Source organism: Mustela erminea, chromosome 11 (genome assembly GCF_009829155.1).
Source record: "Mustela erminea isolate mMusErm1 chromosome 11, mMusErm1.Pri, whole genome shotgun sequence".
In the NCBI taxonomy this organism is placed as follows: domain Eukaryota; kingdom Metazoa; phylum Chordata; class Mammalia; order Carnivora; family Mustelidae; genus Mustela; species Mustela erminea.
Window position 1 is genome coordinate 62,829,830 of NC_045624.1, and position 288,358 is coordinate 63,118,187.

At 35.0% G+C, this 288,358-nt stretch overlaps 2 protein-coding genes, 1 long non-coding RNA gene and 1 pseudogene across 12 annotated transcripts; 1 reads left to right on the top strand and 3 right to left on the bottom strand.

The window, feature by feature from the left end:
- Nucleotides 1-9,806: 9,806 nt before the first annotated feature.
- Nucleotides 9,807-13,833, bottom strand: LOC116568532. The gene is made up of 3 exons (XR_004276660.1): nt 12,981-13,833; nt 12,642-12,648; nt 9,807-9,816 (listed from the first exon to the last, which is right to left on the bottom strand). It is a non-coding gene; the product is annotated as an uncharacterized LOC116568532 (long non-coding RNA).
- A 12,856-nt stretch (nt 13,834-26,689) lies between these two features.
- PHF14 (PHD finger protein 14) lies at nt 26,690-197,456 on the bottom strand. 10 transcript variants are annotated; one of them, XM_032303977.1, is made up of 19 exons: nt 196,871-197,444; nt 196,253-196,363; nt 186,965-187,758; nt 179,061-179,205; nt 159,888-160,047; nt 154,415-154,526; nt 151,391-151,528; nt 139,753-139,899; nt 138,833-139,103; nt 138,411-138,517; nt 136,957-137,052; nt 134,841-134,944; nt 132,809-132,940; nt 119,927-120,095; nt 100,700-100,750; nt 100,456-100,577; nt 55,220-55,249; nt 54,372-54,489; nt 26,690-27,228 (listed from the first exon to the last, which is right to left on the bottom strand). In XM_032303977.1, coding segments are annotated over exons 1-19 (2,820 nt in total). In that variant the 5' UTR covers nt 196,872-197,444; the 3' UTR covers nt 26,690-27,216. The 10 variants fall into 10 exon arrangements, with proteins under 10 accessions (XP_032159868.1, XP_032159866.1, XP_032159865.1 ...); XM_032303975.1 differs by lacking the exon at nt 26,690-27,228 and adding an exon at nt 47,500-47,664 and having other exon boundaries at nt 55,220-55,246; nt 196,871-197,449; XM_032303974.1 differs by lacking the exon at nt 26,690-27,228 and adding an exon at nt 47,500-47,664 and having other exon boundaries at nt 196,871-197,449.
- A 2,013-nt stretch (nt 197,457-199,469) lies between these two features.
- Nucleotides 199,470-200,246, bottom strand: LOC116568761 (annotated as a pseudogene).
- A 16,918-nt stretch (nt 200,247-217,164) lies between these two features.
- NDUFA4 (NDUFA4 mitochondrial complex associated) lies at nt 217,165-224,413 on the top strand. The gene is made up of 4 exons (XM_032305300.1): nt 217,165-217,355; nt 218,455-218,543; nt 220,010-220,070; nt 224,197-224,413. Exons 1-4 carry the CDS (start codon nt 217,314-217,316, stop codon nt 224,251-224,253), a joined length of 249 nt encoding a protein of 82 aa, XP_032161191.1. The 5' UTR covers nt 217,165-217,313; the 3' UTR covers nt 224,254-224,413.
- Nucleotides 224,414-288,358: the final 63,945 nt, after the last annotated feature.

Genomic DNA, 288,358 nt, shown 5'->3' on the forward strand with positions numbered 1-288,358 from the left:
TTTACAGTATACTAAGATATATTTAAATAGATTCTTTAGAAAGTATTTTTTTTATAAACCATCTACTATTCACTAAATGTAAAATCTCAAAAATCCCAAATGTGCTAATATTTAAAGACTTTACATAGAAATTTCTACTTTCTCTTTCTCCATAGTTACTCAAAGAGAAGAGACATTATAAATTTATGTTATTTTATTTTTTACCCTAAATCTACATATACAGGTTTAAATTCCCAGGGGTTTAAAAAAATTCTACCAAATTAAAATGAGAAAAATAGTGTCTCAAGTGTTTGAAATATGCAAAATATGAGATACAGTGATCACCAAAGTATAGTAGTCAAGAGATTTCCAAGTTGGATTAAAAAAAGAAAAATCAGTGATTGGCTATTTAAAAATTTCAGAGATACATACATTGTTTACTGTGACCAGAAATGATTGATCAAATAACAGAGTTTGTTATAAGAACTGGAAAATACTGATATGCAGCATATTTATTTATTCATTAACATAAGCAATAACCATGATATTGGAATTGGCCACTTGAAGAGTACCTTCTTTAATAGGGTTTGACAGCATTTTCTTTATCCTTCACAATACAACAAGGAGTTCAATGCAACACAGATTTAAAAAGATACCTTACATTTGAAAATAAATTTTTGTTTGCTTAGTAAGGACCTAAGGTTATTTTTTTACCAAAACTAACTTCTATAACTGCCATTAGAAACATCTCTGGCCATTTTAATTGAAACCATAATAAAAAGAGAGGGGGAAGGAAAGAGAGAAAATACATTTTATATTTCCTTTGCTGAATTCTGGTATTTTAAAGAAAGGATAGTTCATATGTATCAAATCACTGTCAAAGAAACAAACAGAATTTACATAAATTGTAATGTTACAACCTTAATAATTACTTTTGAGCTATGTAGAAGACATTTAGAAAGTAAAAGGTAGCAAAAACTCCCTTAATGGAAATTATATTATTTACATAATTTGCTGTTATTTACAACACTTGATTTCACTGAATGGAATTTATCAAAGTGAAAACTACAGTTTGTAAGCTAACAGAGTATTTCACTAATTAAAATTCTTTTAATGTTACTGTTTTTGAGGCTAGACAATGTAAATGTTTTAAACTGACAATTTTTAGAATAAGAAATAATTTCATACCTAAGTAATAAAATATCTAGATAGTAGACCTTTGTTAGGATGATTTAGATATAAGTGTACTTTGGTTTAAATAGTGTAGAGTTTCTCACCAACTATCTCAATTTAAATTGTTTTCAGTATATAATGCCCTAGTTAAGCAGGAAGTTGTTAAAATACTTATTTCAAAAGCCACATCAAATTCAGATGGACTTGAGGCATTTATAAACAACTATGATATGTATAAGACATCTCTTAACTCACTTCCAGGTCTTCTCAGGGTAACTGAGTCCCAGAATGTTAAAGATGAAAAATTATCAGATCTTATCTAATCCCCTACTATAAATATAGGAGAATACTGAGCACTAGAAAGACAAATACAGGATACCAATTTCTTCAGTAGGTTTTCTAGTGGTTTTAAACAACTTCCCAAATTGTTTCCCAAACTCAAATGATTTAAAACTACATTGTTAAAGAAAAACAGTAATTTACAGTGGAGAAACATGATAAACACTAACTTAATTTGAGTGAGCAAGGTTAACCTCACTAGTAATACATATTGACATTCTATTTTCTGTCAAAGGATGCACTGAGAAGGAACGTCATCTCTGGTCTGTGGTAGCTTCAATCTAATCATGAGAAAAGACCAGACAAACCCAAATTGAAGGATATTCTACAAAATAAATGAATAATACTCTTCAAAAGTGTCAAGATTTTGAAAGGTAAGGAAAGAGTAATTTCCACAGAATGAAGGATCCATGACAAAATGAAATAGGGGATTCTGGACCAGAAAAAGGGTAATTAATGGCAAACCTGGTAAAATCCAAATAAATTATAATAGTTTTAAGTAAACTATTATAAAGGTTTGATAATTTTCCTATGTTCATTCAAGATGTTAACATAAGGAGAAGTTGAATACTGCATACTCTCCATATAATTTTTATAACTCAAAATCTAAAGTTATCTCAACACAAAAAGTAAAAACAGATAAGCAAATAAACAAAATCTTTGTTAGGATGATTTAGAAATAAGTGTACTTTGGTTTAAATAGTGTAGAGTTTCTCACCAAAGTAGTATGTAAAGGTAATCAGAATTATATAAAAAGAGGCTTTGGAGATTTCTGTGATAGGAACAGCTCATTATAGACTCTATGCTATGAAGTAGTGCTTTTAGTAAAAAACTGCTAGGAAAATCATACATTGATCCAGAATAGTGTTTTGCACATGAAGTTCACTGTCATGTTTTCCTGTTTAAAAATCCAGTTTAAAAATCATTAGAACAATATTCAACTGTAATATGGTAAAATGTGACTTGTTTTTATTACTTCATTTGATAGTTTTTTGGATAGCAGATATTCTTACTAATATTGAAATGTTCTTTCAATAACCTTTAATCTGGGTCTTCAAAAATTGTCTATTATCTAGAGAAAAAGAGGTACTCTTGCTTAACAAAAGAAATTTCTCTAGAGAAACATCGTTTGACCTGAGACTGACTTCATAGAGTACAAATGTCAAAACAAAGTAAAAATATTAGTAAATCAAAACCTAGAGATTGAACAATCGATCTATTTATTCATTTTTGGTAACCCAATGAATTACTTGATTGTATTGACTAAATAATCTTTAAATTTTAGAAGAGTCTGGAATATATTTTGTCCATTGACTCATATTAAAATTATTTTTTTAAGATGATCTTAACTAGAAGTAAATTCTATTCCTAGAATCCTTCCTTTTATTCTCTCACAAAAATTTAATGAACAATGACTATGTGTTAGACACTAGGCAAGGTGTTGGAAATAACAAAGCTGAATAAAAGGTCTTGCTGTCTAGAGGAGTCCATGTTCCATTTTGGTAGAAAGGAGGCATATAATTACAATATAATGAAAAAAGTACATCAGACATATAAATGTGAAGAGAAGAAAACTGAACCATGATAATACATAAGAGAGTATTTTTTAAAATGAGTTATATCCTACAGAGCTGGGCTATGTCATCAAAATAATAAACCTTCCCTCGTGCCCAAAGATTAGTATTGTGAATTGTTAAAACAAATACTTCTAAATGTAACTTACACTGTTTTTGTATTAAGATAAATTCAACTTCAAGGACATCTTTCAGAAATAGACTTATGTTTAGGAAGTGAATTTTAAAAACTTTACTCCCAAGTGAACAGATTAAGTTGCCTTAAATATCTCTACTTCAAGTTGAATACTATTTTCCCCAGAGTGAACCCATTAATCTTCACAGTTTTATTGGAAATTAATACCTCATTAGATGTCCAAGTAACACATTTATGGCACATTAATTTTTCATGGATTAAAACACTGATTTTGCTTCAAGAAAAATTTAAAATGCTATTTTAGAAAATTCCACACAAAAAATCGTCTAATGTTGGTATTTCATAATCAGTGTCAAAAATAACAGCCACATTTCCACAACTTGAATTTGCAGATTACTCCATAGCCACTATTTTGCCTTTTTAAGAAAAAGATTAAATGTTTTAAACTGTTACCATAATGAAAACCATGCAATGATACATTCAAAAAAAGCAGGCCTCTTGGCAAGCAACAAATCATTTAGAAACCTTGCCTAAAAATGCACTCACTTATTTAATATTTTTCTATGACCAATTAATTATTCTGTAAGTTTAAAGTATTTCTCAGTATTCCATTATTTATTTAGGCAATAGGATGTTAGAAAAAATAATTCATACAATGACATTTTCAAATATTCTATTTGAAAAAAAGATACCTGGAGAGATATATAAGCCATCTATGTACCCCTCTCTGATTATTAACTATGTATCAAGTATTGTGCTAGATGCTCAAAAAATATGATCTATTAGAAAGACACAGTCCCTGCTTTATGGAGCTTGTAATCTGTGACTAAAACAATTGATCACTGGAGTAACTATATAATTGCAATTACGATATGTTCAATGGAAGAAAAGTATAGTGCCACGAAACTTTTAATAGAAGGATCTGAAAGTTTCTGGGAAGCTCCTCACCCTCCTGAAAATGACAAATATATTGAGATCTGAAGGATAAGAGGGAGCTGAATTAAGGAATCTGAAGGGATAAGCATTCCAGGTAAGGAAAAGAGTAAGAAGGTAAAATCAGCTGAAGTCCAGTAGGAGAGAGGATAAGAGTAGGAAATGACATGGAAAGGTACACAATAGTGGTTCTAGCATTTTCTGGTTTTAGCATTACACACTTTGCACAGATGGTTACTTTAGATGTACTTTTATTTTTGCCCTGTTTCTTCTATGCAATTGGGTAGTAGTGGACGTATAACTTGGGCTTTGTGGTCAGTAACTCGCAAACCCGGTTCAAGTCCTACCTTGGACATGCGCACCATCCAAAGCTATGCAGTTTCTGAGCAACATACAATTCTGCATTATCTTGGAATGACTGCTCTTAGCTCTTAAAATAATTTATCTTTATTTATTATCAAGATCCGTGACTTTCTCAATTCTTTAATAGCTACTAACCCAAAGGCTTACTTTCTAAGAAAATAAAAATAGCCTCTATTTGTAAGAAGAATCATAAGCCTCTAAAGGTAGGTCAATGATGAACTCCTCTGGGCCCTTGGGAATGTTGAGATTTCAAACTCAAGAGTCTGAAAAGAAAATCCTAGAATACTATTAAACTGAATATAAAATTCTGATATAACTCAATAGTTAATGAAAAATAAAGTTATAAATTCAAAAATATAAAAATGACAAAATTAAAGCTGATGATCTCATAGCCACATCATGTGGCAGAAATACTGTTCAATCAAAAATGCATTAAACATTTAGGAAGTGCTAATTTTTAAATACAAATGTTCAGCAAATACCCACGAAATTTAAATTCATAATTCTCCATTGCATTATGAGAGGGTTTTTAAAAATGATTTTATTTTACTTATCTTTAAAATTACTGGTATATATTTATCACAGAAAATACATAAATACAATCTGGCTTTTTTCCAGTTTTCTTTTAAAATAGAAAATAAAGAATATACTCTCTACTTCACCACAGATTGAAATGTCTTATTGATATATTCAATTTCAAAAGAATAATAAAGCAGTATAATAACTGAACAATAGCAGGTGTTTGAGACTGTAATGCTATTTTACCCCCTCTGAATGTAGGTAGCCTGAATCAGTTAGGACTTTATTTCACTGATACACAGGTGGTAAACCCCATAATTAATTTCCAAGAAGAACAAATCAATATATAAGCAGTTCACATTCAAGAGATAAATTAGCTATCAAGATGTTACAACAGATTTCTATGGTCTTTTCCAGACCACTCTTCTCTACCAAGAGCTGTAAGATTTTAGAGATAGGAGGTACCTTACTTAGGGGTTGGATCATTTGATCTATTCTTTTTATGCTGCTGACATAATAGCCTCTTATAGTACATAATTAACTTCCCCAGGGTCCCACAGCTAATTAATAGTAGGGCTGGGATCAAAATTCAGGTCTCCTAAGTTGCTGTCTGGAACTCTTTCACAAAGAGAATTGACTGCAGTGAAGCGATATGATTTTAAATCAAATGTTGGCAACATTGTGTGTACACATTATCGGTAAACTGAATGGTTTTATACTGAAAAACAGCTGTGTATTGTTCTTACCCAAGACATCTACCTGAGCACAGTGGGCAGTGTCTAGGCTTTGGTGTAACCCTGCTTTGGCACTTACTATTGATGTGCTTTTGGGAAAGGCACATGATGTCTTAGTCTTGGTTTCCTTACCTGTAAAATGGTAAAATAAAAACCTAACCTCAAAACCTAACCAGAATAAAAATGATCATTTGGCTTCCCTTTCTAAGTACAATTTTAGCATTTCAATATAAATGATAATTGTTACATTAAGAATTACTTAAACTTACAATATATTACTGTTTTCTATTTTTTGATTAATCTACAAGTATGTGTCTACTATGTGCCAGGTTCTGTTCTAGGAAATGGAGAAACAGCACAGCTATCCTCTTGGATCTTAAATTCCAACAGGGAAAGACAGATAATAAGCTATTAACAGGTAATATCAAATTCTGATGTAGCAGAAAAAAGGAAAAAGGAAGGGGATACCAAGTGCAAGAGCATACTTTCTTAGACAAAGTAGTCAGGAAAGTACCTCTACTAACATGGCGACATTTAAGCTGAGACCTGAATGATATGAAGGAGCCACTCATGTACTCATCTGTGAGAAGAGAGTATCTAGGCATGGAGAATGAGAGCAAGGACCTTCCAGTAAAAATGAGTGCAGCATGCATGTGCACCAGAAGGGTCAGCATATTTGGTATGAGATTAAATGTTCCATATTACTATATATGCAATGCTGGGTATTCTATATGTAATGGGAAAGCCACTGAAGGGCTTAAAAATTTAAGTAATCTGATTTGATTTTGAATTTTATGCTTGTTTTAGGTGCAACATAAAGTAGAAGATAGGTAAGAATGAAAATAGGAAATAAGGCAAAAGGCTATTACAACCGTCCATATCAGGAATGAGGGTGTCTTGGAGTCCTGTAGAAGTAGAGTGAATAGAAAGTATGATATGCTTCAGAGTATGGTATAGTCTAGAGTGAGGGCAGGCTGATAGGCAAATTGGGAATAAACAAAAGAAGAGTAATTAGACATGATTTCCTATTTTGGGCACCAAAAATGGTTAAGTTGGTAAAAATTATAGGAGAAGTACTTGTGGTGGAGTGATGAAGGATCAGGAAACAAGAATTATATTTTGGCACTATTCAGCATAAGACAATCTTTAGATATTCAATGGGAATATCTGAAACATGTTTGGATATATGAATTTATATCTCGGCAGAAGAATTAAGGGCAGGCATTGTAAGTTTTAGTCCTCAACATATAGCTAAGACTATTTGTAATTATCTAGGAAACAGTATGTAAATTGAGGAGAAAAAGGCCTTAAGGACTAAGCCATGGTAATACTACTTGGGCAGAGGTGGAGAATTTAGCTAAGAAGACTGAGAAGGAGTTGCCAGTTTGTGTAGGAAGAAAATGGGGGTCACAGAAGCCAAGGTAAGAAAATTTTTTAAGAAAGAGGGAATGGTCAATAGATTGACAAATGATACTGAGAGGTCAGATAAGATTCAAACAAAAGGCAAGACTATTAAATTCGACAAGAAAGAGACTGTAAGTGACCTTAACAAAAACCATTTCAGTGGATTGGTAGGTATCAAAACCTAGCTGAAATAGCTTAAAGAGGGAATGGAAAATGTCATTTTACACTTCATCCTTCTTTTTTAATTTCAAACATAGAAGTAATGACTAGAGTTATAAAAGCAATCTTTGAACCATGGTAGAAAGACTAAAAAAAATCATAATAAAATTACTCCTGATCGCCTGGGCTCCTGACAATACTATTTCTGGGCTTTTTGTTAAGCATTATATTTTATATCTTCTATATTAATCAAACCTTGCCTGTAGCATAAAAATATTCCTCTAAAAACAATATGTGGTATATTCTCCATCCTAGTCTCTAAGACTTTTAGTTTGAATAAAAAACAAAATATAACTGCAGCACTGATTTGCACAAAGTTCTCTGCATTTACTGTAAATAAGAACACCTTTCAGCATCTCCTTTTAAGTCTGGTATGTTCTAGTTATCCTCGAAATGACCATATGAAGCTGAATGTATGTATGAAAGGGAAAAACTTTCAGACAAAGCAGAGATCTATAATTGCTTTTATATTCTTAATGTGCCTACATGTCACTTTATACAGCCAACCATAAACAGTTAAATCAGAGTGATCATCCCAACTTCAATTTAGTGTTCTGAGAATTATCACTACATGACTATAGTCAGGAGGTATATAATATTTATACTGTTTCACTTATTTTTTATAAACATTTCTAATTTTGGAGGAAAAGGAAAATGAAAGTATTGAGTACGGACAACTACTCAGAAGTTTTGTTGTAGTAGTTTGGAAATGGGCAATAGTTGGAGAAAGGATGAGGCCAAAGTTAGAGGCTCTGAAAGACTGGGAGATATTAAAACATGTTTGCCAAAGAAAATTTAAATAAATGAAATTCTTCTTGAAAGAACTAAAATATTTCTACCTGATATTCTTTTGGTATTAGTTTCTAAGATGCAGTCTTAGACCATAACAAAATCATTTGCTTTCAAAATTAATAATATTTAAATATTCAATTATAGGAATTTTCATGTTTTGGCTACAATGCACTGGAAACTATGTCATGAAACATACTGTTATTAAGTCTAGATTTTCCAATGAAACATTTTAAGATAATAGAATTAATTTAATATAGTTCATTCATGATGAAGAGTTTAGGCTCAACAAATTCAAGAGCTTGCCATAATTAAAAATTTTTAAATATGAAATATGCTTTCAGATTTTCCTGTTTGTTTTGTAATATAAGAAGTTTAAAATATGATTATGTATAACATACAGAATAGAATGAAAATATAAATAAAAAGATCAAAAGGCTTAGCATTCTATGACATTAATTTACTGTTTTTAATGAAACAATTATGGTACTATTTGTGTATCTAATACATGTTACTTTTCAAATTAGCGTATTTCACAATGGTAAGAACAAAGCATATAATTATTTTATTAGAAAAACTGGTTTTTAGATAGTTTGATTAAGTATATTACTATAAAATATTATTGCAAAATTGATATGAAACTGTGCTAACTGCTTTAGGACAATAGCAATGTTAAAGCTGGATAAAATAAAATACTTCCATAAATTTTAACAAGTGAATCAGCAACTTTATATTATCATTAAAATAATTTGAAAATGCTAAATTCTTCTCAGCCTGTAATGAAGAAATTGCCTAAGAGACATTTTGGAGATTTGCTCATTTTCAGTCCATTTAAGTTTATAGCAGTGATAATGACACCATAGTGTTTTTATAAAATAATGTGAATTTCTCACATATGAAAGTTTATGCACACAGAATGTTATTTTCTTCTAGATCCTCGGTGAAATGGCCAATGAAATTTTTAAAATAAGAGAAAGAAAAAAGAACAAGTGAGAACATATGCCTTTAACATTACTGGCATCACAGAACACTCCTACTACATTCTAAAAATAACAAGAATATTTGCTGGGACACAATCAACCAGATTAGTTCCCTTGCTACAGGTTTGAACAGTACCTGGGGCCTTTTCCCATAGCTTCCATCCCATTTGTCTATATTCTCTGACAGACTCTAAGCAGGCCTCATGAGGGTTATATCCGGCCATAGATGCCATGTACTCAGCAATGATTACTGGCCCTTACACTTAAAAAATGCTCAGTAAATGTTTGCTAAATGAAAAGCTAAGATGAAAAGCTAAAAAAAGATATACCAGTATGCTAACAGTGGTAATCTCTGAAAGGTAGGTTATGAGTTTTGTTTTCTTTATCAATTTTTCTGCATTTTCTGAATTATGTTAGTGAATAGACATTGCTTGTAATAATAATTAGAGCAAGATAATACATTTTAAAAATGCAGCTATTAAAATAATCTGCCACTAAATTCCTTACAAAACACCTTAGATAAGCAGCAATATGAAAAAAGGTAATGATAAAAATAATGATGCAGGGGCACCTGGGTGGCTCAGTCTTTTAAGCATCTGCCTTTGCCTCAGATCATGATCCCAGGAGACTGGGATCAAGCCCCGAATCGGGCTCCCTGCTCAGTGGGAAGCCTGCTTCTCCATCTCCCTCTTCTGTTCCCCCTGCTTGTGTTCCTGCTCTCCCTATGTTTCTCTCTGTCAAATAAATAAATAAAATCTTAAAAAAATATTACGGACATTGAGGAGGGTATGTACTATGGTGTGTGCCGTGAAGTACGTAAACCTGGCGATTCACAGACTGTACCCCTGGGGCTAATAATACATTATACATTAATAAAGAAATAAATTTTAAAAAATCTTAAAAAATAAAATAACAATGCATTATTTATATTAAAAGTATGCTAAATGAAGCTTAGGAATTTTATTTACATTACATTACTATAGCATACCATCTTTTTGAGGAAAAAATTTTGTAATAAAGGACCTATTTTAGTATACAGACCATTCAATAAAATTTTATTTTTCATTGTTGGAAAAAGCAATGTCAAAGTCAAAAAATGTAGATCTAGGGGTGTCTGGGAGGCTCAATGGGTTAAGCCTCTGCTTTTGGCTCAGGTCATGATCCTCCTGGGCCCTCTGCTCAACGGGAAGCCTCCCCCCCTCCCCCCCACCTGCCTCTCTCTGCCTACTTGTGATATCAGGCAAATAGATAATAAAAATCTTTTAAAAATAAATAAATAAATAAATAAATAGAAAAGAAATGTAAATCTGGATTCCCAAAGCCTGTCATGTATTTCTGGCATACCTAAAAAACCTTTTATACTAATTTTTGTAAGTAATACAGATCAAGCAGTATATAGATTATTCCCATCCCAAGCAAATACTTAACTGTAAAAACACTGAAGCAGTAAATTACACAGCTACACTTTGTGTGAGCAGAATATACTAGATTTTTCAAACTGGTAACTTTTATGACATTAGTCAACTAACCATTAGGTCCTTAATGACATTTTATCACTGTATTTTTATAGAGGATAATGTTTTTGTGAACTTAAAGCATTACATTATTAAGAACTATTTTACATTCCTTTTTTTTTTTTTTTTTTTTTGCATTTTACTGGAGTTTTTTGGTGATTTGGTATAGTAAACATGTGACTACAACAAAAATCTTACTACTTTCCCCCCAATCAAGAAAAAAAGGATCTTCTATAAGGTAGGTTTGTGATAATGATAGGTTAAGCTTGTCATACTATTTTTAATAAAATAGTGCATCCTTACTTTAATATATGGAAGATACATTTTCAAGAAGGAAAATGCTGATGTTATCTTGGTTATAAGCTTGCTGCTAAAATGATTTAGATAGTTTTCTCTTCCATACAGTATCAGTGTAAGGTCTGTCTTTTCAAGCAATGAATTATAGTGGATACTTCAAACCTGTTTTATGTGTATCTCTTAGTTCAGAAAAATGAGAAAACATAAATATTCTATATAAACAGAACACAAGATGTAGATAAAAAATGATCCATTATACACCAGTGAGTAATTCCAATGTGTATCACTGTAAGAATGGAAAAGGGCATCAAATATTTCTACCAGCTTTAAATTTCAGGATACCTAAGGTTACTGAGAAAATTTAAATCTGCAATTACATGTGTTTGGGATATACATTTATGGCTCATGAATTTACATCGATAATAAATTTAACATTGCCTATAGCACATTTTGTCAAATACAGTAAAACTACTAGTTTTGTTTCAAAAGCATCTGTAAACAAACAAAAAAAGTCTAAAAACTCATAACATGTAAAAATAAAAATAACCAGTGAAGTTTTTAAAGTAAATTCTTCCTTTTACTTTGCCATTTCTGATACCCAGATATTTAAAAGGTAGCCACTGAGGTTTTTGTAAGCAAAAAATTCTCATAGTCTGATAATTTGAGGAGAACATGCTAGTATTTTTTTTTTCTTTCATGAAGCAGTATTTTTAAATTTTGGGAGAACTATATGCTAAGGAGAAGGAAGTACCAATTAGGAACAGCAATATCACTAATAAGGTGTTAAGTATAAAAACATACATGCTAGAAACAATTTCAAATTAGGTTAAAGATATAACACAAAAATACCTATAATCAGAGATTCACATAATACACTGATGCAAGGGGCCCCTGGGTGGCTCAGTGGGTTAAAGCCTCTGCCTTCGGCTCAGGTCCTGATCCCAGGACCCTGGGATGGAACCCCGAGTTGGGCTCTCTGCTCAGCAGGGAGCCTGCTTCCCTTCCTCTCTCTCTCTGCCTACTTGTGATCTCTGCCTGTCAGATAAATGGATGGAATCTTTAAAAAAACAAAAACAAAAAACACTGATGCAAAATGAAGCTAATAATTTCAAAGAATAAAATATGTACACAGATTGAACTTCTCTATTGGAACCATGTATCAAATTATGCTCTTGATGAAACTCTATTATATAGGACAATGCAAGAAAAAATTTTAAATAACTTATTTTATATCAAAATGATAAGAAAATATTTTAATTCGATCTATAAATGCCAAACAACAAGCCTAATTAGATAGTCACAGAACTTTGACAATATTTGGGAAATGTATAGGCACTGTAAGAGATTTAACCACAAATATCCATAAAGGACCATTGAACAGCAGTACTATATAGGGCAACGACTGATGGACCTGGAGACAGAAAGTCAAAGTCCTTACTGGGCCCTGCTAATCATTATATGTCTTGGACAATTCACAAATCTTTTGGAACCCTAGATTTCTTAAATACAGAGATAAACTTGAGGAAAATGAGGTATAAGAGCATTTGACCAGGTGACTGTAAAGTCAATTCTAGATTTAAATTCAATGATTCTGACAGGAGAGAAGCAAGATAGCAGAGGAGTAGCAGACTGAAATGACATCAGGTCCCAGGAGTTCAGCTAGATAGTTGTCAAACCATTCCAAACACCTACAAACTCAACAGGAGATTGAAGAGAAGAGCACCAATTCTAGGAACAGAAAATTGACCACTTTCTGCAAGATAGGACATGCTGAGAAGTGAATTCAAAGCAACGGGGAGAGAGACCACGGCAGGAGGGGCCCACTCCCGGCAAGCGGCAGAGCAGTGGAGCACAAAATCAGAAATTTTGGAAGTCTGCTCCACTGAGGCATATTGCTCCAGAGGCTAAGTTGGGGTGGAGCCCTCAAAGGAACACTGCAGTCTCAAGGCCTGTGAGTCACTGAAAGACACGGGGTGTTTGAGTATGACAGAGCTCCCAGGTATCGGAGCAGGAGTAGGGAAGCAAACTACAGAGACAGAGCCAAAGAGTGAGCTCTCAGCTCACGGTTACCTTAAACCATGATCCAAGGCACCGTCAGGCCACTGCTCCTTGAGCAGGGACCACACAAGTGGGAGATCGGAGAGACCCCCACCTTCATCCTCCAGAGAAGCAGAGCAGGAGTGCACAGCAGGATTCTACTGGGTTTGGAGACTCCAAATGGGGCCAAGCACCAGAGACAGAAGTGCTTGGTCACAGGACGGGTGAGCTTGGAGCACAGCCAGAGACCAGGGAGACCAGAGGGATTGACTGCTTTTCTCTGAGTACGCACTGAGGAGTAGGGACCCAATTTCTCAGCTCCTCTGGGCCAGAGATTGGGAGACCGCTATTTTCATTCCCATCCTCCAGGGCTCTAGGAAGAGCATTGAGGGAACAAAAGCTTGCAAGAGCGAACCCGAGCAGATTACTTAGCCTAGCCCCTGGCAAGGGCAGTACAATTCAGACTTGGGCAAAGACATCTGATACTCAATGCAATGGGCCCCTCCTCCAGAAAATCAACAATAACATCCAGTCAGGAAAAGCTCAACTACCAAGGAGGACAGCGGAATTCCAAAGCTTGGGGTAAGTAATGCATAGAATGCATGGCTTTTTGCCCATGATCCTATAGTCTTGCAAAGTTAAATTTTTAAACCTTTTTCTTATTCTATTTTTTTTAACTTTTCCTCTTTCCCCTTTTAATGTTTTTTAACTAGTTTCTCTTAACAATACCTATCTAAAAAAAAAATCTTTTAAACCTTCATTGTTACAGTCTTATTTTATCCCTCCATTGTATTTAAACCTATTTTTTGTATACATATACATTATTTTTTTTCTTTAAAATTTTGGGATACAAAAAAATTTGGGGGGGAATACAATTTTTTCTAATAGATCAAAATATACCCTAAATCTAGCACATAGCTTTGTTCTAGTCTCCAGCCTGAGCACATTCTTTTTTTTTTTTCTTATTCCAACCAACTTAATTCCTTTAGAATTTTTTTTAACCTTCATCTTTACAGTCATATTCCATCCCTTCATTGTGTTTACCCTTATTTTTATATGTATATGTTTTTCTTTCTTTAAAATTTTGGTAGGTAGGGACGCCTGGGTGGCTTAGTGGGTTAAAGCCTCTGCGTTCAGCTCAGGTCATGATCCCAGGGTCCTGGGATCGAGCCCCGCATCGGGCTCTCTGCTCAGCAGGGAGCCTGCTTCCTCCTCTGTCTCTGCATTCCTCTCTGCCTACTTATGAGCTCTGTCTGTTAAATAAATAAATAAATAAAAATCTTAAAAAAAAAAATTTGGTAGGTAGTTACTTCTAATAAACCAAAATACATCCAAAATCAAGTGGTGGGTGGCTCTGTTCTTTTCACCAGTCATACACACACACACACACACACACACACACATACATATACACAAACACACATATGTATGTTTATATATACATATATATGCATACGGTTTTTGTTTTTGTTTTTGTTTTTTTTAGTTCGTTTTTCCCTGTTTCTTCTCCCACCGGTTTTGGGTCTCTTCTGATTCGGTTAGCAGACATTTTTCTGGGGTCTTTGCCACCCTTTTAGTATTTTATTCTCTCATTCATATATTCTTATCTGGATAAAATGACAAGGCGGAAAAACTCACCACAAAAAAAAGAACAAGAGGCAGTACTGATGGCTAGAGACCTAATCAATACAGACACTGGTAATATGTCAGAACTACAGTTCAGAAAGACGATTCTCAAGGTGTTACCTGGGCTCGAAAAAGGAATGGAAGATATTAGAGAAATTCTTTCTGGAGAAATAAAATCTCTTTCTGGAGAAAAAAAAAAAGAACTAAAATCTAACCAAGTTGAAATTAAAAAACCTATTAATGAGGTGCAATCAAGAATGGAGGCTCTTACTGCTAGGATAAATGAGGCAGAAGAGAGAATTAGTGATATAAAAGACCAAATGATGGAGAATAAAGAAGCTGAGCAAAAGAGAGACGAACAACTACTGGACCATGAGGGGTGAATTCGAGAGGTAAGTGATACCATAAGACAAAACAGTATTAGAATAATTGGGATCCCAAGAAAAAGAAAAAGAAGAGTGGGACAGAAGGTATATTGGAGCAAATTACAGCAGAGAATTTCCCTAATTTGCCGAAGGGAAGAATCAAAATCCGGGAAACACAGAGAACCCCCCTCAAAATCAATTAAAAAAGGTCCACATCCCATCATCAAATAGGAAAACATTACAATTCTCAGTGACAAAAAGAAAATCCTGAAAGCAGCATGGGACAAGAGGTCTGTAACACACAACAGTGGAAAATCAGACTGTCAGCAGACTAAAGAGACTTGGCAGGCCAAAAAGAACTAGCATGATATATTCAGAGCACTAAATGAGAAAAATATGCAGCCAAGAATACTATATCCAGCTAGGCTGTCACTGAAAATAGGAAGAGAGATAAAAAGCTTCCAGGACAAACAAAAATTAAAAGAATTTGCAAACACCAAACCAGCCCTACAGGAAATATTGAAAAGGGTCCTCTAAGGAAGACAGAGTTGTAGATCAGAAAGGAACGGAGACAATATACAGTAACAGTCACCTTATAGGCAATATAATGGCACTAACTTCTTATCTTTCAATAGTTAACCTGAACAGAAATGGGCTAAATGCCCCAATCAAAAGACACGGGTAGCAGAATGGATAAAAAATAGACCCATTAATATGCTGTCTACAAGAAACTCATTTTAGACCCCCAAACAGCTCCAGATTTAAAGTGAGAGGGTGGAAAAAAATATACCATGCTAATGGACATCAAAAGAAAGCTGGGGTGGCAATCTTATATCAGAGAAATTAGATTTTAAGCCAAAGACTAAAGAGATGAGGAAGGACACTATATCATATTTAAAGGGTTTGTCCAGCAAGAAGATCTAACAGTTTTAAAGATTTTATTTATTTATTTATTTGACAGACAGAGATAATAAGCAGGCAGAGAGGCAGGCAGAGAGAGGAGGAAGCAGGTTCCCCGCCGAGCAAAGAGCCCGATGTGGGGCTCGATCCCAGGACCCTGAGATCATGACCTGAGCCGAAGGCAGAGGCTTAACCCACTGAGGCACCCAGGTGCCCCATTTTTGCCCCTAACACAGAACCAGCCAATTATATAAACCAATTAATAACAAAATCAAAGAAACACATCAACAATAATACCATAATAGTAGGGGAATTTAACATATTTTCAGACCACAATGCTCTGAAGCTACAACTCAATTGCAAGTGGAAAGTTGGAAAGAACTCAAATATATGGAGGTTAAAGAGCATCCTACTAAAGAATGAATGGGTCAACCAGGAAATTAAAGAAGAACTGAAAAAATTCATGGAGCAAATGATAATGAAAACACAACGGTTCAAAATCTGTGGGACATAGCAAAGGTGATCCTGAGAGGAAAGTATATAGCCATACAAGCCTTTCTCTAGAAACAAGAAAGGTTTTAAGCACACAACCTAACCCTAACACCTAAAGGAGCTGGAGAAAGAACAACAAAGAAAGCCTAAACCCAGCAGGAAAACAGAAATCATAAAGATCAGAGTGGAAATCAATGAAATAGAAACCAAAAGAACAGTAGAACAAATCAACGAAACTGGGAGCTGGTTTTTTGAAAAAGAATTAATAAGACTGATAAACCCCTGGCCAGACATATCAAAAAGAAGAGAAAGAACCCAAATAAATAAAATCATGAATGACAGAGGAGAGATCACAACCAACACCAAAGAAATACACACAATTACAAGAATGTATTATAAGCAATGCTACTCCCACAAATTTGACAATCTGGAAGAAATGGATGCATTTCTAGAGACATATAAACTACCAAAACTCAACCAGGAAGAAATAGAAAACCTGAACAGACCCCAAGCCAGTAAGGACATTGAAGCAGTCATCAAAAATCTCCCAACAAATAAGAGCCCAGGACCAGACATAATTCTGGAATTCTACCAAACATTTCAAGAAGATTAACACCTATTCTCCTGAAACTGTTCCAAAAAATAGAAATGTAAGGAAAACTGCCAAACTCATTTTATGAGGCCAGCATTACCTTGATCCCAAAACCAGACAAAGACCCCATCAAAAAAGAGAATTACAGACCAACATCCTTGATGCTAAAATTCTCACCAAAATACTAGCCAATAGGATGCAACAGTACATTAAAAGGATTATTCACCATGACCAAGTGGGATTTATACCTGGGCTGCAAGGTTGGTTCAACATCTGCAAAAAATTCAGTGTGATACAATGCATTAATAAAAGAAAGAACAAGAACCACATGATACTCTCAATAGATGCTGAAAAAGTATTTGACAAAGTACAGCATCTTTTCTTGATCAAAACTCTTCAAAGTGTAGGGAGAGAGGGCATATACCTCAGTATCATCAAAGCCATCTATGAAAAACCCAGAGTGAATATCATTCTCAACGGGGCAAAACTGAGAGCTTTTTTCCCCTAAGGTCAGGAACATGGCAGGGCTGTCCACTATCACCACTGCTATTCAGCATCGTACTAGAAGTCCTAGCCTCAGCATCAGGCAACAAAAAGAAATAAAAGGCATCTGAATTGGCAAAGAAGTCAAACTCTCACTCTTTGCAGATGACATGATACTTTAGGTGGAAAACCCAAAAGACTCCACTCCAGAACTGTTAGAACTCATACAGTAATTCAGTAAAGTGTCAGGATATAAAACGAATGCAGAGAAATCAGTTGCATTTCTATACATCAACAACAAGACAGAGAAATTAAGGAGTAAATGCCATTTACAACTGCACCCAATCCTAAGATACTTAGGGATAAACCTAACCAAAGAGGCAAAGAATCTGTACTCGAAATCTATAAAATACTCATGAAAGAAACTGAGTTAGACACAAAGAAACAGAAGAACATTCCATGCTCATGGATTGGAAGAACAACTATTGTGTAAATGTCTTATGCTACCTAAAGCAATCTACACATTTAATGCAATCCCTATCAAAATACCATCATTTTTTTTCAAAGAAATGGAACAAATAATCCTAAAATTTATATGGAACCAGAAAAGACCCTGAGTAGCCAAAGGGATGTTTAAAAAGAAAGCCAAAGTTGGTGGCATCACAATCCAGATTTCAAGCTGTGTATTACAAAGCTGTAATTATCAAGACAGTATGGTAATGGCACAAAAACAGACACATAGATCAATGTAACAGAATAGAGAGAATAGACCTTCAAGTCCACTGTCAACAAATATCTGACAAAACAGGACAGAATGTCCAATGGAAAAAAGACAGTCTCTTCAACAAATGGTGTTGGGAACACTGGACAGCCACATGCAGAAGACTGAAACTGGACCATTTCCTTATACCACACACAAAAAAAAGACTAAAAATGGATAAAAGTCTTCTGTGGGAGACAGAATCCATCAAAATCCTTGAGAAGAACACAGGCAGCAAGCTCTTCCTAGAAACATCACCAAAGGCAAGGAAAGCAAGGGCAAAAATGAACTATTGGGACTTCATCAAAATCAAAAGCTTCTGCACAGCAAAGGAAACAGTCATCAAAACTGAAAGACAACCAACAGAATGGGAGAAGATATTCGCAAAGGACCTATCAGATAAAGGGCTAGTATCCAAAATGTATAAAGAAGTTATCAAACTCAACACCCAAAGAACAAATAATCCAATCAAGAAATGGGCGGAGAACATGAACAGACATTTCTGCGAAGAAGACATCCAGATGGCCAACAGACACATGAAAAAGTGCTCCATATCACTCGGCATCAGGGAAATACAAATCAAAACCACAGTGATATACTACCTCACACCAGTCAGAATGGCTAAAATTAACATGTGAGGAAATGACAGATGCTGGCAAGGATGTGGAGAAAGGTAAACCCTCCTACACTATTGGTGGGAATGTAAGCTGGTGCTACCACTCTGGAAAACAGCATGGAGGTTCCCCAAAAAGTTGAAAATAGAGCTACCCTATGACCCAGCAATTGCACTACTGGGTATGTACCTTAAAGATACAAAAGTAGTGATCCGGAGGGGCATGTGCACCCAAATGTTTACAGCAGCAATGTCCACAATAGCCAAACTATGGAAAGAACCTAGATGGCCATCAACAGATAAATGGATAAAGAATAATTGGTATATATATACAATGGAATACTATGCAGCCATCAAAAGAAATGAAATCTTGCCATTTGCAATGGCATGAATAAAACTAGAGGGTATTATTCTGAGTGAAATAAGTCAAACAGAGAAAGACAATTATCATATGATCTCCCTGATATGTGGAATTTGAGAGACAGGGTGGGGGCTTGGGGGATAAGGAAGGAAAAAATGAAACAAGATGGGATCGGGAGGGAGACAAACCATAAGAGACTCTTAATGTCACAAAACAAACTGAGGGTTGCTAGGGGGTTGGGGGTGGGGAGAGGGTGGTTAGGTTATGGACATTGGGAAGGGTATGTGGTATGGTAAGTGCTGTGAAGTGTGTAAGCCTGATGATTCACAGGCCTGTAGCCCTGGGGCAAATAATACATTATATGTTAATAAAAATAATAAAAAATAAATTCAAAGATTCCAACTACTTATATGAATAAGAAATATATTATGACTAGAACTCGAGATGAAGCTGGTATTTTCCTCTAACAACCTTGGGGAACCAATTCTCTTCCTGGGCTTTATAATTCTAACCAACTGAATTTTTAAGGCTGACATTTACTTATTGAGGACATTACTTATTCTGAGCATATTTGCAGTATCTATTGACCTGTTATCAGCAATAATTTAATACCATGTGAAAAATAACACTAATAGCTTGAATTAAAATTTGGGATGTCTAGTAAATACAATATTCATATAATCCTTTGTTGAAAAAAACATGAAATAGTACTGTGCCATAATTTCATATTAACCCAGAAAAAAAGAGTATACAACCAGATTTATACATGATACTATTTTCCTCAAGGAATCTTTTTTTTTCCCCCCTTCAAGGCATGTTTTTGATAGTAACAATTATATAAAAGAACTACTGTAAAGTTTTTTTGGCATTCCTATCTTTCAGTTATGAAAAATCAAACATGGATGTAACAAAATAGCTTGGCTTTGCTCACAGATCAGGATAAACGAAAGATTATTACTGTAGTAGTACAGTATCCTATGGAAATAGGAAATTCATATCCAATGGAAAATTTTATTCAACTCTCATCGATTCTAGAAGCATTTGCTATATCTTTTGAATACCTACCATAACTTTTGGTATATAATAATAATCAGAATCATATATATTACCATTTACGGAGGATTTAATGAGCCAGGATTGTGCGAGGCATTTTATATAAGCTATTCTTTGGTCCTCAGAACATGCCTATAAGTATTATCTTAAGTTTAGTGATGATGACATTGAAACTCAGAGGGTTAAGGAATTTGCCCAGAGTGTTGCAACTAGTAAGTGGAGGAGTAGATATTCAAATCCCGGTCTGACTGACCATACACCCTACACTTCTCAGGCATGTTTCAATTAACTTCAATTTTGTAGAAACAGATATATAAAGAAAGCAGTTACCTCACAGATAATAAATATAACAGAAAACATACTGACTTCCTGACATTTTCATGACAAGTCTGATGATACATCAAAGATGTTTCCCAGATATTAAACATTTCTCAATGTCTGTAAATAGCTGGGAATAATTTCAGATAATGCCAAACTTTGCAACCTAATGCTGTTCTACTGTTATGAAGCCTATCATTTAATCATAAAATATAGAAATTTCAATTATATGACAGAAAGCTCTTTTAAATCTAACATTTGAACCTTTTTTGCTTGAACTTCTAGTTTCTTTATATATCTTTATATAAGATATTCTTGTAGTTTGTATATCATATGGTGAGAAAATAATTATAAATCCATAGCTCATCACTGCTAAACAATCATAGATCACAACATGAAAGCTTAACAAAACTGTCTAAAAAATCTGGAATGTAAGCAAAATATTACTTCCTCCTAGGTTTTATTTGCTTCTGCATCTGTATTCAAATGCCTAGACACATAGCAAAAATATACTGACCAATATAACAATCTGGATGTACTAGAATAGCAAGTATATTCTAGTCTAAACAAGATGTTGGCTTAGTGACTCTTCAACAATTTGGTTTTAATAGTAAAATTTAAAAGAAAAGAATAAGGGTACATCACATTTACTGAGGACAGGAAGGGTAAGTTTTGTTTTAGTTTTGAGTTTGTATGTGTATATATAGGGTGTGTGCATTAAGGGTCTTGTAAAGGGCTCTGCAGGGGATCAGTGTATAGGGATACATGTATTGTATGAAGGAATGTCTATAGGGAGATATATATACATATATATAGGAATGAAAAAATTGGTGTACAGAGGTACGTGTAGAATCATGTATAAAAATGTGTGTAAGGACATATATAGAAGTATGTGTAGAATGGTATGTAGAAAAGGGTAGAGAATTGTGGGTCTTCAAAAAACTGACCTCAGGTCACCCCCATACCCAGACGGGAATCCAGAAGTCAATGCCATTATTATATGAAATTGCTGATCATAGTGTTGCATTAGTACATTATTTGTACTAGTACATTACTTGGTGTCCTATGGGAAATTTTACTCAACTCTCATTTCTAGAAACATTTACTATACCTTTTATATACCTACTATAACTTTTGGTATCTTTTAAATTTCTTTTTTGTAATTTTATTTCTTTCAGAAACAAAGCTAAGTGCTTGCTATACTCCATACATTTGCCTTTTAACATTTTACACTACCTGTACTTCAGGGTTAATGTAAAATATATACATTCTTCATTTAAATATACTACAACTGCAAAATCCTTTAAATTTGATTTCAAACTAAAGGCTGATGATTTCTATTTGTCTTTTTTTAAAAAAAATTGTGTATGTATTTATTTGAAATTGAGAGAGAGAGAGAGCACATGTGCACACAAGTAAGCTGGAGGGAGAAGGAAAGAGAATCTGAAACAGACACTGCACTGAGTCCACCACCAGGCCTGATATCACGACCCTAAGACCGTGACCTGAGCTGAAACCTAGAGCTGGCCATTCAATCTACTGAGCCACCCAGGCATCTTTTTATTTGTCTTTAATTTCCTCCCAGTAGGAAGTTCATGAGAATGTGACAATTAGTTAACCTGATTATGCTCTCTCACCTGGGTCAATATGTAAGGCTACTTAAATAGAGAAGAGAGCTTCTAAAATGAATATTCCTATATGCAAATGGAACTAAGTCATGTATTATATATCCTCCAAATATTAGAAGAAACAAGTATACATTCAAATAAACACAAAGATTCTAAATGGTTAAATACAGATAAATGCCTTATATTTGATAATAGAAACAACACATTATTTAGACGTTTTCTCTTAATAGGTCACTTGTTAATAAATCTGTAAATGTTTAAATAAATCAATTCTGTGCTAGGGACAAATTGTGCTTCAAATTATTTTGAAGCCAACTCCTTTCTATTGTTAATAAAAGCTGTCCTTTTGTAAAACAAATTCTTTTCTTATGTAAATGTGAATATGAAAACTTTTTTTTTGCAGACAGTCCTACTCCCTGAAACTTCTGTAATAAAAGTATCTCCAAGGACTTTGTTTTTATTAGATTTTTAAAACTCATACTGGAAAAAAATAAAATATTTGCTCTAAAAACAATATCCTCCCAAAGCTATAAAAACAAGAAAAATATAACAACCATATGTTTGCATTTGGTTACAGTACTTGGGCTCCAAAATCACTTCTTACAATGCATTCAAATTCACTTAAAGGCAGTGCAGATTTTAAAAATAAAGTTTTTTAATATTAGAGGCCATAAAAATAATAAAAATATAAAAATACTATTCTCAGTCTTAGAGTGCTTGTCTCTCAGAATCTTTTTTCTCAAGATAGTTAATGGAAATACCGATGTGTGGTAAGTTTTAGAAATTAAATGACTGTTACAGTATTGAGTGTAATATATATATGGTTTATATGGTAAAACATTTGTTATTGTCACATTTCATTCTGCCAAATATTCGTTTGCTTGGCTCCATAAAACAATGGTTTCATAAAACAATGGTATTTGATACTTCAACAGTATCAAATACCTGGTACTGTTAGTTGTTTTTTTTAAAGATTTATTTATTTAAGTCATCTCTCTACCCAACGTGGGGCTTGAACTCAACCCTGACATCAAGAGTTGTACGTTTTACTGACTGAGCCAGGCATGTGCTCCTATTTAGACATCCAAAGCACTAATAAGTCCTTAGTTCCTCAGTTTACATGCCTATCTGCCCAATGAGATAGAGTTACTCAGAGGAAGAATTATAGTCTTGCTCTCATTTTTAACTAAGACAAAATGTCTTATTAATTTTTTAATCTTCATAGCAAAGTAATGGCCATCACAAAGGCATTCATATTTGTAAATGATAGTCATAAATCATACCCTAGAATTATGTAAGAGAATAATATGCATACAAACTAGAAGGGCTATAGTAAATATAAAGATCAGATAATTTGAAAGACTTCTAACAATAACACATAAAAAATGTTATAAAGGAATCCCACTGAAGCTTAGATTTTTTAAGACTGATGTTTCACTCTCTAAGTAGATATTTCCAATTCTGTCTCCAACAATCATAAAATGATGTAGTGCTTTGTGGATATCTGTGGATTACTAGAATTTATAGATTATCATCTCAAATGAAATTTCAGATAAAACTGACTATAATGACTGATGTCACAAGGGAATCTACTTTTCCTTAATTTATTATATCCATTGTGTGCATGAAACTGGCTTAGCATAAAAATAATTTGAATAGTTACTATGTAATATTAAGGGAAAGAGCAGGATAACAGTTGTTTATGCTAGTGTTTCTCAACACTACGGAGTACGTACAACAGTACGGAGGTTCCTCAAAAAACTAAAAATAGACTTTTTTAATTTACCCAAAGAAAACAAAAACACTGATTCAAAAAGATGTATGTACCCCTATGTTTACTGCATTATTGTTTATAGTAGCAAAAATATGAAAGCAACCTAGGTGTCCATGAACAGATGAATGGATAAGGAAGATGTGATACAAATACACAATAGGATATTATTAGAAAAAGTGTGAGATCTTGGGGCGCCTGGGTGGCTCAGTGGGTGAAAGCCTCTGCCTTCAGCTCGGGTCATGATCTCAAGGTCCTGGGATCGAGCCCCGTGTCAGGCTCTCTGCTCAGTAGGGAGCCTGCTTCCATACCCCTCTCTCTGCCTGCCTCTCTGCCTACTTGTGATCTCGGTCTGTCAAATAAATGAATAAATAAATCTTAAAAAAAAAAAAAATAAATAAATAAAAGATTAAAAAGAAAAGTATGAGATCTTGTCATTTGTGACAACACAGAGAGACCTAGAGAATATTATGCTAAGTGAAACAAGTCAAACCTAGAAAGACAAATGCCATAAATTTCACTTACATGTGGAATTTCAAAAAATACAAATGAATAAACGAATAAACAGAACCAGACCTATAAATACAGAGAATAAACGATAGTTGTCAGAAGGAAGGGGCGTGGGGAATGTGCAAAATGGATGAAGGGGATTAGGAGATAATAGGCTTTTAGTTATGAGATGAGTAAGTCATAGGGATAAAAGGCACAACATAAGGAATAGTCAATGATACTGTAATAGCATTGTATGCTGCCAGATGCAGCTACACTTGTAATGAGGAAAACATATGCATACTCTTGTCAAATCATGATGCTGTAACCTGAAAATAATGTAACACTATGTCAACTATACTTAAAAAAATTATAAAGCATTACAAGATTTAAAAATTAAAGTATGTCAAGTTACATATAACAAACTAACAATGTAAAATCAAGTCTTAAATCTTTCAAACTATTATATTTTCAGCAAAAGTAACCAAAAAATTAAATAGGTTTTAAAATTTTAGTGAACTTTAGATTTTGCTTGATAAGAGAAAATAATGAAATGCTAAATAATCATTCATATATTGTCAGTATGTTCCCATTTCAGCAACTGATATAATTAATGATGGGTTAAATGATTTTTGTAATATTAATCTATTTTTATTCATTCTCAAAGCCTAAGTTATACACAGAAGTACTGAAGATCAAGCATAAATATCTACAACACAGCCAACAGAAGCCAGCAGGCACGTGTAGCCACCTTGTGTGAAATAACTTGAAGATCAAGCAACTGATGGTATGTCATATGATCATAACCATCTGTTTTTCATTGTTTTGTCAATGATTACTGATCATTATGCATTTTGTATATTTTTCATGAATCTTATTGATAGTACTATTTGTGTGATACCCAAGGAATCCTGAAAGAAATTAAATATTAAGAATAAGATTTTAGGGGCACCTGTGGGCTCAGTGGGTTAAAGCCTCTGCCTTCAGCTCAGGTCATGATCTCAGGGTCCTGGGATCGAGCCACGCATCGGGCTCTCTGCTCAGCGGGGAGCCTGCTTCCCCCTCTCTCTCTCTGCCTGCCTCTCTGCCTACTTGTGATCTCTATCTGATAAATAAATAAAATGATTAAAAAAAATAAGATTTTGTCAGAAAAAGTTTAAGAGTGGATGGTCACAATCCTTATTTTGTTCTTATTCCTGTGAGAACCAGTTTTTGCCCCCCTGGAGCAACACTGCCCCTACTGAGAATGCATGGCATATGTCACATTACATTAAGATCTTTAAAAATACAAGTAGAAAAATAACAAAATGCTAGCACTGGTTATTCCTTAAATGATTTTTATTTTCGTCTTTATATATTATTCTGTAATAAGCATGTACTGCTTTATAATTTTTAAAAGAGTAATTAAAATAATTATGGCCATGTTTATTATGAGAATTAGATTAACCACAATCATTTTGTCTTAATACCTCACCAGTTATCTAGACAAGCTTCACTGAAGAAACTACAAAATATGAGAGTATAGTTTCATATATCTAAACCTATGTTTATATACACTTATTGACATTTTTAGCTTAGATAGTTGAAACATATGCAGTGTGTTAAGTCTGATACATATGGCTAAGGATGGTTAAGTGCTCTTCTCAAAGTTTCATCATTTTGGGGCACTGGGGTGGCTCCATCAGTTAAAGGGTCTCTCTTCCACTCAGGTCATGATCCCAAAGTCCCAGGATTGAGCCCAGCATTGGTCTCCCTGCTCTGCAGGGATTTTGCTTCTCCCTCTCCCTCTGCTCATGCTCTCTCTCTCTCTCTTTCTTGTTCATTCTCTCTTGCAAATAAATAAATCTTAAAAAAAAAGTTTCATCATTTTCTAGGATCCTATAATAGCATATGACCGAAGACATGCTCATCCTCCACTGTCTCTTTTTTTTTTTAAAGGGAAAAAGTTATATTTAAATATAGAAAGGAAAATGTAATCCATTTTTACTCATGAATGCTGACATGAAATTTCTGAAAATCTGGCTTCATTCATAGCTCAAAATACTTTACGATGGTAGTTATATTATTTATGGGTCAAAAAATGTTCAAATAAAGAGAGAAAGCCCACAAAAACCAAAGCCTATGGATTTTTTTTTTCAGCCCAAATAAAACTGAAGAGTTCTAACTTCTTTCAGCTTGCATCTTGAAAAAGATTAAGTTAAATGCTGACGGAACTATTTAGCAGTAGCGTTGTCACTGTGGCATGCAGTACATTTGTCACTGTGGAAGTCACAGCAGCTGTTAACTACCCAGCCTCTCATGAACCTTACTACATATGTGATGAAAAATGAGGGACTTCAAAATACAAGAAATTCAAACAGAGCTGATTTTAAGAAGACAGGACAAAAAGTTTGGTCTGAAATGAGATGATGAAAAATCTTAACAATTATCAACAATGCTACTTATGTGAAGCAAAGCTCACTAATTATTAGTCCTGCTACTCTGCTCCCACCTATTTTTTAATACCAGTTGACTTTAACAAAACAAGTCTGAATGTATCATAAGTTAATTCTTTATCAGTTTTCATGTATCATCCTTTACCTTGGTCGACTGGCTAAAAATTATACAAGCTATAAATTAGCTTTAAACAAGCTCTGAATCAGGTTAGAACTGGTTTTCGAATTAAAGAGCCTTCAGTATATTACAAGTTGCTGTCATTTTATTACCTCAATCAATTCTGTGTGGCCTGAGGTGGAAGAAAATGAATGCAGTCTTCATTTGCAATGGGTTTATCTCTTACAGCAGGCTCTGGAAATCACAACCACAGCAATGAATTGAAAGCTAAAGTTATATTTAACATTACCAATGTAGGAAATTGTGCTCCTTAACAAAGTTGAATTTGCAATGGAAAAAAAGACAATTCTTTACCGTGAAAAATATACAAAAAATTAACACTTGCCTAAACTTAAATTTTTATGAAGTATTTAAAGAATTATACTTAAAGCCAATATTCTATTAAAATAATTTTAGATGGTCCTCAAATGAAGAAAAATGTGAAAACAAGGAATGTACTGTTCTCAGTGTTTTGGAAATAGTAGACAGAAAATACATATATTTCATCTTTATCTTAATGAAAACCAATTCTTTTCTTTTTCTTGTGGACATGCATGTAAATGGAAGAGTGAATCAGGTACTGGTAGGCTCATCAACATTGTTATCAGACTCTAAAACACGGATAAAATAGCCCCCAAAAGCCCTCATGAGTAAGTATTATTATTGTCTCCATTTTAAAATGAGGAAATGAGGCAGAGAGATTAAGTCACTTACCCAAATTTATATAGTTACCTATACAATATGATTGTGAGTCTGTTCTTGAAGCAGACTATTTGACTATGATTACAGTAAAACTGAGAACATCTAAGGGACTAATTTCTTCTTGCACCACAAGAAGTAATGAGGGACACTGATGACAGAATAAAAACAAGTTTATAGGCCTTAGAAGGCTATATCAAGTGAAGAAAGAGTTCTAGTGCCAGTAGACAAAGAAATCAGGATATTTCTGTGCAAGTGCCCATATAATGTAAGAATTATTAGTCTTTCGATGAAGCTTACTTTTATTAAAAAGGACTTGTGTTTCTCTCCCTAATCATTCATTGTATATTGTTATACAGTTTGAGGTGACTTATATTTTATGCAAAATGCTTTTAAGTACATATATTTTAGCACTAAGCTTATTTTTTTAAAGATTTTATTTATTTGACAGAGATCACAAGTAGGCAGAAAAGCAGGCAGAAAGAGAGGAGGAAGCAGGCTGCCTGACAAGCAGAGAGCCCAATGCAGGGCTTGATACCAGAACCCTGGGATCATGACCTGAGCCGAAGGCAGAGGCTTTAACCCCTGAGCCACCCAGGCACCCTAAGCTTATTTTTAATCACTGAGCAGATTTAATGACAACGTATAATAATTTCTTAAGTGCTTAGTGATAGATTAATGAATGACTATAGGAGTACTAACTAGCACTAACCTGGTCATAGGTCTGCCATTAATTACCTATGTAACCCTAATGTGAATCTGAGGTTACTTCTCTGAGTTTTACCTTCCTTATCTGTAAAACAAAGCACTTTTACTGGAACTTTTTTTAAAAAAAGATTTTATTTATTCATTTGAGAGAGAGACAGAGACCGAGGGAGCATAAACAGGAGGAGCTGCAGAGGGAGAGAAGTAGGCTCCCCACTGAGCAGGGAACCTGATGTGGGGCTTGATCCCAGGACCCTAGAATCATGACCTAAGCCAAAGGCAAATGCTTACCAGACTGAGCCACCCAGGCACCCCTAAACTATGGACTTTAAATAGTGCCTCATGGGGCACCTGGGTGGCTCAGTGGGTTGGGCCTCTGCCTTCGGCTCAGGTCATGATCCCAGGGTCCTGGGATCCAGCCCCGCATCGGGCTCTCTGCTCTGCGGGGAGCCTGCTTCCTCCTCTCCCTCTGCTTGCCTCTCTGCCTACTTGTGATCTCTGTCAGATAAATAAAAAAAATCTTAAAAAAAAAAAATAGTGCCTCATTAATTTTAACAAATGTACCACACTAATGCAAGATATTAATAAAAGGGCAGGAATGAGGGGGCATATGGGAATTCTCTATAGTTGTCACTGAGCTTTTCTGTAAACCTAAAACTGCTCTGAAAAAAAATTTTTTTAAAACAAAAAAAATTTAAAAACATATTAGTAAGTGTTATATGTTTATATGTTACAAGTTTAACAGTTTCCTCCTTAGAAATTATACACAGTTTTCAACTTCCAAGGATTCCCCCACACTACTTCAAATACCAGAAAGGCCTTTGGAGTGTGGTAGCACATGGTAGCATTATATTTCCCTGGCTTCTTAAAGGTAGGTTTAACTATGTAATTTGTGGAATGTAAACTGAAGTGATGTGTCAATTTCCAAATATGATTTTAAAAGCCATTCTGCAATTTGCTGTATTTTCTGCTACAGTGCCAAGGACTATATACATATATTTATATATATAAAAAACTGTGATCAGTTTGGGTCCTCAAATTACTGTGATATGCGGAGTTGCTCTGCCAATCTCTAATGGCATGTTACTTGCATGAGAATTCAACCTGTGTTAATCTGCTAAAAATCTGGGATTTGGGGGTGTTTGTTACATAACTTAGCTTATCCTCACTTACATTCTAGTCAAATCCTACCTAGTTTTCATAATTCCATTCAAATATGTATTATTCACCAATTTGTTTTTGATTCCTGGAGTTGAAAGTAAACTAAATAAAGTTCCTAATCTCTAAATTTCCAGAGTACCTTCTCTAGACCTTCAAATGGCATTTAACGCTTTAATTCTTGTATTATGACTATATGCATAGACGTCTTATCTATCCTACTAGAACATTAAGTTTTTTAAGGGCCAGATCATGTCTGATTTTTTATTCAAAGAATTTATTTAGTTGAGAGAGAGAGAATGAGTAAGAATGAGCAGGGGGAGGGAGGAGAAGGGCAGAGGGAGGGAGAGAAGCAGACTCCAAAGGAGTCTGACATGGGGCTCTGTCCCAGTACCCTCAGATCACGATCTGAGCCAAAGGCAGACCAAGCCACTCAGGCAGCCCAATGTCTGATTATCTTAGTGTATCTCAAGCATCTAGTACAGTGTGTCGCATATCTTTTGAATATGATACAGATTTTCATTCAATGAAATCAGGTTCCTATTACAGACATACTGACAGAGCCAACAAAATAAAGAAAACACTGGTATAAGTATTTCTTCTCAATTTATGTACAAAAAATATAAAATAGACATTTTCTTTAAGAGTAGTTTTACCCTCTTAGACAACCCTGGTGTTCTTCATTCTGGAGGAAACGATTTCTTTTTAATATAAAACTGTATCTCTTTTCCAAAGAAATATACTATAATCAACAGGTACTCATAAATGTTAACAGAAATGCTGAGTGAACTAGACAGGAATAGAAACTATTCTAAGAAAAGATACTTTAAAATGTGCTGAACAGATATTATATTTCTTACTCTAGGTCTTTCATGCATATTTGGGTCATAGCTGGCAGAAATTTATGTTTCAGACATCATTTGTTGTTTCAACAAATAGCCTTGGGCATCTAAGGCAAAAAGTAGAACTATGCTACTTCTACTGCCATTCAGCAAAATAAAACTAAAAAATAATTTTAATAACAACTAATAGGAAATGAGCTAGCAGTAAAGAACTAGTAGAAGCAATTTTAAATCTATCTTAGAAAAAATTTTATGTAACACAGAGACTCCTTGTCTTCAAGAAAGTATGGAAGAAATACTCTCTGCCATGCACATTTGTAATCTAGCTGGTAAAAAGAACCCAGACATAAAAAGATAAGTAAGAATCCAAAGAAACATCTACTAAATGCTAAATGAACATTCTAGCAAAAAATGAAAAAGAAATTCAGTCTAGTCCTAAAGATTATAAATGGAAGCTTAAGCTGAACAATTAATTTATTAATTTATAATTAAATTAATATTTAATCATATTTATAATAGAGAGAGGAGAGTGAAGCAAGAGGGAAGAGGGAGAGAACGGGAGACAGAGCTATTTGCGGTATTAGTATGGAGGCAGATTTCAGATGGCCTTGGAAGTCACGGATAAAACCCTGATGTCTGTCCTCTAGTACGGACAATGGAGAACTCCTTCCTGGAGTTTTCTAACCTGGAAGGACATGTGAAAAATGGTCTTTCAAAAATAATGATTTGGAAAAGTTTGTAGATTGGCTTAATGAAACCTAGATTATGAAGAGAAAGGTGATTTGGGGAATAAGGAAAAAAAGTAAACAACATTGCCACCCCCCCCCACCCCAGCTTTGGAGAGAGGAAATAAGGGACTGAGGTAGGGAAAGTAACAAAGGTTTAGTAGGAGAAGTATGAAGGACTATTTCTAAGGTTGAGAGGAGATACAATGGGGATATGGGCCCTTTTCCTCAATGATCTTAAGAGACAAAGTCATCTTGAAAAAATGAGGCTGTTGGAAATAAAACTGAGACTTGAAATAGGTGGCAAAGATTTGATACAGTTGTTGTAAGAAATTTGATAAGGAGCTCACAAGTGAACATAAGTCCATAAATTCCTCCAGTTATTTCTGGCCAGAAAACAAAAACAAAACCACAAAAAAAACCAGTTAAGATTAAATAGTACAATGGATCCAGAGAAAGCTGGGGAATTATAATAGAGGGCTCTAATGCTTTTTTAGAAGTGTAATATTAAATGCCAAAAAAATACTTTAATAAGGGGAGAGTGATAAAATCAGAAGGAAGATGAGGGCCTAGGGGTCTTGAAGAGTTGAGGAACTAGAAGAATGTATTTGAAGTAGAAAAACTAAGAAAAATCATAATTTGAGTTATAGAGATTGGGTATTTGGTATACATTAAAGGATTCATGGTGTGGGTGATATTTTCTCTATCATAAATGGTTTGAGATTTCATTTTTGTAAAGATATGCACTGATAAAATATTTCAAAAAATATTTACGTCAAAGTCTCACACACATAAAAGAGAAAACTGAAGACAGCAAAGGTGAGACAAGAGAAAAGGATTTCTTTAGAAGAGGAAGTTTAAAGGGAGTAGTCCCCCTATGAGAAGGATTTTCTGAAAGGTACTCAGAGAGTTTGCCCCACAGGAGTTTGAGAGTCACAGAGAGTGAATGGTGACGCCACTAGCCGCAGTGGTAGAGCAGCAGAGAAAAAAATCAGGACCACAGATGGAATGCCTGCCTGCTTTTCTAAGCTTGCAGGGCAGGGGTGTGTGTGTATGTGCTTATTTTAGGAATAAAAAATGATAATGAGATGTGAAAGACAGCAAGATTCTAGTTATCCAGAAAGGGATTTAGCCAAAAAGGACAGAGAGACTAGCGGGAATGAGGTGATGCCAAGCAAAGAGGAAACAAAAAGAACTTAAATTCTAAACATGTGTCCTAAGTAACGCACAGGAGAAGGCATCCAACTCTCACTCACATCAAAGGAACTGCAGGTTGGCAAGCCTTAACAATATGAGATCACCAAAAACCCACAAAAGAAAGCAAGAAAAAGACTCAAAGTCCAGTATGGCCTCCATCAAACTAAAGCTTTTCCAGTTTGAAGCAGGCCTCAGCTCGGGAGAAAAGTTTTGAACTTCTTGAGAGAATGAAGCCTTGACATTATACCAGACTGGATTTTTTTATATTAAAAAAATGACTATTAATACCTTAAGGAGACTGGAAAAGCAGTCACTGGAGAAAAGCAGATCCAACACAGCTTGTTTAAAGGGACTAGGAAGAAAGAATTAAGTTGCTGTTTGTATCTTGTCTTAAATTTTTTTTTAAGATTTGTATTTATTCATTTGTCAGAGACAGAGAGAGTGTGAGAGAGAGTGCACAAGCAGGGAAGCACAGGTAAAGAGAGAAGCAGACTCCTGCTGAGCAAGGAGCCTGACCTGAGCAGAAGGCAGCTGCCTAACCCACTGAGCCACACAGGCCTCCCTGTTCTTATCTTGTCTTAAATTCAAGATGGAAATTTACTTATATTTGAATAAAAATGAAAGATCAGTATTTTAAAAAGAGGAATCTGGATAGTCTTCAAAGTATTTGACACAGAGAACAGATAAGACCACCTCTACTTTCTTATATAGTCTACTTAAAATTAATCTGTGGATTTTTTTTTTTCAAATTGCTACAGTAAGTAAAATAATAATATTAATTTAAAAAACAACTAACTATATTTGACACTATTAGGGAGGTTCCTATCCTAGGGAAGATTTTTACTGATAAAGGACCACAAACACATAGAGTATTCATTACATCTCAGGGGGAAAATGAGGGTGGGTGAACGAATAAGGAAGAAAAAACTGGTGTATTTTGGAACAGCTAAATCATAAAGAAAAAGTTTACCTCACTGCAAAAATTAGATTCATGAGTAGTAGACTTGGGAACACTCAAAAGAAGTGGGAAATAAAACAGTACTTAATATAGTCATTATGCTGCAAACAGGTTAAAGCTTCCACATTGTCATTAAATGTCACAGGGAAAAGACAGACAAGTGTCTAAATTATACAGTACTTCACCTTCTCGTAAAAGAAGAGAATGTTTTCTGAAAATACCCATTTCCTTCATAATCCTAAGTGACTTGAAGTACAGAAAACCTAGTAAGTGAGAAGTAAACTTAATGACTGGATACTCGAATACATTTTAAACTGAATTATTAAGTAATTATTTTTGTTGTTGTGGTTCATATGTTGAAACTGCTGCATTAAAACAAGTAAAGAATGCTAAAATACCTTATATTCATGACTTGCTTTAAACTACCTTGCTGCACTTTGGAAACTGATTCACAAATATCTGGTAATCTAAATCTAGAAATCTGATCTAGAAACAGAATTTACACTATACAATAATGTAATGTCTTTGAAAGTTGAGAAAATAGTATAATCCCTTAGGAACACAACAATGAACTGATAAAAATGCATTCATGCAGTCTGAACTTTTCAAAGTGATTTTTAAAAACTGTAACCTCTATATGCATACTTTAAAGAGTTTTCAAACCAGCGAACCAGATAATCATTTGTAGCCATTATTGAAGGTACATTTAACAAAAAACCAACTTAACTCCAATGAAGATATAACACTACAACATAAACCTTTAAGAAACCTTCAGAGAAAACATTAAAGTAAATTGTATCTTAGATGACCAGAGTTTAAATTTAGCATATGAATATAGTTCAGAGGGAAAAGGGAACAATATATTAAAGCTAAAAAAAAAAAACTTGTAGAAGTCTGAAATCACAAAAGAACATAGATGGCTGAGCTAGGTCACAGGTGGAAATACGGCAGAACACCACAGTTACACATGTGGATCTGTAGCTGCCAAGAATTGGTGGGGGAGACGTTTTTTAACATAAATTAAAAGTTAGGTAATAAGTTCATACTCTCTGGCTGACAAAAAAAATTAACGAAAGAATTAATCCAAATGAATCTAAATTGCATTATAATTAGTATTTGGTCCATGTATGAGGTATTGGTTTTGAATAAGAAGGAATTTTTTTCTGTAAAAGAATGCTGATATTAAAAAATATATATTAAACCTTCCAGTTTGTACACAAAGTGGCAGACACTGCACAAATCATAACATTCTTAAACTATCTTTGCAAAGAAACTAAATATGGCTGCTTTTAGTTTCTTTTCACAGTACAGGTTTTCAAACTTCACAGTTAATGACAAACATTAGATGCAATATCTGATTCAGCAAAAATATAGTACTTAGTGCCGAATGAAAAAAAAAATCACTTTTAGATCCCTTTCCCTCACCTCCCTCCAAGTACAATAGATTAGATACTGCTGGGTCTACATAAATCATCTATACTGTGAAGTGGTAACTCCCTTTACAAAAATAATCATTTCATTCAATTTTATGAAGAAAGGAACTTGAGACGTTATGGTCTATCTTCTACACCTTACAGTAGGACATCTTTAATTAATTCATCTGTTTAAGAATTACCTCTAGGCTTTATTGATTCCCCTATTCACTAAAAACACCAAAAGAGATCCCACTTAACAATAAAGGTATTCCCTTGTCCTGTTATAGTGCTGTTTATTTATAATACAAAATTATCTGAGTTTCTACATTACCAAAATTTACAGTGACTTCAGGACAAAATCTAATTTGAGAATCTCATGCAAGAAAGAATAGAAAATACCTATTTCAATATGGGAAAGTGGGGCACCTGGGTGGCTCAGTGGGTCAATACGGGAAAGCAAGTTTCTAAAACAGACTCCAGAATCAGGAAGGTCTGGGTTTGAATCACTGTTACACACTTATATGTGGAATCCTCCTCTGTACCTCACTTTTTTCCCTACACAAAGGAGATCAAAACAGTAACTACCTTGAAGACTGTGGTGAGGAGTAAATGAGATGGTATGTTTTAAGTGCTTAATTAATGCCAGGCACATAGAGGTACTCAATAAACGTTAGCTGCTATTATTATTTCTAAAATTATACTTTATTTTAAATATGTTCAGTTTTTTGACCCAGAAATTATACCAAGAGTATATCTGTGCAAAGAAATGTACAGTACTAAAAAATCTGGTCAAAAAAAAAAATGTGGTTAGAAAAAAAAGTATCTAACATCACGGAAAATGGTCCCATACAGTTACAATTTAAAAAATTATGTAACAGAATACATATGATTGAAATTTTTAAAGAGTAGGTTGTAGTAGGATATACTATTGAAACATGAGCAGAAATGTGATGCCTACAGGTACTATAATTGCAGGTAATTTAGAGGATTTTATTTATTTATTTGAGAGAGCACGAGTTGGGGGTGGGGGAGAGGGAGAAGCAGATTCCCCGCTGCGCCAGGAGGCCGATGTGGGCGCTCAATACTAGGACCCTGGGATCATGACCTGTTGAAGGCAGCTGTTTAACAGACTGAGCCACCCAGGTGCCCCCTGCAGGTAATTTGATTTTTTTTTAATGTTTTTAAAATTTTTCCAAATATTCTCTAATGACCATGTATTGTATTTGTAATAAATTTAAAAAAACACAATGTATGTAATTTCTTTTCTGATTCCAATTCTCTCCAGAAAAGCTGAGTCACAGAAAAGAAAAAAATAAAGATAAAAAGACAAGCATACATTTTTTTTAAAGCAAGGTTTTATATAAAGGATGTTAATTATATTAAAAACTGCTATTTTGAATTATTACTCTCTAGCTTTAAAGAAAAAAACTTAAAAGAAGAAAACTCAAAGTCTGACACTGCAATTACATGTTTAATCACATGTCCAGAATAGTATTTCATTTGGAGATCAAGTTGATAAGTATTCTCCTACTTAGATAAATTGCTATTTAAACTTTGTAGTAATTTTGTTTTTCCCCAACTTTATTGAGATATAATTGACATATAACACTGTGTAAGTTTTAAGGTATGTAATGTGTTGATCTGACACACATATATTGCAAAATGATTACCACCATTGTGTTAATTAACATATCCATCACATCACAATTACCATCTCCTTTTTTGTGATGAGAACACTTAAGATCTACTTTCTTAGCAACTTTCAAGTATATAATACAGTATTGTTAACTATGATTAATATGCTTTTCATTAGACTACCAGAACTAATTCTGCATTTCAAGTGATTACACCATTTTACATCTTCACCCAAGACTCACTTGCTCCTCTTTCCTGTTAGAAGTTGCTACTGTGCTGGGGCGCCTGGGTGGCTCAGTGGGTTAAGCCACTGCCTTCAGCTCAGGTCATGATCCTAGGGTTCTGGGATCGAGTCCTGCATCGGGCTCTCTGCTCAGCAGGGAGCCTGCTTCCTCCTCTCTCTCTCTGACTGCCTCTGCCTACTTGTGATCTCTCTCTGTCAAATAAATAAATAAATTCTTAAAAAAAAAAAAAAAAGAAGTTGCTACTGTAAAATTTTTTAGTTTTTCCTCAGTCTACTAGATGGTAGAAATGGACAACTAAAATTTGGTGAATTTATCACTAAATTACGTCTTAATTATTAGGCAAAAAAATTTATTTAAAAATAAATATTTAGTAAAACATATTTAATTATTTTTCAAAGGATAAGATTTTAAAAGGCAGAAAGTCTCTCTTTCTAAGAAAATTAACTAAGAAAAAAATAGGTGGGTTAGGGCACCTGGGTGGCTCAGTCAGTTAAGCATCTGTCTCTGCCTCAGGTCATGAGCCGAGGATCCTGGGATCGAGCCCTGGGCTCCCTGCTTCTCCCTCTCCCTCTGCCTGCTGCTCTCCCTGCTTATGCACACATTCTCTCTGTGTGTAAAAAAAAAAAAAAAAAAAAAATACATCCTTAAAATAGAAAGAGAGAGGGCATCTGGGTGGCTCAGTAGGTTAAGCCTCTGCCTTCCACTCAGGTCATGATCTCAGGGTCACGGGATCAAGCCCCACACTGGGCTCTCAGCTCAGCAGGGAGCCTGCTTCCCTCTCTCTCTGTCTGTCTGCCTCTGCCTACTTGTGATCTCTGTCAAATAAATAAATAAAATTTTTTTTTGAAGTAAAAAAAAAATAAAATAAAAATAAATAAAATAGAAAGAGAAAGAAAAGGAGGAAGGAAGGGAGGGAGGGAAATTGGATCATTAAACCTAAATCTCAAGTTTTCTTGTAGCTTTGGGTATGGATGCTGTCACCTGCAAAGTAAGAAAAGAAGCCTATCAAAAAGTCCAAAGATATATATGGTCTCCTAAGAAGAGAGAAAACCAGGAGAAAATAAGTTCACTGAAGGGGCAGGAAGGCCGTTTGTAAAAAGGAGGAAGTTACCACCAGTATCAGCTGCTGCAAAGAAGAAGAAAAAAGATGAAGCGGAGCAACTGGGGAAGATTCTGCAAATCTTGGGGGGAAAACTGAATTTACAGCTCAGAGAAGATCCTGAAGATGTTGCTGAGCAATTCTAGAACTCGAAAAGAAGAAAGGGAATATGGTATATTAGTAATCCAGGAATGCTACTGTACTGAATCTGAATCAGGTATCATCAGTCTACCTTGAATCTGCCCGAGGAGGTTTGAAAGACAGTCTGTACGTACAGTAAGTGGATATCTGGAGTAGAGACAAAACTATTTGTTTCTCTCCCTCTCCCTCTGTCCCTCCCCTGACTTGTGCATGCACATTCTCTCAAATAAAAATCTTTAAAAAAAAAGATATATCATGGGTGCCTGGGTGGCTCAGTGGGTTAAGCATCTGCCTTCGGCTCAGGTCATGATCTCAGAGTCCTGGGATCAAGTCCCACATCGGGCTCTCTGTTCCGCAGGGAGCCTGCTTCGTCCTCTCTCTCTGCCTGCCTCTCTGCCTACTTGTGATCTCTGTCAAATAAATAAATAAAATATTTTTTAAAAAAAGACATATTGTTGTCGTATAAGACTGATGAATCACAGACCTGTGACCCTGAAATAAATAATACATTGTATGTTAAAAAAAAAAGACATACTGAAGGCACATAATCATGTTATGATATTCTAATTAAGTTTACGCAGTATGCCCTAAAAGTTAATAACCTTAATATCCAGGCTTCACAAGGAATGTGAAAGACTAGTCCAGAACCTCCCATATTTCCATCCTTAGGAGTTTTCAAACATTATATGATAAAAGGATGTGTTGCTGATATATGCTTGTTCTCTATAATCATTCATTAGGCTTGATGCAATCTTTTATTATCAAAAACTGTATATACGTTGACAAGTAGACTCAAATTTTCTTACATCTGTCTTCAATGGTTTGTTAATTTTAAATTTCATTTTATTTACTTCCTATTTTCATTTCAGTTTCAGGTTTATAGTTTTCATGACCTTCCTTGACCAGGAAATAATATCCCTCTCGACAGTCTATGGAAATTTCTTCTTGTATTTCTTTACCTATTAAGAAAATCTATCTTTAGTTAAAAACAAGTTTCCTTTTATCCCCATGCCAGTTTTTTTTTTTTATTCAATGCATGGCAGAACCAGTGGTTTAAATATGACAGTAAACCTTTATTTTCTAAATAATAAGGAAACACATTAGTGTATGATCTGTGTGATTCATAGAGGACCATAATTCTATATTCAACATGAAACAGCCATTACATCAATATTTAAAAAAAATGATGTGCTAATGATCCACAATAGACTTAGAAAAAATACACTATAAAATAAAATAATATGCAATTTTCAAAGTTTAGAGAGCCATAGGTACCTTAGTTTAAAAAACAGATGAATTATAAAGACAGCTTTCATGACCTCTTAACTCTAGCAAGAAATTTAAACAAATGGACTTTTTTGTGAATGGAAATGTTAGACATGACCTTACTCTATTTAGTGTGGAACTCTGAAAGAGGCAAGAAACGATTTTTACTTGGTACGTGAAGACAAAAAAATAAAACAGAAAATTGCTGAAGAGCAATTACTTTTTAAAAACATTTCTTACATTAAAAAATCAGAACATTAGGACTAGTTTTGAACTTTTCTCTTTGTAACTAAAATGACTGTTTATTTTTAAGAGTAAGAAGAGATATCATTTACTGAGTATCTCTATTGTTCCAAGTATTGCCATTAAACCTTTCACAAATAAGCAACCTGAAGCTCACTGAAATGAAGCAACCTGCTAAAGGTCACAAGCATTGTCAACAGTTAATATCTGGACCCAGTCTGTTTCTTTTCAAAGCTCATAAAGCTGTTTATTCTACACTGTACTGCATACTTAGACTTTCCCTATATTTTAAGTTACTGTTCTGTTATTCAACAATGCTTCATATTTTAAGAAACTCCATAAATTTAATAAATAAATAAATAATAAATAATAATAAATAAATAAAATCTTTTAAAAAAAAAAGAACATCAGGATTAGAACACTTAAATATATTTAACTTAAGAGCTCAATTCCATTAACTTTCAGAGTCATTCTTTGAATTTTCTTAGCTTAGATTTGAAGAAGCCTTACCCGTAGATAAACAGTACTTCTGCAACCACAATACATAGGAAAGAAAGAAAATTTTTAACAAACAAGTAATTCCACACAATGATGAAAATAGTTAAATGTTTAATAAATTAGAAGGGATAAACTGTCTGTAGCAGGAATATATGAAATCTCACTGTTTTTTGAAGCTAGGAGTTAAACCTTTCCTATTATTTACGTTAGTTCCATAGCTCTGAAAATGGGCTAGCTTATTCCAACTAGGACCATCTCTTTGTAGCAAACAAGGTCTCTCACCCTCATTGTATATATAAATACTGGAATAAAAACGTCACATAATTAATATATTCTACCTTCCTTCTAAATTCTTACATTAATATATCACATAATCCAAATTTAATAATGCTGGGTTAATAGGTGAAAATATTCTTACTAACTTTTTAAAATCTGTAATGAAAATCCTTTAGCCTAACTACCAGATTTTTAGTAGATGGCTTTTTCCTCCTATATTATATATATATATATATATATATATATATATATTTAAAAAGTGATTTAAAAACTAAAGGATAGAAAAAAGGAAAAACAGAAGAAGAAAAAAACTAAAGGATAGTATAAAGTTAGTGAGTTTTTTTTTTTTTGAAGATTTTTTATTTGTTTATTTGACAGAGAGAGATCACAAGTAGGCAGAGAGGCAGGCAGAGAGAGAGAGAGGAGGAAGCAGGCTCCCTGCTAAGCAGAGAGCCTGATGCGGGACTCGATCCCAGGACCCTGAGATCATGACCCGAGCCAAAGGCAGCGGCCCAACCCACTGAGCCACCCAGGCGCCCAAGTTAGTGAGTTTTGAAAGACATTCCCTTGTATGGCACCCTACTGTACTTTGATTAATTATCTCTTAGTTATGAGTAAGTTTCTTATCACATATGGTATTCCATAGCATGCTATGCAAATGCATCAGCCCCACATGCCATCTAAATTAGAATACAGTTTGGTTTTTCCAGTTTGTAGTAAGTTTAATATAAAAAGTGATTTAGTTTTTCAATTCTGTAAATTATTAACATAAATTAGACAAAATTATGTTAATATTTTTGTCTAATTTCAGTGGTTTCAGTAATTTTTTTTCTGTGAACATGATGTTGAAATATATACAAATGTATGTCATGAACACTGACAAACTCTTCCTGGAGGATAGAAATCATATTTTCAGAAAGATTTGTAAGGAATATCTACCCATGACATATCAAAGCATACAAATATGCTTAACATTAACTACACAGTCCCTATGAAAATTACCTTATGTTACAGAACTACACAGATCAGTAGAGATTCCAATTCTACTATAAAGAATAACCACAAACAATCTTTCTTTAGCTCAAACTGTTACTTGATAAAAGTACTACCTGGAATAGGTTTCAGAAAATGTCTAGGACCATCAAGTAAAGAACCTCTGAGCAAGCAATAATGACAACCAGTTCAGTATACAAATGTTCAGTTTTTAAAAATACATTCTACTAAAAAAAACAACAACAACACAGTAGCCAACTATTATCAGTGGAACCGTTAATGATTATACTTACTGAATTCAAAAATCATTGTTACCAGCCTCAAATTACAACATCCAAAAACTAAGGGCTTAAATAAGACATTTATACAAAAAATTCTGCCTGTCACAGAAAATGCTGAAGTAACGGCCAATTGCCTGAACTTAATCTAGATATAAGGTAGAAGATCCACTGGAAGACTGTGGGCTTTATCTCACGTACTAGTGAAGAGGAAATCTAAAGTTTAAATATGTAACTATAACTATCATCAAGGATAACTACACCAGTTTTAATTCTCGGATTTTTAGTAAGTCTACAAACTACCACAGATTTATTCTATGGTATTCTACTGTAAGATACTGTATAAACAACTTGTCTCTAGACTTTTACATACCTGTATCAGTAAGCAGGCAAATCAAAACTCAGTAATGCTAAAGCACTGTTGTAAGCTTTAATGCTTGTCATAAAAATGCTAGGAGAATACTAGGTAAATGGTACAATTTTTACAAATATCTCAGTCAACCATGCTAAATCCATAAACTTAAAATTTAAACTAATATTAAATAAAATCCCAGATATCAAATCAATAGTTAAAATACTCTTAAAAATTCCCAGACGTTGGGTGCCTGGGTGGCTCAGTGGGTTAAGCCACTGCCTTCGGCTCAGGTCATGATCTCAGGGTCCTGGAATCGAGTCCCGCATCGGGCTCTCTGCTCAGCAAGGAGTCTGCTTCCTCCTCTCTCTCTCTCTGCCTGCCTCTCTGCCTACTTGTGATCTCTATCTGTCAAATAAATAAATAAAATCTTAAAAAAAAAAAAAAAATCCCAGACGTCAAATCGATAGTTAAAATATTCTAAAAAAATCTTTAACAGGTAAGTTATATAGCTCAAATTTAAAAGCACTTTAAATAATAATTTAATTAAAAAAAATTTTTAATAAGAATTTAAAGTAATCTCTACCCTCAACATAGGGCTCGAACTCAAAACCCTGAGAATAAAAGTCCCATGCTCCAACAACTGAGCGAGCCAGGTGCCCCTTAATTTTATATTTTTCATAATTTTCATCATAAAAAAATTCAGACATCCAATTCTACCAGGTTCAATTAAATGTGCTTGTTTAATTTATTGTGGCAAGATACTCTTTGGAGAAATTGTTTTGTTTCAGTCTTAAAGGGGCAAAATTCACAATGAATATTTTATTTGAAAATAAGCACTTATATATGTACTTTTTACTCGGGTATATCAGTTATAGAATTCTAGTTGCTAATGCAGAAAACTAGAAAATAAAGATGAAAGAAAGTCATCACTTTCCCTACTCAGGGATTTCTAATACAAATAATTGGTTATCAACTAGCACCACTTGCCTGAGGAGGCATGTATTGTATTTGTTGTTCCAGAAAATCTTACACAGGGATGTAGATGACATTTCTGTGCGTTATCAGTTCAACTTAGCACTGCTCAAAAGTAGTATACTATATAGGTCAAATACAAAGAAGCAGAGGTCTCCATGCTAAGACAATTCATCTTCTAGGAGTCATACAATGACCTGCCAGGTATTAAGCAGCAGCTGCCTTCAGCTCAGGTCATGAACCCAGCGTCCTGGGATCGAGTCCCACATCGGGCTCCTTGCTCGGCAGGGAGCCTGCTTCTCCCTCTGCCTCTGCCTGCCATTCTATCTGCCTGTGCTCACTCGTTCTCTCTCTCTCTCTCTCTGACAAATAAATAAATAAAATCTTAAAAAAAAACCAAAAAAACAAAACAAAAAAAACAATGACCTGCCAGGTATATACTCTATAGCTTTGTACCAAACAGAACTTAAATAAGGATGAAAGCTAAAATCATAACTGGCACAGGTACTGTAAAGTACATAACACACAGTTAAATTCGCAGTGGCATTTGTGAATATATATGACTTGGATGAAGCTCTTTAAAAAATATTTATGCATATTCATTTTACCATGTCAAAATAAATTACCTTCATTTTGGGTGTTTTAGGAGACAGAAGTTGTTGAGATCTCTATCAAGTATACTCTAGAAAAAGACTGAATAGTGAACTGTGCCCTATATTTAAAAAATACTATTTAGTCTACCTTGTAACTTATACGTAAGTATATAACATAATTTTAAACTGGTTTGTTGATGTTTCACTTGGCTTATAGGCATTGTGTATACTTGGTTTAAAGTTCTAAAAATTAATTTTTAGATTAAAAATGTTCTGAATAACTGAAGAATTCATAATATACATAAAACAGATTCTTATTCTTGACTGCTCATTAAAATTATTTAGGAAGCTGTAAAATATCCACCGTCTTTCCCTCTCTTACCTCCTCCCAAACAATTCAATCTAAAAACCATCAGGCTATAGTAGGCAAAATAGGTGTCTATGTAGGGTGGGATTAGAGAGGGACAAACTCTTGGTTTCAGTTCAGGTCCATGACTCAGGGTCAGAAGACAAAGCCCTGCATCAGATCCCTCTGCTCGAGTGCTCTTTCTCTCTCTCTCCCTCATTCACACAACCATACAAATAAATAAATAAAATCTTCTTAAAATATATATATTTAAGAATAATGGGAGCCAGTTTTCTGTTAGGGAGTTACAAATATAGAAAGGAAGAGAACTGGAATGGTTTCTAATATCTACAAAGGCAGAAATATAGATGCAAATGTGTATGTACACATACATACATCTAATCCTTGGCTCTGTGGCTCTGTCTACTGAGAAGACCTAGAAGGAATAATGAGCACATCTAGTACCCACAGTTTGATTTCTAAATACCATTCTCCACTGAAAGGAAATGGAGCTCCTTGGAGAAATGGCTTGGTTCCAAGAATAGGGAAAGGGAAAGTATAGTTGAGCCTGGAACATCTTTAGTAAGGAAGTATTTGAAGATTACTGGGGTCATGTCACATGGACATAGAAGCCGGGCTTAAGTGTCAGAAGCCAGCCTGAAGTGGTTTCTATTAGCCAAATCTGGGACAATATGAACATCCAAATAAATGGTAATGACCTAAAAACCTAGTGAATAAAAGAGAAAATGAAAGTTTGATGAGGAATAGGATATTTGCATAGTCTCAAGTTTCTTCCCCACAAATTAATTAGAAAGGTGAAGAGAATGGAGAAGACTTGCAGAAAACTTATCAAGTGATTAAAGTTATACTTTATGAAAGACAACTTTAGTACCAGCATAGAAGTATGGTATCCAAACATTATAGCTGATGTACCTCCATACTAAAAATATTTTAAATATGCATCTTTATATATACACACACACACATATGTATGTATATATATGAAGTTACATATACTACAGTATTTACATTATTTACATTATAAGATGGGTAAGAAATTGAAGTGGGAAGCTATATAGAATTAAGTTGATTTTATTACTTATCTTGTCTATTTCTTAGGGTGCAAACACTTCATTTTGGAGGCCTCTAGTAAAAAGAATGGGTAAAATAGATGAGTATGGCAGATTTACTAAGATAGTTTTCAAAATAGGAGAAACTGATAGAATGAGGAAAAAGTAAGACACTGAATCAAGGCAGAAGCAATGGAGGAAAGGAACAAAGAGCACACTGGAGACACAATTAAGGAAGAAAACTTGAAGGACTCAGGAAGTGACTTTCTCTATGAGACAAGGATTAGAAAGGCTTGAAGATAATTCCAGTTATTTGGCTTGGATGAATAGATGGGATAGAGAGAGGAGAAAAAGTAAGAGATAGGTGAAGAGGAGGATTAAGAATAAAATGTATTGCTTTTCCAGGCACACAGCACTCATTAATGATGCTATTATCACAACAGAGTAAAGAGCAGAAAGAAAAATACTAATGCATGGTGACAGGTAGCAATGAACTAGCTTCACTGAACATAAACCCAATACACTGACCAGATAGCTGATGTATTAGTCAAATATCTTTGAAGCACAGCTTATAGGAGAAGGTATGTTTTGTGCATGTCTGTTTCCGTGTGTTTCTATGTGTGTGAATTTGCTTCCATGTAAGCATGTGTATAGGTATGTATCTGTGTCTATGTAGTCCTTTTTCATGAAAACAAAAGTGAACTAACTAGGTTTATAATGGGTTGATAAGGGAGAGAAAGTCTTATCATGCATACTTCATGGGTTTGGATAGAATAAAAAGTCATTCTATATAGAAATATTGAATGATAATGTTATCATACCCCAAACTAATATGTTATATATAATCAACTATTTCTCAACTAGAAAAACATTATCATACTTTTAGGTAAATTGTTATTAAGTCAATATTAAAACTAACTATAAGTAGGTATATTTTATCATGTACTAAAACATTAAATTATGGGTTATTATATGATGAATATTCTTAAGACTTCAGTGGAATTTCCATAAAAGTAATAAGCAGGATTTCTGACAGAAGGTTTTTGCCCTCATAAAACCCATAGCAATAAATCTGTTACTTGAAAGACAAAGACATGAGAATATACACAGCAATATTTTAGAGTTTCCCCTGCTACATAAAATTTGGAAACAATATTAACAGTTAAATTAATATTTAAAGTGCAATGCATTTTCAAGCACATATTCAGCTATATACCCTCACCTTGTAGTTTATCTAAAATTCTAAGCAAAATAAATAATTTCTTATATGGGAGTTGAATTTTCATAATAAAGTTGAGACTTCTTGGACTTAATCCTGATTATCACAGAGAAAGGAGGTTGGATATGTGATTTTATGGTCATCACAATTTTACACATTTACTTCCTCCCACCTAAATTTATTAGCAACTGATTCACTTCCCTTCTCCAGGCAATAACTATTTCTATCTTACTTTTCATATCATTAAAATATATGATCACGGCAAACATACACTGTATTATCTAACAAATAATACTCCACCAAATCCAACAGAAGAAAATGAAGGACAAGCAACATATATTAACTTCCACTGTGGGTTTCTTTTAGGTCCTAAGATGATACTAATTTTGGCTCAGATGTTAATAATATTTTAATATTAATATGTAACTGATTTCTTAATTTAAAATGGTTTCTGAAGCAATTCACTGAATTATAAAGCATGACATTATATCCATCAATGCTTTCTTCTTAGGACCCAAACTGGCAAACATCTTTCAAAGGAAAATTTAAACAGAAATCTACTACGTGCTGGTCAAGAATGGAAGTCTTCAAAAGTGAACAAAACAAAATGGACGCAACACAAATATTCAAGGAAACAAAGTAAGTTTCCAGCTTAACTACTACAATAAATTTAACTTTTTTATTGGAAAAAAATATAAGCATACAATAGTCATGTTGGTATGATAAAAATACAAATCCACTTCACTGCTGTAAACCTTACAGTAAAATGCTGTGACAGTCCAGAGATTAGATACCATAATTAGATGAAATTTTGACCAAGTTGGGTGTTTATATCTGGTATTCAATCAGAGGCCAGAATACAGAAAATACAATGCAAGTTTTCTAACAATGAGCCTCCATAATGGATTTCCATCAGAGTACAAAGACCTATTGTCTTGTAAAGAGGGAAAAAACAAAAACAAAAATAAAAATATCTTATCCTTCTCAATGGCTACTGGCATTCTAGTGCATTACATAATGTATGATATACTCCTAACATATGTGAAATAGGACCCCTTTACTATATAACTTAAAGCCATTCTTTAAAAATTGAATAAATGGGGCTGATTGGAGAGGCAAGATGGTGGAGGAGTAGCAGACTGAAATGACATCAGGTCCCAGGAGTTCAGCTAGATAGTTATCAAACCATTCCAAACACCTACAAACTCAAGAGATATCAAAGAGAAGAAGAGCAGCAATTCTAGGAACAGAAAATTGACCACTTTCTGAAAGACAGGATGTGCTGAGAAGTGAATCCGAAGGATGGGAAGACAGATTGTGGGGGAGGGGCCAGCTCCCGGCAAGCAGCAGAGCTGTGGAGAACAAAATCCGAACTTTTAAAAGTCTGCTCCACTGAGGGACATCGCTCCATAGCCTAAGCGAGGTGGAGCCCTCGCAGGGACACTGTGGTCTCAGGACCCACGGTTCACTGAAAGATCAGGGGTATCTGATTGTGAGAGCTCCCAGGTATCACAGCAGGGAAGCAGACTACAGAGACAGAGCCGGAGAGTGAGCTTTCAGCTCGGTGTTACCTTAAACCATGATCCAAGGCACAGTCGGATCACTGCTCTTTGAGTAAGGATCCCACAAGTGGCAGATCCAGGGAAACTCACCTTCCTCCTCTGCAGGCAGGAATCTACTGGATTTGGAGACTGCCAATGGGGCTGTGTGCCAGAGACAGAAACTCTTGGTCACCGGCCAGGTGAGCCCAGAGCGTGGCCGGAAATCAGGGAGATAGAGGAGTGATTGACTGCTTATCTCCGAGGGCGCACTGAGGAGTGAGGCCCCGAGCTCTCGGCTCCTCTGGGCCAGAGACTGGGAGGCCACCATTTTCATTCCAGAGCTCTACAGAAAGTGTTCAGGGAACAAAAACTCCTGAGCGTGAACTCAAGCAGATTTATTAGCCTGGCCCCTGGCAAAGGCGGTACAATTCCGCCCTGGGTAAAGACAACTGAGAATCACTACAACAGGCCTCTGGCCAGAAGATCAGCAAGAATATCCAGCCATGACAAAGCTCACCAATCAAGGAGAACAGCTGAACTCCAGAGCTAGGGGAAAGCAATGCCTGGAATTCATGGCTTTCACCCCATGATCCTTTAATCTTGCGAAATTAAATTAAAATTTAATTTTTTTTCCTTACTCTAATTTTCTTTTCCTCTTCCCTCTCTTAACATTTTTTAACTAGTTCATCTTAACAATACCTTTCTAAAAAAAATCTTTTTAAACCTTCATTATTATAGTCATATTTTATCCTTCATTGTACTTAACCTTATTTTTTGTATACATATAAGATTTTTTGTTTTCCTAAAAAATTTTGGGATACAATTTCTTCTAATAGATCAAAATATACCCTAAATCAAGCACAGGGCTTTAGTCTAGAATCCAGCCTGAGCACATTCTCTCCCCCTTTTTTTTTTTCTTCTTCTTTCTAGTTCCAACCAACCTATCAATTCCTTTTTTAGAATGTTTTTTAATTTTCATCTTTAAACTCATATTCTATCCCTTCATCATATTTACCCTTATTTTTGTATATAAATAAGTTTTTAGTTCTTTAATCTTTTGGGAGGCAGTTTCTTCTAAGAGACCAAAATACACCCAAAATCAAGTGGGTGTCTATGTTCTATTCACCAGTCTAATATATATAGATATATATTTTTTTAAAATTATATATATATATATATATTTACAGACACACACACACACACACACACACACACACACACATATGTATGTATTTTTTAAAAATTTCTCCCCCCAGTTTGGGGTCTCTTCTGATTGGGTTACTATACATTTTTCTGGGGTCTCTGCCACCCTTTTAGTATTTTATTCTCTCGTTCATATATTCTTATCTGGATAAAATGACAAGGTGGAGAAACTCACCACAAAAAAAAACAAAAAAAAACAAAAAAAAAAACTAGAGGCAGTACTGACAGCTAGGGACCTAATCAATATAGACATTGGTAACATGTCAGATCTATAGTTCAGAATGACGATTCGCAAGGGGCTAGCTGGGGTCAAAAGAGGCATGGAGGATATTAGAGAAACACTATCTGGAGAAATAAAATCCCTTTCTGGGTAAAAAAAAGAACTAAAATCTAACCAACCTGAAGTCAAAAAAGGTATTAATGAGGTGCAATCAAGAATGGAAGTTCTTACTGCTAGGATAAATGAGGCAGAAGAGAATTAGTGATAGAGAAGACCAAATGATGGGGAATAAAGAAGCTGAGCAAAAGAGAGACAAACTACTAGGTCACCACGGCAGAATTCAAGAGATAAGTGATACCATACAACGAAACAACATTAGAATAATTGAGATTCCAGAAGAAGAAGAAAGAGAGAGAGGGGCAGAAGATACACTGGAGCAAATTACAATAGAGAATTTCCCTAATATGGCGAAGGAAACAAGCATCAAGATCCAGGAGGCACAGAGAATGCCCCTCAAAATCAATAAAAATAGGTCCATACCCTGTCACCTAATAGTAAAACTTACTAGCCTTAGTGACAAAGAGAAAATCCTGAAAGCAGCTTGGGTCAAGAAGTCTATAACATACCATCGTAGAAATATTAGATTGGCAGCAGACTTATCCACAGAAACCTGGCAGGCCAGAAAGAAATTGGCATGATATATTCAGAGCACTACATGAGAAAAGTATGCAGCCAAGAATACTATATCCAGCTAGGTTATCATTGAAAATAGAAGGAAAGATAAAAAGCTTCCAGAAAAAACAAAAGTTAAAAGAATTTGTAAACACTAAACCAGCCCTACAAGAAATACTGAAAGGCATCCTCTATGCAAACAGAGAGCCTAAAAGTAGTAGACCAGAAAGGAACAGAGAAATATACAGTAATAGTCACCTTACAGGCAATACAATGGCACTAAATTCACATCTTTCTATAGTTACCCTGAATGTAAATGGGCTAAATGCCCCAATCAAAAGACACAGGGTATCAGAATGGATAAAAAAACAAAATCCATCAATATACTATCTACAAGAAATTCACTTTAGACCTAAAGACACCTCCAGATTTTAAGGGGGGGGGACAATTTATCATGCTAATGGACATCAAAGAAAGCTTGGGTGGCAATGCTTGTATCAGATAAATTAGATTTTAAGACAAAGACTATAATAAGAGATGAGGAAGGACATTATATCATACTCAAAGGGTCTGTCCAACAAGAAGATCTAACAATGGGGCACTTGGGTGGCTCAGTGGGTTAAGCCTCTGCCTTCGGCTCAGATCATGATCCCAGGGTCCTGGGATCAAGCCCTGCATTGGGCTCTCTGCTAAGCCTGCTTCCCTTCCTCTCTCTGCCTGCCTCTCTGCCTACTAGTGATCTCTGTGAAATAATTAAGTAAAATCTTAAAAAAAAAAAAAAAAAAGAAGATCTAACCATTTTAAATATCTATGCCCCTCACATGGGAGCAGGCAACTACATGAACCAATTGATAAAATCAAAGAAACACATCGACAATAATACAATAATAGTAGGGGAAAGATCAACAAGGAAATAAAGGATTTAAATGACACAGTGGACCAGATGGACATCACAGATATATTCAGAACATTCCATCCCAAAGCCAACAGAATACACATTCTTCTCTAGTGCACCTGGAACATTCTCCAGAATAGATCACATCCTGGGTCACAAATCAGGTCTCAACCAGTACCAAAAGATAGGGATCAATCCCTGCATATTTTCAGGCCACAACGCTCTGAAGCTAGAACTCAATCACAAGAGGAAATTTGGAAAGAACCCAAATACATGGAGACTAAACAGCATCCTACAAAAAAACTGAAGGGGTCAACCAGGAAATTAAAGAAAATTTGAAAAAATCATAGAAAGAAATGATAATGAAAACACAATTGTTCAAAATCTGTGGGACACAGCAAAGGCAGTCCTGAGAAGAAAGTATATAGCCATACAAGCCTTTCTCAAGAAATAAGAAAGGTTTTAAGCATACAACCTAACCCTAACACCTAAAGGAGCTGGAGAAAGAACAGCAAAGAAAGCCTAAACCCAGCAGGAGAAGAGAAATCATAAAGATCAGAGTGGAAATCAATGAAATAGAAACCAAAAGAACAGTAGAACAAATCAACAAAACTAGAAGCTGGTTCTTTGAAAGAATTAATAAGACTTATAGACCCCTGGCCAGACCTATCAAAAAGAAAAGAGAAAGGACCCAAATAAATAAAATTATGAATGACAGAGGAGAGATCAGAACGAACACCATAGAAATATAAACAATTAAAACATATATTGATCAACTCTACTCCAGCAAATCTGATAATCTGGAAGAAATGAATGCATTCCTAGAGATATATAAACTACCAAAACTGAACCACGGAGAAACAGAAAACCTGAACAGACCCATAACCAGTAAGGAGATTGAAGCAGTCATCAAACATCTCCCAACAAACAAGAGCCCAGAGCAAGATGGTTTCCCAGGTAATTCTGCCAAACATTTAAAGAATTAATACCTGTTCTCCTGAAACTGTTCCAAAAAAATAGAAATGTAAGGAAAACTGCCAAACTCATTTTATGAGGCCAGCATTACCTTGACCCCAAAACCAAAGACCCCATCAAAAAAGAAAAATTACAGACCAATATCCTTGATGGGCACAGACACAAAAATTCTCTCTAAAATACTAGCCAATAGGATCCAACAGTATATTAAAAGGATTATTCACCACGACCAACGGCTGCAAGGTTGGTTCAACAACCACAAATCAATCATGATCCGAAACATGCATCTGAATGTTTATAGCAGCAATGTCCACAATAGCCAAACTATGGAAAGAACTTGGGTGTCCATCAACAGATAAATGGATAAAGAAGATGTGGCATATATATATACAATGGAATACTATGCAGCCATCAAAAGAGATTAAATCTTGCCAGTTGCAATGATGTGGATGGAACTAGAGGGTATTATGCTAAGCAAAGTAAGTCAATCAGAGAAAGACATTTATCATATGATCTCCCTGATATGAGGAATTTAAGAGGCAAAGTGAGGGGCTTGAGGGGTAGGGAAGGAAAAAATGAAACATGTTGGGATCAGGAGGGAGACAAACCATAAGAGACTCTTAATCTCACAAAATAAACTGAGGGTTGCTGTGGGGAGGGGGGTATGGAGAGGGTGGTTGGTTATGGACATTGGGGAGGGTATGTGATATGGTGAGTGCTGTGAAGTGTGTAAGCCTGACAATTGACAGAACTGTACCCCAGGGGCAAATAATACATTATATGTTAATAAAATAATTAAATAAAAAAAAGAAAAGAAAATTGAATAAACAATACACATTTATAGTAGTACAGAACCTTTTCATAAGAATGTATGCAAAAAAGTATATTCATAAAGGGCAATAAATCCTTTAAAAGATGCTTTCCTAATTTGCCTGTTGAGGGTAGGAAGACACTCCACACAAGAAATGTGTTAGAAAAATCGTATTATACCACAAGGAGTCCAATAAGACAACTCTCTAAGATCTATAATACAACCACTATTTTTAAAATTTTTAAATACAATTTATGTAAAGCATTTTTTTAATCATGCAATAGCTTTTATTATTAAAATCTGGGTCTTAGTAAAATGCCTGGAAAATAATTTTTGATACATTTAAAATCTTGGGCAAAAATGTTTGGTTAGTAAATAAAATGCACATTATTTTCTATTTTAATAATCATTATACAAGTCTGTAAAACTTTATTTTTTTTTTTTTAAGATTTTATTTATTTGACAGAGAGAGATCACAAGTAGGCAGAGAGGCAGGCAGAGAGAGTGAGAGGGAAGCAGGGTCCCTGCTGAGCAGAGAGCCTGATGCGGGACTGGATCCCAGGACCCTGAGATCACGACCTGAGCCAAAGGCAGTGGCCCAACCCACTGAGCCACCCAGGCACCCCTGTAAAACTTTTTAATAAAGTTGATTAAAGAATGCTTTAAATGGTTTTTTTTTTAATAACCAAATGTTTTTCTGCAGTTTTTCATAAGTAAATTTTTACAGATGGCCTCTGTGGTAACCTAGGTAATCATTTTAACTTAAAAAATATGTATTTAGAGTTTTTTGTTTTTCTTGCAAGAACTTATATTTTATTAAAAGGTAAAACTGCAAACATTTATACACACTCCCATTATGCCTTTGGGGTTACTCATGATTCGGTATGTTCTGAAATTCACTGAAAAGTGAATTTCTATCCTTTGGAGGATCTCAAATTAAAAATGGATCATTCATTAATGAATTACTAGACTCAATCCACAAACCATTCTCCTTGGCCATTATCAAGGTTCTTGAATATTCAAAATTAGACTTAAAATCTAAAGGCAACAATTTGGCCAAAAAAAACAAAGACACATATGCATATACACACATTTGATTCCACCATCCGAAAGGAATTCAATATCAATTTTAACTAACTCTAGGACTGACAAATGTATTTAAATGGCATTTGAGAAAGACGGTTTCATGTCCCTGGATAGATAGCTGATTTCCATTGTCTACTTAAGGAAGAACAATGTGATTAACCTATAGCTGACCAGAATATCTTAGTTCAAATACATTCAATATTTTTGTCAAATGAGTTAAAGTACCAGGAGTCTAACTATTCACAGACTTTAAAGAAATAATAATCTTAAACTGTATATTACTACAATTTGAGATTATAGTGTTGATATTCAAAAAATATAACTTCAGTAATTTTTGGAGATAAAATATTAAACAACCTTATTCTTTTCACTTAGCTAAATAAATATAAAAAACAAGTTTTAGGTTATAAAAACTAGCTTTCTCAAAAATAGACGTCTCTTTTATTCCCCCCATATTCATGTCTTGCTTTTCTAATTCCACATAAGTGAAATCATATAGTATTTGTCTTTTTCTGACTTATTTCGTACCAATCTCAAAGAACAGATTTTATCAAACGTTTACAATACACTTAATGAGTCATCTACAAAATAAAATTGGATTTTATTGGTTATTCTGTTGACTCATATTTATATATATTAATATATATTTGTCAAAACAAATTTCTTATTACTCAAGGCAGAATTTCCTTGCCATTCCCTAGGTGTGGTAAATTAGCACAGGGTGACTTTCTTTGATGACTAGAACACTACTTAGTATGTTACATTAACTGGAAAGTATACAAAACAGCTAAAATATTTCAGAAGAAACTACTATAATTTAGTAAAGCTGTTTATTCCTTATTTTAAGCACTATAAAATCACCATCAGAAAATATTAGTGAAGTGCATTAGATTAAAATGTTGGTCATTCACAATTATAATTCTCTTTAAAGTTAGGAAGCTGATGGTATGATATGGCTATCAAAATGAAGTAAAACACTTCTTCTTATGGACTTTTTTTCTCCTTACCTTAGAAGATGAAGAATCACACTCCTGACATATCCATCCATAGCCTGTTTGTTTAGGAGACTTTTTCAAAGGGGGATCCAAACAGCCAAAATGGTAGCACAGTCTGCATTCATCACACCTGCAGGGTAAACAGATTTATGGTATATCTAAATAGTATTAAAAAAAACTATCTTTTTCAAAGACAAATGGCAACTTACTATACATTTCAACATGGTTAATTCTATGCTTAGTTCACAAAATTATTAAATGAATGTCTGTAACAAAGACAATCTAAACCTGAAATAAATGTTTTAGGAAAAAGCAAAATACAGGAATAAACTTAACAAAGTAAATATCATTTAGAACACTTTGATAGTAAAAATGTTAAGAACATGTGAATGAATGTACATGTATTGCCAAATGTGTTCAAAACTAACATAATTTCACTTTGAAATTCAAAAATTAATCATTTACCCATTAGCTTAAAAACATTTAATATAAGATACATATAATTCTAGATTATGAATTCAATCTAATACATTGTAATTACTTAAAAAAAACTTAAGGTGTAATCAATCCTATGCAATTTATACCTTATTATACCTTATCACTCTTCCTCCAAGTTAAGGTAGATTGTAAATGTATGGTCTAATGTTTACAGCATGCTAACACAACCTAGCAAAAAAACCATCCTAAGAATGTGGTATCATTTTTCTCAAATATAAATATTCTCAAAATTTACCTGTCACTTTCTCTCAATGCATTTGGGTTTTCAAAGTACTTCCTAGTACACCTTAAAGCTTATGAACAAATATTTTGATAGTGTCGTTGCCACCTATGATGTACAAAATCTAAGAAAACTATCATACCTATTCTTCGTTTCAGACAATCTCATCCTGCTGACAATGAAGAAAGATCTGCATTATTTCATTGTTTTGTAAAAAAAAAAAAAATTGCATCAGTTGGAAAAACAAGACCAAAATTTGACAGCAAATAACAAATATGTATACATGTTATAGAAAGGATTATATCCTCATTTTCTTTGTGCTCTTTTAACTTAAGATACTTTTCTTCAATCTATCAGATTCTCTTTGTATACGGTTTCTCTTACTGATTTAAACATTGAGAAATCCACAACTACGAAACCAAGAAAAAAATTTTATAATACATGTTATTACTTGAATAAGATATCAAATTACTATTCAGTAACCTTTATTAGCAAAAAGGGGGAAGGAACTAGTGCTATAAACCACACATAAAGAAGAACAATTGTTTTTCACAATAAAGGGGACTATAAACCTCCAGTTATATAAAAATTTCAAACATGCTACCAAATCCAATTGTCCAAAGACCCATTTTAGAAATCAAGAGTTTCAGAAAGTTAGCCAATTAGCCAAGTTATTCAGTTATAAAGAAATTTAAAACACAATACATCACAAGTTTATGCATTTCTTCCTCTAGAACTTTCTCTTTATGAATGAAATAAACTTATGTACTTTTCCAAAAACCTTTTTTTAGACTCAAGACACAGCCTTAGAAAAAACTGTCTACCATAATTCTAGCTACATGAAAAATAAAATCAAACAGGAATAACAGCATTTTATTTACTATGCCATTATAAATAAACCAAAGGATATTTAAAAGTCAAATTATTCAAATACCTGTTGTTCTAACATTAAGAAAAATTACAGATAACATATAGCTAACATCAAATGTAACATAAAGAGACTAAATAGCAAGCCCACACAATTTTATGTTCTTTCTTGTCAATTCAACTTATTTACCTTTCAATAGTTAGAACTTCAATTACTTGACATATAGTTACAGGAACCTTCAGAATATGAGTACTTCTGAATTTATGAGGAGGTTGAGACTTCTAGACAGCTGAGTGCATATTCCTTCAAGCATAAAACTAGTATTTCAATCATCTTTGATGGGAAATTTAAAAAGAATCACATTCTTTGCTTCATCAAGAAAATACATTAAATATAATTTACTTTGTCATCTCAGGGTCATGAATACAAGTAACACATGTTGCTATGTCTAGCAGAATGCCAGCCTTTTATGTTTGGAGTACTATCCAACTGCTGTTCTGTTTGAATTCTCATATTCGACTTCTTATAGGGTTTCAGGGTCCTCACTTGCTTGAAAAGTATCAGCTACTGCTTTCTATTGTGACCCTATTTGTCTAAGCATTTCCTGAACAATAATTTGTTGTGGATTTAGAAAACAAATCTTAAAACCTCAGTAAAACTATGCAAACAGACAATTAAAAGACATGAAAATGAGAACTTCTACTGAGTTAAGTATATGGACTCAATTTTGGATAATAATAATCCTTTATGCTTCACTTCAGGTTTTTGCGCAATGTTCCTAAGAGTTCAGATTGCCAATCTGGGCTCTTGATAGGTGAAGAGTTATGGCATTAATGTTTTCCTAGTTCATATCAAATTACAACCTAATTATTGCATATTTACCTTAAAGCTGTGTTAGCTAACTTGAAATTATGATTTATAGTGTATAACTCACATCAAACACCATAATCAATATAAAGGTAAATTTTAATTTATTTTTCACATTCATCAGTGCAGGTGATTCTTCTTGTTATATCTATGTATTTCCAGCTAATGAACTTAAAAACAAGTATGCTACACTGATAGAGTTCCAGTTTGTACCAGATTCCAATTTATTGTAAAATCAAGTTACCAGCTCAAGAATAAATGCACAGAGAAAAGAAAGGTTTTATATGCTAAGTTTGTTACATGATAATGTTGAAGTATATGCCATTTGGAAATAACATAATCCTTACTGAGTACTTCATTAGTAATACCTTTTAGAATGACTTAATCTCCATATGGAACTCTAATGTATTTGTAATGGGTCTCAGAGGAAAGGCAAAATTTGCTTGTCAGAATTAGGGGGATGTTATAAGAGTTCTCTAAAGTTATAGCTCACTCACCAGGAAATAAAAACTGCAATTGCAAGACTAAATAACAAAAAAAGAACAGTTAATATACTTAGGAACTGTCAAAATCCAGGAAAGAAAAACACAAAGAGAAATAAATCAATCTTGAAATCAACAGTTCTGTTAATAAATATGCAAATTAAAGCTCTTTCTATAAATGGCTAAAATTATTTCCATGTGGAAAAAGTACTATTATTTCTACATTAGAATACTGAGGACATCCATAGTTTTACGTGCTGGTAACAAAAATATCCTCGATGATACAAAGTAAACTCCAACAGGATTTGTAAGAATTAATACATCATAGACAAATGCAAGGATACCATTAAGAACTTAAGAAACCGAGGAACAATGTAGATGGTAAAAATACTGGATTACTTATTTCATTCACACACACTCCACTTTGAAACTTAAGCAACTTCTGTCAGCCAATAAATTCTGGCCATGTTACAAATTTAGATCTCTTTTAAAAATTGAAAAGCAGAAACTCCTAAGGGTCTGCAATCATTCTGCTATCTAAAAGGTGAATCAAAGTTGAAGTAGTTATTGATCAAGTTATTATTTATGGTCTCTACTATTTTTCACATATACCTGGAAACACATAACTACAGCACATAATATATATATCTAATTAATCAAAAATAGTGAATACAATGTTTTAAAATCTTTTCCAAGAGCAGTCATTGACCCACAAATGATATACACAATATACTTTATTAAAGAACACAAATGTCTATGTAAAAAAAAAAAACAGATTATAATACCAATAGTACATATACTAAGTAGAAAGGCAGTATCTTAAAATATTTAAAAGAGAGTATTAAATTAACCTATAAATAAATACTATGGATTTTTTAAATAAAATACAAATTGAATGCTTAAAGAAGTATCCTTTAAACACCTAATAAATATTGTACACATTAACACTATAGGGCATTCTAAAATCACAGTTTTAATAGATAAAATGAATCCCACTTATTAAGATGAAAGGAAACCTGATTTTTAAATTAGATTATTACTAAATATAACTTCCTAGGTATCAGATTCATAAAGGATACAATGTAAATAATAAAGCAGATAGAAACACAATTCTATATGTATTTAAAATACTTACTTAGTATATGGTTAAGTATAGCACCCTAGACAAAGAAGAGGAAGAAAATGACTTATGTTCATGTCTAAGATCCATACAACATGCAGTCCTTGGTTTACCTGATTACCGAGGACATGAATACAAGTAAAAAGAAACAACTGATTTATTTCTGCCTATACCAAGAAAGAGGCTAAAAACCAATATTCCAAAGGATTTCTTTAACCCTCTTAATTTCCAATTGATAATTTCATTAGAATACACTAAATAACTATTTTTAAACTAACTGAAACAATTAAGTGCACCTCCTATGCATGTAACTTATAGCCAACTTACAAGCTAAATTTCAGAAGAAGAAAAATCCATACATGGGACTTGAAAAGGAATGTACATTCTTTTTTTATCAAGTTGATTCATAATCACAACTATTTTTTATGTCAAGGAACATTTTATTTAGGTCCATGTCTATATACGGTAAAATACTGATTGAAAATATATACTATTACATCTCTTCACTCAAAAGGAAACAGACTAAATATTGAGAGAACTGATGGGTTGGGGTTCCTTACTTTTTCATGATCTCTGTGCAAAACTTCTATATAAGAAAGATCAAAAGAATTAATATTAACATTACTTAAATAAAATTCACTAGCAGCTTAAAACACCTACACAAATCTATTAATGGTAGTGATAGATTCTTTCATTGAATAGTAGCCAATTATTTCAATTACTCATATTAACGGATGGAGAAAATGCTGCACTGTGGCCCATGAGTTAAATAACTTTTAAAATAATACACGCTTAAACAAAATTTTGTATTCTACCAATCATAATAACATTTCATATCAGTAAAGACATTTTACTCCTTGTATTTTACAATTTCAGTGCAAACTATCTATACGACCATTTTCTAAATGAAATAATTCGAAAACGTACTTTAGATCATATCTCACAAATATAAGACTAATGTGGAGATCTTCAACATTTTTCCTTAGTGCCACTATAGACCTCTATTTTTACCACAGGCAATAATGAATGAATGAGTGGTAAGAAAGACAAAAATACTTTTTACCCATGAAAGTATATTAACTGAAAAAAGTATCTGGATAATTACTGAAATCCAAATTCATATTTAATGATAACTAAAATAATAACATCAATTCAGTTAGCTACATCTGTAACAGCCAGATTACAAGATCCAAAGGGAAACAAAAAAATAAAACATGAAACAAAAAGAATTCATATAAAAATACATAATTAAGGTCAAGTACCGCCTCATAGCATGAGAGAATGATGAGACATTTCCATACCTGAAACACGTCTGCTTTGTTTTTTAATAAACTGATCTCCATCTGCTCATGCCCTTGGAAATTTTTCAGCAGTAGAACCTGCTGTGCTCAAGCCCCACATAACTTTGTATCTCCCTGTTCATAATTAAGTAATTATGCTCTAATCAATAGTGTAGATCCTGATTTTACAATGTAAATCAGATAAATGAGATGATAGCTGGGGGTCAATCTCATTTTATTTACAAAACCCAGCATGAACATCCAATTTCATTATATCTTATGTACCTGAACAGCAGTGAATCTTATCAGCAGGTCTGCAGAAAGTCTTAAGAGTGAGCACTGGGAGAAAGAGGCCTATGTTCTTACAGAGAAAGAATTTGCAAACCATGTCCATCTCAGAAATACTTTTAATCACAATCCTTAATAGTATGTAATTTTACAAAGTGCTGACTCAGACAGGTAGGAAAAAAATCTATCTTCATATACATGCAACCCTAAAGCTGAGTCTCTCAAACAAGTTTCAATTGTCAAAAATAGTTTCAGAAGATAAAAAAAAATTTTTTAAACATTACATTCCACTCTGCCGTAGAAAGTCCTTCTACAACTCCTTGAATAGATTTTGCTGAAATATTCATAAAATATTTCCATATTGTGAATCAAGTAAAAGAGTGGTAAGTTTTGTAAAATAAGGAACACATTAAGTGATAGGAAGTATAAACAAGGAAATAGGATAATGACAATAACTGATTATTATTTATTGGTCACTAATCTATTTTTAATATCATCAGTGTAAAATCAGATAAACATCAAGCAATACATGAATAATGATGGTATGTAAGTGATACATAAATATCCTTTCTAAACTAAAGATGGATAAAGGTTAAAGCTAACCCTTGCATATTCAAACATAACCCGAATTTCCAACCTTTTTTTAAATAAACGAAGTAGTGAATTATGTACAAAGGCTATGTTCTTTGACTAATTTCATAAATTAGTTACATAAAATAGTGTTGTCCCTATAATAATTAAAATTAAAAACTTAAAAAGTAAAAAAAAATTGCTTAAATGAATTTGTAAAAAGAAAGACAGTGTATGTTATAGATACAGCTCCTATAAACTTATCTAGAAACAAATATTTTTGGAAAACTTAAGGGCTCTTTTAAAGACATTAATGCCATCTTCTATCAATTATGTAACCACAACACAATGATTCTTTTAAAAACTATTATATACAAATGGTTCTTAAAGTGGTGGTCCCTGGCCATCAGTATCACTCAGGAACTTGTTAAAAATGCAAATTTTCAAGCCTCATCCCAGACCTACTGAATCAGAAACTGGAGGGAGACAGGAGGAGTAAGGTAGGGAAGAGGATAATAAAAAGATGGAATGGACAGCAATTTGTGTTTTAACAAATCCTTCCTGTGACTCTGATGCACTATAAAGTTTGAGAATCACCACTATATACTACTATGTCATTCTTCCTGTACTTCCGAATCATTTAATTTCCTTCCTGATAGAATTAGTGTATTTTTCCTCTCTCTACTTTGTGAGAAATAGCCATCATTTACCTAACCTACCGATTTCACACATCTGTGAAATATGTATCATTTTGTACCTATTTTTTTAAGGGCACATTAATATCTCCTTTGAATAGAAATTGGACCAATCATGGAAACGAGTTAATTATATACTGTGGAAATATGAGAGCACTCGGGAGATTATGAGGAGAAAATGTTTAATTCTACTCCCTTTAAAAGTTCTCTTACATGTTTGCAGTACCAATGATCTTATGAATTATGAGATTTGTATTTGTGATGTGTGACAAAGATTTTAGGGTTAGCAACAAATATGGAATAGCATATCTACCACTGAAGATTTTAAGATAGAGAATGATGATTATGTAGTATTCTAATTAAAACCAGGTGGAAAGGATTTTGAATAGTGACACCAAAACCACAAGGCTTAATGGTTTCTCAAAAAATCTAAAATAAAATGACCCACTAGTAATTTCTTACCATATATCAAAGGAGGGTGAGGAACATTTGCATATTCTTTTAAGGAAATGGCAATCTGTCATTTTACTTATTATCTATTACAATTAAGCAACAGTAATAATTATCAACTTTCTCTTCAGCTTACGTAGAGATAATGAGTCCTTATTCCAGAAAAAAAAAATGCCTACTGGTTTTGCTACATGCTATTTATTAATAATTTTCCTCCAATGTTAAAAGATCTTTTGATACGTTAATAATCTCAGTTTATACATATTGTATATACATATTTCTTTTATTAAACATCTTATCCAATAATAAAGTTCCTTACTGTAACTACAGATTACTGGCATACAGCAATTTCATACTTGCACTTGCTTTTGCTTATCTAAACATCGCCTATTCTATTCCTAAAGTTTAAACTATTTTCAATTGCCACTATACCTGAAAAGAAGTCCAAACCACATTTCTAAATCAGGAAATTTCAAGAAACAAGTTAACAATTACATGTATATGTACATTTCAATTTCAGCCAAGAGTCTCTTCTAAATCAGTTCAAGATGGAGTGATGGAATATTCAACATATTTCTGTCGTTGATTTAAAACTGGATCATTAAAACTTGAAGATCAAATTTTAATTCTGTAAACCTCTGGAAAAATATAGATGTTGATGAAGATCTTTCAGTTGGCATGTTGTATAGTCATCAAGCTTTGAATCTCCCTCCTTATTTCATAACCTCAAATTTAAGGTCACGAAAAATAAAATTATATCGAACACAGAAAGTTCGTATTAAATCAATGAAGACTGAATAAAATTGGGTATTACTAAAAAATATCTAGAGATCAACACAGATATATTTTACTAATGAAATTAAAATTTGAAGTTGTAAAAGTTTCATGCTAATAATATTAGTGCTTTCACACTAGGACTAATGAGCCAAAACTAGAATGGCATATGCTTCACAAGTTTTTCACTTTTGCTGAATATTATAAATAGGAATAACCATTAAATAAGAGTCTATAGTTGTTTCCCAATGTAATATTTCACATATGAATATATGTTTTAAATTGGATGAAATAGAATAGCAGACTAGTGGAATGCATTGTCTTTCTTGTTTGTTACTGGTATTGTTCAACAACAATGAGTAGCACATTGCATTTAAGTCCCACAGGCTTCCAAAACTCTTCAGTAAGTCCAAACACTGCATATCATCATTTGCCAAAGAAGCAAGAGGGAAAGACATTACTTAATAGGACAATTCTGACAAGACATTATCTACCATTATTCAACAATGCACATATCAAATGTTTCTGATTAGTGCAAGGAAAAAAAAAAAAACGAAGAAGAAGAAAAATATAGAAAAAAATCCACACAGGCAAATTAACTGCCTTGTCAGTCCAAGCAACAAACCAATCAATTACATTCTATCCAAACCTGACAAGCAAAGGCAACTTTTTGCAGTGATAAGCTTATGGGAAGGACAAGATAGCTGTTCTCCTTTACTTTATGTACTCTATTGAGAGTGTTATCCACATTTTTAAAATCACACTTATAAAAGAGGTTTCCAGGATTGCCTCCGAGGATGAGCTGTGGCAGAGTTGGGTCTCATGAAGGGTATCTACACAGTAAAGTGATAAGAAAAGAACATTAACATTTAAAGATCATAGCAGCTCTGTACTATGTCTTATGAAACATACTAACAATACCACAGTAGATTCAAATAACATGATTTGGTCCAAAGAGATAGATACCCTAAACCTAAATGCCATGATCTTGTACAGGTTCTTACTGTTTAAAATGGAATCATATTATCCTTTGAAACACTGAGTTGCCTCCTCTTATATTATTAGTATTGTTATTATTAGCTAAAGTTGCAAATTAAATCTATCTTACTAAAACAAAACAGAAAACATAAAAATATTGGAGAGTTTATATTTACACAAGCAAATACGTATTTGATCAATAAATGTTTCAAGAAATAGCAGTTTGCTCTTTTTTCTTCAACTATGGCAATTTAGCAAATGCTTGTGAAACTGCGGAAGGCATATTGAATGCAACTGTGCTGAAAACAATTACACCTAATTGCCATGTTACAGTAGGGCTGGTTCTGCTCGACTATAGTCTCAGGGAGGACGTTTTCAAATGATGTCTGTCCCCTGGGCCTACACTGCCTTCCTTTGTTAAGGAATATAATAGAAATGCTTGGCTACAAGTATAAAATGTATATCCTGAACTAGCTATTTTAGTGGACTGTGCAACAAAAATGGCAGAGAAAATACCTCACTGTGAAGACCAGGAAGATTATGAATGTACTAATTTTAGCCAGATTTTCAACACTCATTCACCTGCATTTATTTCTCAAAACTTTTTCTATTGTTTCTTGATTATTTCACTAGCAACATGTATTCATTTGCTACCTTTGTGCCTTTATTTTCAGAGGAGAAATGTTAGGTGCTTAGTGATTAGGAGAGCATTTTTTTTTTCTACTGTGGTAAACACAGAAATTTATTTCCTTCAGATATCTGTCTGTACCTATATAGATGAGGTGAAACTGTCAAAGTAGTCACACATCATAGAGAAACTTCATTTTAGTATTTAATTCTGCTAGAAAGATGTGTTTAATGCTTCTAAGTTCCATTGAGAAAAAGAAAGTGAAAAGTGGCACATCACAGACAAATATAGCACTACTGAGAAGAGCTACAACACCAAGCTGAATAATTTCCAAAGAAAGCAAAAACAAAACTGTACAAGAAAAAAAAGAATATAATGTGAAACATAGTTTTCAGAGAAATGTACTTATCACCATATGAGAAATAAACAGAAAGAGCTAAAGTCCTTTGTCAAATAACAAGGACATAGGAAGAGCTGAATTCCCTTGCTGAAAAGTCATAGCGCTAACTTTTCTCAGTGCTTCAGTCTCTCAGAGCTTTAAGCATATTCTGAATGTGATATTCTGAGAAGTGCTTCGTCTGCAACTTAAGAACTACTACATAAACATAATGTAAGGGAAGAAACCACACCATTTACCAAAGAACTATAATTAAATCTTAATTACATGTACAAATGATGGAGATTAGCAGATAATCCAAAAGATGTATCTGTATTTAACTTTGAAAGGAATTTGAACATAAAACCATTAGATATCATGGAAATCTGTTTTAAACCCCAGTGAAATCTAACTTGAATTTTAACTTTGAAAAACACTAAAAAGCTATTGCTAATATTCTATCCTACAATTTCACTTAATATTCTAAATTTCCCTTGAAGCCAGAATAAGCAGTGTGACTTGTCTGGGCTACTATCTTCCTAGGACAAAAGCCTGTGGTCTTTTACATCAGAGATCAAGTTGTGGCTTTGTATTTGTTCCATATGTATCTAGTAAGCTTACTTAAAAATTACTGTAGAAAAAAGTAATTATTTTCAAAGGGCTTCCCTGATGCATGTACCAGTAGTCTGTATCTTGTATAGTTAGAATTGCCTGCCAAGAAGCATTTACTTCTTTTGACCCAATAAAGTCAAATATGCTAACACAGTGTAGTCTAGAGAGGCAGTATACCTAATGATTATGTAGAACATAAGCTACATAGTCAAGACTATTTAGACTCAAACCCTAATTCTACCACTTTACAGCTGTGTGATCTTGGACAAGTAATTCTTCTTGGTTCCCTCTCCCATAAAATAAAGATAAAATCTGTATCTCTTTCCTGGGATTACATGAGATAAAATATGAGAAACACTAGCACACAGAGTGCCCCATAAAAAACACTCAGTAGGGGCACCTGGGTGGCTCGGTGGGTTAAGCCTCTGCCTTCAGCTCGGGTCATGATCTCGGGGTCCCGGGATCGAGCTCCACATCGGGCTCTCTCCTCAGCAGGGAGCCTGTTTCTCCCTCTCTCTCTGCCTGCCTCTCTGCCTGATTGTGATTTCTCTCTGTCAAATAAATAAATAAAATCTTTAAAAAAAAAAAAAAAAAGCACTCAGTACATCTCAGGAACTAAAAGAAGAGCAGCAGATTTATCAAGTAGTGTAAGTATTTATTGGAAGGGAAAAATTTATGTTTTAATACATAATTTATATAGTTTCAATATAGAATTGGAATAATTTCTATTTCATGATGCTTAGTATCTCTGTACCTCAGTTACCTAACTTCCAAAATGGAGATGTGCCTACCTCATAGGACTGTTGTAAATACTGAATGAGATCATACATTTAGAGAGCAAAGAATAGAGTCTGGGACATAGGAAATATCTAACATTAGGATTATTTAAATTCCCAGCCCATAAAGACTTTAAAATAACATTTTTAGGGTTCAATTACAAATGTTAAAAATATAAGATTCTTATACATTATTATCTAGTTACATCTATCAACTAAAAAATTCATAACCAATGTTATTTTCAAATTTATTTCACCTCTAATTTCATTAATATTGTTTATTTCATAAAACTATGCAAAACCAATACAAATCGAAACCTTGTTATACAAGGAACAGACGAAACAGGATGTTTGATTAAAAAAAGAAAGAAAAACCAGAAAAGATAGTTGGTTTCTAATACTAGGAATTGGATTATGCTTATTTTGTATGACTCCAAGGACTGAAATTATTAAGGAGAGACATGTCAATCACTTAAGAGAAACTGCCAACCATCAGACCTGCCTTAAGAGGAAATGGATTTCTTATACACTTCTATCCCCCACAGCAACTCATTCCCTGTCTCTTAGTAGTGATACTGGGCAGATGATTCAATTATCAGGTGAATGGTGGATTACATGCTTTGAGATTCTTTTCAGGACTGTACAGTGTTTATTCTGGAGCTTCTTCAGGTTACAAAAGTTACAAAATTTGAGAAAAAATGAGATTGATGCCTTTATTTCACAAATGAGAAAATTACTTTAGAGATAACTTAATTCAAGGTCATTTATCTAGCCAAAAGCAGAACTGTGGCTTGGGTTCCAGTGTTCCCACACAATTTAAAATTTAATACATAATCCCATCCATATAACTTAAAATATTAACACATTGTCATGGAAAATAAGTAAAAGATTTCAAAAATAAATTTTACTGAAAAATAGATGAATGAATGAGAAATATTTCACTGCTATATATGCTTATGTTTACTACTCTAAAATTACTCCAGAAATACCACACTTCACTATGTAATTAATATATACCATGTTCAGGCTTTTGTTTTCTTTAAATGCAAATTACTTGTTTATAATGTATTTAATTTAAAAAGAAAAATAAAATCTAAAAATTCAAACACCGATAACATGAAACATACAAATATTTATGGAATCATGCAAAGTTAGTTACAGGTTAAAAGTTTCAATTAATATAGATCTAAAAGTCAAAGAATGTCATATTAAATACTGACTGTGTAAGGCAAATTAGCCAACCTACACATCTAACAAAATTCACTAAATCAACTTAGTTATAAAAGAAAACATATAATGAGTAAAACACCTTCTTTTTAATGTAATTTTATCAGAATATCACCTTAATAAGAAAAATTACCTTCATTATCTAAATATAAGTATTATGAAAATTAAACATCTCTTTCCAAATTTTTGCTAGTAGAAAAACTTTCTTAAAAAATAACCAAAGTTTTCTTCACCAGACCCAGTTTATTTTCTAATTTCCTCCTTAGGATCTAATCTTTTTATGATGTACAATACAGCATCATTTTATGTTCAAAGACATTAACTTAAATCACTGATCATTGTTTTTTATAAACCCAGGTCTAAAGCAAAAAGGCAACATTCCTGGTGGTAGGAATGGCCAAGTAGCTTCTACAAGTGGTGATATAAAGCATTGAATTTTAAATTTTAGACTGTCATGCCCATAAGATTTAACTCTGTTATCCTAAGTCTGTTCAGTAAATGTTCATAAGAGCCTTGGAAAATTGCATTTGGAGAATAACGTAAAGCACAGCCGGGTCAAGTGGAGAATAAAGAAGCAGGAGAACAGTTGGCCTACTCTGTGAGCTTTCTACATTGACTGGAGTTGAGGTTTAAGCCATTTTACCAGGCAAGAGAAAGATCCAAAGGTTTGGAGGATCTGAAATATATTACAGCTACAGAATGCAGTTACATACTAACAGTAAAAATGGATAGAGCCAAACCAAACAATGGAATCCATGGAGAGCTAATCAGAAGTAAGAAACACAGAAAGAAGGCAAGAGAAAACACTGAAGCAGCCAAATAGAACAGTGAAACAAAGTAACATAGTAGAGAACAGCGAAACAGATATTGAGAAAGATCTCAAGGAAGCCACAAGAATGAAAAGGGAAGGGAATGGATACCAAGAAATGTTATGATGGAAAATTGTTTCCAAATTATTCTGATATTTCTAGTTTTCAAATAATACACAACAGCTATATTTAAAAATTTTTTGGAACAAAGTCATAATTATGAATAAAAGTAAATATATTAAGATGCTATAAGATTAAAGGAATTTAAACTCTTAGAATTTTTTGTATTTTTATAATGAACAAAATTTAAAATGTTTCCATGTACATGCCTTTAATTTTTAAAAAAGATTTATTCATTTATTTATTTGAGAGAGTGAGAGAGTGCACAAGCAGGGAGGAGGATCAGAAAGTGAGGGAGAGGCAGAACCCTGACTGAGCAAGGAGCCTGATGCAGGGCTCAATCCCAGGACCCTGGGATCATGACCGGAGCCAAAGGCAGAGGCTTAACTGACTGAGCAGTCCAGGCGCCCCTGCCTTTAACTTTTTTTTTTTTTTTAATTAACAGATTTTATTTTTCAAAGTTTTAGGAAAATTGAGTAGATATACAGAGATTCACATATACTTCTCTCTCTCTCTCTCTCTCTCTCACACACACACACACACACACACACTCCCTTTAAATTTAAAGTTTTTATATAATGGGCACTTTTGATACCTCAAGGAAGAAAAAATGAAAAAGAATAATGTCAGGTAGAAATAGAGGAAGAAACAAACATGCTGAGATTTGGGAATGTACACACTTCATTGATTCTTATTTAGTGTAATGATACTGGACAAGTCTCTGAGTTACAACAATGAAGATAACAATGAACTTTTGAATATTTAAAGGGAAGGGAGATTTTCATAGGAAACTGAACTAGCCTTAACCTCACCTCTGGCATCAGTGTGTGTTTCAAGATTCTTACATTAATTGTGAAGAAGTAAAATAATATTTGAAGAGTGTCAGTGATACAATAAGGATACATACTGTAAACCCTAGGGCAAATATTAATTCTTAAAACAGAGTCTAATTAATAAGACAACAGTGGAGATAAGATAGAATCATAAAAAAAATACTCTAGGCAAAAGCAGGCAGAAAAAGAGAATAAAAAATAACAAAGAACTGATAAAATAAATAGAAAACAATACCAAGATGGTAGATCTAAATCCAACCATATCAATAATGACATTAACTCTAAATGGTGTTACCTCATGAAAAGACTGAGATTGTGAAATTGGATAAAACAGCAAGTTCCAACTATATGCTGTTTACTTGAAATACAATCCATTTTAAATATAGTCTGTATACCTGAGTATTCATATATGTATGGAGGTATATATATATCATAATTATAAATATATAGCTATTTTAAGCATAAAGGTATAGTTAAAAGTAAAAAAGGGTAAAAGATATACCATGCAAACAGCAATCAAAAGCTTATTGGAGTGCCTATAGTACCATCAGACCAAGGAAGCCTCAGAACAAGAATATTACCAGATATTAAAAGGGACATTATATTGATAATTCACTAAGAAGAAATAAGTATAAATAATAATGTATAAAGCAAATGCTAATAAAGCTGAAAGGTGATATAAACAAATCTACAATTATAGTCAGACTAATACTCTTCTCTTAGTAATTAATAGTATAAGTATATAGAAAGTAAAGTATAAAAGTAAAATATGTATAAAAACACTTGAACAATATATCAACCTATTTTTATAGGACATTCCATTCAACAAGTGATGAATACACATTCTTTTCAACTTTACATGAAATAAACCTCAATGAATCTGAAAGAATTGAAATCATATAAAATATGTTTATGATACTATTTTGGCCAAGAGAACTGTGTTTCCTCACTAAAGGCTCTAAAAGTCAATGATCAGTTTCAACTAGGAATGAAGGGGACTCCATCTTAAAAAGACTTTAAGAAACCCAACTCATTTGGGTTGGATCAGTCAATATGTGAGCTGATGCAAAAAAAGGCAGGGGATGTTTTAACTCTGAGGTACCATATCGATGTTGTTCACTTCTGATTTGCGTGTGTGTGTGTGTGTGTGTGTGTGTGTGTGTGTGTGTGAAAGAGATGCAGTTGGGGGTGGGGCAGAGAGAAAGAATCTCAAGCAGGCTCCATACGCACTATAGAGCCTAAGGCAGGGCTCACTCTCACACTCCTGAGATCATGATCAGAGCCGAAATTAAGAGTCGGATGCTCACGGACTGAGCCACCCAGGTGCATCTATTCACCTCTGAATTTCTGGAACTAAGTCTAGCATCTGGTACAAAGGTACACGGAATAATTATTTGCTAAATGAATGTTTTTCTAAAATGTTCTACCAAACAGTTTGAACTTAGTACATTAAAAGGGTGAATCTAAGGGCCAGAGTGAGAACTGGCATAGGTACTATCAGGTAGCTAGTACCTGTGAAGCTTTGTAAAACCACAGATACCCAAATTCCACTCCACAGATTGAGAATCTACCAATTCAGAATCTCCAAGACTGTGATATTCATTTTTATTTTTTTTGTTTTGTTTTTGGTTATCCTTTCTAAAGGTGATTTGCATCCTTAGCAAGCTTAAAACCATTATCTTAGGGCTTCAGCTAAAAGGATTTCTGGAATAAAACAGTGGTTCTCAAAGTATGCCCAAACTTTCAAAATCAGCATTAACTGAGAACTTGTTATAAATATAAATTTTGAGGTACCACCCTAGGAAACTCAAAACAAAATTCTGGGGCTTAATAATCCTCTTAGGTGGTTTGAATGTACCCTGAAGATTAAGAACTTCCACTTAAAGTAGAGCAAATAGAGCTGGTATGAAGAAAAAACAAAGTGGCATGGAAAGAAAGTTAAATTACTACTACTGCTGCTATTACTACTACTACTCTTAGTAGTAAGAGACAAATTACAAGTATTTCATAACTTTACTTAAGGTGGACCAAGCTGACATTCAACTACTCAAAGACGAGTTTTATTTACATGGAGATATTTTGGTCATGAAAACAAATCTTAAAAGAACAAGCAAACAAATAAACCATAGAATACCGCACTATCTCATCTTGAGGATTTCCTACTTGGCAGTTAAATTACTTTGGACTTAGTGTGTGACCCAAGGACACCTTAGTGTGTAAACCAAGGACACCTACAGCCAATTCTTTCAGTTCCACCATTCCTTCCCCACCTCCCCCCAAATTTTTTCAGTTCCTCCATTCTTATAGAACATGATTTCCTGCTAGCCCTTCAGTATCCATTCAGAGACACAGTCATTTACTTAAAAGTAAAGGTAGTAAAGTTAGGATTGGATAATTCAGTTATACAGAACAAATCTTTAACAGTTACCAAATCTATAACAGTTATCAAATATATTTCCAGAGTTTGATTCCTCTCTATTATTTATAATCCCATAACTTTAAATGCATTCTGGAGATTTCTAATTAACACTCCTAAAAAGGAATCTCACAATTCCCTATAATACCATTCATTATTTTGTTTCCAAAAATTAAACATGGCTGCTCATCTTTCTGTTACTAGTATCGTGATTCTTTCCAATTAGTTATCTTGAAGTCAGTCAGCTGGGTTAGTCAGTCATCCTTTTAGGAATATTTCCATGATCTTCTAAGTTCTTATGTCTCTTATATAACCTCCATAATAACAATTTCATGGATGAATAAATGAATGGGTTTTAATATCCTTAATAAATAGGAGGCAGATTAGAAAATAAATCTGAGACTAAACATAGGAATCTTATTTAAAAAATAAAGAACAAAGAGATTTCATAATTTATTTATAAATGAAAGCGTCAAAAGAATAGTCAAAGAAATCTTTGGGCCATGTGCTCAATGCTGTAAATGAAACTCAGCTTTCCTTTTAAAAAAACATTTATATTGGGGCACCTGGATGGCTCAGTGGTTTAAATCTCTGCCTTCGGCTTAGGTCGTGGTCTCAGGGTCATGGGATCGAGCCCCACATCCGGCTCTCTGCTCAGCGGGGAGCCTGCTTCCCCCTCTCTCTCTGCCTGCCTCTCTGCCTACGTGTGATGGCTCTCTGTCAAGTAAATGGATAAAATCTTAAGGAAAAAAAAATTATATTTACAGGCCATGTCACAAGAAGATCCTTGATATAACCAGGCAATTTTCCTTTTCCTTTTTTTTTTTTAAAGACTTTATTTATTTATTTGACAGAGAGAGACACAGTGAGAGAGGGAACACAAGCAGGGGAGTGGGAGAGGCAGAGGCAGGCTTCCCGCCAAGCAGGAAGCCCGATGCAGGGCTCTATCCCAGGACCCTGAGATCAGAACCTGAGCCGAAGGTAGACACTTAAGGACTGAGCCACCCAGGCACCCCATAACTAGGCAATTTTTCAGTTCCTTAATAAATGACATAAATGAGTACCTGACAAGAGAAATTTGGGACTGGAAGACTTTAGTCACTTAAAAGGAAAGTTACTGACTGATGTAATTTCACTTGGATGTGCCTAAATCCCATTGATTTAGTTTTTCCTAGGCCTACCTTCCTTGTGCAGCTGTGTCTATCGGATTTCATGAGCAATTACAGGGAATGTCTAACAGTTTCTTTCAAAACAGAACTCCTCCTCCACTTGCTACATTTGGAGAGAACATGCTTAAGGAGTTACTTTTATGTAGTTCAATCTATCAATCCTCAAGTGCTCAAATGGTTGCCTATTTTTGAACTAAATCACACTAAGGATCCTTGGTTTCATGTATTATCTTTATACTAAAAAAAAATCACATATACACACAGAATGCATGAACTAAAATTTTACCCTAAGTCACATCATAAAGTCACATTTTTTAGTAGTATATTCACAAGGTAATACTCAACTATTCTAACCTGTTTTTTTACCCATAATTTTGTCCTCAAACTTAGGCCTAAGTATTTTAGGAATGCATACACACATACATACATACACACACGCATGCATACATTAAGTACCCTGATTTTAAAAAAGTTTCTAGAGTTCTGAATTATACCTTTTTAAAAAAACCATGGTATATTAAGATAAGTTTCCAAGAACACCATGAAGAATCAAACAACTGCTATATTACCTATGAAAGGGAAGCTGAAGAAACTGGATAATTTCACTTCCTTTTTTTTTTTTCTAAATTTCTTCCTCTCTCTTTCACCAAAGAACTAAAGTAAGGGTACAACAAAACAAAACAAACACACAACAACAACAAAAACTTTGGTTAAAAAGCAGTGTAACTCTTTTCTAGGAGAGAATTAAATATAACAATAACCAAAGTGGGAAAATTAAAAAGGTACTATTTTGGAGAGAGATAAATTCTGGAATTGATAGGTTAATTTTCAGAAAAGAATACATTCAAGGGAATCAAGGTCACGAGAACATTTTTTTTTTAAATATGCAGAGTTTTAAAGAGAAAAATCCAAATTTAACAGTAAATAAATCTTTTGAAAATTCTGCTAAGTCATTTCACTTACTTGTGTTTTAGTTTCTAACTCAAGTTCTAGTAAGCTAAAAAAGTTCATGTAAATCAAAATAGGAGGTGATAAAAATAACAAGATGAAGACAATTTCATGTGAAATGCAATTCTTTAGAGTAGTATAGGTTAAGAAATGAAGTACAAAGGGAGCAATATTATATTATATACATATATATGCTTACATATTTTATATATATATATATATGTTTATGTGTTATATATATGTAATAAGAGTTTCTTCTATTATTTACCAGCACGAAGAGGTTTAATGAGATTTTAGAACAGGGGTGCAGATAACATGACTAGTATCAATGAATCACACATTACCAAAACATTTTTTGCAAGAATTTGAGAGCCAAACATCAGAACAAGAGGGTCTAGGAAATTTACTAAATGAACAATATTATATATGGGATATACTACTACTTCTAAAATGGGTGCAGAATTTAAAAAGATGTGACTGTGTGATGATTAAAACTCAAGAAATAAATCAAAAATTGGTTACCAGTTACAGTGGAGTGATCAGATTAACTGAATAAAATTTTACAGAAAGTAGCTCTCATCATAGAAGGGAAATGTGGAAACCCAATGATACACAGTGACATGACACATGCACATGACACTTACTATTTCAAGTATTCAATGAATACTCAATTCTATGTTCAAGTAAACAATGAAGAGACTTATACAGTTAATCCAGAAGGAGCAGTATTCTCCAAAATGATGAACAGTCAAAGCACTAGAACAAAAGTGTTAAAAAATACATACAATTCATTAAAAAAAGAAACTGTTGACAGGGCATGCAAAGATACAACTGTATAGTATAATAGACTAAATAAAACGAGTAGAATTATCTTAAGAACTTAATAACACGGGACCTATAGAAACAGCAAGATAATGAACACTGAAGTCAAGAGGTCTGGGTTCTAAGTGTAATCCACACTAAGCAAGTGTCTTTTATAAACCCACATTGAAAAAAAAATTACTGAAAGATTATAGCACACCAAGTTTTATCCTAGCTCTTGAGATACAAAGATAAAACTCATTAAGTTCACAGTATGATGAAGAGTCAATTAAACAAAAGTATAAGACTCCAAGAGAGATTCAGTACATGGTGACAAGTATTATCACAGAAGGCTGCATAAGCTGATAATGTAGTAAGAGACAATCTTTACTTGAGAAGTAGGAGAGGGTTAAGTAAAAGATTAACAAAAGATTAAAGCAAGTATTAAAAGGTTAAGTTGGAATTTATCAGGCAGAGAATATGTGGAATAAAATTTGAGACACAAGGAAAGTACAGAGGAGTTTTTAAAAAGAACATGTCAGAAAAGACACATTGGCATGACTGGAGTAAAGGGCACTTGTGGATAAGTGACAGGGATCTAGACAGTTTCCTGGAGATCCTCTGAAAGTACTTAAATCAATAATGTAAGTATATGATACAGAAAGAGAGCTGTGGATACATTAACTGGAGGAGAAGGAAAGTATAAGGAGGGAGAGTTTTAGAAAGTTATCAGCAAAAGTTCACACATGAGAAGATAAAGATCAAAACTAAAGCAATAGAAGTGAAGACCAAAAATGAAGGCATAGATATAGAAGGTACAGACCGCTATGGAGATGTGTATGACTGGCCATACCAGTCAGAAAGTAAGTAGACAGAGTCTGGCCAGCATTAAAAATTCTGAGTATTCCAAATTAAAAAGAAAATACCAGATAATCCAGTAATCCTACTACTGGGCATTTACCCAAAGAAAATGAAAACACTAATTCAAAAAGATATATGGACCCCTGTGTCTACTGCAGCAGCCTTTACAACAGCCAAGATACAGAAGCAATCCAAGTGTCCAGTGATGGATGAATGGATGGATGGATACACACACACACACACACACACACACACACACACACACTCTCACACACAATGGAGTATTACTCAGACATAAAAAAGGATGAGATCCCACCATTTTCAATAACATGGATGAACCTAGAGGGTATTCTGCTTAAGTGAAATAAGTCAGAGAAAAGACAATTATGATTTCATTATTTACATGTGGAATCTAAAAAATAAAACAAATAAACAAAAAGCAGAAACTACCTCTTAAATATGGAGAACAAACTGATGGTTGCCAAAAAGTTTGGGTGGTAGGGGTATGGGCAAAATGTGTGAAGAGGGGTGGGAGATATAGGCTTCCAGATATGGAACAAATCAGTCATGGGGATAAAGGTACAGCATACAGAATATAATCAATGACACTAAAATCAAATGACACTATTATATGGTAACATATGGTAGCTACATCTGTGGTGAGCATAATATAATGTATAGACTTGTCTAATCACTATGATGTATACCTAATACTAATGTAACATTGTGTGTCAACTATAATTCAACTAAAAAAAAATACAAAAAATTTTCAGACAATTCTGCATTAATGGGAAAATTAAAGATATGTCAAAGGTGAGATTACCAAGAACTCTGTAGAATGAAAAAAATACTGGACTGAATGTAAAACAAACAAACAAAACACTAACATGAGCAGGGAAAGCAGAGGAGAGAAGTCTATAAAAGGACTATTCAGAGACAGAATACCTAGAATGCCATGTGTTGAAAGCCAAGGAAAGTAATCAATGGAAAAGAGTAAGTTGAAGATAGAGGAGTAGGAAATAATCTCAGTCAAGGAGAATGGGATCCAGGGCACTGGTAGAAATATTACCTTCAAAAGGAAAAAGGACCACCTTTTCTAGGTGTACTGCTAGGAGAGATACAGGTGATAGAAGATGCCTATGTATACCAATACATTTATAGGTAAGTTATAGGATACATATTAGAAAGTTCGTGCATTTCTGTCTGATCGTTTCTGTTTTCTATGTGAAGCAGGAGATGAGGTCATTGTTTAAAAATGAAGAAAGAAAAGAAGAGGTGTTAAGATGAGGTTCATAAGGAGAATGGATATAGGTGCTGTCAGCAATGAATGTTCAAGTTGACTAGGGAAACATGGAAGGACTGCCAGACAAGGGGGGGCCCAATTTATAAAGATTAGGTATGTCAAAAAATACAAAACCTACAGATGAATCAATAAATTGTTTATACCTCAGTAAACATCCTTTCAGTCTATTTAGTATTTTATTTCTTAACTGAAATTATGTGTAAAAAAATTTATTTAGTCTGCCTTTAGTGCCTTTTTTGAGGAAGAATTTGATGTTTATTTCATTTGAATATATTTTCCCTAGGAAATGGTAATTTCTGAGCAAAGGTCAGAAATGGTCAACTGATCATAGCCATGTTTTTTTATATTTAGTTAGCCTTTTTGTATGTGTGTCATATAGGGCTCTATTTAAACATTATATTCATGTAATTAACTTACTTAAAACTTTATAAAAATTTTTTACTGTTTTACTCATAATCCTACCATACTAAAAAATACCATGCTCACTTTTTATTCTCTTCCAATCTCTAGCTACCTATATGTTAACAATTTAGTGGCATATACTTACTCTCTAAAATGGGTTTCTTTACTCCTATGTAATTACATTGTAATCTATAAAAGATACATAATATGTTTGTTATCCTGATTTGCAGTTTATCATCCACCTCCTAAATACCATGTTTAAGCTGTTTTTATTTGGGGATTTGTGTGTTTTGGGGAGAATTTTCCCACTATAAATTTCCTACTATAAAAATGTTTTTATGTAGCTTATTTTCTTTGAATATTTCTTTGTGATAAATTCTGAGGAGGAAGATTATTACGATGAAATGTAAGAATATTTATGTAATTAGCACAGCCAAAGCAGTAAAAGAATTTATTTTTTCCCCTTAAAATTAAACAGTGGAATATATGAAATATACTTAATTTACAAAAGATATTTTTAAATGCCAGAAATTAAAAAATATTGTGTTACTTGCATCAGTTGTTGTGCTTGGCATTCAGCAATTTGTAAACTATACATGTTAGGAAATAGGCTATTATGTGTATACATGTGCATGTATGTGTATGGCCAATAAAAAATTTCCTTCTAAAGTTGATAATAATGACAATCTTGTAAAGTTAAATTTAATACTGAAGGAAGTAAGTAAGCAGTATTCTACATAAGTTAAAACTTATAAAATTATGTCCTACAAATAATTCTGGGTGATTTATAATCTTTATGATAGTTTAAAAATGTATTTTTAATTTTATTTTATCTTTTCTTTTCTTTTCGCCACCATTCAGCTTCTGGAAATCTTCACGATTTTCCTTAACTATTCATAGTTGATTTTCATCTTACATATTTAAAATGCTTACCTAATATCAGAAAAGAGTGATAGAGTCTTATACATACACAGATAAACTAATGAAGCTACAAAAATAAAGGGTACTAGAAGGTAAAGAGATAGTTGGTAGATGTAATTCATGTCAGCAAGAGCCGCTGAAAGAAATAACTGCACAGGTAAATAAATACTCCTTAGGAGCCAATCACTACATTGAAGTAAAAGAAAATGGTACTATATCAAAGTACCTATTATCAAGAAAACAAACCAACCTGAAAAAAAGGAAAAAAAAGGACAAATAGAAACACAGTGCTTTCTACTGCCATAGACTTACTCCAGGAAGTGAAATTAGAAGTTCTCAAGCTGTTAACAAATTTCTTTAAGATTAGAGTAAATTGGAGACCCAATTACACATTACAAAACAAATCATATAGCTTTATTTCCTCTATTCTGACCAAACTAGATTGATATAGTCAGACCTAACTTACCTGACTCTATTATTGCCCAAGCAGTTAAAATCAGCAAAAACTAATGGTAACATATATTTTCAGATTAGATATTTCAGATTTTAATGAAATAGGTACTATCTTTAGAAACAACAGGAATATTAAGGGTAGTAAAATTCATCTAAGAATTTTGAGAGAATAATATAGAATAAGAATATAGAATAATAATATAGCCATGAAAAAAATTAACTGAATTACTATACAAATTATATTAAAATAGATGATTACAAAATACTACCATCCAGTGTAAACAAGGCTTCCGTGTTTTGTATATAAAAATAATTAAGTTCCCACTAGTTATCTGACGACTGTTCCTCTTAAAAATATTAAATAAAAGCTACTTTAATTAAAATCTATAGATTCTTATTCTCTTCAGATGTGTAAAGGGCATGCTATATGATTAGCACTGAGCTTGTGATTGGGACTATTAAAATGAATTTGCTTTAATTTTTTAGAAATAGTACTTACACACTAAGAATCATGAACTGACAAAGACATACAGACTAAATATAAACAAGTGAGAAACCTTCATTCCAGAAAAAAAGGGGAGGTCATATTAGATAAAAGGATACAACATAAAGTAAAAGGAAGATGGCATGAAGGTAACAGGAAAGTTTTATTAAAGAGAGATAGTCTGCAGTAGTTTGAATGAATGAAGTGAAATGAAGATAAAAATTAAACTAAGGTCAGGTTTGGAGAACCTTAAAAGCCACAGTATAAACTTGATTTACCTTGCAAGAAACAGAAAGTTGCTGGACAAATTCAAGTACAGCATGAACAAATTCATTCAGACAACTGGATAAAGACTATAGACATTCAAACTAAGGAAGGTGCTTGTTACTGCAACAGACTAGAAGAGATTTGATGAAGGTATATGATCACTATATATTTACAGTCATTTAATCCTCATAGCAATTCTATGAGATAGAGATAGAAATGGCTATTATTCACAATTTACAAATGAGGAAACTAAAGCACAGAGACTATAAAATCAAATCAAAGTCACAACTCGTAAGTGTTTGGCGGGGGGAGGAGGGGAAGATATGAACCCAAATTACTTAGTTCCAAAATTCAAGCATTTTAACCACTATTTTGCTACTGAGAAATAAAACAAAAACAATACCACTGCATAATAAAAACCAAAAGTTTCAAAAAGTAAGGTTGGTCACTAAAATTATATACTGAAATGGACCAAATGCAGCAAGTACTTAAAAATTTAAGAGGCCATTAAATTTAGAATTTCAAGGTCAACATTCTTCAACATAAATGACAATTTTTGCCTTAGGAATCAATCACCTGACATATATTCAACTTAAGATACCAAACACTATACAAAAGGTTAGAATATGAACAAGTAGCTTCAACATGCTTTAAAATTTAATTTTAATAAATAAAATCTAATAAATGAAATTTATTAAATTTATCTTTATTTAGAATAGAGTCTGAAAGCTAACAAATTATGTTTTTAAATCAAAAGAAAAATAACATTTTTATAATAGTCTAATGCCAAAATGTAAAGTAAAAAATTATTCTTAAATAGCACGGTATTTCAGCAGATGTTTAAAAATATTAGAAGCAAAACAAGTCATCAAACAGGTCATCTAGAACACAAAGACAAATAATATGTGCTGCCTGCCTAAATAATGTATGATATGTTATCTGTCTATTTCGTAATGATATATCAGATTAGTTTTTTTCAGACATAAATATACAACATAAAAAATTAAAATTTTGATTTAGCAAAAAGTACTATTAGCAAACAAAACACATACATACAAAAAAAAACAAACAAACCTGAAACAAAGCATTTGCAACTTAAACAAAGACATGTGATAAACTCATTTTAAAAAGGGAAAACAGCTAATAGATAAACAGGCACAGGAAACAGAAAGACAACACATGGGTGATAAAACCCAGAAGGTTAATGCTAATCACTATTTGATAAATTCTCAGTCTCACAGGTAGTCACAATATGCAATCAAATGCCAATTTCTATCCACTGGATTGTTAAAAATATATGTGATGATATTCTCACACATTCGTGTCTATTGGGTGATGAAATAATTGTATCTATTAAAATGTAAAGTAGACACACACACTTTATGTATATATACATTTAATAAACATATTCTTTGGTCAAGCAAACTCACTTTTAATAGAAATCAAAAAGAAAAAAATTCCATAAATAGAGAAATATTACAATAAATCATGGTACATCCACATTACATTTTGTAGCTATTCAAAAACTGGTTTAGTTCTATTTTTATTGGAAAAAAGTCTTTTATGTGTTCTCAAGTTAAAAAAAAAAAAAGCAAGTGTTAGAGTAAAGCCTATTACAACTGTAAAAGGGAGAGAGGTTGGAGGGAGGAGGTCAGCCAATGGGATGGGCCCTGACATTTTGTTTGTACTTAAAAGAAAGAAGTATGAATGATTATACATGAAACTTAACATGTTCCATCAAAGGACTGGGGTTTACAGTAAGTAAGGAGAAAAATAATATTCCTCTATACATTTGTTATTTACATGGTTACAAACAACATATATTGCTTTAGTACTTAAAAAAAATCAATCCGTAAGTTAATAAATGTGTTCTAATACAGTATGCCATTATTTACGCTTAAAATAAAAAGCCATATATAGATGGCTATATATGTATATATATATGTATATATGTATATGTGTGTGTGTGTGTGTGTATATATATATATATATATATATATCAGGAAAAAAAACTATATCTTATATATGTTTCTTATTTATATACCATATATATAAATGTATTTTTTCTTCATGAACATTTTGCATTTTGTAGTTTTATAATTGTTATTTTAACTGAATTTTTAGCAAACAGTAATAGTTTGAAAATAGCATCATATAAAATGTCCTTGCATATCTTACTTACATAATGTTACAGTCCAAAAGAAAAACTGCACATTGTGCTATATCAGGTCAAATAATTCAACATGGATCTCTGCTTGAATCTACCTACTGCCATAAAAGAACTTCCCATCTTCTGGCTATGGTCACAGAACCTCTCTTATGGAATGCCTTGCTCCTTTCTTTCCTACATGTTTAAACTACCGAACCTTTTACAGCCCCATTGCTTTTACTGGATACCACTCATTTTTTACAATCATCATACTGGGTAATCCTATACTAAGAGTTCCCATTATGTAAAATTCTTGGAAAACAGATTCTTCCTCTGTAACAAATTTCTGTGGCTTTTAGATCCCAACGATGTAGGGGGTGAAGTGGAGAGAGGAAGAGACATAGGGGGAGAAGGAGAAGAGGAGGGAAGGAAAGGGAAGGAAAAAAAGAAACTTGTTCTGTAGGACATACCTGAATTATATCACTAACAAAGGCCTTCAGTCACTTTTAGTTGAAAGCATGGGGATATATACACATACTGCATACTGTCCTGACTAGTTCTTTTGAGCTAGGTAACTGCTATTAGCAAAAAATCAAACAAGATAAAGTGAAGATAAACAATTGTTGAACTCAATGTAAACTCTAGTATTTTGAGAAATTTGGAAGAAAAGCAACAGAGTTAACGTTTGTTAGGAAACTAAATCTAATCTACACTTACAGAGTTCAAGGAGAACAATGAATATTGCTCAAAGAGAGCAATATTCAAAGAGTTATTCAGTTGGGTAAAAGGGAACAAGAGACAGCATACTGGCAGAGAAATTTCCCATTAAATTTACATTCCTTTAACTGATAACTGTACCTTTTATAAATCGTTCTATATTCCTGGGGGTAGGGAGAATCAAAGTAATATTTAAACACTACTTGATACATTTTTTAAAAACATGAGCTATTAAGAAACGTTCATGTACCAAATAAATTCTCAAGTCTTTGGTTTTTTAAATAATTGTGTGATTGGGCCCATACCCAAGCACTCCATATCAACACTAAAACTGAAAGTCCAATGCCCCAGAAGTCTTACAAACTATATTTTGCTAAATTACTTTCTCTTTCTTGGCAATGTTTTCATAGATGCAAATAAGCTTTGTATTTGTTTTATGTAGGACAACTTTATAACTTAAGTTCCACTAGAAATATATCCTCTCAAAGTTAAAAAATGTTTATTTTTCTTCTTATTGTTTAATTTTAGAGCAAAAGTGTGAGCTGGGGGAGGGGCAGAAGGGAAGGGAAAGAGAAACTCAAGCAAACTCCACACTAGTGCAGAGCCGAGGTGGGGCTGGACTAGACTGACCCTGAGATCATGACCCTAGCAGAGACCAAGAGTCAGATGCTTAACCAGCTGAACCACCCAGGCTCCTAGGCAGGCACTGATGTTTTAGACCTTTGAATCTATTCATGTTTTATTTCCTTGTATAAGCAGCTCAAGTAATATACATGCAAAATGATAATAAAAAGGATACTTTTCTGGGTTACATGTATAAATGAGACATATGCATTTCCTAAACAAAAGATTTCCTGATTTATTAACAGGTCATTTAAAATCAAGGGTTACTAAGATGAAAAAAGAACAGGAAGTGCATAATGGAGAAAGGGATTAACTTTAAAGAATAAACAAGCTGTCCCTTGCAGATATGACAAACTAAATGATTTGTGTATCACAGTTTATATATAACGTAAAGGGGGAAAAGCCATGCTCCTAAAATATTTTTTTTATTTATTTTGAAAAGAGACTTCTATAATAGAATTCAGTGCTTGGTCACCCTTCCCCTACATTTCTATCCCAACTTCAGTTTCTTTTTTAATGAAAAAAAGGAGTCAGCAAAACAAAATGCCACCATTAAATCATTTTGCAACGTTTTGTGTCAAAAATGTAATGGGAAATGCACACATCAAGGGAAAGGTTACTGTTCTTCCAGAACATCTTTTCACTTGGTTCATGGCTCATCCTTCTACATAACTATGCAGGCACTAGTGATGGTTTTCTTTCTCAGTTTAATGTGGCATTTGAAGGATTATGGCATTTTCAGGAAAGCACACTGCAGTGATTTTAGTGGTTATCTGGCTGAAAGTGATACGGAGATTTAGAATAACTGTGCTGTTTATGTGCAATGGTGAAATTCAGCTACCAAGTCATCTCACATTGTCAACTTAATTCTTGACTGTGTATTTTCTTAATTATACATAAGGCAGTCTAGAAAGAGAGACCAGAATTAGAGGAAACTCCTAGATGGGAGGTTGCTGTATATATAAAGGTATACTAAAAGGTATACTATATACAGCTTTAAATACTATATACAGCTTTAACTCCTAAGTGCACTGTAGTAAGAAGAGCTATTTCAGAAATTGATCATCTTAAATCATTGCAGTTGAGGATAGCATAATTGCCCCTTGAATCTGTTTCACAAAAAGGATTAAAAAGAATTAAGAATTTTTAAAAATCTCAATTAAAATAAAAAGAAGCTATATATCATACATGTGAAATAATCAGGAGATATAAAAAGTAAATAAGAAACCTGTTATAAGTACTTACTTAGGTAACACATCATTTTTATGTACAATATACTTCAGCCTACTTAAAAGCTCAACCTATCTTTTGTTTTAGAGAATTAAGGAGAGAACAAAAACGTTTCAGATTTCATGTTTCCTACTATAAACTATTCCTCACAAACCTACATCTCAATTAGTAAAAAATGTGCAGTGGCTACCTTATAATTAACTCACATTTTGGTAGGCTATGATCTATAAGATGTAATAACCCAATATAAAATTAGAAAAATATTATGGGCTAATAATACATTAAAAATAATACTGCAGGTGAAAGTTTTATGCTGCAAATTTTTCAGAATTCTATGCACCTAAATAATTTCTGAATTTCTTCTTCATTGCTATACTATTATAAAATCATAGAATGAAAATTGAAGGGGATTTTCAAATCAATCTAATATGCTGCTCATTTAATGAATGAGATAACTAGTTCCCAAAGAAATTATCTTCATTCCTCATGGTAACGCAGCTTCTTGCTGGCAAAGTCTTACCTAAAATTTCAACTTCTCAATTTTAGCTCTGTGCCTTCCCTACCATTTTTCTTGGCTGGTTATTTAATTAAGTTTTCAAGTAAGACTCACTTTTTGAGTTTATAAAATATTAAATGCACTACCATTGGGGAAAAAAAAAAGATTTTTTCCTTTTGTAAACAGAAAAATTATCATCCTCATTTTCCTTATTAACAGTCTTTCCATATATGTCAACAATATTAATTGGAATATTAAAGTTATACTAATGAAGCATACTGTATCTAGAGAATGTGTGAATAAGATAAAATGAGGAAAAATGAGGTTTGACAGCTTCTTTTCTCTACCCTTAATCATAAAACAAGCATAAAATCATGTCTGTTCAGATACTAGAGTGTTAACTAAAATACACATGCATGGCATACACACACACACTCACACACACTTTAATACCTGAGCAAGATTTTCCTAGGGTTATGTAATTCTGAGGTTATGTATTTCTGAGATTTAAATCTGACTTTCATATATGCTGGTATAAGAATTAAATTCTCAATTAATGAACAAATTAATATTTGTTTTATAAAGATTCTAAAATCACAATGTCTTATTTGCTAAGCTTACTAAATTTCAAAGGACTGCAATCTCTATTATCTTGTATTGTTCTATTTATTTACATGATCCCTCCTCTCCAAACAACCCACCCACCCTCAGATTATAATCAAGAGGCTGACTTATATATATCTGTTCTACAAATATAATTCACAAAATACAAATATACTATGCTTATGATTTTTCTTTTTTTCTTTTGCATAACTCATGATTAATACAGATATACCTCCCTAAAATTTTACATCATTGTGCTGACATATCCAGAAATTGCTTTAATCTACAATTAGTACAGTGATGTATGTTGTTCTTATGACAAGACAGAGGGACTTCAAAAGCATTTAGGAAATAGCATAGTAGAAGAATAAAGATGATAGCACCGAAGTCTCAGACAATATCATGAAAACTATAAAATAAACACATCGGATCATCTTGAAAGGGCTGTTACCATTTAACCTGCAACAAACACATTTATCAAAGGCACATTTTATCCAATCAGGGAGCAAAAATGTAAATTATACTGAGACTATATAAGATTCACAGCACAGACTCTAGAGCCAGACTGCCTGAATCTGAATATCAACTCTACTACTTCCAAAGCTATGCAACTTTTGGGAACTTACTCAGGTTCTCTATGGCTTAGTTTCCTCATCAATTCAATGGAGATAATACTTCTAGCTTACAGGATAAGAATTAAGTGATTAAAAATATATGGTACACATTATTTGATCTATTACAATTGTTGTTTGCATGTATAGAGATTTACAATTCCCTAACAACTGAGCCAACCCTTATATTGGATTTTATCTCACTTAATCCTCCAACAACCTAGGGGGTAGATACTAGTGATTACTGCTATTTTACAGATAAGGAAACTAAGCCACAGAAACAATACTGGGCAGAGTTAATAATAAGAGAAATATGTGTCAAATCCAGCTGAGTGGATACAAATCCTCAAACTAATCATCTGTTACATAGTACTATCCCCCAAAAATACTGAAATTTAATAAAATTTAGGCTCTTCACATAAATCTAGCAGGCTACTTTTTAAAATATCCAATGTTAATAAAATACCAAGGTTAAAGAAGGACTAAAATGGAATGATTTTTTTTTCATATCTCAAGACTCATTTTAGTATATATTTGATTAGAAGTTCCTTTGTTAAAAAAAAATTCAATCACACTTGTTAAAGATGGTAAAGTATACTTCATTTAGGACCGTCACAATAGATATTAGGACCATAGCAACTGGATTTTATAGTGGAAGAGAAAGATGCAGCACAACTCTGAATAAGCATGGGCAAGTGGGAATTTATGGCCAAGGAAAAGGGTGGAAATCAGTGGATGAAAAATTATTAAGAGGAAACATCAAAAATAAGGGGAGATTCTAGCTAAAACCAACCAAACAGGATTGTTGCAGAAGCTCACCCTGGTGATCAGACATCCCCTTCAGAGAGGTGGAGGATGAAGCACCTGACCAGATATCTAGGATGGTAAGATATCAAGGGTGGGGGGATTCTGATTGAACTGACTCAGCAGGATAAACGATTTAACCTTACACCTAAAGGAGCTAGCTAAAAAAAAAAGAACAAAGCCCAAAACCAGTAGAAGGAAGAGAATTAGAAAGATCAAAGCAGAAACAAATGAAATAGAGGTTCCCCCCCCCAAAAGTATAATAGATCAATGAAACCAGAAGCTGGTTCTTTGAAAAGATATCAAAATTATAAATCTTTAGCCAGACTCATTAAAAAAAGGGGGGGGGGTGGAGGCAAGAGGGAAGACTCAAATCTCAAATAAATAAAGTCAGAAATGAAGGAAAAGTAACAACCAACACCACAGAAATACAGGGGGATTATAAGGGAATATTATAAAATATATGCCTACCGATTCAATAACCTAAAAGAAATGGATAAATTCCAAAACTGAATAAGGAAGAAATAGAAAATTTGAATAGACTGATTACTAGCAATGAAACTGAAATAGGTAATTAAAAAAAACAAGAACAAAAACAAAAAAACTCCCATCAGGCAAAATTCCAGGACCAGACAGCTTCAAAGGTGAATTCTAGCAAACATTTAAGGAAGAGGTAATACCTATTCTTCTCAAACTATTCCAAAAATATAGAAGAGGAAGGAAAGCTTCCAAATTTATTCTATGAGGTCAGCAATACCCTGATAACAAACCAGATAAAGACAACAACAACAAAAAGAAAACCACTGGCCAATTATCTCTGATAAACATAGATATAAAAATCCTCAACAAAATATTACCAAACTTTACATTAAAAAAATCAATTACCAGGAAAAAGTGGGATTTATCTCAGGGATAAAAGGGGGGTTCAAGGGCGCCTGGGTGGCTCAGTGGGTTAAGCCGCTGCCTTCGGCTCGGGTCATGATCTCAGGGTCCTGGGATCGAGTCCTGCATCGGGCTCTCTGCTCAGCAGGGAGCCTGCTTCCTTCTCTCTCTCTCTGCCTGCCTCTCAGTGTACTTGTAATTTCTCTCTGTCAAATAAATAAATAAAAATCTTTAAAAAAAAAAAAAAGGGTGGTTCAATATTCACAAATCAGTGTGATACATCACATTAACAAGAGAAAGGATAAAAAACATATGATCATCTCAACAGATGAGAAAAGACATTTCACAAAGTACAACATCCATTCTTGATAAAAGCTCTCAACAAAGTAGGTTTAGAGGGAACACACCTCAGCATAATAAAGGCCATAATATGAAAAGGCCAAAGCTAACATCATATTCAATGATGAAAAAGTGAGCACTTTTTCTCTAAGTGCAGGAACACTGAATGTCCACTCTTGCCATCTCTTCAGCTTAGTACTGGAAGTCCTAGCCACAGCCATCAAGTAAGTAAAAGAAATAAAAGGCATCAAACTGGTAAAGAAAAAGTAAAACTGTCACTATTTGCAGATGATCTTATACTATACATAGAAAACCCTAAAGACTCATAAATGATTTCAGGAAAGTCACAGGATACAAAATTAAATATCAGTTGCATTTCTTAACAATAATTAATAATAATTATCAGTTGCATTTCTTTAGACTAATAATCAAATAAAAGAGAAATTAAGAAAACAATCGCATTTAAAAATTGACAAAAAATAAAATACGGGTGAATAAAGCAAGGAGGTATATTCTGAAAACTATAAAACACTGATGAAAGAAATTGAAGACAACACAAACAAATGAAAAGATATCCCATGCCCATGGATTAGAAGAAGCAATACAGTTTAAAATGTCCATAAGCAATCTACAGATTTAATGCAATCACTATCAAAACACCAACATTTTTCAGAGAACGAGAACAAACAATCCTAAAATTTGTACAGAACCACAAAAGACCCCAAAGAGCCAAAGCAATCCTGAGAAAGAAAAACAAAGCTTGAGTATCACAATTCCAGAGTACAAGTTATATTACAAAGGTATATTAATCAAAACATATGGTACTGGCACAAAAGCAGACATATAGATCAATGGAACAAAACAGAGCCTAGATATAAACCAAAGCATAAATGGTCAATTAAACTACAACAAGAGTTAAGGATATACAACGGAGAAAAGATAGCTTTTTCGACAAATGGTGCTGAGAAAATGGGACAACTACATGCAAAAAGAAAACCCAAAACTGAAAAAACAAAAAAAAATGTACCATTTCCTTATATTATGCACAAAAATAAACTCAAAGTGGATTAAACACCTAAATATGACACCTGAAACCATAAAACTCCTAAAAGAAGACATAGGCAGTAATTTCTTTTACATCAGCCTTAGCAACACTTTTCTAAATATGTCTCTTCAGGCAAGAGAAACAAAAGCAAAATTAAACTACTGACACTATAACCAAATAAAAAGCTTTTGTATAGAGAGGGAAACCATTAACAAAACCATAAGGCAAACTATGGGATAAGAGAAGATATCTGTAACTAATATATCTGAGAAGGGGTCAATATCTAAAATATACAAAGAACTTATACAACTTAACACCAAAGAACTAAATAATCCCACTAAAAAATAGGAAGAGGACCATTTTTCCAAAGAAGATATTCTAATGGCCAACAGACACATGAAAAGATGCTCAACATCACACATCAAGGAAGTGTAGATCAAAACAATGAAATATCATCTCACACCAGTCAAAACAGCTAAAATAAAAAGGACAAGAAATAGTAAGTGCTGGCAAGCACTTGTGGAAGAAAAGTAACCCTTATGCACTGTTGGTGGGAAAGCAAATTGGTGCAGACGCTGTTGAAAACAGTATGGAAGTTCCACAAAATGTTAAAAACTGTACGATCCAGTAATTCCACTATTGGTACTCACCCAAAGAAAACAAAAGCACCAACTAGAAAAGCTATGTACACCCCTATATTTACTGCAGCATTATTAACAATAGGCAAGATATGGAAGCAAGCCAAGTATATAAATGTCTATCCACAGATGAAAGGATAAAGATGTAGTGTGTGTGGGTGTATCTGAGTATGAATGAATGAATATGAATATTACTCAGTAATGAAAAGGAATGAGATCTTGCCATTTTCAACAACACGGATGGAACTACCATGGATATGGTGCTAAGTGAAATAAGTCAGAGAAAGACAAAAACCATATGATTTCGCTCAAACTTGGAATTTAAAAGATAAAACAAATGATAAGACAAAGAAAAAAAAAAGAGAAAACAAAAAAGCAAACTCTTAAATACAGAGAACAAAATGGTGGTTGCCAGAGGGGAAGTAGATGGGGAGATAAATGAAATAGATAAAAAGGATTAACAGTACACTTACCATGATGAGCACTGAGTAATTTATAAAATTGTTAAATCATTAGACTGCACACCTGAAGCTAATAACATACATCTTTAATTCAGAAAATAAATAAATTTTTTAAAAAGTGGGGTGTGTAGGTGGCTCTCAGTCACTTGGGTGTCTGACTCTTGGTTTTGGCTCAGGTCATGATTTAGGAATCATGAGACTGACCCCCACCTCAGTTTCCATGCTCAGTGGGGAGTCTACCTGGGGTTCTCTCCCTCTCCTATGTGCTTCCCCTCGCTCACACTCTCCCTCTCAAATAAATACGTAAATCTTTAAAAAAAAAAAAAGAAGAAGAAGTATTTGCTATTTAACAATGGAAGTAGGTAGTGAATAAACTTATTTTCCTCTCCTCTTTAGCTAAAAGAGAGAGACACAGCAACACAACAGCTTCCACTCTAAGAGATTTTTTTTTTCTTGAGACTTAATCAAGAGATATAATCACATCCTACATAGTTACAGAGTAGCCTCGAAAGAGACCCTACTGACAAAATGTATTTCCAGGAGAGCTTGTGAGGGAATGTAAACAAACAGCATGGGCTTGGCAATTTGGGAGTATCGCATAATCTGTGAATATCAGAGCTACTATGTTAGACTTCAGAGATGATACAGCCTAAGTTCTTCTAAAATAAGAAAACAGAGATCCATAGAGATGAACTAACTTGCTTAAAATGACAGAATTGGCAAGTGACAAGTATGAAGTAGCTGAGATCTCTCAGTGAAGTATCTCAATCAAAAAACTATTATACGGGGCACCTGGGTGGCTCAGTGGGTTAAGCCTCTGCCTTTGGCTCAGGTCATGATCCCAGGGTTCTAGGATCAAGCCCTACATCGGGCTCTCTGCTCAGCGGGGAGCCTGCTTCCTCCACTCTCTCTCTGCCTGCATCTCTGCCTGCTTGTGATCTGTCAAATAAATAAAATCTTAAAAAAAAAAAAAGGTTTAAAAAGAAAAACTATTATACAACTACTTTTTCCTTACAACATGTATATACTATTTTTAAGTTTGTTTTTAATAATTAAAAATGCTTATAAATTTTAAAAATAAAACAAAAACTATTTAAAGAACTGTCTCTTCCCTCAAAGAAATTACAAAATATTTCAATTGTATAAAGCTACAAAGGTGTACAGACCTAGCAATGTATCAGCAAATAATTTAGTAAGTATTTATTCTGAATTAATTGCCTGTGGCATACTGTATTAGATTATAAAAACCTTCACAAAACAATGGAAGGCCAAGACCTTACCCTTAACTAATAGAAAAAGTAAAAATAATTCATAGACAATTTTTAAACAAGAGGATGACAGCATGATGTAGGACTGTATATGAGTCCCAACGGCAACTGAAGCAAGAAAAAGATCACTGTGGAATCATCTAAGTCAGTAAAGGTACATGGAAGAAGTAAACACTGACCTTGTCTTAAAAAGAAGAGAATGTGATCCAAAATATTACAAGTAGTAAAGTAAGCAAATAGTTGCAGTGCATATTCAAAAGAAAGTACAACTAAAGAAAAGAAGCAACTGACAACTAAGATGAAATTTAAAAATTCCCTGGAAAACCCATCTTATCAAAACAGACACAAAACAAAATTTTAAAAAATTTCAATAGCTCTCTATTTTAAAAAATGAATTATCAAAAACTGCCCAAGACCTAAAACTGTAATGCAAATGGTTTCATAAAAAATTTAGTGAAAAAGTATTAATTATAAAGATAAATGAGAGAGGAACACTTTCAAGTGCCTTGTAGAGGGTCAGTATACTCTAAAAACAAAACCTGATAAAGACTTTATAAGAAATTAACAAAAACAATACTTTCATGAATAGAGACACAAAGCCTTTATCAAAATATTAAAAAATGAAATCCAAAAACATATAAACATATATATATATATATATGTTTATATATATGACCTCTAGGTCATGAGGTATTGCTATATATATATATAGCAATACCTCATGACCTAGAGGGGCTTATCCCAGGATTGCAAGGTTGGTATAATTTTTTAAGCCTCCTTATGTGGAAGAAGGATCTAGACTGAAACACTGAAGAAGGAGCTCGTGCATCTCTGCCAAAATCTCCTTATTGAGGGGTCTTACAGACACTCTACTGACTCAGTCCTTTCTACTTCCTAGCCCTTGCACCCATCCTCTCCCCTAGTGCCCAGAAACCAGCAAAACCTTTTGTTCAGGACTCCCTTGGCAGTGACAATAATGCCCCACTCCCCTCCACGTCTGCATTGATTGATTGATTTGAACTTCACCCAATGCTATTCAGCGGAGAAAACATGGAATATCTGGGGAGCCAGCAATCTTTCCCGTTTGGCCTCTTGCTTATACACTACAATAAATAAATAGATTTAACTATCCTAACTGACCACCTCAACACCTGGCAGCTCTCCATTTTTGCATTAACAGCTTCAAAAAATTGAATTTAAAAATTATACAATAACATCAAAAAAACACTAAATACATGGAAATACATTTAATAAAAGATATACAAGACTTTTATACTGAAAACTACAAAAATACAGATGAGAAAAAATAAAAGATATCTGAAAATCTGAATAATGTAGAGCTATGTCAAGTTCAAGGATCAGAGCACAATCCTGCTGAACACCCAAAAACAAATAATCCAATTAAAAATGAGCAGAAGACATGAACAGACATTTCTCTAAGAAGACATACAGATGGCCAAGACACAAAATATTTTCAACATCACTTATGATAAGAGAAATGCAAATCAAAACTGTAATATCACCTATGTCAGAAGGGTTAAAAAAAAATACAAGAAACAAGCATTGGCAAGAGTGTAGAGAGAAAGGAACCTTCATGAACTGCTGGTGGGAACGTAAGCTATTGCAGCTTACTGTGGTACAGTATGGAGGGTCATCAAAAATTTAAAAATAGAACTACCCTATGACCCAGTAATTGTACTAGAGTATTTATCCAAAAAATACAAAAACACTACTTCAAAGGGATACATGCATCTTCATGTTTATTGCAGTATTATTTATAATAGCCAAATTATGGAAGCAGTAATTTACATTACATATATATATCTCATATATGAGATACATAGGGATCCAATTCCACCACATCATCACCAACACTTGCTATTTTGTTTTTAAATAGCCATTCTAATGGTTTGAAGTGGGATCTTGTGGTTTTCATTCTAATTTCTCTATTGAGTGATGTTAGGATCTTCACGTGTCTTTGTTGGCTGATGTGTATCTTTGTTGGAGCAATGTCTATTCCAGTCTTTTGCTAGTTTTAATCATGTTTTTTGTTTTGTTTTGTCCTTAATGAGATGCAGTTCTTGATGTGCTCTTGATTATCAATCCCTTATCAGATATTTGATTTATAAATATTTTCTCCCATTTTGGGGGGCTGCCTTTCACTCTGTTGATATTGTCCTTTTGATACACAAAAGTTTAATTTAGAATAAAATCCAACTTATCTATTTTTGTGGTTGTTGTTGTTGCCTGTGCCTTTTATGGTATTATATCCAGGTTTCTTTTTTTGTTTTTTCAATGAAAATGGACAAGCATTTCTGACACGTATATGAAAATGCAAAGGAACTAGAAGCACAAAATAACTTACTATATAGTAACTTGATTACTATAGTAATCAAGACAATTGGTACTGGCTAGGAATAAATACTTAGCTTAATGAAATAGAATACAGTTTCAAAAGGACCCACTTTTTTTTTTTTAAGATTTTATTTATTTGAGAAAGTGAATGAGCAATGGGGAGGGGCAGAGGGAGAAAGAGAAAAAGAGAAGCAAAACCCCTGCTGAGCAGGAAGTCTGATGTGGGGCTTGATCCCAGGACCCAGGGATCATGACCTGAATTGAAGGCAGACTCTTAAGGACTGAGCCACCTATGCGCTCCAAAAGGACCCACATTTAAAAAGCCAAGTGAGGGGCGCCTGGGTGGCTCAGTGGGTTAAGCCGCTGCCTTCGGCTCAGGTCATGATCTCGGGGTCCTGGGATCGAGTCCCGTATCGGGCTCTCTGCTCAGCAGGGAGCCTGCTTCCTCCTCTCTCTCTCTCTGCCTGCCTCTCTGCCTACTTTGTGATCTCTCTCTGTCAAATAAATAAATAAATAATCTTAAAAAAAAAAAAAAAAAGCCAAGTGATTTTTAACAGTGACACCAAAGCAACTTCATGTAGAAAGGCAAGCATTCTCAACAGATGGTGCTGGAAAACTGGAAACCCACATGAAACAATAAACCTTCCTTAATTCTGCCTGAGATCATAAAAAGTAATTTCAAACAGATCACATATCTCAATATTGAAGCTAAAGTTACAAAGCTTCTAGAAGAAAATTTATGTGATAATCTTTGTAACCTGGACATAGGCAAAGGATTCTTAGATAGGAAACAAAAGCAATACTCATAAAAGAAAAAGGTACTTAATTGGACTTCAACTAAATTAGTAACTTCTGCTCTTTAAATGATACCATTAAGGAAATGAATAGGCAAGCCATAAATAAGGAGAACATGTGAAAAACATTTATTTATGAAAGGACTTACATCCAAAATATATTTAAAAACTCCTACAACTCAATACTAAACATGTAACCCAATCTTAAAAAAAAAAGGGCAAAAGAATTAGTTCTCAAAGAAAGACACGCAAATAGCCAGAGAGTACATGAAAATGTGCTCAACATCCCTATATCTATATCTACATATGTATCTTTATCTATATATCTATAACTATATCTAATTTACATTACTCTGATCAGAGTAAATTAAAACCACAGTGGGATTCCCTCACATACTTATTAAAGCAGCAGACGTCAAATAAAAACTAAACATATTATTTATATGAAATTCTACAAGAGGGAAAACTAACGCAAGGTAGAAAAGAATAGGAAAATGGGTGCCTTTGAAAAGAATGACTAATTGGGAAAGGGCAAAGCTTCTTGGAATTAACGAAAATGTTCCAGATATTATTAGAAATGGGGGTTATATGAGTGCATACTTTTCAGGAAAGTCATCAATTTATTCACTTCATACTTTTGCATTTCACTGTATATAACTTACTACCACCCTCCCAACACATACTAGTGAACAGAGCAGATTGACTTTTTGTAGTTGTTTGGGTTGGCAATTCTGAAACTACTTCCTGTATATTCGAAACTCAAGCAGGGAACTATTGAACATGATACTTTTAAATAAAGTTTAATAAATGGAAACAATATGAAACTGTTTAAGTTTGTTTCATTATTTCATTATTACTTTAGAATTTACAATTTAGGGACACTGAATTTTCGTTTGTCTATCTAGTTGACACAGTCTAGATTTTAAAACACTGAAACAAAACATGTATGATTTAGTTTCTATTTAGGGATAGCCATTTTTTTACTTTTGATTTTCTGTTATCTACATCCAAATAACTAAGATTGAAATACAGTTGTATTTCATCAAAATATCTACTTTTAAAAATATATCAGCAAGGATAGTATCTTTTAAAGCTTTTTTCCCTACTTATCTTTAAGGGAAATAAAAATATCTTTGTAAACCAATAATCAGACTGATTTCTTAATGCAGCTTCCTATAAAGTGTGAAAGCCACTAACTACCATGATTGATGGGTGTCGGGGGGAGTAGTTCTAGTAACGTGGAGGGAGAAGCTTTACAAGGTTAAGCTTAACAGAGACTATGGCCTTCAAGATGGTTATACTTTCAAGAGAGAAAAGTCAAGTTAAACATATACCAAAAAGAATAGCAGCCAAACTTGAAGAAAAAGGTACATCACAAAGCTGTCAGGGAGACATGAAAGGATACATTTTTGCCACACATATCTGAAAGAAATAATTAAAATTCAAGCTTTAGAAGTAGTCCTTCAGAATAAAGTAATTTTATGGTACTAACAAACCAATGACTCAGGAATACAAGACAAAACAAAGTAAAACAAAAATGTAAAACCTATCCTTGAAACTGCTGGTAGAGGCAAGGAATAAAAACAAGCTTGTCCAGAAATGTCTTTGTACAGAGAAATGTCTGTTTTTTGGACATTTGAAAGTTATTAGAAGACATAAATCATTTTAAAACTTGTAGTTATTTCTAGGTTTTAATTTACAATTATCCAAATAATCCAAACACCACCACTTACAATCATGATATTCCTACATAAGTATGCAAATTTTATCATTAAGAATGATTATTATGTTATAAACTGCACAAGAAACAGTAAACTAACAAGTGCGTAATCAAAACAAAAAACTCATTCTATTTGTTTTAAGAAATCTACCAACTGCAATTTTGGCTGTTTTTAAAAAATAATATTAGGTTTCATTTTTTAAGGATTTTTTAAAAGATTTATTTATTTATTTTAGAGAGAGTGCATTGTGGGGGCTGGGGGCAAGGAGCAGAGGGAGAGGGAGAGAGAAACTCAACATGCATGACACAGGGCTCAATCTCATGAACCGTGAGATCAGGACCTAAGCCGAAACCAAAAGTCAGATGACCAACCAACCATTGGGGCACCCCTCATTTTTTAAAGTAATTTAAAACAATCCATTTTTAGTGATCTGATGTACTATGAGCACAGTTAACAAGTTATAACTAATCTTAGCTTTACTCTCTAGTCTAATAAAACCTTTGCAAGAAAACAACCATTCAACTATGACACAGGTAATCTAGTAAGACTCCAATACATGTTAGAACAAAATGGGTAATTTAAGAAAAAAAAAAAAAAAAACCTGAGCAATCAGAAACTAATCTTTGAAATAAAAATCTGATAAATATGAATTTTTGCAGGTGCTCCTAACAAGTTATAATACAATCAAATCTAGTTAGGAGGGAAGCACTCAGGAGCCAAATATTTAAAATGTGAAATAAGTAAAAGTAATAACGATATTGTTGAGAGACCAAACATTCTAATCTTAGGGTTCAATATCTATATAATTTGCCATATTCTCAAATAAGGAGGAGAATATAGTAAGCATTTAATAGTGTGGACTCAGCTATAAAAGTAAAACAGCTTCATAGATCATTTCCTACACTCAAAGCTTTTGAGTAATGGCCACAATACAAAATAAAATTAAAGATACTATTCAAGGAAACAAATAGATTCCAGGGTTTTTAGTTTTAGGAAACCTTTTTTCTCTCTCCTATCTCCCATTAAATATTAAGATGTACATAGTTAAGCTAAAATTTAAGGTCTAAAAGTTGGTCTTATTCTAAATCTGATAGCTTGATAAAGACTTGGAAGAAAGGCGTACCAACATTTAAAAATCTATCTTTTGCAAATCAAATATGATTCCCTAAGGAGAGGGATCACTTCAATTCTGTTTGTTACACTGATGTATCAACTAACTAATCTCAGATCTGTAGTGCCTATTTCCTTACCTAATACACAGAAAAAATTCATCCCCTTGTTTTTGGTGACACAAAAGCAATTTTCCTTTATTAAGCCTTCTAAACATCTTCATCAAATACTTATATTTAATGACCAATTTGTTCTAGGAATAAATTATAACAGTAAAAGTTTTATTAATTCAGCAAAGAATGATCAGTCATTATTTATATGAGGTAGTCATTCATTTACCAAGCACTTACTGAGTATTAATTATTCCAGGAACTGTGGAAACAAAAACCAATAAATATCATATCACTACATGGCCATAACTATCTCAAAAAAAGAACATCCATCACAGAGAGATAAATACCTAAAAAGACTTCACAATTCCAAAACAGAGTTTCATTCTGGCCTTTAGCATTGAGAAATACACATTTTTAATCGGAAATTTCCCACACAATTTTGATTTAAATTTTAAAAGCAGATGGCAAAATGGAAGCACTGTTTTTAAAAAATGTGTTAAGATACTGTAAACCATCTTCTTCTTTAGGACCTTGATCATTGTCAGATTTCCCATGTCTAGTAAAAATAGTGGGGTCTAATCATTTTAAGGAACATGTTTCAACAAACTCAACAAAAAACAAGGCATGCACATTTTCTGAAAGGCAAAAATAAGCATGTATTATTACTAAAACATATTTACCAATTGGAACCCTTATTTCAGAACCCTCATATATGTGTCCTTTGTATTACTAAACAATACCACTACCCCTACCCTACTATTTTATATGGAAAAATACTTATTGCTCATTTAAGTCCCTAATGGAACAGAGTATAATTTTGATCATGTACAATAAAGGGAAAAACTGAGACACAGAAATGCTAAATTACTTGCAAAAGACCTGAGAAAAACTTAGAGGCAAACCAAAAATAATAGTTGGAACCTAGTATCACAGTTAACGGATTAAGTGAACTCAATTTCCCAATGATATTAAAAAATTACACATGTAAAATAACATATACACATATACAAATAAAGGAAGAAGCGAGGAAAATAATTAAGAAGGAATTTTTTATATAGCCTGAATTACATAGAGAAGTGTGGTTTCAAAATCAAAGCTGCTAAACCTGAGTCACATATATATCAGTTCAAAGGAACTTAAGAAAATAAATATAGTATATTCAGTAAAATAGTAATTAAATTACCACCCAAGAAGTTTAATTTTATAATAGAACCTAACAGACATACATAATAAGTATAATGTGTCTCTGACTAAGCACTGAAATATATCTTTAGGAAAAATAAAGTCTAATTTAAAATGCCTTAAAATGAAAAGTTAAAAAATAGCATGTGCACGTAATACTTAAGATGCAATCATAAAAGTGCAGAATTTTGTGGGGTGGGGCGATTTGGAAACAATAATGGTGCCAATTATAAAATAAAAGAGATGTTAGGGGAAATGGCTGATATTAACTTATAAGCTTACCTTTTAAACACATAAAATTCTACATTAAAAAAAATTCTTCTTTAATCCAAGAGCAATCGTGCTTATATTGAATATGTACTTTGTTTTTAACAGAAGAGTCACATTATAACCATAAAACATTTTATGGCACTGCTTTATATCCAGCTTATTTTATCCTCAAAAACATTAACATATAATATTTATAAAAATATTTAATTCCCTCTTCATTACCTCTTTAAAACCTTTGCAGAAAATCTGTGATGTTATCTTCTTAACAAGGCAAAACCAAGGAAAACTTTTTATATTCATCATTTCTAGAGTAAAAAAATATCTTCACCTTCCAGATGACTAACCATAAAATCCCAGACACTGGCATGTTATAATAATGCAATTAGGAATGGAAATTTTATGACAGAAATTAATTAAATGATAGGAAAGGCCAATATTATTTTTTAAATCTCACCAAGAATCGAAGAAAGATTGTATCTACTTTTTTTAAATGACAACTAAAATATGATGTGTTGGAGATGCTCTTGTTATAAAGTGGTTTTTAAAACTAAAATTGAACTTATGTCTGAGGTTCTTTCAAATATATGACCAAGCAAATAAAATAAATAGAAACCTGGTAAAAATGTATAGGTCCGTGGCAAAAATGTCACAAATCAGCTTACTATCTTGAAAAAATAAATAAGAGGATTGATATTTACAGTTTCAAATAACTAAAGAGAGAATAACCAGTTCTCTGAGTTTTTAACTAGTTTCAAATTGATCATGTCCCACAATGCAACCCTCAACCCCAAGGGGATTTCCTTTAGATTGAATTTTTTTCATTATATAAGACTGCTTTAATGAGTTTTTTTCTTTTATTGAGTTTTATTGTTTTACACATTCTATCATGTTATGCTTATGGTTGGGATTTCTTTTTTTTACATAAAGAAAATTATAGTATGGTCAGAATTATTCACATGTATCTTCGGATACAGGATTTACTCTATCCTAAATTTAAATGAGTTTCATTTCCAGGATAGCCCTCATGACATTCTATATGTACTACTTCAGAGAATACTGACCAAACATGATAGACCTTCTTAACTTTAAGGAAGCACTTTTAATTTCTTTACTGGAATATTTATTTTCTCCTCATTTTCTTTAATGATAGTATTAAAAAAACTCTAAAATTTAAATTTAAAACTGCATGCCTTTATTTAAGGAATTAAAACAAATAGAAATTAGATTTTTAGTGATAAATAAATGACATCATTTTGGAAGCAAATATTTAACATCATGTAACAGTACTAATATATGTTTTAAAAATTCACTTTTGAAACATTTAATTTCCGTGCCCTCAGTTAATTTCACAGGGCTTCATCAAAAGACAATTTTTTAAAGAAATCAGAAATTGTTTCCTTAAGACACAAAAAGACTCTTTGTGTCACTGTCCTTTGAAAGAATGATACTACTTTTAAATTAGATCTCTTTTTGCTCACCCACTTTTACCCACTCCTTCATCTCACCCAAGGCTTTGAGTAATTTCTTCATCTCAGCAAAAGAGGCAAAGGCTAAAATTAGCAGTCTCTGGACCCTCAGGAACAGCCACTGTGCAACATCAGCTGAGATTCCTGATTAGCATTATGTCTGATTTAAAAAAAAAAAAAGGTACCAAAGCAAAACAAAGAAACAAAGAAGAAAACAAAACAAAAAAGCAAAATCTATCTAGGCCATCTTTTCACCTTTCTTTATTTCATGAGAGAAGCATTTAACACATTCGTTTTGATAAGTGGTAAGGAAGTGCTAATGAAGCTCTTGTCATTGAAAAAGAATCTGTCTTATCATTATCACTAATAAACTTCAACTTTTATAATATGTAACTTAGTAATTTCATTGTTTTATGAAATAATCTTCATACAAGGTGTTTAAATCAAATTATTTGTTTGCCCTCTATACAGAGCATTACCAACTGCTCTTATCAAGAGAAAATTGTTTCTTGTGCTCAAAATCCAGATTATCATTCTTAATTACACCTAAAGCCAGAAAATAGCCATGCACATGAAATATGTTTCTGAACTACTATTTCCACTAAATAAGATTTTAAGAAAGGTCCTATATTGTGATTTTTTTCCCCCATTATATCTGTGATGAGAAAATATGAAGATGGAACTTTAATCCCCTAAAGACAAAGTCTCAGCATCCAATTTACCTGACAAGATTTTCATTGTCTCCAGTTCCCTTGCAAGTTGCACATTCAGTTCGTAAATCTTCAGCCTTAGGCTTCTTTTGTAATACAGACTGCCTCTGCCTTCTCTCTCTAGGAATTCTTTCCTGCCATACAAGGGAAAACAAAACAAAACATAAAAATCAGGATATGGGGAAAAAAGAAATAATTTAAGCAAGAAAGTTTCTCAAAGTTTAGATTGTGTAAAAAATGCTTAACTTATTCCAACCTCATGTTTTTCTTCTTCAGGAATGAAACTTCGCTTTCGTCCTCTGGTTCTCTAAGAAAAAAAAAAATTCCACAAAAATATCTAATGTTTAATTTAATAATAAAAATAAATATTCTCTGTTAAATGTTACTGCTTAAGTTAAGCACTTGGAAAATTAGTATTTCTAATTAATACTGTACTGCTCTAGTGCACTATTACAATTTATGTCACAAGAGATAAAAACATGACAAATTAAATGCACTTTATAAGCACTTTACTTTTAAATTACACAACTATCTGATAAGAAAAATAAATTCTTCAAAATCAACTGGAATGACTTCTCAATACCTCACACGTCATACAACTATGATTCATCCAGAGCATTTAAACCTTCAGAACTTACATGACTTTTATATCCGAAATGTTAAACCTAGGCTCATACTACTTCTAATACTCCTGTGTGTGTGCAGAGTACATACATGTTTGTATAACATAATCAATCAATTTTTAACTGCCATCAAAAAGTGGGAGTAAAAGACCTCAGATGTCCCCAAATCCTAGATGAAATAAAACTAACTAAAACTCAGGTTCCATGCCAAGAATGGAGCTTACTTTAAAAAATTTTTTAAATTTTAAAAAAGAAAAAGAAAAAAAAACTAAAACATGGTATAAATGACTTATTTTATTTAATTTTTTTAAAGATTTTTATTTATTTATTTGACAGACATTATCACAAGTAGGCAGAGAGGCAGGCAGAGAGAGAGAGGAGGAAGCAGGCTCCGCCCTGAGCAGAGAGCTGGACTCGAATCTGATCCCAGGACCCTGGGATCATGACCTGGGCCGAAGGCAGAGGCTTTAACCCACTGAGCCACCCAGGCGCCCCTAAATACTTATTTTAAACTTAATTAGTTGAAATTTTATATCCTATATTTCAGAACACATTTACCATTAGAATGATGACATCTAAATGTTAAAAGTAATTACAATAATAGTATTGTATCCAATATGTTCAAAATCTCTACCCACATTGCACAGCCTCTTGTAGATTTATAAGCCCCATGTGCAGACCATAGTTCTTTAGAGACTGAAAGAGAAAGAAGGCACCATTCCCACAAATTCTTTTGTCTGACTGCTAATATCAAGGAACATTCCCAAATTAGAATAGGTACCAAATAATCCTAAACAGAACTGATATCCAGTATAAGAACCCTGATGTTTTCTTAAATTACTGTCATCTCAGTTATTCAAAATACTGACTCCTTTGTTATTTAATATCATGGCTAACTGCATACTGTTTAGCCTGGCCAAAGATAACCAACAGTTAACTAAATGAGTCATTCAAAAGAAGTAATTTTATAAACAACATATTCATTTACATTTGTATTGCTACTCAGTATATTTTAATTATATTATGGAAAAGTTAGAAAAAGTAAGACTATACCATGAAAAGGCTTTAAATGCAGGCCCTATATTTGTCTATTCTTACTTCTAAAAGCACTGAGCCTTGCTCCTCAGAATACCAACATAGCTCCTAAGCACTGGCATGCCCTGGGAGCTTGTCAGAAATGTCGAAGCTCATGCTTTCACCATACTGAATCAGAATCTGCCTTTTAACAAGATCTGCAATTGAATTAAACATACATGAAAGTCTAAGAACATCAGTGTAGAACAGCCCTTAATATTGACAACACTTACCCAAGTTCTGCCTAAAACCTTGAAGCTAGCTCTTTACATATTCATCCTCCCCTTCAGTAACATTCCTGTCCTTTATAGTCTTTTATACTTCAACTTCTGTCCTCCAAAACAATTCACTGTAAAACTGGTAAGAACCATTCATACTCATCTTTCTAGACCCAATTAATCTTAAAACAATATGTATTAGATAAAAGCTCAATAAATTTGTTTTAATAAAATAAGTGGTTAGATCAAAACTCATAAATAATTATCCTAGATAATGCAAATGATAAAACAGCTGACAAAATGGATAAATTATTATTCCCTTCTTCAGTAATCTATTTTTAAATTTGCATAGTTTATGCACACGGGCATTTCAATGAGCTGATCCAAATAAACACTACCAAGGGGAAAATACTGGGGGCACCCAGCTGGCTCAGTTGGAAGAGGCTGTGACTCTTGATCTCACAGTCATTAGTTCAAGCCCCATGCTGGATGCAGAGGTTACTTAAATAAACAAAACTTTATGAAAAAAAAAAAAAAGGGAAAATATTGAAATGACTCCTTTCAGTTCTACAAACATCTAAGAATGCTCATGAAGCCTCACACATTTCCCTATTTCTCTTCATTCACCCCATCTTTAGGTATTGAAATAGCAAATCAGTTTACTACTTTAGTAATAAACTACTTGTAGTTGGGTTGTTGTTTTTTTTCATAGTAGTCAACTATTGCTAGTTTTTTAAAATTATAGAATCATTGAATTAATTTTTGAATTACATATATATTTATTTTTGAACTACTTTATCTAGTAGCAAACTATTACTAATTTTTGAATCATCTAATCATTGAATGATTTTTGAAATACATGTGAATCCTCTAAGTTCATGTTTTCAATTCTTTTGAAATGAAATAATTTACTGTTTATTTTGGGGGAGGGAAGGGAGAGAGAGAAAGACAGGAGAAAGGAGGGGCAGAGAGAGAGAGAAAATCTTTTTTTTTTTTTTAATATTTTATTTATTTATTTGACAGAGAGAGAAAGATCACAAGAAGGCAGAAAGAAGGCAGAGAGAAAGGGGGAAACAGGCTCCCTGCCCAGCAGAGAGCCTGATGTGGGGCTTGAAACCCAGCGCCCTAAGATCATGACCTGAGGGCGCCTGGGTGGCTCAGTGGGTTAAGCCGCTGCCTTCGGCTCAGGTCATGATCTCAGGGTCCTGGGATCGAGTCCCGCATCGGGCTCTCTGCTCAGCGGGGAGCCTGCTTCCTCCTCTCTCTCTGCCTGTTTCTCTGCCTACTTGTGATCTCTCTGTCGAATAAATAAATAAAATCTTTAAAAAAAAAAAAAAAAAAAAAAGGTCATGAATTCTTATACTTAAAGATGCTGCCATTTTATTAAAGGTAGGGAAAAAGAAAGAAAGAAAGAAAGAGCCCAGAACTGTCAGTATTTTCCTGGTTGGAGGACTTGGTATTTATGGAAAGTTGTGTTTGGATTAAAACCTGTTTTCTCTTTTCTTTTTCTTTTCTCTTCTCTTCCCTTCTCTTCTCTTCTCTTCTCTTCTCTTCTTCCTTCCCTCCTTCTCCCTCCCTCCCTCCTTTGCTCCCTCCCTCCCTTCTTTCTCTTTCTTCCTTTCCTTTCCTTTAATATTACTGGTGTGATACGTGCCAAAGAAGAAGCTTTCTGTAATTTACTTTAGTAATGGATCATGTTAATCATTGTACTATATAGAGTACCAAATTGGGTGGAATATAGTGTCAATTTAAGGTATTGAGGACTCCTCTTCATGGGTGAAGTCTCTGCATGTTTCAAAATAGATGAATTCTTCCTTTAGACATCACAGTGTTATAGTTCATTTAAGTATTCAAATCAGAATAAGAGATTTGCCTTCTCATAATAATTTTACTAATTTCTGCTTGGATTATACTATTAACCTTGGATTTGGCAGGCAAGAAAAGTCACTGAAATCAGAGTCGAGATACCTGGGTTTGCAGTTTACTTCTGTCAGTTACCAGCTGTGTGATAATCAGGTCACTTCCTTGGGCTGCTTTTTCAGAGCTCTGAGATGCTATAATTTCATATTGCTGTAACACCTCTTTTTCTGGCTGGAAGTTGTTTAGTTCTTTAAAATTACCACAGGAATACATCAGTGATTACATTTGATAATAAGTGTACTTAATTTAAAGTTACTATTTTATATGTTACAAATATATTCACTTTAAAAAATAGCACTTTAGGGACACCTGGGTGGCTCAGTTGGTTAAGTGGCTGCCTTCGGCTCAGGTATGATCCCAGCATCCTGGGATCGAGTCCCACGTCAGGATCCTTGCTCGGCAGGGAGACTGCTTCTCCCTCTGCCTCTTCCTGCTGCTCTGTCTGCCTCTCTCTCTCTCTTTGACAAATAAATAAATAAAATCTTTTAAAAAAATAGCACTTTAATAAGACAGATAGAAGAAATTTATAGAGAAATATGACTACATCATTGTGTGATAGTATCACTTATTGGCATTATGCTCTATGATACTAATAACAGTCTGGATACTAGCCATACTATCATCATACCAGAGGTTTAAAGGTTTAAAGTATTAATAAGAAATGCTCAGTAGGGAGCCTGCTCCTCCCCTCCCCCGCCTACTTGTGATCTCTCTCTCTGTTAGGTAAATAAATAAAATCTTTGAAAAAAATTTAAAGAAATGGTAAATTATTGGGGGCACCTGAGTGGCTCAGTTAGTTAAGCTCAGGGTTGTGATTTCAGCTCAGGTCATGATCTCAGGGTTGTGAGATTGAGCCCCATGTCAAGCTACTTGCTGGGCATAGAGCTTTCTTAAGATTAAGATTTTCTCTCTGGGCACCTGGGTGGCTCCGTGGGTTAAGCCTCTGCCTTCGGCTCAGGTCATGATCTCAGGGTTCTGAGATCGAGCCCCGCATCGGGCTCTCTGCTCAGCAGGGAGCCTGCTTCCTCCTCTATCTCTGCCTGCCTCTGCCTACTTGTGATCTATCTGTCAAATAAATAAATAAATAAAATCTTAAAAAAAATAAAAATAAAAAGAATTCGTGACTGCCTACAATCACAAGAGACAAGATATCTTAAACACGGTGTCCCTGAAAGAATCAGAAAATGTTAAGAGGAATTAAAGGAAAGAGAAATGATGCAAAAAGGAATAACAAAAACATGTTTGGCTATTTCAACAAATTTCAATTATCCAAAAGCCTGCCTCATCTTAGATATATAGAATTATTCATAAGTGGGTGGTCATTTCATGATATACATTGAGGCTGACACTATTTTAGAAGCAAAAAAATAAATAAAGAAAAAGCAAGCAAGCAAGCAAGCAAGCAAGGAGCCGGGTAAAAATAGCATGTGGAAAAAGGAAGAATTGTATTTATCAAGTATATGCTTTAGAACTTAACACAGATGTATTACCTCAAAGTTCCAAATAACTGAGGGTTCAATTGCAAGTTGTGCTTTCTTTTGTAATTATCAAGGTATTAAGAGTAAATAAAAGTTTGAAACTCACTCCAAAACTTGATGTATTTCTATTTTTTTTCTGTGTTGTTATTTTGTAAGAATTTTATTTGCCTAAGGAATAAGGACATTCTGAGTTGCATAGATCACCTGGCTCTTTATCTGCCTATGGTAGATTTTCTTGAAAACAGAAGGTCATAAAATATCCATAAAGAGAGTAGCATGGTATTACAGACAATATATATAACTTAAAAAGGAATAAATATTTTTAGCTACTAAGCATCATTTCAATAGTTTATTCAACTGAAACAAATAATTAAATGTTTCAATAACTTCACTCATTTGGACTAGGAAACCTGTAAAAAATTTTAATTAATTCTTTAGTGCTGGGGTTATTTTAATGTTAGATGCATGATGATTTTCCCAAGGTTAGAATGATTCATTTGACAAATGAACTAAATTTAAAACTAAAAAACAGTGTCTCAACATCTTTGATATCACTAAGATGGGTTTCACATATTCACTGTGTATTGTTTTCTTTAAATTTAAAATGGATCTTTTTTATGACAGTTAATAAATAAACCATATGTGGTTAGCAGAAACACAGAATGCCTCCCTGTATAATTTCTATACAAAAAAAGACAAAATGCTCATGAACTGAATTCCAAATTCAATGTTAATTAGGACAATTAGGTCAAACCTTGAAAACCTGTGAAGCTAAAATTCAGATTTATGCAGAGGAATAAATGCCAACAGCTGTGCGGCAGTTACACAAAAATCCTACAGTATAACTTATTTTTAATTTTTCAATGTTATATAACATAAAATTCCTAAAAAAAACAAAAAACAAGTATATGTTTCCCAATTATAAAAAAAATTGAACACACTCATATATTAAAGCTCATAAAATATTTAAAATAAAATATTATACATATAAACAAGGTGTGAATAAAGCACCATCTGTTTCTATTGGCTACTGGCATATAACAGATGGAATGGTGATCACCAAAAGAGAGTGTTTTCCTTTCTTGTCAACTGGCTGTAGAGTTTATTTTTTATCTAATTTAATTTATAGCAACAGGGTTAGGAAAATACGCTGAAGAATAAAATCATGACCAACTTTTCTTAACACTCTAAATTAAAATAACCACAAGTCTAAAAGTAAAAAACAAATTATACATTTTACATGTTAATAAACATTCCTATAAAACCCTTCTCACAAATAATGGTATATTGGGAATAAATAAAATCCTGAAGCTCTGCCTATTCTGTTTTCCTTATTCCACACTCCAGGAAGTAAATAAAGTGATAGATTCCCAAGAGGCAAAGGCACAGCAGGAGCCTTTAGGCTCTGAATAGGATTATCTAAACTAAGGATACCCATAGTAAATCTCTTCTAAGTGAGCCAAAGTGAGTTAAATATAGTCAAGTTCACCACAAAAATTTTTGCCAGGGTTTCTTTCAAGGATCTATAACAAACAGAGGTTACATAATCTGTTAAGTACCTCAGAGGTCACCTTGAGTCTAATAACAGACTCTATAACTCTGATATTTAAAGCCTCCATGTATAAGTTTCTTCCTAGAACTGCAATAATTTAATTTAAAAAGTATAAAGATAACAAGTAAGTTAAGAAACAATGCACAGTAGAGAGACTAAGAGAACCATAATCATTGCCTGCTGAACCCAGCCTGGGCCTGGACACTCTGTGAATATATTATCTCGCAATGTTGGGTTATTCCAGCCAAAGACATTTCAAGTGCCTGTAACTGATTTGTATATATTTATAAAATCTATTCAGAAATTGGTCCGATGATGTACGTGCTTTGCACTGGGTGCAGCTGAAAGCCTTCAGACCCGTGGGGGACTTGGTGGGATGAGCCTGCGCCGCTGGGGGACCGGGTGGGGGGGGGGTGGAGCTGACCAGGCCATCTTCCCTGCGGTCACAGGCATTTCATTGCTGGCAGGGTTGAGGTCATTTCCATAGGGCTTTAGTCATTTCAGTAGAGCTGAGTCCAAACACTTCTATGTTTTCACTAAACTAGAACCAAAAATTATACATACACACAGACATACACACACAAAACATAATCTAGTTTCTCAAAGTCTCAGAGGACTTGGGTTCTGACTTTGTTAAACAGGCCTCTATTTTGCATGTGTAAAATTAGTTTACAAACAAATGTAATGGAAGTAAACTCTTAGGATATTTGATTATCTCTCAAATTAAGAATGCCACTTGGAAAAGGCTATTGACTTAATACTGTTAAGTTAGGTGGAAAACAGTTTAACCACTTGTTTAAGCCTTTTTTCCAAGTGATAATCTATAACAACAGGTGCATCCTGAAAAGACAATATGGTTTTAGTCAAAGTTGCTAAAAGGTATTTTGACTTTTTATTGCATTTATTTTCCAAAAAAGGAGATCTGTAACACAAAATAAAATGTATGAGATAGGAAAAAAGATGTACAACTTCAAAGAGAGTAGAAGATGATGCATGTGTATAAAAGACTACAAGAAGATAGGTTCCAATAAGTCCTTTGGCACTTGTATAAAAGATGAAAAGTCACTAGATAACAAAGTGTAAAGAAAACGAAAAGAAAATCTGAAAGCTTTCAAGTTACATTAAAGTCATTAGAAAATATGCCAAAAAGTACAAACATCAATTTTAAAGTAACTTCAAAAGGGACACAGGTAAGCTAATTTATATTTTCTTCAAAAGTAATTACTTGCATAAAAGCAAGTGAAAAGTTTCCAAAGAAAAAATAATGCAGAGAAAATGCCTAAATAAGAAGATATTTACACAAAAGTATCCTGGGCTGCCTTTAAGTAATTCTATAGTTTTGCCAATGAAATATGATGAATATATAAAGTGAAAAGGACCAATTCCCTTCCTAACAATAAGGAGCTAGAAAAAAGACTCTTCCAAAGTATACTAGCTTCAGATGTATAGCCACAATGAAAGATGGAAAGAACTGTGAAATACTAAGTACCTGCTGTGAACCAAACCTGGTGAAAGGTAACAGACATATAGTAGTAAACAGGACAGTTCCTATCCACCTGGGAGTTCATGTCCATGAGTTCAGTGATATCAAACAAATAATTATATTAATAATTATTTATAAATATGTTAAGTGCAAACCAAGGTAAAGCATAAAAATAATATCATGTAATACTCAGATCTTTCAAAATCTCAACTACAGTCAAAAGTGTTCTTAAATTTCAGCATACGTCATTTTTAATACCACTGAATACCATTCAGCATAAGTCATTTTTAATACCATTTAATACCATTAATACCATTTTAATACCATTAATAAGGCTATAAAACTCAACATTCACCTTAAAGATGGGTATAGAGAAAATGCTTGAAGGCAACAAAAATTCTCAAAAAACACATTTAACTGGCTACTCTCAGGTAGGAATGGGGAAAAAAAAGGAATTCAGAATGGCAAGAGGATGAGAGAATCAAGGATGATAGCAAAAGCATTACTAAAATGACTAAATACAGGATACAAGTAAGATACTGGAATTTTAAATGAAGGCAAGAGGTATGCGAGTAACTATGCTGCTCGATAATAGTGACAATAAGATGGCTATTAGACTAGGAATATAAAGAAGGATCCATGATATACTGAGGTCAAAGGAATTGTGGTTAAATCATGATTATTTCACATACATCTTAAAATTAAGTATTGGTTCATATAGTCCCTTCTCTTTACCCAATTTGGAAAACTCTTCATAAAATATCCCTGATGACTTCAACTATTCCACAGAATGAGGCAGCATGTTTCATAGGAAGACAATTCTAATTGTTGGTCCAGTTTTACTGTCTGAACTCTACCTAGCATTCATGTAACAGAAGTTTAAGTGTTTAAAAATAAATAGCCAGGTCTCTATTATGTAAAGGGTATCTGTTCATTTATTAAAAAAATAACATACAAAAAATTTAATTCCAATTGTGATAAGGACAGTGAAAGAAAACAGTGCTATGGCAATTTTTTTTTTTTTAAGATTTTCTTTGAGAGGGAGGGAAGGAGAGAGAGGAAGAGAGAGAGCACATACATGAGCAAGGGGAGGGAGAAGGAGATTCCCCACTGAGCAAGAAGCCCTATGTGGGCTCCCTTCCAGGGCCCTGGGATCATGACTTGAGCCAAAGGCAGGTGCTTAATGACTGAGCCACCCAGGCACCCCAGCAATAATCTTTCAATTATTTCTTCGAGTACCTTTCTGGAATTTCATCATATTATCACATTAGGTTTTTCTTGCTTAGCTCATACAAACTAAAATTAAGGATGTGGGCAATAATAATAGAGGACTACTTAAAGCTTTACCAACAGATGTGTAATCTCAGTCATTTTTCATTTGTTTAACAGTCCAACTAGAAACATCATTTTAGCACTGTTACATGGTACACATAAAAGAGTGGGAAAAGGAGCTGCATCATTTTTTTTTCTTTTTAAAAGATAATCAGTGTCATTAGTCAGTGAAGAAATACAAATCAATCAAAATGAGATACTACTTTACACCCACTAGGATTACTGTATCAGAAGGACAGGTAATAAGAAATAAATAAATAAATGTTGGTGAGTATTTGGAAAAACTTGGGTCCTCACACACTGCTGGTGAGAACAGAAAATTATATGGCCAGTTTAAAAAACAGTCTAGCAGTATCTCAAATGCTAAAATTAGAGTTATCACAAGACCCAGCAATTCCACTCCTAGGTATACAACCAAGATAAGTGAAAAACTCACATTCACACCAAAGTTTGTACATGAATATTCATGGCAGCATGATTTGTAACAGCCATAAGGTGAAAAATAAAAACAAAAACAAGCCCATAAATGTCTCATGTGACAAGATGAATGGATGAATTTTAAAATCTGGTACAGCCATAAAATGAAGTATTATACAAATAACAGAAGAAATTAAGTACTCATAAATGCCATAATATGAATAAGTCCTGAAAATATTATGCTAGGTAAAAAAATTCCAGTCAGAAAACATCATGTATTATTCCATTTTTAAAAACATTTTATTTATTTATTTGAGAGAGAAAGAGTGTGCACACACAGAGGGAGAGGGAGAAGTCGACTTCCCGCTGAGTGGAGAGCCGGATGTGGGGCTTGATCCCAGAACCCTGAGATCATGACCTGACCTGAAGGAAGATGCTTAACCAACTGAACTACCCAGGCACCACCATATTATTCCATTATGGTACGTCCAAAACAGGCAAATATACAGTGATAGAAAGTAAATTAGTAGTTGTCATGGCCCGAGGCTGGGAGCGGGGAGAATGTAGTCACTGCTGATGGGTATAGGGATTTTGTTGGGAATTTGGGGCAGGGCACCGCAATAAAAATGTTCTAAAAGTAGCTGTGGTAATGGCTATACAACTCTATGAATTTACTAAAAACCACTATATTATACAACTTTAAATGAGTGAATTACATGGTATGTGAATTATATCTCAATAAAACTATTATTAAAAAATCATCGGCCATTAAGCTGATCAAGTTAATTTTAACTGTAGCAAACTTTAAAGAAAAATGAACCAATTTTCCATTACCACATAAATGATAAGTTTCTATATTTAACTTACACTTAAATAAAACTAAAATGCCTTTCAAAATTATTTCAACATCCATCAGTGTTTAAAAAAAACTATTAATCAATATAAAACACCCACTGAGTTTTTTACATAATTTAATGATATAAAACATTTGCATATGAATAAAATACTGTACCACTGGAACTTTCCAAAAATATTAAGGAATGTGCCATTCATTTCCAACATGCGTGGCTTCAAGTAAAAAAATATAGTGTTATAAATCATTGTCCCATTTTTATTTTAAATGTGAAAAGAAATGTACAAATTACTCTATATTAGTTTCTATCACTGCTGTTAACAAATTATCATAAACTCAGTGGCTTACAAGAAAACAAATCACTACCTTACAGTTCTGACATGGGTGTCACTGGGTTAAAATTAAGGTGCTGGCAGGGCTGCATTTCTTTCAGGGTGCTCTAAAGGGAGAATCAGTTTACTTGCCTTTTCTATCTTCTAGAGGGTGCCAACACTGCTAGTCCCCTTCTTTCCATCTTCCAAGGAAGCCAATGCTGAATCTTTCTAACCCATTGTCTGTAGTCACATGTCCCTTTTATTTACAACCAGGAAAGGTTCTCTTCTTTTAAGTACTTATGTGATTAGACTGGGCCCGGATAACTCTGGTTAACATTCCACCTCAAGGTCTATAACTTTAGTCATACCTGCAAAATTCCTTTTGCTATGTAAGAGAACATATTTACAGGTTCTGAGGGTTAGTACATGGACATCTTTGTGGAGGACCATTATTCCACTTACCACACCGTGAAAATCACCACATAGTAGGAAATAAAATGCTACTTTGGGTTAAAATTCACTAACATAAAGGTATAAGGGATTCCACTCCTTCCTTATACTGTCAAGAGATTACTCCTCTCCCACCAGACACAGGAGGCCTATCCTCTGGAGAAAAATAACTAAACGCTCACAATGGATAATCAGGCACAGAGAAGGGAGCAGTGATGTAGCAAAGAGAAACCAGGAAGTTTACATGGAATTCTGCTTTCTGAACTATGAGATCTTTAGCCCCTTTCTCCTCACCTGTCCAGGAGTCTGGCAGTCAAAATTATACCTACCACTTAACTGATGAGAGAATACTTCTAATGAACTGATGTGGGGAAAAACCTGTAGATACTGACATTTAAGATGTTCTCAAAGAGAAAAGCCCCAATCATAAAACCATCTCTATGGAAAAAAACAACCCCACATAAACTTAATTACTATTAAATATATATGTGAGTGGACATCTAAGGATCCCTAGTCATCTAAAAGCGTCAACATGAAAGGGACAAACATGAACAGAATTAGGAAACCCAAGGAAACAAAGACAATGAAGGATTAAAAAGAACAACTGAGAAGTGATTATTACTGAAGAGGTAAAATAAGTTTCTTGCCATCATGAAAAAAAAAATCTGTTACTAAAAGAAAAAAAGAACAATAAAAATACACATGCATCCCCAAATCAGAAATTCAGTAAGAGTTGGAATATAAAGTTGAGAAAAACCTCACAGAAATAAAAATAAAAAAGAGAAAGGGGGGGGGGGAAGGAAGGAAGGAAGGAAGGAAGGAAGAAAAATAATGAAAATATTAGAAGGGCGCCTAGGTGGCTCAATAGGTTAAGTGTCTGCCTTCAGCTCAGGTCATGATTTTGGGGTCTTGGGATCAAGTTCCATATTGGGCTCCTTGCTGAGCAGAGAGCTTGTTTCTCCTTCTGCCTGCTCTGCCCGCTGCTCCCTCTGCTTGTGCTCTATCTGACATAAATAAATAAAATCTTTAAAAAAAGGAAAAAAATATTAGAGAACTAATCTAGCAGCACCAAAATACAATTAGCAGAAGTTCCAGAAAAAGAGAACAGAAAAGAGAATAAAAATTATGAAAGAAATAACAAATATTAATTTCTCAGAGCTACAATACATAAGTTTCTAGATAGAAAGGACTAACTAAGCTCCCAGAAATGAATAAAAATGTACCACAGCAAGCAAGGTACTCAATCATACCACTGAATACACTCAGAAAAGAGAAAATACTAGGAATTTCAAGACAGAGGACAGGGACACCTGGGTGACTCAGTGGGTTAAGCCTCTGCCTTCGGCTCAGGTCATGATCCAACGGTCCTGGGATCAAGGCCCATTGATTCTCTGCTCAGCGGGAGGCCTCCGCCCAGCCCCCACAGCCTGCCTCTCTGCCTACCTGTGATCTCTCTCTGTCAAATAAATAAAATCTTTTAAAAAAATTAATTTTTAGACATGTAAGATCTGAAAAACTTACCTCTCACTAACCTTTACTAAATAAATCATTGAAGGAGTTGTCCCATCAAGGTAAGAGACTAAATGAAAAAAAATTAAATGCAAGCAAAAAAAAAAATTCCACCTGTGAAACTTTAAAAGGAAGTCCCATGATGATGATGAAGAAAAGTCCAAGGATGACAAAGAAAAACCAGTTCAAGATTACAGCTGGAGGAGAAAGGGCTCCAGAAGAAATACTTAAGAAATTATTTGACATGACTGACCATATCAAAAATTGTGTATATTTTAAATTTTTTTTAAGAGTTTGTTTATTTATTTGAGAGGCAGAGATCACAAGTAGGCAGAAAGGCAGGCAGAGAGAGAGAGGAGGAAGCAGGCTCCCCACTGAGTAGAGAGCCCACTGTGGGGCTCAATGCAGGGCTCAATCCCAGGACCCTGAGACCATGACCTGAGCCGAAGGCAGAGGCTTTAACCCACTGAGCCACCCACGTGCCCCCCAAATTGTGTATATTTTAGAAAGAAGGAAGGAAGGAAGGAAGGAAAAGCAAGAAAGAAAGAAAAGAAAAAAGCTAAAAAAGAAAAGAAAAGAAGGAAAGAGAGGTTGATTTACAAAGAAGTTGAATGTTCTATGAAGAGTTGCTTTTAGATTCAAGGAGACTAAAAAAGTTGAAAAACAACATTAAGCAAAGGAAGTCATTTTTAAAACTCTATCCATGCCTTCCTTTAAAAATAAACTGAATCGGGGGATGCCTGGGTGGCTCAGTTGGTTAAGCAGCTGCCTTCGGCTCAGGTCATGATCCCAGTGTCCTGGGATTGATTCCCACATCAGGCTCCTTTGCTTAGCAAGGAACCTGCTTCTCCCTCTGCCTCTGCCTACCACTCTGCCTGCCACTCTGTCTGCCTGTGCTCACTCTCTGACAAATAAATAAATAAAATCTTTTAAAAAAATAAATAAATAAAATAAACTGAATCAGGATGCCTGGGTGGCTCAGTGGGTTAAGCCTCTGCCTTCGGTTCAGGTCATGGTCTCAGGGTCCTGGGATTGAGCCCCGCATTGAGCCCTGCATCAGGCTCTCTGCTCAGCAGGGAGCCTGCTTTCCCCTCTCTCTCTGCCTGCCTCTCTGCCTACTTGTGATCTCTCTCTCTATGTCAAATAATAAATAAAATTTAAATAAATAAAAATAAACTGAATCAATGAGAATCCTTTAAATTTAATTAGTGGGATATAGTCTCAGTGTATGGTTTCTTTCGGCATCTGCCTCACCCCTGCCTACTCAGTCTTACAACAATAATACAGTAAAAAGTGTTCTTAAACTGAGAAAGCATGTTTCTATTATTGCTAATCAATATTTTGTCTCTGGAAAGTCATTATCATAAAAAAGTCAGTATGAAATTGACTAAGTAAAACAATCAAATGTCACTTTGAAAAGTAAGTAAAAGGACAATTTCAAAAAAATAAAATCGTGGAAACAAGACAATATACAATATACACATCTGGTAGTTGAAAAATGCTGAAAAAATGTCTCCTGGAAGCATTCATAAAATTTTTTTAGAAGAACCCTAATTATAAAGATAATGGCCAGAAAGGGAAAACATGAGATTACCAACAAATATGGTCTTTAAAAATAGAGCAATTCTTATTACTCGTCATGAAGCCTAATTACAAAGTATTACTATTGCTAGATTCTTTTAATAACAATGTGTGTACTTTAACCTCTAATCAATAGTGGATTTTAGTTTTTAAGATTTTATTTATTTATTTGAGAGAGAGAGCACAAGAGAGAGAATCCGAGCGAGGCAGGGGTGGAGGGTAGAGGTGGAAGGAGAGAGAGGGAGAAGCCGATTCCCTGCTGAGCAGGGAGCCTGATGAAGGGCTCAATTCCAGGACCCTGAGATGGTGACCTGAGCCAAAGGCAGAGGCTTAACCACTGCATGGTCCCCACAGGCTTTCAAACTTCCCACAAATTCTCATTTTCTACCCACTCAACAGTGTTCTCTGGGCTGATCATCACTGTCAAATTCTTTGATCTGGAGTCAGTTCCTACCACCTACTCAGTGCTTCAGGATAGATATATCATTTATGGTTTTTCTAATGTTTGGCAGAACCCCTCTGACATATGGTAAAAGTTTTCTTGACATCCACACCCTCATCTATGCCAACAGTAATATAAGTCCTTAATTCCCCACAGAGTGAATCCCATTTTCCTGACCACACCTTTAGCCACTAAGTTGCTGAAAGCACAGGAGCCTGTGATTCTGGTCCAAGGACAAGTGCTGGGAACAATCACTGTAATCCTGCATGGAAAAGCAGCATAATGATGCACTTAAAAGTTTGGCCTTAGAAGCTACCTTAGTTTGATTCCTGGCTATGTATAACATTTAGAAGCTGTATATCCTTGGGCATGTTCTTGAAACACTTTGCCTCAGTTTCTCAACTATAAAATGGCAATGACATTTGTAACTACTTCATAGCATAGCAATGACAATTAATATAAAATACAAAGTAAGTAACAGATAATGGTTAAATAAAAATATGCTTTTCAGTCCTTTTCTTTCCTTAGACTCAGTCCTTCTATTTGTGTCCAATAATAAAATAGAGAATATGGTTCCTGGGAGACTGAAATACTGAGGATGGGATATTTGTGAGCCAATTTAAGATGATGTTACAAAGTTACATTCCTGGAGCAGGAAATAATATGTGAAGAATTTTCTAAAACCAGATCATTCCTCTTTTACTTATTAATAATATTTCATTATTTCCATGTTTCTTGAACTATGCCCATATTACTTTTCCATATGATTCACGGATCACTTTTTTTTCTTATTTTTTGTTTGACAGATACACCAAAAGAAATTTCAAAGTACAAAATATATACCCTTATGATAAACATAGATTCATGGGCTGGGGAAGGGTAATGTTGGGAGGAAAGCCAAAGGAGACTATACTTTTGAATTTCTTATAACAAAAAAATATTCACTTTCATAGTTAATATTTTCAAAGTGTTACTTTCATAGTTAAAATTTAATTTAAAAGTAATTCTTTCAGAATCAATTTTAAAAATTTTTTTTTTTTTAAAGATTTTATTTATTTATTTGACAGAGAGAGATCACAAGCAGACGGAGAGGCAGGCAGAGAGGGAGATAGAGGGAAGCAGGCTCCCTGCTGAGCAGAGAGCCCGATATGGGACTCGATCCCAGGACCCCGAGATCATGACCCGAGCCGAAGGCAGCGGCTTAACCCACTGAGCCACCCAGGCGCCCCCAGAATCAATTTTTAAAAATAATAACCTAACAATTAAATATGAGACAATTAAATATGAGATGACATGAAAAAAATGAAAATATGGATCAGAGAGAATCTCCATCTTTGCACAAGAAGAATATTTTCTAGAAATATAGTATTTTCATTCTTACAACTCAAAAATAGCTCTTTTAACCCATTATTTTTAAATACCTTTAACTCTTTAAAGCTATCATTTATTTCAAGTAACTCTTCTGGCTAATCTTTTATCATCTTTGGGTAGAAAAAAATTAGGAAGAAAAAGTAATACTGGGACTACTTACTTTGAAAAGCATCTATCTTATCGGATCTACTGTCTCAAAATGTGCTATCGTCATTCAGAGTTCTATAAATCCTTCTTAAGGAAATCAGAGTAGAATAAAATGCAAAATTTCCTCAGCATCTAAAAATAAAAATATAGTAAGGTTTGCCAAAGTGTTCTATTCCCCATTGCACTCTCCAGCTACGATAAATGGAAACTGCCTGTCAGCAGAAAAAAGTGGATGCCATTCTTCTAATAGCAGCCTTATTTGGCACAAAGCAGGCACTCAAGCACAAAAATTGAGTCCACGGGCCCATCTCTTAACACTGATCAAATCAAATGAACAAATCAAAAAGATATTTGTTGCTTAATAAAAAAAGCTGAGATACAATAAGCCAAATGTTTCACGTAGATTTGGAGTAACTAGTTAGGAAACAAAAACCACTATATACTTCTCCAGTTTCACTGCCAATTCCAAAGCATGCACTCTTTTTTTCTACAGCAAGTTTCACAGTATTCACAATTTAGAGGGAAAAAAGAAAACCAACATAGAATAGCAAAATAAATATATGCTGGTGGCTAATATATACACACATGCTGTCAGTATGCTCACAGATTTGCTGCTTCTATTTTTTTAATATCAATTTCCTCAAGGTAGAATAACCTTCAAACATTTTATTAATTAACTTCTACACTACTGCACTGTGACTTTTGAAAGCAGTGACACCAATGCCCTTGTACAAGCTTGCGGGGGGGAACATTTCACACTTAACAGAAAGTGCAAAGAAAAAGAGTGTTGGATCTTGCATTGAATGTGAACAAATTCAGGTACACAAGTTAGTAAGTGGATTTGTAACTGTCTTACGATAGATAACACTATGCTAAAGAAAGACACATGAACATTCTGGTATCACATTCCCAGCTATGCTACCTAAAAACCAAATGTTTTATAACTTCATTTGAACCTCACTTAAATTTCTTCTACAGACCTTAAAAAAGAAACAAAACCCACAGGGTATTAATTCAGGCTGAGGTTAAGTCCTATTCTGCCTACTATTTGTAAGATCATGGTAGGTTACTCAAGCTTTCTGTGTCTCAGTTTCATTTTGAGTAAAATAGGTGTTATAATAGTCATATACTAACTAATTTTTTAAAAGGGGGAGTGAGTCAGAGGATCAGTACAGTGTCTGGCATGTGATGAGTCCTCAATAAACGTTAGGTATTATTATTATTATTATTAAACAATTTTAGGTAAAGGTAGGCTAATCCCTCATGTCCTATTCTGACCTACTAGCCTTTGAAGAAAGTAATGAAGTGAAATAGCCAATGATCGAATAGTAGGAAGAAGGAGAAAATAATACAATGGCTGGATTTATTAGTAGCATGGATAAACAGAAGTTAAATTAATAGTAGTAACATACCAAGATTTACAAAAATACTCCAACATGTAAATCCTTTCCATCCCTCTTTTGCTTCTTTACTACCACCATGATGTTACTTTTAATCATAAAGATATAAAGTATAAAAGAAAAAGTATAAAAGAAAGTAATAGCGGGGGAAGAAAATATGTTCAATAAAAATGTGACTTCAATCTGGCAGCCATGAAAATTTTATATTTTTGATGGTTCTCAGAGACAACTCTATAGAGACAGTCCTTCAAAAGAAAATTAAAGTGCTATATATACTTAATCATACTATAAAGTCTGAATTTAAAAATAAAATTATTTAATAGAATACCAATTTACATATCCCACAAAAAAGATTCTTGAAATAAGAGAAAAATCATTTTTACTAGCATGAAATAGCCCAAACTTTTCTAAAAACTGTGCTAGTACTATAACCCAAAGGAACTTAAACTTAACAGAAATGGATAGAAAGTTGTAGAACAAATGATCATTTTTAACAGTTTTATTTAGTGATATATTATTTTGAATGAGAAATTAAAGCTTAGGATATATGTCATGAATTCCCTACAACACAAAGCTAAATTTTATTTAAAATTTTGATAGAGTAATAGGACTATTGTGAAATGAAGTACACTTTGATCAGTAATGACAAGAAAAATAAAAACTAATAAAAGAATTATTATAAGAAATTTAAGGACAGAATATCAAAAAATGTAATATATGTACTAAAATAAAAAGTATAACTAAGAAGATACTAGGAACAATTAAAAAATTAAACAAAAGGAGAGATAAATCACTTATTTATTATGAAAGATACTTGGTTATATAAATACTGAGATATTTATGAATCAATTCAATGGATTAAAGTATCAAATAATAAAAGGAAGAAGTAACGCCATTCATACAAAATTCAAAACTTGCAAAACTACGTATTACTTATGAATACACACATTTGGAGATTCATTATTAAAAAAAGAAAAGAATGAGAAATATAAAGTTGAGAACAGAGGTAACCCCTGTGCTAGATAGATGAGAATGTAATTACCAAGGATTCACAGGGGACATCAAAGCCTTTCGTAATGTCTGATTTTTGAAGCAGGCTGGTGGATACCGTGGGCATTCATTATTATTATGCTTTAAGTTGAATTCATAAACCATAAATTATATTTCATGATTAACAATAAATTCTTAAGAATGACCAACAGCAATATGATGGTTTCTTTCTTTGACTCCTGAGTATATGTTCACCCTTTGTCTTTCTCACCTCTTAAACTCTGACCTCAGATTTCTGTGATGATTATGACAAACAGGTAAAAAATTACCGTGTTTCTTATTGGAATCTTCTTGGGTTCTGGAGGCATATCCTGTGGAACAAATTTCACTGGTTCCTTAATCTGCCTCCTTGATCGTTTGGTCCCATCTGGTAAGGTTTCCATGGCCATGTCTGCTTCCATGTCACTGCTCCCTGCCTGGTCACATTCTGAACACTGCCTACATAAAGAAAAAAATGTAAGTTCATATATTTATTTTTATTTTCTAGTATTAGCTATGGTTTTGATTAATAAAAATTCAGGTACATGTGAAGAATATATAAAAATACACACTCCTGTAAGAATGACAATAGTAAATATATAAAGCAATTCCTGTATCCCTGTAAGTATCATAAACACATACAATAATGCTATATGTTTAAGTGAACCAACGTAAGAGATTCAGCACTGATGGTGAAGTCCAAAGTAACAGAAATCTGTCTCTCTACCTAGAAAACAACTGCATGGGCAAATTGTTTGATGTAATTATTTTCAAACTCTGGACTCTAGTAAAGGCTTGCAACTTCCAAGGAAAAACTTACACAGGTAAACTGCCATTAATTTCAGTCAATTTCAGCTCTAGGCAAAGTCACAGCTACCCATTCTCCAACCAAGCCATACAGCAGGCAGAACACTGCACATGTTCCTGCAGTAGCTTACAAACAGCTATTAGGAGCCAGGATGGCCAAAATAAACCATGTCCTCCAAATATTGACATCTGTGCTCTGATCACAGAAGTACAAAGAGCTGGGTAAGGTCCCCTTGGACTGAAATGTCTTCTAGAACTTAAAATTATTCCCCACCTTCATTTTTCTCCTTGCACCCTTTTGGGAGCCAGACACAAAAGACATGGGCACTCAAAAATAAGTGCATATAGGGGCGCCTGGGTGGCTCAGTGGGTTAAAGCCTCTGCCTTCAGCTCGGGTCATGATCCCAAGGTCCTGGGATCGAGCCCCGCGTCGGGCTCTCTGCTCCACAGGGAGCCTGCTTCCTCCCCCTCTCTCTCTCCGCCTGCCTCTCTACCTACTTGTGATTTCTCTCTCTCTGTCAAATAAATAAAATCTTAAAAAAAAAAAAGTGCATATACAGGAAAAATTAGCAAATGACCAGACTTGCCCAGGGAAAGGCTCAGAAAAGACATAAAAAACTGTAAGTTGACACCTTAGACTGATCCTCAGCATAGACAGCACACTATGATAAGAAACAAAAACAAACAGAAACATTAAGAGAACAAAGCAAATGTTGGAAATGGTTGAAAATCTCATTTCCAAAGTTATCACATTATTAAATACAAATGTCCAGTTTCTGAGAAAAACCTCACAAGTTAATCAAAGAAAAAGGAAAGTATGGCCCATTAAAATGGGGGAAAAATTAACAGAAACTGTCCCAGAAGAAGACCTTAAGGCAGAACTGCAAGACAAAGAATTATTTTTTAAATGTTCAATGAACTAACAGAAATTGTGCCAAAGACAGGAAAATAATTTCTGAACAAAGCGGAAATATCAATAGAGCGATAGCCTAAATATAAACCAAAAGGAAATTCGGGAGATGAAAAGTACAATAATGGAATAGAAAATTTACTAGAGGGATTAAAAGGACAGATCTGTGCAGCAAATCTGAAAGAAAGAACAATGGAAACTACAAAGTCTGAGGAACAAACAGAAAAAAAAAGCTTGGAAAAAAGTGAATAGATCCTAAGCGGCAAGTAAGGGCATTGACAAATACACCAACATTTGCACCATGGAAGACCCAAAAGAAGAAAAAGGGGGAAGAGATAAAATGTTTAAAGAAAACTTCCTAATTTGATAAAGGAGATAATATGAAATCCAAGAAGCTCAACAAGTACCAAACAAAATAGACTTAAAAAGTCCCACACCAGGATGCATTATAATCAAACTTTCCAAATAAAAAGACACAAAGAGAGACTTGAAAATAGAGAGAAATTCAGAATCAGCACATACAAGGGATTTTCAATAAGATTACAGGCAGAGCTCTCATCAGAAATTCTGGAAGCCAGAAGGCAGTGTTATCAATATATTAAAAGCGTTAAAATGACCAGAAAAACTGGGGCGCCTGGGTGGCTCAGTGGGTTAAGCCGCTGCCTTCGGCTCAGGTCATGATCTCAGAGTCCTGGGATCGAGCCCCGCATCGGGCTCTCTGCTCAGCGGGGAGCCTGCTTCCTCCTCTCTCTCTGCCTGCCTCTCTGCCTACTTGTGATCTCTCTCTGTCAAATAAATAAATAAAATCTTAAAAAAAAAAAAAAAATGACCAGAAAAACAAACAGCAACCAAAAAAACCTATCAACTAAGAATACTATGTTCATCAAAATTGTCCTTCAAAAGTGTGGGAGAACTTAAGACAATGCTAGACAAACAATAGCAGGGGGTGTTTGATACCACCAGACTTGTACTACAAGAAATGCTCAGTGGAGTCCTATAGGGTGAGGGGAGGGGGGAAGGACACAAGACAGTAACTCAGAGTCCATTATGGAGAAATAAAAATCTCAATAAAGGTTAATACACGATCAATTATAAAAGCTAATATTATTATAACAATGGGTTGTAACTCTACTTTTGTTGTTTTTACATGAGGTAAGAGACTAATACATTAAAAAAAATTAATACCATAACAGCTTATACTATTATAATCGTTTCTTAAGTCCACATGCATGTAGAAAAAGGATTTAAATAAGATATAGAGGGGTACCTCGGTGGCTGTGTCAGTTAAGGGACTGACTCTTCATTTCAGCTCAGGGCTCTGCACTGTCCATTGAGTCTGCTTAAGATTCTCTCTCCGTCACCACCCCCCAAACCTCCCTCCCCATAGGCACTCTCTCAAAAATATAAATAAATTAAAAAATAAGATATACAAATGGCTAATAAGCACAAGAAAAGATGCTAAACATTACTAAGCATTAAGGAAATGAAAATCAAAACCACAATGAGATAGCACTTCACATCCAACAGGATGGCTATTTTCAAAACAAAAAACAGAAAATAGTAACTGTTTGCAAGGATGTAGAGAAACTGGAATCCTGCACAGCTGCTTTAAAAAGCAGTATGGTGGGCACCTGGGTGGCTCAGTGGGTTAAGCCTCTGCCTTCGGCTCAGGTCATGATCCCAGGATCCTGGGATCGAGTCCCACATGGGGCTCTCTGCTCGGCAGGGAGCCTGCTTCTTCCTCTCTCTCTTTCAGCCTGCCTCTCTGCCTACTTGTGATCTCTGTCAAATAAATAAATAAAATCTTAAAAAAAAAAAAGCAGTATGGTGGTTCCTTAAAAAATTAAAAATACAATTACCATATAATCCATTCTTAAAGAGGTATCTCTACACCCATATTCATAGCAGCACTGTTCACAACAGCTAACTGTGGGAGCAACCCCAGTAACTACTGACCTATAAATGGATAAGTAAAATGTGGTACATATACAATGGACTATTACTCAGCTTTAAAAAAGAATATTCACAATATGCTATGACATTGATGAACCTGAAGACATTAGTCTAAGCAAAACAGACCAATCACTTAAAAGACCAATACTATATGATTCCACTTACATGAGGTACTTAAGAGTAGTTAAAATCATAGGGAGAGAAAGTGGAGTAGTGATTGCCAGGAGCTGGAGGGAAGGGAGGAATGGGGAGTTATTATTCAATATGTATAGAGTTTCAATTTTTACAAGCTGAAAAATGTCATAGAGATAGATTATTATAGTATTTAATATGACAATATAATAATTACTAATGTACTTAATACCACTGGACTATACCACTTAAAAATGATTAAGATGGTAAATTTTATGTTATGTGTATTTTGCCACAGTAAAATGTCTGAACAAACAAGAGTAACATTAAAAGATAATTAAACACTGAAATTTCAGTCTAATCAGTACAGCCCAGTAGAACTCTGTTAGAATTATCTATAACTGCACTATTTAGTACAATAGCCACTAGCCATATATAGCTATTGAACACTTGTAATGTGTGACTAAGAAACTGATTTTTAAATTTTAATTTTAATCAATTTAAATCCAAGGAGTCACATGTGGCTAGTGGCTAACACTTGGACAACAAAAGTCTACAAAATGATTACTGATAATCTTAATATTGCCAATTATAAAGGCCCACTTAAAAATTCATTAGAAACTGTTAAAAGTAAGTTTTTTCATGTATTTTCTTTAAATTTAAAGAAATTAAATTTAAATTAAATTTAAATTTAAAGAAATTTTTTTAAATTTAAAAGAATGATCAGGTTCTTTAGAAGTCTAACTTACAGTGTTATCTCTATAAAAATAGTTATAATACAGAAAATAATGTTTCATATTTAGTTTACTTATCAGTACCTTAGTTTCTTAAGTAATCTTAGTTTACATCAGTACCCTTGAATGAATCTTAGAATTCCCTCACCGAGTATTTTCAAAGATTTCTTACTATTTGAGGTCATACTGCATCAAAATTCACATATCTTGCTAATACAGTAAACATTATCAAACTAATATCTATTTCTTAAGAGTGATAACTTTAAATTCAAATTCCTGTAACAGAGTTAAATGCAATATGACATTTGTGTTAATAAGACATATACATTAATTGTTAAAATGCAAACTAATATTCAACACTGTTGCTGTTTTTTTTTAAAGATTTCATTTATTTGTTTGACAGAGATCACAAGTAGGAAGAGAGGCAGGCAGGGGGTGGGAAGCAGGCTCGCTGCAGAGCAGAGAGCCCGATGCAGGCTCAATCCCAGGACCCTGGGATCATGACCTGAACTGAAGGCAGAGGCTTTAACCCACTGAGCCACCCACATGCCCCTAATATTTAAGGCTTTTGTCTTAATATCTAAAAATTCTCATTCATTTAACCAAAATTGTTGAGGAAAAATTTTAACACTAAAAAAATGACCAATAAGAAAAAAAAAAAAAAGTAGGTAATTTATCATGTGTTACTCAAAAAGTTTTATATATCTATTGATAGAACATCCAACCACTTCATTCCTTGGATTCACAGAATGCCACGGATATTAACATACAGAGCTCCTGGGTGGCTCAGTTGGTTTTGGCTCAGGTTGTGATCTCATGGGTAATGAGATCAAGCCCATGTTGGGCCCTGCTCTCAGTGGGGAGTCTGCTAAAAGATTTTCTACCTCTGCCCCTTCCCACTCATACCCTCTCTTCTCGCTCTCTCAAATAAATATATCTTTTAAAAAAAATTAAAATACAAATAAAGTGTAAGATATCTATTTGCTCCTGTTTGTCCCATATGAAAAGATTAAAGATTAGTATGAGCAATAAACACCTAACAATATTCGTAATTTAAATAATGAATATATTTTCAAACAATCTATTGGCAATCCTAAACTGTGAAAACCCCAGAAATGTTAGATACTATTAGTAAATAATAACAAATACAACAAACATCAAAACAGAAATGGCCATAGAAACAGATTTAATTATGTCACAGAAAAGGACTATTTCCTTAAGTGATCATTTCTACCAGCTGAAGTGAAATGTAATCAAAGTTTCTCAGTTCCAATTCATTTTTAACATACATGAATTGCTGGGATATAGAAACAAGTACCTTTTTAGGATGAATCAGTGTATTGTTTTCTTTTAATTGAATTTTTTTTTCTTTAGTTTCTCATTTTGTAACAATAATCCTTGTCAGGACATTCTCTAACTTCTTATGCTCATTATTATCCTCACCAAAAGTAAGACACTCAGGTCACAAGGAAACTTGCTTTAGAGCCCTCTGACAGAACTGTTACTCCCTAAACTCCACGACAAAACACTGAACAACACAGAAAGTCAAAATAAAATTTAACAACCAATACAGAAATTTATCTGTTTGTTTCAAAACAACTGCCAAGTGATAGTTAAAGTACAAACTCTACACAGATGGAGACACTACTTGAAACTTTTTCAACAACCTTAATAAATACTATCGTCTCTATCTTTTATGTATCATTTAAGATATGAAAAAGCATCTCTACTACATTAATCAGTACACAAGATCCTAAGAATAATAATCTAGGATATAGCTATGGCCTGTCCAATTCAATGGGATTAATGGGATAATATTTGGGGGTAAAAGTCATAATTATCCTTGATAATGTCAAAACACATACCTGGCTTCTTCTAATAGCCCACTAAGCTGCTATTTTATACATTTAATCCTGTGTATTTTTACTTAATATATTCTACTAAGGGAAGAGAATCCTATGTTTTATAATTCCCATGCAAAATATTAAAAATACTCTTAAGTAATCAAAATATTCAATTAATTAAAAAGGAATTTTTAAAGTACAAGTAATAAAAATTCATGTCATGATTTATGCAAAAGGGCAACCTTCTGACTGAAATGAAATATCAAGAGATTTTTCTCATTTGCTATACAATCTCCAACTCCTGAACCATATATTACAACTTTTTTTTTGTTCAGAAGGGGGTTTAGAATTTTTCAATTGCTAAAGAAAAATGATTTCGTTGTATAATAATTCTAAGACAAGTACATGAATTCAGTTTATAAAAAATTTACTGTGTATGTTAGAGAAAAAACAGATTTTATGAATTCTTAACTGTAATAAATTGTGACACTTTCTCAAATATTATATATAATTCATGTTTTGCTTTTTTTCCTTTACAAATTACTTCTTTCAGTCTTCAAAGATTGCATAGCATAGTCTGTTTTTTCCCTTATCTCTAAGATTTTTCCATGTTTTCCCCATTTTTAAAGGAAAATCTTCACGGGTGCCTACATAAAACTTCATTAGTGCAATATAAATCAAAACCACAATGAGATATCACTTCAAATCTGTTAGAATGGCTGTCATCAAAAAGATAAGAAATAACAAGTGCTGGAGAAGATACGGAAAAAAGGGAATGCTCATATACTGTTGGCAGGAATGTAAACTGGTGTAGCCACTATGAAAACAAGCATGGAGGTTCTTCATAAAATTAAAAATAGGGCACTCCTGGGTGGCTCAGCTGGCTGGGCATCTGACTCTTGATTTTGGCTTGGGTCATGATCTCTGGGTCAGGGGATTAGCTCTGAGTCAGGCTCCACACTCAGCAAAGAGTCTGCTTGGGATTCTCTCTATTCCTCTGCCCCTCACCCCACCAGTCTGCTCTCTTGCTCTAAAATAAATCAATCTTTGAAAACAAAATAACTAAAAATGCAACTACTGTATGATCCAGCAATTCCACTTCTGCGTGTATATCCAAAGGAAACAAAATCTCTATCTTGAAAAGATACCTACACTCTTATGTTCATGCACCATTATTTATAAGAGGAAAAACATGGAAATACCCTGTGTCCACTGATGAATGAATGGGTAAAGAAAATGTGGTAGAAATATATAATAGGATATTATTCAGCCATGAAAAAGAAGGAAACCCTAGCTATTTGCAACAGCATAGATGGACCTTGAGGGAATTATGCTAAGTAAGTCAAAAGCAAATATTGTATGATCTCGATTATATGTGGACTATTTTTTTAAGATTTTATTTATTTATTGAATAGAGAGAGAGAGATCACAAGTAGGCAAAGCAGCAGGCAGAGAGAGAGGGGGAAACAGGTTCCCCACTAAGCAGAGAGCCTGATGTGGGACTCAATCCCAGGACCCTAAGTTCAGGACCTGAGCTGAAGGCAGAGGTTTAATCCACTGAGCCACCCAGGCGCCCCTTATGTGGACTATTTTTTTTTAAACCCACAAATTCATAAATAAAGAGTACGGACTGGTGGTTGCCAGAGGCTGGGGTCAAGGAGGTAGAGTTGGGGAGGAGATGTAAAGGGGTAAGGGTGGTCAAAAGGTAAAAACTTCCAGTTAAAACATAAATATATACAAATTAAATAAATAAATAAATAATTCTTAAAAGGGGGCTGGTGCCTGGGTGCCTCAGTCTGTTAAGCATCTGACTCTCAATTTTAGTTTGGGTTACAATCTCAGGGTCATGAGATGGAGCCTCAAGATGGAGCCTGCTTAAGATTCTCTCTCTCTCTCTCCCCCGTGCCTCTCACCACACTCTCTCTCTAAATAAATAAATCAATAAATAAGTCCTGGGGATGTAATATACAACATGGTGACTATAGTTATTAATACTATATTGTATATTTGGAGAAATATTGGTTTTTTTTTTTTGGAGAAATATTGTTTTTTTTAAGATTTTATTTCTTTAACTGAGAGAGCACACACAAGCACATGCACATGAGTTGTGTTAGGAGAGGTAAGGGAGAGGCACAAGAAAGCAGACTCTACCCCAAGTGTGGAGCCCTACACGAGGCTCCATCCCAGAACCCGGAGATCATGATCTGAACTGAAATCAAGAGTTGGCCAGCCACTTAACTGTTTAACCAACTGAGCCACCCGGGTGCCCCTAAGAGAATACATCTTAAGTGTCCTTATCATTAGGGGGAAAAAAAACAACAAACATTTAACTGTGTATTACAATGGATGTTAACTAAACTTACTGTGGTAATCATTTCACAATATATACATCAAATCATTATGCTGTACACCTAAAATTAAAACAAGGTTATATGTCAATTATCTCTTGATAAAAAGAAAGAGTTAATGGAAGAAGGGAAGGATAAATTATTAAGAAAAATGGGGGAGAAACCTATAAATTATTAACTGAAGGGTCTGTGCTATAGATTTTCTTTTCTCTTAAAAGAATAAACAAAGGTATACCCAAAGAATAAAAGGATATAATAAATATTACTCAATTATCTGTCAAATAATACTCTCCAGAATATTCAGGGTTTGGTTTTTTGGTTTTTTTTTTTTCCAGAATATTCTTTAATTAGAAAAGGCAAGAAAACTTCTGATCAGACGGTGATAGAAACATAAGATTACTCTAAAAGAAGTATCTATGGGGCACTCAGTGGGTTAAGCCTCTGCCTTTGGCTCAGGTCATGATCTCAGGATCCTGCATTTGAGCCCTGCACTGGGATCTCTGCTCAGCAGGGAGGCCAGTTTCCCTCCTCCCCCCCCAACCTGCTTTTGCCTACTTATGATCTCTATCTGTCAAATAAATAAAATCTTTTAAAAAAAAAAGAAATATTTATTATTTGAGCTACTCTAATAAATCAAACCCTTACTACTTCATTTATATAGCTATCAGGCTTATCTGGGAAGAATATAAGGCAGTGTGCAACAATATATATTTAAAAAGGAACAAACCAAAATAATATAAACTAAGAGTAAGACAAAATAAATTTCAAACAATGGGAGTAAGTAAAAACAAAATGGAGCCTAGATCATACCTTCATTAGCCTCTTTATCCCTTGCCAAATTCCTCACCCAACTAGCATTCTCATCTGATTTGCCCATTCCTAACCCAACATAAAAAGTCCCTGGGTTTTTCCCTCTCCTGATCCTGGACAGCTAAGCATTATTGGAGAAAGATCAATTAATCACACTTATTAAACCAATTCACAAACACTCTTTAGTATATAACCTCAGCAAGTCATCTGTGATTTTTTTTCCAACAAAACTATCAGAAACTATCTCCTATCTTCTTAAGCCACCATCATCATCCCAATTAATTGCTTTCCCTTTCCACAGACTGCTTCTATTTCACTGAAAAGTCAGAGCCTGTCTAATGTGAGCTTATTCAACTTTCCTACTTTTCATCAATAATTACCTCTGTATCTTTATTCTTTCCTGTCACATGTCTTAAATTAGTCCAAGATAAGCAGTGAACTGAACTATTGTGGTATGGACCAAACAGAAAGCATCCATATCTCAAACTAGTAACTCCCAAAAGTAGTACAGGAGGTGCTTAGAACAGTCTGCCAAGCAGAATACGCTATTTGAGAAGGGAAGATTGCATAGTAATTTTGGCTAGCAGTGAACATAAGGGGTATATAGTAGAAAGGGTGTTACCAAATACACATAGCATAAAGACAAGAAAAGGAGTAATTGGTGACATTCAAAAATGTGTACCAGTAGGATCTGTATAAATCTAAGCCAATAATGAGCCCAGTCATGAGATAAGGGTATAGGAACCCTTTCCCTAAGACAAAAGGACCTTTCTAGGACCTTTTTTCCTAAGAAAAAGACTAAGAAGAACTAAATGAACCTAGGCAGAGGTTAGGCAGTAGTGTGCTAGTAAATTTCTAATGCCTAATTCTCTATGGGAAAAAGTCTTTATTTATAGCATTTGCTAATTTCTGTATCATGCATACTACTAAGCATGGTCAATTTCAAAATACCAATATGGCATCAGAGAATGCAGAATGGGTAAAAAATGTATAGTAGCATACCATTATAGACAGTTTTTCTACCATACATATATAATAGACTTAGGCAAAGAGTAAAGGTAATAAAAAAATACTTGGGAAGTGAAATTGCTTTAATACTTATTATCTTTAATATAACTTCAAAATTAAACTGAAAATGTGAAAAAGCAAAAAGTGCCTCTCACAACTGAGATACACTAAAGAAAAATATAATTCCATGAAACTTACTCTAAAACTAAAACACTCAATTAAGTGTTAAGCAAAACTAAGTTGACTTCAGAGGACAAAAGAAATTTGATTATTAAAAACTAGAAGAGGGGGCACCCTGGGTGGCTCAGTGGGTTAAGCCGCTGCCTTCAGCTCAGGTCATGATCTCAGGGTCCTGGGATCGAGTCCCATATTGGGCTCTCTGCTCAGCAGGGAGACTGCTTCCCTCTCTCTCTCTCTGCCTGCCTCTCTACCTACTTGTGATCTCTCTCTGTCAAATAATAAATAAAATCTTTAAAATAAAACAAAAAAAAAAACTAGAAGATACAGAAGACTTCACTTTGCCATGGTATTAGCTTCTTCTATTTTAAAACACTGTAACCAATGCATAGGACCCTAAGTAGTTTTAGGTCTTTGGGGGAGACCTTTCCCTAAAACATTCCAGGCAAGGCAGTTTATGTGAAGTTCTTCCAGAAACTTACTGGAAACCAAAGCTCTGCAGGCAGAGCAGTATTAGAAAAGTTCATAACTACACATCTCCATGTCAAAGATCATGACTAGCACACTAGCCCTGGAGACTATCAAACAGGCTTTCAATTTATAAACATCCACTTATAGGGCATCTGGTTGGCACAGTTTTTTGGGAGTCTGACTCTTGGTTTTGGCTCAGGTTGTGATCTCAGGGTCATGGGATCAAGCCCCGCATCAGGCTCCATGCTCAGTGGAGTCTGCTTAAAGACTTTCTCTCCCTCTCCCTCTACCCTTTTCCCCTGCCATGTGCACAAGCATGCTTGCTCGCTCGCTCGCTCTCTCAAATAGATAAATAAATCTTTTTTAAAAAGGCAAAAAAAACCACCCACCTAGGACAGTTATTAACACTGCCGGCATTCTAATAAGCCACAGCATTTTTTAATAAATTCTGGTTTCAAAAGCACAGATATAAGATATATATATATTTATGCCCTCCATTATACTTGAAAAGGGAGGACTAGTAGGACTCTCTCAAGACAAACTGATAAAGAACACTATGAGGGATGCCTGAGTGGCTCAGTCAGTTAAGCATCTGCCTTCAGCTCAGATCATGATCCCAGGGTCCTGGGACCAAGTCCGGCATCCAGCGCCTTGCTTAGTGCGGAGCATGCTTTTCTTTTTGCTTGCCACTCCCCCTGCTTGTGCACTCTCTCTCTGACACATAAATAAATAAAATCTTTAAAAAAAAAAAAAAAAGAACACTATGAAAAAGCATTCCTGTGAAAATGGTGAAAGAATGTAAGCTTCCCAGTAAAATAAACAGAGATGCTTTACAACATAAAACAATAAGGTTAAAAAACATGCTTACTGTGTTTGACAAACACACAACTTTTCATATAGATTAGCATTTAAGAACCTGGGGTCTACTCTTTTCTAAAAGTAGAAAGATCGGCACTTGGGTGGCTCAGTTGGTTAAGCATCTGCCTTCGGCTCAGGTCCTGATCCCAGGGTCCTGGGATTGGCAGGAAGCCTGCTTCTTCCTCCCCTCCCTGGTCATCCTCTCTCTTACTATCTTTGTCACTATCTCTGTCTCTCTCTCAAATAAATAGAAAATAAAAATAAAAGTAAATGTAGAAAGGCAATTTGCCTAAGAAGAATACTGAGATTTATTCCAAAACTTTCCGTGTTCTACATTCTTCCTATATAGAATCATCATATTAAAACTGATTTGTCTCTCCCTTGGACTAAAATTAAGGAAAGGATAAAATTCATCATACATAAGCTTTTATCAAATATCTGCAGAAATGTAATATACCTAAGTTAATGAAAAAAATTAAAAACGTATGTCAAATGTTTCTAGATTGGTTGAACATAAATATAACTAGCACAAATGAAAAATACTAAAAGTAAAGCCTTGAGTGAAACTATTTAAAAATATTAAACCACAAGAAAAGGATGAGTAAGGAGGCAAATTCCTGATAAATTCATTCAATTTCAAAATAAAAATAAAGCATTTCAGAAATTCGTATAATAAAGTAAAATACAACTAATACAGGAGACAGAATTCATGCTTTAACCATTGCTAAGATACCATGATAGCTTAATTAACTCAATATTCATTTGTCAAACAAACAGATACAGATTTATTTATATATTATAATAAATATTTATGACCAAAGTGTTCTTACCACAAAAAAAGACAATGGAAACTAAGTGAAGTGATGGATATGTCAGTTAGTTTCATTATGGTGATTACTTCACAATGCATACGTATATCAAATCATTAAGTTGTAGATCTTAAATATATATAGTTTTTAATTGTCAATTATACTTAAAGTTGGAAACACATTTATAAAAAAATAAGTTAAAAAATGTGCTGAAAACTTTATTGTGAAGTAATACGACGTAACATCATCTTACACTGTTGAAACACAGAGCAAACCATTTCTAATATTAAAATCTCTTTCATTTTACTTACCAGTAACTGTTCTTGGTCTTTCTTGGCATCCTCGTAAGAGGAGGGTCCAGACATCCAAGGTGGTAATGAAGTTTACAGGTATCACACAATAAAAGAAGATGCTGATCGTGGTTCTTCTTACAAATTCCACAACTTTGAATAAAGGCAGCAAATAAAGGATTAGAATAGTAGTAATCATAGTGAACAACTATTCATAGCATATTTTTTTAATTTCAAAATTTCACCTTGATTAACTTAAAATTTCTTCTGTTAAAATCAAATATCTTCTCATAACACATACTTTTTTATAATGTCACTACTTATTACTTCAAAATATGTTTGAGACTATAGAAAAATAGCTGAATCTAATATAAATATTGCTCTAGAGTCAAACCTTTCAGAGAAAGGCATATATAAGATAGTATTCTCAACATCATCACCATCTCAATTTTAATTATCACTTAAACTCATTTAATATTAGCTTAATTTTTCTCTAGAAAGGTAGCTATTAAGCAAAAAACTTCCCAATTTTTTACTCTCTAAAACTACCAAAGAAGTTAACTTACAAACAAACTTCAGTTTATTTCCTATCATTAATTACAAACTTTTCAAAGAGTCTTAAACATAAAAATAAGCTAAATTTATAAGTAAGACTCTTTCCAAAATCTGACTCTGAGTCTTAAAAATATACCAATTGACATTTATTGCAAAGAATGGGGCGTTTTACTATTGGTGTTAACTGTTACTTCGATTTTTGTTTGTTTTCAAGGAATTCAACTTCTCTTGTGCAAAACAGCAACATAACCACTCCTAGAGCACAAGCCCTTGACCTGAAAATCTAGGTCTTTTTTATACTGGGAACATAAAGAGTGAAGGAAAAGTTGAGAATCTATAAGAGCCATCCATCAACATACAGAAACAATGATATTTGAATTTTTAAATTATCCTAGAAAAAAAATCATATAAATGTAACAATAACAACTAATATTTTATCTCAATGTTGCTCAGAGTAAAAAAGGAAAATCATGTAAAATACATTCTGGAACAAAAATGAATGCAGTGATAAGTCAGAAGCACTGTGTTATGTGTGATGGTTCCAAATGAACCAACTTTGTTTAGAAAAGCTGGGCTGAGAATGTGCTAGTCTGCATACTGTACACTAAAACACTAGTCGGCTTTTTCCACATTTCAAGGAAGTCAACTGCTATTACCTACGGAGGAAGCCTCCAACCAAGAATGAAAAATAATTATGGAGATTGGTATTATTACTCCTGCTATTCTCAGAAGGGAAGAAGTTGTGGGGAGAATATTTATGTACTTATATAAGTATATATAGGAGTATATATACATGCACACATAAATACACTAGCATCTTCTAACTTTCCCCAGTTAATATGCTCAGTTACATTAAAAAAGTAAGATCCCAACCTATTCATATACGGAAGGAAGCCCAGGCTATGTAAAATTACTATAAGTGGTGAACACTATAAACTACTGAGACAAGTAAAAAAAAAACACACTTATGTAAATAAAATTATTACAACTGAGCACAGAAAAATATATAGACAGATTCAAATCCACAAGTTTTCTTCATCATCCACCACTGTACAAAGGCAGGAATTGAGACTTTTATGATAACTATCACCACTTAAAAACACATGCAAAGCTCTAGAACTCATTTAAGTAAAATAAAATATAAATGTATATTTATATATCCTTTTAATTATTTAAGAAAATTATTATCTACATTATTTAAAGTCACTTTCCAATTCTCCAAAGAGGACTGACTATTCACTTCCACGGAACTTTTGGAGATACATCTCCACCTATTTAAAGGATATAAGTTACTTATCATTAAAAGAGAGCAAAAATCTCTTCTGTCATTCAACCTAAAAAGCATCTTTGATGAAAATATTCACAAAATGAACTTCAAATGCATTTAACATAAATTCTAGTATGGACATAATTCATTCAGAAATATCTGAAGCACCTTGTTATTAAAAGCACGAGTTTAAAAAAAAACACAATATTTACTTGTCATTTTATTACTTGCCTATAAAGTACTGCAGGAAGGATAGATGTCTTTTGTGCGCCTCCTTCTTTTTTACTTGGCTTTCTCTCCTTGGGTGCTCGCAAAATTGCCGGTATGTTCAACTTCTATTGATTTGAACAAATGCAGTTTATTTTGTTTTAAACAAAAAATATAAAGCAACATTCTCCTCTATTTGCCACTCAAGTCAACTAAATATGCTAGAATTGTGAGGGAGAAATGTTTTACCAGCTATTACACCAGCAAAAAAAAATTAAAATGAGTTTCTTTGGTTACTTCCATTAGAAACCTATAATTAGGGGCACCTGGGTGGCTCAGTCATTAAGCGTCTGCCTTTGGCTCAGGTCATGGTCCCAGGGTCCTGGGATCCAGCCCCACATCGGGCTCCCTGCTCTGCAGGAAGCCTGCTTCTCCCTCTCTCACTGTGTCTCTCACTGTCAAATAAATAAATAAAATCTTTAAAAAAAAAAGAAAAAGAAACCTATAATTACATACTTTGAATTTTCGCTGAAACACTAAAATATTATGAGAATTAAACTTCTACTTCAGCTTTGAAAAGTGAAAGACAAGGACAATCATTTAAGAGTTTAAAAAAAAAAAAAAGCCTCACACAATATACTTGACAAGAAGAATATTGAAGCCGTTTATTTTCCTCAGCATCTCAGCTACATTGGTGCTCCATAGGTTAATTAGAAAAATTATCTTATTTGACCAAACTCTCCACAAAGTGAATGAGATTCTTTTTGGTCTTCTACTAATCTGTAGTATGCTGGCTTCTGAGACAGCAACCATCTATCAAAGTCATTTCTCAGTGGCCTGGTGGGCCGGCATTTGTTCAACCAACTGTAAAAAAGTGTCATGCAAATGGTACAAATGAATTCTACTTCTGTGTATTTTACATTTACACAAGGAAATGTGTGAACTTCTGTTAAGAGTCATTTAATAAATGAAAATACCCTTTTATGGTAGATAATATTTTACACTAAGTAAGAGATTCTTAAGAGACAGTCTTGCAAATCAAACCAAAAGATAATGCTAGCTTGGTAAATAAACTAATAATAGTCTTATACTCAACATTAACTTCTCTAAATATCAAACACCAGAATCTCTCAAAAATCCATCAACAACCTATCAATAGAAATTTCAATTCACCAAAGGTGACTACTCATTCTCACCTCTTAAATTATATTATTCATTTTAATATAAGCCACATACATCCTGTTCACAAAAGAAGCATCTTTATAGCTATCATAGCACAATACATATCAGTATTTATTATCTTCTAAAATATTAAGTCTACATGAACTGTATGATAAATTTGACCCTTCTTAAACCTCTGAAACAAGTACAATGAAAAATATCTCTTCGTTGATAAGCCTCCTTCACAAATAAGATCACTTTCATTGAAAAAGGACCACAATGAGTCTAAAACATCTCTTTTAAAATAGAATTGAAATTACTTGAATAAATTTTTAATTTATGTGTTATACACACAGTACTAAAAAAAAAACATTCAAAGAAACTACTATTTGGCAATGATTCTTCTTTTCAACACCAAGAACTTTAACAGGCTAAAAATGCTCAAGGATAAAATAATTTTTGTCATTATCCCAGTGATATTTACTGCAGGTAAAAAACTATCCTTTAACATTAAAGTTTCAAAACCCATCTCTTAGGCAGCTCAAAACTACATCAATATAAAAACGAATTTCTCTAGTTTGCCTTTTAAATTTTACATGTAAAAAGACGGAACTAAATATAACAGAAGAACAGGATAGAAAAAAAATGTGGCAAGGAGTCTAACTGTTAAATCAGAGAAAGAATTTGATAGGAGTAACTCATGCTTCTAATCTTAGCTTCATCTCAAACGACAGGTCAATTAGTTAGAGCCAATGAAAAAATTTCGTAAACAAGATAGCTGTTAAAACAACCAAATTAGGGTACAGGTTCTCAGTAGGAAGCTTTCAATGCTCTAGATGTATTTCAGGCATTATCTTACCACAGAGGATTAGTTGCCCCTAATCAAACAGAATTTATTAGTTAGGAAAGTTGTATCAGAAATCTGATCTTTGAAAATAACAGAGTAAGAATAGGAGACAGCAATTGGAAAGAAACTAACCTGCCCTGTGATTCTGCCTAGTAAGGCCCATATTCCTTGCCCTTCGCTTCGAAGTTTTCCATTCAGATTCTGCAGTTCTTCTAAAGATTCACATAGCTACAATGTAAATAATCCAAATCAGTAAACGAATACAATATAATACAATACAATACAAAACATGGGGAAATTTAAATAATTTATCAACAAATGTCCAAGAGTATCTGTATTGCTAGTCTGTATTTTTAAACATATTTAAGTCACAATACCCTGAAGAGCAGGCTATCCAATTATTGAATAAGCAGTACCAATAAGATGTAAGCATTTTGTTTCATGTTAGCATTTTTACCGATAATAATACCTATATTTATCAAATCATTATAGTTTACTAAATAATTTCAAACACATTCTTCTAATTAATCCTTGAGTCTATGAAGATGCATTTCCACATTTTTTCAATGAGAAAACTAAGGATCATAGGGTTTCTGTGACTTGACCAAGATAAAGAACTAGCAAGAATCCCCAGGTCTTCTGAATATAATCCCAGTACTCTTTTCTTTCCCTACAGTGTGGCTGATATTGGAAACGTATCTCTTACTAATTTTTTATCGCTTAAAATGTTATCTAACAATAAGTCAACATCAGCTTTATATGCTTATATTACTTATTACCTAATATTTTAGCTACAACTTTCTTTTATAGGATATTTCTTTTGATCTCCCTCATCATTACAATGAAGATGTAGAATGGAAATTTAAATTGGGAGGTATTTTTCTTTTTTTTTTTTTTTTAAAGATTTTATTTATTTATTTGACAGACAGAGATCACAAATAGGCAGAGAGGCAGGCTGAAAGAGAGAGAGGAAGAAGCAGGCTCCCTGCCGAGCAGAGAGCCCGATGTGGGACTCAATCCCAGGATCCTGGGATCATGACCTGGGCCGAAGGTAGAGGCTTAACCCACTGAGCCACCCAGGCGCCCTGGGAGGTATTTTTCTTAAATCAAAAGTAACATTACAAAACAATTCAAGATAAAACTAGTCATTTAAAGGGAGTTTCTAAGTTTTCTACAAACTTAGAAAAAGAAGTTCTATAGTACACTAGTTAGGAACAAGGGACGGAGACTGTTTGGCCTCAAATCCCAACTCTATGACTTGATTAGCTACATGAGTCTAGGCAAATAACTTCACCTCGCTAGGATTCAGTTTTCTTCTCTAAAAATGGGAGCCATAATTACAGCTCACATAAAACTGAGGTGAAAATTATATCAGTTAATGTATGTAACGTGCCCGAATTGTACGTAGCACATAGGAAGTACTTAGTGTTATGGATGATAATGAAGCCAGTAAGAGTAGGAAGTGTGGAGAAGAGCCTAAACACTTCATAATAATTTCAAAATAAGACATAAATAGAAATTCTCTAAAATCACAAATGACATCATCAACAGGTCTATGACATTATGTTGTTTTGTAGTCAACTTACCTTATTATATTCCACATGAAGTTTTTCCTGTTCATTCTCTAATTTATCCTTTATATTCTTTTGTTCAGCCATATTTTCCTGAATTTGAATCATGCGCATATTTCTCTCTATTTAAATTAAATATCCAATTTTACTTTAGTAGAAAATAAAAACTGATATACAAAACACACACAACAGAAGAAGCTAGCCATAAAGATGATCACATGGATAATTTTACATTGTTTACAATACTTTAACCCTATTCACAAACACAGGAACTCAGCATTTTACAACAACCTACAACTTATTAGGAAAATAAATATGCTTTTTATTTAATATATGTAGCATGGCTAATGAATTTCTAAAAATTGACAGTATAACAAATATTTCTAATAGCAAATTGTTCTCATTGACAATGTGCATATATCAGTGTCTATACTGACCAAAGTAATAATTCACAAAATCAGCAGTGAGAGCAGGTTGCTTATGCTTTCTCCTTCCGTCCACACTAGAACTAGTATCTGAATTGTCCACTGGAAAGATATCAGTACTGATCCCCATTAGCTCTGCTTTCCGCATCAGCTTACGAATGGCTGAAGCACTGCTAGTGAGTGGTCTGGGCAATTTTTCCCTTGGAACCCAGGCCTGAGGTCTGGTAGATCGAGCTAGTTCTGCTTTGGCACGATACTGCTGAAGCCGGGCATTGATTCTTGCCTATAAAAGAAATGCATACAAATTTTAAAAGATACTAAAATGTAACACATTCCCTCTGATTTCTACTTGCATGCTTAGAGAAAGTACAGATAACCAGAATTTCCCATATCAAGGCAAGTTATACCTATCCACAGTTATTAAGATACACTGTATAATTCTTGGGTTACAATAAAGTAGGTCTACTCCTAGTAATTATTCTAGGACCTAATCTATGATCAGATTTGTCAGAACTAATTTGATTAAACAGAAATTTCTCTTTTCAGTAACTGCAAGTCTCTATAAATTCATCTTAATTTACCTAGAAATACATTTTAAAAGATAGGGAAACTGATCAGATCCTTTACATAAATAACAACGGATCAGACTGAAAAAAGATATGGTCAACATACTGCACTGATAGAATAATTTCCTCTAAGTCACATTTTTCAATGTATTTGGAAATGCGCTTCATAAAAGGCTGCTCTGTTGACTAGATGAGGAGTACTCATCAGCTACAAACTACACTCACCATATACCTTAATTACAATCCACTTCCTAGGTAACTAACCACATTTCATAAATACATTTCACATGTCGCCGGCACACACATATGAGAGCCGAAATCCATAACCTTGAAAGAAAAAACATGATTTTGGCATGAATCCCATACCTGTGCTTCTGGTGACAGTTGCTTCTCCCTCTCTTGCAAAGACATTTTACAATAGGATTGTAGAGCCAAATAGTTTTTTCTCTTCCATTTTCTGTCTAACCTATCTGCATGCTGCTTACAATAAGCAAAAAATGGATCTGCTATATCCTATACAAAAAAAAACAGAAGGGCGGAGGGAACATTTTTACTACAAAGGGTCATAAACAACCTAACATAAGAGTGAATATATCTTTTTTGAAGAACTTCCTACAGTGTTGATATTTCTAAGACAAATTATAAAAGTAATTTTTGCCCATAATGATAAAAATTGCTACTTTTGAAACTTAATCTTATATATAACTTCAAATTAACAACCACTTTTTTCTTTTAAGGGCCTTGTAGATTTAAAAAATACTGTAATCAAATCTTATGTATTATATTTAGTTAAACTTGTATACCTAAAAAATAAATACTGTTTAAAACAAGTAGGATTTTAATAATCTTAGGCATTATTAAATATTAAAGTTATGCATACACAGATTAATATTACAAGACAATATAACCAAAAAATACAGGGCTAGCCAACACACATAAGTGGAACATTTTTAACTGGCTAGCAATGAATGCATGGACATATTCTACCCAGGACAAAAATGATTAAGAAAGCCAGGCCCTGTCAAATGAACACATTAGGTATCACCTTTAACTCTTTATATAACTCTAAAACCTCAAATGGAAAACAGAGCTCTCTCACAACCATCCTTCATGATACTAACCTAACGCATTACTCTTTACAAAGAGTAGGGAAGGAAGGAAGCAGGGGGAAGAGAGGGAAGGGAAGGGAAGGAATTTACTCCGTAAAAAACAAAAATAATTTGTAAATAATCAAAACATGTAAACTGCATTGTAACTGCCAACAAAATAACAGGGAGTTCATTCTTTAGATCTGGACTAAGGAGGAGAAATAAAGATATGTTCTCCATATAGTTTTTATAGAAGCTATGTTAAAAGGGTGTCTTACTAAGGTGGGGTTTTACAATCCAAAGAGAAATCATGACACTAAAAAAGCAAAGGAATAAGAACAGAATGGGACATAACAACAACAACAAATTTAAGATATCCTTAAAAATTAAAAAAGCACATGATACAATTCTGTAGTGTGATATCCACAGATGCCACAATATAGCACTGGGTAACATCACAGAATTTGGAAATACAAAAGCCTGGACACAGGCTTGGGTCAGCTCTGTAATATACAGGTTTTACAACTTTAAAAAAGTTTCTACACATCTCTGGGTCTCTTAACTCATTTGTAAAATGGATTTAATTATAACTACTTCATATAGTAATAAAGTAAAGTAACAAAAATGTAGGTAGGAGATTGTATTAACATACACACACATACACAGCTGCTGTCTCATGATGTTCTTTTTTTGGGGTTTTTTTTTTTTTTTTTTTAAAGATTTTATTTATTGGGCGCCTGGGTGGCTCAGTGGGTTAAGCCGCTGCCTTCGGCTCAGGTCATGATCTCAGGGTCCTGGGATCGAGTCCCGCATCGGGCTCTCTGCTCAGCAGGGAGCCTGCTTCCTCCTCTCTCAATCTGCCTCTCTGCCTACTTGTAATCTCTCTCTGTCAAATAAATAAATAAAATCTTAAAAAAAAAAAAAAGATTTTATTTATTTATCAGAGAGATGGGGGAGAGAGCGAGCACAGGCAGACAGAATGGCAGGCAGAGGCAGAGGGAGAAGCAGGCTCCCTGCTGAGCAAGGAGCCCGATGTGGGACTCGATCCCAGGACGCTGGGATCATGACCTGAGCCGAAGGCAGCTGCTCAACCAACTGAGCCACCCAGGCGTCCCTGTCTCATGATGTTTTAACCTTGGTGACAGATGATGATAAATGGAAACAAAGACTGTATCACACCTCAGACAAAATGGCCAGATCTAGAGAAGTATTTTATTGTTTTAAAGTAGGTAAGATTGAAACTGAGTCATCAGAAGTAGGATTCATGCTTGCATAGATGAATTAACATTTGGACCAAGACACTGAATTCAAAAAAAACCAGTCATCTCTAGTCTAAGAGACCTGAAAAGGAACAAGTAACCCATATAACTTTTTAAAATTAATTAATTTGGGATTACAGGACAATAAACCTAATTCCAAGGCTAGAATGACCAAGGGATTAATGCTGCTCAGAGAATGAAAAGATATACCAAGCAAATATTAACTGTGACAGAAACCACTGTCTTCCAGTATCTATTCTCCCCATCTTCCCCTTGGTAGAACCCTCTGAGTTTTTACCGGGTAAATGGTTACCCTGCTAGAAACGCTCTGCATTTAGATATGGCCATGTAGTAAGTTCTGGAAAATGAGATGGGTGAAAATTCCAGACTATGCCCTTGAAAGGAAACTGTCTACTCTTAAACTTCTCTTTCCTTCTTCTAATGGGTGAAGCCCAGTCAAAGTAGAGATAAATCATCTCAGACGTGTAAGAAAGTACAACTGACTAAGGAAAGATAAAACAACAATAAAAGCACCTAATCCCTAGAATCAAACTCCCCTGAATATCAAACCAGTCTAGAATCTCGTATTAGAGCTAGTTCAACTTCTTCCTTCTTTAAACCACTAGTTATTTGATTTTGTTAAACCAGTTAGTGTCCTAATTAATGTATTGTTTGACTTGGAATATCCTTTAAAACTGCTTAGAGAAATGAAACTTTTAAGAAAGGTTCCCAATGGAAAATGGAAAACATTTATCTGAATGTCTACTATATGCCAGGCACAGGTGACTTTTATATACTGCCTCACTTATTCTATATCCCTAAACTTCAGATGAATTATTATTTTAATATCAATTTTATGGACAGAAAACTGAAAATGAGAGAGGTTAAGGTGCTGACCCAAGATCTATGACTCATAAGTAAGATTTCTCTTTTCCAGCCACTACCTGACTGATCAGATTCACTTAAGGAGGTCTCTAAAGAGAGATGAGTAAAGCCCAACTCTGGGAGATTTGGATTCAGTAAGTCTAAGGCAAAGGTTTTAAATGAGAATGCTTTGAGAAACAATACCAATAAATATAAATGAGTAAAGGAGGCTTCAAAGAAGCTAAAAAATTATAAGACAAAAGTAAATGATGTTGGTAGAAGGGGGAAAATAAATGAAGATAGAAGAACTTCAGGGCCTGTGACAAACTGGAATGTTCCACCTACAAAGGCATTCAAAAGCATACAAAACATACTGCTACCATTAAAAAAAAAAAAATCCAAAGTCCTTCCCATGTTCTTCCAAGTCCTACCTGGTATTCTATGCAACTTCCTCCCCTCTTACCAATCCTAGTCCCTAACTCTGTACGAGCCATACTAGTCTCCTTGTTGGTCCCCAAACCAAGCATGTTCCTATCTCAGGCTCTGTGTATTCTGTTCCCTCAGGCTGTCATGCACTCCTCTCAAATAAATATATGTCCACTACCACCTTCCTTACATATTGTCATAAAATGTCATGTTAAGGGGTGCCTGGGTGGCTCAGTGGTTTGAGCCTCCGGTTTCGGCTCAGGTCATGATCTCAGGGTCCTGGGATCAAGCCCCAAACTGGGCCCTCTGTTCAGCAGGGAGCCTGCTTCCCCCTCTCTCTCTGCCTGTCTCTCCACCTACTTGTGATTTCTCTCTCTGTCAAATAAATAAATAAAATCTTAAAAAAAAATAAGTAAAATAAAATAAAGTAAAATAAAGTGTCATCTAGCATTACCCTACCTCCTTTATTCTCTGAATGTTTCACCTTACTTGGAAGGTGAAAGTTTCACAGTACTTTACTTATCACAATGTTGCATTTTGTTTTCTTTCTTTTTTAGTTTTTTTTTGCTTACGTTTTTACTTTCTGTCCTCTCCCCACCTGCCACTCAAATGTAAGCTTCCTTAAAGAATATACGTTTTGTCTGTTTTCCCCACTGCCATCTCCATAGGGTCTGTAACAATGCCTAATACCAATAGATAAATATATCTGTTGAACAAATACATTGAATAAATGAGAAAAACCATACTAATGCTTAAATAGCTAAAGGTAAAATATAGATAAGGTGAAATATAGATAAGGTAAAAATAATTAAATAAATAATAGTAAGTCCAGCTGAAGTTTCCTATTCTTCCATGGAAATTTCTATCCCTATTTATATCACTTCCTGTCCATACTAGACACTTGTGACATCTTTTAATGTCATACTATTTATCCCCACATAGGTGAATACTGTGCCTTAAAGCTATTTTTATGCTCCTTGACAGACTTCTCCACCCCAGTATCTACCTTAGTGCCTTGCACATATGCATAGGCCCTAAATCATGACTGACTGACTTCACTCAGTGCTACGAAGTCACTTTTGAATATAAATATCACTGCTAAATAAAATATAGATCACCTCTTAACATAACTGGGTTTAGAAACATGAATTCAATAAGGACTATATATTCATATTCTATAAATGCTTGCTGAGTTCTATTTCTGTCATCTGTTTTAACATAAGATAAAGGAAAAATCTACCGGAGTGAACATACGAGAAAATTTTTCATTTCCAATTAGAAGAGAACTCTTGTTCTCTTCTTTTGAATTCTAAAATGAAGTGCTTAGGATCATTCCAACAATACTGAATGCTTTGTATCATTCCAACAATATTGACACCAACAAGCTTAACAAGAACAAAAAAGGAAACCATGAAGATGCTGATGGAATAGAAGGATAAAATAGAAGGGTTGTTAAAAACCCCAGAACTACGTATGTTTATACCTCCTGTCATATGAGATAGTTAATACATTACTGTTGGGTCATTGTAAATGTTCTATTACTTGCTGCTGAAAAACTAAGTAAGATGCAACATCAAGAAGATAAACAGCCAACACATATCTTAAAGACCCCATGCATATTGGCATTAGACTCCAAATGTGGCTCTGAAATTTTTAGAAAATTAAAGGAGTTAATAAACTCAGTTACATAATTCACTGTATCTATAAGATAAAAACCAAACCAGTTAATAAGCTAACACAAAGCTAGTGGCATCATGCACCCTGATTTTAAGCTGTATTACAAAGCTACAATAATTAAAACCAGTAATAGACTGACATAAAAACAGACCTATAGATCAATGAAACAAAATAAAGAGCCCAGAAATAAAGTCATGCATGTATGGTCAATTAATTTACAACAAAGGAGTCAAGAATATACAATGGGAAAGGATACAGCCACATACAAAGGAATAAAACCTGACCACTATCTTACACGATGGATTAAAGATGTGCACATTAGACCTGAAACCATAAAACTAGAAAAAAAAAAGGCAGAAAACTACTTGATAAAGGTTTTGGCAATGACTTTTTAAAATCTGACATGAAGAGCAAAAGCAACGAATGCAAATAAATAGTGGGACTACATTATATTAAAAAAGACTGCACAACAAAGGAAACCATAAACAAAATGAAAAGGAAATCTACTAAATGGGAGAAGATATTTGCAAGTAATGTATCTGGGTAAGGGGCTAATATCCAAAATACATAAAGGGCTCATATAAATCAACAGCAAAACAAAACAAAACAAAATCCAAACAATCTGATTAAAAAATGGGCAGAATATATGAATATATGAGTATTTTTTCCAAAGAAGACATACAGATGGTCAACCAGTATATGGAAGACACACAGCATCATCAATTATCAGGAAAATGCAAATCAAAATTACATGACATATCACTTTTCATCTGTTGGAATGGCTACTATCAAAAAGATAAAAAATAACAAGTGCTGTTGAGGATGTGGAAAAAAGGGAATCTCAGTGCACCGTTGGGAATGTAAATTGGTGCAGCCACTATAGCAAACAGTATGGAGGTTCCTCAAAAATTTAAACGTATAACTACCATGTAGCCAGCAATTCTACGTCCAGGTATTTATGCAAAGCAAATAAAACACTAACTCAAAAAGATATATGCACCCTCACGTTCACTGCAGCATTATTTACAACAGACAAGATATGGAACCTAAGTGTCCATCAATGGATGAACACATAAAGAAATTGTGATATAGATTATACAATGGACTATTATTCGGCCATAAAAAATGAAATTTGCCATTTATGACAACACGGATAGACTCAAAGTCATCATGATAAGTCAAATAAGTCCAAACGGAGAAAGACAAATATTATATGATCCCTCTTATATGCAGAATCTTAAAACACACACAAACAAAAAAAATACATACACAGAAAACAAGCTCATAGAAAGAACAGACCAGCAGTTGCCAGAGGAAGAGATGGAAGGAGAGAAATGGGTGAAGATGGTCAAAAGATGAAAACAAAATCACAACAAAACCAAATACATTCATAAGCAAACTCACAGCAACACCTAATATTAAGAACTAAGAGAAAGAATATTATGTACTGAAAAACTGGCTTCTCAGTATTCTCAGGTCAATTCAAAAGAAAAAAATCAGTAAGGCAAAATGCAACAATAAAAAATGTAACAACATCAGAATGTAAACTCATATTAGCAAAAAGAATAATCATAAGAATCAAAATAATTCTGTCCAGGTATGTGTCTAATAATAGAGCTTATATAGACTATTTTTAAAAATTGATATACTCTGCATATACCCCAAATACATCATACTTGTTACAGTTAAACTTTAAATAAAGGTTAATAAATAAGGTTACCTTAGAAAAGTACCAAAGTGAAAGTCACCTATTTGCTAACACATGTTTTAATAGTTCCCTGAGCTGGGATGGCAGGAAACATCATCTCATGTAAACCAAAGAGATAAAGAGACACATGTATGAATAAACAGTTATTCCAATACCCCAAAAAAGTATAACAAAGATATACCCTCAGGCAATGCCTTTATATGAATAGAAAATTAAATAAATGGGAAAGGATATATGCAAAATACTACAACACAAAATGATGATTTGAAAACTAACTATACCCTAGAATTATTTTTTTAAATAAAATCTTACCCAAAAAGCCAATAATGCTAAAGAGCTAATCAAACAAAACCTGACTGATAAAAGGGACCACTCCCTCACAACTTGTATTCTAATGACTAAGATGCAGTGAAAAGCAAGAGAAAACAAACAAACAAAAAAACCCTCTCCTCATAAATCAATGTTCTAATAAAGGTGAGAAACAATAAACAAGATAAGTAAGAATCAATATACTGGACAGTGGTTAGGTACTAAAAAGACGGCAAAAAAATAGCAGGAAAGGGGATTAGAAAGTATCATGGAGGGAGAGTGTTACAATGTTAGACGGTCACCAGGAAAGTCACAATGAGAAGCAGACATGGAATGAAGATCTAAAACAAAAAGTGAGAGCGTGGGTTGAAGCCTCTGCCTTCAGCTTAGGTCATAATCCCAGGGTCCTGGGATCAAACCCCGCATCAGGCTCTCTGCTCATCGGGGAGCCTGCTTCCCCCTCTCTCTCTGCCTGCCTCTCTGCCTACTTGTGATCTCTCTCTCTGTCAAATAAATAAATAAAATATTTAAAAAAAAAAAAAAAAGTGAGAGCGTAGCCTGGGCAGCTCAGTCATTAAGCATCTGCCTTCAGCTCAGGTCATGATCCCAGAGTCTGGGATCAGGAAGCCTGCTTCTCCCTCTCCCATTTCCCCTGCTTGTGTTTCCTCTCTCGCTGTGACCCTCTCTGCCAAATAAATAAATAAAATCATTAATTAATTAATTAATTTGTAAAGAGTGAGGGAATAAGCCATGAGGACATATGTGAGGGAAGGGCAGCCCATGCAAGGAAACAAGTACAGAGGCCCAGAGCAGGAGCTTACCCAACACACTCATTACAGGAGCAGGGAAAAGGCCAGGGAGATTGAATGAGGGGAAGTGATGAGGTCTGAAAGGTACTATGAACCCAGATCACACAGAACTTTATAATCACTGTAAACAAACAAACAAACAGACAAAAAACTGGCCTCCAGTGTGAATCAGATGGGAAGCCACTGAAGGGTTTTGATCAGGTTAAGTGAGCAGATCTGACTTAGATCTTAAAGGAACAGCATTAGTTGTTACTGAAAAGGTCCTCTATTCGCTAGAAAAGGATTGGTGGACCATGACTTAAGAGCCAAATCTGGGCCTAGCTTCTTTTGGAAACAGTTGATTTCAACACAACCATAGTTACTCATTTACATATTCTCTAAGACAGTTTTCACAATCAATGGCAAAAAGTTAAATAGTTGTGACACAAATGATAGGGCCAAAAAGCCTAAAATATTTACTATCTGGCTCTTCAGAGAAAAAAATTGCCATCCTCTGTCCTAAAAAGAAAAGTAGGGAAAGAGTTAGGATGTTATTAACTCAGGTAACAAAGGACTATTGGGACTAGAATAGCAGCAATGTATTTGTTAAGAAGACATATTCTAGACATACTCTAAAGATACAGTTGAATACAGTTGATACAGATACACCAAAGGTATATATTTTAAATATATATATATATTTATTTTAAATGAAAGACTTCTTAAAATAAAAATGTAAGTTACCAAATGCCTAATAGCCAAATAAAGGTATTACTGAAGATCTCATATAAAATATCAAGTTTTAAGCAATGTAACTTCTTGATGAATTCATGTAAAATTACTGGATCCACCAAGAGCCCATTCCTACCAAATGGGGTTTTCCCAGCAATATTATGGCATCAGTTCAATAACTAAAGATCTAACTTAAGCCCTTGACATTTAATCCATGAATGATTCCAGTCCATTAAGTCAAAGGTTATGCAAAAAAAAGGAATCAATAAAATCTGTAATCTTATATTGTTTCAAAGAGAATTTTCTACATGGTAACAGAGTGTGACAAACCATACTTTATCACAGAAGAAACTACCATATGTTTTACATGAAATATAAGTAACTTTAAGGTTAACTAAATGGTGTGAAATGTAATCACATAAACTTCAGTCAGCATAACTGAATATGTGCTATTGCTGTTTTAGTAATAAATATGTTGTATCATAACATGGTTTGAATATTCTAAATAACCTGGAATTTTCACAAAGTGGATCAGAAAGAATAGAAAGTTCAAATGGATCCTCACCAATGAGAGAAAGTACTATGTCAGAAGGCTATAAAAAATCATTAAAATATGGTAAGGTATGTGAAGTCACTGGATGAAACTGAGGTACTAATTCTTTTTCAACCTTTCTTTTACTGTCTATATAAAACAGCCATTAAGAAGAAATCCTGCTTAACAAACAAGTCTTTAATAAAGGGGAAAGAAGATTTCTAGAATGTCATAGAAAATTAAAACAGAAGATATGCTCACAAACAATAGATCTGTTTTAATTTAAAATGTTTCTTAATTAAATATACTATTATATTACCCCAACCATAAGAAGTAGCCAAGAACTTCTTTTAACAGAATGATTACTGCCAGGAGCAAACCTCACTGATACAGATTCATAGAGAGTCTTGGGTTTTAAAACATTGTTCTGAAATCTTTATAATTTTCCAATTCTATTTTATAACAAGATACCAGAAATATATGCAAATGTTTTAAATCATTTCCCCCCCCAAAAAATATACATAACAAGGCAGCAGTACATGGCTCCTTCATGCATTTTCTTTTTATTTTTTTAAAGATTTTATTTATTTTAGAGCGCATATATGGGCACATGTGTAAGCATGCAAGGGAAGGGGCAGAGGGAAAGAAAACTTTAGCAGACTCTGCATTGAGTAAAGCCATGGCCTCTTGATCGCATGATCCTGAGATCACAACATGAGCTGAAACCAAGAGTCAGACCCTTAAATGACTGCGCCACCAAGGCACCTCAACTTCACACATTTTCCTTAGCTACTGTCTACCCACCCCCCAAAAAATGGTGAATAATGCTATACAAAGGAACCCAAACTACCATAGTATGAAAGGTAAAGTTCTCAATAAGTTCTAAAAGAAACAGCTACAAAGGAGTTTCCAGACTGCAAAGCTCAGAGTTTGCCACAGTACAGTAATAACCTAACAGATTCTGTGATCTTAAGTATTCACCTGGGATTACCTGGTCTTCTAAATCTTACTTGTATTGCCCCTCTGCACTGCTGTTTACCATCCTGAGTTGTAGTCATAACTAATCCACACAACCCTATTATATATTTCATTATACCTCTGTGTCTGCCTAAGAGCTGTGAAAATGTTCAATGTTTACCCAGTACCCTTCATCAGTCAATCAAAGTACAATTCATAAGAATCAGAGACTGGTATAAAACTATGTACCAACATATAACCGCTGTAGAATTTATTTATTAAAAAAAATATATTACTGTAAATCTACATAACAAATTTTCATCAGATTATCTTTTTCACTTGATTCCTGTCTACAGATAAAGATAAGTAAGATAAAGACCCTATATAATAAGCATGTATGACACAAAATTTAGCCAGTAAAAGTAACTCAACGAGAGACTTGGATATACCACAGATCCACCATGAATACACAGCAAGAATTATCAAGCAAACACTCAAATACCTGCCTACATAAGAAAGTTAAAGAAGCAACAAAACTTGGGCGCCTGGGTGGCTCAGTGGTTAAGCCGCTGCCTTCGGCTCAGGTCATGATCTCAGGGTCCTGGGATCGAGTCCCACATTGGGCTCTCTGCTCAGCAGGGAGCCTGCTTCCTCCTCTCTCTCTCTCTCTGCCTGCCTCTCTGCCTACTTGTGATTTCTCTCTGTCAAATAAATAAATAAAAAAAAAATCTTTAAAAAAAAAAAAAAAAAAAAAAGAAGCAACAAAACTTAGCCTCAGGACTCCTTAAGTCTTAAAAATTATCGGAGCCCAAAAGAGCGTATGTGAGTTATAGACAGTCTCCATATCAGAAGTTAAAATAATAAATAAAATTTGAATATATTTATTCATTTTAAATAATCCTATCATATGTTAAGATAAATAACATTTTTATTAAAAAATACTATAATTTACATACACAAATTCAGTGAGAGGACTGGCACTGTTTTACACTTGGGAAAATCTCTTTAACATCTAAATAGCCCACATAAAAGAAGATAGCTGGATTCTCAAAACTATTTCCACATTATGTTATACTATTACGTGTTATATAATCTCTGGAAATATCCACTATTGCTCATAAGAGAATTAAGAGTAAAAAAAATGTATATGCCATTCTCATAATTGTTACAAAGATAGTTTTAACTTCATAGACCCTTTGAAAGATATTAAGGAGTCCCCAAAACATACTCTGAAAACAACTGACTACTTAATCTAAAACTAATAAACCTGGAAGGAAAATTATAAAATCAAAAACAATTGTAAAGAAAGAAATACAGATACTGATGATGGGGTAATGATTTTATTTACAGAAAGAGTAAGGTTATCCAAGATGCTGACATTTTAATGCTTTAAAACAACCTGATTATGTTTCATTTCATCTATCAGATATATCTGTCACTATAAGAATTTTAGTTAACATATTTTCCAAATGCTTAACTAGCTTTCACACTGAAAAAAAAACTCATGTACTGTTTATTTTTGGAATTTTAGATCAGTGATCTGGGCAAAGACTTTTAAAATAAGCTTGTTAATTTATTTTATGATGCACACCTGTTGTGGGACATTTATAATCATGAGACATCTTATGAACATATTCAACAACAATGAGTTTAAATAAACCCACCTCTTCTGCTGCTGCCTCTGAAAGCAGACCTTCCTTCTGGGCACAGGTCACATGGAAATAGGCTCTGCACATCCCTGCATCGCAGCTAATACAAACTCCAGTTCTAGCAAAACGAGGGTCTTCACAGAAGCTACACTCCTACAACGGAATAATAGGAAAACTCTCAGAATAAAAATATCTCTAGAACAAGATTGCATTCTCATACAAAGCATCCGTAAGATACAAATAGTGAATCAATAGCATATTAATAGAAACAGTAATTAAAGACAAGAAAAGAGTTTATATGGAAAAATTCTCTCTATAGTTTCAATAAACCAAATTCCACTGATATAAAAATGATGACAGTAATAATAATAAGTTGAAGGTTTATTTTGTGCTAGGCACTATTCTAAGCACTTTATATATATTAATGTACGTAACTATACTGTGGAACCTTCCACTCTAATATGTGGAATAGGTATTATCTCCATTTTACATATGAGAATACGAAGCTGAAAACAGGTTAAGAAATCTCAAAATAACACAAAAAATAACTGCCAAGTCAATATTCAAACCAAAGTAATCTCACTTTAAAGGCCATGCTCTTAACTATTAACTTATATGGATTTGAACAATATAATATTGCTTGGAAAATGAAAGAAAATAAGTAAAAAGCCAGAGAAAAATTCACCAAAAAATCTAGGCAACATAGTCCAAGAAATTATGTATTTTTAAAATACATTTAAAAGAATTAAATACTATTAAATTAAAGAGAAATACTTTAAAGAGAATTAAAAGTAATCTTAAGTAAACAATTTAATTTGTTGTGATAGATATTACAGCCAATTACATCCTTTCTGAATACAAAGGAAAAAACTATAAAACTAAAAGTTAGTTTAAACCTGAGATTGCTCCCAATTCCCCCAAATCGACTTTATTCTTTACACTATCTAAAGCACAAGGAAAAAAAAAAATATGGTCTAAAATATAAATTACTCTAGTGATCATAATCTTCATAAAAGAAAAACCTGCTAAATTCTGAAAGACTGCCAAATGACAATTAAAGAACTATTTCTAGTAAATACATTCTAAGTAAATTAAATAAAAGGGAAACATTAAAAAATTTAGAAGTTTCAAAAGATACTAAAAATGTCATTTTAACAGTGTACATATTGACTATATTCTAGGAAGACAGCACCAAATTGATACATCAGCAGTGAATGAAAATAGCAAGAACAGGACTCCGGGCACAGATGTGAAAACACACCCAAATCCTGACACTCTACTGCTTGGTTATATGTCTTTTTTCAATAATAGTAGAAGGTGTATGGTATAAAATCCTAGCAAATAGCAATCTAAACATGAAACCAAAAAAGGAGAGAAAGAATGAGACAAGAGAGAGGAAGGAAGAAAAATGAAGAAATTATTTCAAGAATATCAATAGCACAAACAGAACCAAACTGTTCAGGATAGTTCCCAAACTAATTCAATGTAATATGATGACGTTGAGCAAGGGATTTCAGAGTGAATACAAGGGAAAATTTCCTGACCATAAAGTCTTAAGAAGACTGTACAACAATCTAGTAAAGAAAAGGGAATTTTCTTAATTGCTTGAATCATTTAAAATGCTAGGGAACTAAACAACTGAGAACTCAAGAAAGCAAGCAACCAGGATTAGGAAATGGATAGACAGATCTAGAAGAGCTCATTTTACAAATGAGCTAGAGAATACATTATTTTTTACTCCACTTCCTGGTCATCAAAACAAAAGGTGATAATGAAAAATCAGGTCACAAATGCATATTTAATGATTCTCTTTTTTGGTTCAGAGGTCACTGCAGGCTTCAGATATATTAAGTAATATCTGGTCCCTGTGTTTTTCAGTGCTTATAGATTTGTATTTATGATACTAATGTCTGTCTACTGAAAATTACTTAAGTTAGTCCCTTCTAAGCTCTGTGTGAATTATGAAACTTATCAAAAAGCAGTACCTTTCACTTCCAATAATGGTGCACTAGGTAATTCGTACTAATCCTGCTGGAAACTAGAAAATATGGACAATCTTTTTTAAAACTATAACTTAAAGGCATCAGAGAAATAAGATAGTATAAAATTACCTGAGGACCAGGAAAGTAAGTTCAGTGCTTGGGCCTGTTTTTCTCCCTGGGGACTTTAGCTAATTTTGGAGAGGGATACTGTAGATAGTTCAATAGAAATTACCCAAACTAAAGCACAAGAGCTTTGGAGTGAGGCCGGAGGGTGAGGGATGCAGGTGGTGGTTAGAACCAAAGGAGGATATTCTGGATATAACAGCAGAAACTGTCAAATTCTTGAATTTTCAGTATCAGAATTTTCCAACAACCTGTAAGCTTCCCGTCCCACTTTAATGTGTTACTAATGCTTTTCAAGAGTCTTCCTCCCCAATATCCCAAAAGACAGCAATGGAAGAGAATGTTATCAGTGCCTAATTCACTCTAATATTACAGGCATGTCTGTGGTAATTTTATACCTAAATTTAAATTATTAAGTGTATTTTTATCAATTAAAATCCTAAAGCTCAAGCAATAAAAGCCAATTAATAAACTTGAGGCTGACAGGTTGCTGAGCAGGTTATGTAGTCTTTAAAAAAACAAAAACAAAAACACAACACTCCTTCAATTCTAAGTAAAACATCAAGTGCCTTTTGTACTCTTTTCATAATTTTGGTAAATTCCACTTCAAAAGTAAAGTCAGAAATAGGTTTGTATTTGTTCCGACTGGTCTGAAAATTCGTATGTGCTAAGGAGTGTGCTAAATGCCACAGAAACGGAAGCAGAATCAATTATCATTTTACCCTACAAGTACTTTAAATTAAGAATACATGAAAGAATTTATAAATTATGGGCTTTCTGGGAAAATTACTATCAATAATAGATGGTTAAGTGCTAACTGCTCTACAAATAAGCATAAGCATTTCTATACTCAACAATGATACTGACATTAGTAAAAAACCATATGAACTAGTAAATTTTTCTCTTTTAAACAATCAAGAAAACTTTGTCTCACCTTGGCACCATATTTGGAATAGTTCATTTCTGTTAGTGTTACTGGTCGTAATTTGTCAATATCTCCAAAGGCTACTCCAGGAACATATAGGGCACATACAATGTGAACCCATCTATGAGGAGAGAAAATATGATTTTGCTATCAAACCCTTTCATAAAATGCCCAAGAGGAAAATAAACATAAAATATGTGCCATCTCAAATAACTACTGAAAGAATTCTATGGTCAGATCTCAGAATCTCACATAACTGAAGAATATGGAATAAGCACAACTGCAATAATAAGCAGTTTTCTAGCACTTAGCCAAAGTGAAGAGTGAACAACTATAATTGCCTGTCACTTCAATTCACTGCTCTTTGCACTCACCTGTTATTCTCAAATATTTGCACAAAACCACTATTCAAATGAAACAAAACATCATTTTCTTATGCGTGGAAAGATATTCACATTCATTATTTTAAGGACTGAGAAGTAATGATCTAATTTAAGAACTGTGCAGTAATTCTGCAGTAATTAGGTAAAATTGTTCTTCCTTGTTACTTTTTTCTAAAAGCTGTTGGAATAGTCCTTCAGAACACTTTAAAACAATTTTTGGTCTTCATCCTGACTTTCTCTCCAGGTTAAAACTGATTCCTGAAGACTGTCCAGAACAAGTTGTAATAATAAAAGGAAATCCTATTTCACTCATCTGTTCACCATACAAACTATGTACTAAAACTTACATGCCCCATGTATTTTTTTTTTTAAGTCTGAATGATGCACAACACTAAACAAAGAATGCTCAAAACTAAAAGGGGAGTTGATTCTAATTCCTTTTTTTTTTTTTGAAAGTTGCGCTGAAACTTTTGAAATGCATTCAGAACCCTTTCCGTTCATATACAACCACACAATATACGGATCACCAGATTTTGAAATTTAAACAGATTTACATTACTTCTCTAAGAAGGTAAAAATGAGAAAGCAAACCTCTCTTAAACTTGTGACTATATTAACAACAAATTCTGCTTTATCACAGCTTGAGAGGCTATGACAGCTACATGGTTATGTTTTGTGACACACTGTAAATTTTAAAAGATTAAGACTAAGAATCATTTTATAGAGGCACTGAGAAAAACAGTTACAAATCTTTAGAAACTATCTTTTTTATTGAGAAGAAAATCCAAGATTTTAAGATTTTCTTGATAAAATGTTTTAATCCCACTTCCCAAATGCATCCTGTGGAGTTCAATATAAAGATACACATCTTCAACAAGCAGCTGCTTTCTCAATTTAATTTGCGCAGGTTTTTCATGCTCCACTGGTGTATTAAATGCCACTGTACTCTGTAGGAGTTTATCTTTGATAAACCCAACAGCTGGCTGCTTGCTTCATACTGACCTTCTGAAAATGTTTTAGTACAAGTCATGCAAGTACTACAGATTTAAACTGCCATTTCAGTGTGACTGGCACACAAGTGTATCATTTCCCAACCACTGATGTGAGGATGTCAACTTGAGTCTTTATTAAAATGCATATCAAACAGCTGAGACAATTCTGTTCCTTTTTAATACCTGTTGTGAATAATTTTTTGTTCATTTGTTTAATTGTACATACTTTAGAACTCTGTAATTAAGACAAATGAAGAAATCAAAAAGGAATAATCTTTGCTACTTTTAACATTCATTCTGGAGCTTTAAGGACAGATGTTGACTGGGGAAAGGAAAAAAGCACCACATAAAATCACCGAAAAATTAAGAGTCAAAATTGCCATTCTAGCATGGAAACTAGTAATATATCCTTTAAAACACATATTTTAAAAAAGCAAACTAACTAGATTTATCTAGGATTCACTTAGAATGGGAACTACTTTACAATCAATCAAATTCGATTTTGAAATGCGTTGTATTTGTAATGCCTTTACAACATGTAAAATAAATCCACTTCCACTATGTTATTTTCATTTTTCTTATATTCATTCAGTAATCAATTACTAAGTGACTCTGAGGAATGGAGCACCACAAAGGCCATTGGAAAGTTATTACTTAACATGAAATATTTGCAGCACAGTGTTAGGCATGAAATCTTAAGGATTAGAGCCTATCTAATACTTCCCATAATCAGGTAGATAGAAGCCACTTGAGACAGGCTAAAATACTTTTCCTAAGGAATGGAATAAAAATTGAAAGACAAAAAAAAAAAAAAAAATTGAATGATGGGGCGCCTGGGTGGCTCAGTCGTTAAGCATCTGCCTTCAGCTCAGGTCATGATCCCAGGGTCCTGGGATTGAGCCCGGCATCAGGCTCCCTGCTTAGTGGGAAACCTGCTTCTCCCTCTCCTACTCCCCCTGCTTCTCCTCTCTCACTGTGCCTCTGCCAAATAAATAAATGAAATTTAAAAAAAAAAAAATTTAATGACAAAAAGTACTGATGGTTTCCACACACATTAAAGCACATCATTTTCAATGTAGAACTTATGGCTCCCATCAGAATCAGAGGGGGAAAAGTCTAATTAGCCTATGTGATACACAGTTTCAATACCTTTTTCATTCTTTTCCATACAGAAGCTAGAATACTAAATGACTTGTCAAATTTTCTTGTTTTTTTTTTCCTTGCCTTGAATCAAAGTATTATCAAGCTTTAACCATACCCTTCAAACTATATCAAGACATATAATTTCCACCATAGCCTATAGATGAGTATGTGTCTCAATGCAAATAAAATGTTCAAATACTATAAAAAGAACTTCTGCCAGGCTGTACCATCAAGGGAAGTATCTACAGGTAAGATCCACAAGAGTCAGTACAAATATTTCTCAGTGAATCTAATTAAAGGGGCCTCTCTTTTCTCCATTCAGAAACAATTTTACAAGTTATTTTGTGGATTATAATAGCATGAAAAGACAGATACTTTACAGTTTTTCAACAGAACTTTCAAATTATGAACAAGAAAAGAGGTAAAACAAATTATTTTCCCTAAAAGGAAGCTCTGTGTTTTCCAAAGTTGTCTTACTTATTCACCACAATTTATCACCAAAATTTCAACTGTCAGGACAAAGTAGTTACCAGAAGGAATTTATGCAGCTGGTACTCTATGATCCCCTTAAGGAAATGGAATACTAGTAATAAGAAAAGCAATAGAAGCAGCATTAGAAATAAGGAGACATTTATTAACTACTTATTATGCTCCAGAAACTGTATTGTTCTACAGGAATCAACTCTTTCCTCTCAAAAGTACTAAGAAAATGGAGGTTTTGAAAGGTTAAATCACATGCCTATAATCCCAGTTATTTTAAAAAAAAAAAAAAAAAAAAACAGAACTCAAATATATGCAGTCCAACTTAAAAACCTATACTTTTCGTGCTGTACTAAACTCCCTAATTCTGGGCCCAAGCCAGTCCAAATGTGAAATAATGCTCAGGTCTATAATAGAGACTAAAGATTCAAGTCAATACATGAAGTCATTTGTTATGCCTCATATTTTATTTCATCTTTTTGGATGTGCAATGAGGAAGAAGAACTAAGATTTTCAGCCATTTATCCTACACATCAACACACAGGATTCTCCCAAGATTCCATGGTAGATTCTATGCTATCCCAACAACTTGTATGGCAACATTTCTCAGGGGCCTTTCACCAACTTAAAATAGGGAAATATAAGAAAAATATTTTTGACTTTACTAATGTAGCATGTATCAAATTTTAAAGACTATCTTTATTTTGGGAAAAAATATATCCTATACTTTTCAATATTAAAATATGGAAAATAATGCTGAAAATTTATATATTTTATCATTCATGTATATTAAATATTTTTTAAAATACTGAAATAGTTCATCACAAAATTAAAAAATCACAAAATAAAAAACAACAACACAAAATAAAAAACTTATTTTAGTACTTCTCTTATATGGGAGGGGATGGGGTACAGGATGGGGAGGTCAGGTAGGTAATGATCCATAAAATATAAGAGGGCAGGAACTACTCTTAAACTCCCCAGACGGAAGTCTCTTGGTCAAAAGCATGAAAAATGTCAACATAATTATGATGACAATTGCTCAAATGTAGTAATAAAGATGAGTATGAGTGTAGCAAAAAAAAAAAAAAAGAAAGAAACATAGGTCTTTGTGTCAGTTATTAATTTATTGCCTCTCAGCTCCAGATCCACCTTAAATACCTCCTATGCAATAATGGACAAAATCCCTTCAGCATTTCTCCTTTATAGTGAGCATGATATTAAGTTGTCTTAGTAGAAGTGGTAGAGAGCACAGGAGGAAAGAAAGCACTTCTCAGTAGGGATGATGAAGAGCATCTGCTGGGGTTCTGCCCCAGCCACATACGGCAACTATTGACTCTGTGACCTCACAAACCTAGCCTGAAGATCACTTTCCGGGGCACCTGGGTGGCTCAGTGGGTTAAAGCCTCTGCCTTCGACTGAGGTCCTGATCCCAGGGTCCTGGGATCGAGCCCCACATCGGGCTCTCTGCTCCGGAGGGAGCCTGCTTCCTCCTCTCTCTCTGCCTGCCTCTCTCTGCCTACTTGTGATCTCTGTCTGTCAAATAAAAAAATAAAATCTTTAAAAAAAAAAAAAAAAAAAGATCACTTTTCTACGGCCCTCTTAACAAAGACCCACATACTGCAGACACCACACTGGTGCCCCAGTTTCATCTCCAACTTGTGCCTAGACACCCACTTGCCAAGAACTAAAGACCCAGTTCTAACCCAGGCAAACATCTCAGGCAAACACCCAGGTAAGCATCTCTGCCATCTAAAAGGTTGCAACTACACTTCTCCATTACCGTCTGAACTCCAGCTTGGCCAGGAAACTCGGGGGGCCGGTGTCTTCCAAGTTTGTCATTCCCTGGATACTCTCCCTCAGCTTTAGGGTATCCTTTAGAGTTCTTTTATATTGCAGTAACCTTTTTTTTTCCTTTTCTTTATTTATTTAAATTCAATTAGCCAACAGGTAGTACATCATTACTCTTTTTAAGATTTTTTAATTAACATGTAATATTACTTGTTTCAGGGGTACAGGCTGTGGTATCACAGTTACTCTTATCATAGCATAATAATTCTGTAAATTTCCCCTTTAAAACCACTGCAAGGGTTCTGTCTTCTGGTATACTTTTGAAATCAGACAGATCTGGGCTCCAGTCTAACTGTTTACCTGCTTATGGCCTTGATCAAATAAAAATTACTTAATGATCTGAGCCTCAGGTACTATCTCTATAAAATGGAAAACTTTAACACCTGTCTCATTAGAGTCGTTAGTGGGATTTAATGGGACTATGGTTATAAAGGCAAATGCAGGTAACCAATAGTCTTTCCTCCCTCTTCCCCTGACCTGTAGCCTACTGTTCATTTACCCTATGCCAAAAAAAAAAAAAAAAAAAACAAAGAAACAATCAAGCAAAAGTTTGTAACTGAAAAAAATTAGAATAGTCAGAAGCAGACACATTATAAAGCAGGCATATTAACCCATGAGAATTATGACATCAACCTTCCAGCATCTGTCTCCTTGAAAATTCCATCCTGATTAGGACACAGTTCACAGCTAGGGGAAACACCACATTTACAGGCATCACAAAACCAAGGTTCCGTGGAGTTTTCAGAAGCTGAACTCATAATAGAGTCACTCTCTCCATCAACTCCATAGCAACCTAAAAAAAAAAAAAAAGATATGATTAAATAGGTTACTGTTTAACTCATTTATAAAATTACAAAAGAAAAAGGGAATTAGAGAACAAATCTGAAAAATTAATGGTTTATAAGAATGATATTGAAGTCAAAACAGTGAAATAATTTTATAAAAATATTTTTTCACCTACCATAGTATGCACAATGAAACAAAAATGACCTTTTAAAATAATTTTAATCTACTGGAACAGCATTACAGGAATAGAAAAATGTACAGTTCTTTAAAAGATTACATAAAAATAGGGCGCCTGGGTGGCTCAGTTCGTTGAGGGACTGCCTTTGGCTCAGGTCATGATCCCGGAGTCCTAGGATCGAGTTCCGGATCAGGCTCCCAGCTCCATGGGGAGTCTGCTTCTCCCCTTTCATGCTCTCTCTCAAATGAATAAGGTATTAAATAAATAAATAAATAAAAGATTACATAAAAATAGAAATTTTCATTAAGGAGAAATGAGATTGCAGCCAGGAACTACTGATTAGTATTTATGGAGCTCCTTTTGTAATGGACACTTAAATTTATTTAAGACCATGCTCACACAAAACAAATATACAATCAAAAAAGTCTCTAACTTTGAAGATGACAGGTAAAACACAAACTCCTATAACCATAAACACAAGTTAAGTATTAGTAAAAGAAAAATACATAAAGAAACCCACACAGACATAAATAAAGGTTATAGAACAATTTGAAGTGTTCAGACTAGAGTTAGACAAACTGAGTTCCATTTACAATGGAGCCAACTTGAAGTTCTAGAAGACATTTGATCTTTTTAAACATTTATAAGTCTATCTTCTGTAAAAATTTATCCATAACTGAAATTAATGAAAACAGATTATTCTCTTTCTGTTTAACTCAATATTCTGAGAGAAGTTAAATTATTTAATTATAAAATGTGATAAAAATTTTTAAAGATCCTCATTGCAAACAAAGAAGGTTAGTTAGTATAGGTCTTTACATTTTAGAATAGGTCATGTTACACTTAACTACCTTTCAATTATTAAGAGCAAAATGTTTCCTTATCAATACAAATATACATATCTACAATTACAAATTATATTTAAAGTTACTATCTGCACTTCCAGATTTAAAGTTTTTATAAAATCAAAAATATTTTCCTTGATTTTGAGCTTAAAAAGAGTGTATTAGATATCAAACATATAGGCCAATAGGAAATTCAAGCAAAACATCACTGTGAACATTTTGGTATGATCAGGTTCTCATTAAAATTCCTGAAACTCAATTTTTTCAATGAACTCAGTGTTGATGAGGCTCTTAGTGTGTGACAAACCAAACTCACTAGAAAGTGATGTCATATCCATTACCATGAGTAATTTTTTTTTTCAGTATAAAAATACCAAGAAGAATGTACTGGCACTGACATAGTACTGATAAATATGGAACCCAATAAAGGGCAACTGAAAAGTCCAGAAATCATTTCACCCACACTATAAAAAACCATGACGAACCCTTGATGACTTACACTATGGACTATAAAAATCACGAGTCCTAAATAGTTTTCTTTTCCCTACATGATGCTTGACACAAAACTTCACATTACCTAATTTCTCTTTTTCTAGAAAGAAGGACACTATCCTCATGATAAAAATAACCTGAAGAGAAAAAAAAATTAATGCATAAATAGAAGTAAATACAATTCTAGGCCTTCATCACCTTTAGGCGTGGGCACTTCTCTGATCTCCTAAGACACATTTATTACTTCTCCAAAATAGGTTGCTTCTACAGATAGCCAAATAAACCAACCACCCAAGGATCTTCTGACCAGGTTTATTCTAAGAGTCTAAGTGTCAAATTCTAAGGGGCATCCAAAGTGACCTCTATAAACTGAAGACATTAAAAACAAACAAAAGGGGTGCCTGGGTGGCTCAGTGAGCTCAGGTCATGATCCCAGGGTTCTGAGATCGAGCCCTGCATCGGGCTCTCTGCTCAGCAGGGAGCCTGCTTCCTCCTCTCTTTCTGCCTGCCTCTCTGCCTACTTGTGATCTCTGTCAAATAAATAAATAAAATCTTTAAAAAAAAAAATAAAAAATAAAAACAAACAAACCAACCAAAAAACACTGTAAGAAACATATGTAAGCAACAATCATCTCTCAAAAGGCTTTACCACACAGGTAGGTTTATGTGCATCCAGTGTAAGACGTGATTATTTGAACTGTTACACACTAAACAACTGAAGCCTAAACTGGACAGTGTCTTCTCACAAACACCAAAGATACTCAAATTAAAATAAATGAATAAATATATAAATACTGAGTTAAATCACCCAGAAAGAAAAGAACCATACACAATGAGTAAGTAATTTTAAAGTACCAACATTAATTTACTAGATGTCACTAACAGGTTAATAGTTGTGTGTAACTATTTAAGTCACACAATGCTATCACTGCCTATAGGTTATAATTAAAATAGCCTGGTAGCAGAAAACTAAAAAGTTGGTATGCAACTATCACTTACATAAGCTGCCTCAAACAGATGCCATAATTGTCATCTTCATGCTATTCAAAGGCTTTCTAACAGTGAACCTTAACGTAACCTGACAATCATACAAAAACTTGCCAAAGAAAAGATTTCAAAGTAGCTATACTATAGTACACAAGATGAGCAAAGAAATCAAAACTTATTAAATTCTTTAATATCATTAAATTGTAGTTGATAGTCATTATCTTCACTTCTGTTTAGGTATATATTTTTTAGATGACAAATCCCAAAATGAAAAGGAAATACAATTTTCTCCTTGGGAGCAGTTATTATTAATCACCAATAAAAGAGAATTTTTCAGTAAACACAATAGTAAGCAAAATACCATATTCAAAGAAAAATCACAAAACAAAACAATAAAAATTAATCTGCTATCTCGAAGGTTTATACAATACTACAAGGAAAAAAATCTATTTTCTTTACAAAATAATGTTCCTTTGAAGTAAATTCTTTCATCTGTATTCACACAAAGTAGGCAATTGCCAAAATAATAAAGCCCCTGTGGGGTTATTTTATTCACTTCATTTGCCAAAATCAAGGTAAATCACAGCAGTTTTTTTACAATAAAGCAAAATTTCTGTTCTACTTTTTAAAGAATATTCTACACACTGGCAAAAATCTGCATAGATTAAACCTAAAAACAACCTGAAGAATGATTTTTTTTAGCAGTTCTTCTAGGAAATCCCTACTCTGTAACCTAGAAGATAAGTATCACATAAGTTCAAAGAGCAGCCAGCAGGTGCCTAAGTATTTCTTCTTCAGCATCAATGCCCCTGAAAGATGATTCACAGTGTGTTATGACCTCTATAGAGTTCTTCACTTGCCGTTTTTCCAATACTTCTCCACCATACCTATTTAGTCTTCTGACCTCTAGACCAAAGTTCTAACATGGTATAACCACTCTGATACCTTTTAATTAATGACTAAATACATTTTAAGATCTTTTTCTTTCCTCCATGCAAAACAGAATTTAAAGTACTATAAAACAATGTTTAGGGGCACCTGGGTGGCTCAGTGGGTTAAGCCTCTGCCTTCGGCTCAGGTCATGATCCCAGGTCTTGGGATGGAGCCCCACATCAGACTCCCTGCTGGGCAGGGACCCTGCTTCTCCCTCTCCTTCCCCCCACTTGTTTTCTCTCTCTCTGTCAAACAAATAAGTAAAATCTTTGAAAAAAAAAAAAAAAGAAAGAAAGAAACCAGCAAGACTAGCTTCCCATTGTGCTTTAGAAAATTTCCCTTTCTCTGGATTAATTTTATATAAAAATTCATTCTGGAACTTAAAAACTTCCAAAAAAGAGCTAAAGATCCACTGCTGTAATTTTATTTAAAAGGAACATTCTATAAACAATGAAAAATAACACAAAGTTACAAAGTACATGAAAGGGTGGAAAAAATATTTGCAAGAATGGAAAATCTCCATTACACATATAGCAGTGAAAGGATTAAAGAATTCCAGTAAATCAATGAGAAAAAGACAAGCAAACTTATTAAGAAATGACAAAGGAAATGCAAGGCAAGTAACAACATAAAATGCAAGTGGCCACAAGATACCAAACTTCACTCATAATAACATGAACGCATATTTTAATCAAGTGATAATTTCCAAAAGATTGAAAGAAAATTTACTAATATGCAGTTATCAAGTATTTTGTATACTGTTGGTAAGAATATCAACAAGTACAGTCTTTTTGAAGATCTTTCTGGCAATTCTGTCTCTTTAAAACTTAAAATGTACTTATCTTTAGATTCAGCAATTTCACTTCTAAGAATCTATCCCACAGAAATTATTACATGATTATATATGACACATACCTGTTAGTACTATATACAAGTGAAAAACTTGAAGAAAAATAAAGACATCACGGTTGAACCATTCTATAGCTAACTATATAACATTAAAAAGAATAATATATACCAATTGTACTCACATGAAAAGAATCTCAATATTAACAGATTAACATATGAGTGAAATGAAGCAAGTACAGGAGGGAAAGTCCCATGGTATTTATCGCATTTATTTAGGGACAGAGACAGAGAGCAAGAGCATATGCATATGTGATATGTGTTCATGTATGTACAAGGAAGCCTGCACAAAAGGTCCCCTGGCGAAGGGGCTCTCACTGGTCAAATTTGGACAATTTAGGTATTAGAGTAATCAGATAATAAGTGATAATATCTGAGAGCACAATAACAACCGAAAAGAAACAAAAGAGAAAAGTTCTCTATAAAATAAATGCTGCCTATTAATGTAGAGAAATGACAGAATTAAAAATCCCCATCTTGCAACTACATATATAATGGATTCTGACAGAAACCCTAATACCACTATGCAAAAGGCTATTAGGAAACAGGATATTAACAATGTCTCAAAGTTACTACCTCAGAGATTACTTGTTACTTCCCAAAAGAAAAATAAATGGCTTTAAAATGGAGAGTTCTAGGTTGTCGGAGGCAGGCCCCTGGCCAGGGCAGCCTCCGCCATTAAAAGATGGCGCCTGGCTAGTTGCCAGGGTAGGATTGCCTCGGGAGACTAAGCGGAACGCCCAAAGAGGAAGTAAACAGCATTGGTTGCTAGCGAAGTTGTTCGTTTAGGTGCACAGCCTGATTCGCTCCCTCCTGTACCCTGCTCGCTGATTGGTCATGTAAGCGTATATATGTGGGTAGACTTGCGGAAATAAAGAGAGAGAAGATAAACCTGAACTGGGGCTTCTTGTCGTCCTTGCGGGTCGAGGGCAATACTAGGTGATACTATCTTAACTACCACGAAAAATTAAATAAACTGGCATCGTACTTTTTTTGATGTAGTATAATGAGAGGTAAACATTGACATAGTACTTTTGCCAAAAAATATTTAAACTGAGTCTAGTTATGAGGAAAAAAAAAACAGACAAATCTAGATCGAGGGAAATTCTACAAGTTATTCTAAAACCTGGCTTACATTCTTCCACACATGGTCATGAATGACATAAAAAAGGCAGAAAATTTGTTTTAGGTTCAAGGAGACTAAGACACAAAAAGCAACGCATAATATGTGAGTGGATCCTGGACTGGGATCAGGGCAATACCACTGTGATAACAGAGGTATAGAGGTCACAAGAACAATTTGCACAAGGGCACCTGTGTGGCTCAGCCAGTTAAGTAAACAAGTCTTGATTTTGCCTGAGGTCATGATTGCAGGGTTGTGAGAAAAAGCCCCACCCCACTCAGCAGCTGCTTGAGAGTCTCTCTCCTCTCCCTCTCCTTCTACCCCTCCCCCCATGCACCTGCACTCTCCCCCCCCCAATAAAATCTTTAAAAAAAAAAAACGAAGTTTTCATATTACCAGACATTAATTTTTTTTTAATGTGTTTGTGTATCTGTATGCACACGAGAAAGCAAGACAAGTCTGGAAGAATATACACAAAGTTTAAAGTATGTTTATCTCTAGGTGATATGATCATGGAAGATGTTTTCCCTAGCTCATTTATACTGATACGTTCTACTATGAAAATGTATTCAAGAAATATGATAAAGTTAAATGAAAAGCACCTGTATGGAGGTTAAGAGAGTTGCAGAGAGGGACAGATGTGAATATAGACCAAACATGAACAGTAATTTCCTAAGCTACAAAGTAAAAAAAAAAAAAAAAGAAAGAAAGAAAGAAGCAGAATTCAGATGAAGGCCAGTAATTCATTGTTCTACTTTATGTACTTTCATATTTGCAACTTCTGTCTTTATATGCTACTTATATTTAATAGGAAATATTTTAATAAAAATGATTTTTCAAATACCCTAATAAGACAAGGCAATGGTAAACACTAATTTAACACCTATACATTTAAGTTATATTTGTGGAACATAAGGAATATGAGAAGAGGGAACAGTGTAAGTGAAAGCCCTCTAATACCGGAAAAGCAAGTCATTCAAATTGGCAGACTATGAAATCTAAAAGAATCCTGCTGTGAGTGTGAATTTTATTCTAAAAGGACAAAATGATTTTAAATAGGGGAATAATATGAACAGATGTGCATTTCAGAAAAATCAGCCCTGAAGACAGTAGGAGAACGGGAGCAAGAAGAGGTGCATCTGTTTAGAAGTTTACACCCTAGCTCCCATCTGCCTCAAGTCTCAACCTTCTATCAGCTTGAACCATCATTTTTTGTGTTCAGAGTTTCATTTTATCTCTTCTTGCCATGTTCCCAACCACTTCTCTAAGAAATAAAAAAGTCTAAACTTTTAAAAATTTTATTGTGAGTCTTACCTGCCTTATACCAGAAGGTATACTTTATTCTTCATTGTCCTGGCTCCTTGCCATGACCTGTATCTGTAGCTCCCTTAAGCTCTAGGATGACAGCCACCTACCCATTCCTTTTCCCTCTCAAATTTTACTTCCCTCTAAACACAATGTCTCCCAAAGGATGATCTCTAACCCCATCCCCCACAAAAAATCCCAATGTATCCTTTAAAACTGTAGATACTAGATCCCCACCCCAGACCTACTGAATCAGAATCTCTAGGAGTAGTACCCAAGAATCTGTTTTAAACAAGCACCTCAGGGGGTTCTTGTGTGGTGAGTCAGTTAAGCAACTGACTCTTGATTTCAGCTCAGGTCATGATCTGAGGGTCTTAAGATCAAGCCCAGCACTAGGCTCCTCACTGGCCAAGGAGTCTGCCTGAGATTCTCTCTCTCCCCTCCCTCTGTCCCCCACCTCACACATGCACACATATGTGTGCTCTCTCTCTCAAATAAATAAATCTTAAAAAAAAAAAAAAAAATCAAGTACCCGGGTAATTCTTTTCCACTATAAAATCTGAGACCACTGGAAGAAACATCAGACAATTAAAGAAATTATCTCTATTCTAAAAACCATTAATATTTATTTTGTATACCACCCAAATATCAGCCACAAACATGGCAGAAATAGAAACATTCAGGAGATTTAGACTCTGAATACATAAAAAACACAGGAATTTGCTAACAAGATATTCACAGATTCCAATCTTGGATAGGTACAGTGGCTTCAATCATTCAAGACTATACCTCTAAACAACTTATTATCCCTAATTCACATAGTTGGCAAAAAATGAGCTAAAGAAAACATCTCCCATGATCATACCACCTAGAGATAAACATACTTTAAACTTTGGTGTGTATTCTTCCAGACTTGTATTGCTTTCTCATGTACATACAAACATACAACAAAACTATTTGCTACTGATTATTTACCACAGAATAAAAAATCCATAAATTCATCAAGGTTTTACTTCACATTCTCTTTAAAAAAATAAATAAGATTATACCCATACAAAATATCTCTAAATTGTCTTATACCCAGGGATGTCTAGGTGGCTCAGCGGGTTAAAACCTCTGCCTTAGGCTCAGGTCATGATCCCAAGGTCCTGGAATCGAGCCCCACATCAGGCTCTCTCCTCGGCAGGGAGCCTGCTTCCTCCTCCCTCTCTGCCTGCTTCTCTGCCTACTTATGATCTCTGTCTGTCAAATAAATAATCTTTTAAAAAATTGTCTTACACCCATTTCTTTTTTTTTTCAAAAGATTTTATTTATTTATTTGACAGAGAGAAACACAGCGAGAGAGGGAACACAGAAGGGAGAGTGGGAGAGGAAGAAGCAGGCTCCTGAGGAGCAGGGAGCTTGATGTGGGGCTCGATCCTATGATCCTGGGATCATGACCTGAGTTGAAGGCAGACACTTAACAACTGACCTACCCAGGAGCCCATGTCTTACACCCATTTCTTTAAAAAAAAAAAAAAAAAAAAGTTTATGATTCTGTGCTGAAAAAATTTTTTTTTTAATTTTACTTATTTATTTGACAGAGAGAGAGAGAGAGAGATCACAAGTAGGTAGAGAGGCAGGCAGAGAGAGAGAGGGGGAAGCAGGCTCCCTGCTGAGCAGAGAGCCCAATGCAGGGCTTGATCCCAGGACCCTGAGATCATGACCTGAGCCGAAGGCAGAGGCTTTAACCCACTGAGTCACCCAGGTGCCCCTGAAAATACTTTTTACAAGAGTTATATTTTGTTTCCACAAATACAAAGTAATCTCTGCTTCAATAAGCTCATTTAATTTTTTTGTTTCAATTCAATTAGTCATCATTAGTTTCAGATGAAAAGTTAAATAATTCATCAGTTGCATATAACACCCAATGCTCATCACATCACATGCCATCACTCAGGGCACCTGGGTGGTTCAGTGGGTTAATTAAGCAGGCAGAGAGGCAAGCAGAGAGGCTTCCCTGTCTCTGCCTGCCTGCCACTCTTCCTACTTGTGATCTCTGTCAAATAAATAAATAAATCTTAAAATAAATAAATAAATAAATGCCAATCACCCAATTACCCCATCTCCCTATCTATTTCCCTTCCAGCAACCCTCAGTTTGTTTCCTAGAGTTAAGAGTCTCTCATGGTTTGTCTCCCTCTCTGATTACTTTCAATTTAGTTTTCCCTCCCTTCCCCTATGATCCTCTTCACTGCTTATATTGCACACAAGTGAAACCATATAACTGTCTTTCTCTGACTAGCTTAAAGGTTTATTTCACTCAGCATAATATCCTCCAGTTGCTCAATAACCTTATTTTAATGAACAGTAAAATAACACCAAAAAGTAAAGACATAAAAGGAGCCTTGAAAAAGTGATTTCTAAATGCAAAGAAAAGGTTGCATTAACAGACCACAAATGAATTTAATAGTATAAAATGTAGTACAAATCATAAACACCTTAAAATTTCTCAGAACTAAAAACCAGTAAGCTAAATACAATGTATTCAGAAATATATATTTTAGTGCAAGGATTAGCAACCTACTGTTTGCCTATCAAAATGTTAGCTAGGATGCAACAGAAAGTTACTCAAATGAAAGGGCTGAACACTACCAGCAGAAAAGGAGGAGGAGAAGGGACAAAGGCAGGGAAGGAGTGTGTTTATTTTGCAGAACGGACAGTTCCAGCCAAGGAGACACCCAACTAGGTGTCTCCCTGATAGGAGTGTCTTGTCAGGTGTGTCTCACCTGACAGCTTCCTAGGAGAGCCAGTTTGAGCTAGGTTGGAGCTGAGGACCTGCACAAAAGCCCCCTGAATTATAAAGTTATCCTTAGCTCATTAGAATACTAAAATCTTCTCCAACGGGTAGAGAGGCTTCTGCCATTTTTTGAACATATGATGTATCCAAGAGCATCTTGACATATTAAGCATACATAACTGTACCAGAAGTACCTATATGAGTTCCCTGACCCCACCCCCAATACACTGAATAAAGTTACCTGTACTAACCCCATGGGAGATAGTACTATAAGAGCTATCTCCCTTTCCCTTACTTGTAACAAGAAAAAAATTCTGTTTTCAAACAGGGGTTGTGCTCAGTTTGATATATCAATGAATGCCTTGAAATCAGTTACAAAAACGGAACATGCAACTGACTCACAAACCACCTAGATTTACCAATAAGGTATGATGCATTCAATACACCCACAGCACAGAATCTATAACTCACTTATAAAACATTATTCTTTGTTTTTATTTTACATGATTTCTTCCCCTATTATATAAAAACAGCAGACACTTTATCTGGTATATCCTTCACTTTCCTAGCACCAAATCTTACATTTAAATGTTTACAGAATCAAGGTAACAAAAGAAATTCATTTAAATAGCAGTTAATGTTTACATCAACACCATAGAGAAACTTGTGCATCTCTCTTCAATCCTCTCTAGGTGGTAAAAAGAGCAACACTAGAGAGACAGAAATGCTGATGGGATCTATGACTCAAAGAAAGTAACAGGCAAGTCCCATGTGTGGGGGTGGGGCATTTAACACAAAAAAAGAACTTTCAATTATTTAGGTGGTTTATGCACATAATAGTAATTGCTATGGTCAACAGAAGGCAACTCTAAGAGGGACTCATGCATTAGAGCCCTTTGTCTCTTAGTCCTCAATTTAGAGAACTGTGGGATTCCCCAGTGATTCCATTAACACTTTCTCCAGCTTCATTAGACTCTGACTTTTAAGTTTCTACCTTTGTATCTCTGGGAACCTAATAAAGAATATCAATTGTGTTACTTGGACATACTGCTTATGGTAAAAAAGACCCCACTAGCAGACTGCATCTGAACTGAGAGTAACAATAAATGGGGATAGGTGGGGGAGAATGACACAGCCCAAAGATGGCTCCCAAATGACTGTGAGCTGCTTGCTGTAGGGACTACTACAAAGATTCACAAAAAGGAAGGCATGCTTTGATGAGGCTGCTTTGGTGGCAAGCTGTGATTTTGTTCTTCTATCCTTCTGAATGAACTGGTGCTAAATGTGCCCAATGATAATCCTGAAAATCTTTTAAGTTCAGCTACCCTGGTAAGCATTGCAGGGCTACCTCTTTGTATTATCAATGGAGCTAATGTTTTAATATGTATATGAAACATCTTGGATCTTCTCAAAACATAGATTCTGATTCAGAAGGACATGGTCTGTGATTCAGTATTTCTGACAAGCTCCCAGGTTATATAGATGCTACTACTTAATGCTGTGGATCCATGGACCCTACTCTGAGTAGTAACACTTAAAAAAAAAAAATTACTGAAATAGGTAAGAGTGACATTTTAATTTAAATACTATGAGCTCTGGGGGCACCTGGGTAGTGCAGTCAGCTGAGCCTCCAACTCTTGGTTTTGGCTTGGGTCTTGTGATCTGAGTCCTGAGATGGAGCCTCTGGCGCCTTACATCAGGCTCCGCAATCAATCCAGAGTTAGCTTGGGACCCTCTCTCCCTCTCCCACACCCCCTTCTGCTCATGTGCATGCATGCTCACTCACCCAAAACAGATGGATAAATCCTTTAAAAATAAGTAAATACTATGAGTTGTGGAACATTTTTTAAAACTTATTTATCTACTTACCACTTAAGATGCAGCAAGAGTTCAGTTATATAGGGATAAAGACCTTAAAAATTATAATAATTAAGCAGTCATGAAAGCTCTGATTGGGACAGTGAAGAACTGACACTTCTAAAAAGCTGCTGACCCCATTTTAGAGGGAAAAAAAAAGAAAACTAAAAATTAAAGAGGACTAAGAAAATGGTACACCTCGAAAAAGACAGAAGAACAAAAAAATCTAAATTATTTGGACCAAGTCACATGTCACTGCTTATTTTTTCAAACCAAGCTTTAATTAACATGGGCTTGCAACTATGTGATAACCCACAAAGGGACCAAAAAATATATATACTGATCAGTCTGCACATTGCTATGCTAAGAATTACCATCATTACTCTTCCCCAGAGGAGAAAATCAACCATCTAACTAATGAATATTAAGCAGGGTTTTTTTGTTTTGTTTTGTTTTTACTTTTGTTTTTCTATTAGTAGACTCAACTGATCTAAAGCTAATGGAAGATGAAAAATTCTTCATAGATCTATTAATCAATATAATTTCTTGCTGCTACTACCCAAGTATTGTCCAAAAAAACTTAAATAGAGAGTCAGGAGTATTTCCATACCAAAACTACCCCTTCTCAAACATATTACTCAGTGATATCTGGTAAAACAATCTTTTTAGAATAGCCAGATAAAAATAACCTACAGGAAATTAAGTTAAAAAGGAAAAATGTATTTATGTAATGCATTTATGAAAAATACATTAATGTTTATTAACACTTCAGGTGCTTGGGGTGGCTCAGTCTGTTAAGTGTCTGCCTTCAGCTTAGGTCATGATCTCGGGGTCCTGGGATGGAGCCAGAGTCAGGCTCCCTGCTCAGCAGGGAGTCTGCTTCTCCCTCTCCCTTTGCCCCTCCTCCCCACTAGTACACAGAAGCACACAGTGGCTTGAGGTCTCAAATAAGTAAAATCTTTAAAAAAAAAAAAAAAAAAACACTTCTCCCCAAAACACAACAGATATTAAAACTCACCAAAACTAGGAATTTTTCAAGCTACTAGTTCTAACTCTACTAAGAAACCAAGAAAAAAGAGAATTATATAATCACAATTACACAACAGAAACTCCAAGATTAACAAAAGAAATGGGATATTATGCTAGAGGGGAAAAGCTGTAACATATTTTTTTTAAAAACTCTCAAGATTTATGTTTTACTTTTGATTTATACTTCTGCACTTTAAATTTATCTGAAGTTCACAGAATTCACAATACTACCAACAAAGCAATTATACCACAACATAAAGATTTATCTAAAGATGTAGAAAACTGTTCTATTTCACCACCTAGGTTTCCTTATTTATTCATTCCACATATTTGCTGCCTCTCAAAAAACTTACAAAGCTTCACACTCAAGAACATTAATTTTCCTTTCCTGTCTTCCCTTTTTCCTTCTCCCATAACAGAAATTCTAATGAGTCAGTCTTCGAAGAAAAACGAGCAATCATTAGCAAATGCTCAAAAACATTCGGAACTTAAACTGCCATTAGAGCCAGTTAAATGAATTATACAAGAAAATATGATACACGACTTTACAGACACAACTTGGTTCTGACTTAAGTGGAATTACCACTCAGCTTGATCATCTTATTTGTCTACCTTGACTCAGAAAGACTTTCTGGCTGTTTCTAAAAAATCAGAGCTACCTTAGAAATAAGGTAGATTTGCCATTACTGAGGCTATTCACCTGAAGCATAGGTCCCATTATGAATCTTAAATAGCTCTACACATGTTAAGGATACTAACAGGGTACCCTTCCAGAAATCGACATTTGTGTGAACAATGAATCTTCTGGGAGAGAACTCGTACTAAGAATCCAAGGTGCACAAGCCTGAATCAAAGACAACAGAACCCAAGAAGAAGGTTCACTCTGAATTGTACATGGCACTTGTTCCTGGTGGACTCAGGGCTGAGTTTTAAAGGCAGGCATTTAGAAAAGTAATTCCTTTACTACTAAAGCTGTGAGACCACAACGCCTCAGCAGCCTGAGCACCAACACCAAGAGACGACATCCTCAAAATAGATAGGGAATTCTACATTCAAGTACCTTCAGAGAAAATGTAACTGACAAAAATGAGTAAGTGGTTTGGGAAAGGACAGTGGTAAAAAAGAAACTGTAGGCTTTACCAGCAGGGGGAAGCCCTATTCAACTCTAGCAGAAGCCCTCAGGAAAAACTACTGTTGCCAGCACTTCAAGAGAAGTTTCAAATCCAAAATGTATAAAATAAAATCTCCCCGTTTTTAAATATTAGGAACCAATTCAGTTCCTTAAAACCACTGTGTTGGCCTTCAAAAACACATGCATGGTCAAAGCGATGACCTATGAAGTAGAGATAATGCTTTCAGCATGACAAGTCAACATTAATAGTTCTGCTCATGCCTGCAACACACACCAGCAATGACATTTATGGATATAAGCAGTGGTAACATATTTGTGATCAACAGTGGTGATGAATACAACACACACATCAGCAGCACAGCAGCTGCTTTTCATGTTTACCTCTTCTGCACCTGCTCTGAGGAATCTGAACCACGCCTAGAGAAAACAAAACAAAACAAAACAAAAATAAAACCACCCCAAACATATACACAACCATTTTGACTCGTCTATTTAATTCATTATCACTAATCACAAGTGGTCCTTTATAGCTGTTTGTTTGTATGTATGTTTTACACACACACACACACACACACACACACACACACACACACACACACATGCATACAGTGTTATGCCAATTATTTCCCTAATCCACTTCATTCTCCCAAATAACTATTTTATACCAACCTCTGTTCCCAAACCTCCCAACATCTATCTCCCCCATCACCACTCTGCTAATGACTTTCCTTCCCATTTCACCAGGAAAACAAGAAGCATTCAAAAATAAGTTGCACATGCTCTGACCACTACATCTAACAACCTACCTACATCTGTATTCATATATCCTTTCCCCTCTGCTTACTACGGCTACTCATATTTACTCAATCTCTTCACTTTATGCTGGATCCCATCCCCTCTAGTCTTGTATTCAAAGCCCTAGCTCCAGCAACTGCTTCCTTTTCTCTCCTTACATCAATTGTCCACTCTCTTTCCACTGATCACCCCCCATGTTAGTACTATACTAACATGCTATGTAATCTCTGTATCTGTGATAGGCAGCCTCTAAGATGGTCCCCAATGATCCCTGCTCCTCGTATTAATCTTCTTAGAATGTGCCCTCCTACATTTAAGTAGGATTGTTCTGTGTGAAGAATGTGCAGAAATTATAGTATATATTTCCAAATTAAGTTGTAAAACACAATAGCTCTCTCATATGACTGCTTCTAACCCTTTCTCTCTCTGATCACTCATTCTGAAGCCAGCTGTCCTGTCATGAGAACACCGAGGCCCACATGGTGAGGAACTCAGATCTCCAGCCAAGAGCCACCAAGTAACAGAAGCCTATCTATAACTACATAAACAAGCTGGGAAGCAGATCCTCCAGCTCCAGTGAAGTCTTGCAATGACTCTAGTTCAGGCTAACAGCTTTGCCTGGAGCTTCATGACAGACCCTAAGACAGAATCACCCAACTAACAGTTCCAGCAGATGCCTGACCATTAGAAACTGTGTGAAGTAAAAATGTTTGTTGTTTTAAACTGATACATTGTGGGATAGTTTGTTATACAGTAAAAGATAACTAAAAGCATCTAAAATAAGAAGAAAAAAACCCTTCCTCAACTCCACATCCCTGTAGCTAAGGCCCCATCTTGCTGCCTCCGTTTATATAAAAATTCATTGTAGGGATTGCATTTAGTCACTATCTTCACTTTCCTTCTTCTATTCCTACCTGAACTCTCTTGAAATAAGAAATGACATTCATGTTACTAAGTTCAATGGTAAACTCTCCATTGTAATGGTGTTTTGTTCTGCTTGAGAATATTCATTTCGCTACAGCAAAACAAAATGAGACAGGTGAAATGTACATGTACAGATAAAAAGCAGGTATGTATTAAACATGGACAGAAAAAAAGACAAAGACCAAGAAACATTTAACATTCATGAAGCACCTAGTTACTACATATACAGAAGACACAGAAGAATCAGAATATACTAAATGTACATGAGACATGAAGAACACAATATTCATGAGGTCTCAGTATGGCCACCCATCAGTTATACCTATTCTGGCTCCATGTGTCCACAGCCCAAGAAACATAAAACCCATAACTATTCTGTAGGTTAACTGGAGAACTAAAGCATACTTGTCTCTGGATCTGTCCAAGAGTGTGTGTGCTTGGCCCAGGGTGGTGCCCATGTGGGCTCTGGTCCTCAGAACCATATTCCCAGCTGTGAAGGCTGAAAAGGCAGAGAGAGGTAGGACATACAATACAAACTCTGTGTACCCCAGGATTCAGGTGATCCTTCCACCAACTTGTACTCTATCATAAGCATGTTAACTAATTTCGTATTTTTCCCCTTGCTCTTTTCCATGTATTTTACATTTATTTAATAAACCATGTAATTAAAGCATCTTGTCCATGAACCTTTTTCCCTATAACTTTTGGGATGGCTTGCCTGGTAGTGTACTTGGGAGTCTACCGCTGCATTAGGATAAGTGGCCACATGACATAGGTCTTTATCTGACTCAAGAAACAAAATTTGACAGTTACTCACTTTCTCTGTTTGAAACATTTTCCTTACTTAGCCTCTCGGTCATTACTCCTGGTTCTCCTCCTGTCCCACTGGCAATATGATTCCCATCTCCTCTGAAGTGCTAGAACCACTTTACTACTCCCTAGATAGTATATCCAATTTCACAGCTTTATATAACATCTACAGGCTGATGAGTCCCAAATTTTTATCTCTAGTCCCAACATTTTACCTAAACTCCAGACAATTTAAAAAAACCAAAAGTTTACTATCTCAAAACGTTTTCCTCTCTTGCGTCATTGCAATGGTCTCTCTGAAATGATTTCCCTGATTCCCAACTTGGACCCACTTCAGTCTACTTCCAACCCAGAAATCAGAGTGATCCTTCCCAAACATAAATCCAATCATATTAATCTGCTGCCCAAAACTCATAGGTCTTACCACATCCGTCAGAATCAAATCTAAAATCTATGACCTGCAAAGCCTACCTGGCTTGCTCTCATCTTTACCCCCACCACTCACCAGCTTGCTCACTTAGTTCCTGCCATGACATAAACACTCAAACTGTGTTCCCACTTCAAGATCTTTACTACTCCTTCTTCTTAGGGAGCTCTTTCCCCAAAGAGTTGCATGACTTGCTTCCTAACATCCTTCAGGTCACTGCTCAATATCACTTTATTAGAGGGGATTTTCCTCTTCACCTTGCATAAATACAAACTTCCACCTGTCCACTCCTCCCTGCAAATCCATAGCATTTCCAGTACTCTTTGTCCTGCTTTATTTTTCTTCATAGTTCAGACTATCACCTGATATGTATGTATGTATATATATGTAAACATACATATATAAAATTATTCATAATTTATTTTATATGAATTATTTATTGTCTTATTTTTTTCATTGCCTGTCTTACTAGATATGAACCTCCATGAGGTCACCAATTACTATATTGTTTATTTTACTTTATTTTACTTTACTTGTCTAAAATCTACAGAATGCCTAGCATATAGAAAGTACTCAACAAATATTACTGAAAAGACTAAGTGAATGAGTAACAACAATAGGAGACATTTCCATTGTGAGCCTTAGCAGCAAGGAATGGCAGCTTTATATGAAGGCAAGAAGGTACTGGCTAAAGAATCATAGGCCCTGCAAGTCCCATAAGCCCAGCAGACTCCAAGAATTATTGAGAGAAGGGCTGTAATACCAAAAGAGCAGGTAAGGACAAGGCCATAGAAAAACTCTTCTGTGGTAATCACGGCCCTGCAGGAAAAAATTAACTGACAGGAAGAAATAATTTTACCACAAAGAAACCTGGAAGATACCCTCTCAAGTGATAAAAGTAACATCACCAACGATGGGAAAAGTAAGTACTATATGCTTCTTAATATGACAAACTGAAAACACAACATAACTTCTACGGCATTTCTGCCAAAAGCATGTCACCTGAGGTGCGCCTGGGTGGCTCAGTGGGTTAAAGCCTCTGCCTTCGGCTCAGGTCATGATCCCGGGGTCCTGGGATTGAGCCCTGTGGCGGGTTCTCTGTTCAGCAGGGAGCCTGCTTCCCTTCCTCTCTCTCTCTGCCTGCCCCTCTGCCTACTTGTGATCTCTGCTGTCAAATAAATAAATAAACTCTTAAAAAAAAAAAAAAAAAGCGCATATCACCTGAATCTAACCATGAGAAAAAAAAAAAGATAAAATTAGTATTAAGGACATTCTGCAAATGAACTGGCCTGTATTCTTCAAAAACGTCAATGGCATGAAACACAAGGTCTCAAGAAACGTTCCAGATTAAAGGTAACCAAATAAGACATAATGACTGAATGTAATGCATAATCCTGGATTTTATTTTGCTAGAACAGACATTACAGGGATGATTGGTAAAACTGAACACAGTCAGTAGGTTAGACAGAATTCAATCAATGCTAAGTTCCTGACTTTGATAATTATATGATTATGTAAGAAAAAGCCCTTGTTAATACACACTGAGGTATTTAGTAGTAGAGGGGGATGCTATGTCTACAGTTTATTCTCATAGAGTTGAAAACAAAATTGTTCTATCAGAGAATATAAAACAGCAAAATGTTACCATACGGGAAATCTGAGTGAAGAGTATACGGAAATTCTTTGTAATACTCTTAAACGTTTCCTGTAAGTCAGAAATTATGTCAAAATGAAAAAAAAATTAAGTGAAAAATCAAGCAAAAAAAATAACAAAAAAGATTCAAAAATAGCTGGAAAAATATTTTCCATATATTATAGTAGCTTCTATTTCAGATTTTATTTATTTTTTTTTTTAAAGATTTTTATTTATTTATTTATTTGACAGAGATCACAATAGGCAGAGAGGCAGAGAGAGAGAGGAGGAAGCAGGCTCCCTGCTGAGCAGAGAGCCCGATGCGGGGCTCGATCCCAGGACCCTGGGATCATGACCTGAGCTGAAGGCAGAGGCTTTAACCCACTGAGCCACCCAGGCGCCCCTATTTCAGATTTTAAAAGATAATCTCTCCACACAAGTTTAAAATTAAAAATTATAACCGTGAAACAAAAACTATGTATCATTAGATTCAGAATATAATTTTTTAAAGAACATATTCTACCATACTAACATACTACATTTTTTCCTATATCTAAATTTCATTTAAAAACTAGAAACAAATGCCAGGAAGAAAACTATCATAACACCTTCAAAGAAATACTGTGATTTCCATGTAATAGTATTTCTATTTCAGTTATTTAAAAAACACATGTTAAATTAACATAATCCAAAAAATAATACCCATGAATACTTTGAGGATTCAATACGTCCTACTTCAATTGAAAAGCCACGAAGTACTACACAAAAACCTTAGAACAGTACAAATGCAAAAGAGCTGATTTTACTTATTTTAATGCAGTTTCAATTAGCTGTTTCAAAAAGGAGACAAAACAAAGCAAAATTACCTTCATGGACTGTAATGCCACAATTGTCACACTGAATTATTTCATCAGCATCCTCGCTATTATCTCCAAGACAAACACAGCAAATCAGAATGTGGTCCATTTTTTGAGAACTCCAGTTTTGACTCTTCTCAAGAATCAGCGAGTCCTAATATTAAAACATATCAGAAATCACATGATTAAATTAAAAAGACAATTTTAATAACTATAATTCTCAAAGTTATTTTATGCATTTCTAAAATTATGCTGCATTCTCCATTGTTTTAGTAATTTAGTTTGAAATTTAATAATTCCAAAACATTTGAAAAGTCTGTTTATCAAATGGCTCTCTAAGCACCCTTTAATTTTTTATTTTCCCTGCAAGTCCCATATTCCCCTCTTTAAAAAATGAAAGAGCAAGCTTGCAACTAACAACTCTTCATCTGCTTTACCATTCTAGATTAAAGACATGGTTCCTACACTTTGGAAGCTTATAATCCTGCCTTAAGGGAGACAAGACACACACATATCAAACAGGAAAAAATCAATCCAAGATAACATATAAGCAAATATGTATGGGATGGTATATTTACATACTGGCATAATTACAGACTCTATACTCTTTAACTGCTGAGGAATTCAGAAGTTTTAGAGTCATCAAACTACTGGATGATCGATTCAAGAGAGCGTAGATAGGCATATCTGTATATCAGGCACAGAAAGCCATCTAAAAAAGGATCCAGGTTGTCTAGTTGATAAAGCGTGAAGTACTCTATTAAGTTTGTGTCAAGAAATAACTAGTATAGGGACACCTGGGTGGCTCAGTTGGTTAAGCAGCTGCCTTCAGCTCAGGTCATGATCCCAGCATCCTGGAATCGAGTCCCACATCAGGCTCCTTGATTGGCAGGGATCCTGCTTCTCCCTCTGCCTCTGCCTGCCACTCTGTCTGCCTGTGCTCGCTCTAGCTCCAAATCTTAAAAAAAAAAAAAAAAAAAAAAAAGAAATAACTAGTATAGGGTGCCTGGGTGACTCAGTAGGTTGAGCGTCTGCCTTCAGTTCAGGCCATGATTCCAGGGAGAGCCTCTTTCTCCCTGTGCCTCGCCCTCTCATGAATAAATAAAATCTTAAAAAAAAATTAGTATAAACTGATAATAAGACACTGACTAATAATATAAAAGGAGAAACGAAGATATAATATAAAGATAAAATTTCAAGAAGGGAAAGAGGTTTGCTTTGTTTAATTTAAACTGCATTAAACTTTAATTTAAACTGATTTAAACTTTAAATGGTTAACAATGATTCTTATCAGATTGGACACTATACAAGATAGCACTTGAGTCTGTATTTTCATTTAAGAACCTAACCACTTTTTCTTATATTTTGTATTCTTTTAAACAGACTAGTATCTCTAGGTAACATTTAGGAGTCATCATTTCATAGCAATCTATAAATGACATTTGAATGACCCCTGAACATCCCATCAATAACATTTTTTTTCAATTCTGTGTTATACACCTAAACTTGCAGCTGATCTATAAAACAAACAGAAAAAATGCAAATCAGAAAAAAAAGCAAAGTCAAATAGGAGACAGCATTCATGCTCTAGAGAATCCTAATACTTTAAAATTGTATATTTAGGGTTTGTTTTGTTTTGTTTTTGTTTTTTTGCTCCTCTTTGTTATGAAACCATAGTGGTTTGGGGCTTTGGACATGAGTACCAAAAAAGGTAAAAACTTCCTAAGAAGAAAACTCATGTTTTATAGTACTTTGGTACATTGAACAAAACAAAAATCTACCCAAATGTTCACCCTACTGGCTATGCTTCAAATTTAAGAGCATTTGACTTAAAGTCTAATATTCTGCGTTTCATTCTCAGTTCTCATTTAATAACTCCTGAACCTCGAAGCTACAGTTTTCTCATCTGTAAAATGGGATGGCAAAAGTAATACCTACCTGCTGAGATTGTTGTGAAGATTAAGATAATTGTATGGTAAAAATGTTCCTGAGATATACTAGGTACTCAATAATTATGTTCATTTCCATTCCCCTTTCCTAATTCTTGTAGGTGGTTCAAGAAGAGGAATATGAACTGACCATTTATTATACTGAGGAATCTTCCTTGGAATCCCTCCAAAAGTTGTAACCCTCAATGAGTACTGCTATTTTAAATATCTTCCCATGGCAAGTCCAAAAAGACTTTTTTCCCAAAATACATCATCTAGGTTAAAAATCACAAACTAGAAAATAATCTAGCCAACAACCTGAGATTGATGATTGACAGGCTACTCGTGTAAAATGGGTTCTACCAATGCTTTTCTGGTGGAATTACAACTAATGAGCGTTTGAAAAAAGGTTTATCCATGTGGGGAACAAGTAAATTTCTATGGATCAGAAAAACAAGCATTAATAGGTAGCTGTAATTCCATTATTTTCCTGTTCTTCCATTTTCTTCAGAAAAAAATGTCTAGATTGTATATTTATACCAATTTCACTCTACACATACTATCATTTAGAGGCAGAGAAAACAAAATCAATTGGTATTTCTGGGAGACACATCATTTGAGATTCTTACCAGAAATGTAATGCAGAGAGAGAGAGAAATCGGGGGGAACTAGAGCCCTACCAAATGACTGACAGATAATGCTTCTAGTGGGAAAATCTTGGTAACACATTTTCTTTTTACCAAAGTTTTTACCAAAAAAAATATATATTATTTGAAAATTTGGTTTTCACATAAAAATAGATATTGGGAAAGTAGGTTTTGGATGGCACAAGAGTATCACTTATGAAAGAACTTTGATATTATATCATAATTTAATGGAATCCATGGCAATTAGAGGAATAAATGGGGCACTATAGTTGTAAGTCAATGACGACTTTCAATGAACTTACTCATTTTTTTCCCCTTGGGATTTAAAATTTACACCTAATGATAATATTGTCTAATGCGCTCCATGGGTTTAGTGCACATTTATTTATGTATTCTACAAAGATGATTATAAAACAGGATAAATTCTAAGTTTTATGTATGTTTAATTAAAGGGAACTCCTGAACACTTCATGCAAAATTAGAATTAAAAGAATCCTTATTGGGGTGCCTGGGTGGCTCAGTGGGTTGAGCCGCTGGCTTCGGCTCAGGTCATGATCTCAGGGTCCTGGGATCGAGCCCCGCATCGGGCTCTCTGGCCAGCAGGGAGCCTGCTTCCTCCTCTCTCTCTGCCTGCCTCTCTGCCTGCTTGTCATCTCTCTCTGTCAAATAAATAAATAAAATCTTTAAAAAAAAATAAAAAATAAAAAAAAATAAAAGAATCCTTATTGCTCTGAATATGAGAAAAAATTAGTACACCAAAGAGTTTGAGCAACAGGTCTTCCTCTAAGTTTTTTGTTTTTGTTTTTTCCTGTTTTTAAAGAAAGTTAAATTCTCAAGAATCGGAAGTAATCTTTGCACAGTATTTTGAACTCTTTTTATATATTAAAGCAATTGTTTTAAGGGCACCCGGCTTAAGCTGGTTAAGCATCTGCCTTCGGCTCAGGTAAATGATGCCAGGATCCTGGGATCAAGTCTCACAATGGGGATCCTACTTGGCAGGAAGTCTGCTTCTCCCTCTACCCCTCACTGCTGCTTGTGCGCACTCTCTCTCTCTCTCTCTCTCCCCCAATAAATAAATAAAATCTTTAAAAAAAAAAAAAAAAAAAAACAGTGCAGTTCTGGGGTGCCTAGATGGCTCAGTTGGTTAAGTATCTGCCTTCAGCTCAGGTCAATGATGCCAGGGTCCTGGGATCAAGTCCCACATCGGGGTCCCTGCTTGGCAAGAAATCTGCTCCTCCCTCTATTCCTCTCCGCTGCCTGTGCACGCGCTCTCTCTCTCTCTCTCCAATAAATAAATAAAATCTTAAAAAAAAAAAATGCAGTTCTGGGGTACCTGGGTAGCTTAGTCAGTTAAGCATCTGCCCTTGTCTCAGGTCATGATCCCAGAGTCTTGGGATCTAGCCCTGAATCAGGCTTCCTGCTCAGCAGGGAGTTTGCTTCTCTTTCTCTCTCTCTCTTTCCCTCTGCCCCTCCCCACTGCTCATTCTGTCTCTCTCTAGTTAAATAAACAAAATCTTAAAAAAAAAAAAAAAAGTTGTTTTATTTTGAAATGTGTAAAAAGCAAGTGATATTTAATAAGTCAGAAACCACAAACAGAAGTAGCTATTTATAAACTTTGGCAAAAATTTAAATTACCAAAAATTGGATGACAATTGCCATTTCTTCACATCCATTTAACATCTTATAATCCATTTAACACAAGGGAGTCTTTTATGAAAAGAAACCAAAAAACTTCCACCTGAAAATTTCTATTGATATACTCTTCTGTCAAATATTAATCCTCAATCAAAACTCTAGTTTCAAGGTCCTGAAAATGCAAACCATTCTCTGAAAATGCTACACCACCCATCCCCAAAAGATTTACTTCAGAAAACCAAAAAGCAATATAACATCAATTAATCTCAAAAGCATCAAGATAAAAGTTTGAAAATGGCATGTAACCATACTTCAAGGTGATTGTTCAGACCTCACTAAATTCAAAAAATGTCATAATTCTATAGGCCAAGGGAAGTCCCCATATGTAGAAAATGTAGGTTTATCAAATGTTCAATTATAGAACAGAAGTTCTCAAGGTGTGGTCTGTGGGACTCTGCTTCATAGGGTCCACAAGTTAAGGCTATTTTCATAATAATAGTAAGGTTGTTTTTGCCTTTTTCACTCTCTCTCACAGGTGTATGATGTAGTCTTCCAGAACTAGACAACAGGGAATAGGGTCATCAATCTGACCACTTGTGTGCTTCTTTATGTTTTAATCTTTAAAATTCCTGAGTTTTAATTTGAAAGTAACAAAAGCTATACCTACATATATACAATTAGGGTTCTCAGTAATTTTTTTTTTTTGAGTGTAAAGTATCCCGAGACAAAAAAGTTTACAAACTACTGCTCTACAGTATTTTCAAGGCCTATAGCATAGGAATGTTAAGTCCATTAAGAATCAATAAAAGGCCCCCCACTCAAAAAAAAAATCAAATTCCCTAAAAAATTCTAAAATTATTGAAGTTTCTGTCCAACATCATTTCTCTACAAGAGCACCTGACGTAACAGCCAAGAAAATCTGCTGTTTATAAACTAAATACAATTCAATTACGTATTTCTAAAACCACACTTTCAGCTAGTTCTACTACAAAGCAGTATTTGAAAACATAAAGTAGAGAAAAATAAAATTTCAAATATAATCAAATATATTTGTATTAACTAACAGATAATTGATACTTTGATGCCAAAATATCATTACCTAAAATAACCAGAAAGATTAAGATACAAACAATGGCCATAAGGAACAAGAATTACCTTTAGTCGTCTTTACAAAATCAAGAGCATATAAAGAGGAAATTTAGAAATGTAAGAAAAAAATAATAATCTTGATTAATTTTTATTAAAATTTGTTAGCTGATTTGAGTGATAAATAGAAGAACCATCAAAAATTACTAGTGTTGGGACCCTGGGTGGCTCAGTTAGTTAAGCAGCTGCCTTCAGCTCAGGTCATGATCCCAGTGTCCTGGGATCGAGTCCCACATCGGGCTCCTTGCTCGGCAGGGCGCCTGCTTCTCCCTCTGCCTTTGCCTGCCATTCTGTCTGCCTGTGCTCGCTCTCTCCCCCTCTCTCTCTCTCTGATAAATAAATAAAATCTTTAAAAAAAAAAAAAATTAAAAAAAAAATTACTAGTGTTGGGGCGCCTGGGTGGCTCAGTGGGTTAAAGCCTCTGCCTTCGGCTCAGGTCATGACCCCAAGGTCCCCGGATCAAGCCCCACTTCCGGCTCTCTGCTCAGCAGGGAGCCTGCTTCCCCTTCTCTCTGCCTGCCTCTCTGCCTCTGTCTGTCAAATAAATTTAAAAAAAAAAAAAATTACTAGTGTTGGGGAAAAACAGTTACCAAGATTTCAAATAGACTATTATTGAGTTAAATTAACTTCTATCAGTTCTTCTGTATTTCGGCATAGGGTAAAACAAAAGGAAAATTAACAGAAATTAACACAACAGAAATGAGTTTAGCTACTATAAGAATAAAGTTCTTGACAACTTCATCAAGGCACATTTCCAATAAATGCTCTGCAATCACATTCCTTTAGGACTTAATCTAAATATATGAAGTCCCATTATTTACTAAAGTCTCTCCTGGTAGGAAAAAAAAAAAAAAAACCTAGACAGCACATGTGGCCTTCTAATGAATCATAAAGGACAGTCTACAACCTCCTAAGCAACACTACATATTACAGATTATTAATAAATGGATAAGGTATACATTTTACCTGTCAAATTTCTAAACATCTGCAGGTATTCCCCACACCATCACATAAAATCTAACTCTATCTTTATCATTAGCCAGCCTACTTTTGTGAATGTCAGGCTAATAAAAATAAAAGTAATGCTACCGAAGGTAAACTTATTCAGTAGATATAGACTATTAAATACTATAAAATGAACTGGATACAAGCCTACATCAAACATGAACAACTGAATTTTCCATATTTCTAGTTCCCTAAATTGGCACTGGGAATATGGAACTGTTTGTGCTACAGCATTATAAATACTATATTATATTCCAAATGACAACTTCCCATTACTTAAAGGTAAGAATTAGGATAGATAGCACTGGAAGCAGACAACATTCTTCATATGAAAGCGGATAACCTAGAAGTTAACCAGTGTTTATAATTAAAATATAACATGTTTCATCACTACTGACATATACGCCCCTCATAGCCTGTTACTTACTATTTTGGCAAGAAAAAAATCACCCAGTTTTTAAATAAAACTTACTTAAAATAGGTAATCACTGCTAGGTAAAACTTGTAAAGTAGAAAAAAATGTAAAAGAATAAAGAATAGAAGGAAAATCTTTCTACCAGTTTAACCTTTTTCAATGATATGAGAAAACAAAAAATAAGTGCTTGCTAAAGAACTGAATTTTTGTGACAACAAATACACTAACAGAAATGACAAACTTAATTATTATAGTTCTACATGTTGATGTAACAGGTACATCTACATGTAAGATGACAACTCAATCTTGCTTTTGAAGAAAAACATACACATAAACACACAGACAAAGAGACACAAATGTGTTTGACTGAAGAATCTTGAATGTTGCATCTTGGGCCCAAAGGATAAACCTAACTTTCGGTAGTAGAACTTCAAGTGGAAGAACTGAATCATTACTGTAGTTTTAAGACAGAAATGTTTGTTTTATGATACGAGTGTTTGGTTTTTTTCTTTTTCATTTCTTTGTAGAGAGAACTTATTCACTAAATATATGCAAACATATAGTTCTTATTTACTCCCATACATCTAAAGCAAAGACTTGGTAACTATTCAGATGATGAGTGCTATGACTGGTAAAGGAATTAACCTTAAAATTAATCACTAAAAGTCTGAGGCAATCATTAAGCTGTTTGTTGTCCTGTTCTAAAATATTCTAGGAGTCTAAATTTTCATGTGGATAGGACATAGCTAAGTTGAAATAAAGGTGACCTTTGTTTTCATACTCCAGTCAGCACCATTCAGTAGTCCTATGAAGAATGGAGTGAGAGGACAGGAAAGGGAAAGGAAAACTACCATATCCCTAGTTTATGGATATAAAAATATTTCTCTAACTATAAAGACTGTGAGCTCCTTGAGGCCGGTGATTGTGAGCTCCTTGAGGACGGTGACAAACAGGAGATACTCAATAAAGGCTGGTTGACCAAATGAATAAATGCTACAGTTAGGGCGCTCATTCACTCCCACAGCTGTCTATCAATAGGATTTCAAGGAAGCTACTTAATGTAACGAGTAGAATGGTTTAGAGAAGAATTCCCTTTTCCCCAGACAGACAGAGATCATAAAAATTGGGTTGATCTACCTCATTACTCTTGCTTTGAGATAGTGTCAGGCTATCATTGGTCAGTTCCTCATCATCAGCACTGTTTCTGCTAAGAACTTTACTCTTCTTCTTCTTGCAACCCCCTTCACTGGCAGGGCTACTATGATCTTCATCATTGCCTTCATCATTCTCATCCTCGTCACTCACACTTCCCTCATCTTCATCATCTTCATTGTCTCCATCACTTCCTTCTTTCTGAGATGCAGATCTCCCCTTTCTCTTTACTACAGTAGGTCGCCAATCATTGTCATCTTCGCTGTCATAGTCATCCATATCATTCAGCTCTTCCATGGAAACAAAATCCAAAAGTGGTCGATTTCGACGAAGGTTCCACTTTTTTGGCTCACTGACTTGCTCCTCTGTAGTGGTTGCTGCAGTGGGGACTGAAGGAGATGTGTTAACAGCAGGACTTGTGGCTGGTGCGGTGGCAGCAGCAGAAGCAGCCACATTATCAGATACTGTTGCTTTTTCTTTATCCTCTCTCTCCTTCTCTTTCTCCTTTTCTTTCTCCTTCTCTTTTTCCTTTTCTTTCTCTTTCTCCTTTTTCTTTCTAGGTCTTTCTCCATTTTCTTCCTCTTCCTTCTTTTCCATTTTAATTAACTGTTTTTCTGATGACAGTATTTCTTCCTCTGCAGAATTTTTAAGTTGTTCCTCTTTTACTTTAATATCTTCATTCAGTTCTTCTTCTAAAATATTTTCTTCAGAATCACTACAGGAACCTTCTCCACTGTCCTTTGAAGGATCTTCACTTCCATTACCACTCCCTTCAGAATCTGTTGAAAATATGAGAAAAAAAAACCACACATATGTATATACATACACACACACACACACAACGCTGACACAAATGAAACCACCAAAATTTGTGAGTAACTTGCAAAACAATATAAACAAATTTAAGTCAAAGAATGATAGACATTCCCAACCTGATTAAATAATAAATCAATGAAGTTGGTATAATGGTTCTAATTCAATATAGCACTAATGAAGATGAATATATGTAACTCTAAATTAAAATGTTTTTAAAAAAGGAACACTATTTTGTGTTATATAGCTCATGCTATACGTGGTACCCTAGAAGCATTTTTTTTTCCTACAGGTAAAGGTGCTTCTTTTTAAACTGGGCACTTGATTTTAACTTAATGCTATAATACAGACCAAATTCTTCTTCTCTTCCATCTTCATCTCATAAACTGTAAGAACTTACAAGCGTTGAGTCACATTCAAAACAAGAAAGACCTGGCCCAAAAAACTTGGGTCTCATTTATTTTATTCCTTACCCAGCAAAAATGAACACAGCTATTTATGACAGGCAACACCCCTAACATACTAATCAATTTTAGGAGTATCAAGTACACAGGTGAAAGGAGACAATAGCATGGCATAGTAAATAGAAGTTCCAACAGCAGTTATCAATTTTCCTGCTGATTAGTATACTATTCATACCAATAAGAGCCACTCAAACTTTCAAAAAGCCCCCTAGAATGAAAGAAATGAGTAATTTTTTAAAAAAACAAATCCATCTTGAAAGAAGCAACCATGGTAGTCATTAAAAAGACTGGCTTAGACTATTAAAGAGTTCATTCAGGACTACAAGCTTTCTAGCAAGTTTCTTCCATTCCTGCCTAGGGCAGCCCAAGCCTTCTTGGGCCAACACTACTCAATAAATAACCTTCTGATCCTCTTTATACCTAATTGAATAAATAAAAATCTAAAATTTGAAATAACGAGAAGAAAAAAAAAGGAAGGGAAGCTGAAAGAAGTAAGAAACAAGTGGTCATTTTCAGGTCATGGCCAACAACTATAGTAAAATCATTAAGGTGATACATTCTTTGAGCCTATAACTAAGAAAAGGAAAATAATAAAATGGTGAAAAAAGTCTATGCTTCCACACCATTTTAAGTTCTGTTAACTCAACCAGGCTTAGCTATTATAATTAAATGGACATTAAAAGTAAAGAAAGTTAAAAAAAAAAAAAAAGTGAAGAAAATTGTAATTAGGTATCTAAAATATCCTAGAAATCCTTTACAAAAGGCTTAAAAAAATCCTGCAAGTTAAATCAATTAAAAATATAGTAATGTACAATAGATACTGACTGGCCCTACAAAATAATTGTCAATCTCAAGATTAACACACAGGGACCCACTGCTTACTAAAACTGTTGTGAAAAAACACTCATCCTAAACAATCTTACATAGGACAAAGGAGCAATATCATTTAGGTCAACAATCCCTTATTTGGAACTTATGGAGTCAGATAGCTTTCAGAATTTTGGTTTTTTTTTTCCAGATTTTGGAAGGGTAGCATGGTGTATACACAACGTATTACACTAAAATCTCCAATGAGTCTATGGCACTATCCTATAATCAAATACATTTCTGCAGTGAAAAGTATAAATATTTACAAATGTGATAAGGAAACATTACAAATAAACTATCATTTCTAGTTAGGTTTTACCAAAAACAAGTTTGTATCAAATTTAGGAAACACCTTTAGATTTGAGCTTCCTGATTTTTAAAGAGTGTAAATCCAGTATCACCCACAACTAGGTAACTTCTTTTCAGTCCAACAGTTATATAAATCATTAAGAAAATTATGATTTTTTTTAATACCACTCATAATTAAACCCAACCTACCAAAAAAAAAAAAAAAAAAAAAAAACACCTACTTCTGGAAAAAATAAAAATAATAATGATTTCTAGATTTTTTTTAGATAAGAATCTAATAAATAATAAGCAGAGTTGACCAAATACTTCTAAGGCAAAAAGAGTCTCTGTGCATAGTGACTAAAGAAAACTGAACATCTTGCAAATGATGCCATAATTAAGAGAGATGGCCATAATTAAAAGAGATACTCCTTAAAGTACCTAAAAAAGGGCGCCTGGGTGGCTCAGTTGGTTAAGTATCTGCCTTCAGTCTAGGTCATGATCCCTGGGTCCTGGGATAGAGCCCCACATCAGGCTCTCCCCTCAGCAGGGAGTCTGTTTCTCCTTCTGCCTCTCACTCTGTTCATGCTCTCTCCTTCTCTCTCTCTCAAATAAATAAATAAAATCTTTTAAAAAATTAAAATAAATAATAAATTAAAATAAATAAAATCTTAAAAAAATTAAAAGTACCTAAAAATTACTAATAAAAACTTAGTAGATATAAAAGTTAGATTAACTGGGGCACAAATGTAGGTACCCAATCAAAACTGAGACAAATCCAACTTTGTTATTACTTGGTAAAGTTTGCAAAATGTTAAGAATTTTTATGATTTTTGTCTTGGTGGTTGTTGCCAATGCTAATCATTTCTAAATGCATGGAGGTGGGGGCGACTGGGTGGCTCAGTAAGTTAAGTGACTGACTGGTGGTTTAGGCTCAGGTCCTGATATCATGGGTCATGGGGTTAAGACCCATGTGGGGCTCTGCACTCAGTGGGGAACCTGCTCAAGATTCTCTCTCACTCTCCCCCGCCCCTGACTCACACGCAAGTGCTCTCACACTCCCTCAAAAGAAAATAAACAAATCTTTAAAAAAAAAAAAAAAAAAAAAGTATGGCAAAATTGGTACTCCTTGATTGTTTTTGTTTTGTAATCACCTCAATAGAAATAAATTTGAAAAGAAAAAAGATTTAAATGTTTTACATCTATTAACATATTATTAGATAAATCTGAAATCTTCCCACAAATCCAAATCCTAATAGCTTACCAAACCCTTCATTCTCCAAATATAATATATTATCCATACTCCAACTGCAGGCATCAGGAATATATCAAATTTTATGGCTTTGATTTCTGAAAAATAACTTCTTCATCTGATTAGTCATCACTTCTTTTTGATACATATGCACTTGAGGGATGGAGATAAACAATATTTAGTTACAAGCATAGCTTGACAAAAACGACGATGAAAAAAATCAGTCTTTGGCTGTCTATAATTCTATTCTTAAAGGCTGCAAATAAAAATGTCTTATTATTACAAATTCAAACAATGACTCTGTGTCAAGTTCCAAATCCATCACTCTTGTATCTTTTTTTTTTTCAAGTTAATAGACTAGAGAAATAAGTCAGATACTTCAAATAAGTCAGTTGCTTCTTAGCATTAGAAGAGAAGTAATTCTGGGATGACTGGGTGGCACAGCTGGTTAAGCAACTACCTTTGGCTCAGCTCATGATCTCGGCGTCCTGAGATTGAATCCAGCATCAGGCTCCCTGCTCACCAAGGAGTCTGCTTCTCCCTCTCCCTTCTTCCCCTTCCCCCTGCTTGTGTTCGCAAGCTCTCGATCTCTAATAAATAAAATCTTAAAAAAAAAAAAAAAAGTAAGGCCACCTGGGTGGCTCAGTCATTGGGCATCTGCCTTTGGCTCAGTTCATGATCCCAGCATCTTGGAATCGAGCCCCACACCAGGCTCCCTGCTTGGTGGGAAGCCTGCTTCTCCATCCCCCATTTCCCCTGCTTGTATTCGCTCTCTCGCTGTCTTTCTCTCTGTCAAATAAATAAATAAAATCTTAAAAAAAAAAAAAAGTAATTCTAACTCTACAATAAAAATTGTTCCTTAAAAAAAAAAATCTTTAAAATTGAAATAGTTAAATAAAAGGTACCTTTCTCAAATATACAATATATAAAAATCTCTCTAAGTAATAGCTATTTCAACTAATAGAAGTTAAGGAATTTTTTACAGATACAGAATTAAAAGAACAATCTTCAAGAATTCCTTTACAATATTCAGTGCTTAAGTTCTCCCCATGATAAATATTAAACAACAAAATTATATTTAATTCAGTTTTATTTTAGCTTTGCAACATAAAGAATGACCTTTGTTCGTCAACCTTAATTAACTATTTTGTTCCCTGATCTACTGTAAGTAATTAGTGTTTATAAATATACAGAATATGTAATAGACAGATTACCAGTCTACTGGTCATTCAGTTATCACCTTGGGGCTATTTTTTTACTAATCCTGTATTTTCTCTTTTTAAAAAAGCCAATCAATCAACACAACTCATCCTCTACTCATTATCTCTAGTTCCAGCTGTGTCATTTATCATTTTCTGAATAAATCTGGACCAGCGGTTCTCAAGTAAGAACAATTTGGAATACTGTCTCAAAGAGAACATTGGCAATGTTTAGACAATGAATGATTGCCATGAAGGTGGGGGTGGGGGCAGGAAGGGACGATGCTACTGGCAGTTAGTAAGTAGAAAACAGATGCTGCTAAACATTCTACAGTAAACAGAAAAAGCCTCTTACAAAGAATTATACAACAACAAATGCCAACACTGCCGAGATTGGGAAACCCTGGTCTAGCAATTAAAGGCCTTAATTTGACCTTATTATACTTGCCCAGGTGCATCTCTTATTCTTTTACTCAATCCTGATTCCCAAATATAAATGATATTTTCCAGCCTCCACACTTCTAACACCTAATAGTTTCCCTCATCTATACTGCCTCTCTCTCAGTTCCTAGTTCAACTCTGATATCCTCAGTGAATTGTTCTAGATAAATCTAGTCTACAGTAGTCCTATCTCCTTGACTTGAACGACAAAAAGGAATCAATCATGCTTTGTGTTATCTGTTATTTTACTTACTTAGTTATTCTAATATTATCACATTTCTTTGTGAATTCAACATAATATTCAGCAAAATGCTCCTAAACAAAACTACACATCATCAATGATCATTATCTTGATCCACTTAGCCAAAATTAGATTAAGTACAAAATGCCACCAAAGCAAAGTCTCAGCCAGACTCTTCCAGCTAATTTTCTGGCAATTTGGCCTAATTAAATTAACTACGGATCAAGATCTAAAGTTAATCACCTTACTCCTGCAAGCAGGTTAGAGGGGACACAACACTGCTATTTTGTCTTAGTTAACAAAAGTTATATATGCACTCATCTTCAAAGACATTCCACTTATATATCTACCTTTTATATCTGTGTGTGTGTGTGTGTATTCCACTTATATATATTAGATAACTAGATAATTTATCTTAATCCCAATTACAGGACCAAGTCTCAAATATAACCACTTTAACTAGCCTGAATGATGAAACTGCCAATAATCTGAAATTTATAATTTCATATGGTCCAACATTTCCATATATGGTTCTTCTGGTGACTATCACCATAATTCTAATATGATTATACTCTGCCCTCAATCAGAACTGAGAAATTGAGGGGCACCTGGGTGGCTTAGTTGGTTAAGTCTCTGTCCTCAGCTCAGGTCATGATCCCATGATCCTGGGATTAAGCCTCACCAGCTCCATGCTCAGCAAGGAGCTTGCTTCTCCTTCTCCCTCTGCCCCTCTCCCTGCTTGTTCTCACTCTCTCAAATGAATAAATAAAAATCTTTAAAAAAAAAAAAAAGAAAAAGAAAAAAAAAAAAGAGGGGCACCTGGGTGGGTCAGTGGGTTAAGCCTCTGCCTTTAGCTTAGATCATGATCCTGGGGTCCTGGGATCAAGCCCCACATCAAGCTCTTTGCTCAGCGGGGAGCCTGCTTCTCCACCTCCCTCTGCCTGCCTCTCTGCCTACTTGTGATCTCTGTCCGTCAAATAAATAAATAATTAAAAAAAAAAAGAAAAATCTAACTAATTTCACATTAAAGATGAAATGAGAGATGATCTATTTTCAGTTTGTACTCTTCTAAAGTCAGAGGCTTATACTTATTAACCATCAATAATCAATCACTTGACAATCTTATCGGCAGGTCATTTTTTGAGCAATATTTACATTTTCCTATTTTATTATCCGAGAAACACATGAATAAAAATTATGTTTATCTGCAAGGTGCTGAATATAGTATTTCAGAATTGTCTATATTCTTAATGCCGAACAGAAATAGGAAATTTTATAGTCAGAATTTCTGATTTCAAAAAGGAAAAGAAATTGATGCACAGAATCCTGTTAACAAAAATTAAGGCCAATCAATCTAATCATTTTAACATTAAGCTCTAAGGGAGTCAGTAGTTCATTCAACAAGTCATTTCTACACATTGTTTTGGAAAGAAGCTTTGGACAGATAGATGATTGGCTACTATTTCTCCACCTCCAGTTTAATCTATTCCTATGTAAGGGCTGGGATTCCACAATTCTTACATGACTGAAAACCAGTGATAAATCTAATATTTTATTTCCTGTAAGAGTCCAACTACCTCAGGCAAAGAACGGATTCAAACAAGAAACACTGGTAATCTATAGTAAGCCACCATGTTAGTTATGGGGGACACCGATGCACCTTAACCTAGAATGGAAAATAGGAATCAATTTCTACTATTAACTATTTTAAACAAAATCATTTACTACTATAATCTCCTTTGCAGTAACATAATGAGAACTACACAGTAACCAAGGAAGTAAATTACAAATAGAGCAGACTAGATATGATAACAAGAGGGAATAGAAAGTACTTTTTTAGCACTATAAAAAGATATTTTAAAAAATTATCAGCCTAACAAAACTCATCCTCCCACTTTTCACACATAATTGATAATTCCCATCAACTCTGATTAAGATTTAACAAGGTCAGGAATCTTCACTTAGCTTGAAACCAAAAGTTATCTTGAAAAACAGTTTGTATCATTAGATTGTTTTAACCTTTGTAAGGAAACAGGGTACCTGTGCATGACTATAATTCAATAAACAAAAAGAAAAAAAATCTACAAAGTCAGGATTTATTGTCACAGAAACAATTATGGAATACCTAAAGATTAAGCTTTGGAGTTTTTTCATAATGGTATTCAAGTAAGTCATAACCTCTGAAACCCAATAACTATTGTCACAGTTAACAAGCTCTACCGAAACTACATTCTAACCAAAAATATCATCTACCAAGATTCTCAACAAGAGAACTTAAAGAATTTTGGCTCCTCTCCCTTCCCTTTCTTTCCTTCTTTGGAAGTACCAAACATCAGTGAATTGACTAAGCTGGAGAGAAACTGGCTAAGAAGCAAAGGTTAAAAACCAATTAATCAAGATAAACTTAACTTTTGATTGTTGGGAGTGACCTCAATTAGCCACAATATCCAAGTAGTTTCAGTTTAAGATTACATCTAATTATTTTTAGGATCTAAGGAGCAAAAAGACTTAAATTTTGGCATCAAAGGCATGGATTACATCCATTATGGCCTAAGTGACCTCAAGCAAGTTCTTTAAACTCAAGTCCCCTGTTATCTGTAAAATAATATCTCCTTCACTAAGCTATTATAAAAGTTAGATGAGATTACAATAATAAAAAGTTCTCAGTAAATCAACATGCAAATTCTACTTGTTGGTGCTATTTAGAGTAATAATGGAAACATAACACAACCTAATTTCATCTCTTACCATCCCCAGCAGAAGAAAGGAAGGAAGGAAGAAATAAAGAAAGAAAGAAAGAGCAAGCAACGGAAAGGAGAGAGAGATGACTAAGCACAGAAAACTCTCTGGGAGAATACTTTAAAATTATTAAAGGGATGAAACTGAAAAGTCTTTAATTTCTTACTTTACTTAAACTTCCATCAGAAGGGGCAAAATTATAAGTAATTTTTATTGTGCATGTATGTATTAGTATTTCTCACATAAAATATTTAAACAATTTATATGCATTTCTCAGATTCTCATGATTAAAACTCTACACATATATCTATACATGTGAAGTACAATAAACAGAAGATACCATGGAAAACCGTATTTTTCTATGTTTTCCAATCTCGTACAATGTGAACATAGGGCCTTTTTTAAAAAGTTTGTTTTTAAAATCACAAAACATAATGAGTAAGCATATATCTTTGTACTTAGGAGATTTTTGAAGAGCCCAATCCACAAGGTCCAACACCTACCACAAAGTACAACTTTTTACTCTCGTCAACTTTATTCTGATAAGGGAGCTAATAGACAAAAAGCAAAACTCCCCTCAGAGGGTGCCAAGTGATCTGAATAGAGAAGAACCCTGCTTATGGGCTGTTCATGGCTCACATTACTCTCAGGATATTATCTGACTTCCGGATATTTATATATTTTTTTCCTCTATCCATAAAATAAGCATAAATTATTTTTGAGTAAAGAACAGAGAAAATTCCGCTATCTATAAGTTCTTTTCTATCTGTTAGTATCTGAGTATCAATATAAACAGAAGCAATGATAGGGATCTAGTGAAAGGATCTTAGGGAAATGTGAAAAAATAAATGAAGTTTATGTGCTTTAACTTTAAATTGGCATTTTAATCAAAGCCGATTTTTTAAGAGTGTCTGAAAATAAGCCCAACTTTCAGAAAGCTGGGAAAAGGGAAGAAAATGAAACATTTACCTGAGGCATCTCCAACTTTAAAATCACTGTCATCTGAACTATCATAATCGAGAGCTTCTAGCAGAGAAGCTGCCAAAGGCTTCACCTGCCTCCTCTTGGAGCTGCGATCCACTGTTAAGAGAAAAACATTACATCGTCATTAATAATCACGCCAAGCACAGAAGACAGCGGTGATGCTAAGGGAAGATACAGATGACCTCGAGCAGGGAATCTTTGTCTACTTCAGTTCTCAGCAAAAAAGTGTAGGAAGCTTGCTTGGGGTGGGCACACGGTCTGGGGAGGGCGGGCCAGCAGCACAGACGGCTCCAGGCTGGGGAGAAGCAAAGGGGAACCCCGGCCAGCCAAAATCAAAGCTGACCCCCGTAACAACATCCTCTTATTTTTCAGTGACTCGCTCAAAATCCCTCACTTAGACACGGAGACAGTCAGCAGAAAGAAAACGCGAAGCCCAGGTAGTGAAAAAAGCCTTGTTCATTCCCGCAGATGTGGAAGGGAAGCGCCCACGAAAGGTCCAGCTTCCAGCGGAAACCTGCCACCCCCACCCTGCGCCCACCGGCCCTGACTTCTAGAAGGGCTGAAATGCACCTTTCTCCCGGCAGAGGCCTCTGACACACTTACTAAGGAATCCGTGAGGTGGTCGTTTGGAGGAGACCTAGGGAGAGGCTGCGAGAGCCTAGGCAGCGCTGAGGTCTGGACTGATACCGCGGGAACAAATCCGAAAGATGCTACTTAAAATCGGCGGCACCGCCGCCGACCGGACCCGGGCGCCTCAAGAGCAGCCCCTCCCGCCCCCCCACCCCGCCCCCTAGTCCTCGCCGAACCGGCCCCGGCTGCTCGCGCCCCTTCCCACGGCGCTCCCCTGCCAGAGGCTCCCTTAGGCCCCGGCAGCTCTGGGGGAGTTAATTTCCTCCGTTAAAACTGTTAGAAAAAAATAAAAGAAAGAAAAACTTTATTAGCCTGCACCAGAAGAAACAAAAGACCCAGAAATGAATTTGCACAGTCCGAGGTCGATTGCCTGAGACAATAGAGAAAGCAACGACCCGGATACAGCTCGGAAGAGAAGGAAGTGAAAACCCAAGGCAAAGCGCGGCCCTAAGAGCAGCAAGAGGCTTGAGCGCGTGCGCCGGACTTGCAGCGGCTCTCCGTCTCTCCTGTTGGAGGAGCCGAACAGATCCGAGTGAGAACCGATTGGGAGCCGAGCGGAGCCGAGTAGTGACGAGCAGGAGCAGAGGGCCCTCCCGGACCCGGAGCGGCTCTTCCCACTAATCACTGAGGCTCCACCCCCGCCCCCCCCCCCGCCCAAATCTGTGGGAGGCCAACGTTTGTTACTGGTGTTGGTTTCTTAAGGAGTTGCTCAGAGTACATTTTACAGAAAGAGCCGTTTCTAGCTTAAGTTACTAGCACAAACATTAGTAATACCAACAGCAACATTCTACTTGCTGCCTCTATAAATTGCAACCCTTTAAATATTTTGGAACGTCGAATATTTTATTTCCTGAAAGAGGGAAAGGTGAGAATCGCATTAGACTTCGCTACTTTGAAAATAAAACTGCGACGAGAGGGGGAAACCCATTAATTTAGTTATATTAATTAACTGTTATTACAACGAGTGTATTGCGGACAGTCATTTTCACATTTAAAAAATATTTAATTTTACTGAGAATACATCTAGGGGAAAATAATCCATTTCACAAGTATATCGTGTGTTACGTCAGGATGTGTGTGCACATAGATGTGAAATAATGCCTTACATTCACTTAGGGAATTTTTTTTTTTTCATGATGGAATTTTATTTTCCCTTCAAAAGTTGGCAGATTAAGTGATCTATTGTCAATGACCTTTATAAATGAAAAATATTAGAACAACTTTGGAATCTTTTAATCCAGAAAAATGGCAAACAGACCTTATGACAACAGGCATTCAAAAGGGAATTTATTTTTTAAGGTGAATTTTTAAATCCGTAAAAATTCGGGTCAATATATACAACTGGATATGGCAGCCCTTCAACAGTTTCAAACGCCACATTTATTTATATACAGGATAAATACTTTTTAAACAATATTAAAATGTTAGAATCTGACTAGCATTAATACTTGACAAAAGTTTACATATAGATAGAGAAAGGATTTGGATGAAGTTTACGCAGTAGTGGAGCTTACTCTTTAAAGAAACATGTTGAATTATTTTGTGAACTGGAATTGAATTTTATAATATTAAATTTGACAAAAAATAGCAAATATTTACACAAAATAGTATAATTTATGGAATAATTATACAGAGGGTGGAAGGACTGTAAGATAGTTGTCTTTTCCATTCCAGAACTTAAGGTACAGGTAAGGATAAAAATGGGTCAGATAATTGCTGTATATTGTGAGACAGGCTACCAGAGTTAAGAACACACATGCTAAGAAGAGAGAAGGCATTCAGGGAAGGCTTCCTGGAGAAAGTGATAGAACCAGACATAGTCTGAACTTACCTGAAAAAAGGAGAAAGGAGAAAAGGAGACAGAAGTGTTCCAGACCAAGAAAGGGTCATGTCCAAATGCTCAGGGCTAGGGTTACCTAGTTAGATTCCCCAAAAGCTGGACTACTTCTAATGTCCCAGGACATTCGACCATAACAGTAGTTGTATAAATTATATCGCAACCTCATCTTTCTGTTTCCTTATCCCTGCCAAAAATGTAAATTCTTCCAATCTCTAAGAATCTCTAGTCCCTCATCCACTGCTATGTGCCCCTCAAACCTCTCCACAGTGCTATAGAAACTTACATTCCTGAAATTTAAAACTTACTTAGTAAACCCTCTTCCTTTCGGTGTCCTTGTCTAAAATGGAAAGTTACCCTGCAGCCCTCTCAATTGGAGGTCACTCAGCCTCCCACACCTCATTTTCTCAAGATCCAGAGGTGGCATCTAATCCTTAATACTCCCCACTGGCCTTCAGACTTGTTATTCCTCCAGTTAAAAGCCTAGAAAATTAATTATTTGGCCAACTCCACTTTGGGAACTTAATTTCCATTCTTTTTCAAACATTAACCATACTAAGGATTGTTTTACATCTGAGGTTAGAGAACCAAACATTCCACTCTCCTCCTAGATTCATTGGGAGGAATTATGCTGAATTATCTAAAAAGGAAAAAGACACTCCAAAAGCTAGCATTTAAGTTTCTATAAGAAAAATTCCTAGAAATAGATTATCTTTTTTTTCCCCAGAGATTTTATTAAAGGTCTTTACAGAGCAAAATCCAGACCCCAGATCCAGCTGCCAAGGATACCCTGTTATCCTGTGGGTACTGGGAGCAGCACAGCATAGCAGGACGCTCTAGATTCCCATCCTTCTGTTCCAAGATGGGGGTGGTAGGCAATATCTCATCTTTGGCTTCCACACCCCTCACATGATCAAGCATGGGCTTCTTAGAGCCAATCTTACTACTTGGGTCCCTGGGAAGCATGATCTTCACTTTGATGCCTAGCACATCCCATCTGAGGAGCACATGGTACACAACAGTGTCAACACAGTAGTTAGGGTTCCCACTGTGAATCATCAGGCTATCTAAAAACATCATAAATTTAGCCCTCTGTCCTTGCACTTTCTCAGACACCAAGATCTCACAGCTTTTGGCCCCACACTTCATGATGAACTGCCATACATTATAACAGGCCCTCTGCACAGCAAGTCCTCTTAGGAGTTTGTATCAGAGAGACTCTACCCTGGTAATAGCACACAAACCTCTTGTGGTCGCCTTTTCAATTTAAAGTTCTACCCTGTACCCCGCAAATCAAGCCTCTTCTGAACCCAGTGGTCAATTCCCAGATCTGCTCGCCCTTCTCACCGAGAACATTCTGTGTCCTGATGGCCAAGTTGGTGTAATTCAGACCTCAACCCCAGAGTAGCTATCTTCAGCCATTACTCACTTCGTAAGTGAGAAATTGATTCAGTTCAGCTTTAAAGATACCATTGGAAACAAACTTCTCTTCTTGGAAATTTGCAGCACCATCTTGCTGTCACGGGCCACTGCTAGAAATAAACTTTCTGAATAAAAAAATGTAAACAGGGGCGCCTGGGTGGCTCAGTGGGTTAAAGCCTCTGCCTTTGGCTCAGGTCATGGTCTCAGGGTCCTGGGATCGAGCCCAGCATCGGGCTCTCTGCTCAGCGGGGAGCCTGCTTCCTCCTCTCTCTCTGTCTGCCTCCTGCCTACCTGTGATCTCTGTCTGTCAAATAAATAAATAAAATCTTAAAAAAAATGTGAACATATTTATATTCAACAAACATTGTCTAATTGCGCTCTGAAAATAGGCTGTACTAATATATATTATCACCAAGAGTACATGAGGATTCTTTCCAAACCCCTGGTCATTGAGTATTCATAATCATTTTTTTAACTTTTAATTTTTAAGTAGTTTTGGATTTATGAAAAAATGAACAATAATACTGAGCTTGTATATACTCCGTGCTTCCACTAATGTCAACATCTTGCATAACCACGTTACATTTACAATTCTAAGAAATGATCATTAGTACAGTATTATTAAACCACAAACTTTATTTGGATATTGCTAGTTTTCTCACTAATGTCCTCTTTTGCTCCAAGATCCAATCCAGAGGACCATGTTGCATTTAAATTAGCAATCTTTTTAACCTTTGCAATACATGTGTTAAAAGAAAAAAAAAAAGACAAAAAGGAAAAAAAGAAGGAAGGAAAGAAACAGAGAAAAAGAAAAGAAATTCAAATTGTGAATTGTTTTTTGATTTGTATTTAATGTGGAAGAAATTGCTAGATGTTTCCCAATACCTATTATCCTTGCCTAGAAAAATAAAAGTCCCAAATTTTAACTAGACATGAGTTTTTCCTTTTTCCTTTCCTTTTTTTTTTTTTTTTTTTAAGATTTTACTTATTTATTTACCTGACAGGGAGAGAGAGAGAGAGAAAGAGAGAGACCAGTGGGGAGGAGCCCAGAGCCCAGCACAGGGCTCAAGCTCAGGACCCTGAGATCATGACCTGACCCCAAATTAAGAGTCTGATGCTTAACTGACTGAGCCGCCCAGGTGCCCCACTAGACGTGTTTTTCAAGAATAGAGACTACATTTCCTAATCTTCTAAAAGTTATATGTGGTTACATAATTAAGTTCTGGCCAATGGGTTGCTAGCTGAAAAGGTATGTACAACAGGAAATTACATGAAATGAATTATTTCTTTTTTTTTTTTTTCTTTTCTGGAAGTCCACTCCCCACCCCCAATCATTGTGACTAGAATTTCCAGTACACTGCTGAATAAAAGTAGTGAGGGCATACTTCCTTGTCTTGTTCTTGATCTTAGAAAGAAAGCTTTCAACTTTCACTGTTTTAGTCTGATGTTAGCTGTGGGTTTTCATAGATGCTTTCATTTCATAAAAGAATAACTTCTTTTCTGTTTCTAGTTTGCTGATTGTTTTCATTTTGAAAGAATTTTGAGTTTTATCAAATGCTTTTTCTGTATCTATTGGAACAATCATGTGGATTTTATACTTTTGTAATTTTGTCAGTATAGTGTAGTACATTGATTTTCATATGTTGAGCCAACCTTGCATTACTGGTACAAATTCCATTTAGTCACGGTGTATATGTAACTGGATTCAGTTTTGCTAGTATTTTGTTGAATATTTTTGCTTCTATGTTCATAAGGACTATTGCTTTGCTTTTATTTTAGTCATATAAAGAATCTTCATTGTTTATGAACTACCATATTAGCATCTCCTATAATATTTTTCTATATGTCTTGAAGGCACACATTGTAAATTACTATTGGCATTCTTAACTCAGAAAAATTTGAATCTCCTAGTGATATGCCACCTTCTCGTTAAAATACTTGTGTTATAGAATCCATCATGCTTTTCTTTTTGTTCTACATTCAATTCAAGGTATTCATGCATTAGTACACATATTGGGAAAATAACTATTTCCTAATTGTTGCAACCACAGACTACCTTAATGTGGTATTTTGCCAAAGAATACTCTTAATGTTCACAAATCAAACTGAACATGATTGTACAAGCATCATCAACAAGTATTAAAAGCAGGATTATATGTAGAAATGGTCCTTCAAACTACTCCTACAAAAGTTGGTGAAGTAAGGAGCATAGTGTTGTATGGACACTTGCTATATGAAAACAACAACAACAACAGAAAAACAAAAGACAGTGAACAGAGAGTCTGCAGACCTGAATTTGAATCCAAGCTTTGCCACTGAATTTGAATCCAAGCGTTGCCACTGAATTTTTGCTTGACCTTTAAAAAGGCAACTTGAACTCTTTAAGCCTTTGATTCTTCATTTAGAATCTGGACATGATAATAATAACCTCTCTCATTAATTGAAAATTTTGAGAAGCAGATGACAAAGGACTCTCTCCAAAATTACTCCAGAAAATGGGAAGGGAAAAAAAAAAAAAACAAGAACTAGGAGGACATGTAATGCACATAATAATGTAAAAAGAAGAGAAAAAGTTATAATGAAATATAAATAATTATTGATAATGAAATTTTGAAATTTAATACAGTTATTAAGCAAGAATAGGTAACCAAAAGAACCATAATTTTTAAAGATTATAACCAAATCCAAGAGATTTGGAGGTAAAGAGATGGGAAGCCTGGGAAAAGTAAATAAGAGAAATGAAAACAAAAATTGAATTGTCATATATGGTTCAAGGGAGAAGCTGAAGATCCTGATTAATTTTTCTAATCCAGGAAAACACAAATCAGTTTGTTATAAATCTAAGGATAATTAATGTATCTGGTTCACAAAGGGTAGTTGAACACGTGAATTATCTTTCTACCCTTCCCAAATTTCACTGAAGTTACAGAATAAATATAAAAATAGAAATAAGGCCATAAAGCCGTAGTACTGTTATAAACACAGGAGGAGTGTCATGGGCAAACTTTTGAAGACTATTAAGGAATTTTGATAGTTACAGAAGTAGGCTCAGATTGCCAACAACACCCACCAAACTAAGAAGCTAATAATTTCATCCAGGTGAGAAAGAGGAGTTAGTGAAGTGAGATTTTCCTATAAAGTATCCACGTAACCTTCCGATGAGAGATAATAAGGCCTGTAAAAAGGGCTAAGACTTGGACAACAATCTGGGTGTTTCATTAAAAGGAAAAGGTCACACAACAATCCATTTTCAGCTTATTCTCTGGAATAAAAGTTCAAATTCAGTTCTAATAAGTGGGAAGTCTGACTCCAGAAATTATCAGAACGGGCACCAGCTTTATAAGAGAAAGAATGAGAGTGAGCCCAGTGACTCTGAACTGTCACAGGAAATAGAAAAATCTAGCATTACAAATACTCATAAACCATAAAGGACAGGCTACTCATTCCCATGCACCCTCCCCATACCACCGAACTTCTTCCCACCCACTATAACCACTGGAGCAGGGACGTCTGTAAACAGCTTGCATTCATTACCTACCCAGTGACCAGGGCTTCTTATTTAGGCAAGGTATATAAATTCTAGCTATGAATACCATGCATTCTATGTATACAGATATATAGGTAAGCAAGCTTCAATTATTAAAGTAAAACTAACAACATGAGAGGAACTAAAGTTTTAAAAACCCTTAAAACAATTATATAATTCAGATATATCAGGCTTCTATGTACACCATGAGATTTAGAAGGTGAAAGGAAGGCAGAGGCCATCTACTTTTAGCAGCAGCAGCAACAAAACAAGTTTCATTATCTATGAAGATAGAATCCACATTCTGACATCTGCTCAGCCAGCTTCACAGGTATAAGGTTATGGTGAAGGAACAGTTCTGGAAAAGGTTAGCAACGATAGCTGCACTCATTTTCTGACTTCTAGATCACAGCTACAAGTGTATGGTCTTCACACTAAAGTCTGATTGGATCCCTGACTTTCCCTCCAGCCTTTCAAATGACTTTATATGCACTATATTTCTTTTCAGCATAATATACCTAGAGTGGTTTCTGTTTCCTCTACTGAAACCTTGTCTGATGCTGTGTTTAGTACAGAAAGGTGTTCAGAAAATATACAAGTAAAACCTCAAAATGGGAATTTAAAATTTATTATTTAACTTGGTGTAGGTCAAAACACAGTGGTGATTTTATTACCAGTGGAAAATAAGATTTGGGCAATCCAAGGCATGCACGATGAAAGAGTTGTTTACATTATTACATATGATAACCTGGAATAAGGTACCTGGTTAAGGCCAGCTTTTTATAATAAGTATTTGTTATCACAGGATGCTAAGTTGAAAAAAAAATATTGAAATAGGTTGGTACTCACACAAGCCAACAGCTAGCTGTCATTTATGATACTTTAAGGATATCCCCTGCAGAGAGCCCATAGCTCATATTATCTTGCCATAATTAATATTTTCAGAGATATTTGAGATAAAGCAATACTAATGAAGAAAAGAGTATGTTCAAATTTCTGAACTTCAAGAGAATTCTAAATTTTCCTTTAGAGAAAAAACAGAATATCTACAAAGAAATAGGAATTAGGTTCAAATCAGAATTCTTAACTACAACTTTGGACGTCGGGGAACTTAAAATCCTTTCAATGTTTTGTAACAAAGTGTTCACTGATAGTCATCCTTTTCAAATTATGTAAAATATACTGACTACAGAATCTTCTTGAAGGATTTAGGCAGCAAAGATCTACTCTAGTATTACATGAATAAAAACTTTCTACATACTTAACAAATGAATAATATTGAAAAGATTTTAAGTTAGTTTTTCATAGCTAGTATGTCTGTACAGTAAAAAAAAAATAAATGCACAGAAGACTATCATGAAAATAAATTATCTTATCTTTGTACCTTAAGAAGTCAATCATCTCTCTAGATATATCTAAACAAGACTACTTTTTTTAAAAAGTGCTTGAGTTGTGTAGTTGTGTAGTTGTAGTTGTGTAGGCCCACTCCCTTAAGCATCTGTTGGTTTTGGCTCAGGTCATGATCTGCCATCAGAGATTGACCCCAGCAGGGAGTCTGTTTCCCCTTTCCCTTTGCCCTTCTCCCTGGTCTGCACTCTCTCTCTCTCTCTAAAATAAATAAATAAACCTTTTAAAAAAATAAAAAATAAAAAAGGTGCTTAGCGTCAATGCTGAGTTTTTATAACAGCTTTATTGAGATATAATTCACATACCATAAAACTTACCCCTTTGCGGTATAAAATTCAGCAGTTTTTAGCATATTTAAAAGTTGTACAACAATTACCACTATCTAATTCTAGAACATTTACTTACTCCAGAAAGAAACATCATACCCATTAGCAGTTACTTCACATTTCCCCTATTCCTAGTCTCTGGCAATCAATAATTTACTTTCTGTCTCTGTGGATTTGCCTATTCTAGATATTTCATATAAATGGAATAAAAAATGTGAGGTTTCATGTGTCTATATTCTTTTTTTTTAAGATTTTGTTTATTTATTTGACAGAGACACAGTGAGAGAAGGAACACAAGCAGGGGAGTGGGAGAGGGAGAAGCAGGCTTCCTGACTAGCAGGAAGCCTGACATGGGGCTTGATTCCAAGGTCCTATGATCCTAGGATCCTAGCATCATGACCTGAGCCAAGAGCAGACGCTTAATGACAGAGCTACCCAGGCACCCCATGTCTGGAGCTTTAATCAAGCACAGGGTTTTCATGAATCATTCACATAGTAACATAGTAACATAGCTCTTTTTAAAACTAACATGAAACTGTGAAATGTTATCAGTATTTGTTCTGTCTGAAGAAAAAATAAAAGAGAGAGGTAAGTACTTCAGTATTTGCTATAACAGGGGCGCCTGGGTGGCTCAGTGGGTTAAGACTCTGCCTTGGGCTCAGGTCATGATCTCAGAATTGAACCCCGCACAGGGCTCTCTGCTCACCAAGGAGCCTGCTTCCCCCTCTCTCTGCCTGCAGCTCTGCCTACTTGTGATCTCTTTCTATCAAACAAATAAATAAAATCTTTTAAAAACTTTTGCTATAATAGCTGTGTATTAGACAGATCTCTTAGACAAGCTAAGGTTTTTAATTATTTTTCAGTGCATATGAATGGCAGTCTTAGGAGCTGTGTTTCACAAGGGGCAAGTCCCAAGAAAGCAAAGCAGATGGGCAAAGACAGCATCCGTGAAGCAACATCATAAAATGAACAATATTGGATGTTAGAGAGACAAATAAGGTTAGTTAGAGACAGGTTTCATGTCATCAACACAAAAGCTTCAGAGAAGCTTTCAAACAAACAAAAATGCATAAATGATATACCTTCTGTTCTTTTTTAATCCAACAGATCTTTAAGTGACAATTATAAGTAAACTCCCTAACATTGCTCTAAATCTATACAACTCAGCTTGAAGAAATTATTGGGAAACATAACAGAGAAAAGTGAAAAATAAATAAGTGTACAAATCAAAGGATTATCAAGAAGCAAACATCTTTCTAAACATCATACCAAGGGGCACCTGGGTGGCTCAGCCGGTTAAGGATTTCCCTTCTGCTCGGGTCTCAGGGTGTTGGGATTGAGCCCCCTGTCAGGCTCTCTGCTCACCAGGGAGCCTGCTTCTCCCTCTCACTCACTCTCTGTTTTTCTCTCTCTCAAATAAATAAATAAATCTTAAAAAAAAAAAAAAAACAACCCTACCATGCCAAGACCAAAGAAGCTTCTCGAGCCTCCTCAATTAATATTCCTTACTGCTTATAAAGTTAGTCATTATCCCTAGTCTAATACTATTTTAAAATTTTATATAAATGGACTCACACAATGTTATTTTGTTTGTTTCTTTGACTAATTTTTTTTGTGAGAATCATTTATGTTATTGAGTGTACTTGTAGTTCATTTGCAATGTGGAATCACATACTTGAATGTATTACATTTATTTGCTCATTTGCCTATGATTAACATTTTTGCTCCTTCTAGCTCAAGGCTATTATAAATGATTCTATATGCATTCTAGTTTGTGTCTCTTGGTGCACATAAGCACACATTACTGTTGGGTTTATATCTCAGAATGAAATTACTGGATCATATAGTATTCAAATATTCAATTTTGGTGCAAAAAATCAAGCAGACTTTCAAACTGTACTACCAATTTATACTCTCATTAGCAATATATTTAGATGGTTTTTTTCTCTTCTATAGGATACTTAACGAGAGCCTTGAGTCTTTAATTTGATATCCTACATCAGATTTGAAACAATCTTTGTTATTATATCTCTAATTTTTTTTTGTCTTAAAAATCTTTTTTTTTTTTTTTGTCTTAAAAATCTTAATCTTCTTCAGGACTTCAGTTTCATGTATTTTGGATGCTCTCTATTACTTGTGTCTCTTGCACTATCTCCATTTTGCTTAATAGTTGCTTTAGTCTTTTCCACTTGCATTTTACTATAAGTAGCAAGGAGAAAGAAGGCTGTACATTTAACACTTTACTTGGAACTCTCCTCAGCTAAATATCCAAATTCATCAGTAATAATTCTACTTTCTACCCCCAGAAGGACACAATTTAGCCAAGTTGTCTGGCACTTATAACATCTTTCTTCCAATGGCCAATTATATTGGCCTCATTTCTTTCTGTCACCAGAAGCACCTTTAATATTTATAATTCTACCACTATTCTGTTAATGACAATATGTGTATTCTCTAAGATGATAGAAGCTTTCTCTACTGTGTTCTTCATTTCCAATGGAACCATCATCAGAATTACCTTTGATGTCTCTATTTTTACCAATTGTCTCTTCAAGACAATCTAAGATTTTTCTATCATGCACTTCAAAATTCTTCCAACCTCCCCCATTACTCAATTCCAAAGGCACGTCCTCTTTTTAAGGTATTTGTTACAGGAGTAACTGACTTCTGGTACCAAAATCTGCTTTAGTTTTAAAGTTTACCATAAAAATTATTACAACTGGGTGGCTTAAAACAGTAGGGATTTATTTTCTCATGGTTCTGGGGATCAGAAATCTGAAATCAAGGTGTTGACAGGGTGACACTTCTCCAAAAAGCTAGGGGAGAATCTTTCCCTGTCTCTTCCAGTTCCTAGTGGATCCTGGTGTTCCTGGGCTTGTGGTAGCATAACTTCAATCTCTGTCTTTGTCTTTACGTGGACTTCTCCATGCGTCTATGTCTTCCCTTCTTTTCTTGTAAGAAAATCAGCCATTGGATTTAGTGCCTATTCTAATTAAGTATAAGCTTAACTATTACTAATCAAGTGTGACCCTAACTAATTACATCTGCAATGACCCTAATTCCAAATAACTTCACATTCTGAGGTTCCAGGTGTTCACAAATAATGTCAGTGGACATTATTCAACACCCCCACACTCTTCAAGGTCTTTGAACAGAAAAAGTCTGCATTGCCTGAATAACATACGTAGTCTGACAACCCTGGAAGTGAAGGTCTATGAACAGTTTCTAAATCAAGTAATTTTAACTCATATTTCACTAGGGCTCCACATTTTGAGGGATCTGGTACTTCTTTGATAAAACTGTTGTTATTAGACTGGTTGAGATTAAAGGAAACATGGGTGGACTATTCTTGTCAAGTTTTATTATGAGGTTAATGCTTATTTTGTAATGTGAATTTGAAAGATTCATTTTTCAGAGATATGGGACAAATTTAATAGCATAAGAATTATCTATACCTTGAAGGTTTGGTAGCTATTACAGACTGAATGATTGTGTGCCCCCCCCCTTTATATTTTTAAAGCCCTACCCATCAATTTGACAGTATTTGGAGATAGGGTCCATGAAAGGTAATTAGGTATAGATGAGATCATGAAGGTGGAACACCCATGAACGGATTAGTATCTTTACAAGAAAAAGAGCCACTGCTCAATCTTTCTGCCAAGTGAGGATGGCTTCCATCTGCAAGCCAGGAAGAGGGTTCTCACTAGGGATAAAATCTGCTGGCACCTTAATTTTGGACAAGTAAATGCTTTCACATCTATAGTTGTTATTAAAGACCAACAAAAGTAGTTTGCTTTTCACACTTTGACTATCTTACTTCATGGATACATCAACTCTGCAGCCCTATTACAGAGTCGTGATCATCTCTTTATTCCACAGAAATTTATGTTGGTCAGTTACAGTGATGGTATCATGGTAATTGGACCTAGTAAGAAAGAAGTAACAACTACTTAGAACATTGGTAAGATAATTATAGGCTAGATGGAGAGAAGTAAATCTGACCAAAAATCAGGTTTCTGCCACCTCCGTGAAATTTCTAGGGTTCCAGTGGTCTGGGACATGTCAACATAGCTCTTCCAAAGGACAGATTATTGCATTTGGCTCTTCTTATCACACAGATGCTTTATTATTAGGTGGGCCTCTTTGAATTTTGGAGGCAACAATTACCTCATCTGTGTGTGCTACCCTGATCCATTTAGTGAGCAACCTGAAAAGCTGTTAGTTTTGGGCAGGGTCCTGCAACAGGTTTGGGCTCCCACACAAATTGTACTTCACCTGAGATGTATACCCTAGAAGATTTGTTGATGTTGGAAGCAAATTACCATACTACCTCAGTTATCTGTCATGAACTGGGTCTTATCTGACCAACAAAGCTGTAAGATTGAGTATGTTCTGCAGCATTTCATTACCAAACTGAAACAATCACCAGATAGATTTGGGCAGGTCCTGAAAGCACAAGTTGCCTGCCATGTTCTGTACTCCCCTCTCAACCAGCACCTATGGTATGGATCATTGCCTATGACCCATTAACTAAGACAGACATATTTGAGCCTGTTTTACAGATTGTTCTGTATAAAATGCTATCAGTATTCCAAAGTGGGCAGCTGTAGCACTATAATCCCAGTCTGAATTGACTCTGAAGTACAGTAGTGAGAGACAATATGGAAGTGGTTCTTCTAACTTTCCCTAAAGAGCCACTAGTAAAATTATGACTTACCATCCCTGCAACTGTGGCTTTGCTGGTCTAGAAGTCATAATTTCAAGGAAAGAGAACTCTTATTACTCTATTAGCTTGGGTGGTTCTTTTGATTAGCAAGAGAAACTGGGATACTACAGCTCAATAAAGGCAAGGAGAAATATGTCTGGAATGTGTGAGATTTTCTTAGGGCATCTCTTAGTTTTCTTTTTCTTGTCAAATTCCTTCTTTAGTTTCTATATTCCTGAACTAGGCTTATAGCTAATTCTGTGAGAAAGGGCTCTAGAAATAGGGTCTCTCTGTCTTCATGGGTTCCAGCTATCCTCACAGGTTCTAATGTAGTTTTGCTTCTGACTTCTTGTTCCTCTTCCCTTATTGACTGCCTCCCCTGTTGACTTCAGACTGCAGTAAGATAACTGCTCCCACAATTGCATAATGTCAATTCCTTGTAATAAATTCCTTATTAAGTATGCATATTTCCTAGAATTTGTTTCTTTGGTTAAACCCTGACTGGTATAAAATATTTATCTGCCTCCATTTCTGACTTGATCTATCTTTGCTGTTCTGATTCCTCCCTCCTAGCCTGGTCCCAATTTTATTCATGTTCTCTTGGGTTTTAGCATTAACCCTCTTCTCTCATTACACTTTCCTTCACACATGTTCCTCATGAACAAGCTCATCGGTTCCCAATAACTGTAACCTATATCCTCTTTCCTTTTAAATTGTACCTCTAGACCAAACTTCTCTATTGAGCTGAAGAGTGATGTCTCTGCCAGCCTTCAGAACATCTCTAATTGGATATATCAGAGGTATACCAGACTTAACATTTCCAAAGATGAATTTACATTCTTGATCTTGGCTAGGACACTATGTATCCAGTAGTCTAAGTCATATATCAGTGTCTATTGTAGCACTTATCAGAAAGCTTTGTAATAATGATACTCCTAGCCCCACTAGACTTGAAGATGCTGAAGAAAGACAGCAATGTGTTATTCTTCTTATCCTAAGCACTCAGCATGAGGAGTAATCTATAGTGGGCACTTATTATATGTTGAATGAATGAATGAACATATGAATTCATAGAGAAGATAGAAATTTAAGAGAGATAATAAATAATAACAGAAGAATAGAACATAACTGTTCTAAAAAATTCTAATTTGATGATCTAGGTGTATGCTATGATTTTCCAAAAATTGTAAATATGCAGTTTTCCTAAAATATTGTTTAACCAGAAGATTTCAGTGAAAATGAGTGTCACTATTTCAAATGGTTAGTTTTGGGGTGCCTGGGTGGCTCAGTTGGTTAAATGTAAGACTCTTGATTTCGGCTCCAGTCATGATCCCAGGGCTGTGGGATCCAGCCAGGATCAGGCTCCACACTCAGCTGGGAGTCTGCTTGAGATCCTCTCCTTCTCGCTCTACCCCCCCACCTGCTTGTACTCTCTCTCTCTCTTTCAAATAAACAAACAAATAAATAAATAAAATCACAAATTGTTAGAGTTTCTTTGCTTTTTACTATTCATTTTGTACATAAAGCTCTTCAGGTATTTGATTAAAATTAATGACAGTATGTGAAGCTTTGAGATTTATAACAGGGGAAGTAAACTTTCACAGACTAAAATATGTTCTTATTTTTCTAATAGAAATTTTATAATTAAATAGTTTATGCTAAGTAACCATAACACTAGTGGAAGAACATATTTATTTTTAGATTAAGGATAGATAGCTACAGAATCTTCATTAACAAGTGGAGGTATAATTTGTATTTGCATTATTAGAAAAACAACAACAGTTGTCAATTTATCTGCTAGCAAAACAATTAAATGCCTAAATGCAAACAGAGTAAAAACTATAAGATTCTGCCTTCAATTTGTGTTATTATCATATTCCACGGCTCACTTATCAAATTATTCCTCTCTAAAGAAACCATTTCTAAAAAATAAAAAAGAAACCATTTCTTTACTGTCACACATTAATAACAACATATAATCAATATACCTCCCAGAATTTTCTAGGTTTAAATTTTTAGAGAAACTCTGCAAAAAAAAATCATTTTTGAGGGGTGCTATTAATATACTGCTTAGACTTTTCTTAGAGCTATTCACAGTACAACTTACATTTAATTTAGACAACTATTATTTATATATTTTTATATTTAAATATTATTCACAAAACTAAATCAAACAATGGAACAAGAAATCTAGAGGGTACAAGTCTCAGAGTGAAGTTATAAAAAACAGCTCCAATTCATTTATGAAGATTTTATTGTTGCAGAATTTTTTTCTCCACCTTTTGCCTGTCGTTCTTGATTTCACCTCTTCAAAGAACTAAGTGGTAGGCCAGAGTGGTGGGCAGCAAAGTAAGGTTTATTGAGCAACAGCAAAGTGATAGTACAAAGCTCCCAAGGAGGGAGGGAACCCGAAGGGGTTGCCATTGGAGTCTCTTTTCTTTTTTTTAAGATTTCATTTAGGGTGCCTGGGGGGCTCAGCCATTAAGTGTCTGCCATTGGCTCAGGTCATGATCCTAGGGTCCTAGAATGGAGCCCTGCATAAGGGTCCCTGCCCTGTGGGAAGCCTGCTTATTCCTCTCCCACTCTCTCTTCTTGTGTTCCCTCTTTCACTGTGTCTCTCTCTGTCAAATAAATAAAATTTTTTAAAAAATTATCATTTATTTATTTGAGAGAGAGCACACTAGCATGAGAGAGAGAGATATCAAGCAGAGGGGAGGGGTAGAGGGAGAAGCAGACCCCTCACTGAGCCAGAAACCTGGCACAGGACTCAATTCCAGGACCCTGGGATCATCACCTGAGCCTAAGGCAAACGCTTAACCTAGCAAGCCCCTGAGATGCTTGCCACCAGAGTTTCTAAGTTTAGGGATTTTTATGGGCTTGTTAGTGAGCTATTTAAATCTGATTAACCTCCCTTTACTTGTCATCCAATCAGATTTTTGTCACCTATCTATCATATGGGGAAGGGTGGAGGACTCCTTCCAGGTTTTGATCAGAGAGCTATACCCTTATCTCTTTGTCCAGACTTTGAAATTGTTCAGTTGAGAGTTTACTGAGACACTTTGATTTATTGAGATGTTTCAATAAAGATGTGATGGCTACAGTCCTGATTGTGTGTCATTATCTTGAGATTTTTTTAAAAAAAGATTTTATCTTTTTGATTAAACATCAATCTCAGTTTTATCTTATACAGCTGAAGATAAGTATCAGCCATATCTTCTAACTCTGCAAGTCTCTAAATATCTAGCTGCTCCATTCTCTGTCATTGAAGCTTGCAAACCGTTCAATTATTTTCAGAGTCCATCTCTCTATTGTATTACCTTGTCAACTGTTGCCAATAGTAGTGGACACATGCAGCTAACATACCGGTTGCCTGCCATTTCACTGAAACCTATGAATTTATGCAGGACATTATCAACCTTCCAATTAACTGAGAACAAGTTCATCAAATGTTCCAGCATTGTATGACATAATTGCTATCCTTCCAGCTTCTGGTAACAGTTACCCTGTGACCTGTTGCTGGGACCTGAATCCAATGGCAAATATTTTAATTTTATTATGGTAATATACCACACTTTCAGTGCCAAATTCTTTATTAGAGTAGGCTAAGTTAGGCGGCAGTAACGAACTCTTAAATCTGGTGATTACAGCAATAAAGGCTTATTTCTCATTCTCATTACATGTTCCTTGTAGGTCAGCAATGTCTCTGCTCCAAGTAGTTTTCCATCTGACATCCAAATCTCTATCTAGAACACTGGTGACCTTGTGGCAAAAAGAAAGAACATGGCATATATTGGCTCTTAAAGCTTCTGCTTGTGCATTTCACATCTCATTTGCTAATAAAGCAGTCATCTTATTAAGCCTGACATGGAGGCAAGTGAGTGATATACCCTTTGAGGGACAGGCAACAGGTACTTGTATACAATATAATCTACCACATATACCAAAACTACTTCTAAAGCTAAAATATATTTTTACAATTATGCATCCTCTGCTATGGCTTCTTTTCCTTGAAGGTCTCTTCCATACTTCCAATTCCTGCTTAAAATATAAAAGTCATAGACTCTTTCCCCTAACTTTAATATATATAATTAAAACTTTTATAATTTGACATTCTGGTTAATATTTAATGACATTTGTATTCTGGAACCCTACTTTGTTAACATTTCCAAAGGCATCACTTGATTACGTATATATTATTATTATTACTGCTAGAAATTAGGTCAATGACCAAAAAGTTAGCCTTTGGATTTTACTTTCTTATCAACAGTGGTATTCCTGTATACCTATTTACTTATTTTATTATCACCTGTTATCATTAAAAATAAAATATTACAAGAAGAAATCTTCCTCCTTCTAATTTTTTTGCTAAAAGTCCACCTGCATTTACTGCTGTCAGCTTTCTGTGTTCACTTTTAAGGAGTTTCCATTATTTTTATGCTGATTTTTGAAAATATAGCCACATTCCTCACCATCGTCTATAAAGTCAATGTCAGATTCCTTTACAATCTCCCTGATCTCTTTTTCTTCTCTTTTAATATGGCTCAGCCACACTGGCCTTGGGTTTTATTTTGTTTTTCAATCTCAAAACCATTTCTCTTGAGAATTGAACATTCTTCACCCATATTTTCACCAGGTTACCTCCTTATTTAAGTGTGGTAACCTTAATTTATTTAGATATTATGGCTAAATTTATTTACTTACCTCCTCAGAGGAAACTTCCTTGTCTACTCTCACTTAAGTAACCTTCTTTCCTCTACTCCCTCATGTCCTTCTCTCTTATTATCATATTTTATTGGTTTATCATAATCTAAAACTATCTTATTTATAGTTTGTCTTCCCAACTTCCATGTAATCTCAATTAGAATATTCCCATTCACTGCTTTCTCCCAAGTTAGAACAGGCCCTGGTGCTGAGCAGGTACTTAATGCAAGATTTACTGAATGAATTAAAAAGACACCATCTTCCTACGCATCATGATACATCATCTTAATCACCATTTATTTATTTATTTATTGCTGACCTTATCTCCTCTCCCAAAAATTGCATTAGAATTCCTCACCTCCCTGTCCTTTGTCTCTCTTGTTACCTTCTACCTTCTCTCCCAAAGCAATCTCAATCAGTCATATGTCTTTATTTCCCATGAAAAAACTGAGTCCTAAATATATTTTCCCAGTTTAGAGCTCTCTTTTGCCCTACAGAGATCTACGTGTATCTTACATAAATATATATCCATTATTCTCTATAGTTTCTTATTTCAGCAATTGGCATCAACATCCAGCCAGTCGAAGCTGAACCTCGGTAATTATCCTGGGCTTCTCCTTCTCCTCACCTCCTCACATTTGACCAATGTCTGGAACCCTTTCTATGTCATCACATTGCCCACACTGGTCCAATCTACTATAATCTCTCCTAAGGACTACTACAGTGGCCCCTGATCAGTCCCCTCCCCTTTCATGCTTATCTCCTCGAATCCATTATTCATGGACAAAGCAATCCTTTACAACTACAGTAACTTTTATTTTTTTATTTTATTTTATTTCATTTTTTGCATAACTTCCTAATGCTCTCAGCATAAAACTCTTGGTGTTTAAGCAGTCACTGGCCCAACAGATCTGATCCCCACTCTGCTCTCCCTCTTGAAGTTCAAACCATACCAGGCCTCCTTCAGCTCTTGAGAAGGTTATCTCATTTCAGCCTGTCACACTACCACTCTTGTACACCCGCCTCATTCGTTTTCATTTGGTTAATGTTTACGTCTCCTTTAGATCTAACGTTGCTTTCCGGAGGAGCCTTTTCCTAGTCTTCCCAATCACTGGTTTGATGATTCCATTAATGCTTTAAACTACGTAAGAGAATGGAGAGGGTTCAGACTGTCCTGAGACCCCTGAAGTCGGCCTGTCCCAAGTGACAACTTTCAGATAAAAAAGATAAGAACAACAACAGATAAATGAAAATTGTGTTAGAGTACTGGAAGGTATGTGTAGGAGCAGGAGCACCCAAAACACATTTTAAGAACGCAATTTCAGAGGCATCTGGGTGGCTCAGTGGGTGAAGCCGCTGCCTTCGGCTCAGGTCATGATCTCAGGATCCTGGGTTCAAGTCCAGCATCGGGCTCTCTGCTCAGCAGGGAGCCTGCTTCCCCCTCTCTCTCTGCCTGCCTCTCTGCCTACTTGTGATCTCTGTCAAATAAATAAATAAAATCTTAAAAAAAAAAAAAAAGAACGCAATTTCGAATCCCGGGACAGAGTATAATGGTAAGGCACTGAACATAAATCCAGAGCCAGGACCTGAGGGAATTTAGAGATTACATTTGAGAGGGCTACTACCATCTTCAAGTCATTTACTAGTTTTTTTTTTGTTTTTTTTTTTTAAGATTTTATTTTATTTATTTGACAGAGAAAAATCACAAGTAGTCGGAGAGGCAGGCAGAGAGAGAGAGAGAGAGGGAAGCAGGCTCCCTGCTGAGCAGAGAGCCCGACGCGGGACTCGATCCCAGGACCCCGAGATCATGACCTGAGCCGAAGGCAGCGGCTTAACCCACTGAGCCACCCAGGCGCCCCATTTACTAGTTTTTAACTTCTGCCCGTAAGCGACAGTCTAAGACAGGAAGCAGCTGCAATCTTCTTAAACCACAGTCGCTGACCTTAGCAGCAAGAGGCTCGACCTACTCTCCCCGCGCCGGACGCCGAGCAGCTGCAGGCGCCGCGTAGCTCCCTCAGCGCCTGTCAGGGCCGACAAGCGCGCGCCCAGCACGCGCGCCCTCTGCGCCTCAGCGCGCGCGGACGGGCTCGCAGGCACCTCCCAAGAAGACCCCACCCACCCCATTTCTCAGTGTGTGTCTTCCCGAGAAAGCGCCTGTCTAGTCAATCAAAGAATTCCAGTTTCAGTGCAAAAATTTACCAGTCAGAAGCATATATATGACAGGAGTGAGAATGTTTCGCTTGGGACTGGAACGCTAAGGGTCTGGCCAGGTTAGAGCGGACGCATAAGTCACAGGACCCAGGCAGGCACTGTTACGGACAGCCGCATCCGGGCCCTCCTGCCGCAGACTGCCCTCCGAGCCAGGGGTCCTTCAGGTAGGAGGTTCTGGGTGACTTTGGACGTCCGTTCATCCTCGGTGTAGGTTTTACTTAGTCCCGGGCCTGCTGCGTTTGGTTTTTCCCTTTCCTGGTCAGGAGGCCTCTGCCGCAACCATGTTACGCCAGATCATCGGTCAGGCCAAGAAGCATCCGAGCGTAAGTTCGTGACCCTTTTAGCAATGTCTTCCTAGTCCATTCTGTATCCGGCTGCGGCTTCCTCAGCTCCCTGGAGGTTCCTCCTTCATAGTCGTTAACTGTTGCTCGGGGTTGGACCTTGCTTCATTTAAGCTGTCCTCCTAGTTGCCTCAGACCCTTGAGCTTTGATCACGGCTTGCACTGAGGGGTTTAGGCTGGCAGGCGGAAGGTGAGAGATACCTTCGAGGAAAATAAACTGGTGAAGGTTGGAGCAGTCTGGTGGTTGCACACTCTTGTAGGTTGGTCGGACCTAGGGTTAGTTGTGCGCCGTGTGGGTTGGAGACCAGCAGGTCAGGTTTCGTGTTTGTTAATGTCATCTCCGAGATCTAGTGCTCACTGCATTGCACCACCAGGCCTTGTGGCAGTTACAAAGGTCTATCATCTTGGAATCTTCAGTTTGTGATTGTCTTGAGATTTTGGGAGACTTCGGTAGCGCAGGGGTGACTCGCAGTTAAGTTCTTTGGCTTGTCGGTTTTCTCCCCAGCACATCAACGTGTTGTCCTAAAACTCCATTACGGAGTCTTTAACTTAAACCCATTACATAACTACGCATTAAGCATTGGTAGCAACGTGTTTTCAGAGATTGACGCATGTAACGTATGTTTGTAATGGGCGTGCTTTTTGTTTGCTCATTCAGACTCTTAATTTCACCGAATTTATGTTTTACATGACACTTATAAGACAGGGCAAGAAGTTGTTTTACAAGCCTCGAGAAAAAGGAAGCTGGGAAATTTAATGAGAATAATGTATAAATATTAGAGAGGTGAAGAAGACTTGATATATTTTCCCGGAAATTTAAAAAATTTGAATAGAAGTTTTTCTGCATTAAACCGAATTCGTCTTCACATCTTTTGGAAATTCCATTTCTTTTGAACACAGTTAGAAGAAATCTTACCTCAATGTAAGGTCTGCATTTATTCAGATTTTAAAACAAGACCGAAAAATAGCAGTTTGAGACTTAAGAATTAGCGTGTAGGAACTACTGTAGCCTTTCTTTTTTTCAGTACCTAGGTATTTGAAGGTGGCTGCTAATTCTTGTCTATTTTCTGTTTGATTCCAGTTGATCCCCCTCTTCGTATTTATTGGGGCAGGAGGTACAGGAGCAGCACTATATGTCTTGCGCCTGGCATTGTTCAATCCAGATGTCAGGTAAGTACTTAAGAGTCTTTATAACTTTGATGGTCTAAAGCTGGTTTGGGAGCCACAATCTTAAGGAAGGCAGCATTAAAAAGAAAGAGCCTAAGTTTTGTAGTCATATGTAGGAAGTTCAGATCCTGGTTCTGATGTTGTCATTTACTTTTCTTGGTTCATAAAATTGTCTAGATTTCTGAGTCTTATTTTCCTCTTTGGTAGAGTAGAACTGCTAATATCTATTTAGAATCTTGTGAGAATTGAGATAACTTTTTATAAAATACTTAATCAGAGTTGCTGATACATGTAAATGGCTTTTGCCTGCTTTTCTTCAATAAGGAATGCCCTTTTTTTTTAAAGGTTTTATTTACTTATTTGTCCGAGAGACAAGGGCGTGTGTGAGTGCACAAGCATGGGGAGTGGCAGGCAGAGGAAGAATCAGGCTCCCTGCTGAGCAAGGCACCCTATGTGGGGACTCAGTCCCAGAACACTGGGCTCCTGACCTGAGCTGAAGGCACTTAACTGACTGAGTCACCCAGGTGTCACAGGAATGCTTCTTTTTGAAGTTAGAGAACAACAGGCAACAAAAAACAATTTATTGTTATTCTGTACACTTTTCTGTATATCACTTCTTCAGCAAAAGCCAAGTTAAAAGTCCATGTGACAGGGATAAGGACAAATACACTGTCCCAGAGGCCCTATGTTCGTTCGTTTATTCTTTCATTTAAATTCAGTTAGTCAACAAACACTACATCATTAGTTTTTGGTGTAGTGTTCAGTGACTCGTTAGTTGCTTATAACACCCGTGCTCATAACATCCTGTGCCCTTCCTTTATGTCCATCTTCCCGTTACCCCATCCCCCCACCCACCTCCCTTTCCACAACCCTCAGTTTGTTTCTTGGAGTCTGGAGTCTCTCTGTAGTTTGTCTGCCTCTCTGGTTTCTTCCCATTCAGTTTTCCCTCCCTTCCCCTATGGTCCTCTGCTATTTCATACATTCCACATATGAATGAAACTGTATGATGATTGTCTTTCTCTGATTGACTTATTTCACTTAGCATAATTCCCTCCAGTTCCATCCATGTTGATGCAAATGGTAGATATTCATCCTTTGCATTGGATGAGTAATATTCCATTGTATTTATGAACCACATCTTTATTGATTCATCTGTTGGAGGACATCTCAGCTCCTTTCACAGTTTGGCTATTGTGGACATTGCTGCTATGAACATTGGAGTGCAGGTGCCCTTTTCTTTCACTGCATCTGTATCTTTGGGGTAAATAACCCAGTAATGCTGTACCCTTTTTTATAATGAATTACATGGAATTACTAATTATAGAGCCTCTGCTTCAACTCTAATGAAAACACCACCATACTTAATCTCATAGAAAATGAGATCTATTCAAATACTATCTTCTTAGGAAGTGGAAAACTATTTTAAATGGTTTTATTACTTTAACAGTTACAATGTTTGTTCCTTTTAGTTGGGATAGGAAGAATAACCCAGAACCCTGGAACAAACTGGGTCCCAATGATCAGTATAAGGTAAGCTACAAAATTGTTTTAGAATTGCTAGAAAGCGTTGTTTTTGTTTGTTTGTTTTTTGTTTGTTTTTTTAAAGCATATTTTAATACTCATGTAGTAGGGTTTCTTTTGAAATTAGATATGCATGTAAAATTCCATTATAATGAACTTTGGAGGAACAGCTATATTGTTCTGTGAAATTAAAATGGCAAATTTCCCTAGCAAATTTTTTTTCTAAGAATTTTATTCGCAGACTTTAGATCTGGATGTGAAGGTAAGATAACGTTTTCATGATTTGACTAAGTAAAAAAAAAGGAGAGGTGGTTTAACTATCATATACCATTTTCTTAGATCTTAGATAATCTGGTGCAGTGGTTTTCAAACTTCAGTGTACCTAGGCCTCACCTAGTCAGGTGGTTAAAACACATTGTTTAGGTCCATTCCCAGAGATTCTAATTTAGTTGGTCTGTTGTGGAGACTAAGAATTTACATTTCTAACAAGGTTTTGGGTGATGCGGATGCTGCTGGTCCATGGACCACACTTTGAATAGTTCGATATCAGTGGATTGGTTGGCTCTTCTTGGTGTGGTTGAAATATTTCAGGTGAGGGTAATTAGGAAGGTAATTAGGAAGAAATGAAATTCAGTTGAAACTTAAATTTTACATTGAACCTTCTAATTAATTTTTTTTATTTAAATTTAAATTTTAATATTTATCTGCAAAGTGGTATATGGAACTACTCTTTAACAGAATGAGTTTATGGACTGAGACCACTTATTTTATTGAGGTACCCTTGGCATATAAAATTATGTTAAGTGGGAAGTATACAAAGTGTTGGTTTGATGAATTATGTATTGCAGTATGATTACTATAGTAATACTATAGCATTACCTAACACTTTTTTATGTGTCACGTATTTAGTATTCTTTTGTGTGTGTTGAGAACAGGTTAAGACCTAGAGTCCTAGCAGCTTTGAAGTTTATAACACAGTATTGTTGACTATAATTCCTGTGTTGTGTATTAGATCTCCAGGATTTATTTATTTACTAGTTGCAAGTTTGTACTCTTAGACATCTTCTTAATTCCCCCACCCGCCCCTGGTAACCACCATTCTGCTACTTTTACAAGTTCAGCTTTTTTAGATTTCATATATAAGGGATATCATGCAGTATTTGTCTTCTCCATGTGATATATCTTACTTAGCATAATGTGTTTTTTTAAGATTTTTATTTATTTATCAGAGAGAGAGAGCACAAGTAGATAGCTTTAAAGCCCATCCATGTTATAAACCTGAGAGCAGTTGTTAATTCCCCAAACATAACCCTCCTTATGTGTAAAAATTTTGCATAAAAGAAACTCTAGAAATGTTAAAACCAGAGCAGCTTTATTAGGGTGTAATTTACATTATGTACAGTTTACCTGTTTAAAGTGTATAACTCACCATGTGCACTTTCCAGTATACAAAGCTACTTCATCAAAAGAGAAATAGCTTAAGCACTCTCAAGAAGGTGTGCTCTAACCAATGTGTGTCCAGGACCCTTTAGCACATCTGCATTTGATGGAAGTGGCTTCTGTTATTATTAAGAGTAACTTTTAAGATAATGATTGCCTTTTGCTGATGCCAGGCTTTCCACTCAGTTGTCTGATCATAATGGGGCTCTCAGATCTCTAAATGGATCTCCCTGCAAGAAACAAATAGGAATGTGCTGGCAAATATGAAATGAACTACTTAACCTGTATATTACATTTTAACTTGAAAAAATGGTAAATGGGCATCCTGATTTAGTTTTCCTCTTTTTTATAAGATTGTTTAAATAAGTACGTTCTAGAGAAAAGGATTTCACACCCAGTAACCTTTAAAAAAGAAAAGGGAAAATAAAACAAACAAACCAGCCTTTGATCCTTCCACCAAATTGTGTATTGGAGTCTCTGGATGGGTGTAGTTCAAAGAGCTTCCTAGATGATTCTGATAATGAAGGCAATTACCAATGCCCTGGCACTATGATAACACATGCCAGTATAAGGACATGTGATTTGGAAATGGAATGTTCCCGCAACAAAAATCTAATTTGTGTGGTATGAATGGGATGAGTAGCTATGACATGGATTTAGAGATTGGAAAGATGAATCATCTTATATATGATATAAAATATTTGATTAAATATCACCTGCTGCAACTTACAAGGTGGACCATGTGCCTGAAGAGCTTTTTATAGGAAAAGATTTTGGAAAACAGTATGTTAGTGGACTATTATAGGCTGTATTTGCCAAGAGATGAATTTGCAGAAGAATTGGGTAATTTGTAAGCCAAAATAAAAGGGAACCATATCTGGAAACTTGGTGTACCTTGAGAATGAAGCCTGCTACTACTTCTAAACCTGGACAGTGATGTGGACTAGATTATTTTTATCGTTCACTACCCTCACCTAAGATAATTGGCATTTAGGTTTTTGGCCACATCACTTACTCTGCAAAGTCCTAAGTGAGGGGAAATGATATCTGCCACTTCTGAACCAGTGTATGCTTCCCCCATTGTTCTATTTCATCTGTCCTGAGAGCAAAATGGTCCGTTTAGGGTTACTCATTCAACCCAGAATTTCACTGAAGAGGACATGGAGCAGTCACCTTACAAATGGCATGTAATGTGAGTGAAAAACAAACCTTTGTTGATATAAACCACTAAGTTTTTGGGATTATTTGTTGTCACTTTGCAAGTCTAGCCAAAGTTAAGAGCAATGAGAGGACTAAAATTAAGCATTATAGGCCCAGCAGTACTCAACTGAATAAAATGTCCCAAAGCCTCGAAAAAAATAGATGTGGCTTCCCAACTGTTGTTGCAGAGACCTTCCAGGTAGCCACCTTTAAATTGAGAAAAAGAATGGGAACATGGAAGCTGAAAAATAAAACAGATTGAAAATTACTTCATTACTTCAACAGAGAATTTTGATGCTGGTACATGGAACCGAATAGAAGCAAATACATCAGAAGCCTGCTTAGTTTTGAGAAAATTGGCAAAGATACTATGATCTTTTCACTCTGCATGAGTGTAAGGTCTTGATCCTGCTTCTTGTTCAGTATTTGGGGAATCTTACAACTTGATCTTCAGTTGCCTCTTTTATAAAGTAAGAATGAATAAGATAAACTTAAAGCATTGTGCCCACAATGTCTGGCATCCATTAGAAGAATCCAGTCAGTGTTTATTTTCTTAATATGTAGCCTGTAGTTCTTTTACAAATGCACCTAATTTTGTTAACATGTTAAGGTAACACAATTTAGGTTCTTTTGAAAAAATCTTCTTGTCTAGATTCAGTTGCTTCATAAGAACAATGTCAGACAAAGATACTTCTCTGTGCAATTTTGTGTATATCTCAAGGCAAAGCTTTACAACCTGGGAATTTTTCTTTCTTTAAACTTAACTAAAATAAGAATTTTTCAGTTAGAGATAAAGAAGTTAGGGTATGTTTGGATAAAGAAGTTAGGGTATGTTTGGAAAAATAGAGAAAAGGATTTGAAGAAATAATAGATACAGATTTATGAGCCTCTTAAAAACCCTGAAGAAAATGATGATTCTGCAGTTTTAGTTCTTTTGGAGTTCAAATAATATAGTCTTAAGTAACTGTATCACAACCTCTTCAGTGTTCCTTGGCTTAAGAATGTATAAACCCAAGATTATTGCCTTGGACTTAATATATAAATCCTAATTTACATATATATTTTTCCTAAAACAGTCCTAGATTTCTAAAATTAATTTTAGTTGGAAATTTTTAGAAATTACAGGTTTCCAAACACAAATTATGATTTAAATACAAAATTACTTAGAAGCAAAATTACGGTATTATTTAAAAACTTCCGTACCGGAGGTGGTCAGATGTCAGTTTGATATTGATGCAGTCTGGTTTAGGAAATTGAGGGAACATACTAACACTGTTCTTCTGAGGTAGATTGAGTATTTTTACCTTACCAAAATCATTATTAAAGGACTAGAATTTTAGTGTCTTTGGATGATTTTTATATTGTTAAATATAAGTGATAAAAATCTATGTCTGTAATTGTTACTATAGAAAGCTGAATAAAAATAATTTAAAAACTTATGTATCATCTCTGTGTATTTGATAGATTATCTAAAATATCTTTTTTCTTTTCCAAGTTCTACTCCGTGAATGTAGATTACAGCAAACTGAAGAAAGAAGGTCCAGACTTTTAAATGAAATGTTTCACTATAAAGCTGCTTAAAATGAAGGTCTTCCAGAAGCCATCCGCACAATTTACCACTTACCCAGGAAATACTTCCCTTCTGAATGCACGAAATCATGTTGGTGTATTGTGTTGGGGTTTACACTGAATAATAAATACCTGAAACTTGATGTGTGTCACTATTTAATGTTGAAAATCTGGTCTGAACTTCCTAAGTAGGGTATAGGAATAAACTTAGAATTTAAGGAATTTCTTGAATTTCCATCTATTTGTATAATTTGAAAGTAAGACTTTAAGCTGCTCAAAACACTTCATTTTTTTATATAGGACATTGGTAACTTCACTAGAGTGTATTTAACAGCTGAAGCTGAAGCTAAATTATGCAAAGATTGGAATGAGTATTCAGGTGTCTTTGGCATTGGCAAAGTGGAAACCTTTGGGTTTCTGCTACTGACTGATGTCCAAGTGTTCTGTTATTAATGATTTTTACTATGGCATACTCTGCTGAAGATTTTCAAGGTTATCAGGGATTGTAGTTGGATCTCGGTGCAGTTGAGATCATTGAGCTAGTAACCATTATGCTTTTACTGTGCTGATTTAATCACTTAACAGACTGTTTTGTCAGTTCCTTAATGAGGTCACCAAGCAAAGCTGCATTTAAATAATGATGTCTTGGGTTAGCATTATACATACATATACACATACTACATATGGATATATCTATGGTCACTCAGAGTCTCCATGTAGATGTCCAATGGGCATCTTAAAATGTCCAGTTGTGAATTTGTGAACCTCTCAGACTCCACGTCTACAATATTCAGTCCCACTGTCTTCAGTCATACCAGTTCATAGGAACACTATCATTAACAGTTAAGGTCAAAATCCTTGAAGTCTTCATTTACTTTTTTTTCTAATACCCTAATATATCAGTAAGTCATGTTTGCTCTGCCTTCAAAATATACCCAGAATCTCACTGATTTCAACATACAATTTCCTCCCCTATCACTGTGGTCCTAAGTCATTGTCAGCTAACCTCAATTATAAAAATAACCTCTTACTGTCTGATTCTCAACACAGCAACATAAGTGATTTTTTTTTAAATTTTTTATTTATTTACTTGACAGAGATCACAAGTAGGCAGAGAGGCAGAGAGAGAGGAGGAAGCAGGCTCCCTGCTGAGCAGAGAGCCTGATGTGGGGCTCGATCCCAGGACCCTGGGATCATGACCTGAGCCGAAAGCAGAGGCTTTAACCCACTGAGCCACCCAGGCACCCCATGTAAGTGATTTTTAACATATGTCAGAATATGACCTTTTTTGCTAAAAGCCCACCACCTTCCCATTTTATCAAAAGCTAGATATTTCAACTTTCTTATTCCACTTTCTATTGTTTTCTACTTTGCTCACACCTCCAAGTGGGTTTCCTTGGTTTTCCACCTCAATGCTTGTTCCTACTTCAGGGATTTGATCTCTGGTTTAGAATTCTCTTCCCCAAAGACTGGCATGGCTTGCTTTCTCACTTTCCTAGTCTTTGTCCGGTGTTACATTTTCAATGAGACCTTCCTGTCCAAAATTTTGCAGCCTGCTTCACCATCATCACTTCCACATATTTATTACTGTCCTGGTATGTAATTACCTTACTTTCTTTGAAATACCTCCCCTCACTAAAATTGAAGCTCCATGAGGACAAATACATTTGTTCGTTTGTTGTATCCATAACATGCGCAGTAGTACCCAACAGATAGTTGGTGTTCAATAAATACTTGTTAAATGGATATTTAAATAAAGGGCCAGTTCATAAAGCATCTAGAACAGAGTAGTCTTAAATGGGTACACGTGACTCTTAATGGAGGCAGGCAGACAGAATTGCAGATGGTGAAACACCTTTTACAAAAGCATTCAGCTATACTCCCTCGTCACTGCACCCCGTTGATTTTTCCCCCCAGTTGATAATTTTAATAGGTTTTTAAAAATTTCAACTAGAACATTATGTTTGTACTAAAGTAGTATCTACTGTTCTTGAGTTTGAAGGTTATTTTCTTTCACAAACTAGAATCAAGATGAATATAAATGAAGAAAAGTATAGGCACAAAACCAGATCCTCTTTTTATTAAAAAAATCCTTGAGTTCCCAGGACCATAGTCCTTGCCAAAACTACATTTTCTTGTTTCCCTTTTGTTTCTAGTTGTAAAAGCAGTGCGTGCTGAATGCAGTTAAAATAATTCACAGAAAATACATATCTAAGACTTGTTTTTTGTGGTGTAGAGAATATATTAGGTGTTATTTTGTAACTACTTTTTAAAAAATGCTCAAATACAGCATTCAGAAATGTCATTTTAACAACAGTTAAGCAAACAGACCATGTATTTTAATGAATATTTAAATGCAATAATGAAATAATATATATTATACATATTAATTATATGTACATTTACTACACTTTAACATTTCCCATTGTACCAGTTTGTCCCTTTCCTCTGAGGTGTTTGGTAGAATTCATTTTTGGAGGAAATCACTTGGTTGTGTAGAAGGCAATGAAACTGAGAAAGGGTTATAAGAGGGCATCTTGTAACAGGATACGTTTAATATAGATAACATTAAGGTAGGCACCACACTAAGCTCCTTACATTTGTTCATTTACTACTAATTACAACATTGTATGGCAGCCTTTACTCATCCCCCACCCTTTTTTTTTTGGTCAAAGAGATCAAGGCATAAAAATATGCCTAAGGTCAAATATGATTAGGAAGTGGTGGAGCCAGAATTTAAATCCAAGGAATTGAACCTAAGAGTTCATTCTCTGAACCCTCTAGCGTTGTCTCATAGGGTTGTCTGTAGAATTAAATAAGATAATATATGTAAGAAGTTTAGTATATTTCCTGGCAGGATAAGCATTATTTAAGTTATAGGCTATTGTAATTATAAACCCTGGAATTTATTTCTTCCTCTCCTTCCATGAGAAACTTTAATGAGAAACTTCTAAAAGCCGTATTATATAAAACTTAAAATCACTATTTAGTAAAAGCTTATCCAACTACCAACAATCTGATGAGAGATCCTCTATTATAAATATAATTGATTTCAACATGTGGGCAAAGTGGACCACCTTTTTTACCACAGTGGATAGATTTAAGAAGTCATCTGATTTGTTTCTCAACAAGGTTTGCTAAAGCATTGCCTACCCACATAGCATACCATAATAATGTTCTATCTTCTCTAATTTGCATTATGACTCAGTGAATTAAAATCTTGATATGCAGGTCATTTCTTCTAGGTTGAAAATGATACTGAATTAATCAATGCCTGATACCGAAAGAATTCTTTGATGTTATATGAATGACAAATAGCATCTGAAAAAATCCTTAGGTCTCTTCCCTGTTACTGTTGTTGTTGTTGTTTTTAATCTTAAAAGGCAACAGCTTATGTACTTTATAATAACATTTTCCTGTGTGTTCCTTACCAGCTAATGCTACACAAGATTTTTAGACTCCATATTAATTCATCCTACATGAAGATACTTTGCAAACTTCATTTGTTATCTAGTGTACTTAAACAAGATACAAAGTGACTTGTTAGAATTCTATAAATTGCTTAAATCCTATAATTCTTATAAGGGTTTTGTCTGATATTCCCTCATGATTACTTGTAGCTGTGGTGTGGTGGTAAATCAATGTTTAACAACCAGCTTTCTGGGAGGAAGAATCTTGATTTGTAGCATTTGCCAATTTCTGTTATTAGCAGATTAATGTCCCCCTCCTCACCCCCTGCAAAGTAGTTCACTTCCTAACGCCTAGAACCTGAGAATGTGTTAAGTTAATGGCAAAGGAGAAGTAAGGTTGCTGATGAAATTAATGTTCCTAATCAGCTGACCTTAAAATAGGGACATTATCTTGGGTTTTACAAGGTTCTGTGTAATCAGAAGAGTCCTTCAAAGTGGAAGAGAGGCGGAAGAAAAGTCACAAGGAGGTGTGACTGCAAAATAATGATCAAAGAAATGAAATATTCCTGGCTTTAAAGATGGAGAAAGGGGCCATAAGCCAAGAAATGTGGGAGGCCTCTAGAATCAGGAAAATCTTTGGATTTTATTCCCTAGAATTCCAGAAAGAAATTCAGCCCAATCAGACCTGTAATCGAATTCTTTTTTTTTTTTAAGATTTATTTATTTTAGAGAAAGAGTGAATAAGCAAGTGGGGGGAAGGGGAGAAAAAGAGAATCCTCAGCAGACTTCCTGCTTAGTGCAGGGCCCAAAGTAGGGCTCAGTCCCAGGACATGAGATCATGACCTGAGCCAAAACCAAGAGTCATACTTAAATGACTGAGCCACCCAGGCACCCCATTGACCTGTGACAGACTTCTAACCTACATAAATAAAATATTAAACTTACATTGTTTTAAATCACTGAATTCTTAGTAATTTTGTAACAGCAATAGACAAGTAATACACCTGCCATGGCAGGGTTCAAAGGCACAGTGGTGGTGTGATTGATCACAGGTTGGGGAAAGTTGAGAATATTCATCTCTTAGGAACTGGTGTGAACTGGTTCCAGCACACCACTGAGTGGACTCAAAAGTTTTGTTCATTTTCTCCTTTTATTTTGTAATAGAGTAAAAAACTAGATAAAAAGTGAGTAATAGAAAGTCTTATACTATCTTTAAACTATTTCCTAGTGCTTACTTTTTTTCTTGCTTTTTAGGACCAAAGGCAGCTGAAAGGTAGGAAGTGAGCAATTAGAGAGGGGAAAGAATGTGAGACAGGGTCACCACATTGAACAACTCCTGAGAGGGCTTTTTCATATGGACTGTGGTACAAATGACATGCCATGGAGTTGAGCAAAATTAAGCCTCCAAAATGGCTTTAGATTTTTATACAAATACAAAAACTGCTTTTCTTTGATCACATGTTTCTTTTAAATTTAAGTTTTTTTAAATTAGTGAATAGAAACTAAAGTTTTTTTTAATTAAAAATTCAGACTCATTCAAATAAAATATTTTATTATGTTTTTTTAAGATTTTATTTATTTGAGGAAGAAAGCAGGAGAAGTGGAGGGTCAGAAGGAGAAGCAGACTCCCTGCTGAGCAGGGAGCCTGATGTGGGACTGGATCCTGGGATTTCAGGATCATGACCCAAGCTGAGGGCAGTCGCTTAACCAGCCAAGCCATCCAGGGGCCCCTCAAATAAATAAAATCTTTAAAAAAATTTCAGAATCATGTAGGAAAAAGAGCATGAGGTTTGGAATATTTGTAACTTGATTTTAGTTTTGTCTACCTCAAAGAACCAAAAAGAAATACAAGAGATCAAAACATTGTAACAGAAATGAAGAATGCCTTCAATGGGCTCTGTATAGACTGGATGTGGCTGAGAAAAAGTCTCTGGGCAAGAGAATATATCAGAATCCCTGAAAGCTGAAAAACAATGAGCAGAGGCTGGGGGGGAAAAAAAAGGAGCAGACTACCCAAGGACTGTGTGACAACTATAAAAGGTGTAACATACATGTAATAGAAATGTGAGAAGGAGAAGAAAGAAAGGAACAGAAGGAATATTTGAAATAATAACGACTGAGAATTTGCTAAAATTAATACCAAAGCAGATCACAGATCTGATCCAGGAAGCTCAAGAACACCTGGCAGATAAATTCAAAACAAAACAAAATGAAAAACTACACAGGCGTATTATTTTCAAATTATAGGAAATCAACTTTAAATTTAAAAAATCCTGGAAGAAGCCAGAGAAACAAATATGTTTAGAAAAGAGAGAAAAAAAAAAAACAACAACAAAAAGCAGAAAAAGAGTAGAAGACAAATATATGAACAAAGAACAAGGGCAACAAATAGAAAACAATGAAAAATATATAATATTTATTCCATCTACATCAATAATCACCTTAAATGATAATTAAATATACCAATTAAAGGAGATGTTAGAGTGGATCAAAAAACAAGACCCAGCATATGTTATTTATAGGAAATTCACTTAATCTATAGGAATATATCTATAAAAGAAGTTGAGTCAACTATGACCAACTGTCAAAAACAGAAAGCACCAGACCCAGATGTTCAATGGCAGATTTCACCAAACATTTAGGGAAGATACACCAATTCTCTGTACTCTCTTTGGAAGTCCTAGCTAAAGACAAGAATATTGTCTTATGACAGTTAAAGGGAAGACAAAGTATACCAATTGGGAAGGAAAAAATAAATTGTCCTTGCTCATAGATGATATGATCACCTATGTAGAAAATATAAAAGAATTCGCCAAAAACTCTGGAACTAATAAGTGACTATAGCAAGGTTGCAGGATACAGGGTTAATATACAAAAGTCAATCATTTGGACCCCCTGGTTGGCTCAGTTGGAAGAGCATGCAACTCTGAATTTTGGGGTTCTAAGTGTCAGCCCCATGTTGGGACTAAAAAAAATAAACTGGAGAAAAAAGTATTAAAAATGTCAATCATTTTCCTGTATGCCAGCAATAAAAAATGGAATTTGAAATTAAAAACAATACCATTTATATCAGCATCCAAAATAAGAGAAATACTTAGATATAAACCTAACTATATATGTGTGTTTTGCATGTGTGTGTGTGTGTGTGTGAGAGAGAGAGAGAGAGAGAGAAAGATCTATATGAGAAAAACTATAAACTCTGATGAAAGAAAAAAAAAAAACCTAAATAAATGGAGAGATAGTCCATGTTCAAAGGTAGGAAAACTTAGTATTTTCAAAATGTCAGTTGTTCCCAGCTTGATTTATAGATTCAATGAAATTCCAATAAAAAATCTTGGTAGGTTTTTTTGTTGATATCAACAAAATGATTCTGAATTTTATATGGAGAGGCAAAAGATTCAGAAAAACCAAAATGATACTGAAGGAGAAAAAGTTGGAAGACTGACAGTACCCAATTTCAAGACCTACTATAATGCTATAGTAATCAAGGTGTGTTGTTACTGGCAAAAGAATACACAAATAGATGAATGGAACAGGATAGAAATCACCCCCCACCAAATAGTTCAGGCAGTTTGGAAAACAGTTTGGTGGCTTTCTAACAAAACTAAACATGCTCCAGATATTTACTTAAAGGAGTTGAAAACTTGTGCCCACACAAAAACTGAACACGATCTTTATAGCAACTCTATATGTATTTGCCAAAACTTAGAAGCAGCCAAGTTGTCCTTTAGTAGGTGAGTGCATAAATAAACTGTTACATTTAGGCAGTTGAATATTATTCAGCACTAAAAATAAAGGAACTATCAAGCCATGAAAAGAATGGGGGAGGGCCTTAAATACATATTACTAAGTGAAAGAAGTCAATATGAAAAGGCTATATATATATGGTATGATTCTGACTATGTGGCCTTCTAGAAAAATCAAAACTATGGAGATAGTAAAAAGTTCAGTGGCTGCCAGGGGTTGGGGTGATGGCAGTGGTGAGGAAGTGATGAATAAGTGGAACACAGGATTTTTTTTTTTAAAGATTTTATTTATTTATTTGAGAGAGAGAGACAGTGAGAGAGAACATGAGCGAGGAGAAGGTCAGAGAGAGAAGCAGACTCCCCGTGGAGCTGGGAGCCCGATGCGGGACTCGATCCCGGGACTCCGGGATCATGACCTGAGCCGAAGGCAGTCATCCAACCAACTGAGCCACCCAGGCGTCCCAAGAACACAGGATTTTTAAGGCACTTAAAATACTCTGCATAATACTATAATGATGGATACATGTCATTATACATTTGTCCAGTCCCATAGAAAGAACAACACCAGGAGTGAACCATAATGTAAACTGTGGACTTTGGATGATTGGGATGAGTCAGTGTAGGTTTATCAGTTGTAACAATGTAACACTGTGGTCAGGGATGTTGATAGTGGAGGAGTTTATGCTTGTGTAGGGACAGGGTGCATTTAGGAAATCTCTGAATCTTCCCCTTAATTTTGCTATGAACCTAAAACTGCTCTATCTGAGAGAGAGAGAGAGAGAGAGAGAGAGAGAGAAGAAAGGAAGGTTAAAAAAAATCCAGAATGTGATTTTCAGCCTAGATTCTTCCCCCCCATTGGACCTCTCATAATACATGGCCATAGGTTTAATATTTATAATGGCTACCAAAACTCTATGTGTAAATCTACTTCCCCATTTCACACTTCTTGAGTGAAACACTGAGGTTTCCTGTGTATCCATAAGAAGAGCATCTATGTTTATTTTGCGCATCATTGTATCCTCAAGGCCTGTATGTATCTGTACTTAATAGGCCCACAAATATTCATTGATTGAGTATATAGAACATAATGTGATTGCCAAAGCTTTTGATTTATAGACATTTTCTCTGTGAGTGTATAACTTAATTTGTGGATGGTAGTTGAATTTTGAATGAATGTTTGGAAGCAAAAGCTCAAGTGCTTATAGGTTATTAAAATGAAAATAAAATGCATTAAAATTTTTTCATATGAGCCTGAAGGCAACACATATAAAACAGCAATGAAATAATGATTGAAAAACGCTAATTACTGACAATTGTTTACTTGTAGACACCTTATATGACATTTCTAGATGGAAGCTATTAATTTGAATTACTCTAGAAAAATAATGTATATAGGCATTTGTAGTTTATCATTATAATATGGTGATATGCCCCCCTTTTTTACTAGAATCCCACAGTGCCTAACAGTCATGAATAAATTTATAGACTTGTTTTTCATATTGAAGGAAAATGACTATGAGCATTAAATGTCCTCTTCTTTTAGTTTCCTTACGCCAGGCATATAAAACAAAAGACCTATTGGATAATGAGAGTAAATTACTCCATGGAGGAGCAGAACTAGATGACTATTATCAATTTTTAGGTCAATAAACAAACAAAAAAATCATATTACTGACCAATATTGGGACAAAAATAATTCTAGTTTTAGTTTTGAACTTCACTTATCAAATAAGTATAATTTTTGAATTCCAGAAAATGTTGGCAGGAGAAGAAATGAGTATGGTATTTGCAGGCATGTAAACATGTAGACCGGGTTACTGATCATAAACAATTGCAAGAATTACAGCACTATTTATTTATTAGAGTGCAGTGAGATTTAGTTCACTGAAAAGAAAACAGAAAGACATTTTAGCTAATTTGTAATGCTTCTTAAGAGCACAAACCTAGTAAAATATTGTGTTAGGAAAGAAATGCTTAGAAAGCAAAGTACATGGAGAAATATTGAATAACCAGACTTGCTAAGGATTAAAAAAAATAAGGCTTCAGGAATTAGGGGGATTAATTTTGCTTTTCCTTCTGTTAATGGATAGTGAGGAGAACAGAGGCTCATGTTTGCATATGCAAGACTATTTGCTTGGGCTACCTCATTTTTTATCCTCCCATCAGTCCTATTGGCCTGCTTTATTTCACTTACTTTCATATAGGAAAAATGAAGTCCCAAGAGGCTGGTTGAATAAGTGATTTTAAAGTTATACTACTAGTTTATAGGAACAGATGTTTGAATCCAAATCTACATACTGCAAGGTCTATTTTCTTTCTACTATACCATACCTCTTCTCTGGTAAGAATCTATTTCCAGCTATGCCTGTCAGGGTAGTACATGAAAAGCGTCAGTAATTTTTTTTTTTAAGGATTTTATTTATTTATTTGTCAGAGAGAGAGGAGCTAGCGCAAGCACAGGCAGACAGAGTGGCAGGCAGAGGCAGAGGAAGAAGCAGTCTCCCTGCCAACCAAGGAGCCCAATGTGGGACTCGATCCCAGGACCCTGGGATCATGACCTGAGCTGAAGGCAGCTGCTTAACCAACTGAGCCACCCAGGTGTCCCAAGTGTCAGTAATTTTGAGTCCTAAAGCCATTTGCAAAATGAACTGGCTTTACAAAACTGCAAACCTGGTGGGAGTGGCTCAATATTGCCTTCACTGTAACTTGCTCTTTTCATTGCCTTTGGACTATTTTTATTCCTATTTTAACAGATGAAGAAATGAGTATTGCATTAAGTAAATTACCTGTGGTTACATAGACGCAAATTGCTGAAATGGGATTTGAAACCAGGCAGGGTAACTCCAGAGTGCATATGCTTAACCACTGTGCAAAAATGTCAGGCCTCATGGAGGAGGAAATATAATCCTTCCTTGTTGCTACAGGTTTCATTATCTTCTGGTGATTTATACTCTTTGTGGAGAAGTAGCTAGGGATATATGTATGAGTAGCAGAGGAGGACAGAGGGGAGGGAACTCAAATTATTTATTATATAATTATCTTTAATTATTGATTATTTTATGGTTTATATCTGCTCTTGGTATATGTTGTGGGAAACAGGAACACAAAAGGTATATTTGGACAGTGATAAATAGGGATATAAGGTATAAGGTTTATAGCATAAGGTATATAAGCTGATAGTAAGAGATAAGACTGAAATTGTTGAGGACAGATCAAGAAAGGAAGGCAACGCAAGATTGAATTTTACATGGTACTTGGAGAGGTACATTTTTTTTCAAGGATTACTTATTTATTTGAGAGAGAGAGAAGGAGCTTACACATGTGTGGGTAGGGCCAAAGGAAAGAGAGAGAGAAAGAGAATCTCCAAGCAGACTCCCTACTGAATGGGGAGCCATTCAGGACCCTGAGATCGTGACCTGAGCCGAAATCAAGAGTTGGATGCTCAACTGACTGAGCCACCCAGGAACTCCAGAGAGGAGCATTTATGATAGACACAATCATTATGATAGATAGAAGTTACCTTTAAGAGATTAATCTAGTGTAGGTGGTATATGGTGTGCGTTGGAAAGAAAAGACATTGAAATTAGGAAGTCCAACTGGAAGGCTATTTGAAAAACAATATAGACTACATGTATCTCTTAGGGGAATATTGTTAAAACACATACATCTCCTGTATTAGTTAGGCTGCCATAACAAAATACCATAGATTGGGTGGCTTAAACAACAGAAATTTATTTTCTCACAGTTCTGAAGGCTGGAAATCCAAGATTAAGGTGCCTACATGGTTCAGTTACCTAACTTACCTAAGCTTATATCCTTCTCTCTCTCTGTCTCTCTCTGTCATCACATGACAGAGAGCGTGAGAAAGAACATTCAGATTGTCTATTTTTATGAGGGTATTAGTGTCATCATGAAGGTCCCACCCTTATGACCTCATCCAAAACTATTTACCTCCCAAAGGCCCCATCTTAAATGCCATTACATCGGTGTTTAGGGTTTTAACATTTGAGGTAACGTAAATATTCAGTCCATAACATCCCAGACCTTCATGGCTTAACACAATAGAATTTAGTGAGGCCCAACACAGGCATTCATCGACAGAAGATTTTCATATGTTTCATATTCCAGGATATTTCTGTGTGTGATTCTGTCCTTTTTTATAGCACCTTGGAGAAATCTGCATTTATCTGGCGTATGGGTAAAGAGAATGAGGATCATACATGGGGATTTTTATAGGACGTGCCTGGAAGAGGCTTATATTACTTATGTCACAATCCTTATACAGTAACTCTTTCATATATTAATAGCTAATTCCAAGGGAAACAGACTGGATAATGTACGTTAGCTGTGTCAGTCAAGATGGGTTAAGTTTTGCTATTGTAAAAAGCAATACCAAAACTTAATTAACTTCACTAACAAAAGTTTATTTTTCACTCATAGATCATTTCCAAAACAGGTCAGTGAGGAAGCTCTGCTTTTCAAAGTCACTCTGCACCCTAAACTAATGAGGACATTATTTCTTAGGCTACTCTTCTGATCACTAAAAATTTGACTCATCCCCTTTCTCTCAAGCATAAGTGGTCACCTCCTAATTTGTATCTAGATACAGAATTAACCTCAAACTTGACATTGATTTCTGGGTGATACATAACAGTTTCTACATCAGAGAATACTCTGTGGTAATTTCTAAATTAAGTCTGGATATACCTCATCTTTTTTTAAAATAATTTTTAAACTTTTTTATAAACATATAATGTATTATTAGCCCCAGGGGTACAAGTCTGTGAATCGCCAGGTTTACACACTTCACAGCACTCACCATTGCACATACCCTCCCCAATGTTCACCCTCCCCATCACCCTCTCCATATCCCCCTCCCCCAAGCCCCTCAGTTTGTTTTGTGACATTAAGAGTCTCTTATGGTTTATCTCCCTCCTGATTCCATCTTGTTCCATTTATTCTTTTCCTACCCCTCAAACCCCACATGTTGCATCTCCACTTCCTCATATCAGGGAGATCATATGATAGTTGTCTTTCTCCAATTGACTTATTTTGCTAAGAATAATACCCTCTGGTTCTATCCACGTCATTGCAAATGGCAAGATTTCATTTCTCTTGATGGCTGCATAGTATTCCATTGTATATATATATACCAAATCTTCTTTGGATACAACTCATCTTGATTCAGAGAAATTTGAAGGGGGCACCTGAATGGCTCAGTTGAAAGAGGATGTGACTTTTGATCTTGAGACCTTGAGTTTGAGCTCCGTATTGGGTGTAGAGATTACTAAAATAAATAAATAAATAAATAAATAAAACTTACAAAAAACTTATAAAAAGTTTTTATAAAACTTATAAAAAATAGATTTGAGAACTACAAGACAAACTATATATAACCCACATACTCAATATATAGTGGTGGACGAGGCACAAATTAACCAAAATAAACATTCCCATTCAGAGGAAGAGTGGGAACACACAGTAGTCTCTGGTCCATTAACATACTGAAATCTCTCTATGTTATGAGTGTCCCCAAATCTAAGGATAAAGAATGTTCCCCGATTGGGTCAGTTCTCCTTTCTGGGAGGTGCTACACTGCCCATTATTCTCTATGACTCCCAAGCCTTACTTTTTGAAGATTCTTCACATCCATTATTCCTCTTAGTCTCACCTAAAGTGAACATTGTAGAATATGTCTTCTTTGGAGACTGAGTAGGTTTTGTTCAATCTGCTTCTTGTCCAAGGAAGGCTGGAGACCAAGGGTCATGTTAAGTCTTAAATGGTCATAGACATTTCTAGCTTAGACTTGTGTTTTTTTTTTTTTTTAAAGAAACAGGTTCTTGTAAACTTAATAGGCATTTAATCCAATTCATTACTTTTATGTACCAATGGCACAACCATAGTTCTTTTCTAGACATATGTAGGTTTACTATGTCTATTTACTATGTCTTTTTTTTTTTTTTTTCATCCCCATCTGCTCTCTGTCTTTCTGTTTCTCTCACTTTCATCATTTTCTCTTGGTATCTCAGCTCGCCTGGAGTGCCTTGGATTTATCAGACTCCAGTGGCAGAACACACAGTTGATTTATTTTCCCTGGGTCATTTTGACTGATTGAAAACATATGATGGCTATCAGCTCAATTTATTCACAAACCTTAAGTCTGATCTCTACTAGAAGGCTGAGTTTTACTTGGTCTTTCTTTCTCAAAGATCTCTGTTTTATCTTTAACTCTTTGGTCTTGAGGAGTTACCTCTTCCAATGCCATAAATCACCAAATTCAGGCTTATTACCTGCTTGTTACCAGCCAGTTCTTTTTAGGACCGTCTCATTTTCTTGTAATGCTTCATGTAATGTAGGCAACACCAATTAAAACACGTTACTAAACTTCTCTTTCTAACCTTTCCCTTACGGCCTCAAGTCCATTAGTTATATAATCTTCCAACTAAGTTATTGCAGGTGGCAGATCTATCAAATTCTTTGCCATGGCAGTAGTATTGGAAAATCATATTTTCACCCCCTGAAAAGAGTTTCCTCACAGTTTCCTGTTGTCTGAATACAATGCCACATTTGGTTTTGTTGACTGGTAAGTACTAATTTAGCATTTTTTTCAGAATAGGCCAGATATAGAATAAAAATCTCCTAAATCTCAGTGGCTTATTAAACCAAATTTATTTTCCCTTCAGTCTACATTCCTGGTGTGGGTTTGACAAGAGGTTCTGTTCATAACAGACACTACGGAATCAAGGCTAGTAGAGTTTCCATCTAAAAATCACTTTCTTCCAAAAATCGTAGGATGACCAAGCCATTCTGGTTTGTCTAGATCTTTCCCAGATTTAGCTCTGAAAACCCAGCTTCTTAAGAACTCCCATTAATCCCTGTTAAGCCAGATCAATTTGCCTGAGACTGTTCTGATCTTAAATCTGGAAATCCTATGCCCCAGGAATGCCCTCAGTTCTGGGAAAATTGGGGTGGTTGGTGACCCCATGCAATCATTGCAGCACTGGGAAGGAAATGTTGCTGTTAAGGCATCAGCTCGATAACCACACCTGTCACCTTTCCTTCCTCTCATTGGCCAATGCAAGCCAGATGCCATTTTCTAAAATCAAAGTGGGCAGAGAAGAACAATATAACATGTGCATGTAAGGCAGAAATACTTAGTGAACAGCACATAGAACTACCACACCAGCTCTGTCAGTAAGAAGACAAAATGTTTTGATAAGCAGCTGCTGAGACCACAGCATAAAAAAGAAATTGTGGTAACTTATGTCACTAAAACTTATGAAAAGTTGCACAAATAAAAGCAATATAGAAGTGATAAAAACGGATGTTTAGAGAGTGATCCAGAAAATAAATCAGATCTAGAAGATAAGATCTGCTTTTGAACTAGAAATTTGATCTTGGTTTTAGCTATTATATGTACATGTGCATATGATGGTGGATATAATACATGTAGAATTTTAAGATTAGTTACACTCTGAGGGTGAAATTTTGGAGAAATTACAGGCAAAGAATACAAATCAGCCCCCTGTACAGATTACTCTTTCTGAGTTCAACAATGTGAAAATGAACTTTAAGTATTTCCAAGTCTATTAATTAGAGCTTGGGTTCAGAATAGTAGACAATCATTTATTCATGTATTAGTTTATTCAACAAATATTTATTGAGGGATGAACAGTGATAGGGACTAAGAATGTAGACATATAACTTCCTTCTTACTGGGGGAGATAGGTAAACAGGTATGTATGTTAAAGATTGTGATAATTATTGTGGGAAATAAACAGGATGATAAGATGGAGAACTAAAAGGGCCAAGAAGAGGTAAGAAGCATTTTGAATCAGGATATAAAGAAAGTTCTCTGTGAGGAAGGATATCATATAACTGAAACCTGAAGGGTAGGCAAGAGTTGGCCAACGGAAGAGCTGCTGGAATAGCTCTATAGCCACAAGTGTTAATAAGTGCAAAGGCATGAGCCTTGAAAGAAGAGCCACATTAAGCCTATATGGCTAGAGTGTGGTCGTTGGAAAACTGGTACCAAAAAACGTGGGAGAGGAGGTAGGAGCCAGGCTAGAGTAAGAAGACTAGACTTTATTCTGACAACAGAAAGATTTTTATTCAGTAAGTGATGTTATCTGGTGTTTTTTTGTTTTTTGTTTTGTTTTACAAAGAACAGTCTGATTTCTGTTTGAATAATGACTGGAAGAGGCAAGAGTAAAGACAAGGAGCTTATTGGGAGCCACTTTTAATAACCTTGATGAGATAAAATTATCTTTGGATTCAGGTGGTGGCAGTGGGGATTGAGAGAAGAGGATGGATTTTAGATATAATGTGGAATAAGCAGCAAAAGGACTTGATGGATGTAAGGAGGGAAAGAAAGAGAAGGATTAAGGACTCCTTAGTTTTCAGCTAGAGCAACTGAACAAGAAGATGTACCCTTTACCAACCTATGAATTAATTAGAAAGAAACAAGATCTGTGGGAAAAATCAAAAAAATTTCTGATTGGATTGAGAATTTGATATATTTGTTGGATATCCAAGTGGGTTAGTAAGCATTTGGGTATGTGGGTCTGGAGACCTGGAGAGAAGGCGTTTATGAAATGTCAGCATATTAATGGTATATAAAGGTATATAAAGTGGTTAAGAATGTGTAGGGAGAGCATGCAGATGCAGAAGAGAAAAGATCCTGGACAGATCTGGAAGAACTCCAACACTTAGAGATTTTATAGAGAAAGAGGAACAGGAAAGGAGACCAAGAAGATGAGCTCATATAGTCTAGTGTAATAGGCAGCAAATGAAGAGACTGTTTCAAGAAGGCAGTGTGGTGGTGAATTGTGTTATTGCTGCTGAAAAGTTCAATAAGAAAAGGACAGAAAATAGCCACTACATTTGATAACATGCAGATTGCCACATGAGCAATCTCTATGGAATAGATTGAAAAATGAGTGGAAAATGAGGAAATGGAGACAGTCAGTATAGATAAAGATCTCAAGACATAAATTAATCATATTAAATATAAACAGCTGTATCATAATTAAGTGGCAACTTAATATACTAAATGGAAAATTTACCAGTTCGTAATTATATTACTTATCTCTAGATGGAAATTAACAGAAGGTGATAGTGAGCATAGAACCTACAAAGAGGAGACCACAGTCCAGAAATCGAGTAGTTAATCCAACAGGCTCAAAGGGAGAGTGACTGTGAACTGGAGGGAAGAACTGTTTCATGATCACAGAGCTGACTCAATGAAGAGTAATGAGAATTATTCAGACTTCATTATTGTGTAACCAAAAATCTTCTCAAGACTATGTTTCTTCACTTTTTCTTACCTTCTCACTAATAATTCATTGTCTCCAAATAACCAGAAGGGAAAGAGAAACAGAGAGGAGTTTTGATGGAAGGCTACAGATGGCAGGATTTATTTTGGAGATAAGAGGTTTTTGTTTCCTTCCTAAGAGTCAAGTAGAGAATACAGTATGTAATCGGACACAGCAAAAATATGTAGTAAGTAACCAAGTGTGGAACTTCTCTACAATAGTGTTATTAGACAGTTCAGACTGCCATAGGAGAGTATCGCAGACTGGGTGATTGAAACAGAGAAATTTATTTTCTCACAGTTCTGGAGGCTAGAAATCCAAGATGAAGGTGCTGGTAAATTCAGTTTCCGGTGAGAATTCTTTTCCTGATTTGCAGATGGCCATTGTCTCCCTTTGTCATTACATGACCTTTTTCTGTGCATGTATTTTTAGAGAGATCTGTGATGTGTCCTCCTCTTCTTATAAGGGCACAAGTCCTGTCAGATCAGGACCCCACCCTCATGATCTTACTGAACCTTAATTACCTCCTGAAAGGCCCAATCTCCCAACTGTAGTCACTGCAGGGGTTCAAGATTCAAAATGCGAATTTGGTGAGGGGGGGCATGATTCAGTCCCTTACAGATGGTTTTACTCTTCTTTTCTTCTTCTTTTTTTTTTTTTAATTTTTTATTTTTTTAAAGGTTTTATTTATTTATTTGTCATAGAGCACAAGCAGGCAGAGTGGCAGGCAGAGGCAGAGAGAGAAGCAGGCTCCCTGCTGGACAAGGAGCCAGATGCAGGACTCGATCCCTGGACCCTGGGATCATGATATCAGGATGTTTTCCCTCTTAGAATAGCCATATGCAATTAAAGATAAAAAAATTTTTTTTAAAGATTTTATTTATTTATTTGACAAAGAGAGAGAGTGACCACAAGTAGGCAGAGAGGCAGGCAGAGAGAGAGGAAGGGAAGCAGGCTCCCTGCTGAGCAGAGAGCCCGATGCGGGACTCCATCCCAGGACCCTGAGATCATGACCTGAGCTGAAGGCAGCGGCTTAACCCACTGAGCCACCCAGGATTTTTTAAAGGATTTTATTTATTTATTTGACAGACAGAAATCACAAGTAGGCAAAGAGGCAGGCAGAGAGAGAGGGGGAGGCAGGCTCCCCACCAAGCAGAGATCCCGATGTGGGGCTCGATCCCAGGAGGCTGGGATCATGACCTGAGCCGAAGGCAGAGGCTTTAACCCACTGAGGCACCCAGGCACCCCTACGGAGCAAAATTTTTATGTGATTATCTATTTAAATTCTTAATAGTTATTATTGATGCAAAACATTACTCACATAAGTATATTAAAAAATTAAAACAAGTTCTTTAGACTAATTTTACAAGAGTTGCAATCAGTTTTTTAAATGTTTACATGTTAAATGTGGTGCTTTTTTGAAATAGTGAAACAAGATTTCAGATCCAACTAAACTTTTTCAGACTAAGCATTTAAATGTATATGCATTGTTAGAAGAATCTTCCTGTAGATAGCTTGGTGGCTGCTGAAAGGGCAGATGAACTATAAGTATTATTTATGATGATGGATTTTGGCATGTAGTCCCCAACTGTGACTGCCAGATGCCCTGTCGGACCTCACCTCGGTATTCTTGAGAATGGGGTATATTACTTGGATGCCTGGAACACAACTCCTTCAACAGCTTCCTGGTTCATTTGTGGAAAATGGGCAGTGATTGACTGCTGAACCAGATTTTGAGGATGCCTAGGTGATAGAACACATCCTTTTTCATATCATCATTGTATGATAGAACAGGACACACCAAAGGATGCTCATCATTTTTTGAACGCTGCACTTGGGCTGCCCCTTGAGGAGCCCCAGAGGAAGTTGGTTTGTGTAAGAGGTTAGTAGGTGGGACTGTGGTAGATCCAGGCACCACTGTGCCTCTCTAAAGGTTAAAGAGAGCATTATTTCAGGGAATTCTGCTTAAGTTTTGGAAAGAAGCAAGTATAATCAGAAGAAGGGTGATAGTCTTAAGGAACTAGGATAAATTTTAATAAGGAAAAAGAATAGGTTCATTTATTCAGAGCTTAAATTCTAAGAATTCTGTTTTTATTTTTTTTCTGAAAATTCTTTATTTCCCTCCCCTCCTTTTTGTCTGACATACAAAAAACCCAAATTCCATATTTGTTTAGACCAATGGATCATCCATCTGTATCTGTTTTTGTATGCTGACACCAAGAAATATTTTATGAGGGACCATAATTCTCTTCAAGCAAGTAATAAAACCAAACTTGCTAACTTTTCTTTATACTCTAAGTAAGTTGTCTTGGGGTGCCTGGATGGCTCAGTCAGTAGAATGACCAACTCTTGATTTTGGCTCAGGTCGTGATCTCAGGGTCATGTTTGAGCCCAATGATGAGTTCCACATTCAGCATGTAGTCTTGAGATTCTCTCTCTCTCTCTCCCTTTGCCCTTCTGTCAGTCACCCAGGCACCCTGACCACTGTAATATTTTTTTAAAAAATTTATTTCCAGAGGGACCTGGGTGGCTCAGTGGGTTAATCCTCTGTCTTCAGCTCAGGTCATGATCTCAGGGTCCTGGGATCAAGCCCCACATCAGGGTCTCTGCTCAGCAGGGAACCTGTTTCCACTCCCCTACCCCCCATAGCCTGGCTCTCTGCCTACTTGTGATCTCTCTCTCTCTCTCTCTGGGTCAAATAAATAAATAAAATCTTAAAAAAAATTTATCTCCAGTATAGTCAACATGCAGTGTTATATTAGTTTCAGGTGTTATAATATAGTGATTTATCAGTTTCATACATTACTCAGTTCTATCCTGATAAGTGTACTCTTAATCCCCTTCACCTATTTCACCCATCCTCCCACTTCCCCTCCAGGAACCAGTTTTGTTTTCTTTAGTTAAGAGACTGTTTTTTTTAAAATTAATTATTTTTATTTACATATAATATATTATTTGCTTCAGGGGTACAGGTCTGTGAATCATCAGGTTTACACACTTCACAGCACACACCACAGCACATACCCTCCCAAATGTCCATAACCCAGCCACCCTCTTCACACCCCACCCCCAGCAACCCTCAGTTTCTTTCGTGAGATTAAGAGTCTCTCATGCTTTGTCTCCCTCCCGATACCATCTTGTTTCATTTTATCCTTCCATACCCCTATACCCCCCATGTTGCCTCTCAAATTCCTCATATCAGGGAGGTCATATGAAAATTGACTTTCTCTGATTGACTTATTACACTCAGCCCAATACCTTCTAGTTCCATCCACATCATTGCAAATGGCACGATTTCATTTTTTGATGGCTGCATAGTATTCCGTTGTATGTATATACCACATCTTCTTTATCCATTCATCTATTGATGGACATCTAGTTTCTTTCCATCATTTGGCTAATGTGGACATTGCTGCTATAGACATTCGGGTGCATGTGTCCCTTTGGATCACTACATTTGTATCTTTAGGGTAAATACCCAGTAGTGTGATTGCTAGGTCATAGGATAGCTCTATTTTCAACTTTCTGAGGAACCTCCATGCTGTTTTCCAGGGTGGCTGCATCAGCTTTTATTCCCACCAACAGTAGGAGGGTTCCCCTTTCTCTGCACTCTCTCCAACATCTCTTATTTCCTGACTTGCTAATTTTAGCCATTCTGACTGGTGTGAGGTGGTATCTCATTGTGGTTTTGATTTGTATTTCCCCTGATGTCAAGTGATGTTGAGAACTTTTTCATGTGTCTGTTGGCCATATGGATGTCTTCTTTGCAGAAATGTCTGTTCATGTCTTCTGCCCATTTCTTGATTGGGTTATTTGTTCTTTGGGTGCTGAGTTTGATAAGTTCTTTCTAGATTTTGGATACTAGCCCTCTATCTACTATGTCATTTGTGAATATCTTCTCCCATTCTGTCAGTCATCTTTTGGTTTTGTTGACTGTTTCCTTTTCTGTGCAAAAGCTTTTGATCTTGATGAAGTCTCAATAGTTCATTTTTGCCCTTGCTTCCTTGCCTTTGGTGATATTTATAGGAAGAAGTTGCTGTGGTTGAGGTGAGGTTGAAGAAGTTGCTTCCTGTGTTCTACTCAAGGATTTTGATGGATCCTGTGTCACATTAGGTCTTTCATCTATTTTGAGCCTATTTTTGTGTGTGATGTAAGGAAATGGTCCAGTTTCATTCTACTGCTTGTGGCTGTCCAATTTTCCCAACACCATGTGTTGAAGAGACTGTCTTTTTTCCACTGGACATTCTTTACTGCTTTGTTGAAGATTAGTTGACCATAGAGTTGAGGGTACATTTCTGGGCTCTCTATTTGTTCTATTGATCTATGTGTCCATTTTTGTGCCAGTACCATTCTGTCTTGATGATGACAGCTTTGTAATAGAGCTTGAAGTCTGGAATTGTGATGCCACCTACTTTGGCTTTCTTTTTCAACCTTTCTCTGACTATTCGGGGTCTTTTCTGGTTCCAAATAAATTTTAGGATTATTTGTTCCAATTCTTTGAAAAAAACCTGATGGTTTTTTGATAGGGATTACATTAAATGTGTAGATTGCTTTAGGTAGCATAGACATTTTCACAATATTTGTTCTTCTAATTCATGAGCATGGAATGTCTTTCCATTTCTTTGTGTCTTCCTCCATTTCTTTCATGAGTACTTTATAATTTTCTGATTACAGATTCTTTGCCTCTTTGGTTAGGTTTATTCCTAGGTATCTTATGGATTTGGGTGCAGTTGTAAAATGGGATTGACTTTTTAATTTCTCTTTTTTCTGTCGTTGTTGGTATATAGAAATGCAATAGACTTCTGTGCATTGATTTTATATCTTGACATTTTACTGAATTCCTGTATAAGTTCTAGCAATTTTGGAGTGGAGTCTTTTGGGTTTTCCCAATGTGGGTTTTCCAAATAAAGTATCATATCATCTGCGAAGAGTGAGAGTTTGGCTTTTTGCTGATTAAGTTTCTTTTTTGTTGTCTGATTGCTGGTCTAGGACTTCTAGTAATATGTTGAGTAGCAGTGGTGATAGTGGACAGCCCTGCCATGTTCCTGACTTTAGGAGAAAAGCTCTCAGTTTTTCTCCATTGAGAATGATATTCACTGTGGGTTTTTCATAGATGACTTAGATGATATTGAGGTATGTACCCTCTATCTGTACACTGTGAAGCGTTTTGATCAAGAAATGATGCTGTATTTTGTCAAATGCTTTCTCAGCATCTATTGAGAGTATCATATGATTCTTGTTATTTCTTTTATTAATGTGTTGTATCACTTTGAATGATTTTTAGGTGGTGAACCAACCTTGCAGCCCAGGAATAAATCCCATTTCGTTGTGGTGAATAATCCTTTTAATGTCCTGGTGGATCCTATTGGCTAGTATTTTGGTGAGAATTATTGCATCCATGTTCACCAAGGATATTAGTCAGTAATTCTCCTTTTTGATGGGAACCTTGTCTGGTTTTGGGATCAAGGTAATGCTGGCTTTATAAAACGGGTTTGGAAGATTTCTTTCCATTTCTATTTTTTGGAACAGTTTCAGGAGAACAGGTATTAATGCTTCTTTAAATGTTTGGTAGAATTCCCCTGGGAAGCTGTCTGGCCCTGGGCTCTTGTTTTTTGGGAGATTTTTGATGACTGCTTCAATCTACTTACTGGTTAGGGGTCTGTTCAGGTTTGGTAGTTTATATGTCTCTAGGAATGCATCCTTTCTTCTAGATTGTCAAATTTGCTGGTGTATAGTTGTTCATAATGTGTTCTTATTGTTATTTGTATTTCTTTGGTGTTGGTTGTGATTCCTCCTCTTTCATTCATGTTTTATCAATTTGGGTCCTTTCTCTTTTCTTTTTGATAAGTCTGGCCAGGGGCTTATCAATATTATTAATTCAGAACCAGCTCTACTTTCAAGGATCTGTTGTACTGTTCTTTTGGTTTCTCTTTTATTGATTTCTTCTCTTTATTATTTCTCTTCTCCTACAGGGTTTAGGCTTTCTTTGCTGTTCTTTCTCCAGCTCCTTTAGGTGTAGGGTTAGGTTGTGTACTTGAAACCTTTCTTGTTTCTTGAGAAAGTTTTGTATTGCTACATACTTTCCTCTCAGGACCACCTTTGTTCTGTCCCAAAGATGTTGAACAGTTGTGTTTTCATTTTCATTTGTTTCCATGAATTTTTTCAATTCTTCTTTAATTTCCTGGTTGACCCATTCATTCTTTAGTAGGATGCTCTTTAACCTCCATGTATTTGAGTTCTTTCCAACTTTCCTCTTGTGATTGAGTTCTAGTTTCAAAGCATTGTGTTCTGAAAATATGCAGGGAATGATCCCAATCTTTTGGTACTGATTGAAACATGATTTGTGCTCCAGGTTGTGATCTATTCTGAAGAATGTCCCATGTGCACTGGAGAAGAATGTGTATTCTGTTGTTTTGCGATGGAATGTTCTAAATATATCTGTGATGTGCATCTGGTCCAGTGTATCATTTAAAGCCTTTATTACTTGTTGATATTTTCCTTAGATGATCTGTCCATTTCAATGAGCGGGGTGGTAACGTCCCCTACTATTATTGTACTGTGGTTGATGTGTTTATTTGATTTTGTTATTAATTAGTATATATAATTGGCTGCTCCCATGTTAGGGGCATAGATATTTAAAATTGTTAGATCTTCTTCTTCTTCTTCTTCTTCTTCTTTTTTTAATTAAGCAGGCTCCCCACTGAGCAGTGAGCCTGATGCAGGGTCTGATACCAGGACCCTGAGATCATGATCTGAGCCAAAGGCAGGGGTTTAACCCACTGAACCACTCAAAATTGTTAGAACTTCTTGTCAGACAGACCCTTTAAGTATGCTATATTGTCCTTCTTCATCTCTTGTTATAGTCGTTGGCTTAAAATCTAATTTATCTGATATAAGGATTGCCACCCCAGCTTTCTTTTGATGTTCATTAGTATGGTAAATGGTTTTCAAAAAAACCACATGCTGCTCAAAGTTTCCTCTCTCAGTTCTCCCTGCACAGAATGCCTACACAACTCATGGAGACCTAGCCTTTACACCTCTTGGGGAATTCACATCTTCTTTAATAGTGGGTTTAGAAATTACCAGTGAAAAATATTGTCAAACCTATTTTTAGTCAACTGATAAAATGTGTGGTGAGTACAGTAAAAGAGACTAAAATATATACTTTTGTTTCCTTTTACCAAAAATGCCTTCTTAAATTGAATATTAGGAAAATTGAAGGGTCCTGATTGTGTTCAATGGCTCCTACTTTAGGGCATTAGCACTCACCTGCTATGACATGATGGATTTTTTTTTGTTCACAGGAGTGAATGGCAAGAAATTTGATGCCCACAATGAGAAAGCACCAGAATTTTAGTAGGATATTATTAGAAGAATAAAATAAGAACAGATGTGATTATTCTTATTATAGCAAACTCTCTCTCTCTCTTTTTTTGAATTGGTCAAAGCATATTTGCAACAAGTATACTGGAAAATGCACACAACCTGCAACCTTTCTCATCTATTCCATACCTATAACTGTAAACAAGTACAAATGTTCTAGAATGATATTGAGAATACCTATGGTAAAACCTCACACTTATTTGCAAAGGTTGACATTGTGATTCCTACTCTGTATCCCACTCAGTATTGTTCATGTACATCAGTTGACCTATTTCACCAGTTTGGTTACATAGAAAGTCATGTTTAGTTGAACAATTCACATAATTAACATACATTTCTTAAGATTCCACATGTTCAAACAGTAGAACATCTGGTGACTCACTTTTGAAGTTGTCTTCACATAAATTGTTGAAAAATTTAGTGGGCTTAATTTGTCATAAAAGGATCATTTTCTCTACAGATTCTTGAGGCAGAGAAGCAAGGAGAGAATGTGACTAACCACATAATTTTATCTTGTCACTGTAACATTTTTCCCTATCCATACTAATTCTACCCATGTCCGTGGCTATGATGATACCACTGTCATTTTGGAGATCCTGCTCTCTTAGTTTTGTAGTCTGGCATGAGTGACTCACAGTTTGCACACATGGATGCAGATTTATGATTTTAAAATATCATACATCGTTATGGGTTAATATAAAAAACAACTACCAACCAACATTTCAGACCATTTCTTTTATTTTTTTCTCTATTACTGGGATCTTACTGAAACTCTCCCCCTCCTCCACCTCCTGCTCCTCCTCCTTCTTTTCCTTTTTTTTCTTATTAAAGAGAGAGGGGGGAAGGGCAGAGGGATAGGGAGAGAGAGAATCTTAAGCAGGCTCCATGCCCAGTGTGGAGTCTGATGCAGGGCTCGATCTCACAACACTGAGATCATGACCTTAACTGAAATCAAGAGTCTGATGCTTAACCAACTGAGCCACACAGGCATCCCTCTTCTTCTTCTTCTTCTTCTTTTTCTTTTTTTTTAAATATTTAGCTGTTACACTTAATATTATTTTATTATTATTTTATTACACTTATATTATTTTCCCGTAGTTGTGGAATTTTTTTAACACAATTTTTAATAGTCACAAAATATACCATTGTAAGAGTTACCAAAGTTGATTTAAATAATCCCTGGTTGTTGGATGTCTAGGTTGTTTTGTCACTTCTTCCTTTTGAAGTATTCCTATGGCAGGATTTCAGTTGAGCAGATGGGGGGGATTAAAGATTTGGACACTTGATGAGCATGAGTTGGGCAGCTAAACTGAGGTATAAAATAATCTATTGCATGAATAGTCACTACCATTAACTCCATTATAGCCTGGACTTTTAAATTAAATTTAATTCAATTTTATTTTATTATTTTATGTTTTGTTTTGTTTTGTTTTATCGTCCTAACTTAAAACGAGGTTCTGACTCAGGCTCAAGGATGGGGATATTACAGAACAGTGACACCAATTACATGTTATGGGTTTTTTTTTTTTTTAGGTCATATTTACATGATACTTAACTAATCCATCAAGTAATTGTATTAAGTAAAAATATGGCTTTATTATTTCATGTCCTGCCATGCTGCTAATGGCTACTAGAGGGCAGCAGAAGCCAGGAACTGACAGAAAAAGAACCAGCTTGAAAGGCTGGGGAACCATCTGTATAGTTGGTTGAGACAGAAGATTGGGTTCAAAGAATCTGCAATAAAGGTTTCTTTAGTAACTTGAGAGGCTAACAAAATAAAGGAATGGCAAGAGTGCTAAAATGGTTAGGTGCTTATAAGGCACTAACCTTAAACCTTTAGAGGAGTGAAACTATCAAATGAAGACTAGGGAGAATCACCAAATTTAAGCCAAAAGCCATGGTTATCAGGTTATCCATTTGAAGGAGAGGCTAGGGTTAAAGCTGTGTCAAGTTTGAAGTGCATATATCAGGGAAACTAGATGTCTTTACAAGAACTGGGGTTATCAGAGGGCCATAACAACAAGACATCATCTGAGCAAAGCTTTCATTTGAAGAGGCCACATATCAAGGCCACAAGTGAGTAAGTGTTAGGGCATGATAACCTGGGAGGTTTGGAAACTGTGGGAAAGAGGGAACGTTTTAGTAAAACAGTTTCTAACATCTGGTAGTAGAAGAAACACTGGGCAGGATTACTGAGGGCTGGATTTAAGGTCTACCACCAACCATTTATATGACCATGAGCAAGTCATTTATTTTTCTTGGAATTCTGGTTTCTCATGGAAAAATTTGGAAGTTGTACTGGATGAATTCCAAGATACTTAAAATATTTGGAATCCTAGGACTGGCTTAACTGTTGATTAATCAAAATCATCACCCAGTTACACTGTGTAGATAGAGTGAGAAAACTGTCTAACCCATCAATCCTTTTTTGGTTTCTGCAAATTGTTCTCATATAGCTAGCCAAGGAGTGCTGTAATCCCATTATTTCTTATTTGTACTTATATGAAGAACAGAAGCCAGACTATTTGATGTTTCATACTGCCTATCCATGTAAAAGGAAAAAGAAAGAGCAAGGGTTCTTAAGAGTTGTTGACCTTGTTTTAAATAGACTGGTGTGTGTCTTTGTGAAAATTTTAAAGGATTTGTGAAAGAATGCACAGAAATTCATCATTGTTATTTGACTCTTTAGTTGTTGACGCTGAGTCCTAGAGTTAGGAAAGACCTTAAATAAACTTCAGGATATTTTAGATTTTTCCACTTGGGGTTCATATTTTTGAATTCTAAAGTACTAGATAATGATAAATACATTGTCAAAATGTTAATCATTCCTTTTCTCCTAATTATCACTGTACAATTATAAGCAATTTTTTTTTGCTTTCAATTTCTTTTAAATTTGTAACCCTCATTTTAAAATGGGAGTTAATGCTTTTTGAATTTTATATCTTTATGGACAAATTCCATAAGTAACAAATCTAAGGAGGCTGTAGATAGTTATTAGATTACAAGCACCTTTTTTTTTTTTTTTTTGTGAAAACCTACTCTCTTAAGAATAGAAATAGGAGAATGTCAAATGTAGATACTTTAAAATTTCAACAACTTCAAAGCTGGTTGGAAACAGAATCTGATCTGCTTTTTCATCTAATTTTATAGGAAAAAACTCAAAAATATTATTAAAAATGATGCATAGTTGACTTGATTTTTGAAGTGGGAAGATATCATAGACATTGTCTGGTATGAAGGATCCTTGACCTTTTCATTGCCAAGGGCTCTTTTAATTATTTTTTTCTCTAGTGATTCAACATTTTGAAATATTTTGTCTATTTTTTTCCTCACCAAGAGCACTCCTAAAATGATAATTAGGTTTTTCATTTTAAACAAATCTGAAACACATGCAGCTACTATTCTCTTTAGCATGAGTTTAGCAATGACGCCCTTCTGAGATGATGAATTGCAACCAAATAAAAAATAATCTCAGTATTTAGTGCACATTCACTGTGAGCAATTACATCAATTCTTTTCTTCAAGTATAATTAACATGCTATGTAGTATTAGTCAAGGGTACATTATAGTAATTCAACAATTCTATACATTGCTTAGTGTTCACCACATTAAGTGGAGTCACCATCTGTCACCAAACAATGTCATTACCATCTTACTGACTATATTCCCTCTGCTGTATTTTCATCTCTGTGGCTTATTTATTTTATAACTAGAAATTTGTACCTCTTAATCCCCTTTATCTATTTCACCCATATCTCCACACACCTCCCATCTGGCAACCACCAATTTGTTCTTTATAGCAAATACATTAATTCTATTATAGTTTTGAAATATTAAAAATAGCTCTAGGTCTCCTATGGACCCTGGGGAATTACTTCTTTTCTCTACCTGTCTCAATTTGCAGTTAAGTAGCTCAATTGTTTAAAGTACCACTAATACAAGTCCAATCTCTATCTACAGTAATAGATATTCCTTCTTCTTTAGGATTAATCATTACAGCTTATGGGAATGAATTAAGTTAAGTTCATACCTTTCAAAAAATAGTGAAGCTAGGAATTTGGGTTGGTTAGTTTTTTGTGTTTTTTTTTGTTTGTTTGTTTTGTTTTATTTTTTAGAGACATTTAAATTAATCAAATTTAAGTTTAAATTATCTCAAGCAGATACAAAGAACTAAATTCTGAGTATTTCCTAGAAAAAAGTTCCAAAGTAGTGTCTTTACTGTTGTTTTCTTTTTGGAATCTTTTAAGTATAAGAATTGAGATATTATTTTGTTTTAGCAGCATGTCGATGTGACTGCCATTTCATTACTTAAACTTTATTAGACATAGTTGCAAAATAGAAAATCTTTAATTTCTGACTCCACTGAAGCTAAATAGTAATATTGTGTGTGTGTGTGTCTGTGTGTGTGTGTGTTTGCCAATTACTTGAGGTATCTCCACAACCCTGCCCTTAAACATGTTATACATGTATAGTTTTTTAGAAGTGAGGAAGAAGACTATTTTGAATAGCCCTGAAATACCGAAGTATAGGTTACCTACTTGTCATTTTGGATCTAGCTCTGGCTCCTCCTCTTTCCCTGCGTACACATAGCTAAAACTCTCTCTTGCCATTCCTTACTGTGATATCTGAAAGTTCTGTATCAACCCCCTCCTTTTTTGTAATCAAAATATCCAATAACTCATCTTGGACGGTTAACACAATGATTTATTACCAGCATAACCAATGAACTGTTTCATTAACAAGGCTAACTAACAGAAAGTAAGGATGAGAAATAGGAAAAATCAAATTTAGAAGAGTAGTGAGATAAAGGACAATGGAACCTAGAATGTTCCAAGTGATGGACAGTGACAGCTGCAGTTACCCTGGAGGCACCAGGAGCCTGGAGTTGGAATCAAAGAATCAACTGATTCTGTCTTACTCATAATTTTGTTTGGATTAATTCTATATATAGTATTTGTGTTCTAAGGAAAACCAACCCTTTAAGGACATATTTGAAAATGAAATATTTTTGTGCCTACTTCTAGCACTGATCTAGCATTGAAATCCTCGCTGCTAGTCCTTACTTTTAATATTGCTGTCATCACTAGAGTAAAATGAAAATTTAATTTTATGTTTTTTTTTTAAGTATTAACAATTAAAAAAATACTTTAGTCTTCTACCTGAAAAAAAGTTCTTGGATTTGTACCTTTTGCACACAGAGAATGTTGTGAGGAAGGCATCTTTAAAAACAGAACCAAATCATTTGACTAAAAACAGTTAGAACTCTTCAATGGAAACTATTAAAAAATTACTTAGAGAAGTCCTTGGAAGCAGAATATTGCAGGCTTTTATAAAATCCTGTAGCTCATACTTATATAATTTGTTGTTGGGAACATCTGACCTAGAGACAAGTTTTCTGCTCCTTCTTCAGATGCTCAATTCACAAGGCAGGAACTCCTGACTATTTGAAAGTGAGCCTAAATTAAAAATGTTTTAATTTCTCTGTTTAATAATGATAGATACCACTTTCTTGTCAAAATCTTGTCATGAACCAGATATTTACCTTATCAGCTGCAATCTTTACAGCCATCCTGGAAGGTTGTAATACTGAGAGGTGGAATAGCACAGAGATTAGGAGTATTGGTTCTGAGTCCATAGAATAGTGCCTAGTACCTGTCTGGAATCAGATTCCACCCATGTTCCTTCATGGCTTAGTGCTCTTGGTTTCTTTATCTTTCAGATACAGTTAAATAGTACCTATCCTACAGCATTGCTATAAGTGAGAAAGAGACCTGGCTCTATCAGTTAGGCCTTGGATATGGCTAGAAGCAGGCTTGATAACTGGCAGCTAGTTTGTGGTTTTTCCCCTGCTGAACATAAAATTTTCATAGAATTTTAATGGCAGATAAGGCCATTCTGTGGTCATGATGAATCAAGACAAGACTATAATCATGTCTGAACACAGACAAAAGCAAGAAAATTGACCACAAAAATGATCAAACATCCCCTTGTTCTGGCTAACATGAATGACTATAACTTCTTTACCAATTACAATTCTAGCCTTACTGTATTCTTCCTGCCTTCTACATAAGAATTATTAAGATACCAAACATAGAATTACCTATACTTTCTGACAGTATCAAATACAGAATTTCTAATTCCTCTAACTCTCCCTAAATCACATAAAAAAAGCCTGAAACTTAGTCCTTTCTAACACCCACTTGCTGAGATGCCCCACAGTTGTCCACAATGTGTGGTCTCTCTCATTTTAACAAGTCAAAAAAGCCAACCTTGTTGGACCAAAGGTATGCTTCTTGTGGTCCTTGGCTAGAGGACATTGACTTGAGGAGTGGATAAATTAATCCATGTAAATCTTAGAACAGGCACTTAGAATAGTGCCTCGTGCTGGGTAAGTGCTCAACGAATATTTTCTATGCAGTGTTTTTGTAGATGGTGATATGGAAACTCAGAGAGGGCCCACAGCTGTGGGCTGGTAGTGCTAAGACTCCAGTTCAGTTTTACAGGGTTCCGGAATCCATGTTTTCCTATACTTCCCTGCAATCACTTTGATTCATCACCATAGCTTTTCCATCCCTCTTGTCAGGAGGTGCATTTATTGGCCCCTGGGATTCTAATTTTGTCTTGATCTATGTTTGAGCCAAAATTCTTTTCCTTTAAATGGCATTAAAAATCAACTATTAATCCTTTTCATTTATGTAGAGGCTTGTTAGGTAAAAGACCTTCAGCTTTTCTTTCTTTTGCCACAACTTTAGTCTTTTGATCATGGAAAAATTCTCTTTTATCCTTTGAAGTCTCATTGACTGAAAAGGCTGTAGTAAAGAATGTTAACTTAAATCTTTTGCAAGAGAAGGTAGCTGAAAGACAAGAATGACAATAGTCCCAAGCTAGCCCCAGGGTAGAGAAGTCTGAAGATGGGATCTCAAGTGTAGGCCTTAGTAAAACCGTACAGCCAACTGCTACAGGGATAAAGGAATATTAAGGGGACCTCAAAGAAAAATATTGACAGCAAGAGGGATTGATAATAAAATTAGACCACAGATATAAGTGCCTTTTTCATTTACTTGCTTTTTAGTTTATCTTATGGGGATTTGTGTGTGCTCAGGTGGGTGGGGTGAGGTATGTATTTGCGTTAGGCAAGAACCTCAAATTAACTTTTTTCCAAACTGTCTTTCTGAGAGTGTTGGTGTTCTTAGGAGATATTAATATATGTTCTGTGAAAGACTAATTGTTCCAACTGTGTCTATTTCTTGTAGATTCACAAATGGATATTAACAGCAATTAAAAGCTCTTAAAAATGCAGAATACCTGTTTAACTTTGTAAGTCAAGCTTTTCCCAAATTTATTTGAATTCAGTTTTTTTTCCTTAGAACATATTAACATCATCATCATCATTTTAGCTAACACTTACAGAGTGTTTACCATCACCAGATACTGTTCTAAGTACTTTTCATATATTAATTCATTGCCTCAACAATTTTATTATTGTTAGGGAGACTGAGGCATAGAGTAGTTAAGTAACCTATTCAAGGTGACACAGCTAGTAAATTAGTACAGAATATTCTTTTAACTGCTAATATATTAGGAGAAAAAGTGGGAGTGCTCTTTTGACTGAAGGAGGAAAGAAAGAGGAAAGAGCTACATTTATTTAAGTATTCAGGCAACCTTTATTGAGAAGCTAGTATGAACAGATGCTATTCGAAGTACTGGAGAGAACAGCATTAAGACAGATAAGATTCCAGTTCTTATGGAGCTTACATTGCAGTTGGAGTAAATAGAAAATAACAAATAAGCACATAAGTAAACAAACAAACAAAAAGCCAGGTAGTGATAAATGCTGTGATAAAAACAGAGTGGTTTGACAGAGTGTGGGTTAAGAGTATCTTCATTCTTCTTGAAAATTAATTGCAATGTCTTACCAAATAACTTAATGTGACTCTACAGCCAAATAATTAGCTTAATCATAACTTTTAGTATTAGGCTTATTGATTAATTGATAAGGTGTGTTTTTCCCTATTGGAAAGGTCACCAATTTGGCTTCTATATTCTTAGGGCCTCATTTCCCAAAATGGGACCATTGTAGTACTAGTTCCTGGGAATTTTACTAGCTGTATATGTGTGAAAGTGTTTTTTGCGGTCAGAGAAGTTAAACAAGTTTCTTTACTCCATCAATTACCCAGAGCTTCCAATATACCAATATATATCATAGAGGATTATAGGGTGGAGTATTCTTATCTGACCGTGAAAACTTCTCTTGTAGGAACTTTTCATGGGAGTAACATTTTGTGGGACCCGCTTTGGAATGCATTGCCATATCTCTTTTTTTACTGCATGGTACATTAAAGCTGTTTTGATCTTTTGCGTTGATTTAGAATAATTCTTTTTTTTTTTTAAAGATTTTATTTTATTTATTTGACAGAGATTGCAAGTAGGCAGAGAGGCAGGCAGAGAGAGAGGAAGGGAAGCAGGCTCCCTGCTGAGCAGAGAGCTTGATGCCGGCTCGATCCCAGGACATGGGGATCATGACCTGAGCTGAAGGCAGAGGCTTCAACCCACTGAGCCACCCAGGCACCCCTAGAATAATTCTTCATTAAATTCTCCTTTGTTAAAATTCTGAAAAGCCAGGTTTCACATCTAAGAGAAATAATATTTCATTGAAAATTATTGTTCTTTAATATTCTGAATCTGTTAATTCTGTTTGCTTGCATTTGGGTTAGTAGGTAGAAGATTGGACAGGAAACTAGATAATCCGATCCTTTCCCCTTGGGTCCTTGCTTAATTATCATGAGTCACACTCTCTTAATAAACCTGTGCAGCTCTTGGAATCTCATGGGCACTATGTGTTATGTGCTCTTTATCCATAAGGGGAAGAAACTCTCCACCTTTCTGTCTCTGTCATCTCACATGAACAGAACAAGGAGAGAAATAAAGTTTTGCCTGAATGTACAGTGAAAAGTAGGTTTCTCTCTCACCCACATTCCCTGTTTCCGTGGCAGATACTGCTACTAGTTCCTTGTATATTCTTTAGAGGTATTATATATATATAAGCATGTACGACATATATCACATGTGTATATAAAATTTGCATTCACTATGCATATAAAGCCTCCCTTTTTGAACACAAACGTAGCAAATGTAATAGCACACTGTTCTACGTTCCCACTTTATTCAATTTACAATTCATTTTGGGAACTTTTCCATATCCGTTCTTAGAGAACCGTATCATTAACAAAAAGAAAAAAGAAACAAACACTACTGCAAGCATTCCACTGTATGGATTGTTAAATTTATCTAACTATTCCAGTGTATAGATTTCTATAATTTATTCCACTACTCTCCATTTCATAGACATTTGGATTATTTTAAAATCATTGTCTAAATCAGAATAGTCCTTTAATGTTAGTTTTGTGTCTAGGTGAATTTTGCCTTGATATTATTATTTTAATAACTTTATCTTTTCTAAATTGACTTTTTATAATTTAAAAAGATTTTTCACTTGTTATTTGGTTTGGTATAAAAAAGTTTGCAGGTTTCCAGAACACTGAAATTTTTAAACTTGTGCTAAAAATGGTAGGGTTGGGATGCCTGGGTGGCTTAAGTTGGTTAAGCAGCTGCCTTCTGCTCAAGTTAAGATCCCAGGGTTCTGGGATCGAGCCCCGGAATTGGACTCCTTCCTCAGCAGGGAGCCTGCTTCTCCCTCTGCCTGCCGTTCCCTCTGCCTATGTGCTTGCTTTCTGTCTCTGACAAATAAAATCATTCAAAAAATAAATTTAAAAATATAAACAAATAAAAATAGTAGACTTATAAAATTCTAAATTACTTCCTTTATTAAAATTCTTTCTTTTAATCCTTGCTGATATTGTAAGTTTTCATATTTATTATATCTTAATGCTAACTACATATTTTCATCCCAAAATGATATTTTAAAAGCTTTTAAATTCTTTACTTGTGAATTTTAGACCCAGGACCCTTCTGCATGGATTATTGCTCTGAGGTACAGTACCACTGCATATTTGGTTGACTTCTTTCTATATAAACAAGTCACGTATAATATAAATGAGTTTAGATTGGATCAGTTACAATGAGGGTCGAAGAGTGATGGTTGATGCAAACAAGAGGGTGATTAGTATTGTTCTTGTTGCATGATGAATTACACCATATCATGCATTAAAACAATGGATTGTCCTTCAGGATATCAAAGACTTTTTAGCAACAACATGATGGGAAATAGTCCTTTATCATTTTGCAGAAAGTGAGAGTTACAATAACAATTTTGAGAATTCTTTTCAAGTTTCAAAGAACATCGTCATGCCAGCACTGATGAGAATGTATGCACCTTGTCCTTGGTAATGGGCCCAGTGTGTTTTATTGTTCTTTTACTCTGCAGTACTGACTCGAAAGCTGTTTTGATCTCTGGGTACTTTAGCTTAAAGTGGACCGGGAACTCTTCTACCCTTGGGGGTGTTAGTAGGATTCTAATGATTCTGTTTGATCTACCATGTTAAACACAAATGAAATAAATCAGAAGAAATACACATAGTGAGTATATCAAAGAGTTATTTCTACTTCTGGGCATAAGGCAGTTGCTAAGCAACCTGTGTCAGACTTCATGGTCATCTGTTAGGAAGGACACAAAGTCAATGCTCACTCAAGACACACAAGATCATAAATGGAAAAAAAAAAACACCACCCCTATTTTGTTGGATTCAAGAAAAAGCTGCTTGGATGAACGTATAGTGGTTACAGGATATGAAGCATCTATTGCTTCATTTCACTGTTTAAGGGAGCAGTGAAATTGGCAACAACAACAACAACAACAGCAAAAACAGACACACACACCCCAAAACAAAACAAGACAAACCTGTGTTCAATCCAAGCAGGCTGGGAGGGCAGAAAATAAACTAAATTTTGTGTGAATTGTTCCCACTTCCCAGGATCTACTTTCAGAACACTGTGGTTATCAGTAGGATATAATAGCCGTAACAGGCTGTGCTACAAACCTTCCAACAGGGAAGTCCACAGCGCACTTTTGGAATCTTATTGATGACAATAAGATCACTTACAATCTTCTTTCATATTTTTCTTCAATACCACATTTTAAAATATGAAGTATGTAACTTAGAAAAGAGTTTTTTCAGAGAAGAGAGGTATGAGGTAGGTTTTAGTTTGAATTTAACAAAGCTATCCAAGGCACAAAGTGTGGGGGAATTATGGTTTTTGCTTTGCAGAACCCATATATTTAGTATCTAAAAATGACTGATGGTTTTTCTTCCTTATTTTTCTCTGAATAAATATTTTTCTTCTGATATTGGATTATTGCTTGGCTGATCAAAACCTTTTATGCTCTGTCCCACTGAGTCATGCTTAACTGCAATGTCTCCTTTGTACCATGCACTAGTCTCTTGGCCTTAGATAATATGTTTTAATTCATTTGAGCCCAGTTTCTTAAATGTAACTGTAAATAATTAATAGTCATCACGTGAAATTGTGAGAAAGTAATGAATAATATATAATAATATATAAAATGCCTACCAGAGAGAATGTTTTCCATAAGTGGTAATTATTACTACTTATGGCATAGGCTACTAGGACATTGTATGATGAATAGGATTATTGCAATTTGTCCACTAAAAAGCATTTTTTTTAAAATGAGAAAGTACATAGTTTGTGCTTTCTTATTTATTTATTTATTTAGGATTTCTTTTTCTATTTATTTACTTATTTATTTATTTTTAAAATTTTCAGTGTAACAGTATTCATCGTTTTTCCACCACACCCAGTCCTCTGTGCAATCCGTGCTCTCTCTAATACCCACCACCTGCTTCCCCCAACCTCCACCCACCGCCCCTTCAAACCCCTCAGATTGTTTTTCAGAGTCCATAGTCTCTCATGGTTCATCTCCCCTTCCAATTTCCCTCAACTCCCTTCTCCTCTCTAACACCCCTTGTCCTCCATGATATTTGTTATGCTCCAGAAATAAGTGAAACCATATGATAATTGACTCTCTCTGCTTGACTTATTTCACTCAGCATAATCTCTTCCAGTCCCATCCATGTTGCTACAAAAGTTGGGTATTCATCCTTTCTGATGGAGGCATAATACTCCATAGTGTATATGGACCACATCTTCCTTGTCCATTCGTCCGTTGAAGGGCATCTTGGTTCTTTCCACAGTTTGGCGACCTTGGCCATTGCTGCTATAAACATTGGAGTACAGATGGCCCTTCTTTTCACTACATCTGTATCTTTGGGGTAAATACCCAGTAGTGCAATGGCAGGGTTATAGGGAATCTCTATTTTTAATTTCTTGAGGAATCTCCACACTGTTCTCCAAAGTGGCTGCACCAAATTGCATTCCCACAAACAGCATAAGAGGGTTCCCCTTTCTCCACATCCCCTCCAACACATGTTGTTTCCTGTCTTGCTAATTTTGGCCATTCTAACTGGTGTAAGGTGGTATCTCAATGTGGTTTTAATTTGAATCTCCCTGATGGCTAGTGATGATGAACATTTTTTCATGTGTCTGATAGCCATTTGTATGTCTTCATTGGAGAAGTGTCTGTTCATATCTTCTGCCCATTTTTAGATGTGGTTATTTGTTTTGTGTGTGTTGAGTTTGAGGAGTTCTTTATAGATCCTGGATATCAATCTTTTGTCTGTACTGTCATTTGCTAATATCTTCTCCCATTCCGTGGGTTGCCTCTTTGTTTTGTTGACTGTTTCCTTTGCTGTGCAGAAGATTTGATTTTGATTAAGTCTTAAAAATTCATTTTTGCTCTGTTTCCTTTGCCTTTGGAGACATATCTTGAAAAAAGTTGCTGTGGCTGATATCGAAGAGATTACTGCCTATGTTCTCCTCGAGGATTCTGATGGATTCCTGTCTCACGTTGAGGTCTTTTATCCATTTTAAGTTTATCTTTGTGTACAGTGTAAGAGAATGGTTGAGTTTTATTCTTCTACATATAGCTGTCCAGTTTCCCCAGCACCATTTATTGAAGAGACTGTCTTTTTTCCACTGTATATTTTTTCCTGTATTGTTGAAGATTATTTGCCCATAGAGTTGGGGGTCCATATCTGGGCTCTCTACTCTGTTTCACTGGTCTATGTGTCTGTTTTTATGCCAGTACCATGCTGTCTTGGTGATCACAGCTTTGTACTAAAGCTTGAAATCAGGTAATGTGATGCCCCCAGTTTTATTTTTGTTTTTCAACATTTCCTTAGCAATTTGGGGCCTCTTCTGATTCCATACAGATTTTTGGATTATTTGCTCCAGGTCTTTGAAGAATACTGGTGGAGTTTTGATTGGAATGGCATTAAAAGTATAGATTGCTCTAGGCAGTACAGACATTTTAACAATGTTTATTCTTCCGATCCAAGAGCATGGAATTGTCTTCCATCTTTTTGTGTCTTCTTCAATTTCTTTCATGAGTGTTCTGTAGTTCCTTGAGTACAGATCCTTTACCTCTTTGGTTAGGTTTATTCCCAGGTATCTTACGGTTCTTGGTGCTATAGTAAATGGAATCGATTCTCTAATTTCCCTTTCAGTATTTTCATTGTTAGTGTATAAGAAAGCCACTGATTTCTGTACATTGACTTTGTATCCTGCCACGTTACTGAATTGCTATATGAGTTCTAGTAGTTTGGGGATGGAGTCTTTTGGGTTTTCCATATAAAGGATCATGTCATCTGCGAAGAGAGAGAGTTTGACTTCTTCATTGCCAATATGGATACCTTTTATTTCTCTTTGTTGTCTGATTGCTGTTGTTAGGACTTCTAATAATTATGTTGAACAAGAGTGGTGAGAGTCGGCATCCTTGTTGTGTTCCTGATTTCAACGGGAAGGCTGCAAGCTTTTTCCCATTGAGGATGATATTTGCTGTGGGTCTTTCATAGATAGATTTTATGAAGTTCAGGAATGTTCTCTCTATCCCTATACTTTGAAGCAGTTTAATCAGGAATGGATGCTGGATTTTATCAAATGCTTTTTCTGCATCAATTGAGAGGACCATGTGGTTCTTCTCTCTTCTCTTATTAATTTGTTCTATCACATTGATTGATTTGCAAATGTTGAACCATCCTTGTAGCCCAGGAATGAATCCCACCTGGTCATGGGGGATAATCTTTTTAATGTGCTGTTGGATCCTGTTTGCTAGGATCTTGTTGAGAATCTTAGCATCCATATTCATCAGTAATAATGGTCTGAAATTCTCCTTTTTGGTAGGGTCTTTGCCTGGTTTGGGGATCAGGGTAATGCTGGCTTCATAGAAAGACTCTGGGAGTTTTCCTTCTGCTTCAATTTTTTGAAACAGGAGAATAGGTGTTATTTCTACTTTGAAAGTTTGGTTAGTTTGTGATTTCTTTTGAGTTTTTTTAAGAAATTAATTAGAATTTAAATAATTATTACATTGAAGTTTAAAAATGATTACATCTCTGTTTGAAGTACAGGTTGCAGCCATTTTCTTTTCATTTCTGCAGTAAATATAAATACCCAGAGTGTACCAATAAATTAATTTTCTTTCCATAATGTAATTATAATATCTTCAACATACACATGATCCAAAAACCTACTATCTGTAGGTGTAACTTCTCTCACAGATTCATAGACTCTCCTTGAAAGTAGAGGCCAGCTTTTTCTTTTTGGAGAGGATTGTGTGTGTGTGTGTGTGTGTGTGTGTGTGTGTGTGTGATTTATTTATCAGGGAGAGAGAGAGTGCACACACAAGCAGGGTGGGCAGCAGGCAGAGGTAGAAGCAGGGAGCTTTCTGAACAGGGAGCTTGATGCAGGGCTTGATCCTAGGACCCTGGGATCATAACCTGAGCTGAAGGCAGATGCTTAACCAACTGAGTCACCCAGGTGTGCCTGGAGAGGAATTTTTGCATTTAATATTGGAAGTCTGTTAAAAATCTGTAAGCATTTTTCATCATGTTGAGTTCAGCGATGATGAGACAAAACATCCAGAATACATTCTTAAGAAGTCATAGCTTGGGGTGCCTCATTGACTCAGTGGGTTAAGCCTTTGCCTTCAGCTCAGGTCATGATCTTGGGGTCCTGGAATCAAGCCCCGTATTAGGCTCTCTGCTCAGTGGGGCTCTCTCTCCCCCCAATCCCCGCCTGCCTCTCTACCTACTTGTGACCTACCTCTCTCTCTCTCTCTTTCTCTCTGTCAAATAAATAAATAAATAAATAAATCTTAAAAAAAAAAAAAAGAGGTCACAGCTCATCTTTTTAGGCCTAGTTGGGTCTAGGTATTCTCTCCGTGGCAGAGGAACATTTGTTGATTTATTTAGTAGCTGTTTTTTTCCTGGCTACTATGTGCTAGGCATATGTTAGATGTTGGGAATATAGTGGTGAACAAATCTGAAGTGAGCTCTGCTCACTCCTGAAGCAGTGTGGGGGGGAGAAAAGTGGAAAGTGCCTTGAAGGAAATGAACAGGGTATAGAGACTGAGAACGTGGGTTCCAGGTTGGGTGAGTTGAGACTACATAGAGAAGGAGGGTGTAGGAAGGATCTTTGAGCAGATGTTTTTAAACTGAAACCACTCAGAACAATGTTGACCCCCCTGGACCTCAGCGTTTAGTGTGGGTAACTCCACCACAGTTCACGTGCCTGCCAGTGACCTTTCTTTGTCTCTAAGACTTCTGAGCTTGAATGATACAGCATGGTCTTCCATCTCCCTTTTCTTTTAGAAAGCATTCAGCTTTTATCTTTGTTTTCTGAGACAACTCTTTCATTTTACTGATCGATGCTATGTCATCCCTTAGCAAGCCACTGCTTCTTTCATTATGAGGACTGTTTTCTCCTACACATTTTTATTTCAACCTGTGTCTTTTCATATAAATAATGAGCTCTTTAAAAATAAACTAAAATAATCTGTTAGTACAGATCAGGGAGGAGCTGTAATCTACAAATTAGAGTGGGGTTGTTCCATTTTGTAGATTTGTTTTTCCGCATCTTGATTACCAGTTTCTCATAAATAATTGGGCATTGCCTAAAAAGGGATTTAGAAGATCATTTATGTAGTGCTAATTACTGCATTTCATAGAATTTTAACTCTTTCAAATTATTATGTTCTGGCTTAACAGCAATAATGAAAGCATCTTTGCACTGGTGGGAGCAGTGTTTTCAATTCAGTTACCTTTCAAAACATCCATGAGTTGTAACAGTAGGAGTATATTAATCTACACAATTTAAACGTTAATAGACTAGCAATCATGTTTATACGCTGATATGATTAAAGCCTAAAGTGCGTGATTTCTATTTTATACCCAGTGTCTACATTATCTATTTCAATGATTGGGAGTTTCTGAAATTTATAATTAGCATCTAACAACTACTAGAAAGGTATTATGAGAAAAGAAGGGAAACAATATGAAACATAAAACAGAATGCCACATTATAATAGCATCTGTAACCCATGTTTTATCTGCCTTTTGTTAAGTGCACTATAGTGAGCAGCTTCTGATATTTAGTTAGGAGGGTTATAAATGTGAATCAGTGTACATAAAATAACTGGTTAGAATTAATTTTTTCCAAAGGATTTTTTATTGCCCTCCTTTAATTTAAAAAAAAAGGAAAATTAAGCTATTTATAGTAAATTTTTCGATTTGTAAGATTAGAAATAAGCATAGTTACAAAAAATAAAGTTAGAAGTTCAGTTGTGTTGAAGAATGAGGCAGTTGTTTTTCAGACTAACTACACATTTTTATAAATATTTTTTCAGATTATATATGTTTTTCTCAAACATGAATACATGTTATCTTCATAAATACCCTTATATCGGGACGCCTGGGTGGCTCAGTTGGTTGGACGACTGCCTTCGGCTCAGGTTATGGTCCCGGAGTCCCGGGATCGAGTCCCGCATCGGGCTCCCAGCTCCACGGGGAGTCTGCTTCTCTCTCTGACCTTCTCCTCACTCATGTTCTCTCCCACTGTCTCTCTCTCAAATAAATAAATAAAATCTTTAAAAAAAAAATAAATACCCTTATATCATTTTTCAGACTCTAGCTCCATATATACCATGCCCATAAATGCAATGGGAGACATTTGGGAACAAACATGAAAAGGATATCATTTAATTTACAAAATGCTGTTTTTTTAATTTTTCTTTTTTCTCTTTCTTTCTTTTTTTGAGAGAGAGAGAGCACAAGTAATGGGTAAGGGGCAGAGAGAGAAGGAGAGAGAGAAAATTCTGAATATGGGGGGCTTGATACCACAACCCTGAGATCATGACCTGAGCTGAAATCAAAAGTCAGATGCTTAACGGACTGAACCACCCAGGCACCCCAAGTTTATGGAATGGTGTTTGGAAGAATTTTTTTTTTAATTTTATTTATTTATTTGAGAGAGAATGAGTGAGAGAGAGCATGAGAGAGGAGAAGGTCAGAGGGAGAAGCAGACTCCCCAAGAAGCTGGGAGCCCGATGCGGGACTTGATCCTGGAAGTCCGGGATCATGACCTAAGCCGAAGGCAGTTGCTCAACCAACTGAGCCACCCAGGTACCCTGAAGAATTTTTTTAAACAGGGAGAGTATACACACACACACACACACACACACACACACACACACACACACATATGTATACATACATACAACTATATACATTTTATATATATATATATATATATATATATATATATTTTGTGGTTCAACTGTCATTTTGGCTATGGTTATTAAGACTTGGACTTACAGCAATAATTTAATTTCATTTGATTAAAGTGCTGTGTTTATCTTTGACTAACAGGATCATGAAATACTACTATGTTCAATTTGACCTGAGTGATCCAAAATCAATTAGTCCAACTATATTTCTTCATAGTCATTTCATTAATGGTCTTACTGAGGTACCCCCATTTTCTGAGTGAATGCATGGGAGAGCTGACCTGGATAACCTCTCTTTTCTTCAGATAATCCTTAAGGGTCTGAACTTTGGAGCCCTGATCTGTAAAATCAGGATCCAAGTCCAAAGTGGAGGAAACATTAAAAAAAATTTCTTCCCTGACTCCTTTCTATCCATTTTCAAACGAATTATAAATACCAGAATGCTATGTTTATGTTTCCCCTATCTTTTAAGTCAAAGGAGAAGTTAATAGGGTATAAGTAATCAAGTATTTTATTTAAATATGTATTTCTTAGTGTGCATTTCTGTGTCTCTTCTCTCAACTCAAAGAGGATGTATGTAAATGTATATTTTTCTTATACATAATTTTCTTTCTTCTTAGACGCATCTTCTCCCCTATGGCAGTTATCAGGAGCTACAGTCCACACACCTTGAGTTGAATAACACTTGAGAGAGTTCCTGGGTAAATGAGCATTTAATCAGTTATCATACCCTTTTTACTTTGAAGGGAACCAATGGGGTCAGAGGGAGTATGGGAGATTTTGCTTTATACTGCAGTTGCTACTTACATTCATGGAAGTTTGAGTAGAAACTATTACTAAAAAACAAATTGCCTTGGCCTCTTCAGATATTTTTAAAAGTCTCAGCAAAAATTGTCATAAAAAATCTCAGCAAAAAGAAGGAGTGATAATGGGAGCATATTTGATTAATAAAATTTAAGGTAATATATTACTAACACTGTTACTCTATTCTTCCAGAGGTTCTTTATGAATATAGGAACAAACATAAAAATGTTTCTATTTTCTTTTTAAATATTTATTTATTTATTTGAGAGGGAGAGTGAACACCCTTGTGTGAGCAGGGGGAGGGGCAGAGGGAGAGGAAGAGGACCAGACTCCCTGCTGAGTGGGGAGCTTAATCTGGGTTCCATCTCATGACCCTGAGGTCATGACCTCAGCTAAAACCAAGAGTCAGTTTCTCAACTGAGGCACCCAGCACGGAGCCACCCAGGCACCCCAATATGTTTGTATTTTCGTTCTTCAAAGAAATCCTATTAAAATATTGTTTTTTATGTGTATTAAATATTTTTAAATGTCTTATATGTTTTTATGTGTGTTTTAAAATATATTTGAATACCAAGTTATTTTGATTCCTAACAGAATATTTCCTATTTTTTTTAAAAAGCCTAAAATTAATTAATTACTTTGGGGGGCAGAGAGAGAATCTTAATCTACCCTGAGAGTAGAGCCCATAGTGGGGTTTGACATCATGATGTGAGACCATGTCCTGAGCCTAAATGAAGAGTTGGGTGCTTAACCCACTGAGCCACTCAGGTGTCCCTAAAATTTATTTTTAATGTATGTAATTTAAGCATGTAATATGTAATACATAATTTAAGCATGCAGTTTTTAAGTACTTAATGACTTGGTGGGAATATTAATAGCTCTCAATTTTTATTTTTCTTACCAAGATTATGATCTAATTCTGAGAATGATGTACACATGCTTTTAAAAAGAACTCATGACTGGGGTGCCTGGGTGGCTCAGTTGGCTAAGTGTCTGCCTTCTGCTGGGTTTATAATCTCAGGGTCCTGGGAGTTGTGATCTCAGCGTCCTGGGATCTGGTGCCACATCAGGCTCCCTGCTTAGCAGGAAGTCTGCTTTTCCCTCTCCCTCTCCCTGCTGCTCTGCCTGCTTGTGCGTGCTCTCTCTGTCAAATAAATAAATAAAATCTTAAAAAAAAAAAAAAACCAAACCACTTATGGCAATATGTATAACTTTTAAATGTGTATGGAAAACTATTATGTCTGTGGAACTCAATCTTGTCATTTGAACCAAAGTTTTTTCATAGAAAAATTACTTTATTATTTTTGTAATAAAAGATTCAAACAATTCAAAAATTGCAGAAAGAAATTAGTAAAAGTGATCTTTAATCTCACTACCCCTAAACAACCATCATATTAAATGAACATTATTCCATTATTTTACTATATATATTTGCAGATAGAGGCTAGAAAGAAAGCTTCGAAATGTTTGTCATGATATTATATTAAAAAAAAATAAATTAAATTTAGTTTTATTTAAATTTAGAGGTAGCAAATGATACTAGGTGAAGTGAAAGGTATTGAAGAAACTCAAATGTTTTAAATTATTATTTCTTAAAATCCTTTTAGATTGGGGTGCCTGGGTGGCTCGGTGGGTTAAGCCTCTGCCTTTGGCTCAGGTCATGATCTCAGGGTCCTGGGATCAAACCCCTCATCAGGCTCTCTGCTCAGCAGGAAGTCTGTTTCCCTTCCTGTCTGCCCCCCCGCCACCCTTCACTCTCTCTGCCTGCCTCTCTGCCTACCTGTGGTCTCTCTCTCTCTGTGTCAAATAAATTTTAAAAATCTTTTAAAAATTAAAAAAAATCCCTAAAAGGATTTTAATCTAAAAATTAAATAAAAGGATTATGAATAGCATTAAAAGTTTTAATCCTTTTTAAAAACTACTTCTTTAGTTTAAGATGGTGTTGATTGGCTCTGTGTGATGAGACGATAGTATTTTTCTGTTTCCTTTTACTTTTCTTTAATCTTCTGGTATTTGTTAGTAACATTATTATTTTCATACTGTCAAGGTTTACAGCATTTACATTCTTTTTTTTTTTAAAGATTTTATTTATTTATTTGACAGACAGAATCACAAGTAGGCAGAGAGGCAGGCAGAGAGAGAGAGGTGGAAGCAAGCTCCCCACCAAGCAGAGATGCCCGATCCCAGTACCCTGGGATCATAACCTGAGCCGAAGGCAGAGGCTTTAACCCACTGAGCCACCCAGGCGCCCCTAGCATTTATAAACAAAATCTACACAATTTTCTTTCTATTCTATTTAAATGAAACAGTACTCATCACATGGCAATTTTATAATGTTCTACATTCCTGAGTTTTTTATTTTCATTCATCCTGTAAAAGTAGTTTTAAATTTTGATATATCTTTTTTTTGAAGATTTTATTTATTTGAGAGAGAGAGAGAGAATGAATGGGGAAAGGGCAGAGGCAGAGGGAGAAGCAGACTCCCCACTAAGTGGGGAACCCCATGTGGGCCTCTATCTCAGGGCCCCGAGACCATATACCTGAGCTAAAGGCAGATGCTTAAGTCACTGAGTCACTCAGTGATTGATATATTTCTGAAAAAGCAATCTTGAAGAAAAGCTAATAAGTTTTGTGGTCCCCCAATTTTTTCACGTTTTAGAATGACTGCCTGTGGGTTTTATACTTGACTAATATCATGGCTACATGTTGGGTCATTACCTTTCCTTTAGAATTCTGTAGACATTGTTCCTATGCTAATGCATTAAATGTTATGTGTAGAAACCTAAGTCCAGCCTGATTATTTTCTAGGTGATTTTTTTCCTAATATGTTTTAATATTTAGCAGTTTGCATAAAATATTTTTGAAATCTCATAGCCTTTTTTGATCTGAAATGAAAATGAAAACACAACATATAACTCATGGGATGCAACAAAAGCATTACTGAGAGAAGTTTGTAGCTATAAATGCCTATATTAAAAGAAAGATCTTAAACAACCTAACTTTATACCTCAAGAAACTAGAAAAAGGAGAATAAGCCCAAAGTTAGCAGAAAGAACGAAATAACAGACTAGACATAAACAAAATAGAGGATAGAAAACAATAAAAAAAGTCATCAAATCCAAGAGTTGTTTTTTGAAAACATAAACAAAATTGACAACCTTTACTCAGATTTACTAAGGAAAAAAAAAAAAAAAGAGAACACTCAAACTCAGAGGTGATTCACTATTGATTCTATGGGAGATGGTGATTTTCTTCAACACTTTGTACTTGACGGCTAATGTTGCTATGCCTTCCATAGGGAAGGATTATGGGGAGGGGGTTGGGAAGAAAGTTGAGTTGAATTCTCTGTACGTTTTGTTAGAATATTTGTGCTCCATTCTCATTTCTCAAGTTCTTTTAACCATCCCACAATGGTTAGAAACTAGTTAGAATACATGTTCTGTTCTTACTGAAGGAACAGGCAAATGCATCTGCCCTATTCCTTATTCCTCACGTGTAGCCCTGGAGCTTTTGTCTCCCTTAGAGATACTCGGTTTCTTAGCTTTACTGTACATTCCCTGAACTTTACTTGTTTCTTCCCTGTAGCCCTTTCTACTTCTCCCCATCAAAATATCACTCAGTTCTTTTTCCCCAGATTTGATAGTATTCAGAGAGGACTCTCTGGTTTCTGTGGGAGAGGGCTGGCTGAAGGATTAGGTAAATACCTTACTATAAAATACCTCCCACACTGCTCCAGCGACTCATCTTTGCCCCACCTTTTAGCTACCCTTTTTGAGCTTCATGGTATTGGCTTGCTAAGTTGGTGCTGAATTTTTCCTGGGTTTTGCTATTTTTATTTCACTGAGTTGGATGTTGGAAGAGGAAATTATTGCAGCAGTTTTATTCCACCATCTTAACTCAGAAGTCCCCAAAGCTTTTTATTAACCAGGAAAATATTTCTATTCATTGTGCAGATAAGGAAATTTTCAAATAGAAGATTAGAGAGGACACATTATCATGTGAACAAGTACTTAATTACATTAGAGATGCAAATGTTTTTTGAGATTATACTTTTGTAAACAAGATGATCTTGTTATAATGGAGGATTTGTGATAACTGCAATGTAAAGGAGCCTCAGAGGAAAAATTAGGAAAGCTGAGTATGAGAACTATTTATTGCCTGAGTTAGTGGTATGCATAAAATCCAACGAATGCCAAAGACTATGTGCAAAATCACAACAACAGTACATTCTATGTCATAGTCCCGTGTGCTTCTTTTAAATGTCTAGGTAACTTTTCATTTCTTATAAGGGAACTGAGGACATGTTGTCTCAGACTGATACACTTCTGAATGTTTTAAGTCTCTAACAGTCAAAAACACACTTGGCAGAAAACTAATCTCACACCTCAGGCATTGAAACCCAGAGTCTGTATTCATTGTTTATTTTATGTAATGTAAAACAGCATGAAGCATGATATATTATACAATGGATGAATGGGAATTTTAGAAAACAAGGAATCATTTTACATTTACACCTGGTGGATGACATTATATATATTTGAAGGTGTCCTGATATATCAAACATGATGACTTTTTTAATCAAGTGGATTTTTTGTCACAAGCATACATTAAAGAATAAAAGATTTCTGTTATTATTGTTCAACTATACTTTTAGGGAACATAATGGTAAATTTATGGGTTATTATGATGTCAATGTTGACATGTAATAGAGTAGCCTTTGTTTTAAATATGGTACATATAAAAGTTAGAGATCCATAAAATCTAGATTAATAAAACTATAATATGTTTAACCAGTAAATAGCTGAGCCAGTTTGAAATAATCCTCCTCAAATATAATGATTCATTTCTTATTATAAAACCTTTGAATTATTAGGGACTATGTTAATAATTTCTGGTGTAATTGCTGGACCCAAGTAGCCATATGTTAGTGTAATTTCTATAATTTAGAGGTGTTTAAATTAATTCAGGTGCAGTTATTGTTAAATTAGTGCTCATTGAAAGAAATAGTTTGGTAGTATGCCACGTTTTGTCTTTTGAGAAAAAAACCTCCCATGTTGTGTAAAGGTTAAACCATATTGTATAGAATCATCATTGTCAGCTAACACTAGGTGACATGTTGCTTCATTTTAGGATTTCTGGGCTAGAGTTCATTGGAATTGACCACCCCCATCCCTGCTATTTCAGGTGCATGCTATGCTTTATTTGATAGACTCAAGTGGTTGAAATCAGTTCAGTATTGAGTCTGGTGGCTTCTGCTCAATTTTTGAATCCGTAACTTATGTATTCCTCCAGATAGCAAGTTATTATAAGAAAGTTCAGTATGGACAGAAGGGAGAGAATGGATGCTGAGTAGCCAGAGGAGTGTGCTGGGCTGTCTTTGGGTTGCTCTTAGATCCATTCCTGCCCTTCCATGCCTTATTACAGTACCAGGAAGCTGGACCCTTGAAAACTTCAATTTCCAGTCTTTTTTTTCCCAAGTAACTTCCAGTTAGATTTGATTAATAAGAAACATTTCTGGTAGACATGGGAAGAGAGGGATAGCCTCTGCTTCTGGTGGTATTTCCAACACCTATCCAGCTCTAAGGTTCCAATGGAAGAGGTGGCTCCTGCTTTTGGTGGTTTCAGAAGTGAGGCCAGGGGTGCCTCCTGCTTCCAGTGGGTTTGGGTGGTTCAGGCAGGGTGTTAGAGGTTTCACTGTCGGCAACATACCCCAGCAGGGCTAGCAGTCAGTGTGCTGTGGGTTCCAGGAATCCCCTCTCTTCCTTTTTGTCATTCCAGCCCAAGGGGTTGCTGCTTCTTTTGCTTTCCTCATCCTACTGAAAGCGTTTTCATCCTTCAGCCCTTCAGTCATTTTTTATAAGGGTTCCTTGCAGTAAATACTCTGTATTTAAACTGTTTAACACAATGTCTGTTTTCCTGATGAGACCTTCCTGTTTCTGTACTGTTACTGTCTCTTTGGCATTACCCAAGACTGTTCTGAACTGGGCCCTCTTTAGCCTGGAGTGGGCACTCTCATTCCATCTGTGTGGCTGAGGATCTGTCTTAGACTCCAGTGACAAGAATCAGGAGTGCCCTGTGACTTTGTGCATCACTAGAGTGTGATGGTGAATATTATTGCCCTATGTATATTAACATTCCTTAGGTTTTGCATGTTTTAATACAACTCATTCTTAACAGAAAAGCAGATAGGGGCATCTGGGTGGCCCAGTTGGTTAAGCCTTTGACTCATGATTTTGGCTCAGGTCATGATCTCAGGGTTGTGAGATCCAGACCCGCCTCAAGCTCTGTGCTAAGCAGGGAGTCTCTTTGGGATTCTCTCTCCCTCCCCTGCCTCTCTCCCTGCTCTTGCATGCACTGTCTCATTCTGAAATAAATAAATCTTAAAAAAAAATCAGATAATGCATATAAAACATTTTCTCTGTTTGTCACAGTATCTGTAGATCCCACATAATAACACTTCATGCACTGGCTTAGAATTACCTTTATTTTTTAAGGCATCTTTCCACTAGACTGTGAGCTCCACAAGTGAAGGGATCATGCCTATCTTGTTTATTGTTTTGTCACTAGTTTCTAGATACTACCAAGGACTTACTGGCTTCTCATTAAATGTTTGAATGAATGAGTGAACATCTTGTTCTCTGTGTGTGTGTGTGTGTGTGTGTGTATGTGTGTGTTTGGGTGTAGTATTTTGGGGAGGTGAGGGGCTGCACTGTAAAGTCTACAGCCTTTAGACCTCTTCCACTGTTAGACTTGATCCCTCAATTCCTCTTGTTATTCTGTCAGTTCATGTTTTTTGGGTTTTTTTTTGCCGTCAGTTTATGTTTTTTTTTGCTGTCTATTTGAGTTAATTTTTGCCATCTTACTTTGTGTTTTCTGTTTACCTTAAAAATTTTCTCTTGTTTTCTATCTTTTGTAAGAATAATAAACTTTCTTTTATTGCTTTCTCCTCTTTTTCTCTTTTGAGCCCCTGGGCTACTTTGGAATTATAGATTGCATTTCTAATCTTCCCATATCTATTGTTTAGAAAGCCTAGAGTTCTGATATTTTGACTCAAAAGTTATACAGTTATAATCAACTTGCTAATATTTTATTGAGGAACTGTCTAGATTTTAAATTTCTAAACATATAATTATTTACATCACACTAAAACCTTTTTATTTTGAAAAACTTCCAACATATGCATGTTTCTAATACCAGTATAATGAATCTTTTTGAGCCTGGTACCAGCTTTAACAGTGATTACAATTATAATAAGTGGTAAACCATGTTTCATCTATTAATACTCTCTACTTCATATGATTTCTTTCTTTTGAAAGAATTTGTTTTCTAAATAGTATTTGTTTTTAATACTGTTTTTAGTAAATTTGTTTTTGTTTCTGAATAGTAAAGTCTCTTAAAGATATAATCACTTCTAAAACTTTACTTAATGTCATCAAATATCCAGTGTCCAAATATTCCTGACAGTTTTAGTTCAAATATGGGTCCAAATAAGGTCCATAATGACAAGCAATTGAAAAGACCCATCTGAAATCTATTTTTTTTTTTATTGCACTTTAATATGCAAATTTTCCTGCAGCGTGGATTTTGCCAACTGTAGTTCCGCTATTTTCTTTAACAGGTTCCCCTTTCTCCTTCATTTTATATAAATTAGTAGTTAGATTTAGAGGCTTGGCCAGATTCAGTTTTCAGTTTGTTTTCTTTTTCTTCTTTCTTCATCTTCTCCTTCAGTTTTTGTTTGTTTGTTTGTTTGTGTTTGTTTTTGTTTGGTTTGCAAGGAAATTTATTTTTTTTAAGGTTTTTTATTTATTTGACACAGAGATAGAGAGCACAAGTAGGCAGAGCAGCAGGCAGAGGGAGAGGGAGAAGCAGGCTCCCCACTGAGCCGGGTGCCGGATGTGGGGCTCTGTCCCAAGACTCCTGGGTCATGATCTGAGCCAAAAGCAGCCACTTAACTAACTGAGCCACCCGGGCGCCCTGCAAGAAAATTTCTTAAGGAGTATTCATAGAAGGCACAGGGTATCTAGGTCTCTCCCTTTTGTTGATGTTAACAACTACTGATGATAACTGCCAGGATATGTTATTTTATTAAGAGTTGCAAAATGACGATGTTTTAAGTCTCCCTTTAAAATTTATTACTTACCACATTTCTATAAAAAGAAACTTCCCCTAATCAACTACTTAATTACCTTGAACTTTCCTTGGTTCATGCAAGGAAGTCAGGATTTATCAATTTTTAACATAATGACTTTTGTTCCCTAAGATTTTCTTAAGTTGTGCAATGATTCTTTTTGTTTCATTATGTATTCATAAATTGTGGCATTTTTTATTTTTAAATCCATTGCAGTTATTATTCTTATTGATTCTCAAATTGTTTCATATTTGGCTAGAAACAATTTCTTCAAGTTGGCTCTCAAATCTTTGTATCTATCAACAGTAGTCTTTGGGTTTTTGGTTTTTCGTTTGACAAAATGTTCTAGAATCGTCTTGTACATTTCCTGATCCATTTTGGAATACGCTACTTATCCAAAGGGTTCTTGTTTTTCTTAGTGGAAGATGGTATTTAGAAGGCACCATGTATTAAGCATACTACTGCTTTTCCAGTAAACAGAACTAAGAAGTGTATATGTGTTCGAAATAAAATATATCATGATTTCACACTGATGATTTCAGTTCCAATTCAAGAATATAGAATCTTTACTTAAACACTTTTATCTTACTTTGCTTCCTCTCATACCACTGTTAACTAGTCATTTGCTTCCTTTTGCAATACACTTAGAATAATACCAACACTATGTCCAATGTTATGATTACTGAGAACAGTTTAAGAATTTTTTTTTTTGAAGCTCTTTTTGTACATTGTAGCTTAGTGTATATTCCACTGGATATGTAGGACCAAATGACTATATTTTAAAATCACTTGAAATAATGCCTTGTGTGATTATGCCCTAATTTGTAATACAATTTGGCTTTTAAATTTCTTTTTACTTTTCCTTATTAAGAGATTGCTTTTTAAAAATGTTCATTTTATGTTTATATGATATATATATATGCACTAAACAAGATATATTCTGTAAAGTCTAACTTTATCTTTGTGCCCTTTTGCTTGTTCCCTCTGTTCTCTTATAGGTAACTCTATTAGTCAGGTTTCTTCAGAGATTGATTATTCTATCTATCTATATATCTAACTAGAGAGATTTATTATGAGGAATTGGCTCATGTGATTATGGAGGCTTAGAAGTCCCACAATCTGTAGTCTACAAGCTGGTGACCTAGGAAAGCCAGTAGTGTAATTTTGTCTTGAATCTGAAGGCTTAAGAACTAGGGGAGCTGATGGTATAAACCCCTGTTTTGAGGGCAGGAAAAGATGGGATGTAATGTTCACCCTTCTAATGCAGTCCTTCTCAGTCTCTCTTTTCCAAGAGAGGACTTTGTCCTCACTTGGGGGTTCTTACACAGTGTTGTCATATATATGGATAGTTGCTAGTTGGCCTTCTTCTAAGGAAGAGTGAAGTCCAGTGAGAGATCCTGAAAGCTTAGCCTTTGAAGTTTGTGAGGATACTGCAGAAAAGTGAGTAATTAAAGAGGTATGTAGAAGCCAAGATTGGTAGGACTTGGGTATGGGATACTGAATATTGGTAACAAGGAAGTGAGCGGTTTTAAGAAGTCATATGGGAGGCGCTTAGGTGACTCAGGTGGTTAAGCATCCTGCTCTTGATTTTGGCTCAGGTCATGATCTCAGGGTTATGAGATGGAGCCCCACTTAGGGCTCTTGCTGGGCATGAAGCCTCCTTAAGACTCTCTTTCTCCATCTCCTTTTGCCTCTCTCCCCCTACCAAAGGAAGTCTTTTTTTTTTTTTAAAGAATTTACTTTTTCTTCCTGAATGTCTTTGTTTGTTTGTTTTAAATTTTTATTTTTTTATTTGAGAGAGAGACAGATAGTGACAGAGATAGTGAGAGAGAGCACAAGCAGAGAGGAGAGAGAGAAGCAGGCTTTCACTAAGCAGGAAGTCCCATTGGGGGCTCAATCCCAGGACCTGGGATCAAGACCAAGCCAAGAGCAGATGCTTAACCACCTGAGCCACCCAGGTGCCCCTACAAAAGAAGTCTTACCAGGTTTTGTCATAAACGATCACTGACTCAAAGAAAAGTGACAGAGGGACCAGTTTGAATTCCAGTTTTCAATATTCTATTTTTTTTTTAAGATTTTTATTTATTTATCAGACAGAGATCACAAGTAGGCAGAGAGGCAGGCGGGGGGGGGGGGGGAAGCAGGCTTCCCGCCAAGCAGAGAGCCCGATGCGGGACTCGATCCCAGTCTGGGATCATGACCTGAGCTGAAGGCAGAGCCCCTAACCAACTGAGCCACGCAGGTGCCCCAATATTCTATGTTTAAAGGACATTTGAGATCTCACAGTGGAGTTGTTGATTATTAATTAGATATACAATGCTTATGGCTTTTATATGGTGTTACCATTTAGTATCTCTTTTGAGACTGTGAACTCTTTGAGGCTGGGAAGCAGGTTATATCACTCAAGTGATATTTTCAGGCAACAGATGCTGGCTCCAGTTAGGAAGAAAGGAGTTTATTGGAAAGATATGTTAGGTATCTTCCTGGTTTAATGGAAGGTTGGAACACTAGGCATGGGAAAATATTTCTAGGGACAAACCTCCAAATCCCACATCAGAATTGGTCTGAAGAGGGAACCATGGAAGAGCACCAGTCTACACCTTTACTGCTGCATCTTTGATGCCAGCAACTCAGCTTTACGACAGACACTACCACATGCTATTTCTGTGCCTTGACTTTGCAGTGTCCATTACCAATACTGCGTCTGCACCCGGTGGGGATGAGTCAGAGTCAGATATGGTTGCACTGACTGCCAGAGCCTAGGTCATAAGATTATTCTCTAGCTGCAGGAATGACTGGGAATGTGAGTGTCTAACATTTTCAGTTCCTGTGTGGTAAGAAGTGTTTGTTCTTCTATCAAGTTAATAAAGTGGAGAACCCGTATACAAAGTAGAAAGAGGTTCACATTCTGGAGGGATAACACAAAAGGGAGATTAGCCCTTAGATATACCTTATTCATCTTTGTACACTTAGCACCTCATGTAGCAATAGTAAACATGAAATAATACATAATAGATTTGGAATTGAAATTATTTTCACAGTGAGAGTAATTCAGATGAAAATTTCCTTCATTTTGATAATTTAGACAGTCTTTCTATTACTAGATAATTATGTATTATTTTAATTTGTTTTTGTAAACTAGCCTCACTATTATAATTATCATTATAGTTTGTTTTTTACTTATCATTATAGTTATCATTATAATTTGTTTTTTAGAAAAATATTATTTTTTCATAACAACAGGGGTCTTACATTTCTTATTTGAGGGATATAGGGCATTTTCAGTGCCCAAAATATTTTAGATATTTTATTTAAGGAAAACATTTTTTTTCCATTTTTCCTTTCCTACCTGTGCCTTATAATGCTAAACAAATAAATAATATTTGACGTTTCCTATTGTTCCATGGCATGTTTTTGCCCTAGAACTTATTTCACATTCCATCAGTCCCATTCAGATTGATGGAGTGCAATCATTTAGCCCTTCTCTTGCCTTCCTCTGTTTTGTTTTGGGCCTTCTAAGTTTAATTTTTCCCCTAAAAAATTTGAAAAAAATTTTGAAAAATCCTGCATTTTCTTCATAAACTGTAACAGATGAGCGACAAAGATTCTAACCGAAACTTGCTTAATGGTAGTGATGATTAATGAGGAAACAATTTGTTATTAACTTGAGAAGAATAATCTTACTAGATCATTTCTCCTCCAGACATGCAAATCAGACAATTTTACTTTTTTATTCTCATTTTACTTTTTATGTTTTGGTGTGAAAAGAAAGCTTTTGCTTTTTCCCCGTCATTTAATGTTGCAGTTTTCCTTAATGCTCACGTCTTGATGGTTTTTTCTTTCCTATGATAACAAGAAGTGTTAGAGTAGGCATGCTGTGTTATAATGCTAGTCACCTGTCCATTTAATCCAGACTCTTGTGGTGGTTTGTACTGTGTCAGTTATGCTAAAACCATTTGTGTTAGAATGCTCCTCTCTGTGTGGTTTTAGGTTAACATTAGTCAAAAGAGAACTTTATCCAAGATTTGGAAAGTAGCAATGAAGCAGTAACCATATCCATAGCAGGCTCACATGGTTAGATGTATGTGCCTATAGATGCAGAAGTGCCTACAGTTGCTGGCAGGTTCCAGCTAGTCCTCGTTCTGCAACCAGCTTTAGTTTCCGACTGCTGACCCTACCTGGCCCACAGTGGCTGCCGGCCCACTCCTGGGCTCTGCATAGTGGACTCACAGATGTGGCAGCTGCACCGAAGAAGCATGCTTCCCATAGACATCTCCATGAGCCTTCCTTTCATAGTCAATTTCAGGAGTTAGATATACTTGGTTTCTCAGATTGTCTGACTGGTCACTCTTACTCTGATCTTCCAACTTTTTGCTTGGACTTCACTTGCCCAGCCCTTTCCCTAACTATATGAGATGATACTTATACTAAATCTCTTAGCTTGCAATTCATGGTGAATCTGTTTGCTTCCAAGTTGAACCCTGACTGATGAAATTCTTCATGCTGAAACCTGTTCTGATACCTTTTCTTCTCTTCTTGTCCTTTGTCATGAATTATTATGGATGTGTGTGTGTGTCTCTCTCTGTGTGTGTGCACACGCACATGCATATTTAAGACTCATCTCTTGACCTAAATAAATTCGATTTCATTATTGGCAAGAAGTCTAAATTAATTTTTCTAGTGTTATTCAGAGTTCTCATTTTAGTGCATACTGAGAGTAACCAAAGCTATAATCATACCTTACTCTGCTATTTTTAAAGTTAATTATGCTGAAGGCCTTGTGCAAGGTCATGTGAGGGTATAATACCAGCTTAAGGAGTAATCAGATGATCTCATTTGAATGGTATAAACTATATTTTTGTACTGAATACTTATTGGAGGTGTATCTAAGTAAGTTAATTTGAGCCCTTAACAAATGTAAGTGTTTTGTCTGCATATGGGTTGAGTAAGTAATCTTCTTTATACTTTTTAGATTGGCTGTTACAGTTTTGAGGTGTAGCTTTGTTTCATATTTATTCTTAATGGAGGATGAAATGTATATTGTTTATTTCAGAGAGCATAAATACGACAATGTGCCAAATTAAAGTCTATATTAATTAAGTGTATGGAAGGAGTAAGGTAATAGGTTACAAAAAAGGAATGCAGGCTTTAATCATATGCTTAATAAACTGAATTTTTTCATTTGCTTTTTCAAACAAACCTATGCTAGATTTAATATTTTTTATGATCTTTAGAGTTTAAGAGATTAGCAACAGAGGCACAGAGGGGATAAGTAATTTATACAAGATCATAGAAAGAACAAGTGTCAGAAGTGGGTTCCGGATCAAGGCTGTTGGACTTGAGCGCTCACACTCACTACAACTACACAGTACATTCTCCCAGCTCCCCGCTCTGTCAGTATTATAAGAGGAAGGTGGTTGTTGAAGTTGGAAAAGCATGGGGTAAAGTATTAGCTTCCCAACTTACTTTTTGTATTTGATTAGAGCAATTAAACTCAATTGTCCACAATTTTTTAATTTGAAAAAGTGACATAATTATACATCCCGGTGCAGTTGTAAGAATTTTAATAAATTACAAAACTCATTATAATTGTAGTCATTAGTTTATTTTCTAGATATATGTGAACTTTCTATACATTATCCTTAGTAATAGAAGAGATACAAAGAAAAAAAAGACTTGTTTTATCACTTGGAAGTTGGGTACATTACCTCACTATTTCTAAATGTAAGAAAGATTGCTTAATTTAGAAATAAAAAATTCAAGTAGTAAAAATATGGGAAATACATATGCATAGTGATAAATAATGTTATTTCTAAAAGTAAATATTGGGCATCTTCTAAATATCTGACATAGACAAATATTAACTCAACTTTGTAACATATACTTACTGGAATGTTATTTAGCCATTAAAATGTTTAGGAAGACTTTATAATAACATGCTAAAATGTTTAAATATTAGTGAAAAGTAAGATACAGAATGCTACATGTAAATATACATGAAAAACTGGAAGGAAATACTTTATGAACTATCAATAGTAGTGGGGCCACAGGTGAATATTTTCTTTGTTTTATTTTCTGAATTTATAATAAAGTATAAGTTTATACTTTAAAATAAAGTATAAGTTTTATTTGAGAAGTTGTAAATTGCTGTTGAGAATAGTACTCTGCTGTTTATTCATGGGTGTGAATCACACAATAAAATGATAGAGAAACTAATAAATAGCTTTTTATTTCATTGGCAAAGCTAAAGAGGTACACGAGCAAATGTCCTGTCTTAAATGGCTGGCATACATTTTCTTCCTTCTTTTTCTTTTTTCCCCACAATCATTGCTGGGTGTAAAGGTGTTGGCACCAGTACAGCATTTCATTTTCTGCAGAGGAGTGCATGCAATATTTATATATTATATATCATTACTTTGAAATCAGTTTATGATAAAAGGAGCCAGAACTCTTCCACAGGGCTGCTTCTTTCTGTTTAAAGAGGCATCTTTTCATTGGAGTGTAGTAATGGCCGTAGTACTTTAGCAAATAGCTATAAAACATGAAAACGTCCTCCTTTCTTGTATTAATCCATCAGGAAGCTTTCAGGGATTCTTCTTGTCTAAAATATTCATAGGCAGCAAAATGTCCTGAATGCCCTACAGAATTTGTGCAGAGCCAGGCAGATGATTGATAGTGAAGTTCTGTTCTGAGTCACTCACAGTATGTAATTCTATTTGTCTTGCCAAATACGGAGAGCAGGCAACTCATAAAAGGTAAAGGTAACAGATACCATATTTTCTTACATTTAAAAAAGAACTTGGTGTCTCCCCTTCACTGTACTCCACAGAATACAGCAAATTTTTATTAAATAAAATAAAAGGCAGGTGAGCTATTACTTGTAAAGTAGTATAAAATTTTATTAAGCACATGTTATTTATTATATTACACATTTCTCTTTGGTATATATTTGCCTGCATGGGTGTATCTTAAGTAAATGAGGTCCATGTGTTGTCTACTTAAAAAAAAAACTGTTAGGGTGCCAAGTATAAACAACATATACATTAAAACATTCAATATATCCCTAAATGAATAAAAGTCACTTTCATTCCGCCGGTACTTTCTACATTAACGTATTTGAGATATCATTCAGTTTTCCATTTAACCCATGTTAAAACTGAAATTCTGCCCAGGTTAATCTCATGAAGTCAGGTAATGCAATAGATAAGAAATAAGTGATATTGCGAATTTGTGACTGCTAGCTGGTTAGCACTTTGAACTGCTCTTATTTCCTGAGGGCACGAGTCTATCCTTTGCTCTTGTATTCAAGTCTCTGAATTTTGGCTGAGTCAGGACCTTGGAATCAGATCTGGAGGACTTGCTTTTCGTTTATCTGCTTCAGTATGTAAATTGTCATTGTTAATGTCAGATGTTGTGCTCCATTATATCTAAATGATTGTCATGTACAAGAAAGAATAAATTAATTATAGCTTTATATTTTATTTTTCTGTAGTGGAAAGATACTAGAAATACAGAAATATAGCATCACTATGAAGAAATTTTTGACATATGAGATCATGAAGTCTATTGGGACTTTCTACTTAGGAAGAGGTATTTGAGGTAAGAGTTGTTTATAAGTGTGCATAAATTGGTAAACTACAGTCAGTAGAGAGCAGGGGTCACATTTCAACATTATTCAATATTCAGATTACATATGTCAGTTTGTATATAGTAGGAAATCAATAAATGTTACATTCAGCAAAAACCCCAAAAGTCTTGAATTGCAGGAAATAATCATTTGGGCAGAAATTGCCAAAGGGTGGTTTTTCATAGGCGACCCGCTGGATCTTGAAATTTGGTTATCACTTTGACTAGTTTGCTTTACATTTCTCCTTGAGTTCTCTTTCTATAATATTTCATCTTTTAGCACATTCTTTGTTTTTGTTCTTGGCATACAAAATATGACCATCTTCCAGTCTTTGAAACAGATAAAAAATTTGCCCATTAGATAATGAAAAATATATTGACACAGTTAACCAAAATGTATACACATGTTTAACCTATTCTGAAAATATCTTTTTATTGATCTTGATATTTGAGAATTCTTGCTAGTGATACTGCAGACACTGAAAAAAAAAAAAAGAATTTTTGCACCCTTCCTACTGAGGTGATAAAAAGTAGCTTTTCAAATTATATGAAAACTAAGTAGAATCTGAGATTTTCTGTCTGTTAGCTTGTTTTTTTTTTTTTTAAACAAACAAAAGCATGTAACGGAACAAGGATAGATTAGGCTATTTTAAAAAATGTTCAACCTTTATTTCTAATTTAAAATTATTTAATACTATGAGTTTTGGGGCCAATTTATAAACTTTACAAAGCATTATGCTTTGGGGGGTAGCTTTTTCTTTTTTTTTTTTTTTTTAAAGATTTTATTTATTTAACAGAGAGAGATCACAAGTAGGCAGAGAGACAGGCAGAGAGAAAGGAGGAAGCAGGCTCCCTGCTGAGCAAAGAGCCAGAGGCAGGGCTTGATCCCAGGACTCTGGGATCATGACCAGAGCTGAAGGCAGAGGCTTTAACCCACTGAGCCACCCAGGTGCCCCGGGGTAGCTTTTTAAATCAGATTAGGATTATGGTTTGTGGTATATATATATTATGGAAATATTTTTAACTTCTTTTGGTATATGTGTTTGTCTACAGATTTCCCTTTAGTATGACCTAATATTCTCTTCAGCTGCTTAATTTTTTGAGTATCTGAGAGGATTTCTATAGCTAGATTTTAAAAACAGCAGGACAGGAAGTTTGGAGAGTTCACTCACTTATTCAGAAATATTTATTGAGTTTCTACTGTCCTGGACATGGAGTACAACAACAAATAAGAGAGAAGTAGTTCCTACACTTGGGCCTGCATTCTAGTGGAGAAATCAGATAATAACTACACATTTTGGTAAAAACCTTAATGGAAATAAGGAGTGGGTTCTCATAGATGGTAATGGACCAAGCACAGGGTCATTGTGCATGTGTGTGCTGCTTTAGGCAGTGGCCAAGGAAAACATTTCTAGGGTAGTGACATTGAGCCAAGTCCTAATGGATGAGGTGGAGCAAGCCCTCTAAGCAAAGGGCCAGGTAGAAAATATTACAGGTAAGGGTAAATGCAAAGGCCCTGATGTGGAACAGAGCTTAGCTTAAAAGAATAGAAAGAAGACTGGAGAGGCTAAATCACAGTGAGCAAGAGGAAGAGTAGTGTGAGCTGATGTTGATTGGCTTGATTATAAAAGACTTTGTGGCTATTTTAGAGTTTACATTTTATTTTGAGAGCAGTGTGAAGTCATTGGAAGGTTTTAAGCATAAAAGGGACATAATCTGATTTAAATTTTATAAAAATCATAATAATACACAGAGGGATTGTATTTCAGGCATTTAGGGGGCAATACAAATGGAAAAAAGCAGATAAATTAGGAGGTTATTATAGTAATCCAGAAAAGGGATGGCAGTAAGTGGGAATATAATAATGGCAGTGGAGTTGGAGAGTAGTGGGCTGTTGGGGATTTTTTTTTTTTTTAGATATAATTGCCAGGCCTTGATAGTGGATTTTGGAGAGGGAGGGGAACTGTGATATAAAAAATTTAAAATTGTGTTATATTGAAATACGTGCTGACTTGTCTAGATTTAATTTAAAAATATGGAAGAAGATTACAAAGAGTTTCCTTTAAATGTTTGACAGTCTACTTTTTTTTTTTTTGCTTTTCTATTTTTTTTTCAATTTATTTATTTTCAGAAAAACAGTATTCATTATTTTTTCACCACACCCAGTGCTCCATGCAATCTGTGCCCTCTATAATACCCACCACCTGGTACCCCAACCTCCTACCCCCCCACCACTTCAAACCCCTCAGATTGTTTTTCAGAGTCCATAGTCTCTTGTGATTCATCTCCCCTTCCAATTTATCCCAACTCCCTTCTCCTCTCTAACTCCCCATGTCCTCCATGATATTTGTTATGTTCCACAAATAAGTGAAATCATATGATAATTGACTCTCTCTGCTTGACTTATTTCACTCAGCATAATCTCTTCCAGTCCCGTCCATGTTGCTACAAAAGTTGGGTATTCATCCTTTCTGATGGAGGCATAATACTCCATAGTGTATATGGACCACATCTTCCTTATCCATTCGTCCGTTGAAGGGCATCTTGGTTCTTTCCATAGTTTGGCGACCGTGGCCATTGCTGCTATAAACATTGAGGTACAGATGGCCCTTCTTTTCACAACATCTGTATCCTTGGGGTAAATACCCAGGAGTGCAATTGCAGGGTCATAGGGAAACTCCATTTTTAATTTCTTGAGGAATCTCCACACTGTTCTCCAAAGAGGCTGCACCAACTTGCATTCCCACCAACAGTGTAAGAGGGTTCCCCTTTCTCCATATCCTCTCCAACACATGTTGTTTCCTGTTTTGTTAATTTTGGCCATTCTAACTGGTGTAAGGTGATATCTCAATGTGGTTTTAATTTGAATCTCCCTGAGGGCTAATGATGATGAACATTTTTTCATGTGTCTGATAGCTATTTGTATGTCTTGATTGGAGAAGTGTCTATTCATATCTTCTTCCCATTTTTTGATACCTGGGAATAAACCTAACCAAAGAGGTAAAGGATCTGTACTCGAGGAACTACAGAACACGCATGAAAGAAATTGAAGAAGACACAAAAAGATGGAAGACCATTCCATGCTCTTGGATCGGAAGAAGAAACATTGTTAAAATGTCTATACTGCCTAGAGCAATCTATACTTTTAATGCCATTCCGATCAAAATTCCACCAGTATTCTTCAAAGACCTGGAGCAAATAATCCAAAAATTTGTATGGAATCAGAAGAGACCCCAAATCGCTAAGGAAATGTTGAAAAACAAAAATAAAACTGGGGGCATCACGTTACCTGATTTCAAGCTTTATTACAAAGCTGTGATCACCAAGAAAGCATGGTACTGGCACAAAAACAGACACATAGACCAGTGGAACAGAGTAGAGAGCCCAGATATGGACCCTCAACTCTATGGTCAATTAATCTTCGACAAAACAGGAAAAAATATACAGTGGAAAAAAGACAGTCTCTTCAATAAATGGTGCTGGGAAAACTGGGCAGCTATATGTAGAAGAATGAAACTCGACCATTCTCTTACACCATACACAAAGATAAACTCAAAATGGATAAAAGACCTCAACGTGAGACAGGAATCCATTGGAATCCTAGAGGAGAACATACGCAGTAATCTCTTCGATATCAGCCACAGCAACTTCTTTCAAGATACGTCTCCAAAGGCAAAGGAAACAAAAGCGAAAATAAACTTTTGGGACTTCATCAAAATCAAAAGCTTCTGCACAGCAAAGGAAACAGAAAAACAAAGAGGCAACCCACGGAATGGGAGAAGATATTTGCAAATGACAGTACAGACAAAAGGTTGATATCCAAGATCTATAATGACATTCTACTTTTAAGTGGACATGAACTTATATGGCGAACTCTATTTGATCAGATAAAGAAAACAGTAAAGTTAGTGGTTATCACAGAATAGGAACCAGACCATGCATTGAATCCCAGTGCAGTCACGTGCTAATTGTGTGACCTTGGGAAAATTACTTTTTCTACCCATCAATTTTCTCATTTGCAACTGTACCTATCCAGAAAGTTGTGACTAAGAAATGAGACAATTCACCTAATGTACGTCGTACACAGTGGGACATGGCAAACACTCAGTGGCAGCTGTTAATTTTTTAATGAAAGGGGTAGTTTAAGAAACCAATCTAGATAGCCAAAGAAACAAGAAGAGGTGATCTCAGATATTTGAATATCTGAGGTTTACTGGGAGTGAATTACCTTATTTTTAACCTCTTCTACTCAAGCTCAAAACTTTTAAGCTATTCATGTCTTTTGAAGAAATGAGGATCTGTCTTTAAATATCTTGTTCATATGGAAAACTGAAACTACACAGAATATTTTTATTTACAATTGTTAAATTTACCATTAAAAGTTTTAATTTAATTGATCCTTGAAAGAAATGTTTTACACGTCACTAGTCTTTTCTAATAATACACACTTGTCATCTACCGTAAGTACCGCGTTAGAGTAACACTTGGTTTCTCTCTAGTTATTTCATTAACTGGTATTTCCCTGGAGAGTCTGTTTCCCTAAACATGGTATGAGCTGACAACATGGATTTAAGGCATAAGATCAGTGCTGCTCCGATTATTGATGTTGCCACATGGGAGGTTCTGGCAACAGAATGGGTGGTTTCTATCTGTCCCTATGGCTGCCCCTCTGAGGGGTACTTAGGAGCAGGAGCCATATCCATGGGAGGCAGCCTCATTAGTGTTGCAGCTATCATCAATTATAACTTGTCCTTGGCAAAGATAGTCCTCCTTCCCTCCAGTTTTCTTGTAGTGCAAGCGCGTGCTTTTTTTTTTTTTTTTTTTTTTTTTTGTTGTTGTTGTTTTAAGACTTATTTATCTAATGAAGATAGAAAGAGAACCTGAATGTGGGGTTGTGGGGGGAAATGGAGGGAGAGGGAGAGAGAGAATCCCAAGCAGAGTCCACCCCTATGGCTCCATCTCATGACCCTGAGATCACGACCTGAGCTGAAATGAAGAGTCAGCCACTTAACTGACTGAGCCACCCAGGTTCCCCACAAGTGCTCATTTTTAGAGAATACCTTGATTTGGCTCTTTTTTCCTATGATTGACAGAGGAACAAGTAGAAATAATACTTGCAACAATAGGAATTACAACAATAACAGCAATTTACACTCACTGAGGCTTTATCTGGTTTTTATCAATTTTATGTATTCATCTTTAATGATTCCTGAAAAATTGGAGAAAGACTGCTTATGTAGGCAAGTAAGTAGCATGCTCCTGCCCTATTTCCATCATTTACCCAGATTTTATTTGTCCTTATTCCGGACCTAAGAACTCAGAGGCCATCTTGAACATGTATTTGGGGAAGCCTGATTAGGTTTTGGATTGAGGAAGGATTTGGTTGGAGGGAGAATGGATGCTTTTAGACAGAAGGGATTATATATGGACAGGAGGTTCTATAGGCATCCATAGAGTTGCCTGTGCAGTCCCAGTGAGTTATTTAATAGAACCAAACAATTTTGACTTCAGTTTCCTAACCTGGACATCTGATTTGGAGCTGGTTTAAGGCTGAGCAACAAAGTAGAACCGGGACTGTATGTAACTTGGGCATATTCTATGCTATTAGGAATCCAGGTGTGACATTCTTTTTATAAATTAAGAATGAATGGTCATGGGTTTATTTGCTCAGGTAAATGATATGCTAAAAGACAGCATGGGCCATTAGATCAGTGGCCCAAGTTCAAGTGAAAAAGAAATGAGGAACAGATATAGATAGATACAATGCAGATATATAGTTACCTATATATCTATAGATTTAATTGAAGCCTTTTAGGGTAATGAAAATACCAATTGCTTGGGATTTGGCTACCTACTGAGGCTTTACCTGTGGAATTTGTTTGGAATGTTACTGGGCTTTTGTTTTACCAAGTAGGCTATATCAGCTAGGGTGGGGAGGAGAAATAGAGCTAACAGGGTTGACAGGAGAAATTTTTTCTCTATGTTTCTCTTTTGTTTCCCAATAAAATCTTGTTTAAAATATCCATTTTGTGGTTGAATTTGGATTGTATTTGGGTACAGTGCACTAAGATGAGTTCAAGG

Excerpts from the sequence above, each read along its gene's own strand:
- PHF14 (XM_032303974.1), bottom strand. Across the intron at positions 139,104-139,752 it reads AACTGTCACCAGAAGCACAG|GCAAGAATCAATGCCCGGCT; the intron begins GTATGGGATTCA and ends TTTCTTTTATAG. Across the intron at positions 134,945-136,956 it reads TAGGCAGAATCACAGGGCAG|AAGTTGAACATACCGGCAAT; the intron begins GTTAGTTTCTTT and ends TCAAATCAATAG.
- NDUFA4 (XM_032305300.1), top strand. The coding sequence starts at position 217,314 with ATGTTACGCCAGATCATCGGTCAGGCCAAGAAGCATCCGAGC. Across the intron at positions 218,544-220,009 it reads TTGTTCAATCCAGATGTCAG|TTGGGATAGGAAGAATAACC; the intron begins GTAAGTACTTAA and ends TGTTCCTTTTAG. Across the intron at positions 220,071-224,196 it reads GTCCCAATGATCAGTATAAG|TTCTACTCCGTGAATGTAGA; the intron begins GTAAGCTACAAA and ends TTCTTTTCCAAG.